Source organism: Neodiprion lecontei, chromosome 3, assembly GCF_021901455.1.
Source record: "Neodiprion lecontei isolate iyNeoLeco1 chromosome 3, iyNeoLeco1.1, whole genome shotgun sequence".
NCBI classification, from domain to species: Eukaryota; Metazoa; Arthropoda; class Insecta; order Hymenoptera; family Diprionidae; genus Neodiprion; species Neodiprion lecontei.
In genome coordinates this window covers 28,895,971-29,184,328 of record NC_060262.1, presented here as the reverse complement: position 1 = coordinate 29,184,328, position 288,358 = coordinate 28,895,971, and the positions used below count along the sequence as shown (strand labels likewise).

Below are 288,358 nucleotides of genomic sequence, written 5' to 3'. Positions count from 1 at the left end.
CCACGGAGACCTGCTCCACCGCACTTACGTATATGAAAGGTGCTTGACGAGTACAGTCCCTCGAGACTTCAGCTCTACCGTGTTGATTAATTCCTCCAAAAAATTCCCCCGACTGAAAATACACGCATCCCCTGAATGTGACTCCGAGTTACGACCGTCGGCGGATTAGAATAAAAACCATGATCGTACAGCTGCACACATCAGTGCAATAATGGGGTTACATTGGTTTCGAAGGTAAAAAAAGCATATTTTCTATAATTTTTTAAAAATATAATTGAAAAATTAGTTTATTGAAACTATTAAGCATGTAAAGGAACAACATTTGAACAATGTTTTGTAAAATTTTCATTTAAAAATGTTGAAATTCGGCCGTTGAGACCTGGTTTTTGGAGACCCCTTGAAAAAAGTATCCTTGCGGCGGCCACGATAATTCGTGATAGCTTCATCCGAAATCAAAATACCAGATATTTTCTGTTAGTAAGTGAGTAAAAAGTACGATTTTGGGTGAAATGTACACCATGTTTTGCCTTGTAAAATGAGTTGTGATCGAAGAAGAAAAAATTCTTCGTTCATTCACTAGTCGATCCTATCTATAAAAAAATTGCAATTTTCGATAATATCGGTGCTTTAGTTTTCGAGAAATCGTGGCCACTGACTAAAAAAATATAGTTTTGAGGAAAGAACGATGTATCTGCAAGCAACGCTTCCAGTAAAGCCCAATGAGAGGAATTTCCAAAGGCTCCCTTTCCTAGACTTTTACTCCAATTGACTTGAAACTTTGGGAAAGTATTATTGATATGTTGTACATTTAATGAAAAAAAAAATTTAAAATTGAATTTCTCGAATTTTTGCTACCCATGTAACCCCAATTTTAATCGAGCATAAATCACGACTGCAGCTGAACACGGTCTACATGAAAGTTGGATTAATTGTCCATATAATCCGATTGGGGGGTGAAAAAAATTCGTCCAGATACTCGTGCGACCCTATTCGATGCCAAATGTATAGCATGAAAAGCTCGAAAAGGTTTTCGACCTGGTCTTGGAATTCGTTAAAGTCACCCCCACTCGAGAACTCGTAATTAAACCTGTGACTATACAATCTCATCGTTCGGTTCCTCACAGTATTGTCCACGAATTGTTCAATCGAGCCCCCACAATTCCACCGTGAAATAATCCGCGAAGAATATGCACCAGGCTTTGGTTTGACGGGCTGAACTTTGAAACTTTAAGACAATCTCGTGTTACGGAATGGTAACCGTACCTCGATCAAACGGTTATTTCACCTTTGGAGGTGAGCATCGGAGTATTCATAGCTGGCTGGCAATGTGATATCGCTTTCTGTGTGGCAAAGATGGGAACCAGACAAGCGTCTGATGCGACATCTTGTCGCAGCGCCGACGTTAAACCACTTCGGTCTAAATGGCCCGTAGGGCATTTGCTGCCGGTTGAAAACGATTCATTGCATTTACTTTGCCCAGCGTCACGGACCATTTGGTACGAAGATTTAACGCCAGGTTAGTAACGCGGCCTCGGAAGGAATTTCATGCGCCAGCACCACCGAACACCTTTGAAATCTAGTTGCAAGATCGTCGGGAACGTTCAGTCGATATGGCTTCGAAAACTGGCCCAGAGTTGACTGCGGATTCGTTAATTAATGAACAAACAGATGGCAATATCATGAGTTAAGACCTTCAACACGGGTATGAAATTCTGAGACAAGAAAACCGTCCTTTCGTTATACCTTTGGCCGGTTGAATCCTTTGTAAAATCTTACCATTCTTGTCCTCGGTCCACGCTACAAACAGAGGTAATACGGAAACCCTGTTAAACATTTATATGACTCACTAGAATTTCTTTGGTCCGCCTGTACAACCAGCGTAGTGCGTTGAAATATGGTTTCAAAAAAGGACCTCGTTGAATTTTTTAACTACAGACACGTTGATTTTTGTAACGATATTTTTTAACGCCGGTGATTTACGAACGGGAATGTATAAACTGAAAGCGCGATACATTCCAGCTTGAAATTAACTTTGCGACTACCAATACCAGAAGTCGAATATATTATGTTTGTAATTCGAAATATCCGAGTCACTTTGCAAGCTCGCTTTTATAAGGTCAGATTTTAATTCTGACGTCTGCACGATGTTCATATAACCTCCGGCCGTAAGGCGAAACGATTCTACGCTGAGTGCCGAGGATAAATTCCTTTCTGCCTTCACGTTTTCAGATGTAACTGTAAGTGAGCAGCGCGCCAACAGGCAAACGTATGTATATGAATATGAGTTGGTTGAAAACGCGACTCCTCCAGGATGATAAACATCCGGTCTAAATTTTGCTTTATTAATTATTCCTACGTCGTATCTCGGGTTTTTATTTTTCACCGCAAGCGCGTGAGCAGTTTTCACAATAACCTCCATGTCCGAAGTTTCGAATCTTGCCGAATGATGTTTACATTTTTAAAAGGAACGAAAATTAGTACGCCGTGAAAAATTTGAGCTCGTCATAAATTTATTGCGATAAACAGGGTTCGGAAAGTGGATACGACGAAGAAGACGGAGAGCAGCAGAGAGGACGGGGGAAAAAAATTAGCGATTTACTCGGAAAAATAACCTCATTACTCGGAAATTAATAATCGATATTCCGAAGGCACGAAATTTTTCCATCTCCTTCGTCGAAAGGGTCATTTATTTTTCATAGCTACCCGTATAACATCCGCACGGTATTCGGCGATAACCTTCCGAAGTATGACGCATACAAAACGATCCCGGCAACAACGAAAGCGTGCCTGATTCAAACATCGCATACCTACTCCGTTATGCAATTTGAAATGGAATTTGAAAAAACTGAAGAAAAAAAAACAACAAAATCTTCTCTCTTGGGAGTAACGCGACAAATATCAAATCGATACATTGCCCAGAGTTGCGCGCGCAACCAATAGTCATTCCCCCACTACACTTAGCTTATCGGTAAACAGTAAAATGTTACGTGACCGCTGAAAATTATTTGCATTTGAAAATCTCAGTCAAGTGATACTCATCGTAACGATTAATTTTGCGAGATTGTTTAACAAAGCGATACCAACGAGACGTATTTTCACATCACACAACACCGCGGCGCAAACCGCGCGCGAAAATTCGCGAAATCTAGAGCGTGGAATTGAATTCGATGTAATCGATAGTCTGAGTCAAATCGCGAGTTCATAACTCTGTTAGAGAACTTAATTACGCTCTTATTACCGGTTCGCCGTGTTAAATTTACAATTCGACAGAGTGGGTATAAAAGCTTCGCCATGCGATAGACGTTGTGTTTTGAACTTTCATTCGTCCGATTATCAAAAGATAGAAAAAAATAAATAAAAATCAAAGAGAACGAGAGTAGAATTAAAAATTTTGAAACACAATCGTCGAAATTATATCTACAACCCCGAATGAATATGTCGAACGGATTCCGTGGGCACAAAAATCATCGGAACGGCCAGCAATTTGATCCCTCAATTTTGCCGGAGATCACCGGACTTGTTTAACTACAACAAATTGAAAATCGATGCTTCATTCTGATACCAACGCTCAGATCTCGTACAGATTTTCCGTCACGCGTATGCGGGATTTGGCTTGTGCTTGTGTGTATTTAGCTGGATGAAGTGGATTATTTTACACGTGCGTACCTCGATACGCGCATGAACGTAATGCACACGTAATTTGTAGATATATTTGCGTACTAAATGCAGAAAAAGTGATGTACGCTTACGTGCATAACTCTTCGTACCGTTGGGACTTAATTTGTTGCATATGCAACATTAGTTTCGAAGAAGCAACGAGGCGCTAAAAGTCACTGCGCTCTGCACGGTGAAAACAAGGGAGTATAATCAAGGGATTTCGAGCTGTCCCGCTATTCCGGTTTCATGCCCAAGCGAAGCGACGGTATAATGCCGTTGAAAAGTCTCCGGTCTGTTCACTTTAGGGTAAAGGGACACTGGGACGGACCACCCCTTAGATCTGCTTTCGAATCCCGGCACGACGACGCTCTAGCCTAAGGTCCAGATTAGGACAGCCGATACGGAACGATAATTCCGGCTGAAATTGGCGGAACTCTGCGCAGAATGTGGCGATAAATACGAAACAAAGCGAAAAAAAAAGATAAACCAATAAAAACAGAAAGAAACGGAAAAACGAAAGGGAAACCGAGGAGAACAAAAGACGAGTGCTTTCACCAAAATTACACCAAAATCACATACAACACAAATAATTATTTATAACTCATGCTAGCCGACATTGACAGATACTTTCAATTGGCGAAATCTCTAATTCTTCCGTCTCTGAATCGCAGAATCTGCTAATTCACAAGAAATTAAACTTTCATTTCTGCATTACTGTTTATTTTCTGATAAAAACCCAACCGTTGACAAACGAAAACAAGCAACGTACGGTACAGCTTGATTTCCATTCAATTATCGTCAATCACTCACGATTAAACAGGCTAATCGAATCGAAGTGAATCTTTATTTTACTTATTTATCAAAGTGAACTCGTACGGATCACAAAATTTCGTTATTAGTATACCGGTGCACGAGTTGATTCTTTTTCAACACAAAGGCAAATATTGACCACTCTTGATACAGCGGAGGACGTGTTCTGAAAAATATTCATCAATTTTAATTGAGTGAACGTTTTTTGTGACCGCCACCCGTCATCATATTGAAATCGAATGAATGTTTTCAAGCACCAGAAAGCAATGAAATCAATGTTATTTTACCACGTGAGCAAATATTTACGAGTTTTTCAACGCTCCATGCGGTCAGGCGAATTAAATGGCGGAACGGACAACGTCGTGCAAACGAATTCGAGACAGCGAATGGATAGATGTCGCATCAGAGGGGGTTCCCCGTTTTCCGGTCGCGGCTCGGTTCGTTCAAGGGGGACAATTAATTTCACCTAATTATAGAGCCTAGCTTCGCATTGCGAGATGTGTAGGTTATATAACGGCACAGTGCCGGGCATGCCTACGTACGGGGTGGAAAATAAAGAGGGAGGAGAGCAACCGATGCGAGGCTGAGACTGAAGGGAAGGACCCGGTCAAAAAGCGTTGCTGAGCCCGCTGAGAGGAGGACGCGATGCAATTAACCGTCGGGACACTACGCACACTAAGCGCAGTTAAGCTGTTTGGAAAAGTAAGGGTTGTCAGGGGCTGCGCAGGGAAATTCCGCCATCTAATCTGGGCATGAAATTCCGTACACCACTGGAGCCAAGGGAGAGTGCGGAAAATTCGTGGCGAACGGCGAGGTAACCGGAAGAAGTCCCGAACCCTCGAGGGTCTGATACGTCGATACTGGACTCGGTTCTTCAGTTTTCTGTGGTCGATTTCCATTTTTTTTATCTCTGTCTTCCGAGCCCCTCGACCAGTTCGCGCTGACGTCGATCTACTCGCGTTAGCCGGTGATGGTTATGGCGGATAGCCACGCCATTATTTGATCTTCTCTGCCGAATATGACAGTACGAATAACAGCGTGACGGAAAATTGTTCCAAGCCAATATATAAATATACCGTTTCGGTGTGAGAGATATCAAAAATAAAAAAAAAATTTTAAATTTCATCTTTATCCTCCGCGTTTCCCGCCAAGCATTGATTCACGTGACCCGGGAAAATGTGACAGTTTGGAATATGCGTACGCTGGAATAAATTACTGCGTTGACGCTGACGGTGGTCAGCCTGGAACATATCGAACGGTGCGGGGCTTATGAAGGGACCCAGCCTACCGATTATGCGTATAGATTACGACTCCGAATCTGCGAGGTAATTTTGACGAACGACACGAGGAGAGATTTTCACGGAACAAATATCATCGTTTCCGGGGATAAAATTATGCCCTGCAGGGTGGAATATTAAAAGTGTTTTTGCGCTTCTGAATACACGGCTTTTCCTGTTGTTTGTGGATTGTGAAAACAAAAATTTGAAATTGTTATTTCTTCATCGCTCCGGGTGTACAATTGATGTATGGATAGAGTACGAGTTTCGCTCAGAAACGTATTAGCTAAGAGCGTTATGAATAATTTTTTGTTATCCCTTTAATTACGTTTCAAGTGGGCTGTTTTGTGTACACCCTCTACTCGTCGTCGAGTCTGAAGAGGAGAGAGGAGACGCTCAGCGTAAATACAATCTCCAGATAATGCAAGGCAATTATACATGGTCGCACAATGAGCATCCCTATCTCGCGGGTCCTCCTTGCCCCTTACCTCAGGAAACTCACACCACCGCCTGGTAATTTATTTAACTTAACTGGAGTTATTTCGCAAAGTCTTCTAATAAATAAAAAGACTAACAGTGAAATGAAACAGCGAATCGAGTTAAGCGTTCAAGATAAATTAGATGGTATTTTATATTATACATTCGCCAAAGGACGTATAAATTTTATACAAAACTCAATGTATATATACACACACATACGAGTAAATATACACGTGTGCTACAATCGAATTTATTTCAGTTGCACGCACATTCGCGTGATCTAATCTCGTAACTGAAAAAACATTAACGGACGTGAAAACTTTCGCGAATGCTTCGAGTACCTACGGTTTCTAATCTTTTAACGCTACGATATTCCTTGGAACTGAATTTTGGTGATATTTTTTAGCATCATGCGCGTTCGTCAAATTGACATTAATTTTTGACCGAAATACAGTTCCTGTACAACTATTACATGTGTCATATCTACATCTCGACGTTATGTTACTTGTACCAGGAACCAACTTTTTTTCCCACCTGTCGAATATAGGAGAGTGGTTGATATTATGGAATAGGCATTGAAGATTTCAGGAGAGAATATATACGGCAGTGCTGTTTGTATAATTGACAAAGCAAGTATAACAACGAGGTAACAGGGCCTTCAATATCATTCCCGCAAATCAATCAGATTGGCGTGACATTAAGGTGCAGTACTCGATCGAAAAAAATTGTTTGGAACGATTTTACCCGCGCGTTGTAATTTCTCGGCTCATGAAAATCGCTTCATTCATCTCAAATTTTTTTGTTCTTTCACAATTGTAGTATCAAGGATTTCTTGAACAGGTTCACCCTCTCCGAATAAGCTGAGATGATGGAGAGGCTGAAAAGAAAAATTCCTTAATGCATTTTCTGTGTCAGTTCAAGTCAAAACTCGTTGCGTCGTAGTCGAAGAAGCTCCAACAGCTTTTTTGCATAAAAATGGCATTATGCAATTTTTCAAGAGTCTCGCAATTTCCAAACAGACTTACGCAACTTACCGTCACTTTTAAAATGACATTATCACAGGTACGGCAGATTTCAATTTAGATTCGACCTAACTTAAAAAAGAATCCCGCGGTAAACATTGTCGAGTAATCGATTATTTAACGTTGGCCAATTGTTTGAACTTTGATTGTTTGGCGTGAACATTGAGAAATCTTGCGGTGTGACAAGATTGGAGTATAGGTGTAATGATCTTCGAAGCGGACTAAATTACACGATCCAAGCCGGTACTTCGCCGAGCCTAAAACTTCTCAAGAGGAGGGACCAATTGGGGTTTAATTAATTTTCCCAAATGTCCGGGCACGTATGTGCGGTATAGAGGCATAGGTATACCTAAGATACGTAAAATACGTATAGCTGTTCGCTATTACCATCAGAAAGGCGGATGGGTGGGTAGGGTGCAATGGTAGGTAGAAACAAGGGGCCGTAGGTTGAGAAAATCACCTCGGAAAATATCGCGTCGCGCCAGGGAGCCCGAAAACACGAAGGAAAAACTCTAGACGACTGCTTATTCACATTTAGCCGAGCCAGTTCATTTACCGGGTGACGGGGCAGAACGAAGGAATCTCCCCTCGCCCCTCACGCGGCCAACGTATACGGTTTCCGGCGGCTCGCGAGGACGTCGGAAACACTAGTGAAGTTGGCCTCGAGGTCCTTTCCCGGGCACTAAATCGCAGCCGACTGTAGGAGAACGAGAGAAAGAGAGAGAGAGAGAGAGAGTTGGGGATCCCTCGACGTCACCGCGTAGAAACGCTACGCGGACCCCAATCGACGCTCGCAAGGAAGAGCGCCGCGACGCCTGGATCCACAGCCCGAGTGGCTTCCCGGCGTCCCGGCATCCCGCGAAATCCCTCCCCGCCCTCCCTCCACCCCTATAGACGCACACACACGCTGACTGGTTAAATTTATTCCCTGGACCATTTTGCCCACTCGGAATGGTCGCGAAAGGAATCAAAGATCGTTTCGCGTACGTTAGACGCGATATAAAACTACGGTATCCAGCTTCGGCGCGGTTTTCGAAAGGCGTTCCATTTTATCCCATCGTGCGTTACGAATTACGATGGATAATTCGATGGGTTCGAAAGATGGCGCGATGTGAGGACAGAGGTCTTCGAGGTTGTACCTGCGATGCGAGCACAAAGCAATTCCCTGTCACGCTCTTGTATGTTCCGGCATGGGGTTGCATCAGTCAGCAGGTTGGCTATATATGTACGTGACCAAAGAGAAAGACGAGATCCTCCCGCGTCCCTCGAATTCGTAGAGAAAAGTTATTACTTATTTGCTTTGGCTCTTCTCGAGCATTTGGATTCGGGCCACGCCCGATGAAAGAATAAAGCTGTTCACTTTTGATACCTACACGAAATCCATTGTGGAGGTGAACGAGCTATTGACAAAATGAATGATGGTTATACGGGGCTAACATATCCCGCCGTTCCCTCACCCCTCTCAGCACTCATAAATCGTCTTTTATACAACGCACCGTTTCTACTATATACTACAGAGAGCGGTATATCCTTTTTCGCAGTATTCCCAAAAGGGACGCGTCGAGCTATGCATAACGGGGAAAAAGTATTCTCATCTTTGCAATCAGCATTCTACGTCCAAGGAAGAAACATGAATCGACGAATTACTTCTCGCGCATGGTTGTAGATCAAGCCGTGCAGTCTTTGCCTCGAGCATTGAACAACCTATATACATATACTGTACATACATAATACATATACTTATATTGAAAACGGTTTCGACGTAAAACGTTTCGGGAAGAATAATATGTACCCACTTCCGGAAAAATACGTGCATATAATATATGTAGGTATATCATCGCGTGTTACATATGAGTTTATTCATGGTTTTCCGATTTAATATACCTTGTATGTTTCGCGTGAATTGCAGAGATGAGCTCAAAACCTAATGACGGTTATATAGTGTTTGTAGGATATTTGAATTTCTAATAAACTAAGAATATTGATTATTCTCTGTTGTCTGATTCTGGTTCGTAAGGAGAACATAGTTTCAAACGTGATTATCTTATTATGATACAGACCAATGGAATTTCATGCCGCTGGAGCTTAACCATCTAATCTGAGATTAATCAACGTGGTACGTGTTGCGCTATATATTCTAATTAACATACCTAATTCTGACAAATCGACCACCGTGTTATATTACTACAGGCAAAGTTTTCAAACCTTATCATTTCTAATTATACTATTTTTACTTCACACTTTTTCGCTCAATGATGAAAATGGTAGAAAAGTTATGTGATAAATGAATCTAGTCTTTGAGTTCTGACATTGATTGTTACATCATATTCGTTTCGGAAGAAGAAAGAAGATGCAAGAGTGAATAGAACCTTTGCTACTGCATAAAGAACGTGAAAAAAGTTCATCGCAGTAGATATATTAAATGCGCGAAGAACGCGTCTGCTACTTCTCTATCAAATACAAAAAAATCGCTTATCCGTGTCCCTTCTTACCGAGTCATATTAGGTCGTTGAAATAAAGTGGTCCATTTTGCCGAAGTCTTTCCTATAATACGTACCGCCAATGGTAAGCGCTTAAGCTAGACGTAGGGTATAATACGGGACTTGTTAAGGCATCCGAATATGCCCGCAGCGATAGGCGGGCAGGCCGAAGATACACAACGGGATCGCAGTGTGTGTAGGGTAAAATGCGTCGCGTAGATCAAAAGCGCGATGGCGTTATAATAGTCGAGTGGCATTATCAGCTGAGTCGCGTTTAGGGAGCCTTTGGCACCCGGGTAGGTACTTTCGTAGGTGGGTTCGTCGACCGTGGTTTGCGGGTCTTAAAATGGGTCCGGGTATCGGGAACCGGGAACCGGCAACCGGGAATCCCGCCGTTTGTAGTTTGCGGTACCGCCACCCGCCCTGTGACTTGTCGTAATTGACTACTTCGCCCTCCAGCAGAGCGCGGTTTCGTCGTTCCATCAGGTTCGAAAATTTCATTATAAATTCAATGCGTGCTGGTGCGGGAAAAGTGATGAACACGCGTCTTCCTCGCCCACCGCGAACAACTGCCCCGGGAGTTGTTCGAATGAAAAATCTAAACTGGGAACCGCAGGCAATTCGTTGTCGGTACGCCTGGGCGAATAGACGCCGAGTGGGAACCTACGTACATGCAGGTATACCTACACCTACAACTGCGTCTCGATACCGGCATGCAGGCTGTAGGCGCACCACCTTGTGTGTGATTCGAGCTAAAGTTTCGTCATAAAGCGTCGGGCGAAGCTTCGCCAAACAAGTGCATTAAACCGGGTTTGCGCATACCTGCACACGACGTCCTCTTCGCCTCCCCGAGAAACGACCTACGTCATATCGACGTCCCTGCACTCTTGGCGCTCTTGGTCCTTTTTGCATGGAAAAAGACGAGCTTTCGCGTGTGAAATACAAGCGTCGGTTCGGTAAAACCGTACCTGTGCCATCCCATTTACCATATTGTCCTGCGGGACGACGACGGCCCGAGTGAAATACAGATCAGAAGCACAATGGGGCGCGAAGATGTTTACGCCAGCGTCTCGACGACCAACTCGCGGTATACCGACGTCGAGCGTCGTGACGCTCGTCCCTCGGGCGTGGATCATGATTCGGTCATACTGGATCCAGCACCTTTCATCCGAGATCAGATTCTGGCTTAACCGGCGGCAGAAAGGAGGAGCAGCTTTTCGCCCGCTAGGTGCGCGGAATTATCACCTCGTATATCCGACGATTGTCCTGCGACTACCTTTCCGCCGTGAGAGAATTGTTCGCACTTCAAAGCCGGAACCACTTGAAAAGATCACCTCATCGCCATTCCGTTTCGTATCAAGATCAGGGCGTCCCGGGCTTTGATCAGCTGCTGGAATGAATTAACGAAGTGAGCCGCACTCCGAAGGAAGCAAAACTCGTTTTCGAAGACTGCGATTGGTCGTTGAAATTATTGGCGTAGTTCGATTTATGCTCAACGCTTACTCGGTACAAAGTAAAATTCACTTTCCTGCAAAGTGGTGAGTAGAAACGAAATATCTACCCTGGTATGTATTGCGTATTATACGTTCCCACCCACTATGATCAAACGGCAAATTCGAACTCGATCGCAAAGTTTTTCGCTGACTGGACTAAACTTGCTGTATCCTCAACTGCGAATATCATTAAATGCAGTTCTTCTGAAGCTCGTATAGAAAGTTTCGGACAAAGTTGTTCGAGATCTGCTCTCTTGCAGCCGTTATAACGCGATGCGCCAAGTTGTTCACGATCTCAGTGTGTTCCACAATATTCACGATGATAAAACTTGACCAAAGTGTGATTCCGTCCAGTGAGATTCGAGGTGAATAAAAGTGTGATACGGAGGTGAATGGAGCGAGGAATTACTGTTCTTGAACCGCGGCATTGTCATCAGTCCTTCACAGACTAGACGAATAATCGCGTCTAGGCTCATCAGGGATAAACCAATTAGGATAAATCTTTTAGTATTCACGCCGCTTTTCATTACGCAAGAGAGACGTGATGAATGTCTTTAAATTCTCTGGCGTACGAACAAAAAAGGATTTCTTGAAAATGTCGTTGAGATGAGGAATTCAAGCGTGTTGTAAAGGGAGAGAAACATACCCTCCACTTACGTGAATTTGGCTGAAACAAAAATAATCCGGTTCTTTATATACAAAACGGATAAGTCGTTGTTGTGAATGGATGCAAAGAGAGAGAGAGAGAGAGAGAGAGAGTGAGAGAGGGAGGGAGGAAGGAGGAGGAAGGACGAGAGATGGACGAGTGGAAGAAAAATAATAAAAGTACGAGAAAGAACAATGGGTTCCTGCAGAATAAATGTCGTTTACTCCAGAGCCATCCTTGGAAATAGAAAAGTAGACAGCTGGGAACAATGGGGAATCTTTTTCGAAAGTCGTTAGTCAGAAATGCCCGGGACTTGTGCAGAGTGGACTTTAAGGTTACTCTTCGAGCGTTTTATGTACACCAGTTGAGTCGGGTGTGAGGAGTTTGCAGACAAGCAGGCAGTTGGCTCGAATAAATACAAATTCCTTCGAAAGTCGATGGATCAACTACCTCCGCCATCGGTTCGATATTTACTCCAGCCCTGGGGGAAGTGCGAAGTGCTGTTTGTTTCCTATTTCTGGAATAGCACGCTTCTGGCCCGGTTGCGACCCCCCGGCAGCGCTTCGCGCGCCGGTGGCTCAACTTTGTTAACACGATTGTACGCGACACCTCCAATAGTCTATTACTTTCCGAACGACGTGGTCTCGGAACTTTGGAGAGATATTTTTGTTGCGGAAAATTTACCAAGACATACCTATCCATCCGAGACTTCGCGCCACGTGAAAGGCAACGTGTGCCTCGCGCTGAATCCAACTCTGCTGCCATATCCAATAATTCAATTCCGAACTTATAGCTCAACATTTTCCCCTGATTTTTCAGCCGCCTAATTCGATCCAAATGCCGGCGATGAAGAGACTCCGAGCGTGAATTCGCACTTCCCTTTTAAAGTCAGTTATACGTGGCCACAGCCATCCGTTGTTAACCGGGAATGCGAAACGCTGTTGCCATTACGTCCGCAATATATCCGCCTACTTCGTTACGGGAAAAACGGATCCGCCCCGCCTTACATCCGCATGACATAGAAATAAAAAATACTCCCTTCCACCGACAGACCTATAGTACAAACCTCCCCCGGGGGGTGGAGAAAATATGCAATGGAAGATTAAGAATGCGAAAAATCCAGCGTCGAGTTTCCGAGTGAATAGATGCTCGTCGAATTGATTTATAACCCTCCTCCGTGCATCTGGAATTTATTTTCAAACCGGTTACCTCTCTACTCGCGCCTTGTCTCCGTACTCATCTTTCAAAAGTATGAAAGAATATTGAAGCCAAATATCCATAGCTGCATGGGAATATCCAAAGGTGGCCCAAAGACAAACGAGTTTAACTGGGAAGGTACGAAACGAAAATGGCGACGAAATAAAAGCCAAAGACGCATTCAACCGCTGCGATCCAAGCGCAACGAGAACTCGGGCAATTTATCGTTTATCGGTGGCGAGCATACAACATACCCCATAACGTCAACCACCCGCTGATGCTGTTTGCACATACATTTAGGTATACCGACATGGCAGCCGGCGCATCCAGGCGTGCCTCCTTTTGCCCCGTCTCTCCGGCATCTCGTGAACCGGAACCCACAACGGATTTCCACCGCCCACCAAGGGCAAACCTGCACTGTCCAGACTCCAGAGTCCTGCAAAGGACTCTCTCCTCTCTAGCGACGCTTGCCCCGTCGTCCCATTCGACCCGCAGAGCCATTGACGATGCACGGTGAATTATTATAGCCACTCGCCTAACTCGAGTCACGAACCAGAATGTGGTAATTAATACGTGACTCTGATTTATCGTGAGAAGGGTACCCCATTCGGGCTCTTACGTACCTTATTAATCAAGGCACCGCCGAGTCGATGCCTGATATTTTACGGATGTCGGTGAGATCGCGGAACTGCCGTGTCGACCTTCCACTGCGGAAAGATGACGCGACTGGCTATTCGGTATAGAAATCACAAATTTCGCGATTGATTGGCAATTCGCGCGTATCCGGCACAAGGCTTTTGGTTGAGAATGATATTGTCCCCTTTCTCGGAAGCTCCCATACCCCGAGGGTGCCGGCTCTCGGAGCGACCCTTGGACACGTAATATTTTCCCTCTATTTTTCTTCTCCTTACAGCTTTGATCGTGAGGCTGCTTCGTTCTTCAAATCGAATGCGAAACGAGTAATGGCCTGTGCTGTGAAATTTGACTACCTGCAGCAGATATTCCGATACACGTCTGGCGAATGTATGTACTTACGTACGTACGTCGAAGTTGTATCTAAATGAAACGTTTTCTGCGCGTATAATCCCGACGTGCCTCTCGAGTTCGAATAGTCAGACATTGCGTACCCACAGGGAATTATTAACGAAGCGGTTATCTCGCCGCGGCACATGTGGAGCTACCTGCTCCGGCGGAAAGCGTGTAAGCATCAAAGGCTGAATAAACCTTGCACACCTGAGATGTCAGCCTCGGGACACGGAGGTTGGATTTTGGATCGTCGTGTTCCGCTATGATCATGGCGAGGCTGTTATAACGCTGGATTTTGAAATGAATACACCTTCGGGGATGTGAGAAGCCGCACGGAAATCCTAGTTACGCTGGAATTATCATTCATATTTTAGCCTACCACGTATGCTCGCATCTAGTCTCGAAATATACGTTCAACTTCTCAACGCTTGACAATTGCGCTCGATTTTTCGTTGCGCGCTGCCGGATCGCATGCGGAGGCTAAAATACAATGAGCGTAAAAGACGCACGAATTGCAACTGAGGAGAAGGTCAAAGAATATGATGGTAGCACCGCGGAGCTAGGTTACCTACACTTCTCTAGCTCTCTTCCGAATCTAATATCGCAGGTTTACGGTCGCGTTTCAGAACGCCAGGCTCCTTGCCTTTTTGCACGATTTCCCGTTTCCAGGGTCGTACACCACTCTGAAAGAGGATCATTCAATCAGCGGAAAAAGGGACCGGCTCCCGTCACGTAAGAAAAGGATTATTTTTTTCTTCTCAATACGGCTGTCTGCTTCTCTTCTCATAGGTAATGCCGTTGTGATTCTACATGACAAAGTTATAGGCACGTGTGTCGTACGCCTGTAATAGGTGGGTGGATCAGCGCGTAAATAGGATCTGTTGCATATTTGAAATTTCATAACTTGAAGAATTTCTACAATAAGGATGGTATCGGACCACCGTATTACAGATTCTGTTGAAACTTCCAGGGGGTGTTTCTTTGGCCCAAAGTATGAAGTACAAAGCTTCTGACGTGTAGTTCCATTGGTCAAATATTTTTCGCTCGCAACATACCAAGTTGGCGAAAATTTGCAGTTTATACTTTACTATGGTTCCGAAATAATAATACACCTGTTTACACTTCAATAAATGAGAATCTGTCACTGAAACTTCAAAAGGACAATCATAATTAATATAGTAGGAAAAATATACTACAGGCTTGGTTTATTAGGGAATTTTACTCACTAAACTGCTAATATGAAAAAAACTGCCAAGATGGCGGCAGAGTAAAGTCACGTTTTATTGCCGTGTGATAAATCCGTAGCTTGTGTAATTATTAGTGCGTCCACTAGCGTAAAATTGATTTCCAAGTGTGCGTTTAATCCTTGTTATCATTCTGTAATATAAACATACACCTGGAACATTACATAACGAATTAATTTTATATTAAAAGTAGTACCACTACTGTGATACATCGTGTAGTGCCTTGTGCCGATACCGTTGCCTTGAGATAAATTCGTGTCTTGTGTAACTATTAATGTGTCCACTAGCTTAAATTCGATCTCTAAGTGTGAAATTAAACCCATTTATCAATCTGAAATATAAACATACATCTGGATCATTGCGTAACTAATTAATTCTCCATAATTGTAACTCAATAAGTCAATACTAATAATTATAATATCTCTACTGTGATACGTTATTATAGTGCCTGATGCTGACACCTGTGGTCTACTTGTAGGTAACAGCAAAACATCGTACATCTTGTTATTGACTGGCTTTTTTTACAAACATCGAACATATCTCGTATGTGCGGTGGCTGCTCTAGCAACATTTTCACTGACTGTGTTGATTGTCCTAAGTGTCATGCTACATATCACCCCAGTTGTGCGAAAGCAACCAGTGTTTTAACAAATGGTGGATTTCAAAGATGCTGCGGCGCAAAGAAAACGTTTTCATAAGAAGATCTACGTACACTTATCAGAGAGGAAAACACGAAATTGCAGGCAGACATCGCAGCTGCGTTAGATAAAGTACAAGGGAGTGTAGATTCTCTGCGTGAGTCTGTAGATGGTAGATTTAAGAAAATAGAAGAAGAGAATTAGAATCTTACTAACAAAGTTGAATCGCTAGAAGGCAAAGTTAAAACAAACACAGACAACATCAGTACTATTGAAGCATTTCCGCCAGGCAATGAGGAATCTGTCTTGGCAGAAGTTGAAGAAAGATTCTCCAGGCGTAACCATGTGATATTATACAATGTTCCTGAATCATCCGATGCTGAGTTAGAAGCCCGAACTAACCGAGATTCGGATTTCACCACTAGACTCTGCACTGCGCTTAACGTTGATTCATCCGTATATTCTCAATCTCGTCTCGGTAAATATTCTCCAGCGCTTCAAAAACCGAGACCTCTGAAAATCACATTTGTTAACAATCGTTCCTCTGATACAATAATACTGAACTCCATAAAATAAAAGAAAGCCAACCAGCTCCCTCCGGATCTGAACTTGAACAACATGGTAATAGCGAAAGATCGGACTCAAATGCAGCAGGCTCAACACAAGGCCACTCGCGACGAACTTCAACGGCGTGTAGCGGAAGGGGAGACCAATCTTCGTCTGGTGACTCGGAATGGCAGAATGACAATCATGAATAAACAATCACATCTACAGTATCGAGCAGAGAACACTTTACATAAATATAAAATAAAATAATATAATCAATTCCAAGCGGAGTGAAGAACGGCTCGTAGATGAAACTACACGTCAGAAGCTTCATATTTTGAAGCAAAGACACACCCCTACAAGTTTCAGCAGAACCCGTAATCCGGAGGTCTGATGCTCTCCTCGTAAGAGTCAACTTGGGGCCACATTTTGTGGAAATTCTTGAGGCTATTCTTCAACTTGTCGCGAACTTTGTTTTTGACGCGTAGTAGGAAAAAAATGAACGAAGTTGCCAATATCCTTGTCTGGGTGCTTGAATGCGAGGTCACAAAAATCGATAAGTATTGATATTTTCACGTGAATGATTTTCATACTTGCTAATGAACGAAGAAAACTTTTCATTCGATCGCAAGGAAACTTCACTCTCAAGTCCAATCCAGCATCAAGCTTTCGGAACCTGTATTGAAGATATTAATTCATATTTACCACTTTACGGATAAAGAATCATTCATCTTGGCATAAAACAGCAGACAATGACTGCGTAAAATGCAGAGAGCCACGTGCGAAGTAATCTCGTAAAAGTTCCAATGATTCGCAATTGTGAAATCTGGACACCGATCGAAGTTTTCGTTGTGAGGAAGAATATCGCCTTGATTTCCTTATACGCTAGTTTCGGTGCTTCAAAGGAAGTAATGGCACCTCGAGGTGGCGATGGTAGCGAATATCTGAATATTTCATGAAGCCAGTTTACAAACTCTCAGTTTGGTACAAGTTTCATCCGAAGATTTTCTTCCGCACCACTTGTATATTAGCACATTGTACGTACGTAACGTACACGTACGTGCATCACGCGCAAGCCTGCATACCCTGCAAATATTCAGCTCGCAGCATGGTTTTACTTAGTGCAAAAATAAACTTCGCTATACCGTAGACAGAAACTGATATTACTCGTTTTTCTGTGAGTGGTAGTTCGATATAGGCGAATAAAACGTACGTGAACTCGATAAATTTAGTCAAACTCTGCTCTCAAATGTGACTTGGAAATTTTTTCTCCCCCTATGCCGATCATGTACAGTTGGCACTAGCTAAAATTGAACTAGCAAACCGTATGTTGTGCGAATGCGCCAAGCTACGCGGTTAAACTTGAGTTCATTTTTGTTTGCTTTCACCACATTCTGCGCTCGGGCTGAAAAAGTAAATTGCGGTTTAAATTGAATGGCCCACCTCGGGGCTTAACAGCTTAATCTCCTATTCAAAGAAAATACCTACCGTTACAATATGCTGAAAGTTACGGAAAACAATGGTTTTTTTTTTTGTTTTTTTGTTTTTTTTTTTGTATAAATTACGTACAACGTAGCAGAGATTTTTATAACGGTTTCTCAGCTCCCGCTGCAATGGTGTAATCGAGCCAAATGAAAGACAAGCAATCAAATTTCTACAGTGTAACATATATCAATAAGGAAATTCGGAGGGTTGAATCAAGAATACTGGCTGTAACATCATTCTCATTAAAAACAGAGGCTCTCCTTTTACTCTCGAAGAGTCGGCTCGACGGTGTTACTTGAGTGAAAAGGTGGTTTCAGAAGCGAGGATCGTAGCTAAACTTTCCTGAAATAACATAAATGATGTAGTATGATGTGCCATATCATAGTCGCTGATGTGAAATAATTTAGAAATGAAAATGACGTAAGCTTACAACTCGAGTATTCTATTGAACTTTCGGACAGACGTAACTCTAATATTTTTCCCAAACATCCCCGAACAGTGGAGCGCATCGCGCAAAGCGATGTACAAAACTCTATACCCGTACCAACGCCGGGAGAAAATATATTGCCTATTCATTGAAAAGCTTTCGCCAGCTAGAAAAGCGTTGGATATATCAGAGTAGAAATGTTTTGCTATTTATTCTACTTAAAATGCCCGCAGTAAAGTATCCTCTTTGACATAATACCGCAGTATATGGAATGCGCCCCCCTCCCCCGCCCCTTGCAGTGTTTCACGATTACCCTTCCTGTACTTACACGTTATACGTACCGCGCGTAAAATATTTCCAAATACCACGCTAGAAGTGATAGCGAAGTAACCACGACGCCGCTAATATATTTACATAATTTTGTTGGGAACAAGTTACAATATTGGCTACGTGAAATTCGGAATCCACGTTATTTAAAATATGTGTCTGTCTCTGCGGTATCGGTGAAATTGTTGCTTATTTCTCAAACTAAATGCGCTTTGCGTCTGATTCTTTGTTGTTCCTGCTAACTTTATTACGGCTAATTTAACCAAACGATACGGCCGCTAGAAAATGGGGAAAGTCCGAGGATAATCAGGTTATTATGACAGTTATTATAGCGTGCGTGAAATTCGCGATGCATTCTTTCGATTCTCGGATGCTGCAGGCTCATTGTGAGATGTGTATTTTATTCAATTTGGTTGAGTAAGCGATGCGAAAAACATTACCTGAACTATTCACACAACATTAAATATGGCGCAGTTAAATTATTCAGCTCAAGCATGTGACCCGTTTGATATATTTGATTTGGATACACAAAGTGTAGATTAAAACCACCTTCCAAACCGATCGAGTTGTGCACCTTGATTATGTAAATACAATTACCAAGTTTATAAATTAATTACGAATAGCGTCACTCTTTCCCTTCGACGTTACGAACATGTTACAAGCAGCGTGCAGCTTCGGGACACACATAGAGGATACGCACGGGGCAGGATGAGAAGTCGGAGGCCAGTTTCATCGCGATCGAAACTCGGATCTGTACAAGTTTCAGCTATCGCGTACTAGTTGAATTACGAACAATAAGGGCCGCTCGCGACGGATATAAGTATTCCGAGTTAATTAATATCGTCAATGGATTTCTTATTCTACTTTATCGTAGTCGGCGAGTATTGGCGAATGAAATTCATCTTTCTCCAGAGTTTCAAGGCATTCCCCCGAGTCACGGATTAAGCTAGATTGGTTATTATCGTGGATCGGCGTACTTCCGGCGATATACTTTACGCGACATCGTAAAAAGACCGGGGCAAAATCGCAGCGTCGACAACTCAAAGTTATACGATTCCATACCTATACATCTAGGTATGAAAGATATACCTGTAGATACAGATACCCGCCCACTCGCAATGCGTACTCCGATCCATTTCTTTCTACGTGCACGTCGCCCTCGCTGAAAACCGTCCGTGATTTATACACGCGCAATGTCGCTGATGCTCAATAGAAAGCAAAGAAAGTTTCCCGGGTTTGTACACCTACACCCAGGTACGTTTACGCGTATGTATGTATGGCGGGCTGGAAGTCTTGACTGGCTGGCTGGCTGGCTGGCTGGCTTGCCGCAGCGGTGGTCGGATCCTTCGCAATGACGTAAGTTTCAACCATTTTCGGAGAAACGTAACGTCAAGACAAAGCCGGTAACAGTGACAAAGCGCGTTGTACGAGTACTTGGATAGTAGGTACCTCCTAAATGTACAGGTACACGCACCCACACGCGCAGACAAACGGATGCATGTGTGTACGGTTATACGGCAGCGAAGACAATCCAGTTTCCTGAGGAACAATATGGGTCACGTCTCCTCGCTATCTCTTTAGCTCTCCGCTCTCCCTGCACTCCCGCCTCTCTAATATGCGTTCCTTTTCAAAACACGCGGAGAACTTGCAGAGGACGTGACGAATAAGTGAAAAAAGAAGAGGGCGCAGAGGATGGGTACGAGGGACAAAAGGTGATAAAATTTAATCATACGAGTTATTCATGAAATTCAAACCGTACTCCTTTACACATACTCTACACACACACACACACACACACATATGTATATATTTATATAGAGCGCGTTCAACTTCCCCGCGCGAGGATCTCCATCGTCATCGCGGCGAGTACAGAATCCGCAATCTTATCCGATACTGATCTCTGCTGTAGCTGCAGCTTCTGTTTCGAGGCATATTATTCACCTTTCTTTACTGCTTCCTTTTCGGAGGAGTTTTCGTTCAGCATGAATTGCGGACGAAGCATGTTTCTTCCTGGAGGAACAATACCGTCGCCGGAACTAGCCGATGGATATATATCGGCGGTGCGGCGCGAATACCACCGAGTGTGCCTTATGGCGCGATCCTAGTTCGCCAAAATCCGGTGCCACGGATTGTCAATATCGCACCACTGCAGAAGTCGTTTACGCCGTTTTTGGCCCCTGGCTAATTCAAGTCCCTCTCGTTCTTGCCGCTCAATTACCAATCACTAATTACACAACGGCTCAGACGATGTAGAACGGCTTTTTGCCCAACTACTCGCGCTCGTTCCCGTTCCGCAAGGATATATCTACGGAAAATCGTCACGTTTGTTTTCTACCCGCGGCAAAACCGCGGCGCTCTAGGTGAAAAACGAAACAAAAAATCCAGGCAAATACTAATCACGAAACAATTCGATACGGAGGAACCCACTGCGATATACTCAGTGCCGTGTAACGTTACTCTGAAATTGCCCAAGTTTTGTTCGCGCGAGGAAACTCCCGCGGGTGCAAAGAGAGAGAGAGGGAGAGAGAGAGAGAGGCAAACAGCAAAGTGTGTAACAACTTTGTCAGTGAAATTTGACCCATGGTAACACACGATTTCCCGCTCGGCCAACATACATGCATACCTACATATGTACACTGTTTGCAGTGTTTGAAATCGCAACTAGTTTCGACGCGGCGAGAAAGGCTGCTGCTGGTTATTGCCAGATGCTTTCATAGAGGGGCGTTGAAAAAGTTTCGAGTATCTATACGTCATCGCTGTAGCAGTTTCGTCCGGTACTTATGCGGTGAAAAACACACGGCGTTGCTTACCAAAGGCCACTCAACACTTTCAAAGTCGATACATGCAGTTCCATTCCGAGGATTGAATATTGGCTGAACATTTTTACGTCGAGATAACCGTACTACAGGATCGAAAAGAGGTGTAACTCTGCTGTTTTATGAAGCGTATTGCATGCGCGCTTCGCCGTCTCGGATCGAATCGAGTCAAGTTTCACCATTATTCGTCCTCGATGGTGGTACGACTCGAATTATTTTTCTCAGCGGTATGATATAATCAGTTTTCAGTAAGTCTGTACCGTCAGGTACTCGAATGTCCGTCGATTTCTAAACGACTCTGAAAATTGTTTCAAAATCAATCAGCTTTACGAAAACGTAGACAACTTAGAGAGCCGCGCGCCCTCCGTTCCATCAGCTCAATTCGAAGATCGCCAAACTGGATGAGATGAAAAGCAATTCAAGTTGAAACGTACGGATGAACCTATGTACGTGTAGAGATATTTTTATAGACTAGATTTCATATCGAGCTTTCTCGAACATAGATATAATACACACGTAAGGGACCCAGAGCTGTGAGAGAGTTGAAATTCTCACGAGCCGATCTCTCATTTCTCTTGATTAATGAATCTGGGGATATTTGTGCGGGCAATAAGTTTCGCCGAGCTGGTTTTCTCTCGCTCTTCAGCTTCGTCCAGACGAAATCGACGTTGACAGACGCTCGGCGTCTGCGTAGGTACCTCCACCCATTGATACGGTAAATATGTACATACATGCACATACCGAAATCTCTTGGGTACTACGAGACGACTGCAGAGCTCAACCCGAGTGAAATCGGGTTGTCGAGGAGCGACGGAGAGCGCCGAATTGTTTTCTTACTTCGACGGTTTGATCCAAACGCGAGTAACCCTCCTCGGTGACCTGAAATTTGCGAATTTTACCCCTCGCGTAGGTAATCGGTGTGGCAGTTTGCTCGAGCACGCGTACCGAACCTCTACTCGGCAAACCGATGAATCTGTCAGTACGGAGGTGGAGTACATCGATACAGGCGCGTGGAGCCGTGATTAAAGTCTGAGCAAGCCCCGGATTTCTCTTCCGAAGAAGCATTGTGCCCCCGTGCCGCCCTCGGATAAACGCGGGGAATCGATTACCCGCCCCCGACGAACCCCCTCGTCTCCCCTTGGCGAAAATTAACAGGTACAGAGATTACGGTACACGGTTATGGCGGGAGAATTTCCACGTTCTCTCGATATTTTTTTTGTTTCGATTTTTTTATTTTCAACTTTTTTTACTCCTTCTACATTCCCTTTTTTCTCTACCCCGTGGTTTTGTTCCCAAGCTTGCTGAGCGAGGGTGTGCCAACCAACCAGGCAAGCAGCCCGTGAACGCAATCACCGCTCGCGGTGGACTGGGATCCGATCCTGCGGATCAAGGCGGAGGAAGTCGAGATACGTATTTTTTTAGAAGACGAATTTATCTTCGGTATTATAAACGAGTACAATTCTCGAGTGGCTGCTGCGAGAATTTGAAAGGAAAGTTTATTGACTAATTACCCAATTACGCGAATACCCGGCTTGGCTCTGATTCGTTTATTCTTGGGACTGCTGCTGCTGCTGCTGCTGCCGCCGCCGCCGCCGCCGCCCCTCTTAAGAACACTTCGCGTTGTATCGTCCCCCGCATACCGAACAAACCGACCCTCTGCAGGTGTACCAAACACTTGCACCCCGCGTCACGCCCTTGGGTATACCCAACACCTTCTCCAATTTACCGTGACTTTCACTCACGAATACTACACGCAGACGCACCTTGTCGCGGTTGAGAATTAACCAAAACCGTGTTTATTCCCCCTCTCGATTCTTTCTCCGTTCATTGAGAATGTAAAGGGGTCATGCCGTGTTTCTTGAAAATATCGTAATGTAGGATTTTTGCAGCAGAACTAATGGAGGATTGAAAAGGTTGAAAGCACTTGTATGAAATGTGCATTTTTCGCATAATCAACGCGTGCATGGTTCAAAATTCCTAATAATTTTGCTAAAAATTCCACATTATCTGCTGGAAAATCCACAATATTTCGGTGCAAGCTCGAGTTCGTATGCAGTTGTGGTGTGAAGTTTTCATTAGCTGTATAGTTTAATGATGTAAATTTTACTCGCTGGAAGCAAAATTCGTATAAACTTTTCCACCTCAATATAAAATTTGCTACACGAATAAGCATATGTGTCCTTAATACCGAACTTAAACTAATAACTTCTTTGAAGATATGTTTCAGAAAGAAAGAAAAATACGTTTTTGCAACACCTGCATGGAAAGTCCATTTTTATGCACCATTCACAAGCACCGAAAGTAGTCTTTTATACACATGTGCGGGAAAAACTTTCGCGCATTGCCGGCGGTATAAGATAAACCTTCGCACATTGCTAGCGGTGTGCGAAAAAGACGGTCGCGCTTTTATCCACAGTTGCGAATTTCGCAAACAGCTGCACTAGCGCCACCGATGAAATAGTTTGTCACTCTTTGTAAATGGTGCATAAAAATGGACTTTCCATTACAGGTGTAGCAAAAAATAGAGTTCGATACACGTGCGATAGTTGGCAATGCCTATCTCGCGTGAATGCGCCACACTCGCCCTTCAACTCGTCTCCGGGCTCGTGCTGCGCCTTCACGCTTGTGCGGGCATTGCCACCTTCGCGCACTAGTATCGAAAAACACTATTAAATTTTAACGAAGTGAGTCAGGCCTTTGCGATTTTGGTGATCTGTAGGGAAAAACAGGATGCGGGCATTTAAACGAGAGCCTTTACTTTCTACGGGAAGTTTCGATCTCAGACACGAATGTTTACCTATTTGCGCGCGGTTTGATTATTTCATGTTTATCCTCGAGCGGTGAACAGCAATATTTCAAGAGAAATGTTTGTCCGAGTCGTTATCGGACATGTTTAAAAAAACGTAGTTATTACGGACAATTTATTCGCCCGACGATTGACGAGTTGCAAAAAAAAGAATGATATCTTTTCATCCGAAACACCCGGATGTATACTCCTATAAACGTATGGGAATACAGAGCATGCGTGTGAAAGGGAGGCACATATAGACGTATACATGCCAGGTCGCCGCCAGTAATTTCCTTTTCCCCTAAAGAGCTATAGCGCCGCGGCCGGAACGGGACGCCTATGGGCATGACGTTTTTATGCGCCGGCCTCTTTACTGTTATGCCAGGAAACATGAAAATTGTTGGGAGGCAACTGCCTGGAGGAAAATTTTACGCGGTAGCTCCTTAATAAGATACCGAAGAGTCCCATATCGTTGGCTGAAACAAAAATCAGGAGTCTTGAGGAGGATCGGGGGTTGCGGTGTGTTTAGGACGGTATAGCCACCCCGGGACGTGGGAAAGAAAACACTCGAGCGGTAAGGATGAGCCGTGCGGAACGGGGCGGAAAAAGAGAAATAAGCCAAGAGGAGAAGCCGGCGGAGGGTGGGCTCTGATTTTCCAAGGCGTTCCGACTAATTATTGATGGAATGCCATCGCCCATCGAAGCCGGGCCGGTGCGGCTGCTGTTTTCGCATTTTTCCGATAATGCCCTGACCCGATTGACGAACCCGTCGCGTCGTGCCGAGGGTTCCTCGGTTTTTGAATTATCAGCCTCCTAGAGCAGATCCTGGCATCCGAAGAGGTTCGGTAATTCTCGTTCTCACCACCGTTAAATCTCTCGAGCCGATATTCCACCTGCGGTGTCCGAAATACTTACCCTGTATAGATATGCTCGAGGATTGAGTTATTCGCAGACCGTTCTCGCTCCTCAGTCGCTTTATGGCGCAACTTTTGCTACCCTCCGATATTCAACCTATAGTCAATTTTTTTTTCACCCACATTTCGATTCCAACTTCGATACGCACTCCGCCCGACTCCCGGTACCCATACAACGGAACTTTGCTAATCCACAACCGGACCAAAAATCGCTAGGTAAACGACACTGACAAGTCCGATGGGTACTTTTCACTCCTCGAACTCCGTTGCTGTGCATTTAGATAGCTGGTTGATGGAAAAAAAGGAATTATCTTGCGAAAAAGGGTGCTTTTCAATTTCGCTGTATGTCCGTCCCACTTCACGGGTCAGATCGGTTACCTACTCCATTTATCCACTAATGCCGAACCAACGTTCAAGTCAGAGGTGAAATTATTATAGGAAATTAGTCATCCGGGGATGATGATGATGATGATGATGATATGCTGAGTAACGCGACCACTACGACGAACACCGTTCCCTGTTACCTATAGATGCCGCGTTACCACCCCTGCTTCAACAGGCCAATAAATCGCAACCCCGAATGTGTTGTCATGGATCATCTTATAAGCCGTACGTTACAATTTATGCCCATCAGATGCTCGGAGCATACACCATACGCGTATATTACACGTACACTCTTCCCCGTTACCTATCCGCTGGGCTTGCGTTAACCCCGAACTCCGCAATACTTTCCTCCTTGCTCAACACACAAACTTATTTATAATATCCGCATTCCACATGTCTCCCGGGCGTAGGTGCGTGTATATATCCACGTGTCTCGCCTCCTTTAAGCTCCGACAAATCAGAAGCTGAGCGTTCATTTCCCAGCTGCATTCGTTCCGGCGATATTAACGACAAACAGACCTTCTTGTGTTCCTTCAGTATGAGTCACTTACAATTAGTAATTGTGGTTCGAAGTGACGTTCATGTAACCTTTATTCTCTGAGAGACTCTGCAGTATGCGTATAGGACTAATGGAAAGAATCAGTGGTGTGTGTGCATGTGATGAGGACCTTCTTATACTCTTTGCTACAGAATTCGTAGCCCATCATTGCCGCCATTTTAACAAATGCGGATGAAATCTCGAGGGAAGACGTTATTAATGTCGAAAAGTATTTCAAAACACTTGACACAATTCAGATGAAGTTTTAGAGCGTTTTTTTTTTTCAACGATGCGAAACCTTTCGAGATTTCTTAAAACGATCAAACTCGTACGATTATTATATTTAAAAATTTTAACATACGGGATATGAGTGTAACGCCGTTGCGATAACTGATTGCTGATTCGAGCACGACCGTTTCAGTCATTGGAGTAGATTTTTCCGACAGCGTATAGAGCAGTGCAGAGAGCCAATGCCATTGATATGATCTGGCTGACCCGCATCAGTTCGTGAAGCACATAATCTCTTGGCTGGATTAAAATGGGATCTATAGAGCACGATGTAGGTGCATCTGGCTTTCGGGTGCTTTAACCGTTTAATTTGTCAGCAGCACGAAATGCTCTTTGCGCCAAAGTTTGACATGGTTTATTGCACAAATTACGACTGTTCTCATGCCGTTCGAGATAGCCGGAAAGAAGCTGCATGGCGTTGTTACGCAATTTCAGAGATAAAACCGGCTAACAAAACGGAGAAAAGTTTAAAGGAAAATTTCTCATGCCCTTGTGGTAAATCACACTTATTATCGTAGTATCGGTATCAAAGTCGTGTACACTTATACATTGGATTGTATCAAACAAATCGACTATGGTTTTCAAAATTCAAGTCGAAAATATTCTTCCAAATGACGGAAAAATAGTGCTGTCAAAGTTTCAGCTGTTAATATTAATACATAAAGGTGTATGCTCGCGATTTTATATTTCCCATTTAAGGGAGGTAAAGCGTAAACGGTCTACAATTATACGTCTTTTTACAGAGAAAATGAAAACACCTAGAGTAATTCGAGTTTGAAGCCTTCATTATTTATAGTTTCAAGAACATTTAGAACATTTAGAACATTTAAAATGGCGCATATAACGTACGACCACGTTTTTAAGCCGGTGGCGTAGATTCCTCGGTCAATTTTTATCCGATCGACTTCAGATTTTCAAAAGGTTTTTAAGGACCTTAAATAACTTTTGCAAGAGAACATTTATCATTAAATGATAAGAGACTTTTTGTCTAGAGCGTTCAATTCCCTACAAAGATACGTTCTGGTCTTATCGGTACACTAATGCGTTGAGGAGTTATAAAATTACAAAGTTTGAAAAAACAAATTTCTCATGTTATTTAAATCCGGAGTCGAAATTTAGAACCTACCTATTTTGGTCTTCAAAAAGTACTGCAATAGCGTCTGGATTGGTGGTTATGGTATATTATTCTATTTACTCGGAATAATCAGATGCGATAATGGACCAAGGTTGCGAAAATATAATAATTCAAATAGTAATGCATTATCTATTACAAAAATAATAAATAATACCCCAAACGTAAAATTCTTAATCACCCAAAAATTAAATAACCCAATAATTGTCAGAGTATGAAAAGTGAATTTAAATTACATCAATTATAATATTATTACCAAAGTAATGAGTATTCTTTTCATTGAATTTTTGAAGGTATTGTTCGTAATATTCAATGACTGAAATTGTACAATCTATGGTACAGGACCTGTAGAAGCCTTATGGATGTAGAGAGGTTTCAAAGATGTCCTACTTTGAACCTAAACGTGGAAGAAACGGATATATCGGCCACGTTTGGGTCTCGAATAGGTTCTCTTTTCAATACAAAGTTATTCCTTCTCAGGTCCTACCAAACGTTGGACTTTCATGTGTACACGAGGGTCTAAATTTCGACTCGAGATGGAAAATAGAAAATTGCAGTCATGCATCTTTAAATATCATACATCATACATAGTATTAAAGTTCGAAACCAAAGTTTGAATGTTCGGATGTTCAGAAAGTGCCATCACCCAAAATTTTTTTTCTCTTTACATCATCGATTTATAGGAATCGTCGACGACGAAAATTCCTCAGTCTGGAAACTACCGCGCAGTAGAGCGGACGGATGAGAATCGCGCTCCGCAGATTTCGAGTACCTGGTTTTCCACCTCCGGGTCCGCTTCCTAGTGCAACTGGAGTTCCAGGACAAGCGCTCCGTGGTTCCTGCGCTCCAGGTCCGCTACCTGGTGAAACTCGACTTCCAGGACAAGCGCTTCGTGGTTTCTGCGGAGCAGGTACGCTACCTGGTGAGACTCGACTTCCAGGACAAGCGCTCCGTGGTTCCTGCGCTCCAGGTACGTTATCTGGTGAAACTTAACTTCCAGAACAAGCGGTCCGTGGTTCCTGTACTCCAGGTCCGCTACCTGGTGAAACTCGACTTCCAGGACAAGCGCTTCGTGGTTTCTGCGGAGCAGGTACGCTACCTGGTGAGACTCGACTTCCAGGACAAGCGCTTCGTGGTTTCTGCGGAGCAGGTACGCTACCTGGTGAGACTCGACTTCCAGGACAAGCGCTCCGTGGTTCCTGCACTCCAGGTCCGCTACCTGGTGAAACTCGACTTTTAGGACAAGCGCTCCGTGGTTTCTGCGGAGCAGGTACGCTACCTGGTGAGACTCGACTTCCAGGACAAGCGCTTCGTGGTTTCTGCGGAGCAGGTACGCTACCTGGTGAGACTCGACTTCTAGGCCAAGCGCTCCGTGGTTCCTGCACTCCAGGTCCGCTACCTGGTGAAACTCGACTTCCAGGACAAGCGCTTCGTGGTTTCAGCGGAGCAGGTACGCTACCTGGTGAGACTCGACTTCCAGGACAAGCGCTCCGTGGTTCCTGCACTCCAGGTCCGCTACCTGGTGAAACTCGACTTTTAGGACAAGCGCTCCGTGGTTTCTGCGGAGCAGGTACGCTACCTGGTGAGACTCGACTTCCAGGACAAGCGCTTCGTGGTTTCTGCGGAGCAGGTACGCTACCTGGTGAGACTCGACTTCCAGGACAAGCGCTCCGTGGTTCCTGCACTCCAGGTCCGCTACCTGGTGAAACTCGACTTTTAGGACAAGCGCTCCGTGGTTTCTGCGGAGCAGGTACGCTACCTGGTGAGACTCGACTTCCAGGACAAGCGCTTCGTGGTTTCTGCGGAGCAGGTACGCTACCTGGTGAGACTCGACTTCTAGGACAAGCGCTCCGTGGTTCCTGCACTCCAGGTCCGCTACCTGGTGAAACTCGACTTCCAGGACAAGCGCTCCGTGGTTCCTGCACTCCAGGTCCGCTACCTGGTGAAACTCGACTTTTAGGACAAGCGCTCCGTGGTTTCTGCGGAGCAGGTACGCTACCTGGTGAGACTCGACTTCCAAAACAAGCGCTCCATAGTTCTGGCTGTCCAGGTCCTTGATCTGGTGACTTTCGATCTTCCGGACTAATGTTCAAGTGTCAGTACTATCAAACCAATATGCACGCTTCGGATGACAGTTTGAATCGGAAAAAAAACCAAACGACCAGGATCAACAAATTGCAATTGGTGAGTGGCTGGCATACTATACATAGGAATACATGACAATAACGTTGTTCAATTAGAGCTAAAATTGCTGGGCGTAGTGTTTCGAATCTGTCAGCACTTAGCTGATGGTTCTGTGGTATTTTTTGACGAAATTTATTGTCATAGAATCACTATACGTTATACTTACATGCATGTGTCAACGTGATTTGTTGCATTGTATAAAAAAAATCTTACGGGCAGATTCAATTTGCGTTACATGCACAAAGACAGTGTTTATTCTGTATACTGTGAAGCAAATACCAGAATTTTTTGGGGAGTCATCGTGCCCCAGTCTCCCGTACAACTATGTCATCTGGTGAAACACTGACAACGAGTAAGCGATTGCACGAGCACAAAAACCAGTTACACTAGGCATCCGACTCCGAGCGAGCTTTAGCGAGCAAGTGTTTTAAAACTAGTTAATATTAAAAGCTGAAACTTGGAGAGCATCTTTTTTTCGTCATTTGGAACAATATTTTCGACTTGAATTTAAAAAAAAAAAAACACTCGATATATTTGTTACAGTCTGATATACATATAATTATAATTACCGGATGTATACAACGTGATACTGCAATTTAGGTGCCTATATTTACGAACGGGAATATAAAACCAATCCTTATATTCTTGTAACTGTAAATCGAACCGGCTATTATGTTCAAGTATGGAAATTTTCATTGAAAAAATCCAGATTCATATACCCTCGACAGCATTTCCAGTTCCAAGCGAGGATAAAAGCCGCACAATTGATACGTCGCGCGTCGGAGGGAGAGAAACGTAATCAATTTTTCCATTTCACGGTTGGTTTTAATAACACGCGGAAGGATCGAACAAATATTTTGATCTCTTATTTTATGAAAAGCGATGAAATTTCAACCATACCAACGGTTATTGACAAGCGCGATTTCGTCACGAGTCCAATTAGTCTCGAAAACATAAACGATTTCGTCAATTATCGAATGATTCACGTTGAAAGCACGTGATATCTTCCCCAAGTGAGCCACACGTTGTGCACGATTTGTTACCAGTCATTGGGCTAGGCATCCCGCACCTTCGACTGAGTTGAAACTTAAATTTGACAAAGGAGGCGTCACGAGGCTGACCGTTAGATTGATTTTCGGCAGTATATTGTGTCTCTCAGGCAAGCTTACTTTACCTGCCACTGAGTTGGATGGGTTTTACCCTCTCCTCGTCTCCAGCCGCAAACCCCACCTTGTATTTTGACATCAATCAACTTTCCGCGTCAAAGTCTGAGTCTATCACTCTTCGACGACGGTATGTGCGTCTATGTGCGTAATACCGTGTTTGGTTCCTTTGTACCTTGCAGAGATCCGCTTACCCGTTATAATAATTTCGACCGCAATCTCGATTGGACTACCGAGCTTATCAAAGCCGAGATCTATTTAGAAAAATACTATCGGAGAACGGTTAATTCTCGTCCCGCTATTACCTCCAAAAACTATCGCGGCAAAGAGAAACTGGAAACGGTGGCTCGAATTCAAACATCCATAAATACATGCATACCGTATCCAAGCATGGTAGGGGTAAACATACAATGCGCGCACATCCGAATCGGCCGAGAGTAACGCGTCGCTGGGAGGTGATTGCACCTTGAAAGCTCTCCCGATGTACAAACTGATTCGGACGTTCGTTATAGGTCTTCGCCCCGTCTCTCTTTTGTCCTCTTACTCCACCGTTCCCCTCTGTCTTCAAACAACCAATTAACACCGATCGATCGCTATGCTATAGCCCTGCCCGTTCTTGTCATAAAACAAACGACAGAGAGAGAGAGAGAGAGAGAGAGAGAGAAAGGTAAAGAGAAAGAGAGAAGGTGTTGGAAAAAATATATGTACGTCGCAGCAATTAGCCCAATATCCGAGAAACTTCGGACCATTTGTCTTTTCAACTTTCAGACCCGTTGAAAATTTCGTTTTTCACGATCTTCACTCGCCGCGTTTCCCGTCGTTTATGAATTAATGAGACTTGTATCGATCGTTTAACAATCTCGCTGCGATTTTTTCCGTTTCGAGAAATGAAAAGAAAAAAAAGGTTTCGCGAAGTGAGGATTATGCGACGATATCGTCATAAAACCTGATCACGTGGTCAAGATAACGCCGATAGCGGACGTGTCGTGCGAATTTCATCGTCGTTTTATGCCGCGAATACAAATGACAACGTGTGTTTATTCTTTTTTCAGCCCCTCCCCCCCCCCCCCCCCCCCTATCCATTGCGACCGTGAAATAACAGCTTGTGCAACCCCCGCATGGATTCATTGTAATTTACAAAAGGCAATACTCGTTTTAGCTACAACGGTATAAAAATACGATAATTTTAAAACAATCTCTTGTAGATAGGTGTATGAAGATCGAGTAATCTCCGATTTGGAATGTTGGGCATTACACCGTTTTACGTCGATGAGTTGTAAATGCGAGTACCGAGTGACGTTAGGGAAAGTTTAATCTCTTTCGGCACCCGCTCGTCAAAGTTATTACGTCACATACAACACGGAAGGTTGTACCCTCTTTATGTCTGTCCTTTATCAATTTCCCACGCACAAAGTAGCTCGTTTCTCCGGGGGATACGCACGCTTCGAACACCAACGTACGCCGGCTTTCGAGAGCAGGGTTCTATTTGCACCGAAGCGTTACCAAAGGCCGATGTACCAAAGCTGCCAGTTAGCCCCAGTCAGCAGGTTCTATTTGGCGCCTTCGACTCCGAGAGTTCAGACGGGTCTGCAGGGTGAGTCCGTTATATCCGTGGCACGAATTCACGCGGATGACTTGTGTTTTGTGCCTGGCAACGGGAGAGCTCTCTCAGTTTGCACAAAGTCTGACGAATGACAAATTCAAATGCTTACCTAGGCGCTGTAACGTGGGGAATTAATATCATCTTCCACTATACCGGAAACATTCAGCCCGACGGGGCTCACCGCGTCACTTGTTATGTACACACCGCCTAGTTGTGTGCTCAGACGAACCTAGGGTCTATCTAGGAACGCATCTATATGTGTGTGTCTCATTGTCGGCGCAGGATAAATACGTTCGCCGGTGTGTAATCTGAACGGAAAATGGAATGCACCGCGTCCCGCGGGTAAGGTTTCTTGCCTGATTATTTATAGAGCATATGGTTCTTATTCCTTTCTTTACGTTTAAACGTTAAGTTGAATCTTGGCACGAAAGTAGTTCGCGATTCACTCGCGATGCCAATACCGTGGCTCGACAATAGAACACACCGACACACGGCAATTCTACTTCGCGCAAAGCTTGCTAGAGTGTAAAAATCATACAAAGTTTCGTTGCAGAAACTTGAAACTCGGGCAGTTTCGAAAAATTTCGAAAGAACACCAATTCTCCGTGCTCGATCTTGCATCGCGGATACAAGAACACCCCCGCTTTTTCTTTCAATACGAGCTACACGTTACTTTCCAAATTCTTTTAGTTGCAGCGGGAACGAGATTCGTCGAGTAACTTCAGCGGCGCACTTCAGTCGAGAATAATCACCCCTATATAACTTGTACTTCCGTGCTGTTGCGAATCAAGCGATAAAACGAGCGTTTTGTACCTCTATTATTTATACCTTCGCACAGAAATGTACACACGTGCTGAGGAATTTACGAGAACGTTGTAGATCAGCGGCACCCCGTAATTAAAACGGCTTCTGAAAGTTTGCAGAAGCCATCGCGTTTGTTTGTGTTTTCCATTGAAATGAAGCGCATGCGATAATTTTATCTTTCGCAATTTCCAGCCGTAATGCACTTATAGGCGTGCACGCACATATTCTAGCCCTCGACTATAGAGCTGGGAAGAATAGTGATTGAGGGAACTCGCAAATCCCAAAAACCATGCAGTAAACTAGACACTGGTGTCAATAATACTTGGGCGGCTGTAAAACGGGTCGTGAATATGCAGTAAACCTTTCTCTATTAAGTTTACAACCCCGATGATAATAGCAGCGGTGGGTATTAGATTACAGTTTTAACATGCGATAATGTAATTGTTGACCGCGCAACCAACCTCAATGGTAATGCCCACATAAACCTGAATGCTACCACTACGGACGTATCAACGTTGACACAGTTGCAGATTTTGTCCTGAAATTTGTTATCTACCATTCGAACCTAATGACGATCATCTACACCGATTGTCCGTGTAGTTAACGGAAATTGTGTCGGACGGAATACATCTGCGACTTTCGTGACTCCGAGTGTAACTTTTGCCAGCGTTTTTTTTTTCCGGAAATATCAACATTTTGCACGGTGAAGTTTGCATTGTAATCGTACCGCGACACCGAGCTGAACGGCTTCGTCCTGTACAATATTCAGCAATCAAAGTTCGAAGCGAAAAAAATTTACTTGACATTGCGAATTTCAAAAGATTGGATACACTCACAGAAGGATAAAATCGTAACATAACATGCTGTAATTTTGCGAGCCTGAATAGCACGTCGGGTAACCGGTGGCTCGTGAAAGTGATCGTACGGTCCAAAATGTAATTGCAGGCCTGTCAACGACAGCGTTGTTAATTTGACGACGGCGGTTCAATTCGTTGGACAAATATTTTACAGGTAATTCTCGTCGTTATTTTAGCCGTAATTTACGGTTAACCTATGCTGTATTCATCCAGGGTGATTCATCGGACGCAGGATACGGAGGTCTACCTTTGAGCCTGACGATAGAAATATGGATGGGGCAGACACACGGAGTGTGAACGCAGTCTTAAACGGACATTTGCTAACGACAATCGTTGAATTTATCACGTATATGTGCCGGAAAAAGATGGAATTAATTAGGATAGGATATCTGCTCAGTGAATTCCTGCTGGCAACGGTCCAGTAAACAAGTAGGTATTGATTCAGATGGTAGGCAAGTTGGGCGGAGGGGATGCGAGGAGGGCTTGCTCGCATTAACTGGCTGTCCCACGTATTTATCCGCAAATTTATATACCTTTGTGCATGTGAGCTGCGCCCCGTTTCGTCCGTTTCGATTCGTCGAACATGCTGTTGAACAAAAGTTTTACAAGTTGAATATGCGAAACACGTGTAGACGTCAATCGTTCGGATTACGTAAATCGTGCAGAAATTTAACCAAGAATCAAAGGGTTTTACACAAATTTGGCGACGGGGTAAAATTTGCTGTTATTTCGCCGATCGTCAGCGGATCGTTGCCGTTTCGACGTTTTCATTCGATTAATTATACATTCGTCAGCGCCGCGTTAAACCTACCCTACGTGCAGAGATACACACCGGGATATAATTTTCCCGGATTATCCCCGGGGACTTGCGACCTTACGACGCGACTCATCCGCACGTATCCCCAACGAAACGGTCACCGGTACCAGCCACTTCTTCTACTAATCGTCCCGAATTTTCACCCTTTTTACGATCCCATACATCTTTTAATGGGGGCTACTTCGTTCGCTCGTTCACTCGCTCGTACGCTCGCCCATTCGCTCGATGGCGATGCTGAGTGATATATTTGAATAGAGGGGCAGGCAGTGCGTATACACGTCCATACGTAGATATGCACGTACGCACGTCCAGCCCGTGCCGTATACGTAGAACACGGACGATTTGTATTGGTTTTGGTTTAGCAATGGCGCTTCCCATTTGAATGCCATACGTAATCCAACGACCTGGCGGTAAAACTGTATTTTTTTTCCCTCCTATCTCCAAGTATACGTACTTTCACACCTACGCGTACGGTATACGTTATACCCGTTATACCCGTAATACACCTGCTCTACCGGCGCTAAATCTACATGTGCGGGTGTATATAAGCAGAACCGGGGGGTTGACTGCGCCGTCAATCTCCATTTTATATGTATGATGTGTGCGAGAGCATGAAAAACATGACAGGAGGCATGTTTTTCGCGGGGAGAAACTTGTCCAGTAATTTTTCCGAGCCGCCCGCTCGGCGTGGTTTTTTTCTTTTCCATCTAAAAGAGCGTATCCGTGCACGTATACCTACGTAATGCAGCGTGCACATATTGGACGCGTGCACACAAACCGTCTTATAGCATTATTTCCCGCACTAAGAGTATATGTTTTTCGAAATACTTCTTCCTTTTAGCAAGTTGGACTCTGCCCAAAGTTTGCCTTCAGCTAGCCTAACTTCCGTCTTGACGAGATGAATGAGCAGCTCGCGTCCCTTGCTTCCTTACACCCGTGTGCTTTTTCCCTAAGCTAGTCCGAAGTTACTTATATAAGTTATGTTTTCGAGTGAACTTCGCTGGCACTGCGGAATTTCTAAACTTTGATATTCAATAACTCTGGTTCCTCATTTTTCAACCTTTTATAGAAAATCTTCTATCTTTCTTCCTCCCGCGGCTCTTTCTCCGATTTCTTCTCCACACTTTTATACACAACTCCAACGCTTCTACCTTCTCCTTCGCTCTCCGAGGCCTCCAGGGTTCGCCTCTCCTCTCTCTCTCTCTCTCTCTCTCTCTCTCTCTCTCTCTCTCTCTCTCTCTCTCTCTCACTCTCTCTCTCTCTCTCTCTCTCCCTCTGGTGATCCATAGGTGACCGTCCTCGAGTCGGTGGTGGTCGATGTCCTCGGCTCCGGGCACCTGGAGGGGTGAGGTTCGTGACGAACGTCGTAGCAGCGACGTCGCCGACGACGAAAGAGATTAAATTTGTCAAAGAGAAATTTCATCCGAACGCTTTTCATGCGGTTACCCGGAATCACAATACTTCGTCAAGGAGTCGCGACTGCGCGTAGGCATAATGGAATCGCAATCAATGTGCAATCAAATGGAATCAACATAAGGGGGACAACCAATGAAGGGGGATGAAAAGGGGTAGGGGGGAGGGGAGGAGGTGATGAATTTACCGCCGAATACTTCCGTCGACCCCACCATCGACACTTTTAGCCCTCCTCTCTATCTTCCCCGAAGAGAAAAGCGGGAAAATTTAACCTCACCTGTGTATCTTATTTATGTACATATTTACCCTGACGTATGTACCATTTACACGCTGGAACGACTGCCTAGCTTGCGTGTAATGCACAGTAAACACTATACATATACACGTAGCGTTATCCAAAAAATTATAGTCCGGTACAAATTCGGTGTATTATATATGTATAACGCATGTATGAAGGTGTGACGGTTGCACGGTTGGACCGTTTCAACAAATTTCAAAGGGTGAAACTGCCCCCATCGCGACGGCGTATGAATATTTATATCTTAATAACTACGCCAGTTACGAAAAGCAAAATTTGAAGGAAATAAAAAATATCACTGATTTTAACCTCAATAACCGGTGGTGGTGAAACTTCTGTGAAATTTCGCGAACTGGAACTTCCAACTATAATTATAGGTATATTGGTGAAATTCGATTCGTTGTTTGTAGTAAATTGTCAATTGGCGACAAAAATGAATCGGTAGGTCAGACCTATGAATTACTCGTATATTATATGTATATTAGGAAGTTATAGAAAAAAAATTTTTTTGATTTTCCACAGTGACACCCTTTAAAAAGTTGGTTTAGATGAAAAGAAAGATTCTATCAAAAGATGAGCGTTCTACGTTACGTGGAAGATCGTGCTCAGTTGATTATTCATTTTTTTATATTTTTTCTGAATTCATCAGGTATCGTGAAACATTATTTTTTATTGCTTACATAACATCAATTTAGAATACAAAGAAGATCCACACTTGTAATATTAAATCTTCAGTTAATGTTTGAGAAATCTATCATGACGGTCTTTTCATTATTCATTCAACCTCGTAAAATAGTTATAATTTAAGATGAACTTTTAATTTAGAAGAATAAGATTCTCGGATGATATGTTGCTGTGTTATGAATCGTGATGTTCGGCTTGAATACAAGTATCAGGAAAGAAATAATAATTGAAGTGCTACAACGCGTTTATTCACTGATTCAAAAATATGTGAAAAAAGGGAAAAATCGAACGAGCGCGATCTTCCACATAACGTAGAACGCTCATCTTTTGACAGAATCTTTCTTTTGACCAAACATTTTAGAAAGAGCCACAGTGAAAAATCGCTAATTATTTTTTCACGAAACACCCTAATGTATTATATATGATGCAGACACAAGCTAACGCCATTTACAGGTAAGCGAAGCAAACTAATTCCACGCAATATTCCATAAAGACAATATTTTAGGTTAAAGCTTACACAGCTGTGGAAGAGAAAAGATACTCGAATTGTCTATTTGCTCCGGGCTTCTCGAAGTCTTAAGCAGTTCGATCGGTACTTCAATATTACTTTTTAGTTTTTTTTGTTTTCTCATTCCATTCCCTTCTATCACTCCCAGCTGCTCTTTTGTGCCCGCATTACGTTAATTCGGCTCGATCGCGCAATATAATTACCACGAGTGAATGACAAGAGTGAAGGTGAACATAGATTGCGGGGTATATTTCATACGCCTGAAAAGATTTCCGGCAACGTTAATGCATCGATGAGTATCTGCGACATATCGCCGGGTCTTCGATACGGTTGCTCGTATTTCACAGTAAATTTATAGTGCACCGCAAATATCAGCGTTCTATTTCAAATGGTTGGCCAACGCTTCAGCCACCCCCGCCTGCAGACTCGGCGTTCCGTCTCTTTGAACAACCTTCCTCGCGCAGCTTCCGTATATCTGTATCTGTAAATCGAGTGCTCAATAACTACGCTCTGCGCTTAGCTAAGTCAATCGCTCGTCAGCCTCGTTGCGCATATAATCCACATCCTGCGGGAGGAGCAGTTGTCTCATTCTAGGATCGTAGACGATGAATCAAGGGTGTCGACGGGCAGACGAACGCGTTCCGACTACCGATACAACGACATTGAACTTGCGGATTATCTCGGAATCCCCTGCGGATGACTGATATCTGGTGCCGGATTTCTAATCAAGGGATAAACCCTGAAACGGCGAACCAGTAATCGACAAGTTTTCCTGCCGACATTTTTAGCGCTACGGATAAACTTGACGACGCACGGCCCTTTGCCCCCCGGGGACGAGTGACCGAGCGGTTTCACCCAAGACCTTTATCCCCGAGGTGTGCGGATCGAGCGAAGGTTCTAACGAGTAAACGAATCGAAGATCGCCCGATTCGCGACAATAAAACCACACTCGCCCTTACAAGCACGTCCTTTGTTCTCCGCTGTGCTCCCGAGCTCTATAAAGCACCATAAATTATATTCCAACCGATCAAGGGTCGCGGCAAGAGAGCTCAAAGCTGCGAGCCGGTCAGAAAATGTCTGAAGTTTGATTTAATTTTTTGTCGTCTAAGCGAAGTTTCGTGTCGCCCCGCGATCCTTCGGCTACAGAGCTCAACAACGGGAAGGGGGTGCGAACCAGGCGTCGAGGGACGGGACGGGGAAAAAGGGGGGTGAAGGAACGGGCGGAGGAACGGGACTGGGGGAGAGATCGTTTCGGAAGAAACTGCGCAGGAGAGGAAACTCTGATGTTGCCGGATGATTCCGAGGGCGAGAGACTCGAACTCCAGGTGGCCGGATAAGCGCGAGGAAGTGGCATATGATCCGAGGCACGCGTGAATCCACTTTTTCGACTTTCGGAGCCCGATCGCAGACGAGAAATCGTGCAGCCTTCTTATAGCTACTCATATTATCACCCTCTGTGGATTCAACGCGGGAGTAACTGATGCGTGCTGTGGATATTGGGTCGATGAGAAATTTCTTTCTTTCTTTTTCCCCTCCCTACCGGATAATGAGCCCATACCCTTGCCGTCGTCTTTGTCATCTCCGAGGGTACCTTTGAATCTAAAATTTTTAAAGAATGCTCGCTGACCCGTTTCCGTGCAGTATCGCATTTCGAACCGCTGTATTATGACAGCTCACGCTCTCCTGGCGGACGCCCGTCTTCTTCGTCGAAACGTGGTCAGCATTTTCTTATTGAATCTGTAAGGTATTATCATCCCCCTTTCCCTGGTACACAATATTTCCTCGTAACTCCGACGAAAAATAAAGAAACCACAGCCTGTATAACATGTCTTGCATCCCAGACAAGAATGGCCGCCCCGCTTTAAGCTCGCTAATTGTATTAGCTGATCTTTTACTGCGACAATGCACCCTGAGTACCTACGCTGAAAAGAATGTGCCATCGGGATTTTTCATTTTTTCTGTAGAAACGCGCTTCCGCGCTTCGCTCTTGAATTTTTCAATTCCATTCATATCACCAGGCGCGCAGCAACTTAAGCCCCTGTGCCACCTCGAGAAATAGTCACTTTAATTATGGGTATGGGTATGGAAATTTCGGACCCGCATTCGACTGTGGTACAGTTTGTTGTTAATCAGACGGTGGCTTATTCGCTCAACGCATTAACGTCACCGCGAACCGAGGTGTGCAGTGCTAGAAGTGAAATGTGATAAGGGATTTAGAATGTACGTGTCGGTGGATTGGAGGAAACGGAAAATCGATCGGCTTTCCGGATTTGCAGCGACGTCGTTCTGTGCAACTTGATGTCCTTTCTGGTTTCCAGGCGGCCTCTTTGCGTTCATCTCATATTCCGCATCAGGCTGTTGATTGCAAGGATACACGATTCAGAACCTCACGGTGAGAATCGGGACGAATGTATAAAAATTCAAGCTTTCGATAGAAATTGATTTGTCAAATGCAGACAACCACAGCTTAAAACAAAGATCAAAGCTAGTGGACGACAGCTGTGAGAAAGCCGTTGTAAAGAACGCGAATGATCTGCTCTAATCCTCGTCTCGGCGAATCATCCAATTTCAGTCTGACGGTGCTAGTTCCGGTTGATCGAGGGTGTCGGTAAGTGAAATATATCGAGACGGCTGAGAAAGGTTGGTAAGGAAGTGCCGGGGGCTACGAGAGAATATCGGTTAGTAACGAAAGCTCGGACAGATTGACAGAGACTACGACCACCGCGTCAGAAATGACGGGCCGTCGGCAGTTCCGCACCTTTTTCTCAACGACGCCCGGATCCCGCCCATCCACTGAACGAAATTACCACGTGTCCCCAACAGGGATGCCGGAGGATGCCCCAGTAGTCCGGAGACCCGGGTGAAATTCACTGTCACCGAATTGGGCCGTTTTGTAACGCCGTAGTTTATTTACCTCATCCTCGGCGATGCCTCTCCTTCTTTCTCTCCCTCGCCCTCGCCCTTCGGCCCGCTCTCTTAAACCTTCTTCGACCCCGCCGCCGCGGTACTCGACACCCTTACAGATCAAGCATGGCAACTGGTAACTAACCACGACTGCGCCCTGCGCGACCCCTCGACTTCGACGTCGCGTACTTGACTCGAACTCTGATGCTGTTACCTCGCCGCCTTCGTCCTCGTCCTCCTCCTTCTAGTCCTGAGCGTCGTTGATCTCGCAACAGCTATAGATCTCCATTGAAGATGGTTTCGGAAGCCTTGACTTCACCCACGGTATTTCTCTGCGGAGGTGTACGCGTCTGGCCTGTATCCGCGGTATATAAGACTCGGAAGGCGTAATCACACCGCGAGATGTATACAGGTAGGTATATACATAGAAACAGCTGATATGTAAAAGCTCGCACAAGGTGGATCGATCGTTCCGGAACTCCGGCGCTGAACGGAGAGCCCCCCCCCCCCCATTAATTGGACGCGGTGGTAGCGTTTCTCGATTCCCTCTTTGGGGGCGGCCTGACGATTTGCTGGGCTGGCTTGCGGGTCGTAGACCATCCGCAGCTAGACGGCGGCGAGGAGATAAGCCGGAAACAACCAGCGCGGGAGCGGGCGTAAACATGTTTAAGAAAGTTATGGGGCCAGCCCTACAGGGTGTAGCCCCGTAGCCGGGAAGGCAGGAGTTTAGAATCGAAGCGGAATTTCGGTGCGAAAACGAGAGCATCCGGTTAGCCGGAGGCTCGCACCCTCGGGAATTCTTCGCGCTTCCTGTTTCGACGCCACCTCCGGCACTGCAGCCGGCAGAAAAAGAGTGGAGCCTCCGGTCTTCCGTCGGAATCTATCCTGACGTCGAACTAAACGCCCGCGAAGCTGCTGTGTCAACGAATCGAGGAAACGATCGACGCGAAGGGCGCCGCGTCGCCTCGATTCTTACGCCCCCGCGACTTTTCTACTACCCGCGAAACCTTTAAATGGTTGCAAAGGCACTCGAACGTGAATCCCGACGTCTTTTACCGTGCGGATATATGTGTATGTACGTACGTACGTATCTACGTAGGTACGTGTACTATGTACGATATATGCCTTTATACCTACCAATACGATGCAGAAGTGCGCAATCACCACTCGTCCGTACATATCTACCAATCGATATGCACGATGCTCCGGGATCCGTGAGCGCTCTAGCCGCGATTCACTCTGATCGCGATTCAAGAGCCAGACCAAGCTGTCTTCTCTACCATCATTTTATTTCATTTCTTTACTCCTATTTTTCCCGTTCGATGAAATCTCCCGGAGCTCGTCGGTCTATCGCGATATTCTAGCTTCCTTGTCTTGCTGTATAACGGCCCAGCAATTTGCTAATTAATTCGAGCAGGACCGCCGATCCGAATTGTACGGCCCCTCTTTACTTTTTCTCTTGAATTCTTATTGCAGTACTTCTTTTATCTTTCACTGCTGGAAATTTTTGGCCACTTTGAGAGCCGTCTTACAGGTAATAAGGATCGCACGTGTAAGCCGGGTACCTTCCTAAACTGACCTGATAATTCGCATAACGGTAATGCCTGCTTGTAATCTGCTTTAAGCTCGCAAGCTCGAAGTCTTCCTTGCTCCGGGTGAACAGGAAAATCCTCAAGGCTCGCGGGATATTTATTTATTTATTTTTCTTTCGTTCTTTCTTCTCTTTTATTCGCAATTTTTCTTTTTCCTATTCTTTCCACTTATTTTTTTTCCCCCCCTCATATCGACAAGGGATATATTTCAGGTGAAATAGAGGTGAAAGAGCTCGCGCAATTTGAAAGCAATCTTTTTTTTCAGTTTAAAACGGCCCTCGCGAGTACAAGGCAACAAGGCTTTGATATATGAAACCCAAAATTCACCAACGGTTCTCACTGGGAGCGGGTGGATTTATTTTGTACATTCATTAGTTCCTCCTGATAGATTGTTCACCTCTTTTCACGTCCCGTCTCTTTTCGCTCCTTCCCTGGATCTTTTTTCGAGGACTGACATCGCTATTTATCGGTTCGTCACACAGCTGAGTTGAACGGAATAACAGACAAACGGCTTGCTGGAAAAACACAACGGACGATGAAGAGTATGACAGAAAGAATTTTCTCGTCAATAGACTTCTCGAACCATGAGGGAGCTTCGCTCGAGTCTTTGACGGGTGTAACCCATAACTTCAGACTAGCCTGTGTCGGCGAATCTGTTGGTTCTTCGTGGGAGAGCTGATTAAAGAAGATGCGAACTAAGCGATGTGTACGGAACAACGGAAGAAAATCGCGTTCATTGTTTCCTCTGCTTCCGCGTCTGATGTCCTTGCAATTATTACATTCAACTTGCACCTTTGGAACGTTTAGCCTGCCCAAGCGTTCGCACCGTTACCCAGCTAATAGCTTCCAACGGGAAAAGTTTGGCCTTCGATTCTCCCAATGAAATAATTTCTCGTATCACCGGGCAATTTCACCCTTGAAAAGTTATTCTGTCGCACCCCGCGAACTCCGATAGAACTAATTCTATATATGCGCTCGTGAATTTTAACACAGGCGAATTGATTTCTAACGGGATCTTAATGCATGCTTGCACCTGCATGCGAATTTCGTGCAATGTTGAACTGATAATTTGTGTAAATGTTGGAGCGCAACTTCAGTTCTAGCCGGGTACGTACTTGTATATTGCACGATACTCGTTATCCTGAAGTGTTATCCGGTACGCGCAGCACTCTGAAGTTATCTTCGAGACGCAGTGACTAATTCACTGATAACGGCACCTACACATATATATCGTTGAAAAGTTTTCCTACGATTCTTGCTCAACGGTAATCGCGAGCGGTGGAAAATTTCGCGTCGAGAGGTTATTCTGTAGATTGCTAAATTCTGCTGTGGGTCGCAACAAAACCTGCGCGATAAATCATATTTTATATTTTAAAAACACACGAGTTGATTCCTTTGTTTTTCACCCTTCTGTTTTTTTTTTCTCGTTTTCACACGGAACAGTGGCTTCGTAGAATACCGAGTTCTGCGAGTCAGACTCTCGTATGAGAGACTTGGTGAAAAATTCAGTCTCACATTTACATTTGCATTTTTTTCAGTAAAAGTTAAATTATTTCAATTATGATGGAATTTATTTATTATAGCTGGTTCAATTCGCATTCAAATGGTTTTGAATAAAATTTTTGCTACTTTTGTGTTGACGAAATTCTGTTACGGCATTTATTGCAGTGAAACGGTGGTAAAACAATTGCAACATGCAAAACGTGTATTTAAGAGTGAATTTTAATTTATTCAGCATCATACAAAACACGAATCCGAGAAAACAGGGTGCTTGAACAATTTAGTAAAGCTGAATAATCCATCAAATTTACTGCAGAGCAGTGCGAGCTTAATTCAGAATGTATTCAATTAATAATTTGCAGATATTGCAAACTTTACAACTCCAAATGTAGATCATCGCTACGAATTTTTAAACTATTGAACGCGAAGCTGGTGAAATAGTTCTAAAATTCCTTAATAATCATGTTGGAAACCTAACTATTTACGGAATGCGAATTCAGCAGCATGGTAAGAGAAGTACTAATAAATAGAGAAATAGTTAGAATATCGGTATGATTTTTAGCAAGAAACAAGTCGTACCAATGCTGAAAGGTAAAATATGCGGAGCAGCAGAGGATTAAGGGGTTATAAGATCGCCGGAGTCTCTTGTCGTAAATTATAACAAAGTCACGTTTCGTAGAAACGAAACGGTCGTCATGCACCCTATCCTCGCGTAACGAGTAGCTATACGCAGCCCAATTAATTCAGCTTTCGGACTTGGCAAATTGTACGCGACTTAAGGTTTTGTTGTCCCGTTGCACTGAAACCATTGAAAGCCCCCGGAAATTGGCGTAGTTGGTTATACTTACCTACGTTTCGAGTCAGGTGTCGTCCCCTCGTACCGGCCGGCGTATATGTAACGCATACGTGTATTATATACGTATACATAGGGATATACCTACCTACTCGCGCAACGCCCATATTGCGGAAATCTCATATAAGAAATTCCTCCGCAATGCAGCTTATACTTGTATACCTGCACGGCAAAATTTACGAATCCAGCAGCTCTGCATTATTGTCACGCGTGAGTTTTTTTTTTTTTCCATCTTCCTTTTCTCCTCTCGTTCGATATTTATTCCGTTGCCTGGAACAAGAAAAATATCCGGTAATTTTACCAAAGCATAACTTTCACACTATCGTTACGAACGTGTTACGAACTAATCCCGGACAATTTCAAAGACAAGTTTTTTATTTTCAAATTTCTTTAAAATTGGTACAAGATTCGTCGAGAAATATTTAACTCACTCCGTTAATTCCCATCGCCATCCGCCTCCAACTTAATTAAACGACTTTCTGTTTTGCTACAGTATTCATGTTTTAGAATCGTAATTAATGTGAAGGACATTTCAAAGAAGTTTTCGAAGCTTGATCTTTCAACTTTATTACCGGTACGTCGGTATACCGTCAGCACAAATCGAGAGTATTGGGTAAAGCTCGGAACTGACGATTTCAAATCTACAAGAAGAACGAAGAAAATTATGTGAACAATAATCGAATCGTTCAGATAAGTCGGAGCCCCGGCAATCAGGAAGTACTTTCTAAATGCATTTCACGATTTTGCCACAGCGCTCAAACGAGTTTCACATAAACAGTATAAAAAATTTACAGCGAAACGATGCTGCTTATGATTGTGAAAAGATCGGCAAATTCCGTTGGCCGTGTTCGGTTGTATATCTTTCAATAAACTTTTCGCCCAAGCGTCGAGCTTTAAATTTAAAAGCCAGGATCAGCACGGATCCGCGTGACCCTGTGCCTTAATCGAAGCTAAGTTTTGCCGAGAGGCTGTAAAGGAGAAGTAAACGAGCTCCTCGCCGCATATCAATGCGGGAGAATATGGTTCGTCAACCCTGTCCCGCAGGCAAGGGAGTCCAGAAGGCTAATTACCCGCACGACCTAAAATAATTTCGTTAAGTTGTCCGAGGGGAGCGGGAAAGCGACGCGACGTGAAATTAAGATGAAAATTGAGAACCGCTGTTAGAACCCGGCATGGCGTGGCATGGCGTGGCAAGTTTTGACTCGAAGCCACTCTAAGGTATAGGAATCATCGGGCAGTTGGCACTTACAATTAGTAACTCGGCGGTTACGACCCGGCCATCGGAACTTAACCCGCCTCACTCGACGCAGTACATTTGGCAGGTGGGTAAACTACCCCTCAAGGGAGTCCAAGACTGGCAATGAACCGGGCGCGCTGCATGCCCGTGCGAATGGAAATCACTATCGAGCAGAGCCCTGGGAAGAGCCGAGTAGTTGACCGTTCGCCTTGGCAGATGACCGAGGGGCGTTTGGCGGTGGAGGGGGAGGGGGAGGGGGAGGGACGAAATTCTGGAAGTGGATTCGGACTATCTTTGACCTCTCGTGGTCGCGGAAGGAGTCAAAGGGCGCACGAGACCTCCGATTAGTGTAGCCAAATGTGATTAGGTTGTAATTTGCGGACACGTGTCGAACTACTCTATTAGTAATGAGGGTTCGGACCGTTTCGGGCAGGTCCAGCGGATGTCGGCTTAGCACCGGCATCAACTACCGCCGCCGAAGGCGGTTTGACGCCGTGGCTGGGATATCCGGAATTCGAGTCGAAGCTCCGTCTACCCGCCTCACCCATAAATTGAAAAGATTCCGTTCAACGTTCGTTCCTGTTGACTCTCACCGACTTATCCCTCTGCAGGGGCAACCAGGTATTGGAATCCGCGTCATCTCCGAGCGATCTCCGCCCTCGCGATCGACCCTAGCTCACTTTTTTTTTCATCCCCGTATCACGACGCCTCCCAGCCTCGAACCCTTCGTCCCCCGTTAGGACGTTAGGACAGGTGTTCGACTGATGTACGTGTGGGTTTATCTGGATGTGTCGAACCGGCCTGCTTCCTCCTCCTTTCACTCCGTCTAAGCGCCTGCGTCACTTGTACGGGGTGACGTCGCGTTGAGGTAGGTTGTCAGAAATAATCAAGAACCGTTCGCCCTGATAGAAGTCACCCGAAAGATTTGCCGTAACGATTCACTCTTCCCAGCGGACCTGCACGCTCGTTTACCACCGTCCACCGACAACGAGGGTTCCCATCACCCATCCTCGAATACAGGCTCGCACACATCCAACGAAATGGTAATGATGACTCCACCGTAATGACGCGAAGATCTCCTCTGATATCACCGCGAAAGCTCTTCCCTATGGAAATAACCCTCTCAGCATCATATGACGAGGGTAACAAAATTCGAACAGATATTTAGAGGTATTTAGGGGAATCCTTAAGCTCGTTTCGAGTTAAGTGTGGACGTTGGCGTCGGCTCGTGCTTATCACGTTCCGATATTCCCGATTGTTATCGGAAAAAAGTGACGGAACAGCTCGCGAGGAGTGGATATCTGCAACCGAATTCGGTACAACACTGGCATTCCGCGACCGCGTATTGTATAATGTGAATCCGAAACGGTTCGTGTTCCAAATCATTTCCACCCACTCTGGCATTCCTGAATATCTCATACAACATCGCTTAAAACGATCCAGATGTTCTTTGAAACCGGGTGTCAGCTCCTCTTCATTGTCAGACGAAAAAGCCGCGGCCAGTTGAAGTTGAAATTATCGCTCCAATGCACGCGAGACAGTCTTATACATTATACATATACGATACGCAGTTGCCCCCGAGGTTATTGTCGACGTGGCGGGGTGGGTTCGAGAGGACTTGTCGAATATTAAAGGAAGAAATTACCGTGGCGGTGAGTCGGGAGACAGAGACTGTTATTTATTCCTCGGAGGTCCTCGAGGTCCTTGAGGTCATCCAACTCGTCGAAATCCTCGGGCAGTCGCCTCCGACACAGAGCTTACACGACCCCCGAGACTCCCCGGTAGCGCCCGGAAAAGGACTCAACCCCGGCCGACAAACACCCACGATTTTAAACACCGCACGAACATCTGTCCTCGTGTCGAGTAGGACTCGGCTGACAAACACAAGCCTTTTTTCACGCTACGTCTTTGTCGTGCCTTTCATCTTGCCGCGTTTCTTCCGAGCGAAAGCACCCTTCCCGTTCACAATCAGCCGGACCGCGGAATGGACGGTCTGAGAGTGCAAGCTCGAGTCGTAAGTCGGGAGTCGTCGAAGCGGCAACTCGCTGCAGCGCCCGGGAGTCGTTTATGGAAAAGGGTATCGAGCCGGGATCGGAGAGGCGAAAGGTAAAGGCACGAACGGGCTCCGCCGTTATAATGCTCGATAAACTGATTCTCCGAGTCGAAAAGTCTGAAAGTCTATTAGCTCGAATCGGATCGTATTAAAACAGCTTTTGGCTCAACCGACTTAAGCTTCGCTGGAACTCGCCGTGCCAAGTAACTTATTTCGTACGGTTCAACGAGTATACGGAACTGATCCTTTTTCCCGCCATGCCACCCCCTCAAATCCTGCTGGACGGAAATGACGCGTGTTCGTAAAACCACCGCTATATGAGACGTAACTGCTGCGAGAATTCTTTAAGAAAATTTTTCTTTACTCTTCTTATTTTCAGAGCTTCGCGGGGTTATTGCATTCGTGACTGCATGTACACTCTCCGCACGTGTGTATTTCTACGTCGCGGAGATTTCTTTTCAACAAAAGTGCACCACTGCTGCTGCTGTTACCGCTACAACAATGGCGACAAAACCAAGCTGGAAGAAATATTCCGCAAATATTTCAAATGACAATTTTCGCGTTTTTAATTACTATTCCACTTTGACGGACTTAGCGATCGATCAGGTTTTTTGTCGAACAGAATTTGCGAAACGTGTCTTCCACGCTCCGTCTAGAATTTTTGGCTCATTTTTTTGTTCAATATTCCAATTACGGATAGTACACGCCTCGGCTTTTATCCTCGACACATGTTTTCATCCACGAAGTAATTTCTACGGTTACGTGTACACGTTAATGGGTTTTACTTGATTTATCTTGTTTATTTTTCCCTGTTACGCCTGATTGAATAATCCAGTCAAGGAAGCTAATGCTATGCATTCATCTCTTCCTTTTAGGTTCTTTCGAATAACACTGGCACTCCGGAGAGTTGAATACCACGAGATAAGTGCAATTACACTTAATAATGCCGAGCTTTTCCCGTGCAATCCTACAACGGGTGAATAAATTCTGTGAAAATTGTATTTATGCTCGTTACCTTGAATGTATACATATATGCACAGGTTTTTTCTCACTCACTTCTCTCTCCCCGCTCTTTCCATCCCTCGCTTTCCCGCCGCGCTCGTAACGTTTCATTATCAACGAACTTCCTATATTTGCACCCTTACTTAAACCTCCACCCGACGATACAACTTTTACGTTATCATCCACTACCTGAATTAAACCTTATTTTTCACTTTACGTTGTGATTATTATAACTCATGTTCCGGGCTGGTTACTCACGTTTTCCATTTCTCCATAAAATTTCGATCGTAACTCATGTCAGAATAATATTTTCTCTTTTATCCAGTGGTTCAAATATTTCTATAACTCACTTGGCGAAGGACCTTGTGAAACTGAGCAAATATTCATACACAAGCATCAAATTGGTATTTCCTTTCTCGCTATAACCGTTCATGAAAGGCGCGCTATCGAATTCAGCTGAAATAACTAAACACTTTCGAAAGTATGAAAAAATACGGTGACACCTCAGTCGAGTAAAACCATCTGTTACAATTTAATAAATATTCAATCCACCTGGAAATGCATTAGTCTGAAACGATTTTTTTTTTTTTTTTTAAATTTTTTTCCAACATTCACACCAATTAGTTTCTCCAACAGCGTACAACGAACGTATCCCGCGCTTCAATCAGCAGTAGCCAATGAATTATCAATGCCCGACGATAAGGGGTGAAATCAAAACCGTGAACAGAGCCGTGCCTAGCCCCGTAGGAAAAATAATTGTACAAACGTGGTTAGGGTGTAATCGTAAGAAAATCAGTGGTCTTCGCCTGCAATGTAATCAGCCTAATTCAACTTTAATTAATGTAATGCACGTGTTAAATTAGTGGACGCCGTTAGCAGGTAACCGAGTAAGTAATAGTAAGTAAGTAAGTGCACGTGCAGTCACGCAACACGACACATGTCCGTCAGTTTGTCCGATAGGACGCGTTGCGTCGCGTGACACCGTCGCTTTCGGAACGTCTGTCTGAAAAGATATATACACCTACATACCAATGTATCCGCAATTACGCGTATACACGTAGGTACGTACGTATACGTGTACTTGGAAGAGACAGTCGCCGCCACGCCGTCCGCCTTCGGACAGCAGGTATACGTAGAAGCCCCGCTTTGCATGGTTGCGATAAGCTTTTTACCCATTAGGGTGATTAAATACGGCATGAAATTAGTATACAAGTTTATTCCCGTTTCTTTTTTTTCCCCTATTGCTCTCCCTTTTTATCTCTTTAATTTTCATTTTACAACGCAACGGTAACCTGCAGCTACGAGTTTCGCTCCTCTGCGTTATAATGTTTCCGCAGTTTTTAAATGAAAAAGTTTATTTTCATTTTCGCTTCATGAACGATGGACCGGATCGCGATGGTCGGATAATGAAGTCCTGAGAATGTTTCGTTGAACGCATTGAATTTGATTAATTGGCCCGTTAAAGCCGATGTGTTAGTGATGTGGTATCAGCGGCGGGTGCAAGAGCAATATCAGAGTAACGTCTCGTTTGATACAATATCCAGAGCTCGACGAGTAAAACAACATTCATCACCTCAAGCAACGCCGTATGCGAAATACCTGATCGATATCATCCCTCGTTTTATATTATCGTACCTACCCACAGAAAGCTTGGAACGGTCTTAAATGTATCAAAAACCGCACCTCGTTTCCTGGGAATCGCTGTCGTTGCGAATAAACGGATTCGTTGTTTTATATTTATTTTTCTATCGCGTTCCCTCATCCGTCATCGAAAATATAACACTTTGTTGGAATTGGAATTATGGTTCTACAATTTACGCCTAAAGAGTGTATACGTTTTCCGATGTTTGTGTGCGACACGTGTAATGAAAAGAAGTAAAAAGGTGTCTTCGCATGTTGTGTGAGATATTGAGCAAGCAGATATGGGGAAAATTTGAGGTTCTGAAAATCCTGAAACTAATGATTCGTGTCTTTCAATTTTTATGTACTGGTTGAATCAAGCGCTGAAAAGATAGCGGTGTTTTTGAGGGCAAAAGTCTGTAGGTACGTGGGATTCAAGACGCGCTTCGATCTTTTATGCATGACGTGCCGTGCTGTAGCGAATTCTCAGGAGTAGAGATAAAAAGAACATATATATGCTGTTGTTGTTTTTTTTTTCGTACTTTTCTTTGCTCCTTCCTTTTTCTACAGTCTTGGACTGCCGACGACTATTTGACCAAGAGAAATTGGTTACCCTTTGATATCCCCTGTCTCGGGTTAGTCTGTTTTCCTTCTTATTTCACCTTAGAATTGATATTCTCATGTCACACATAAGTCGGGATGCGCAGGTTAGACTGTACGGCACACCGTGAATTTCAAACTCAATCACCGTTCGTACGGTGCTTTTGAAATTCATTGTCGGAATTTTACATGTGTACCTTTCGATCGATAAGTACGAGTGAAAAAAAATCTTTACCGGCGTGTATGTACAAAAAGACGTTGAGTGCATCGGCAAATGAATGCCGAAAGTATACCCTTGTAACTATCAACAACCGATCTGAATATTGGAGAGGGAGCGTCGTCGTAACGAAATTGAACTTTTCAGCTTGTCTTGGTATTGAGAATCGAACTGTCAATAGGTGATCACGCGAAGAAGGAGTAACCTTTTTTTTTCGTAGAGAGCCAAAATTGATATTTATCCCGGAAGATATCCCTTCGGTTACGAGGATACGAATTCGGGGGGTACGACGCACGCGTATATACAGGTATCTTTTCCTTTCGGTGTTCGCGGTTTGTTAGAACGACGTAACAAATAAGGTAATCTTCCACACATATAGTTGGGTTGTTGAAGCCGGATGCCGCTCTGACTCTAAAACAGCGTCGGGACCACCGAGTGCGATTCGGTGGGCGAAAAAGAAGGACGAAAAAAGGTCGGAGGCTCGGGGCGAAGGTGGAACCAAGGGATGGGGCCGAGGGCCGAGGGCCGAGTGAAGGCTCACGCATGCAGGAGAGAGAGCCCGCCGGCACTACGTGGCTTGAAAGCTTGGAAAGCTCGGGAAAGCTCTAGCCCTATATTCTCTATATTCTAGATTTCTTCATTACGAGATCATGTAAGGGATGTCGTGAGGGCTTTGAGAATTTCCAGTTCTCGTTATTCATGGAATAACCTCGGTGCCGAATCGGACCGAGTCATGTGACCAAACTGCTAACCGTTTAACCGACCCTGCAGCTCTGCAATCGTTAATTCGGAATACCACAAACACTGGCCAGGCTCCGAAATTGGCTTCCGGCATGAATCGTGAATTATTTCCACGATCTGGTCAATTCACCTCGGCACCTTTTACCAAACACCGAATTTTTCCCTATACAATTATATCGACTAGAAGTTATCCGCTTCAGGCATTGCGTGCTGCGCGAACTTTGGAATCTGAATTCTGAAGCTTGGGACTTACGTCGGAGTTGAATTTGTGATTAAACTATTTTTGTCATCGTTGCGTTCGGCGATAACTTTGCTCCGATCATCTACAAGTATAGTGAACGATCGTGCAGCCGAAATAAAATCCCAGCCTTGTCAATGGCCGCCATTGTTGACTCTAGAAATACTTTAAAGCGTTTGCTCAATAACTTTTGGCAAATTTTGAGATTATACAACTTTCATCGGAGTATCGGGCTAGTCAGATCTTTGTGTAAATTTATTAATTCTCAACATTCAACAATTCCGTTGAATACTGACTACGTTGTAAGTATCAATGATGTATTCGAACACCAATAAATACAACACGATCACTCTGTCATTTGAGAAAAATGCAATAAGACACGGTTCTTCAACGCTCCTGAATATGCAATCCGTTCGGACGGTATTAGAATATTTTTGTATATATTTACGGAAGCGATATCGGAAAATGGTATCTGAATATAGATATTGGCCCTTCATATTTCGCGGATGTTATTGGCCTCCTCTACAGATTCTGCGGTGTCGAAACATCGTCTGCTCGCCGATTGTCAGAGAGCGGAATTCTAATATCGAAATGACGAAACTTTCGTTAAACAAGAATATATCTGTTTTGACGTCTATTTAACGCAACAATGAGGCCCCGAGGCTGAATTTACACCCTCCGGTGCGCCGCAGGGCGTCTCGACTCTTTCCAACCCCGATGATCTGACCTGACTGAAAATCAGACGATCAAAAGCTCGACGTAACTACCTGGAACTGAAAGCGTTTCTTTCGATACGTACCTTCCGCCCGATTTAACCCTATTATTACTCCTTCACGACTTGTTGCATTCAATTTACGACACTGCAAACAGACTCTGCCGAAGGTAGAGAAAGAGCCCCGCGACGATCACCGAGGAATCGCGTCGTTGATCAAATACTCGAGAACTCCACACGGTCTTGTTTATTCAGAATATTATTCCAAGTATCCACACTTTGATGCTGTACCTATAGAACGAGGCTTCGTCGCGGAAAACTTTTCAAGAAAATAGGGGCGAGACATCATTTTAAGGGTGGATAACGCGTGGCTCACGCAACTGTGAGGTTTGACAAAAATGATGAGTCTGCTACGGTGATTAGTAAGGTCTTTGTGCGGCCGAAGATTACAGCGGAACGCCTTGTACGCACCCCGCACGGTGGAGATTTCATCTTCCCGCCGTATCAGGTGTAGTCCTCAAAATCTCGAACAATGCTTCGAAATTTAAAATACGCGCTGGAAATTTATCACCGCGATGCTCGGCAGAAGACGTAAGCATAATAATCGTGGATGTACAAATCGCTCAGGTCGTGAAAACTGCGATTCGAGCAAAACCGAAAGTGAGCGCTCTCACTCTTGAACTGGGAAATAATGAACGTTAATAAGAAAGTTATCGACAGATATTATTCTTAAATATCAGTTAGGAAAGAGTTGTGGAATTGTTTTTTTCTCTTTCACATATATTTCGGTCGCTCGGGAAAGCCCAATTTGATGATTTATTTTCTTTCTTCGATTAAAAGACCATAAAGTTGACGACAATTATAATAGGCAGGTTGAAATTGGCATTATGTGACACAAATCGCGCTGGAGCACATCTATATTTTATATGAAAAAAATGAACGGTGAAATTCAATTACATGTAGCTTTTTAAACTATTATTTGCACTGGAAATAATACGACCCAATTATTTAAAACCACTTCACTTTACGGACATATGATGTGAAAATGGTAAAAGTTTTCTTTTTCATCAAACTCTACCATTGTGTATACAGCTCTGTTGAATTTCTGGCAAATATTATACAGGACTTGAAACAATTGATAAACAGCGAGTAAAGTCAAATTAATTGTTACACAACTGTACAACGAATTCAAAGATAAATGGGAATAACATTTTTAAGAAGTAGCTGAAAACCGAGCGGTTACACGAAGCTGAGCGGCCATTCAGCCATGCGTCTGGTGACACATTAACCGGAAAAGCTCCCCTCGGCGAAGCAGTTGTGCGAGAATTTCCCACGTCGAGCCGGGTGAACCGGTCCAACACCCCGCGTGGCCAGGTGTCAGGGTTCAACCCGTCAAGGGAGCGGGGGTGGTACGGACAAATAAAATACCCTAAATATTTAGCGAACAAACAAATCTACCCGGGGCAGCGACATTGTCCCCGCAGGACACGGTTCGAGCCATTGGTTCGCTACATCGCCTTTACGCGGTGCGCCGTTGCGTAATAGAATCGCATTTTCGAGATACAAAAAAGGAAAAAAAGAAGAATAAAAAAAAACAACACAACAACAATAACGAAAAAAGGGAAAACATAAAATTCAACCATACCAGCAGTAGAATTATTGCTCGAGGCCTGGACTTTTCGTTAAAGCTTAAACCGAGTGGGAGAAGCAGCGAGAACGAATTGGTTTCGGCTGGGTAAAGGGTGTGGCTCTGGAGGGCACGAGGCCGGTACCCTCCTCATCCCTCTCCTCTTTCCCTGGGTTATTAGCGACGCGAAATAATTATTTTGGCGCCCCACGTCCCGACGGAATCGACGGATTCTTTCTTATCGTCGCCCGAACGAAAATCAGCGTGATTCCCTGCTCTTGCGTCTCTCAAGACTCGGCTTGTACGCTCGCTGGTGAAACAGCTCGGCGAAACAATGAAGAAAAGAAATTATTTGAACCGTGAATTCGGGGCTTACATATATACCCACTTCATATTTCACTACCGGCGAGCCGGCATCGCCTCTCCCTTATTCCTGGATTTAGTGTAAACGTGACAGCTGCATTTATCGTTTTATTTCACACAACGTCTAAAGTCGATATATTTTACACTCTTCTTTAGGCGTGCACGCCTCAGTCGGCGTAGCGCCGTTTCTTGCATACCCATGCGGAGGAGGATACTTTCAAACTGCACGTTTGTACCCACCCTATGTGTGTATTTTCGCAGGCTCATATTTTTTCGACCATGTACAACCACTCCGCGTGGATATACATATAATACAGTCAGCATGGCTGGCACGTTTATCGCCGCATTGGCGCCATGCACGTGACAATGCGATACGTTACGCGTGTCGATGAACGCGTCGGATAATGATTACAAAAAATTTTCAATTGTTCTTTGAAGAAATTCAACGTCAAAGGAAAATTTTAATAAACCCGGGTCTCGCTCAGCGGCGAGACGTCCTTTCAATTTTATTATACCTATAATATACCTTATTTTATACGGATATACATGTGTATGTATGTATATAACCAACATCCGTTTCTTCTCGTTATTGGAATTGCTCTTGAAAGATACTCGCTCGCCGGATAATTTAATCTCTGAGTTCCTTCTCGATGCGATACATTACTTACAGACGTATGCGTGATAATTCATGTGCCATTTTCACGTTGTTTATTAACTTTCGTTGTTATTGAATACCCGGCTGAGGTACGCTTCGCTGGCTTATCAATTCATCCCTCAAACCATGACGTGCCCACGGATCCGTACTTCTGGTCACCGTCGACTGCCCGCAATCTGTTTCAGACCAAAAATATATAATCCTAATCGGTAAAAAATTGCCGTACAAAGTTGACGTTGGGTCGAGGGTCGCGTGGCTGGTAAACTTCGCGCAGAACTTCACCGTCCGCGAAGTCTTGGAGAAAAACTGAAATTAAGTCCGAACGCTTACTTGGATAAATTTACCCAAGTGACGCGATCGCATATACATATTAGATAAAACTGCAGAACGGTTTTACTCAGCGTGATTGACGCCCGTGAGATATGAATATAATCTTAGCAAAACGACAGGCGAATAACTCGCGATTCTGGCTCTAGGTAGCGTACAGCTTGCGTTGAAAAATATTCTACTCCCAGCGGGATTGCATACCGAGTCAATTTTCCAGGCATCCGCGACCAACCTTCAATCACAATTACATCTCCCTCTGCAGCGTGTCTGGGATAAGAGTTTTCACTCTAAAATATAATGTCAATACCGAATGTGTCCGCTGATAATATCTCGTGAAAGAATAAATCATATTGTTGCCAGGCATCAACATTTCGTATTCGCAATCAACAGCCGAGCTTTTGACAGCCCGAATCCAAATAATCGCGCTGGATATATAATTGGCGTATTATATACAAGCGGCGAATGAAAGTTTTGTAAACGTTCGTATTACCTCGGTTAAATTTGTGCGATAATCTGTATTACTGAGTTTCCAACCGACGATAGTTGTCGATCACACTGCATATTGTTCCTAGGAATATACGAGTATAATTAGTTTACTGGAGAATCATATATCATGATATACCTGAAGCCGAGATGAGTATTATAATCAAATATATCAAAGAATTCAAATGTATTCCAATAAATTCGCGAATGAAATGGGAAACGTAAAAACATTCCAGCTTTTTGAGAAAAAATATGTCTGTAATAAGCTTAAAGTTGTACTTCATAGTTTTTTGACAGAAACGTCGATTCTGTTTATCTATTTGTTAAAAAAAAAACTTATTAGATTAGAATACGTAGCTTTTCAAACCTTCGCAAGATATATTAAAGTATGGATGAAGAATGAACTAAATATTTAGAGATGCAGCTCCTGTTTCGTGCTGTCAACGATACCTGTTATTTTCCTGTCAAGAATCTTGAGTAACTCGAATAAATTATTGCTTTTTCGATGACCGTAAGATGATGACAAATCTAGTAACGTATACAATGATAAGTTAACCTCCGGTTTGAGAATGGTGACGTGGCGACTTCGGCTTCGAGTGGAATCACCAGAGTAAGTGCCGTTCGTTATTTAAACTTCCGAACTTGGTGCGACAATATTTATGGTGACTTGTCAGCAACGGTGTAATTGGCTTGATGTGAAGCATAAAAATTAGCGAAAACGCGGACTTTGGTGTGTTTGAAAAACCTGCAGGGCGAATGACAACATATACCCTTTGAAAAATTCTAATCCAGGTTAAAACACTCCGTTTCTTTTTTGAAGCTGTAATCTTCTAATTACAGTGAGATTTTTCACGTTCCCTGCAGGAGCTAAAGTGCGAAGATGTGAATTTTTAATTGACGTACGCTACACACGCCGTGCCAAACCTACTCGTGGACGCATGTTATGCATTAGGTAAGTGTAATTGCGACGCTGCCCGACAAACGAAACCGTTAATTGCTCGACACTATACGTTATACGTGTATCGTACAACTCCCGTTAAATTACTCGTAATTTAATGACCTATCTGTTAATCAGCTTTTCAAAGTGCACAAGTTTTCAATATTATCGGATAAAAACTCCAGTAACTGCAAGGCTTGCAAAGATTCTGTACAAGATTTCTATTATATATATATATATATATATATACTCGTATATATACCTGTGTGTATATAATACAATATAATATAAAACTGGAGGAGTAGCTACTGCGCACTTGAAATTCGTCAAATCTTCACAATCTCTCCTTGTTTTAACGGGTTTGAAAGACGTGCAGGTACGATATTGTCAGGAGATTTCACCGCACCGCATAGTTCTGATGGTGGTAACGGGAAGAAAACTTGGTGCAACTTCCACATAGTTTGCCCATAGATCAGGTAGTCTAACAACCTGACCTATGACTCCTGGAATGAAACTGGATCGCACCTAATTTATCCAAAGGTTACGGAATTTTCTACGTGGGTACATCACTTCGTGGCGCGGGCTATGAAATATTTTCGGAGAAGCGAATGAAGAATACTCCTCTCCTAGACGAGGCCGGGGTGCAGTATTCCTTGAAACAACGCAGCGAACCAACAGCACTGCGAAAGCTGAATAGCAGCCGAAAATTTTTTGGCCTCGGGAAAGCTATCCTCCAAGTCTTGATAGAGTTGGTTGATGGAAAACTATAGTAATTTAGTCTCCGTTGGGCGGCTCTTGTCTTCGGGTCGTTATATTAAGCTGCGGCAGTCGTGATTGGCTGTTTGGGAGAATTTACTCCAAAAATATTGAAAAATATAAGGGTTCCGGATCTCTGCTATTCGGGAAGTCGACGTAATTGTAAATCAGTCTGAATTCTGACCATCCGGAATTCCCAACCGCGCCCATGTATGATCAGAACGGAAAAGCTGTTCATCCGTCCCCGTCGAAATCACATGCGGTGATACACAAGGTGCGGATTCCGTTAAACATTTTTCAACCGAAATCACGGTAGGCACACTCCCCAGCACCCCTTGAAGAAATATGACAGTCGAGCCAGACTTTCGGGCGTGCGGATAAAACGCCATTTTCCCCCTGTATACGGTACACCTGCAGCTATCACTCGTGACCTGCGAGAAAGTGTACATATTTATCTTTCCCCCATACCATCCAATCTCTCTCTTGCCCTCGTATCATTTCCCTTTTGGAAACCCACTCCTCCCTGCCAACTCTGCGCGCCCCGTGTATCTGTACTCGGCACAGCTCGAATCCTGCAACTTTCTCGTCGCTGTGATCGAGACTCGTTTTCCTCAACGATGAAGTACTAATGAATACCATGCGATTAAACCCAACACCGAGTATCACATTGAAGCTTACTTCATTTCCAAGCATTGATCATTGGACGGTCACTGGAGCTCTTCGTGCGTATCGTCGTTTCTTTCCATTGTACTGTAATAAAAGTATATTCGTTTATTTTCCCGGTGAAAGAGGTGAACACAACTTGCCCCAAAGCAGTACCGGTACTTGGAAAGCAGAAGTATGAAGGATATCTGAGTTGTCAGTTTATACCGGAGAAGAGTTTTACCACGACAAAGGCGCACTGAGCAATTAGACATTGACAGAATCAGGATAATCAACCCCAATCAAGGGCGCAGATTCATCTTGAAAAGGGGAACTTTGAAAAGACCGCGGTGTGCCTGAAGAGAGTTTATTTTATTTTATTTCGCGTTTTCTTTTTTGTGTTTTATTCATTTTTTCTTCTTTGTTTGATAACGCTACATTATTGCAGTAATTTATAAACCCTTTGAAGTATATCCAGTTATAAAAGTCAGAATCTGTAGAACGGTGCCTCTCGCACTTCATCACAGTTACCCTCGAAAATCGTAACACAGAGTTATTCACTAACCACAGAATTCGAAACCAATCGAATGATACATATTAGGGTGGCCTTAAAAAAATAATTTTTTTTCCGTAGATCAAAAACGTTGGTTTGTTTGCTAAAACAAATTTTCGTGAAAGGAGAGCCCCGTAGTTCAATCTTAAAGGGTCGCTCACGCGACTTTTGTACTCGGTTTCTTATTAACACGTGAAAAATCAAAGGGGCAACAACGGAAGAAAAAAAATTCCGGATCAGTGAGCAAAGTGACCGCATTGAGGGGTATGACCTACCTATGAATCGGTAAGTTTTGAATGTTTCTTTCTGCACCTATATTTCGCTGAAGCCGACCAATCGAGAGAGTGCAAATGGCACGATCAAAAAAGGTCAAGATTTTTGGAATGAAGCAAATATTCCCATCCATCCGACAAGATGTTCGATTGTAACACTCAAACACGTTCACCAAAATATTTACAACAAAAAAGAAAACAAATGCACTGTGCGCTTATTTAGTAATAGGGTGAAGTTTCCCCTGTCGCTTCCACCCTGACGTTTCACGTACAAGATTCGCGTGCGTGACCTTTTAAAATTGAAGTACAGGGTTCTCCTTTCACGGGAATTTGTTTTAGAACACAAATCAACTTTTTCGATCCACGCGTGTCGAAAAACCAAAAACAAATATTTTCTGGGACCGCCCTAATACACATACTCCTATAAATTTTTTTTTTTTTTTTCATATTGAATTAGCAGCGGAGAATTCAAATTCTTGGAATACTGCAGTATTAATTTGGCGTGAAATTAACTCATCACTGGCACAGATTTATCGCACAAAATTGGTACGATGATATAAACGAACTTCGCGCCTAAAGATGAACGCTTTTACTTCAGCTTCAACTGATCGTGAGATCTTTCACAGGTCGAGTCTTTCATCGGGTTATACATACTTCAAAAGCCCATTGCGTTTCCAAAAAATATCTCTGAGACAGACCGGTCCTTTAAAAGTTTCCTCTTTCGAGAGAAATGTGCATGAGCGCTTCAAACCTATTAGGACTCTCAGATAATACTGGAACTTTGAAGATGGAGTCGAAAATGGCGAAGGGAAAGCACGGGAGTTAGGAACGTTGATCAACAGCGCAAGTACATAAATAAATGAAAATTTGCTTGGTAATAGCAATATATTTCAGTGTAACAGGTCACAAAGTGAATCAATAACCCGCAAATATTTGTAGAAGGTAATATTTCGAACGAAAATCATATCGCGTTTGATCAATACCAGATCAAATAATTTTCACATAACGAAAAATAACTCACGAACGTCGGTAAAACTTGTGTGACTTCGTGGAAAATTTTTCATCCCAGTTCACACAATGAGAGAAAATACGACGGGTATCTGACTATTCATATACAGTAGGAATTTCAACCATAAAAATATTTCATTTGACTATTCTGCTGTATATAAGTTGATTAGACCGTTTTGCAGTCGATTCAACTATTTTCTGTTGGGGATCATGTGTGTTTTGCATGTGAACGCGCGTTGTTGCTAATGACATAGCTGATGCAACGAAGTTACGCTGTTTTCGCAAAACCTGACTCAAGTTTCCAGATTGAAAAAAAGTCATTTTGAATAAACGTTTCTCTCAATGAATGCGATCGACGTTGCGCTGGTTTAAAACATGTCAGGTATTCCATGATTGAAAACGTGTAGTGTTGCATGGAACTTGTTACTGGTTACACGCTGAATTCCGGTATTTAGACCAATCGACTCTAGTTCACGCACAAGTGTTATCTAGATATTCGACGGTACGGACCGGACCGGTACATCGGAGCTCACGTGAATCCTTACGAGAGAATTTCCAACTGTCCGTATCTGTTTTCAAGCCACGATTAATCACTTCCTAGTAGTAGCTCACTCCAGTCGCTGTATCGATTCCGATAAAACGCTGACTGCTGCTGCAAGGCCGCGACGCCGGCCGGATTGGCGCGTCGACGTCTAATTGGACCTTTGAAGAAGTTCAAAGAGAGCGAACCCTCGGCAGGGTGGAGTTGGAGATGATTATGGACGGTAGAAATGACTTTTACAAAGTTAAAGAATATCACATTCAAAGTCTAAGGTCGGCAAGGCTCATCCTCTTCTCGCGTACAGAAGCTGCGGCTTGTATAATATGTTCCGGCAACGGAATAAAGCACGTGGCAAAGGATCGACGCACGAAGGGCATATTTGCGCGCATCAACTTCGATACCGTCATCGACGAGCCGTCGCAGTTCGCGCCCTTCGTCCTCGTCGGGTTCAACGTACGGTCCGCAGCTCCGTCAGCCCGTAACTGGCTCTCCTCGTTTCATCGGAATTTATTCCCGCTAAGCTTTGAACCTCGTGCCTAGATACAGCCGGGATGGGTAGCGAATTCAATGCAGTCTGCCGCGGCATTCCGACGACATGTCATTTGTCCAAACTGCTACAGCGCAGCCGATGGGATACTCCCGATACGTGGGCAGCATGTAATACCCTCGCAGCCGTATACGGCAGGGTGGCTGGCTGAGCACACAAGCAGAGGGGCCGGCGAGGCGAAATCCGGGACCACGTATCCTCCCTCGCTGCACCTGTATCGGTGTACCTGCGGATACGATATACGCTGGGGAAGAGAACCGATAAAGAGGGAACTGAATATCATGGCACATGATTTGCATCCTCCTACCGGCTATCGAGCCTCGAGGTAACGGCGGACGCTTTGATACGTAACGGAAATCCCCAGGTTATTTCATCCGACGGTGGGGAAATGACTATCCTCGTAACGTGTACCCGATGTCCTTTTAACTGGCTGCCAACCGTTAACTCGGCCTCTGGTGATATACTTCTCAGGCTCACTGAAATCCGCAATTACTGCATTAACGCTGCACGCGGTTACACGGTTTGACGGATGCCCAGAGATAGTGAAAATTCCACGCCTAAGGCGATCCTTACAGGTATAAGCACGCCGGAAATCCGACGAGTGATCGATCGGTACACTTGTATTATACGTACTCTTATCGCTGTGATGGGTGAAAATTTTCTCACCCTCGTCTGGTACTGATCGAAGGAAAATACGGCCATCCTGACGAATAGCAACCTGCACGCGATACTTTTTTTTTTTGTAATAAATTTCGAGAAAGATGTTTATCGTTTGGTTAAACGGGAGAATTCGGACTGCAGTGCGAGTGAATTTGAACAGTATTACTTCGAGTGCTTTTCCCGATAGGCTTTAGGTGGTCATTAAAACCGTTAAATAACCTGGTTTCTCCGGTAATGAATATCGGGAATTTATCGCTCACCCATGCATTACAGGGTCCGAAATGCTTTAATGGCTCATAGCCAATTTCTCCGATACACGAGTGCAGCGGAACCATTGAATCCGTCTCACGGAGTTGGAAGAAGCCGTGTAATTGGCTTTTGTGAATAATTACAGAGTTCGATTTGAAAGAACAAAGGTGATCGGATCTATCGCGATGGAAGTGCCGGGTACTCTAATTGTTTGAATTTTATTAATCACTTCAATGCGTCAACTATGTTCGTAATACAGGGTATTTTAAATTTTGAACATTTCTGGACGCGAACCCATGATTTGAAGCGACCGTGAGTCGTAACTGTGAAAGGTGCTCCAGCTGTATGAATTTTATTAATCACCGCACTGCGTGAAACGTGATCGTGATGTACTGCACGTTAAAATTGGAGAGGGTCTGTACTTGAACCGATGATTGGAAGCCGCCACCGTGGGGCTGTAACTGTATCGTGTCTCATCACGCTTTGAAATGATCTTATTTACAGACGTTAATTCCGTGATTACACAGAGGAGAATGTAAACGATGAAAGAGGCGAGTGAAGTAGGTAGGTATAAGAATCTAGTGGAAAATTACAATTTGGAATATTCCTTTCTGAACGCTCGATCAAGTTTGATTGTTTAATTGGTAGGGGCGGAATTGGGTCTTCGCTTCACTGTTACAGGCTCGAGTAATTTCGGATGTTTGCCATTTATTTCGGGCTTTAGGTATTTACCCCGAAGTTCAGGGTAGATATCTACCTTACGCCAGAGGAATTGAATGCCCAAGTATTTTCGAGGGCCCTCGTCCAACCGCCGACCGAGCACCGGCCTAAAGTGACGCTGACCCGAGATATTACCACGTCACGAACGACGCGGACTACGCGGAATCAAGCGCCCCCGACAAATCAGAAAACGGACGGATCGCTAAGCGTTCCGTGATTGATCCCGAACTGATCGCGCCTATTATTGACACGGCCAATCGTCGGCGGGATTTCCTTCGGCGACAAACTGCCTTCGATCGTCCGTACGCGCGAATTGATTCGTACGTCGACGGGCGTCTCTAACCGAAGCCCCCCTGGCGAGCGATAATTTCTTTCCTCCCCCCTGTCAAGCTCTCGAGCGTCGCGACGCCGGAGCTTCGCGCGAGCCGTTTGTTACGTTAGACGAAGCGATTTGTTGCTTCCGACGCTCGGTTGCGGCGTCTCAGTCGGTCGTGGCATTGCTACCCCTTTCGCAACCCCTATTCTCATTCCACCGTCTTCGTTTTGATAACGCCATGTCGCGAACTCGACGTCGAGTGCGTTCTCTCGGCGTCCCGACGCCTGGTACATAGAGCTACCGAGAAATCCCCATCTCGGCCTCCGTTCTGTGTACACATGTACGTAAATACACGAGGGGTAGGGTTAGGGGGTGCAGAGATATACAGTTGACACCCAAGTCGGCGGCCGTAAACGCAAACACCAGGTTGCTCGTCTTGCACGCACACGGGGGTCTTCGGCGTTTGCGAGAGGGTGGGTGCAGGGAGCGCGACTTGAGACTCCGAATGAAAACGAGTGATTCACAGCCTCTTTGTCCTCTCCGTGTTTCCAACTCGGTCGCAATGGCTTCCGTCAGTTACCCGCGACATTCCGCGGCGTCTCGTCCCGTAAGACCTGGATGGAAAGCAGCGGAACGTCACTGACTATATAAACGTCTCCGTCCCTCTCTCTCTCTATCTCTCCGTTTACCCCTTTTCACCCCGCGCGTTATACCCCGACTGGATCCGCACCTTGTACCCTTCCTACGCGACCTACGACTACCTGCACGGCTGCCTGCGCGAGGGTCTCTCGTGGGAAATCCTCTAAACCTATAAACCAGTTGCGTATACTAATCCTGATTCAATCACACGCGTTACATGGATCGATGTCAAACGATTGCTGCAGGGGTTGAAAGGCCGGCGTTACACACACTCCCTTGACTCCCGAACAACCGTTGTATGTATCCTCCGATGTACGGTGTGAAATTGAATTGATTCTTTTTCAAGCGGGATTGAATAATTCGTTAACTAACGATTTAAAGTTCGGTAACTCGTTTAAACGAATTTCCCTCGCTGCCGTATATTCCAATTCCGTCTCCCGTAGTCTCGCCGCTGCTGCGGAGGGGAAGAAACCGGGGCCCCTCGCAAATCTTGTAATTTTCGCTACGGGTATAAGCAAATTGTATATTCAACCACGGCGGTATAGTTCAACAGTCGACTCTTTGGATGCGAGTTCCTTAAACACACCACGCAACCTTTCACCAGGCAAACAATTGTTCCCGGGATCTTTTAACGGCTGTAAGTCGAGCCCAAAGTGGCTTGAGGTTTCTCAAAAGAAGAAGAAATATCACAAAAAGTGAAGGGATATACCGCGGCCATTTGAATGTATGGGGGTCCCTGTTACTGTGCTAATAAGGGTCGTCAAGAAACATTTTCCACCGGAGTTTTGCTTAATGCTAATTAGTTCCGGGCTCAAAGTTAATTTCTCTTGCTCTTGCCTATGTACACATACACAATCTACATGCATACACACACACCTACATAAGTATATATATATATATATATATATATATAACTTTTCTCACAGAACTCAAACAAACATCAAGGCCAGCGTCAGCGTCACCGATATTCTCTTGGAATCGTTAGTATATTTCACCGGTACTTTCTAAGACCAGACAAACTTTTGCAAGCTCAAGTTATTCATCGATATATCGCAGGAATGTACATACGATACAGAGTGCCTGCCTCCTCGTGTCATTGAATCCAGATGTAATAATCAACGACGCTCCGACTCGCCTTATAAAAAACTGAACTCCACGTGGAAATTGAACCGGGCTCCGTATATTTTGCGTGCGCGGCTTTTCTGTAACATGCGATCAATTATTGTGTGTTCAATTTTTTTTTATCACCTTCAGATACGATCATTCGTGCTTTTACCTCTATTTTCATCAGAGAACTTGCTGTGTGGCAATCTGATTATAAATATATTTGCTTTTTTATCAAATACGGCGGGCTAGCTCCAACGTTACAGCTATACTACCGATCCATTGTGCATTTTTAGGCACGAACGCACAGAGGATTGCTTTCGTGTGTTATACGTTACATAGTTGCCTACATGTCTGGCTATCCAATCCGACCACCGCGAAAAACATTCGATCGAAACAAATTGTCTTTTTCAACTTTAGACAAAGCGTGCTCTGTCACTCGTACGTAACAATCCTTCTCAGAATTCTCAGACATCTCTACAGACACGAGTTATCGCCATTTGTTTCCCCAATTCAGCGCAAATAAGTTAACTACGGATTCGGATGAAAAGTTATGATGAAAAATTATGCATCTGGAAAATAAGTGACGTGCAAAATTGCCAACTTCCGACATATTTTTGGTTTCAAAATATACCGAGCACCTGCAGATTCCGCCTTATCGATGGCTGTTATGATTATATGTATATGGGTAAATTACCTTTGCTCGATTTTACCGAAACAGATATTCTCAGTTCTTTCGACGTATATTATGTATTCAAAATTAAATACCGTGGCTGTTTGAATTTGTTCAGTGGAAAAACAGTTTAGTGAAATAGTTCATAAAATTTTGATCATGGTATGACTTTCTACATTGGGTAAAACCAAAGCTTGGGATTTTTAATGATCGCAGAACGTAAAGGTCGTAAAATTTCCGAGCTTATGAAAGCTGTTAATCACCGGCCTATTTAGACCCAAACAATTTCGTCGCGGTGCCCCTAAACCTCTCTTCGTCCCTGTTTCTACCCCTGGGCCTCGGCCATTTGAGCACTAGCTTACCCGTGTACAGCACAGCACAGCACCGAGTGCCCCACACCCTCGGAGCGCACACCCCTTGACGCCAATAGTATATAGTTAAAGTTATAGTAATTTCACGGTAAGCCGGAACGAGTTGGAGTGATACTGGTATTTTAAACTTCGACGCAGTTATATAGTTTAACTGGCCCAGGAAACTTATTCCGCGAAGTTAACTGCATGTAACTACGTGATGCTCATGAACGTGCATAGTGAGAATACCTATTCGACACGTGATAGCATGATTGTCGAATGACGAGGGCGGTAAAACTTCGGCATTGAGGTATTCACATTCGGAGGACTTTGGATTTCTACGATTTTATACTTGAGCGAAACGTGCAATTACGAAACTTGGGACGTATGTTAATCACAGATCCGTTATAGTCACGCCGCCAAAGTTACGGGGTTGCGTACGTACAGGAATTATCCTATTACAGATGAGTTGTTAATCCTGCTATAATGTAAGTTTTCGAATTAGTTGAACTTATGCATGTAATAATTGTATCATCGGATCTCATTCTTGTAATAGCAAAGATGACGAAGACAACAATATCATTCTTGACTTCGCTGAGCCGTGAATACTACACCTATAATCCATCGAGCGAAAATTAAAAATCTGTGCTCGCGTAGCTGAAAAATGGTCTCGAAAGACGATAATGCGAATAACGATACGTTGTATCTTGAACTCACAAACTACCCCTACAAGTGACGCGTTGAGAATCTTTTATCCCAAGAGAAACGCGGTGAGCAGTTATTAAAATAAGCACCTATTTATAAACGTGTATCAGCGTAACTGAATCATTAGTGGTGAAAACTGGAATTGAGGATTTTTGAAGTACTAGAAATTCGTTGTTTCATTCGTCGCAGCGATTTAAAACCATTTGGCATGAGCCTACCGTTTGCAACGACACATTCCTTTTTTCATATTCATTTCCGATTAAGCAATTTGATCACATTAAACCGATGATCTTTTTAGTCACGATAATTGAAAAATCGTGTTGCAATCCTTACCAAAGATTCCACCACGCAGATTGGATTTCGCAATTGCAATAGAATGTTGCGTATTGTGGTACTGACTTTTTTTTGTGAAATGGACAAGCATATTTTTGTTCAGTGAGTAGAATAATTTGAGCAATTTTTCTGGTAGCGTCTGATAGAGAATTTTGACTGTGCTGTTTATTAACCTCAAAATTTACTCATGGTAATACAATTTCCGTTGTTAAAGCTAAACATCTTTCTGAGCGTATGCAGCTTGGATGTGATATGAAAATGTTTTATGTATGGGATGTTGAAAGGATTTTCTACTACTTTTGAGCTTTGGGAATTTGGAAATCGCATAAACGAACAGTAAATTGGCTTGAAAAAAATATTCGTTATTTACACGGTTATGGGAATCTTATAAAATAATGATGAGCATAGGTATGAATTCAAAACGGGATTTTCAAATACTGAAATATATTTCACCGTGCAAAAGCCCTTCACTTTTATTACTTTGCAGGTTGCAGAGTTGGTTTCCCTTCTAAACGCGAGGCATTTTCGAACCTCGAAGCATATAAAAAAGCCGTACGTTACTTTACGACCTCCGCGAGTAATATCGTCGAAGTGTATACTAATAATTCTAGCAACTGAATTCCCGTGGAAAAACAAACAAGAATTAGCGCTACGGAAAAGTGAAAGGTGTGCTGAAATCGAAATGCACAAACACACGTATATTCCGTCTGTAAATTTACAATGAAAAAGTTTATCCGCGAAACAGTCCATCGATCGGTAAACAGTTCAATTTGTCATAAAAAGAAGTTAATCGACCTTTTTCTGAACGTGCCGAGGATGCAGCTGGAATGCAGATCAGGGGAGTCTATGCGCGAAACGGGAACCGCAAATGATGTTGACTTTGGGTGAAATCCGCGGTCGAGAGAGGACGCAGCGGGAAACCCGCGTAAAACCGTTAAAGTGGCAAAAAACATTGGAAATAATTAGCCCCGGGGAAAAACTCTGAGAAGCCGGATGGCCGGGCGACGTCATCGGTACGTCGTTACCGCGAGGGTATCTACCTGCCTGCCGAGTTTATCTTCTTCGAGAATTAGCCGGTGTGCAACGCTGCCGGGTTTGGCTATTTTGCACCCACTTTGAACCAACGACATGGACATGTAATACGACACCGTCCTCTACACGATGCATGCGGAGGTGATGACTCCACGGGGAATTGCATCGAGGCACGAGGACGCGACGCGACACGACACGTTATGGTACGGTATGGTATACCCCATACCTCGTACCTCGTACCAATATATATATATATATATATAAATATTTCGTTCGTATGGCCCGCAGAAGTCGTTGTCCAGTGGCGGCTAACTTTTGATATTCGACCATGCAGTCCGAAACTGCTAAGGCGAGGTCGGCCGCGCGTTGAGCCCAAGTTTCAAATGACATTCTCCTAAACCCTGTTTACGTTATATTATGCTGTTAGCCTTGAGCCCCGTTGCGGGGGTGATTTGTTTACCGGTGAAATTTGAACAGGTTGGGGCGTCTAAACTGCGCGCCGCGTAATTCTCTGTGAGATTTCCTCTCCGTTTTCTTACATTTTTTCCTGTTTTTTTCCCTTTCCGGCTATTTGTCAATTGTTCTTTTTTCGACTAGTTCACCCTTACCTTTCTCTCACTCTCGCCCTCTCTCTCTCTCTCTCTCTCTTCGTACGGAAAAATGTTTTCAGGATTTTTCATTTAACCTGGAATCTCAGGAATCTACTCCGCTCCTTGAAACACGGTATACGTACTTTATTTCAGCCGACGGCGAACGATGCGAGTCAAGAAGTCCTCCGGTGACTTTTCCGTACCCACCAACTAACTTCGGAAACGGGAGTCTCTGAGCAAACGGACATAATGCTTCTCATAAAGCTTTCGAAAAAATGCCGACGATTCTTTTTCCATTACGCCTCGATAAATCGCTTCCTCCAATATATATCCGCAACCCTCACACTTTCGAGAACTGCCTCCCCTTATCCCCGGGCATTAATTTCACTGCTACCCGTACTCGGTCCAATTCCTGCACGTACCAAACGTAAGCAGCGTAACGAGGAACACGAGTTTCGCGTAGAAAACTCTCCTCGCGAAACTACATTGCTCTCTACTTCTCGGGTGATCATCCCAAGGACAGGAGACTTGACGGAAGCTTTTCCACACCTCGCCGGACGAAGATAACTCCTGACCAGGGCTCTTCTTGTTCCCGATGTCACCGTACCTACCCGTATGATCCCGTCTCGCTGAGAGACAAAGCGTTGAGAGAGTGTTGGGCACCGAAATCCCGACGGATCACCGCATCAGTTTCGCGAACGCGAGACCAGATCGCCCGCGTAATTTGTCGCCGGGTCAATACGCACCCAACCATCAACCCTGCTCCTCTTCCCTTTGTCTATTTCATTTTTCACTTTTACCCTCTTGACCAAACGTTTTTCACCGACTATTTTATCTAACGTTTCGCGATGTATTCGATTTACCGCACGGTGAACCTGACTTGGACATATATAGGTCTGTATATGTACGGTGTATAATATATTTAAAGGCGAGTATCGAGTAGCGACGCTAAATCAATTTCCAAATTTTTCTCACGCCACAGACACTGTCAGCGAATCTTTTCTTTTTTCGTTTTATCTCACCTTTCTACCATTTTTGACAAACGACCCTATTCGCTGCATCGACGTTTCTGATATATAATATTGTATATATCTGTCTGGAAAATCAAAACTTCTTCCATGACATTCGTCAGAACTATTTTATTACACGATACAGCTGCGTTGACATTTCTTATCAAATCGTACCACACGGTCGGGGCGTCACCCGTTGTCGCGTGATATCATGACGTTGAGAGATATCTTTGCCGACTTTCGAAATGTTGCAAAAAAGAAAGAAAAAAACAAGCATAAACATTTGTAATCGTAGTACGTCAATCACCGCGACATAATTTTGCCTCGTCTTGGATCAGAGTCGTAGATGTTTTTCTCCTAGTTGGCGAAAAGTAGTCGTCGTCAAACGGATGGCGGGGGACAGTCGAATCCAACCTCATTAAGAGCGGGTGATGCTGGGCGATATTATAGCGAGCATGACTGATGATACCAGATATTAGTTTGTATGATGAATAGTCTCGTTCGTCTGCACCAATCATTCCTATGATTGTCGGTAGAAGGTTTCCGAGCACTTTTACCTCACGCAATTTTCAATCAGAATATCATTCATTTCGCAAAACGGTGTAACAACTTAAACGGGAAAGTAGTGCCATGATTTTTCTTTCATTAGCTATCATTGTGCCGGTAATAACAATGATGCACCCTTTTTAACGAAGTTCAACTCTGTATGACACGAGGGCTGTACTCCTCCTAACTTTCAACCGTTGTACAATGCATGGTGGAAGTTTTACGTCCCTCTTTCGCAACCGTTAAGCCATGTTGTTGAAACGTTTCAGTAAAATCAGGAGCTGAGATGCTTGCCGCGGGGGGGGCAAGTTAACTTAATGTTCTTGTTGCGTAAGGATACAGACCTTCGCGTGTATTGTCGGCAACGCACCAAAATCCGGACGCAATGAATCCAAAATTCAAAGGAACGTTAATAAAATACCGCTCAAGCAGGGAACTTCGAGTTTTCAGATGGATACAAAACAATTTTGTGAGAGAAATGCGAGTCTAGAAGGTACGTCGATCGGGTATTCAGCCCCGGGATAATTATATACAGCGAAAAAATTCTTCCGAGTAATATTTTTTTTCGCATATATTTTTGCCAGAGCAAGTTTAACAAGCACTACAAAGAGCGTCGATATACAGGGTCTGTACGAAGTTGTATCGAGCTGGGTTTCTCATGAAGCAAACACAGGAACGTCAAAGAATTTGATAGAAAACGCAAGAGAAGTTAACCTACATCGATACAAGAGCAAAGAGAATTTGAAGAGTGATTCTATTCCGTGTTCGCCGGGATTGAAAACGATATACTTACAAAGAGAGTCCCCGTCACTCAATAACGTTATTCGTCGTGACATCGGGTCTAAGGGTGCGAGGGTGGGGGGAACGCGAAGGTACGGTAGTTGCAAAAGGAACGAAACGTGTGGAAGTCTGAGATCATAGAGAGCGAGAGTGAAAGATCGGCGTATCGGTAAAGGTTCCATAAAGTATTGCGCCCGCGATCGAGGCGGGGGTGGGTGGATTAGGTGGATACAGGGTATAAGATATCAGTCGGGCAATTTATCGAAAGGAATATGGAACAGGGAACTGTTTCCAGTATTCTAGGCATTAAGCCCTACGAACGAGACCAACAATGGGCCTAATGCGGATGAATGATGATACGTAACAAACCTTATTCAACAAAAAGTTTTGGTAGTAAATTGAATCCAGTGCTCTAGCCTCTCGGTCCTCGGAGTAGGTGGGCAGACAGGGTGGAGGTTGAGGTTGAGGCAGCCGAGGCAGAGAACGGAGTGTGTGGTAGTAGGTGGTAGTGGGTGGTGGTAGGTGTAGAATAAGATCATGGGCCTGGCCGTTGTTGCGTGCGCGCGGGGCGAAGGCCATAAGCGCATGCGCGCGATCCAAAGAGGCTAGCAGCCACCGCGCGGCGACGCTCAGTCTCGCCTGTCGCAATCCGGTGCAGATATACGTGCAATTACCCTGTCAACGGTACTTAAAATCTCCGGCTCTCCGTCGCGGCGACCTTTCGCCAGACGAGTCGGATCGGAAACGGGAGTTTGTCCAGTGATCGAAGGAGTTTCGGAATTTTTTTTTTACTTTTTCACAAGGTGTATTTGAAACGGTGCGGTTTTCGCGGGCTAAGAAAAAAATTAACGCGTTGTTACAACCCCCCGAACGAGGGTGACGACTTTGTTTTTACTCGGAGGGTTTTTAAAAATCGACGGGAACGGGCCAACCTGGCGAAGCAACGAGGAAAAGGGGAAAAATCGAAGGGGTGAATCCGCTATTGAGAGGAAAGACACTTGACGTCCGGTGGTGCGAAACGCGCGCGATTAGAACGCCTCGTAACGCTGCCTCTTTGCAGCGCACCTTGTAAGCGGCAAGTGTGGTGAAATCGCCGTCACGATGCTCTGACATTAGCGCCAAAACACTGTAGTGAATCCTGGCTAAATTCGAGGGGATATATAGTTCGCCTAGTTAATCCCCTGCACTCGCGAGGAAAAGAAGGCGGGGGGATTTATTGCCCGCAGTTTCCCGTGACGAACCGTCATTAGCCGCCTCTGAAATCTCGCCAATTTCTTTCGAGACCATGGATCGCCACCTGTGGCTAGGCGTTACTCTGCTTTTTGCTATTTCGCAAGGTAAGTTTATCACCACGCTCATTCGAATCTCGGGACGACGACAATAATCTCAAAGCGCGACCGCAAACATTAGGGAACAACATCATCAATCCCCGAGATCCGAGTCTGACTCCCGATGAGCGTAGAAGCGAATTAGCGTGGGGCGAGGTGACTTAAGATTCGTTCAATTTCTGCACATGTAAAGTTAAACAGCTTACGGTTGTATCAAAAATTGCTATTCGGTTGTTAAAATGGTAGAAAAAAAAGGCTGCAACGGCGAGAGAAAGCTCTCGTCGTCTCTCGCCGTCGGGAACGAAGCAACCTGCAGCTTCCGTGTAAAGACATGTGTGCAGACTCTGTCAGAGGGCCGTTGACAAGATAGGGTCGAAAATTTCTTTCACGCCGATCGCTGTACCGTGTTTGAAAAATTGCGACACATTTTTTGCTCGCTTTTCTTCATACCGCCGCGGCGCCGCCACGTTGGGTATCTTTGAGCGTGACGCACGGCGCAAATAAATCTCACTGACCTTTGACAGATCAGATGTACGTACACGCATATTGATAAATAGGTCAGCGATAATTTATATTGACATAGATATGCATGTTCATCTCACTTGCGCAATAGCATCCGTAACTTTGTACTGCGATTTTACGTAACTGCGGCTCATAATTAATCGGCACGAAGTTCTATGTATAACGGTGCTGATGAAAATGCGTCTATCATATCCGTAGGTATAAAGTAGCCCCTGCAGGGTGGTAATTTTTATTCTCTCATCACGAAACTCGCTAACGAAGCATTTATTATCTTAATTATTTTTAATCAACCGAAAACCAGATGTAGGCATATATATATATATATATTGTACAGCCATACAGGTATATGAATTTATGTAACAGACAGATTTACTGGAAGTTTTATCTTCTCTCGAGATATAAGGTTTGTATATATGTGCGTGTATATACTTTAGAACTGCAGGGCTGGGGGCAGGGGCGTGAAGGGGGGGGGGGGGGGGGGGGGGGGAGGGAACTGGATCCGAAGATTAATCGAAAGGCATCAAGTCAAATGCTTTCGAGGCAAACGTAACCTAACGCACCTCACAAACTCAGAAGCCACCCTATAATTTGGCAAAGCCCACAATAAAGTAGGCTTGAACGCTTAGCTTAAACATTTTTCTACACTCCTGCGGGTAATTGATTTCTCTTCCCCCGTCTCTCTTAGCACGCGATTTCAATGAAGTTTGGTATCGACCCGATGTGCCCCATGTGCTTTGATATTTTTACTTTAAGTGGTTCCAATTCATTCAGCGAGAATATAAAGAGAGAGAGAGAGAGAGAGGGAGAGAGGGTGAAATAGAGTCAGAAAAAAGTAAGGATCAAATAAGAAGGAAATGAAACAGTAAAAACAGGTAGTTTAAATGGCGGGACGATTCGAGTGTATAAATTCACTCGGACGAAAAAGCGTTGGCAAATGCAATTTTCACCGTCTCCATTCCCGTAACTTGAAGTGAAAATGAATTCAACCCTGTATGCACTCTGCGCTGAGGCGAAACCGATGCTATTTCATTCCAAAATATATGCGCACACGTGCCGTGCGGATTGCAGAGAGAATACGCAGCGCATATCGCGTGCAATGCATCGTCGAACAGCGGATGCTTGCACCTACGTGTGTGCAACGACAATATTGCAAGGACGTTGACGCGGTGATTCATGCAATGACCGTACGCAAAGCTAGTCCGTTTGTCGCGGTCCAATCGAAACCCCGTTCCGATCATTATTATTCTTTGTCAGGTTCAAGTCGCATCAATAATACCTACCCCCCTCGTTCGGTGATATATCGCGTTTGGAGAGGGTTTTCATTCACGCGTCCGTCAAGCGCTGACAGTTTGAAAAAACAAAAGCAGATAAACAAAATTGAAAGAAAGAAAAAAGCAATCGAATCGAGAGATCAATTGAGTATTAAAAAAAGGGGCGAGAGGGAGCGAGGGATTGTTACGGTCAGAAAATCTGGTCAACTAATTATTCGCTGGTGAATTTCGGGCGGCGCGGCGCGATCGTTTCGCAGCCAAGTCGCGTTTGGCCAATTTAAACGAGATCACTTTTTGTCAAGGCTTAACAGGTTTCTAATTATTTGGCACGTCGAGCGATACTCGGTCGCCCGACAAGCGCAATAATTATCGCCTTTTCCCCCTTGGTGGAGAAGGCCGAGATGGTGGAGAGCGTTCTAAGATCGATCACTGAAAATGCACCACAGAATGAGTATTTGATTAGTGTCGGGGCTGCCTGCACCTTCGTTAAAATTAATTACACGACGATCAGGGCGCCAGGATGGATAGCCGAGGTTCATTCTCACCCACGTACCGCGAGGCGATCATACGTACATATATATATATACCTTATACGTATACCTACGGCAGATATAAACGTACGAAGCGAAGCTGTAGCGAAACAAAGAGTTTCGGAGGGATCGCCGGCGATTCGGATAAAAAGTTCTTATTTTTCTTTCGTCTCCCTTTGTTTTTACTTTTTCTCTCTTCTTTCTCTCTTTTTACAACCCATGATACGGCCCCATGGCGCGAGGGCAAGATTCACCCACATAAATACACGGTACCGAGACTCTTGTTTAAATCCAGGGGCGTGATGATGGGGCTGGTTTTCCGTGTAGGTTTCAACCTGGTTGGGCAATATTTCATTGTTTTATTATTAGGGCGGGCTGCGGGGGTTCGGCGTGGGGCAGGGCAGGAAATTCTGGAGGAAGCGGGAAAGGGCGCGGGGCAAATGACGACAAACACCGCCTACGTACGCATGTATGTATGTAATTACGTATGTACGTACGCATGTTACAAGTAGCTGAGAATACATATTTTTTCTTCCCGCGCGAATATTCTTTCCTCGTCTACGCGTTCAGCTCGGGACCCCTCGAGCACGTGTCTGACGTTTGTTACGCCGAAAAGGCTAAAGACACCCCAGGGGCGAAGACTCCGAGCCGGTTGCATAACGCGCGTGCATGCCTGACTTATTCGCAACTCCCCAGCTGCTTATCTAAGCCATGCATGTTGCATGGAGCGTGCAGCTCTGCCAGCGCTCGCAAGCTCGTCGAAAATCGGTTCTCTCGGCAATGCGACTCGTAGGTATCCTCGTATTGCCCTCGAGATAATCGCAGATCTGATCCGTTGACTTGGCTGCGAAACAAAACTGACTCGGGAGAGACTTAACGGGATGACATTATCAGCGGCGTCACTTTTAGGGGTGGCTCCGAGATGAGCCGGGAGTGGCGAACGGCCCGTAGCCGAGAAGTCGGGGTGCGGGAGGCCAACACCGTGAATACGAGAGTACCCTATAAATAATTTCATGTCCTTCACATGCAAGTTTGAAACCCCAGATCCACGCCGGCTCCTTCATGATCCTTCGGTTTTCCGAGAAAGTTATTTACCCTGAATTCCTAGGCCGTATTCCATCGACTACCCGGAGTGGACGATATTTGATTTTCGAAGGACACGAGAAGGCGTCGATTGTTGAAACGAAAAATTACCCGCTGCCGTCAACGTCTTTTTCAACATCTAGCCTTGGAACGTAATCCGCATGCGCTTCTTCCGCAACAATATGTACATACTTGGTTTCGCAAGCCCCGCGGGAAAATTTACCGCATCAGCTTCTGCGATCATTTCTCTGTATCCTCGTGTCGTTAATTAAACTGTGTCACTGTGGCAGCGAGTTAATAGTTTCCACGCTTGTATGCCTACGGCTCCAGCCGGTTTATTACAGGAATTAAATTCTCCGCACCGAAAGCGTTTCGTTGCCTGTACGTATAACGAACAAGTGGAGAGTTTGGTAGCCGTTCAAAAGAGGATTAACAAATTGGTGACGCAGAGGCATGTTTAGTCAGGATTTATCTGGGCAAAAAGTAACGGCCCTCTAGCGATGCTTGGAACGGTTACGGAAAAGGATGGGACCATTCAGGAAATTGTTGGAATCCATTAAGCACTATACCGAACTCAAGAACTGTTATGACCATATTTAGATATACGTTATACTGTGTTCGTAGCTACGATTTACTCGGAGTTATGACCAAACGTGATGTCGCTCTTTAAAAATCTTATTAGTATAATGGAACTAAAATTTTTTACCTGCGCCACTCGTGTTATACTTGGTAATTCACACATTTTTACTTGGAAAATATTTTCGTTGGGGATGGTTGAACATGTACGAGCAATCGTGTAACTTTAAAATTCATGCTGAGTTAAAAAACAAAATGAGACAATTCTTCAAAAAGCTAGAAGACACGTTCGATCGTCGTACTTGCGATCTTTCAAATATCTCGATCATCGTGAAATTCTTGGCAACTCCTTGTCCGTGTGTCAGAAATAGATAATGAAAGAGAATGACGGGAAGTGGGTGCGATAGTTTACATCTGAGGGAGAGCTGAGTATCAGTTAATCGGTTATTCGGGCGCAGCTTACGGGCTGGTAAACATGGGGGAATAAAAAGAAGAGAAGCGTTCCGGAGCTTAACACCTACACTTATAACGGGAAGTTCTGGGTAGGACGGTAAAAGTCACGTACACTCTACCCCGTCATCTGTTAACAGTGATAAGTCCGGCTGTTAGTCGGAGATCAATGGTCAAATCGACTGGTTCGCCGCTCGGCACTCCGTGGCGCGTAGCAATTTGTCCTCGCGACTCGAGGATATAAAAAGAGCTTCCGAATTCCGGGGCCGGATTTTAGCACGAAAGAGCAGACGCAGGATGCCAGAGACATTCGTTCTGCCCGTTCCCATTCCGGGTAGACAGATGCGTTGAAAAAGTGTATCTATTAATTCAAAGCTACTGTCTGCCGCGAAAAATCGAGGCTTGAAACTCTGTTCGAAGGTATGTACATATATGTACTATACATACATGAACGCTTATACGAAAAGGTACATACGTATAAACGCAAGGGTACACTCGGAGCCAAAAACCATAAGCCAGCCTGAATTACCATAACTTTATACAGGGCGATAGGAAGAGCCGAAGAAAAACAAAAAACGAGAAATACAGTTCGATGGCAAAAATACGGACGGAGTCTGATTTATTTGGAAAATTTGCAGAAATTGATGTTATGTATTCAAAATACGTAGGTACTTTCAACACGCTCACCTTGCCGTACATACGTCGTGCTTGAATATTCGATTTATTTATTCTGTATCTCCGTATTCTATGCGAAAGAGAGAGAGAGAATATAAAGTGCAGCGAGTTTCGTGGTCTTCGAGATCATTGGATTTATTCAAACGGCAGAGCTAGTACGGGTATCTGCGAAGTTCTTTATTCACAGTTGCACGAAACTCGTAGTGTAGGTATACTATGTGACATAATCGGATATCGAACCGGGATTCGTTTCTCTGTTAAACTTTGTGTACCCACAGCTGAAAGAGCCTTATACATTGACGGAAAAGCGTTTGCGAAACTTGACACTCTCGGAAGTTTTAACGTCTTAATAACGTCGAATGAAAACGCGTACGCGATTCACATGTTCAGGTTTCTCCCTCTGCGATCTAAATTCATAACGAACGAATTGTATTTCCAAGAGGAATGGAAAACGACGAGTTTTTAGTATTCCTGAATAGTAATACAGCTCTTCTTTCTTCTTCATCTTCAGCGATGTAGCTCGAATTATACGTAAATCGTAACTGATGTAATCCCAACCCAACCTAACCCGTCACGGATAAAAAGCATCAAGGATAAAAAAAATTTAACGGAAAACCTTTTAACGTGTACGCATTGTAAAAAGTATATTCAGAATATCATTTCGCATTTTGTATTTAAATGTACATCTTGCAAAGTGAGGAAAAATATCTCTAATAATTTGCTACGCGTTACGAAAGCTTTCTCATATTCGAATGCATTTGAAACTCCAACGACGAAATTATTCGTACTATATTCGCACTACATTCGTATTGGTAATGAGTCTATGAAAAGAGAAAAAGTTGCAAAATACCTGGATGTAACATTTGATGACAATTTAAATCAAGAGGTTCACGTACAAAATACGTTCAACGAAGTTACATGTCTGGTGTATGTCTTTGCTAGGCTGAAGAATATCGTAGATTACTCTAGATTAATCGCTGCGTATTATGCGCTCTTTCGTGGTATTTCCACCTATGGTATAATTGCGTAGTGGGAAGTGGAGTATGGAAACGTAATGAATTTGATTCACTGGAGCCACTACAAAGTCGTGAATATCATAAACGATAATTTAATCGATAAAGTCAAAAAGAAAATAATCAGTTACCTGAATGCAATTTAGAAATCGGTAGGAAAAGCTGTAATTTTGTAGCGATCACGTGTTTTACCAAGCTACCCAACGAACTCAAAATAATAGACGTGTATAAGATAACATCTAACAGATGATAGTAAAAAAATGGATGGTCGAAAATATAACGCTAAAATCATATGAAGTATTAGTATTATTGTTATTGAATCTGTTTTTTTTTTTATTTATAGAATCAACCAAATGTATGTGTCCAGTGTTTCAGCATTGCTTGATAATAGTGGAGAAAACCAAAGAATAATCGTACATCATACATCATATCATACATCATATCATACATCATACATAGTATTAAAGTTCGAAACCAAAGTTTGGATGTTCGGATGTTTAGAAAGTGACGTCACCCAACCTTTTTTTTTTCTCTTGACGTCATCGATCTATAGTAACCGTCACGACCAAAATCAGCTAGCCGAATTCCTCAGTCTGGAAACAATCGCGCGGTTGGGCGGACGGATGAGAATTGCGCGCCGCGAATTTCGAGTACCGGGTACTCTACCTCCTGGATCTTGCGCTTCGGGTACGCTTCCTGATGCAACTCGACTTCAGGAACAAGCACTCCGTAATTCCTGCGCTCAAGGTCCACTACCTGCAGGAACTCGACTTCCAGAACAAGCGCTCCGTAGTTCTGGCTGTCCAAGTCCTTGACCTGGTGACTTTTGACATTCGGGACTAATTTTCCGTAGTTCTGGCTGTCCAGGTTCTTGACCTGGTGACTTTTAACCAAGCGCTGCGTAGTTTCTGCGCTCCAGGTCTACTTCCTGGTGAAACTCGACGTCCAGGACAAGCGCTCCGTAGTTCCGGCTGTCCAGGTCCTTGACCTGATAACTTTTGACGTTCCGGCCTAATTTTCAAGTTTACAAGTTTGATTATTAAAAACGTAATTTTTTGTACTATCAAACCAATGTGCATGCTTCAGATAACATTTTGAATCCGAAAAGAAAACCGACCGACCAGGAGTCAACAAATTGCAATTGGTGAGTGGCTGGCATACTATACATAGGAATACATGACAATAACGTCGTTCAATTAGAGCTAAAATTGCTGGGCGTAGTGTTTCGAATCTGTCAGCACTTAGCTGATGGTTCTGTGGTATTTTTTGACGAAATTTATTGTCATAAAATCACAATCCGTTATACTTACATGCATGTGTAAACGTGATTTGTAACATTATATAGAAAAAAAATCTTACGGGCAGATTCGGTTTGCGTCACTTGCACGAAGACAGTGTTCATTTTGTATACTATGAAGCAAATACCAGAATTTTTTGGGGAGTCATCGTGCCCCAGTCTCCCGTACAACTATGTCATCTGGTGAAACACTGACAACGAGTAAGCGATTGCACGAGCACAAAAACCAGTTGCACTAGGCATCCGACCCCGTGCGAGCTTTAGCGAGCGAGTGTTTTAAAACTAGTAACTATTAAGACGAAATGTAAATGGACTGGTATCTTTTTACATCCTTTTACATCTTTTATACACGAGTCTTATTTTAACATAGACGATCTACCGGTGGTTTGTCGTTTGGTGAATCAATTGCGAAGAGTAGTGTTGAGTTCACAATTAGGCAAAGTGGTTCAATCCTGTAAATATATCAGTGGCACATAACGATTGCCGAGTAAGAGGGAACGCCGTGAGCAGTCGAAGTTTTTGCGCTCACGGGTTCGTACAATTTTGTAACGACGTAACGTTGTCCAATTTGTGAAAAGCAGGTGCCGCTCCGAGTGAATTTGCTCTCGAAGAACGTTGGGAATTCCTCTCCTGAAACAGTCGACGCGATGCCGTCGTCGAATTATTTCCGCCAATATGGTCGTTAATTATCGGACCTGTGACGCCGTATCTCGTCCTTCAAAGAAACGTTGAGATATCGCGGTAATTAGGCGTTGTTTCAAAATTGAAGCTCCTCCGATTACAACTATGCAGACTCCTCCGATCGTAAGAAATCGATGATAGTGTTTGTCTGGTATAGCTACAGAAAAAACTGTTCCAAGAACCGACGCAAGCACATCGTGTTACCCTCAGGATTGTAACCGGGACGCGTTTCGCTGTATAAACTTTACCCACCTTAATCGTATTTCACGAAGTATCCGCCGCCTGGACGGTTATACTAGGTGCATGGTCCAACACCATAGAGGAGATAATTAGTCAATTACTAATAGTTTGGGTCCCGGGCTACGCAGGTATATAATAGGCACATACTCGGTGCACATGCCCATAATCCTTTACGTATGTATGTACGTACGTAGTTGGAAACTATAAGGCACCCACTGGTGCTGCTAATAGTTTACATGTTCAGCATCAATATTCGCCCACCAACTCAAACTCCCACGTAAGTTCCTGTTTACATTCGGAGACCAAAGTTCGACGTCGCTTCGGTGTCGCTCGCTACTGACGAAAATTCAATCTGGCTGGGTGATGCGATTGAAAGGATATACCTTCGCTGCAGGATGTGATTACCCGACAACGGATGACACCGTGCATGCTCGAGTCCTTTCTCACCACTCGACCTTCGACTTCGCCGTTCGTGGGATGAAAATTCCACGCGTAAAACTATCGCCGGTGTACCCGCGGATATTGAATAAGGCTCCGACTATAATTTCGTATCAAGGATAAAAGCGATCGCTTTCACAGACTTCGGCTGCAGGATCCGAGCGGATCGTTCGATTGATGCGATTAGTACTTGTCCGGGTTATAATATCAAAAGTAACCGACTTACGCGACGGGCAGGTACAATAATTTTTTTATTCTTCACCTTTCTCTCGCTCCCTCTCGCTCCCTCTTTCCTTTTCTCCCCGTCCCAGCCCGATCCTTACACTCTTTTCGTTACTCCCTTTTTCTCGTTTCCCCCTTTACGACTACCACGAGGTCGCGGCCACTCCGGGTCCCATATTACGTACAACGAAAACCTAATTTCTGAACTGTAAATAGGTATACTAACCGAGACCGAGGTTGAAGGAATCCGTAAAAACAAGAGCGGGTATAGAGAGTCGCTCACGAGGAGGTTGTCGGTTATTCTTGCCCTTTCGACCCGCGGCAGCCAGAATACCCGCCGCTTATTCTCTCGCTTCCTGTTAATTTTGCCGCCACCTTGCGCTCCAGCCTTATAATGCAGTAATTAAAATGAAAGAAATATTAACCGGTCTCTGCCCACCTAATGGTGATCAAGAAGCGCCGAAAGATGCCCGAAATAAAGCGCAACAATATCAGCCTTAATTTTGAGGGATGACGGTATGTAATAGAGAGAGGAGAGAAAACGTCTTAATTTAATGAAAATTCCAGGCTTGCAGGGCTTTGCCTAAATGACAATATTGAGAACAGGATTATTCCTGTACGTGCGGGTAAAAAGCGTTCACACGCTACGCGGATATGTAATGCATATAGAGTGAACGCGGTTTACAGTTAGTTATATCTCCAGCTGGGCTGCAGGGTGAAAATTGAATGAAAAATTTTTCCAACGCTTTGAACAGGGCACTTTACACCTGATCTACGATCATTTTTCAATAGCTGCTCCGAACGATATGCAGATTTTAAAAGGATATCGGAAGGACTAAGGGATTACTTCATCGCTCATTCATACCTCGCAGTATATACCTTCGTGAGTATGCAGCTTGCGTGTGTATATATATATATATATATATATCTGTATGTATCTATGTATGTAAATATGTGTATATATATATATCATATATCATATATATATAATACATCTAGCCAGCGCTGTGCTCAACTTGGGGATTTCGCGCGCTGACACCTCGCTACCTCGCGCACACGTAGACTCACTTATCATCGTACATACAATTATCCCCATTTATCTCCTCGACACAAGTGCCACTGCCACGTACTTAGTCTTTCTACTCTGTTAAGAAACCTTACACCGTTCTCATCAGTGTAATGTAGGATTTACGTGAAGACGCAACTCCGCGAAAGTTCGTTTCTTGTCCTAATTGTAATACGAAAAGGAATTCTTGTATCAAATTACGACTATTTCAGCTGTTACATCATGCACATTGCGAATGTGCATTTTATACATCACTGAGACACTCGAATGCTGCCGGAAAAGATAATTTGCGTAAGTGCTCTCGCCTGAGTTCAAGACGATCGGGAAATAGGTATGTGTACTCTGTGAAACGGCGAAACACGACTAGCCTTTGTTTGCTATGAAATGAACGAGATTCGGAACATTAATTTACGATCAACTTGGCGGCTGTGAGTAGATAAACAAGCTGACCGCTCCATGCAGACACGAGGAGAGATGAAGAAGTTGAGAAAGAAGATGCGCCGTCGCCTCGGGATCGAGAAGATTCATTGGAAAAGTAGCGAAAAGACACGGGGAAACAAGCACTTCCGTACCGCGATGTTTCAGTGAATAAATAATAGAAATATACTCCGCTCCTTTGTATCTTAATTACAACGTTATTGTCATCGTAACACTTATACGCGCAGACTTTTTTCGAGACGCTCGTCTGGGTATCGCGGCCGTTTCCCCTCCATTCGAATTCACATGTCCGTGCTTCGCTTTATCCTCACAGGTAGATACCCACTTCCTATACACGGATACATCCCCCGGGTTCGCGATAAATTTGAAATCATATCCGGCGAAGGGTGGATGTGTCTTCACGCTCAACTCTCAGCCGAAGCACTTAAAATTCCACTCAACCGAGGTGTGCAAATTTCGAGGAATGCTCTCTCGGAGTGTGTCTCTCACGCGGCGGTTTAAGAAAGTAGAAAATACGGACAGAGAGCAGGAGGAGGTGGAGGATCGCGAAGTGAAAAAGTACAGGAAAATGACGACTGCTTTCAGGGTTGCTCCAAAGTCTGAATATAATTACTCAACGTTCGTGTACACGCATATCCGTATATTTCGAAGCGAGGGCAAAACAGAAGAAAAAGAAGATGAAAGAAAGAAACCTCCTGAAAAGTCGACAACTGATCGTGAAACTATTACCGCGCTACATGCAGCCGAGTTAATTGGACTATAAATTGGTAAAGTCTGCTCGGTACGTCGGAAGAAATTTCCTCCCGCTCATCCTGTTCGCAAAAGCGGGCGATCCCGAGTTTTACTGCCCCCTCATATCGTTGCTTCCGACATCCCTCGGGCGACCACACTTCGTCCGGAGTTGAGGGAACGCGGGGGAGGGTTTTTATTGTAGATTTTCGCAAATATTAATTTGGGTGAAAGATAAGGTTAATTCGAGGGCTGAGCAATTACTTTCCCAGTAGAAGCCCGTTGAGGTTAGCTTAGTTAGGCCCGGGTTCAGCCGTTCGAGCAAACCTGCGGGCGGACGCGCGTCACGAACCACTCTCATCCTTCCTTCCTCCCTACCAACCGTACGAACTCTTCGTAGGTAAACCCTCACCGCCTCCTTTTCTGCTCCGCAGACTGCGACCCTGGGACAAAACGCTGCGCACACCCCGCGAACCTACACGACAGGCTAAGAAGGAGCTAAAGTGTTTGTTTGACAAGTCTGAGGTTTGTATCTTCAAAGGGTCAAACATAGGCTCCGTATGCAAGCATATGGTGCCGGGTTATAAATAGCCTGGGGTGGCCTATTGTGGGATATGTAAACTTCGGCATATAGTAGGTATACAGTGATAATGCCGGGCTCTGCAGTGCAAGGAACTTTTGGGAACCGTCTGCCCAAGGGTCGGTCGCAGTTCCGGAAACGCCTCTGGTGACGCGATGACGTACGGCTGTTTGCATTGAGAAGATTACGTTAATATAATAACGGGCGAATCACTGCGCGCGAGATCTACCGACTAGCGACTGTCGAAAGTCGGATTGCAACCTTCGAGGAATCTCGCCGAGATGATCGTCTCTCGTTGTCTCGGGGCCTCGCATTCCCTTCTTCTTAATTTAAATTGTTGTCGTTCCGCCGGACCGAAATACCCTCGACTCGCACCTTAAATAGGCACCTACCCCTCTAACGTGCCGGGATTTATGACTCGCCGCGCCTCTCGTGCATGCTTTCATCCTTTATGTACAACGGTATTAACTCATTTCGTTCCAAACATTTGCTTGGATAGATATGTTCAACGCGCCAGCTAACTTCGTCTCTCGCTTCGGTCGCAGTTCGTTAATCGCCTTTTCATTGTCAAACTGCACTTCGGACCCTCAATGAAACCCCTTTATGGGAATAACTGAGTGGTCTCAAAGCGCCACTCGATCAGATCAATGCAGCAGCGCTCAAAGCTCGGGCATCATAATTGCGGAAACAAAAGGCTTGTGTACGTACACGTTTTTCTCTTCGCGGCAACGAGATACCTGCGGATGCGCGGTGTTTCTCTGAGATGAAACGAAAAGATGCAAAAAAACAAAAAAAAAAAAAAAAAAAACGAGCTGTATTCGGAAACGGATCGATCGAATCCATAAACCAGTTGGCAAATTGTCTCTGAGAAACTGCTTTCCCCGCGAGACGATGGAAATTTCTTCTTGAACAACGTCCAACTTCCGAAGGCGGATGATATACGATCGGAATTAACGATAACAATAACGAGTAATTCGCGGGGGATTGTTCATCCGAGTATTCTGCAGCCTATTACATTAATCGCCTTACGGTCTCGTTGCTTCGGACCAGACACATAAATCCGCATCCACCAAAGATACGTGCAGACCAACACCGGCCGGTGCGGCGTTATTCTATATCGCGAGGGGCAAAACCGGGTTACCGCACTTAGGTGTTAGGTTTTATTAGATCCCTCGCTAATTACTCCCCGGTGAATATCGCCGGCAAACTTCCGACCGTCCCAACTCGGGGCAAAAAATGTTGAAATCATTGTTTCGCTTCGGAGAAAGTTGAAACTGCACACCCTAGGCTCTCTGCCTATGATCCCCGTGTGCACCGGGGGGCAGGTGCAGAATTTTGAGTGGGGATTCAATGCGAGTTCAGCGCACGTAGCCGGCGTACGTACGCCTAGAGAACCACCGGGTTCAACATGCTTGAAACCTCCCCCCCCTTCCTAATTAATGGACCACGCTAATAAAAAAAACAAGTCACGTATCTATAGGCGCGTACCTTTGCGTTTAATGGCCGCACGCATGTGTTCGCTGACCGGTAAAAAGCCTCAACGGCCCTGTTTGTAATTCCCAAATCATTAATCGGGGGTCGTAGGTCATCGCTTCGCAAAGTTTTGCGCATGTTTTCGCTGGTGAACGGTATTTAAACGCTCCAGCCGCGTACACAACGAAATATAATAATTTATCGATACTTTTTCCCCGGTACGTTTTTCCTACGTACGTAAATTTTTTTTATCCCGACGCATGTGTCCGTGGCCCAATTTTTGTTTCACCGTGTAACGTACGTACGGGGGGAAAACGGCGATGAGGTTGAGATTCTCCGTGCTTTTTTTCCACGCGCAAAAGGGTAGATAACATTAGCCACGCAACCTCGCGTTGTTCTTCTTCGGCGTAGCACCAAACCTCGGAAAATCACAAACTGTGGACTGTCACGATCAACGAGATCCGGAGTATCTGCGGTATCCTGCAGGATCTATCTCCGAGAGAAACTTACAGATTCGCAGAGGTATTCAAAGGCGTTTCACGTCTCTGCGCCGCCGAATTTGATCCAATTGGCTTTCCGGTTCCGCGGTCCATACGGGTTACTTCGAAACCAGTTTCCGAGGCTCCCATCCCCAGCAGCGCTTGTTAATTATACGCGAGAAATTGTATGCAGAAATCCATTATTACGCTGTGATTGTCAAATGCAGCTTGACTCCGCCGCTGCGCTCTTGCCTCAATCCCCCCGAATTCTAATGAACGAACCGCGTACCTATACGTATATTGTATATACGTCAGGAACGCGTGTACATACTTCATTTACTACCGAGTCTCCGGCTTTCCTTTGCACCGCAGACGCATTACCATGTTCCGGTTGTACCGCTTTCGTGATATGAAATCATGGAATCCAGAGAGATGTCGCCGGGGGTCGACTGGCTATTTCTTCTCCGTTGACGTTACAAATATTACCCCTCTACGATTGATGGTAAAGCAAGATAGTGGTATGGAGTTACTAATAAACTCTTGCGTTCCCGTACCCGCAACGTACATTTTACCTTTGCCTTTGAACCGCATTCGTTCTTTTTATTTTTTCTGCAGTGTAAAAAAAGACGATACAGAACCGTGAAACGTACATTCCTCGTAATTAAATTTGTCTCTGGTATAAAAACGAAATGATTATACCTAGCATATAACAACCTTGCAGCAGAAAAATAATTGCAACAAATTTTCCAAGTGGATAAATATCAACAAAATATAGAAATTTCTGCAGCTATATTTACGCGTTCAATTCTCTCTCTCTCTCTATCTCTCGCCGTGGAAGCAAACCCTTTTGCCTATCCAACAGATAAATTCAAATACGCTAAACCGAAGTGAATTTCTACATCGGATGTGTCTGTGTGGTGTGGGCGTGTGTGCTCGTACAGCAGAGTTTGAACAAAAGGCGGATACTTGCCGAATTGGATTGACATTTTTCAATAATTCGGTCATATGCACCATATTTTTCACCTCGCGTTATATGCACGTATGTCAATATCGCGTGACTATTTTAACACGCCTATTGTACGGTATGTAATACATAGGCATGGCGTGCGGATCATCCAACTTTAGTTTACGTTCATTGAAACGAAAGGAATAGACGAGCAAAAACTGGGCACTGATATAATTACTCCGAAATTATCAAGCAGTCATGTTTTGCCCACTCAAAGGATAAGTTAGGAATAATTTAGGAGTCAAGTAATTGTACCGTAAATTCGGTTGATAAAAGCGGGAAAGTCTGGATGCCTTTCAAAAGCGAGAGCTTAGACGAATTTTGATGGCCGCGTCTCATGCTTGAAGAATCGTACAACGGAAATTCTGAGATGCGCTCCATTCTTATACTTAGGTACTTTACCTTCGAGTTTGATTTTTTGTTTCCAACATTTTTTCTTCATCTCTTTCTCCTCTGCTTCCATGTTCGTCGTTTTATTCGATTCTTTTTCAGGAACGTTTTCTTCGTCCTCGCATATAAACGAGAGGACGGAAAATAGTAAAGGACGCTTTTCGAATACCGTATACAAAAGTACGTAGTTGTATTTCTTTTTTCACCTTCGATGACATGCGCGCATCTCTCGTGATCCAAGTATTATACATATTACGCTCATATATTGTTATTCATTTCTCGATCGTACGATTTCACTGTTTTTCGCAACTGTGTACGCCTAGCTGGATTACAGCTATATTACACCTACAACGTACGACTCGCGGAGGTGTGTTGCACGCCTAAGTTCTACGTGTAGAGGCATTATAAGCCGCACAGTCTGACGGGGCGGGCAGACATGCGTCAAACAAAGGGGACATATTGCATCTGCCGAATTGCTGTCGCTTGCGTAGGACCACTAATCCGGCTGTAAAACATAGCAATTTCAGTTACTCGTTTTATCTCCGCACGAAACGCATTATTTACGCGACCCACCATTACAATTACGCGCTGTTGTTGAAACCGTACTTATGCCGAGTCCCGCTGACCAGCCGCGGCTCTCGAATCCTCCCATGCGGACCAAATTCAACGCCGTCGTTTTACTCCAGGTATATATACGTATACAATATACATACATACATATACATATATATATTATATATATATATATATATTGAGTTTTGACCGAGAGAAAAAAATTTCCCGACTATTATCGTATGTATGGGTATTCGCGCGTCCTCGTACCGACAAAATGAAATCTGCTTGCCAGATGATGCAGCGTCCAAATCTAACTTCGACCCAAACCCTGTTCATTTGTCTCGCGTTCAAGAATAACCGGGAAACTTGTCAGGCGTTGGTGTGTACATGCTGTTTTATACCTACAAAACGTCTATGTGCTAAGGGATATTGCACTCGTATGTGCCCGCCAAGCGAATTTATTACCGTACGTCTTTCCGCAAATACACAACCACGGTTCGTTGTTTCTCTTATCATTATTGTTATTCTAAAGATGTTAGCTCGATTGGGAACTTTGCGGAATTTTCATCCCAGTGAACTGCAGCTTTTCAAACGTGCACAAGCTTTTTAATATATTCACGTAAAATTTTTGTGCTATGAACTCAAGTTGAAGATAAATTAAATCATTATAGTGTCGAAATATGATTTTAGTTGATTGTGGCTTAAGGCGGGGCTAAAAAAGATTCAAATATAGAAAAGTTACAATATCCAATTTTCAAAGATGAAAAAATGTCTGTTACAGAATCGCTAAAATGTCGAAATCTAAAGTGTAGAAAACCAGAATACTGAATTGTCAGAATTGTACTATTTTCGTATTCTTATGGCTTTCCATGTACCACGATCTTTGTTCACGATGACTTTTCTGTATTTTGAACTCAAATTTTGAATGTTCCAACTTCTATTCCTGATCGTTCTACATTTTTCCCACCACCCCAGTCCACCCGTGGAGTTTTGTATGCAGGATGATTCTTAGAATAAAGAAGATTGTTTGTTTTTGTTTTTCACTTATAAATTTATGCAAACGTAACGGGCCAAGGGTTCGTTTCATTTAACGATATTTCTTTTGAACTTGTTTGTCAGGAATATATACATCATATCGCAGAGTATCGATTTCTTGGGTTTAATTCAGGGATTAGTGGATCCCCGGTTGGTTTCGGGGCCTACGAGGTACTTGCCGGTTAATGTCTTAGAAAAATGAAGAGGTCCCCCGGGAAAAGTTTTAATTTTACCCGCAACCGCGACCCGGGTGTTCCCGGTCCCCTCATAGTTATAGTAGTTAGCGAAATCTCGGGGAAAAGCTCTTTTACGACGGTCGGGGTAAAAGGCACAACAACAAGACGTCGCCCGACTCCCCGAAGAAATGCTTAACCACCCAGCAAGGGGGGGAAATAATCTACGCCTCGGGTTTTCCAGGGTCTATCTGTATACATATCAATAAAAATGGCGACATTGTGAACGTGATATCCCGGGACGCGATCGGAATATCGATTTGTTATTTGGCATTCGACTCAGGTGACTCGAATGGTCAGAGCCTCTCGCGTTCAAGCGAGCGAACGAACCGAGGAAAAGAACGAGAAGGGTTGGAGTAGAGAATTCCTTCTGGTATTTCAGGGAAAGATAACGCAGCCGGGGTGAAAGTGCCTGAAATATATCGCCGATCAGAGCGCGGGAGATAACTGAGCGGGAAATTGCGATACAAATTTGGCCCAGCTTCTCGCGCTGAGGATGAAAATTTTTCCTTCGACCCTTCGGTGACGACAAATTCCGGGAATTTTTTTCAAAATGAATCGAATCATATTTTGCAGTTGAACAAAACGATCGGTTCGTGTCCTGAGTCGAGTGCATTCTTCCAAGTACTTGTAATGTTTCTATAAATTACTGAAACGAAATTGTGTATTCCTCGTCATTTATCGATTTCAATTTTACGCGTTGAGTTTAATTTTGATTGATAGATTCGAAATGCTGCGATGAAAAAAGAAAGAAAAAAAAATGACGAGGAATGAAACGTGAAGGTAAATTTTTGAAATTGTGTTCTTTTTTCTAAGGTTGTTGGGTGTATGGAAAATTGCCATGCTTGAGTTGGAACGGTCTTGAAAAAATGGAAAATTTTTACAGTCCAAGACGCGTATCATCCCTGCGCAAGCAAAGGGGTGGAGAAATGTGAAGGGAGGGCATAAAAATACGACCGCGTTACATGCCGCGTATACGCCGATCTCGAATTGAATTGCCAGAGTATAAAAAATAGCATAACCGATTTTCACATGCCGTGCAATTCTCGTTTGCATCGCAGATTTTCACAATCACGCATAGAAAAAGAAGTTCTCGCGAGATAAGCTCGATCGCGCCGACTACGATATAACTTGGAGAAAGTCTAAATTGCTTTACTGTTGGCGCTCGGCGGGATTCAAAGTATCCAACCGAGCGTAGCGCACCCGGTCTAATTTCTAGTTCAGACTTAAGTTATTACTTTCTTACTTGAATACCCGGCGAAATTATCGATCCTCTCGGCGATTGGCCCGCCTTGGAAGACATTGCCTTGGCACGAATTGGCTCATAGATTCGCCCAACGTATATCTATGTGGGTATATGTGCGATATCTGCGGCGTGAGACGCGTCTGAGGGAAATCCGACGTGAGAACAAGATCCGCGTCGGTGTTTTCAAATGACCCGTCGTAAAAACTTGTGTGTATAATGTGGATATCATATCCGAAAAAATGATCACAGTAACGTCCAATTATAGTAGGAGACTCCGTGAACATTCTACGAGAATAGCAAATCCTATTTTCCTGCAGCTCGAGCGTCTTCGAATAAACGAAAATTGTCCAATTAGGTTTTATTTCTAGTCCGCAGTAAAGCTTTATATAACTGGATTAACGAGGACTCATTTTTATCGCGGAGAAGGGGCTTCGCGTCAAGAACCACTCAATGAGACACAGGTTTATCCTAAATTAAGCCCTATCAAGAAGGAACAAAATGAACGAGGATAGTCACAGCGAGAAACGCCGGTATAGATTACTCGGAGGGGGCTGATAATAAGATAATTCCCTGTCGAGATCCTTTTATCGTATTATAATCCTAGGTATAGCTTATTGTCAAGATAACGTGAACGCATCTTGTATCCCAAAGTACGCTCAACCGCGCAGCTTTTCATAGGTATATCTATAAGGTATTTGGAAGGCGCCGCCAAGTTGATACCCATGGCACTGCAGCAACGGTACCACCATGATAAGTAATAAGCGAGTAATTCGACGCTCGAAAAAAAAGGAAAAAACAAGTTTTCACCGTTATTAAGTACCCGGGCTGAGTTCGCAGCTGAGCAACAGGGAAGATTAGCTGGAACTTTTGAAGCGCAGGGCGAGGAAACATGGCGCGGTCGGCCGGCTTATTGGTTATGGTTTATTATGGGAGACCGCACGGCTTTGTCGCAGCGTTATATTGCCAGCATATACTTACTTACCCGCGATGTAAACTGATTTAGGGGAAGATAATTATTTTATTTTATTTTTCCCGTCGGCGAAGAGGCGGATGGCGGAGGCGGGGAGAAAATTTAACTTCCCTCGAGCACGGCAAACTTAACGTAATAAAGCCAGAAATTCTTTTGTATGAGTTCATGACGGGAATAAAAATATCGGGCAAAGTAACCATCCGAAAGAGCTTTTTCCCATTCATATCATAGCGGCGCGGCGAGGCTGTGAAGCGAAATGCGAATGCAAATTCATTTGTTCTAAGCTCACCCCTCGCCTTCACGCGGATGCGTTCCATATATGGGTAATGGGGTATATGCGGTATGTATTACTTTAGAAATCAAATTTTATCCAATGCTAGCCGGCTGGCGTTTCGAACGCGTTATAACCTATCTTGAGACCGGAAAGCCGCCGTTGCAGAATTATCGATGCGACCGGCTCGAGCATCGATTTCCCCGATAATCTTTCCGGGAATTACGATTCCCTGATATTGCTGTTTACCCGCTGACGATGCCGCGGCTCTCGTATGCTAAATAAAACTAGACTAATGACCGGATCATCGTCTCTAATCGCGGAGGCGGCAGCTGCGGCAACCCTCTCTGATCCTTTCTACCCTTTTATTTTCCAAGGTGTGAGATGCCTGCGGGACGTCAGTCTGGAAGTTCTGCCCGAGGTTGTTCAAAGAGGTCAGGAAGCGATTTTACGATGCCGCTACGACCTGCAGGACAGACCGCTGTACTCGGTCAAGTGGTACCGGGGTAACCACGAGTTTTACCGATTTGCACCGAAGGACTCACCCGCGACAAAGACCTTCCCCATCGCCGGCATTAACGTTGACGTAAGTATTACTCTCTTCGACGTAACTGACATGGGAACGAAATGTGGTTATACAAAGTGAAATTTTAACAATATGTACTAGGATTTTATCGAGAATAATCCGCGAAATTATTATTGTATACTAAATTCTTACCCTTAATTCGTATAACGTGCGTGTAGCATAACCATTTCAAAACGGTTGCCAATTCGTGTGGACATACATTTCGAAAATCCACAACAAATGTTTCACTCGTCAGACTTTTTTTTAAGAAATGGGTCTTGTCATCGATTGGGATACCTATCTGATAAAAAATATGTCGAAGACTGTCCCTTCGTTTAAGTATGTTTTCTAGTTAAAAATCTGCAGTTAGTACGGTTGGAAAAAGAATCCTGTAATTCTAATTCTCATTTCTAGTTTTATATGATTTTCAAAATTCATCTGTTCAATAAGGAAAAAATATTTATGTTTATAGAATAGTCCTAAATATCACGAAAAAAATGTACAAGCTCGTTAATTCTGAGCACATAACTATTCCAATCTGTACATACACGAATCCAATCAAATGACGAGTACTGCAGGTGGATTATCGATGCTTCAATCGCATCTTTGAAATCCGTCAATTAATTGAATCTATAGACAGGTGTTACAAAAAATTATACGCATCAGATAGCCAAATGTTAATGTCAGACGTGTAGGAATTCATGTCTAAGATGATTAAGAATATTTTGCGCAAAAAAAAAAATAGTAATAATAATGATTATTCGCCGTAGTAGCGGTGAGCAAATTTTTAAAGCACATTCTTCGTATCAGTAAATACGATGATTTGATCCAAATTTAGTTCATATCGCGACCAGCAATGAAATACCGCATTCTCAGCCGACGATGCAGAATCGTAAACCACGTTGATTCCCACACGAACGATGAAGTCGGCTTTGATTTTCATCACGTGCACTCATCGAACGGCGTGAAAATTCGACAGTCGGAGTTACAAGGCTCGTAATCATGGACCATTCGATAAAAGGTTCTATTAGCGTCGGTCACACCTTCCCCACTCTCTCACGCACCTTTAAGGTTCACCGCCGATTGCGGGGGACCACTGTATGTGGGCGTGTGACATACGGAAGGGTTATATTTGCCAGGTCGCGTCTCACCTCAACTGCAAACACCCGCCATAACCAAATACCTGTTTACACGAAGGTGGCGTGAATGTTGAAAGGGTGGGGCGAACATGCCTGGCGCAAACACTCTGTTGGTTCATTGAGTTTTCTTGGCGCCGAAACACCGGCCAGACTGCAACTTTGTAGGATACTTACCGCAGTCCGCAGACAGCGATTCGTGAAGTCTGTTTGAGTCGCGACTGGATTGGATTAACGCGACTGGAATTATCAGAGAACCTTATTCACATCGTGCGGAAGGGTCGAACTACGTCTTCGGCGTGTAAACGCGATTGTGCTTCAGGTTGCGGACGCATGTGTTGCTGTGTGTGTATGTAAGTATATGCGCGATGGGATTGAAGAGTGAAAGATTAACGTTGTCTCAATAAAAATTCAAATTATACAAAGGTATCTGCTTAGCTAGAGGAATTCCGTTCCGAGCAAGTTGAAAGTACGCGAAGGAAGGATATGTGGACCAAGTTTACCTCTGCTCTTTGTGCCTTTTACGTTGTGTAACTCACGTTGCACACAGCTGCACTCATCGTGCGGGGGGGGGGATGAAGACTAAATACCAAGATAGAAACATAAACTTTTGCGGAACGCTTGTTTTCCATACCAATTTAATCATGGATATAACCTGCGGCCTGACTACAGTTTAAATATACATGATACGCCGAGGGAAAAAGTTATCGTGATCCTGATTCGTGACACCCTGTGCCAACGCGCTTAATGCTGGTCTCGTGAAGTGACGCGGTATGCGGCTTGAAGTCGTATCTATACCGATTTCGAGAGGCGTGAAAAGAAAACGAAAACGAAAACGAAAAAAGAATCGACGAGGAAAATAAATAGATGAACGAATAAATCAATAAGGAGAATGCAATAGGAAGAATTCTTTGACTTCAAAGAATGCCAACATTACTCACCAATGGGCAATCACCAACCCAATCACACGCGGACTTATTACCAGTGATAAAAGTCGGTGTCGGGAAAAAAAATGGGAAAATTTCACATCGCGTGTGAATTGAAGTTTTAAATATAACAACCGTAATTCTCTCGTTCTTCTCTGAAGCGGTGTGAAGCATTATTCTCCATTACGTATAGACACAGCTGTATCGAATTGACCAGCCGTAACATATTTTGCTCACTCAGCTTGACGCTTTGGCCATAAAAGATGCACACGCTTCGTTTATGGAACAAGATTTCCTCTGCCGGTCGGTATAAAGGAGTCCGATGATATATCTGTGATAAATTATTGCCATTTCCTTCAAATCGCCTCGCTTGCCCGCAACGTTCTTACGACAACGTTCAAGAATGGGCTTTGAGTACAGAAAGCTCCAAGAAATTGATCGTTGACGAATGCTGAAGCCAAGAAGTCGATCGAGGCTTATCCCATTACGAACAATAAGTGCGTGTAAACTACATCCTACTGTAATATATGACACGTAATATTGCCAAAGTGACGCAGATGTATCGAAAGACTTGAAGATATACCAAAATTTGTTTGATTTTATAAATGAATGAAGTAAACAGATGATCGAGTCGTCTTGTAATCATTTTTTACAAAAGATGTAAAAAAAAAAAAAAATCAAAGCGTTAGAGAAATCTGTAACTCGAGTTAGATAACAATTGTAAAACATACGTGTTTCAACGAGTCGAAAAGTTGGTCTGATTCCAACGAACCTGAAAAAAGGCATAGAGAGCGATAGATATCTGCTGATTGTACTTCCACCTTATGGTACGAAATTGTGATGTATGAGGCGGCTCGCAAAGTCTGATTGAAAAACGAGCTGGAATGGTTACGAAGCACGCGGTGGGTAAAAAGCCGTAATAAGACAATATCGTTCCTATTTCGCGTGCGTATCATAAACACGTATCGCGTAAAATGCATGACGCGTAGCGAGGCTCATACAGACGTGAACAAGAGGAACGGAAGACGAGGAAAGCAAAGTGGGGGACAGAAAGAAAGAGGAAGACGCAAAGAGTGGTGAAAAAAAGAAGAAAAATAAAAAAAAAAAAACAAGGGAAGAAAGGAAGGAAATCAAGTAAAGAAAAACGGAATCGGATTAACAACGCGAGTGGACCGGAATCTCCAGCGGGACGGAATTTCATTGGAGTCAAAACACTTGACCCGAGCATTTCCCTTGTTTGCAAAGCCGCGGCCTGCGCACATGCCTGTCGTTCTTTGCGTACCAACATACGGATCTTCCATTCCTCTCGTTATTACCGCCATATTCCCCAGGGTATCGTCTCGTCCTCCGCTGCTCTACATCCTCCCGTACTGTAGACTCGTTGCAACGGTGCAACCTCGGAAAAGCTCTGTCAAATAACCGTCGCAATTGTCTTCTGGTGAGAGATTTTTTCCACTCTTTAAGTATCTTTCGCGACGCGAGATTGAAGGCGGACGTCCAATTCATTGAACGCGGAGAAAAATCTCATTTGTTAAAGTAGCTGGAAAGTTTTCGTAAAATTAATGTCGTTACAATAACGGTTCCAGTATTATTGTAATTGCAGGTGAATATGGTACGATAATTAATTGTTTACTTTAATTATACCTGGTAATGCTAAATTATAAATCTGTTTAATCGGTCTGATACACTTCAACAGGTGAATAAGATCTGAGCATCAATTTATTCTTGCATCGGCAATAAATTATCGCAATAGTTGTAAAACAGATATAGTACGAGTGACCACAAAGAAAAAATAACTTTACAAGATTTTCTCTTTATAGTTACAAAACTTGTTGTCGTCTTTCACCCAGAACTGTAATGTCTTGCGGTTAAGGTAAGAAATTAACACTATACTAGAAAATTCTCTCCGTGCCGCAACACAATCAATATTCATTTTTCACCGTACACAAGGATAAAAAATTTTCATATAGGGACTATCAGCGGCCATCGTGAACATTTGCGAGTAGAACTTGTCTGGCTCCTGACGATATTGTACGTAGATACAAGAACGACGGTTCTAAAAACCGATGTTCACACCCTGAAAATTTTATTTTTTTTGCCTACCCAAGTTCTACAAATCTCATTTAGCCGTAAAAGCTGGAATTTTGGATAACCCGCAGATATCAAATGACGTTGACAGTCTGAAAATGTTGGGAATTTTGTTTTTTTTTTTCAAATGCACAAAAAAAAGGTCTGTTGATTCACGTCACGCATATATACATAGTCAATTGTATAATTAACGCGAGGTTTGTTCTTAATTTAAACGTCAACCGTTCTTGCGCTATTGCGAATCGAAAGTCCCTATCCTCGATGCGCGTTGCGATCGTCGTACGGCAGGAAAATCCGCGTTTAACCCGAGTAAAAACAGTCGTTCGAAAAGTAAAGCGCAAAGATTGAGTCGTGGCGAAATTTGTCAAGACAACCTGTGGAACGAGAATGGAAAAGAAAAGGAAGGCGCAAACAGAGAGAAGGACTCTGAGAGTATTTCACGCCCCGGTATCCAGAGCCGGTATTTTTAAAGGACCTTGCCAAATTGTGTTTACCCAAGAGCCGTCGGAGCTACGGGTGCAGAACCGTCGGCGGGCGTCCCATCCTTTATTCAAATGTGGCGAACAGAGTTATTCCTATCAATGGCAGTCCTCGGCCACCAAAGCGGTGTCCGTTCGACACCCCGGAGCCGGGAAACCCGGTGTCCCGTATCCTCGTTACCCTCGACAATCGCGGGTTGAGGGTAATTAATGTAACCGCGACATGACGCCGAGCGAGACAAGCGAGCCGGACCCCCGTGATAAATACAAAGTGAACATCTCGCCGGTGAATGGGATTCATCATCTGTATACCCTCTCTGTGCTTGATTTCGAAGCATCAAGATTGCATTACACTGCCGGCATTGTCCAACGCTCGTTTTCGCCTGCCGGCTGCGCCGCATTTCTCTTCGACGAATGCCTTTGCTGCACCGGCATTTGTGTCTGTACTCGATGCACTTGGGCCCAGGGTGGCGCAAGCGTGTGTGGGAGTACCGGTCGGTTGAATAAACTTACGTTCACCGCACCCTCGCCGCCTCGCGGTCGAGCTATTCGAATTATTTTCCAACGAGCATGAGCTAGGCAACGAAATGGCAATAAACCGCGCTCACCACCTCGTTCGAATAGGGTCCGAATTGCAGGAAATCAAGCCGATATCACTTCCTCGAAACACGCGACCATACCTGTTTACGAGTATACCTATGTACGTATACGCGCCTCGTACCAAATAATTAATAAGCACGTTTATTCGGGCATATACGTTCCAAACTCATCTAAACCTGCACGGGACCAGTGTCATTGCATTCATATAATACACATGTGTGTGTATGTATGTGTTATACATTAATATCCGAGGATTACATTATACCAGGGGGGACTTGGAAAATTCTCCTACCAATACTCTTTTCAATTATTCTCTCACGTGAAAGAGCAACCTCCTTCAGATATTGTGAGATTCGCATTTTCAGTGCCCGGATATCCCTTCATCAAAAATCCATCATCTCCGCGCGCACTTGACGTACACCATTTATGAGAAGCACCGAAGCTCTATAAAAATTAAAGCCAAAGGTCGTGAAGAAGAGGCGGACATAGCATCTCGCTCAACGCTTTCGTGGATGATTCTTTTTCTCCATTTCTTCTGTTTTTTATTTATTTTTTTTTTCTTCAAGTTACGGAGCACGATATACAAGCTTGTAATTTAAATTAAACAGTAACTGAATTTTGTATGGCATCATTGAATTGATTGATGATATTTCGTTGTGATTTGCTCATAGGTCTGTGTTTATTCGTAATGTTATATTATTTGAAAGAGAGAAACTAATTCAAAACCTTGACGGAAATCACGTATATATACTGTCTATATAATCTAGCCGCGTTGCATAAGTTACGTCGTTTCGTAAAATATGAATATAACGTATACAGAAGTTTTCGACGCTTTGTTTTGTTAAACAAACGACTCGGTGTAACAACATCATTATTATTACTTTTAATATTACTATTATTATTGAGACGCGGTGGTGAGTAATAAGATTGACGGTAAAAATGAATGTTGGATATTAATACGGTGACTTGGAAGTGACAATTCGCGTGTTCCTTCTCATTTGACGATCTTTTCAACGCTGCAGATAAAAACTTCCGTCGCGGAGTAGTGATTAATTACGGAATGTTCTTATCGTGTTTTGAAAACTCGCGTTTCGGACATGCGGAGATTTATGTACATTCAATAGCTGCGAGTATTCGCGTGACAAGTGCGTCAAAACGATTAAATAGATTGAAGCTGGAGAGAGAGCGAGAGAGAAAGAGAGAGAGAGGGAGGGAGAGAGAGGAAGAGGAAGAAAAAAAAAATCTTTGACGAAGAATAATGATATTAATTCCGTCTGCAGCAGACTCGCGTTTCATCACCCGAACCCCGGGGTTTTGAATAATCTTAGGAATCCAAAATATCGCCGAAAGTGATCCAACATCGCGGTTGATCTGTGATTATGCAGAGGGGCTTGCTGAATCGGTCAGAGTACGTACTTTGGTCTTTGAGGCTTGGCTAATGGCATGTTAATGAAGATTTGCGCAACGTTTACTCACCCGATCATGTCCGTCGTGCTGGACGTCGATGTCTCATGGATGACGAATGACACGGATCCTGTACGCTTTAAACCGCAGCATAGTTTATCAGAGATCGTTGGGGTTCGAGCTGGGTGGTAAAGATTTACCCGATGCAAATTATAATCGTAAATAAGAATTGCACGAGCTCCCATTTGCGTTCAGATGGAAGACGATTCAGCTTTCAATAGCCAGATTTTACCGGATATAAAATTTCGGCTCAACTCCAGACGTTAGTGGTGGCAGCGGCAGAAGTAGTAGCAGCGTGATATAGCTCGACAGCACATGTGCGGATTTTCGCTGATTGCTCTCTACGGAAATAAAAGTTGTCGATGAAATTTATTCATATCTTGATAACCGAATGGACGCTCTCCATTCTCTCTGTGCGCGTCTGTGTGTCGCTGGTAGAGAAAGCTGACGCAGAATTGTAGGTGAAAAAGTTTGAACGTTTCAATACCCTCCTCCGCATTGAATGGCTCGCGGCGCGTTTAGGTACGTACCTAAAGCTCCTGATTAAAATATGTAAGAGAAGTATTAGTTTCGCGTCTCCTGCACTTGGCGTTATACCGCCTACCTCTCGTATATTTACCCCTCTTCACAATGAAGCTTTTAAGTTCCAACGAGTCGCAATAGTGCCGAGTGCATTGGATAGCAAGGGCCGGGTTTTGTTCTCCCCGGAATGAAAGACCGTCTATAAATCCAGAATCGAAGGCTCCGCCTCCGACCTATCCCCCTTTTGTCTTTCGAAATCATCGAGCAATATTGACCTCGTATAAAGTCTGGTGATAACCGGGCGACGCGACGCTTTCTATCGATTAATCTGTCGTTGACAGAGACTAGTTCTGCATCGGGGCCAGAGGGTTGGCATCGATTGAGCGTGTAACGGATTGATCGGGAGTGACCTTAAAAGGAGCCAGGATTGCATAAGAAAACTTTTCTATGCGAGGGAAAAAACGTCCTGGTTTCATTACTTGAATACCGACTATACTTTCCAACTCTTATAATTACAAGAAAACATTTTCTTTTTTTTCCGATTACACGCACTGCACTTCGGAAGTCACTTTTTCAACCCTCCCTGGAGTGTATCAAACGATGCTGTTCGCCTCAAACTTATCGCCTCTCTCTTTTTCAGGTCACGAACTCGAACGGCAGTCAAGTTATGCTGAGGAACGTGGATTTCAGACTGTCCGGGAACTTTAGCTGCGAGGTTACGGCCGATGCACCATCGTTCTCAACGGCCTTTGTGACGAAGAATTTGAACGTAGTATGTGAGTAGCCCAGTAAAAGTGATAAACTCTTTTCACTATTTTTACCCTCTTTGAGCACACACACTCAGTACACACACACCGGCAGCTCGCGAACTAGCGGAGAATATTGCAGCACCTGCTTTGCTGTAATTTTACAACGCTTGTAATATCGAAGCTTCCGTACTTTGTCCAGAACGGTTCTGCCCACTTTCCGTCATAAATTAACCGCGCTGAATATTCGCGGATTAGTTTTTACACAAGTTTGACTCAATCCCTAATCCGTGTTCTATAATACCGGAGGTAAATTCACGTATTAACGTACAAAATACGTTTGCGAACTTACATAAGCCTCAGTTGCAAGTTCTGACACACCGATATAACCGCCGTCTCTGGCGTATGAACAGTTTTTATTTAGTAAAGAGTTCACCCAAGATTAAACAAGTATCGCAAAATTTCAACACTCTCCTTCTCTCTCTCTCTCTCTCTCTCTCTCTCTCTCTCTCTCTCTCTCTCTCTCTCTCTCTCTCTCTCTCTCTCTCTCTTTCTTTCTCTTTTTCTCTCCTCTCTATTTTACGATTTATTCGAATGTAATCAGCTCGTATAGGGAAAATTTCCCCTCGCCTTTATATTATGTACTAAGGTAAAAATCATAATGTCGTGAAAGTATCGATCGAGCTATTAGAGCCGAGATTGTTTTATCGCTGAACGTGGAGCGCAAAATACTATCTCATCTCAAGGAGGAGCAAGAAGCACGTTTACGGTCCTCATTTCGCGACTGGATAGAGAAAAAGCTCTTCCTCCGAGCAAGTTCTATAGTGTCAACAGGGCTTTACCTGTCAGCGAAAAATAATAAAAATCTTGTTTACCTCTGTGAAAATTGTGTTTCAGCTTTACCCCAAGGAAGGCCCGCGATTGCAACCGGTAGAGACCGTTATGATCCTGGAGATACTCTCGAAGCAAATTGCACTTCACCGCCTTCAAAACCATCCACCCACCTTTCATTCACGCTCAACAACGTGCCGGTGAGTATTTAAAAAAATTTTTAATGGAGGCAACAATTATTCTCGCTTTGGGCTTTACATTAAGGTATGCCATAATTATGAGCTTTACACACTTAGGAAGAAAAAACTTTTATTAAAATCGAAATAAAATTTCGTGGTAAAACGAGCTGGACGCGTTTTGATCGTTATTGAAAAATTTTTCGGTGTGACGTTTGAATGGCACCACTTGTAGGTAGACGGATTTTTATTTTTTCCGATTAAAATCAGCCGAACCGTGCATCGACGCGAACTTGAAATGGGACGAAACCGTACGTAAAATACGTATCGGTTTTTTTTTTATGAAAAAGCGAATTTTTCGAGAGTACGCGACGCGAGCGATCCGCAGCGTATCTTCATCGTATCCTCGTGACTTTGTGTCAATATACTGTCACTTGTGAACCATTGGAATAACGAGAACCGTTCACTATTGAATATTGCTTGTTCAATGACGTAGTATAAAAGCTATTTAATCAGTTTAACGAGACCAGCCGCGTTCCGTTTACAACAATATGCATAGTTTATTGATCCAGTTGAAGTAAGTTAAAAAAATACGTATGAAATACAATACTCGAGTGGACAAAGAATTTTATAAAGCTGTATAAACATGGATTTCCAGGATTATTCGGTCGATTCAGCACAATCCCGGTTGGAATCAATCAGACTTTCGACCGAAACGGGTGTCAAAGGAGTCGTGGAAACATTTTCCCAAATGCTCCTTCGTTTTGTTTTCGTTCGCCGACATACCCTACTGGCTTACCATTTTCAAAGCTCTCTAGGAAACATCAAAAGCGCCACAGAGTTGTTTCGACCGAAAGGAAAGAATCCACGTGACCCTCACGAATTCGTTCGTTCGGTTCATCTCTTCTGTGTGTCTTTCAGCGGGTGTGGTACGGGGCTTTGAAATGAAACTCTGAACTTGTACTCCGTCGTTGTTTCACTCGGCCGTTTCACTCCGTTCTCGCGTTCACTTCCGCGGGATTCCCCTTATTTCAAACTGATTTCTACGGATTAAACTACAGGTACATAATTAAGATCTTATTCGAGCAACTCGTCTTGAGTACGACTTGAACACATACTCACCGGGAGTTTAGAAAATGGAATAAGTTTACTGGATTTCCCTCGGTCCGTTGGTTTGCTCAGAGCGAGTTTGATCGCTGTGCGACGTCGACCATTCAAGTATCCTTCACCGTGCGCCATGAGCCCCTCGCATATTCCACCTTTAGCAGATACGGAAATCTTGAAGCCCCCTCTCCTCCCAATATGCTTGACCAGTTCATTTGACCGTTCGAGCTTCATCAACGAGGCTGTCCACAGTTCGCTATAAATCAACTCATTAGCCATCTGATGTTATGAACCATATGTATATGGCTATGAATAGACAACCCTGTACGGCTTTGAAGCCAGCGGGTAAACGGCGTGATTCACATTCATTATTCCAGTGAAATTCTCGGTTTACCGCATGCGTACTGTTGCACACATTGATAACTAGGAATCAGCGTCGAAATTTGACGTACTTCTAGCAAAAATCTGATCGAAGAGAAAAGACACGTGAGATGACGTACGCTTTGGCAAGTGAATCAAACGTGCGTGAATATCGTGTTGAAGTAACTATGAAGAAGATGCGACTCTGCGCTTGTGTTTGTCACATCGTACGAAGGTATAAATTGCCTTCATTGAGAGATCAAAAACAAAATTCGACAATAAGAAAATCTCATCTTCAGAGACAACCTGCAGTTCGATGATTGCTGCTCGGCATTACTTATTTGTTGCCAAAGATTATATCGCGGGGAAGAAGCCAGTAACGTAAGTGCCATGCCAGTGCAGCTTATAATCTCGACGATCGTAAATCTACTCGCTTCGCAAGTAGCGTCATCCGTTAGTTCGTCCGTCCGTGTCGCGCCAGTTTACAATTAATTATTGTTGAAAGTCTGAGTATTCCTATTGGTATGGTTGAAAAAGTATCGTCACAGAGTCGCTTCGTCTGTACATTATCGACAAAGCGACGCGTCGAAGCCGATAGTCAGATGCACAAAGCTTCGCAATTGTGGAACTGTTTTTTGCATAAATATTCATATCTCTCCTGGATCGTTTGATTGTTACGAACGAAACAATAGTGATCGAAATTCCTGAGAACGCGCGTGGCCAGGCTTTGTTTCAACATAACTTTTTACAGAACTTCACTACGGTCTGACAAGCTCCACTCATCCAGGATAGACTCCCCCTCGAAAACATCCCTTGTTTTCAAACATGAGAGCACGTCACGACGCGAGCTGAATATATTCCTCGATCCAAAAGGGGAACGGAGAGCAGATGACAATACACGGCATGTTATAGATGCGAGAGAGACAATATTTCTCTTTCATCCGTACGTTGCAGCGGTCATTGTTTCTCGCCGCAGCAACGTTACGCTTTACCTTGTATTAGACTTATAATTGTGCAAGGTGAATTTCTGATAAATTTTTCACCGAGCACTCGCATTTATGTGCAAATCCTTGCCGATTTCTTCGGCGGAGTTTTCCAAGTTTTTGCGGCGCTTGGGGTAATGGAGAAGCTAAGCGGGGTCGCTCGTGTTGAACGTAAATCCTTCTTGATCCCCTCGTTAATTTAATATTCCTTATGTCGCATGGCGAGTGTCGGGGCGAGCGATGCAGACTGGCAACATTTGTTTACACGTTAAGCCCGTCACCCGCAAACCGCCAAGAAACGGGGTGGTGATTTCTCTTTTATTCGCCGAGTGCCCGCGCGGAGTATCTAACCGAGAGAAGATGGTGTTGTTTGGCGGAAGGCAGAAAGTTGTCGGTCCTACAAGGTTAAATATTTCAGCCGCGTAGCCTCGGGGCCTTTGTGGACTGGCTCAGATGCGCACGTATATTCGATGTAAGGAAGTCGAGAATTTGTTCCCCGACGGCGTTTCGTGTATATACCGTCTGGTGAAACTGTCCTCGCGGAGGTCGGACGACGAGAATAAAAGGGACCTCGAGTTACGAACGAAATGGGGTTGCCACCAGCACCAATCTAATCCGAAGAAGTAAAGCAAAGAGAAACACCCAATAATTAAGGATTCTCCCAGCAGCACTATGAGTCCGCGATGTCTCCGAGGAGGAGCGGAAGGGACCGGAAGGAAGAGAGAGAGAGAGAGAGAAAGAGGAAGAAAGAGGAGGAAACTGAAATTTGACGTCTGGTGCTCGGTATATTTGTGTTAGGCTACGCGCCACTGGCATTCCAGTCTTTCGGGCTAACCACGTCGAGTCTACCCCTTCCGAATTATAAAGTCAGTCGATTATCATCCTCGCCTCCTCCACCTTCTCGCCTAGATGCTAATTTTATGCGTAAAGTAAATTTTACCGCGTACCAGATTTCCCCCGATTTCCGGTTCACCGCGAAAGTAATCCGAGCGCCCCTCGGCTAAGTCCCGCTTACGTCATTGTCACATGTAATTTCAAACTCGTTATAAGAACGAGTCTTACAACTTATAAGCTGTAAGCCATGGCTTTCGTAGATATTTCACTCGAGTTCCTCCGCTATCCTGCATTAGAAATATTATATAATACAGTCTATATAAGCTCCTACTTCTATACTATTTGTCTTTACAACTTTATACCTGAGCCACTTTAATAAGGAAGCCTCCCTCACTCCCTCCGGGATGGAGTCTCTTTACCCTCATAAATCGGTTTTGGTTCAAAATTTTTTTCTTCTCTCCGACATTTTCGGATCTCGGAGAAATCGAATCATTTCCTTTTGGCCGCTCTTGGACCTCGAGAAACTAAGTTTTCTCTGGTGGACCTTCTGTTTGGCGAAAGGTAGCCGGAAAATAGGTAGAAAAAAGCCCCGGCCTCCAACTTGCGCTTATAAACGTGAATATTGTATGTCGAAATTGAACCATCGGGAACACAAAAAAACATACTTTTTAAACGCTACCAAATCGGCTCATGGCAAATTTCATTCAAGCACAATTATTGTAGGAAGTTTGTCATCTCAAGGAGAGAACATGTCACCGTCAAACTCAATGGGATTTATCGGTATGTGGAAGTCATTTTTCTGTAATAACGTTGAAAAAAAAAAGAGTTTTGGGAAGTTCTAGTAGTTCTAGGGCATGAAAGTTGAATCAATTGCTTATGAAAAATCAGAGGTATCGTATCAGGACAATAGGACCCAATATCCGGAATCTTTTGTTGTATGCAATCAAAGTTATGTAACCAATATTGACCTAATTTTGAATAATTAAACATCGAAGTCCATTATACCGATGCGTTGACAGTCCTGTCAGAACTGGTAGCCAAGGCTGGGACGCTTCGTGGAAAGTTACGAGTTCGAAATCTATGTTTGTTCCTGGTGATGATATAAATTCACAGTTGTATTTCCTGCCAAGAGGTGAAGCGAAGAGGCGCCCAGAGCACTGGGAAAACAAACATTTCCGCCTGACAAGGGCTTCTTCTCCTTCTTCTTCTTCTTCTTCGTCTTCTTCTTCTCTTCTTCTTCCCCTGCTCCTTCTTCTTCTTCTTCATCGTTTCCTTTCACTTCTTGTTCTTGTCGTCATCGCGTCACGTCACCCACACATGAGGCCGCGGTGTAAAAGCGATACACACAAGGGCGTCGCGTCGCCCCCCTGCAGCAGTCAGTTTCACAATTCTCGGGGAGTCCTCGTCACTGCCAGTAACACTACCACGAGGCGTCAACATCTTTATTTCATTACAAGTGCGTACTCGCCCGGTCTCTCCCGCGGAGTATTCGTATTCTCGACTTGTAACGGTGGCGCGAGGCGTAACCTCCGCAACCCGGAGAACGGAAGGACCGTCGGAAAGGATGAAAGTGCCTGGAGGAGCGTCAGGAAGAGAAAAGGACAGCTCGAGGGGCGAGGGAAAGGGAGGAACGCGGCCCGTAGTATACCTACCTGACTCGAACACCCTCGTTTGTTTTTCGTGTTATACACATTTTCCTCCATTTGTACCTCTTCCTCCGCCTCTTCCTCCGCACGACATTTGCTCTCGCGGGAAGCCATAGCGTTTCTGCAAACCCGGGTTCCCAGCGTTATAGGCATGACGCCCGCCTGCAGCCCGCGGCACAAAGGATTCCCAAATTCGAATGAAATACATCAAGCCGCGGCTGGAAGGACGCTGGGCAAACAAGTGACGGCTGGTTCCGTTTAGATCCACCCTGCACCGGATGTACGCCTCGTTCCCCTTTGTCTGTGGCGGTCGCGGCTCGGCTTGACCCGTCTTCCGTATTCATGCCCCCGTTCGCAAATACCGACCAATAATCGAACGGGCTTCACAATCGTAACTTCACCGTTACCCATCGGTCACCATGTGCTCCGCAACTCGTATTGTGACAACCCGTTCGCCAAACCCCGAGTGTCCCCGTCGTCCACCGAATCATCCCTCGGAGGCTCCGAACCTCCCCGCAGTGGCGTAATCGCGGCTATACTCGGCTGGATGTTCACGGCTCTATGTGAGCTTCTGCTATTCAAACGGCATTTTGAAAGCCCTAAATATAACCTGTCGATTCCCGCCGATGCAGATGGCTTGATAACGGCATTTCACTCACATTTATTGCTTACTTTCGTGCTGCATACCCAACGTTAACTCACAAAGGAACCACGTCTTCTGGCGATACTGAGTACCCGACGATGCTGGCTTTATCTCCGGTTCAAAGAACGTTCGGGCTTGTTGACTTTCACCGTTTTATGTATCCCTTTTTCTTCCATTCACGATCTTACCGCACGCTCACGACTGTGAATTGGTTTTATGGTACCGCAATATTTGAGATTTTCAACCACGGTATTACCACGCTTTGATCAAGAGTGCGCAAAGCGCGAGCCGTGCAGAGTAAATTACAAGCGAGCACGTGTACTTGGGTGGGTGAGTACACATACATATTTCGCTACACTCGACGGTCAAGTACTGCAGCTGGGTGTGTAAATCGCGATATTTAAAATCACAGAGACGCGAAAAAATATACTCATATCTATTACACAATTCGGATGGAAATCCATTTCAGCACATAATTTATCGAAACCACGTCAAAGTGCGAAATTATAATTTACCTTTGTACACCCCCATATAATGTAGCGTGCGTATTTGCGACACCTCGCGATGAGAAATATGCAAACATATTCGCACCGAACAACAGATTTAACGCGCAAATTAACTCTCTCTCTCTGCCAGCTCTTGCGTTGTGTAGTTCAAATGCATATTATTATATTTTGTGAAATAACCGCTTTGCTCGTTCCTGATTATACACTCGGGAATTTTTATCGTTTACCCAACAAATTTCATGATGTTTACAGATTTTATTTCATCGCGCTCACCGTCCAATCGATTACAACATTCGTATCTATAACTACACTCATCGTGCGGTCGAGAGTATCGAGCAGAGGGGGATCAAAGGAAGCCTTCAAATCTTCAACGCTCTGTTGTAGATTCTTGCAGATAAACGTAAAACGTGGCTGAAGCCCCGCGGCGTTTCGACCTTTCGCCAAACAGCTCGTGACCAACGGAGAAAGATATATTCCAGGCCATCGCGATATTTTACGGTCATTTTACGGGTCGTTTTTGTTGCCTATTTTCACGTCGCTGAGGAATTTGTCGACTGGCGCGACATTTACGGCGATAATTATCCAGAGCAATTGAGAGAGAATCGCAAAGTTAAGGGGGGTGAATAATCAAAGCCGCAATTTCAACGAAAACTGAATAACTTTTCCAAGACGTTTCCGAGGATAATAATATATATTTCACCTCAATGAAAGTTCAGAGGTACGTATATCTAGGCTCTTAATCCAGATACTAGATTAACGGTACGTAAAGAACAGAAGTAAATTACTGTTTCAGTACCCATAAAAGCTTCATTTCTCCAGAGTGAATGAATTATATTATCTGATCTTGAAATCTCGGGCGCGATTATCGAGGTGCTTGAATAGCGAAGCGTATAGCTTGAGTAGACTTGGTCATGACGATTTCAAGAAGCGGCAGCTATCTATCGACTTTTGCATCTATGTGCGCGGACTGGAAGAATCGGCGAATAACACGTACAGCGAATGCTTGAATATAATTAATTCGGCAGGCCCGGACAAAGCTCCGTGAAGCGTTGTCTGAAATCAGGTGTATCCACTTCAATCTAGGACGACGAGAAGTTGCCAGTTCCCGGCGAAATTGCCACGTTACAAGTTGGCAATACTCTTGGTACCAATTATCCCGCCCCTCGACGGGAGAACTTGACTTTGTACGCGTCGTTGTTGGTAATAGAAGCGTGAATAGGAACAACTATTCCACCACAACATCGGACAACGTACGTACAAAGAATAAAGAACAGCTTTCCACCGCAGCTTAAGTACGGAACTTCTCGAGAAATTATCTACTTCCCTACCCTCTGAGCTGATCCGATAGTCTCTCTGCGCCTTGCTGCAGTCGGAAAACAACTTATTGTCAACGCGTCAGCGATTCTGAAACGTATACCTGTAATATCGCCCTTAAGAAGAAACTGATACGAATTCAAGGCACGAGTGGGAAATCCATGTATAGTTTGAATTGTTATTTTTAATGATGAATTGTACGATGGTAATAATTGATTCGTGAAATCGATCCTCGAATGAAATTACCGGAACTCGTAGGTACGTAGAGAGTTCGCCCCACATTGTTCAAATATCTAAAGGCAAAATAATGGCCCGCAGCAGATAATACGTGTACTGGAATAACTAAAAGAATGTAGAAAGAAGTGGAAATACGGGTAAATGGAGAATCGAGCGAAATCCACTTAAAAATCCGCCAAAATGATTGAATGCACTGTATAAACTGAACTGAAACTTCCGTGTTCGAAGGAAAATAGCGGTGACGTTTTTACTGTCGTGAAAACGTATCTAACAATAAGGGGGAAAGAAAAATTCATTAACACGCAGTTCAAAGCATGTAAAGTAATGTTGGATGAATCGTGTAATGATTACGGTCGTCTGTTTATAACGCGGGTCGATATGATATCCAAGGAGAAAAAAATTGACGAAAAGTCTTCGTCTCGCGCAAGTCCTGAACGCAAACGAAGCTAGATCGAATTCCGGGAGATCAAAGAGGTGTCTCGGAAGGGCTTGAAAAGCGCTGCCTAATTCTCAGATTCGATTAAACAAGCTTCCATATGTCATTAGCCGTACTGTTTCGGGGAAGCGTAACGGAAATCCCGTAGTTTGTTGGACTTACGGAGTACCTAGAATGATTTCAGTGCGTGCAAGTGCAGGAGAACCGGAATTTCATCCGAGCCGAGGTCTCGTTGTTTTAGGAAAATATACAAACTCTCGTCGTCCGTATCACGAATGCATCGCCGCTCGGATATAACCATTCGAAGTAGGTACCCAACCACCCACTCGCGCCCTGAATGCATTCGCTCGGTGCAGCGGCTGCACTCGGAGGTATTTAAAAACCACGAATACAAATTGATACTAAGCGTGGAAAGCGCCGCGGAGAACGAGAGCTTCCTAGCCGCATGTGTAAATATTAATAATGAATTAGCCGGTCGGTGTGTGCACAGATGAACCCGTAGGCACATCTCGTCGTCCCGGAGAGATTTATTCTCCTCTCAAACGGCGCGGAAAGGGTTGACTGAGCCTTTCACATGACGTAAATCGTGCGTGTATATGAGAGCTGAAATTTCGCAGGGCAACAAAAAACGCGGTGGGACGGTGGGTAAAATGACGTTGAAAAATACTCATACAAGCTTGATAACCGAAAAAAGCGAGATGGTCCCGGGTGCCGAGCGCGAGAGAGTGAATAGTTCGCCCTTCTTGCCGCCGCGTTCGAGGATTTTTCCACTTTGTAACGTTGATAGTCTTCGCGTGCCACTAACGACTCTGAAGATGATTAATCGCGCGGCCCGATTCAATTTCCCGCAATTCCGTTACACCGCCAACTCGAAACCACTTCATTCCCATTCCGACCGGGTACCGCGGAGGTGCCAATTTGTAATTTTTATACCGAATCACCGGAACGCCATATTTCAGGATAGATTCGGTGCATGTGGGAGCGCGCGTGTGTGCAGGCACCGCGTATTAATCTTCATTAGGCCCGCAACGCGTTACGCCGATCCATTTTACGACCCCCAAAGTGGCAAAACAATGCTTATTGATAGCCAACAGAGCGTGGAATTTATGAACACTGCCAAAACGATTACCTGCCTCTCTCCCGGACGACTTGACGCGAGATCGACGCAGAGGTTTTCGTATCGGCCGGGGATACGCATCCCTCGCCCTTTCCCTCCTTTTTATCCATCCAACACCCTCGACTCATCCGCCATATACCTAACGTATACCTTACACCTTCGCCCGCCGTAGCACCGAAACTTATCCACCGCCTGCTCCTCTTCCCTCGGCGAATAGGTGTTATACCTATCTACCTACCTACCGCCTTCGGAAATCACCGCGAGGAGAACCGCACGCTATCTCGATCGGAATAAATCCTCTGTAATTCAACCTTAACTGTAACTGATGCTCCTCCTTCGAGTGTACTCTGTTATAATCGAGAGCATATACCCGATTCGTCATTGTTATATTCAATATTGGCCTAATGCGTTTCCGTACTTATTAATTTACGAGATGAGCGTTGTGTATTTTTCGAGAACGCGATTCATTTCGCAGTTTCAACGAAACGTGTAATCTGAGGTAAAGGTTACGTTTCACAGGCTCCAATTTTTCCACGATTATCAAATTTTCGAGTACCGTTGTGATAACATCGATAATACAACTGTGCTCTTGAATCCAGTGAAATAAATCCCAAATAATTCATTGCTAATCACTGACGCATCCCGCGTGACTGCGTTCGAGACATAAAATTTCCTGAAAAATGACAGAATGGTTTCTTGCAACATTTCAGGTCCATAAATCGAGACCAATTTCTCGGGAAGAGGAAAACGTGAATACAGAAAGCAACGATATGAATGTACGTTCGGATTGCATTGATAAAATATCGAGACTTGTGTATCTCGGACGCATCTTCTTGCAAGTTTACGTTTTAAAGCAAAAAATGAATCCGATTATTATAATGCGACAAAATCTTGGCTGTAATATGTATGAATTCGCAGAAAGTGATGAATGATAAAATGAAACGGGGAAAAGAATCCGCAGAGGCAGAATAAAAAATAATTAAGAATTTCAGCGATAAAGAAGTGTGGAGAAAGATTTTTACATGTTGCAGCATGTGAATTGGATGGTGCGTCAAAGACGTCGTTGTATCCTCGTATCCTAATATGCAGACTCAAAGCAAATACGTGCGCGTTTCTTGTGAAAATAACAGCGTCGCTCCTCCCGGCGGTATATTTATTTCAAGTAGCACAAAAAAGAAAAGAGATGAAAAAAAAAACGAAAAACGTACCGACGACGTGAGGACAGACCGAAAGAAAAAATTGATAAACCAAAAAAAGAAACAATTTAGGAATAAAAATGATAAAAAAAAAGTTCATATTCGCACACGAGAGGCTCCGGAAAAGGCGTCAATTCTGCGACCCCAATTGAAATTCCAAGTCCATTACAGCGGGCGGCCCGTTTTCTCCGCCTTAACCTTATACCTTAATTCAAATGGTTATATATACGCATACGTACATGTATACGCGTATACCTGGCTCTCAATCCGTAACTGTGTTACTCTTTTTTTTTTTGTACTAATTTTCTTTCACGTTGCCTTATGAAAATATAGAGCTCCAGAATCCGCTCGAAGTAATGAGAAAGTATTCGCGCTGTAATGCCGGAGGGTTAAATTGTTCAACATTACAACTCGACGCGTCGTTCGATGCATACAAAGCTCTGGGGGGTAGAGGTAACTCTCGACGACGACGGTGTAAAAGCGGACGCGCGTTCTCTTTCCACAGGGAATAAATCACGCCCTCCTCCCCCGTGGTCCATAGACCTGCATCCGCGTAATGCTAGGTGTGCATCAGGCTAGCCACCCTCCACCCTCCGTCCACCCCCGAGGATGCTGCAGTACGGCACCCGCAAACAGCAAACTGGAGGACGCACGCAGGCAGCCGTATGTATGATAACGCGGGATATGCAGGATAACGCCGAGGTCTGTTATATTTTAGGATTTGTGCAATCCTGGATTCTCGGCGGAGAGGGGGGAGAAAATATAACCGCCGGACAGAGCTTGGCAAGTGCTATAATTTCAGTGTAAACTGCACGTTGGACCTCCAGGGCGGACGCGAGGCGAGGCTGCCGCAGCGCAAAGCGAAACGAAAGTTAAAATTTCATGGAATATATGATCGGATTGCCTATAAACTAAAGATACCGGCATTCGCGGCTGCGTGCGCGGTCCGACGTACGCGAACCACCTACTTTCCGGTGTGCACCTTCATATAAAACGCGGATGTCAATAACAGGAACGCGTCTCTCTACAACGCGCGATATTCCTGCGGCGTAAAATAAACCCGGCGATATTTATCCCGTCTCATCCCCTATAAAAAAGCGGTCCTGCCGCGGAGGCACGGGCTTTGTTTTACTTCCACCCGCTCTCCTCTCCTTCCCTGATAAATATTTCATTCGTATTATCGCACAGCCTTCTGCACGTTTCAGGTTAATGTTTCCAACGCGTTATACATACGTATATATGTATATAATGTATTATATACTCACGGTTTGATCAAACGCTCGAGCGCTTCGGGCGCGAGAAAGTTACTCTTCTGCATCGACCACGGTGAAATTTTACAACCGTTCGTGCAACCCTTTTACCGGCAATTCTAGCCAAAGCTAGGCTACTATATGTATATTTATACTGTATTATAGTTAATTCGAACGACGGGTATTCACGCAGCTTTGTAACCCTTGATAACAGTATCAGCATAGACATCCCAATAACGTAAAACGCCCTGCTTCCCCGTCGCTTCCCTGATTAATCATCTCTTTGAACGCAGCACCCGAGACACTCAATTAACGCTAATGCTAATCAACATTAAAGCATCGTTAGTTGATCACTGACTCGGAATGGAGTCAATTTAACACTTTGTCCGCGACTCTAGCTGGTACGTTTCGATTTCAATTTCAAAAAATTTTCACCCAGAGACCGGCGCCCAAACAGCGATCCCCTTTTCTCTTTATCTACACGCCCGCAGGAAAAAGTGATTTTGCGATAAAAATGAACTGAAACGAATGGCTATTCGTTCGACGGCGGGACGATGATGGGTTTTGCTTTGAACGAAACAAAATCGATCTTTGTACATAATCGTACCAATTTTTAATCACCCTTCTACGGTTTCGATTCGAATCACCGCTATCACACTCTCTACCGAAGTTCATACATTTTGTGTGGTATTTCTAATCTTTGTCATTAGTTCGTAATCGCTGCACAATGTATTTTCAATGCGGAAGGTGAAAGAAGGGCATGAAATTCAAGTTCCAGAATTATAAATTGCACAGCCAGAATCCCGATATTGGCACGAGAACATATCGGATCAGTATAGCAAAAATTATTCAAATTGTGACGCCATATGGCTTGACTGGTTCTCAAGGTGTTGAAGGGACGTTGAATTTCACCGCACCGATTCCCTCATATCGAACTCAAATATGGGTACATAGCACGCGCTACCGCCGATATTATTCCTCGCTTTTCTCATATTACTTTATTTGAATATCGCTCACGTGACTCTCGTTCTCGATACAATTGTCGGAAGAAACGTCGGGAAATTACATTACTTCACGTGTCATTTGATACGCAGGTATAAAAAACTCCGATACACCTTACGAACGTTTCCACAACTTTGGATTAATCCGTCTCGACGCTTGCGGAGGCTGAAGGAAATTCGGAGCCTCAACTCTGGTGCGAGAAACGAGATCAAGACCAGTTTGTAATTGTAAACCAGTCGGCATAGCAATGGGGAACACATCTTAGTCTTCTTATCAGAAATTACTTTCACCTTTCACCTCGCGAGATACATTACCATACCTTGCGGAATTATTTTATGGGGTGGCTTGTAAAACAGCTGTTACCCACCTCCGGTGCTCGCTCTCTGCTCCCGAGAACATTTGGTATTTATAGGATGTGAACCCATTCAAAATACGTTGAGCACTTCACGCACTCGTGATACACACACGCAGAGAGAGAGAGAGAGGGAGAGAGAGAGAGAGAAACGAGGTGGACCAGGGGAATTGTTAATGCCCCTGTTGTATGTTCACTTTTTAAACAATGAAAATAAGATTTGATCCCCGTGAAAATCCGACGATTTATATTCACCGCTGAAGTGTGAGTGTGTGGGTTGTTGTGTACGAAAAATTATGCATTCCAGAAAAGATTATTTAAATTCTAATTATTCGTCAAATTGGCGAATCAATTAAAACTTTTAATTATCCTTACGCGTTCGACGTATTAATCCGACGAGAGAAATTCAATAACAGAAAAAAAGCTTCTGCCTAAATCAGGCATACATAATTTTGGACACAATTAAAAAACACATCGTATCTTCCCGTCTCATTTTTCTCGGTATTAAAAATAATGAAGGATAGAGAGCGAGGGGTGGGGGGTGGGGGGGGGGGGGGGGGAGGACCGGTAGATATACATGTAAAAATAGAATAAGAAATGTAAAGTGTGCAATTTGGCGTAAAAGTTTGAGACCGCGCGGGAAAGTTGATTCGGTTTTAATAGAGCTTCACTTTTTTTTTTTTTTTTTTTTCTCCTCAGCAACGTGGCTTTATTCAAATTCGCGTACTTCATATAATTGTCCAGGGCTACTCGCGCATACCATCAGGTATAATGAAGTTTTCATAACAAGATTTGCATATCCTCTGCACCGCCCGCTAATCTCCACTTTATATTTACTTATCCGGCAGGTCGGTCAAGCCAACGTGAAGCAGCGCAAGTTCGACTCGAACTTCGATGGCCATCAGCATCTCGGCACGAGCCCCGGGCTTTTAGGGAGCGAGCTAAGCCTGGTCCTCAAACTGCTTCCGTCTCATTATGTCAACGGTCAATTGAACCTGCGATGCTTGGCTGAGATTCCGGCCGTATACACGTCGATGAGCGAAGTGCAGCTCGGCCCAGGACAGCGGGAGCCGATCCCCGAGAGAGGTAAACACACGATCCTTTATAATTAGCGCGTTACTCGCAACTCCGCGATTCTAACCCCCGTCTAATTATTATTTGCGTTTCTTTTTCACCCTCTATACTTTTTAACGCTGAAACGTCGCAACGACCGGCGTGTCACTGCAGCTATACTCGTTTCCAAAATGGCGGACCGTCCGGTGTGAAACATTGAACGGAACATGATATAATTATGACGACAGAATTTTTAATACGAGACTGGCATTTGTTCGTGTAATGTTTCTTGAGTATTTTTTTTTTTTATTGCTACAAGAGTCAACGTTCGTTGGCTCATCCGTGGATTCTGTTCACCACAAAATTACTTGCGGAATGAATATTCTTACAGTATTCCTTTCTAGCGAAAAATAATTGTATTGATCAATGATTATCGGGCGTTTGATCATTTTTGCCGTTCAAATTGTAGGCCTGATCTTATTTTTAATTGTTCTTGGCCCGAAACATCACGACGACTATGAAAACCTCTGTTTCGCGTGACTGGTGAAATTCAGTCATTTCGCAGACGGGCAGAAAGATAATTGAAGTAATTGGAGCATTTTATCCTCTGATGAACGCAACGTGAATAAACGGCTGAGGTACTAGTAGCGGGTATAAACTTCTCGAAAACGAGAAAATCCGAACAGAAGCTGAAAAGTCATCGAGGGGTGAACTGATACGCGAATAAGCTCTTCGGTTGAGCATAATGTGCGACGTGAATGCCATGCAGATGCAGCGGCAGATCATAGATTCGGGTAGAAAAGGAAGCTGTAGCGTCGAGAGGAGAGGGATGAATTAGAGATAAAGATAAACTCTCTCCGTGGCAAAGACAGGCTCTGGCGCTAATTAACATTCAGAGTTTTTTATACGCGCACCCACTCAATTCCTCGCCTCCATCTCGGCCTACTGGTTCGTTTATTAACCCGCAGCCTGCAGGCCGTTTGACGTGGTGGTAGGGCTCGGAAGTATGCATACATAGGTACCCATATAATTTCCACACACGGCACGGGCACGTCAGTGTTGCATATATTGCGCAGAACGTGCCTCTGTGCGTCGCGTAAAACTCTATGTACACGGTTATAACTCATCAAAGGAACCCTTACATTGCTGATTTATGCGACAAATTAAAGCGGCAAGTGCGATGACCCGTCCCTGTGAATACCATCCGCGTTATACAATATTATGCATATCGTATACGCGTATTGCCTTCTATGCCCGGCGAAATTTGCATTCTTTGTACGATTATGGAAGATGATATTGTGCGAGACAATTTATTCACATATGTTCACGCTGTGTCTGTGCTGTTCAATTTTAGGAATAGAACATGCAACGTACTAGTGCCAAATTAGTAATTTCTTTTTACTCTGTACCGTAAAACATGTGCTCGGTTACCATCAAAGTTTCTTCTTGTTTCAAGTGTGTTATAACAATAGAGTAGCATAATTAACAAACTGATGGAGAATACAGGAAACTTTTTTCAGTACTCTGAAGCTCATTTTTTTCTTTTTTTTTTAATAAAATTACCTGTCTTGCGAAATCAGGATTACAGTTAAAGAGCGTAATTAGATCTGCATGGTTCGTTTGACAAGTGACTTTGTCAACCGAAGTGAGCGAGTTGATATTTTCCCGAAGAAAACTGTTGTGCAATTTAAAGGAAGTTAAAATATTAGTTTAATATTTTATGAAATCGAATAGAATTCGATTTTACTCACGTGTTCTGTAAAAATAAGGAAAACATCCAGTTAAAGTTAAGATTTACGTTTTCATAACAGATGACATCTCGTTAATGATGCACGTGGTATTTCGAATACCACGATTGACAAAATATTTCTAACGACGCAAACTCGCGTGCGGTATTCCGATTTTTGACGTGATCGTATATATCTCTAAATATCGAAGTCCACGTATCTCAAACGCGAAAAAGGGCTCAACAGCCCCATTTTATACATAATTCTGAACAAAATCACTCCCAACACATTTTCATTCGACGCAGAATTAAAGAAATTGCACGAATTCTACGAATTTACTATTGCGGTTTCGTATAATTCGTGCCATTTCATTATTTCTGCGTCAAATGAAAATTCGTTGGAGTGTTTTTCTTCAGAATCGTGTATAGCACGGGGCCGTTGAGCCCTCTTTCGCGTTTGAGATACGTAGACGTGGATATTGGAAGATATATAGGTCAGTGTCGAAATCGACCAGGGTACCTCCTTAAGTTAGTCAAGATTGAAAATTCAAATATATTCGCTTTCAACTCACGAGACAACGTCTGCCGATGCGTCCCTATGTACATACATAGGCGTGTATGTCGAATCGGAAATCGCCATTATTTGAAGATCCTTCTACTTGTTGGATCACGCCGAGGCTTGTACCTACAAAGCGTGACACGATTTCCATCGAATTCCTTGCGGGATATGCGAATCATAAGCATGTGGCGCAAGCACAGACTCCAAGAGTCTGGACCGGTGAGTGTTTTGTTGACTGAGTGACGATGAGTTTTGAGGTAGTTCCTGCAGGCTGCAGCAGTCCTTGAACTACCCTTCCCTGCTGAGCTTCGGTGCAAAGTTCCCCCTACACACCGGGCGATAATCCAGGTTACTGGTTACCGAAGAGGGTGACGGTGAAAAGAGGTCGCTCCTTCCCATCAACAAAATCCTCGCCATCACGCACTCCAATTTAATTCGCTTTGCTCGCGGCGCAGCCATGCCGGTCCAGAAACCTTTTCAGCGTTTTCCGTGACCTTGCTGAAAAAGCCTGATCAGGGAAAAGCTCATTTCGCAATCCCCCCGTCGTCGTTACCTCGGCGTAATTCTTAATCTAGTTACGAGAGGGACAATTAGGATAATGCCCGCGACATGTTTCAAGTCGTTTCCACGCTCTCTCGAGGACTTGTTTCCGAGAACTCGAACTACTTGATGTGAGGATCGCAGGCTCAAGCCGCGCACGATTCACCAGCTCTATCGCCTCGATCGCGTCTCCGAAATTACTCAAAGTCAACCCAACGAAGCTTCACTTAACCCTTCTATCCCTTTGACAAAGTCATCAGGTCATGCTTCCTACCGATCGATCGTCTTAATTACTTAATGTCGTGCTTGTCCAGCGAGGTTCAGTCTCCCAACACTAAAATAGACCTGACCTCTCAAGTTGATCACTTCCTTCAGGACATTAAAATGATCTACACCGTTGCTTGGAAAAACTATTGAGGAGTGTCCTCGTTGTTATTTAATGTTACAGCTCTTTAATGATAATAGGACGCGACGATTTAACGATTAAGGGAAATCACGTTACGCGATAAATTATTCTATAAGGTATTACGTATGGTATACGATTTTTTACGAATGAAATTCATGCTCAGTATAACAGTCGTGCAGGTACGTTTAAGTTGTAAGATACATGTCATTACCTCAGTTTCAAATTATCGGAATTATATTTTAATCTAATTCCGCAAGTCTCTTTGACCCCAGAATGCAAAAATATCATTTCGTATTTCTGTACGGGGGGAGCAAGGCGCTTGTTATCGCCTTGTTGAAATTATTTCCGCGATTCTTTACTTCCCCAAAATTCCCATAATCCTGTACGTATAATGTACAATGTATAACCGTAACAAGTATCATCTTGTAATACTTGAATGTGTTTATTTATACGCGGAATCTCGTGAAGGGGACGCGTTGATTCCGATGAGTCATATTTACCTGGCCACCGTGGACCGTGTTTGAAGTACTATTTGATTATTTTCAGTACTAATCACATCGCTTGCCACAAGGATGGGAGCGAAGTTAGCCCCCGGCGGATGTTTAGCTCAGCCCAACTGCACCTTCGAAGTCTTATTCGAGGTCTTATTCATATTCAAACCAAGTTTACGTGATCTTTGAGTGAAATTGTGTCGCTCGGTGGGCGAGCAGGAAACGCGGGGGTCGCTGCAGCCACATACCATATAATCATTTGCATAGCAACTCTGGCGAAATTCCAATTTCCGGCAATTGCTGCAATTGCCGCGTACCTATAACGTGCTGCATAGACCGACGTATTATAAGTTTTACACGCATCGCACATTGTAGGCATACGGCGTGTGTGCAGTCCTAGGTGATTGTCTTATAAATTAACCGATCCTAACTCAAGTTTTACGAAATTCAATGACATCGAGACGCCGTCACGTCTCAACTTTGCGGGATTTCATCGTACCGCGAGCATTGCGTCTCAAAGAAGATGTCGACTGCGTGCTGCAGGATCCTCGAGATTCCCGCATACGAGTCAAAGTTGGAATGCCCTGCATCTGCGTCTTCATACGTTCCCCGCGTTCTCTACACTTTCGAAATGAGAGTGTTGCCGGGTTGAATTGAATCCCAGGTGAAACATGCTCCTCAAAGAAACGCCATCCGTGGTCCCCGTAGCGTGTCGCACGGTTTATACATATATTGTAGAAAGCTTTCGGAAGGACCTGAGCGCGGCTGCTTGTAAGGATCAATTTCGTTTCTTCCCTTTGAACTAATAAAGTAATTAGAACTTGCGCATTAACGCAAACGTACACCGCAAGCTCAGCCGCGTCTCTTCGGTTTGCCTGTAGTCCGGGTCGCGGACCCTGAAGCCGAGACGCCGCATCCTTCTCTCATTCTCTCTCCCTCTCACCCTCCCTCTTTCGCAAATTGAGCAGAGTAACCTGTCTGGCGAATCCCGGCTAATTGCGTCTTATTCAATAAACACGCGAGCCGGGCCGCGACCATTTAATTGGAAATTCGATTACACGTCAGAAAGTTTAAACAGTCCGTTGGTATCATGTCGTTGTGCGGTTTCTAAGTTGGCTCGTGTTATTCGCGGTTAGCAAGGCATTAACGCATTAATGCTTCTCGCGGCCGGCGCCAATTCCGTTTAGTGCAAGCCCTGCTATGCCGGCCGTGCCCTTTACCTACGGCCAGGCACGCCTATCGCTAAAGGTAATTTAACATGCATTAGCCAGCCTTCGGCAAGATTTTCGAGCGCATCGCCTATATCTATAGTCGAGGACCGTACGGAGAATATGGTTGCACTTATACGTTAACGCCTCGTTCCCGCAACCGCAACCTCTGTACCATCTAATCTGCATGTAAACCTATCCGATGTGCTTGCGGGGCTAAACTTTGATTATTGATCTGTTGCAGTTACTTCGGAAAATGGTTGTCCCGCCGTCGCGACGACGTCACTCACGGCACTCTGCCTCGGGCTCCTTCATCCGCTGCTGAGATAGTCGCTGTAGATTTATAATCGTCGCCTATGCCGCAGTCAGTGCGGCAATTGCCAACGCCGTTGCGTCGGTGAAGCGAAACCGCAGTAACTAGTCAGAGAGAGGGGCGGTTGGGGGGGATATATATTGTTGAACGATATAAATTTATGTGGTTTTTTATATTGGTTTATATATATTTAAAGGGTTAAGAGGATATGTGCGATTCGCGTATCAGAAATTTGAAATTTTTGTATGTTCCATTTGTTATTATTGTTAATATATGGCAGGTATTGAGTCTCGGTTATTGCGTGACGCGGCGCTACGTACAGCGTATTACGTGTTATGTTCGCGGCGTAACGCAGCGCACGCGGTACGGCGAGCCGGGTATTTCGAGCGTAAGGTTCAGGGAGGATCAGGTGATGAAGTCAAAGGGAATTCAGCCTCGAAGGATCGTGGTATAATCAGCGATTTCCATGGCAAGGAAATTTTACCGCCCAACAATTTCGCTCAAAGTACGAAAGGGTCTCCGGGGAAGACGATCACGCGAATTGCGACAAAGGTAAATCCGTCGGCAATTAGAATATCCCGCGAACATCGGTTTAATTTGAGAATCAAGTGAAATCGCCAAAAGAGGTTGCATGTTATTACACATGTATGGGTATAATAGGTATGTAGGAAGTTTTCTCGGTGCCAACGGTCAGAAAAAGTATTTCACGTTCTAATCGAATGATCCCTAAAGAACCAGACAAATAAATTTTTCTCTCTCAACAAACCTGACGACGACTCGTCGTTCACTTTGACTTTCTTTGCCTCCCGATGTGTTTTCCTAACTTTTGGCACTGGTGCCGGTTTCACGTAACTGAATTTTTGCGGAGAGCCCCTCCCATTAGGACCGAAACGGCAATTCATACGTTATTTCTTTTCATGACCGTTGATACCGAGAAAATTTCCTACATACATTTTACACCGTCGAGAAAAATCTCAATTTTCAACACCTAGAGTAGGAAAAAAATAAATAAAAAATTTCACCATCGTGCCAGACAGAGCTTGCTCGTCGAACCGACAGCATTAATATGGCCGCCGCGTTAAATCGGGACTTTTTATTCGCCACATCGGACACGTAAATCTGCAGGCGTGACAACGCGGCGCCGCGGAGGTAATAATGGTAATGAATATGGTAATGGTAGCCGAGGTTGAGGAAGATTGAGGCAACCGTCAAACGAGTTACCAAGGTATTATACGTATAAACCTACGCCGTGTATGAAACCGATACGGTACGAAACGTTACCTTCGAGCGGCAGGAAGTCTGCTCGTACGTACACCGGGATGTACGACTCGCGCTCAAGTTCGTGCTGCTGTTCTTGCAAGGAGTTACATGTAGACAACTATCGCGAAGAGTACCTAAAGCGCATCTGCACGTTACACCCACCCGCAAACTGGAAGCACCTGCACACCCGGAGCAGCAACAGAATGCACCGCGGTTGGAGTTGAGGGTAACTCGGGTTACCCCCGGTGTGCGTTGCGGTACCGCGGAAATCCGACGCCGCGGCATGATCCGCACAAGAAACTTGACGTCAGCCACGCAATTAGGCGACGACGCGGTGCACTTTGCGCCAGGGTGTCGAGTTATCTTCGCTGTATCGCGCGAGCTCTCTTCGTCGGCGCTGCACCGCTAAGGAAGGTAAAACGGAGTCGTTTTGTATGCGAATACCAGCCGAAGCTGATTTAGGAATACCCGATGGCAACTCCCTACCGGCATGTTTAAATCAAGTGGCGTACCGCGGTGTGCAACTACGCGGACTCGTGACTTCCGCTCGGAATTGCGCGTATCTACCTACCTGCAGGTATCCTCCGCGCTATCCACCTGCCTCCACTTCGCCTCGCGCTGGAACGGTCGAATCTATCGTCCCGGGGCAGAGGGGCGAGTGCTCCAACCCCCCGTTATAGATATACCTAACTAGCTGTTTACCGCGATACGATCGCGGTAAGTCTACTGTGAATTTGGCGATTGAACCTTGTGCTCGAAATACCTTATCGGTATGTAGGATTTAAAGGGTATATTATTGCTCGTAGTTAAGTAACGTATATTATACATACAGGGCATCGATATAAATATGTATACATATATAATCCGTGTATTATATACATATATAAATGCGGGACTTGTCGCGCCGTTGAATATATCTATATGATATACACACTTATTAACGAATTTTTATTAAAACACGAAACACAAAATCACTGTAATAAGGGTTAGTTTCATTCGTCACACGTCGATATAATATATTATACAATATATATATACATATGAACATGTATATTTAAATATGTAAGAGCGTATATGTATACCGATATCTGTATATTTATACGCTTAACCTGCTAAACGCATGTATTTGTATACATGCATGAAGGTATGCGTGCGTGTGTGTATATATATATATATATATATATATATATATATATATATATATATACATACATAGGTATACGTGTAGAGAGAGAAAAGTGTAAGGCCCTCTTGCTCACATGGTTAAAGCTAACACTACCACGATTGTCGTACGTAGTTTTTAGTAGCTGTAAGATATAGGTTATTACCGATACACGCATGCTTCCCTGTCAATATTATTAAACCTTAACCGGTAAGTTTAGTTAATCCCGTTAACGAATATATTATGTACATACGGTATACGGATTAATGTATAGAAGAACTAGATTGCTGTTAATGAACCACTGAAGAACGCAGAGTCCGAAGCGCTTCAATCTCTTCCGCTCTGCATTGATTGAATATTTTCTTAAGTCACAGATGTGATTTAACCCGTTGAGTATCAATCGGGAAAAATATCCGATTCTAATCGTTTTCGACGTTTAGTTCACCTTTTTTTATTTTCCTGCTTTTACCATTTCCGTTGATAAAACGATCCGTTCATCGAAACGGTTAGACACGAATAGATTATACTCGTATGCATAATACAAACGCAATTTTTGATGATGTCATATAAATGATATTTCAAATACGTTTACGCTCTAGTAACATTCAAACAATCAAAATTTTCAACAAATTAACATTTCGAAATGATATATTTATGTATAATAATTTACGACAAGTTGAAATCGGCTTACAAATTAGCTTACTTGATTATGCGAGGAAATATCAACAGTTTCGATGAGTTTCTGAAAATTGTGAAACTGATCGGTTGATCGGGCACGAATGGAGAATAAATAAATGACAAGAATGATATCGGAATAATATTTATTTTAAAAAAGTACGGTACAATATAATATAATATGTAAAGCACTTCAAAATATATGTTAAAAACGACGAAATATTCGGAAAAGTGTGATTTCTCTGCTGGAGAAAAAAACACGCACACGCATACGATTCCGTGGTCCATCCGTAAAGAGTTGAAAAATATCGATTAGGCGGTGTGTAACGAAAGCTGAAATACAGTAAATGACCGTTTGCATCCGGTCGAACGGCGACTCCATTGGGACGTGGGTGACAGCAGCTAACCGTGTGAAAAGCAAATTGACATCGCAAACGTACGCCTGTGTAATATGTAAATCGGCGGTGCATCAAATTGATTTCCAATTGAAACTGTCACTAAGGCGGAGCTCGAACGAGCCGTAATTTTTGACATTCGCGATCAGCGCGAGCCAGCCTGCCACAGGCAACGGATCCATCGATAACAACTGCAAACTGGCCCTATAACGAGGGTGCGGCTGCAATAATGGCTGCAGCAACGTGCAGCAGTATTTTCACCGCGAGAATGAAGAGCCACTTGAATCGCCGACGTCATCACGGTGGCCATATTTTTCGCTCAGTTCGAAGCTCGAGGAAAGGAAGTGGAAAGAGGTAACGCCGGCACGTGGCTCATGATTAACGATTGGAGAATACCGAACTGAAATGATTCGGTAGAATAATAAGTAAGGCGCCGAAGAAACTCGCGGCGAGAGGAGAAGCGAAAGAGAGTCGAGGTGGAGGAGGAGAGGGAAAGAATTTCATTGTATAACAATTGGGTCAACGATATACCATCGAGAGCATAATGGGACGCGATGAATGAACGGGTGTAGAGTTTTATTTTTCAACGTCATTCGTCATGGATAATACTCGTCGGATTCTGTTGCTCCTGGACAGGATTAAGTGCCGTATACCTCTTACTCTTTGCTTCTGCTGCTGCTGCTGATTCTCCTCCTCCGTATCCAGCTGCTGCAGGATCTCGGCTAATGGGTTAGATTATTCAGCAAATTTTCAGCCGCCGTCTGACCTATGATTCGAACTGACAGCTCGCGCGAAAAACGTGCGTCAATGTTCTTTACAATAACTTCATGTCGTACCGTAAGCTCCGCGACTCTTCGTCGACGTTGGCTAACAATAATCGGGCAGGCTCTAAATTCGGTCCATACAGGGTGGCTCAGCGAAGATCGAGCTCTCAGATGCGTCTCGCCTGATTTAATTCTCTCATGGTGACAAACTGCACCTGTATCGTATACGAGAAAGTTCCATTACTCGAGTGATGGGACGTGCGGGTGACATATTAGCAATTTTCTACAGTACTGCAGTAGACGTATATGTGTTTGCGTGCATGTGCCTGTGAAAGAGCCCACGCTCTAAGTATAATACACGTAATTATATAACTTGATTGATATCACGCTCTAGTTACAATGCCGCTGCTGCCGCTGTAGCGGTGCGGCGGTAAACTTGTTCAACGAATTTCACGCGCAAACAATTACGCACGGATTGACAAGCAAGAGGAGCAGAAACTTTCGGGGGTGGGGATTGATTCGAGCGACGGCGTTAGGTGCAATATAAAGTCCAGCCGAATCCACGATTTCAACAGTTTCGTGAGTACCTGACTGCAATGCCCGGATTCCGAGATTGAATCGGGACATGTCCGCGGTTTGAAGAAGCCGTTGGTCAGGAAACAATGCCGGTCACGCATACTCAACGGATCGCACGCGGCACGGGCACAGGTACATTACCCAGCTGCCACCCTTTCGCCACCGCGCGGTGACTGTAATGGGTCTGAAACAACATCACTTCGTATTAAGCACATCTCCAAACGGTTGGTGGGTGTATATAACGTACGTACACGTTGCACACACGCGCGCATACAGGTACGCACGAGCTGTATATGCGAGATAACTTTGTCCTCTCAACGGCAAAGTCTGTCAGCTGACGTTTCATTTTCATTCAACGTTATACCGCGTCCTGTATCGTTCATCACGTTCCGGTTGCTCAGCATCCGCGAATCCACGGAGTGATACATTATAATATAACTAATGGTACCGGGTCTAACGTAAGGTAGCTGTCGGATAACATCGAGAAGTTACTCTGACGACCGACTTTTACCCAGCTTCTGTGTAGGTGTACCAAGATCTCTCCGACTTCGGTTTCGGTACATGGTGTAGAGGTACCTTATACGTGATCGGCGGGTGTGCGGGGAAAAAACTTTGCACATCGAATGGTATTTACCTTTTTAATTCGGAGCATGGGATCTATAAGATTTACGTATACGACGAAAAAAGTACTCAGATTTTTAATCAGTAAACGCGACTGGAAATCGTATCCCAAAAAGTAATTTTCGTATAAATTCGACAAAGTTTTGTGTGCATTTTAGTCGAGCAAGTCAAAATACTTCTGTTATCTTAAGTTGTCCTATTGGATCCGCCGTTTTCTTATTTTTTTGTCTTCGGATTTCGTTTCTTCAAATTCACATTCAGGGAGCCTGAATACTACTATGAACAATTGAAATTCTCTGATATAATTGGAAAAGAACAAATAATAAGTTTTTTCACTGGAATACAAAAGTTATTAGATTTTAGAAACGGACTGCCGTTTATGCTTCAAAATATCAAATATCTAAAAATGGCTTCGTTTTATATTCGCTCTTACAGTTGATGTAAGTGAGAGTCTTGAGACTACTCCTCATAAATGTTCAACTTCAACGTTGTTACGTTCGGAGAATTCTGTTCTGTCTAACTTTGAAAACCTGCCCGCCATCTCGTGTTGATCAAACGTTGTAATAAAAATACAATTCACTTCTTTTACATAAAAGTACTGGATCCAAGAGGAAATGTAGAGGTTTGAGAAAACAATATGAAAGGGAAATAACGTTCGCGCTCACATGTCGCCAGTCACGCCTTCTGTTCCACCTTGCAGTCTGGCGTGCCTTTGTACGGGTGTTTGATGATGTTAGACCAACGTTATCGCAATACAATGCATGCTTCGCTTTTCGAACGATTCGTTACACTTCGTATTCTTCAACATCACAAATAAAGTACAAGTATGCAATTTAACGAATGATTTCACTACAGCACGATTTTTTAATCCGCCAACTTCAGCAAACGGTTGAAATCACATGGCACTCATCCAAGTATCGCTCTTTTGCCCGCTACTTCCGGTATCGGAAAAAAATAAATACACATATTTTTTTTACCATTGTAATCGACGGAAGGAAGGAAAGAAGGAAAAAAGGAGCGAGAATCACCGTGTGTAAAGTTTATTCTTTCGTCCCTCGAATTATTGCCCGTCAATTTTCTCGAATGTGCACCGATTCACCCGACTTTATTATAAACCCAAGTTGGCGAGAGGAGGGAGAGAAAGTATCGGGAGAAAAAACAAACGCTACATGGCTATTCGTAAAAATAATCCCGGTTCCTCTGCAGCGTTTGTATAGCTTACGTAGGAATGCGCGAGGGTATAAAACTTCCGGCGAAAGGTTTTGAGAAAATAAAACGTTTCACACCCCCGAAAAATATTCCGGGAAGGCGATCCGGAATCCGGGAAAAAAACGGAGGCCGAAAAACTATCGCTGCATTACATTGACCGTATTCGGAGAAAATCATGCCCGGTGGCTCAAATATGAATCAACGAAAGAGAAGAATGACGCCGAGACCTTCCGGATCCTCAGGAGCCTTCGAACCCATTGCTTCCGGGCTCGGGAGGGAGCGGTTGGACAATATTTTTCTATCGCCCTCCATCGATAAGTCTCAGTCTTCCACGAGAGCGCGACGCACCAGCGATTGGTGACACAAATGACCTAGAATCCAGGTTCAAGCCGCGCACTCGGGACGAACGGAAGAGGATGCCGTGGGTGTGGCAGGATGCGAGGAGAGGAAATGGGAAATGACGCGTGAGCTGGTAGAGGTCGTGTCTGAACTTTATTAAAAATGTTATCAAAATCGGCGCATTCCTAGGAATCCTTTGCCGAGAGTGAGTTATCTCCTCCGTATTTCAAATGCAGACATGACTTATCGTTAGGTACGTACCTTTTCGCTATTCCGCCTAGCTCCGTAACGCGTCCAACCCCTACTTGCTAATTGCCGTTTAATTTTCGTAATGAGTTTCGGGGGCTGTCGCGTGTCTTTTTGTTATCAAAATCTGGCAGCGATCATGTGCGAAGGTGTGTAATTTAATCACAGACATTGAGATCCCGCGAGTTTTCAGTGCCGTTGAAAATGTAACGATATCTTTGTTATTTAATGTTTCCAAAACTATGAATTCTGTGCTTAGCTCCGAAGATTCAATCGAACGCGTATATAAGTTATCCAACTACATGCAATTCATAAAAGTACAAATTATACGTTAGCGCTTCATGGTCCACCTTGTTCCGAACGTTACGACGTATGCTTTAATTCTTGTAGCGAGATATAATCAAATGCTGAATTTATACATTTAAAACTTACAGTTTCATGGATAACGATAAAAATGATATGACACCCGCGGCGTGTATGTATAAAAATGATCAATCTTCGATAATCAAAAATGTAATGAGGCATACATTAGGGTGTTTCGGTAAGTAATAATTTGCGATTTTCCACTGTGGCACCCGCCAAAAAGTTTGGTCTTGAGAAAGATTCTGTCAAAAGATGACCGTTCTACGTTATATATGTGGAAGATCGCGTGCATTTGGTCCTTCTCTTTTTCATATTGTTTTTAATTTCTAAAGAAACACGTTGTAGGACTTCAATTATTATTTCTTTCCTGACACTTATATTCGACCCAAAGATCGCGAGCCATAACACAGCAATATGTCATCCGGGTATCTTATTCTCCTAAATTAAAAGTTCATTTTTAATTATAACTATTATTATGAGATTGAATTAATGATGAATGATCGTCAATATACATTTCTCAAACATCAACTGGAAACTTAATACTACAAGTGTGCATCTTCTTTGTAACGTAAATTGATGTTATGATTGATGTAAGCAATAAAAAAAATGAAAATTTAAGAAAATGTATAAACCTGAAAAATGATCTGAGCGTGATGTCCCACATAACGTAGAATACGCATCGTTTGCCAGAACCTTTCTTTTGACCTAAGCAAACTTTAGGGGGTGCCACGGTGTAAAATCGCTAATTATTTTTTTCTGAAACACCGTAATATATACTACAGAATTGTTAAAGCGAGAGAGTGAATACAATTAACGCACGTACGAAGACCGGCAGTACTATAAATAAATAATATGAATGATGAAAAAGTAAGCTTGATATATCTGTGATGTACCATTGCAGGACATAATGCATTATTTATTCAATTCGATGTATATAATAATAAGTATTTCAATGTTGAGTATACCACATTATTGTTAAATTTAACAACGAACCCTACAGATAAGTGCAGATTTGACTTTGAGAAATTCCTACCCACAAGCATTAACTGCATTAAACATTTGCGTTGACAGTTATAGTGTCACATGATGCGAATCACCTTCACTTGCTGTGAAAAAAGTTGGTATGTAGGTATATTCAGATTAAATTTTAAGTCGCGAGTCCATTAATCTGCGGTTATTTACGGTTTACAAAAACAATTGTAAGTTTCTGCGCATTGTAGACGTAGGTATAAAGTTGGTGTTTTTCACGCGGTCGCAGAGAAACTTGCAGGTGCAATCTTCGGCGCCAGTGTTGAGTGAATTATGGTAATTGGATGTTTACTGTTTAAACAAAATATATAAATATTTCTACACCGCTGGCGGGTATAATTTGTCCAATTACTTTAAACTTCGTTTTCGAGAGCTTTGAAACTCCCAACGTTCAACGTCTTCTTTTACATAATTATGATTCAGAACGTCAACGGCGTGGGCTGGAATGCATGTTGAAGTTGATGTTAAAATATTTAATTATTAACACTCAATGGTATCCACCCTTCTGGCACAGTTCGAAGAATCCAACTTGCCTTTGTTTGATACAAATCAATGTGTCAAAGCTGGTAAAACCTTCGCCGGAACGCGAGCTTTCGGTCGTTCGTGGTTGAGCCGGAATCGACAAGGCTTTGATCTACGGTGAAACGAGACAAGCCAAAAAGTAGCAGTTCATAGATGTAAAGCCTGTTTCGAGAACACTACGTTTATTGGACAATATCACATTTAAAGACGCACGTATTATAAATTTCAACCAAACGTGTTGATCAACGGTCTGCGTATTAATACAAAAACAATAAAATTTTGGATCATTAAATTTTTTGCAATCGATGTTTTTCAGATGTGAATAATCTTTGCACCGTAATAGGGATCAAAATTCGATGTAATTATACGTACCGGTTCAGATATCGCACAAACCTAACTGCTAAAATTACGCAATGACAATTATTAAATTCAATAACTGGCTCACCCTGAAAAGCACACAGTTTGATATAATTTCCCACGCGGTTTTCCAGCAACTAATTCAACACGCCACCTGCTTCTCGGAGGACGTTCGTATTGAAACTTCACGCCTGCGGTGTTATTGTTGGGAAACGGATTCGTGTACCAACTTTTATTTTACTTTCTTTCTTTCTTTTCTCTCTCTCTCTCTCTCTCTCTCTCTCTCTCTCTCTCGCTCTCTTTCTTTCTTTTTTATCATTACTTTTCATTATTCTTTTTCGCTCCCCAGGCCATAAATTTTGCCGGAGTTTCGTCCGGTCTTAAGATATCAGCTTATTGTAACAATCCTCACTGGGTTTCCTATTATTATTTCACTTCTCTCTTTTTCAATGCCTGCAAGAAAGCCAAGGCATTGTACGCGGCTATACGTGTACTGCAGTTCAAGTATCAGAAGCTGGTCCGCCGGTACCGTTCATCGGACTTCGGAGGGGCGTAGCAGGGAGAGAGGGCTTTACTTTTTTCCCTCTCTCCTCTGGATGGAAATGCGGTGGGGAAATAAAAAGTAGCGAGCAAAAAGTCGAATGAAGTTCAATCCTCAGGCCGGAACAGTCGTTTGCAACATTTTCTTTCCTCCGTTCGAAGCCAAGACACACCCTCGGTGGGGGGCTAATAGTTTCGAGTTTGAAAAACAAAGAAACTCGCGGAGTGACTGTGATGGATGGAGCTGCCAATGCAAAAAGGTTGGATCGACGGAAACGGAGCCGGACCGAGTTTTGCATCTGTGCCTGGGTCCCGTACCCTCCCCTCCTTCCCAATCCCTCATCCCTTCCACGGAGTATTTATCTCCGTCAGCTATTAAGTGATCCGGCTGCTGTGACTCAAAGCCAACGAAGGAGGCTGCACGCTTTGAGGGAAGCGGAGCTTCAAGAGCTTGCAGAGTAGACCCGAGAGAGCTTGCGACCTCAAGCCTCGCCCCGTGACTCGTCGGTGTGCAACCTCGTCGCGAACAAAGGCCAACCAGGGCTTAACACCCGCTAGCGTAGGTAAGAAAAAAAGAAGTTTGGTCACTAAAAAGTTTGGTAATACAAAATCACTTTTGGAAAAACCTTTCATATGGAACCTCGGCCGTTTCGAGTTGGTCGCGGCTAGGTATAAGGTGGGTAGGTGGTGGGTAAATATTTACGTGCAGGTATACGTATACAGTTTGCGAAGGAAGGAACAGTCGGGGAAAGCTCTTTTTCTCCGTTCCCGAATGACCGATTTCTTTTCCCTTTCTTTACGACACTTGGCTGACGGTCGAGCAGCCGATCCTACCCACATTTTTACAATCCAGTTATGTTGATCGTACGCTTCGCAATATTCTGTCACTTGTTTCATACTTGGGTATAGGTATGTCATGTTCCGAGAGCTGAAATGCCTTGACGGGGTATCTTCACTAGCACCATGGATTCTACGTATAATATCGATTGCCGGCTTCAGTGTATAAGTTTCTCTTTCCCATTGTATTTGCTATTATTATATTACAGCTAGGAATTTTCTTTCGTACTCAAATTGCTACACGTTCGTCAAACTTTCATTTGTCCCGCTATATTTTCATATGCCAAGGACTCTGCGGGAAACGAAAATTATACACGTACTACTGTATATACTTTGAGAAAAATCGCGGCCAATGATTGACGTGTGGCTTTAATACCGCACACCGCATAAGCAGAAATTCCAAATAACACGTATTTTCAGCTGGGTGAATATGTGTCATATAATACGTTTTTCGTTGTAGACGTTGTATTTGTACGTTCGGTAATTTTACTGAAAATAATAATAATTCTAAGCAAACTACGTCAGTGCGGTACTCGTAAAACGTGTCTGTGTTCCCGACGTATCGTCATTTCTTTTCTCATCATCATTCATTTTATTTTGCATTCCAAAGCCGTCAAGGAACAGATCGTTGCAAATAACTGCTAGAGGTAATTCCCGTAGGTAGTGAAATTGCCAAAGACGACAATTTATGTGTTTTCGTCCACCCCTCGCTGTTTTATTGCTCGAGATAGAGTTTTGATTTCCATCTTACACATATATACCTTATACCCCAGTCTACGGGTTTGAGATCCGGGGAAAAGGCTTCGAAATTTCTATAATCTCTATAAAACACGTAAAATATTGGAAGCCATGATAGCGAATCGCGTGCGGGACAATGAAAGTCAATCTACTTCTCAGACTCGTGAATTGCAATATCGCTTTCCGCTCGACTGGGGTTAAATAAGAGAACTTGTTCGCAGTAGACTTGACGCTCACACTTTTAATCATCCTTGTTATTAAGATTATTATCATTATTTGAATTAAGATTACGTATATACGAACAATAATCTAATTTTCCGTGTAATTATATGTATACATACGCTTTACGATAACACCTGTGCGAATGAGTCAAGAGAGGCTTGTAGCGGTTAATTAAAACCTATCTGTGGTTAAAGTAGCATTTTAAAAATCGTTTATTCGAGTGTTCATCAGCTAAATATCTTGGACATACATACCTTTGAGAATGAAGCGGCGGAGAGCAAGTTTGGAAATGATACGAATACTCGTGCAGTAAATAGATGCATAAGGTATACATACAGAGACACCTTGTAACGTCGTAAGTACAAACATTAAGCCCTCACTATGCAAAATAATTAAGTGTTGTAACTATCTTGACTAATCATCGATTACAAGGTTTTCATTTTCTAGACATCGAATGTATGTACGTTCATTAGGGTGGTTAAAAAGAAGTTTTTTTTCACCCCTAATAATGTTCTGATGATGACAACTATGCTTTCTTATAGAGGTTTGGAAAATTTGAAGAATCAGCTTCAAGGATCTATGCATGAATTTGAAAATTGTTTCGTAGTTCACGAGTATTTTAACTTTCAATGAAAAGTGAAATTTTCAGATGCTAAATAAATGGAAAATAAAAATTGAAAGAGTGACTTGTTAGCTTGAGCTATAGAGCTCATCTTTGAGATGGATTTTTATTTTTATCAACATTCTAGGGGATAAAAAAGTGAAAAAAAGCCTTTTTGTGCCACCCTAATGTACATGTACATTTGTTACGGTTGAAACTTGCTCAATGTGAAGTTTATAAATTCTGCAATTATCGTACTTATATATCCAACCCACCTGTATGGAAAATTCTTCAGCCAATCTTGTTACGGGCATACCAGAGCCACTCTTATGCCAAAATAATCGCCGCACTTATACGGGAACCAGAAAGATATTTAGTGTGCACACTTATACAGGTAAATACATATATATATATATATATATATATATATATATATATATATATATATATATATATTATATAAACAACAATAAAGAAGTGAAAAGATATTGTAGTACTATCGAAAAAACAAAAATGCATTTGCAATATGAAATAAATAAATTGGAAATGAAAAAGAGCTGTACCATGTAACATATTTACCGATATCAATATCGTCAATACGTTTCATGGCACTTCACGAGAACTAACACTTTTACTCAAACACTGCAACGTATACGAAAAGCAAAACTTGGACGTCTTTTTGGCTTTTTCTGTATCTCTCTTTCCCTGAAAAAGTTGACGCATTTTGTTGGATGGGTATATGTAGATATCATCGTTGCTGTTTATATACGGAAAAGCGGTATCGTGTTCCGTTGCAGAATAAACGATCATATCCGACATCGGAAGCACGCGTGATTCATAAGGCTCTCTCGCTGCGCGAATAATTTATGTTCATTCCAAAACTCCAAACAAAATACAGCTAGATGCATGACATATATAATAATATATGTGTATGGCGCATTCCATGTCAAATCGTATTACAGACGTTCCTGAATTTTTCAACCTCATACAAAATTCATGCAGAAAAATAAAGGATCAACCATGAGTTACTTTAGATTTTTTGACTCGATTTGGAATCGTGATGTAGAGAATAAAAATAAATCGAAACCTGTGGTGAAAGAATCATTCTAAAATTAAGTTTGATTTTATTAAAATAAAATTTCAATGTGTTAAAAATACGATATGCATCGTGGAATCTGTTCTTACAAGGATAAATATTTTGTCGAAACAAATGAAAAGGAGATTAGGGAAAACATAGCATTTCCTCGTTCAAGTTGATATGGAATACTCCGTATACGGTATTCCGCCTTTAGTTTGTCGTAAAGGCTCCTAAACTTCAGTGTTATAAAATGCGGAGCTCACGGAATACATTTTACCAGAAACTCGGGACGATGCTAACCTCTCACTTGCATCCTGCATGGAAGCTGGGGTGCCGGGGTAGGTGGACCGTGGCAGTGAATAACATTCTTAGCTACAGCAATACTCGTATTTCGAGAAAAGAAATAATTCGCACTGGAGGTAGAGAAAAACTAAATAAATAAACAGCCCAAAAAGACCAAACAAGTTGTACGGTACGTAGGAAGAAACCACACCAGTTTTCGCTCCCGTATCTCTCTCTCTTTTTATCTCTCTCTCTTTCTCTCTCGACTCTCGCCCGGTATTTCGCTGCTTCGTCCCTCTTTCGCGTCTCGGTTTCGCAGCTCTTCTCTGAACCCAACTTTGCATCAAGCAAAGACCAAACTACGAGGAAAAGATTCTCTATGCAAACGGCTGAAGATAACCTGCACCCCGAGTCGTAGCATTAACGCCACAGGAAGGCATGGCTTTGAAAGATCGTCTTCTTTTTTTTTCCCCAATTTTTTGTCAACATTTTCACGCTTTTTCTTCTCTTTCGCCGGCAACGCATTTTCCTCCTTTTTCGAAGACCGTTGCCTTTTCCGGAGGTGAAATGGAATCAGCCGTGTACACAGAGGATGACTCTCTTCGCGGTGAATCCTCGCAAACAAGCATCGGCTTCACTTCCAAGTAGGTATTATACATGAGAGCTACCGGTGGAATCGGGCTGTTTGAGGATACCGGGGCGAAACGAACAAGGAACGTTCCCCGCCCAACCACGCGAATGTATTTCTTCTCTCGACTTGGGCAAGCCCAACTACACCGGCTCCGAATCATCCAAACAAAAGCTTATACTCAAGCCCGGCGAGGGGGGCGAAAGAACGAAGGCGGGCTGGTAGTAGTTACATAGAGCTTTGTTTCTCGCTCTCCAAGTACGAGAATTTTTGGCGCACCCCGGCCGACAAAGCGGGGCGAGAAAAGTTTTGGAAAAACTTTCGGACCTTGCCGTCTCCTTGTGTGCCCTGCATTCGTCCCCCGCCCCTCACCCCCGCCCCCACCGCCACCCCCATCTCCTTCCTTTTCTTCGGAGGAACAACAGCATTCGAAATCCGAATCCAGCCGAGCGTGCACTTTCAATTCTCTACTCGATAATCGATACAAGTGCTCTCTCTTCGGCGCAAAGGCGGCAAACGGGCAGGAAGTAGGGGCTGGGAGATGACGAAGGGCCGAAAGTGAGCAGCCGTGCACCCTATCAAGATTATACTTCGCATCGCGAACCCGCTTTTTAACAGCTCGGTGGCGAAATGAAACCTTCCTTCGATTCGGGGTCGCGAATGATTGTCGTATACCGTAGGCTGATTTTTTCATCGAGTTAAGAAATCTGTATTTACAACGCTGCTACCGTGACGACGAGTTTTGAAAAAATGTCTCTTTTCATTCCTCCGCGTCGCACGTGTTTCAGCTTTTCAGGAGTATAAAATCACTCCCTGCACCCATATATCTTCTCCCGTATCACTATATATATACGTAGTATATACGTGTAGATAACGATGGAATGAAAAAAGGACTCATGAATATTTATACGCAATAACAATGATCGTGCTTTTCTTGCAGCCTCTGGTGCTTACGGCACCGCATCCCCTTCTTATTAGGAGGGTGATGAATTATCAATCAAATGATCGAGTAGCCGCGGAGCTCCAACGTCGGCCAACAGGGCTCACGAATTCGGAAGATGGATATATTTGAAAATATCTGGAGGGTCGATCCGTCGAAACTATGTAGGTATCCTTGGATACCCAGCGTCGATCGTCGAGACATCAAAGCGTACACTCGGTCCCAATGGTTCCCCTTTATATCCCGGCGAGCCCGTATATCCCGGACACATACATACATATATATAACTCTATGTACATGTATACATACGTACGTACGTATGTATGGATCATGTACAAGGACATATGTATACGTGTGTATACATAGAGAAAGAGAAGTAAGTGAGGAAATGAGAGGTCCGAGGGGAGGAGAACGGGGAATATCTCGCTAGCCTCGAGCAGTTGGCCGTCCTTCCATTATATTGCTTCGGACCCCCGAACGGCGAATACGTAAATTTAAGGGAACCGCACGTGAGCAAGATCTAAAAGGGTCCAGCGCCGTTGATCCCTGACGTTTTAAAGGACCAAACTGAAATAAGACTGGTTCGCCGAGGGAGGAAAGGACCGCGTTAAAGAGCAGTTCGCAACGGCCGAGGGGAGAGATAAGCTCTTCCGCCAATCCAGCAACCTTTTCTCTTTATTTGGCTTTTTTATGAGGTGACGCTGACACGATAAATACTTAATGCCACGGTGTCGTTGGCAGGTGGGTAGGTAGGTACCTTTATGTGTATGTTAACTTGCCACCGCACGGAGCAGCGCGCTCTAGATCCGAGTGAAACGCGCCAGGCACTAACGACACTAACTCTATCGCTTTCCATCGATTAGAGCTGAGTACCCTCAACAAGAAAGTTGGCAGCAACACTCGAGCGACTGCTTTATACCTATGTATATAATACATAATGTGCATGCCTGTATATTTAGTGCAAAGTTGCTCTTCTTACTGCCGCAGCTGTATTAGATTACAAAACACACGAAACCCTGTTTCGGCCGAATGAAACCATCGCCGTTAACAAAAGGAAAACAACTCGTTTGCAGGCGTGTCTTCCAGCATGTACGTATAGCTGTGTCGAATCTCGGGGAAACCCTTCGGGCCGAAGGCCTTCGTTTCTCTACGAAGCCGAGAGACGAGAGACGATCCCATATTCGGAGTTTAATTACAGAAACAACCGCAGTTGGCAAATCGCTTTCTAGCCCGGTGAAAAAATAATTAACCAACAAGATACACTGGCACGCGTGACCAACGTTGGGCACATACCTTAATGTAGGCCCACCATCGTGTTTCTTGGGGTGCTTTGCCTCGCCTCGCACGCAGACACGTGCCGATTCGCTTGGATGGTCTGGATGTTGTACGAACTACGATTACGCGCCCTGAATTTTACATGACTGGAGGATACGTTGCTTGAACTGTAAATTCTATGTAAGGAACTCCGTGCGCAAACGAACTAGCTCGGTTAAAATTTGAAAAAAAAAAAAAAACTGCAAATTAGCGTCCGGAGGCGGTAGAGTTTCTTTACGCGTGACATGGTAATTTACGTTCGGGTCGACGGTTTATTCGATCAATTTGAAATTCCTTGTTCACGCGGAGAGAAGAAAATGAGCAGATTTTACTGAAAATTGCAGGAAAGGAGAGACGCATCAAGGTTTTGGGTAAGAAATACCCATGTCAACTATATTTTTTACGATAAATATAGCAGATCTTACTCTACCCAAATTCGTTTTCACTGTTTCTAGGGTAAATTATACATTTTACGAAGTATATTTCACCTAAGAACCTGACGTGTACCTCTTTGCCTGCAGTGTTGAGTAAAATCTGCTCTTTTATTCAGTGTGCGGAGAATGTATATTTGTCACGGATATTCAAGGCGAAGAATTAACAATGAATACGATGTGTTTTTATATCTTATAATTATGTAAAGTTCCTCAAAGTCACTCGCAACAAATACATTCGTACAACTGAAGCGTTTTGACGAAGCGGATGATAGTTTAAGGTTTGAATTTCATAGTTGGCGATTAAAGATTTTCAATATGCGCCACTACGTATTATTGCCTCATACGTGAGTTGGTATATAAACGCGTCTTCTGCGAGATCTTTATTTTTATTTTAGTAGCATGTATCTTTGATCGGCGCAAGTACGCTTGACTGGACCGGTATAGAAACTCAGTTGCCTATGACATTGATCATTGTGAGACATCGAATCGCGAGGAATAAGAGGTAAATACACGGTAAGCTTTGTTATATTCACTTTCTTGACGGTGAATTCTCGTCGGAAAGAAGGGAAATCGTATCGAACCGATAAAAGTCATTCGAAAATCCAGCCAGCAAAGCGTTTCGAGATAATAAAACGTCGAGCAGTTTACCTTCGGCATTGCAGTTTTCTTTTTACTTCGCGCTGGTTAAATCATTCCCGAGTACAATACATACACGTGTGCTGTTTACAATGTGAGATCGGATATTCAAAATTTTCTAAACGTCCGTTGGTTTACTGCATTTTTTCATTTTCACTCAATTACCGTAAAAGCTGAACATGGTAAGTACTGCAGTTCTACGGGAAGATCAGAGGTGAAATAATTAGATCCGGGGGTCTAACGACGTTAATAGCCTACAGCTCATAACTCCCGGGCGGATATATAATCGATACAAGAGTAAGCACTGCTAATGTCGCTATATCCGCTGGACCAGATACGAGGTTAAACCACCGACGAGTTGCCTCGGGCACCGCCCCTATCAATATACACGAACCGGCATGTCCGTCAGCATTGTAAAAGTTTAATTACCGGTATGACAACTGCTCCATTAAAATATCCAAACATATCGAGCACGTGAATATGCGATCTATCTCGGCATGTTGATAATATTGCATCATTTTCAATACTGGCGATTTCACAGTATTATACCTATAATTCATCACACAGTACCTTTTTCATCGCCGCAAATCGCTCTGCGATTATGCAATTTGTATGTATTCAAATGCTACGCTCCGCTTTGATTTAACGTTATCGGCTTGCATTTCGTAATATATCCCATTTGCAGACACGCGGTGTTGCTAAATTCATTGAAATAAAAACTCCCTTTGAGGAATAGTTTATACACATATACCATGTATAACTGTAATATACTTAAACTTGTGATGAAAAAATGAGTGCGATCGTGTTTTGTTGTGTATAAGATAAAATTCACGCCGATTATGGGGCAATCGGAATGTGTGCGCGATGCGTATTAGTCTACCGTATATTTCTTACCGCGCGGAGTTATGGGATTAATTTCACACGTGCAAGGGAGCTAACGAGCGCTCATGCTGCGGAAAACGGGTACTTGGCCGTAAAAAAGCTATTTGCAACACATAAAGTAAACCAAGTGATTCGCCATGCTCACCAGCTAGCCCGGCCACATACTGGACCGCCAAGATAAATAGCTCAAGCCCCGGCACTATACCCAGCTACGACACTTAAAAAGATGCCAGTAACGTTTTATCGAAGGAACTCGAAAGAAAATTACCACGCGCCCATGCCAGCGACACTAAGTTGTCACAGCGGCGATAACGTCAGAACCAATCGCTTGAGTACCTAACCCGCGTGCAATTGGTTGGCACAATAATTCATCACATTCGGCATTCGAACAATAACTCTTGATTTCGACAGTAATTCGATACTCGATGCGATGCAAACGTTTGTCAGGAATCAACAGAACCTCGCATATGCGCTTGCGATATTCATAAATTCATAATCGAAATGACGCCAACTTTATAGATACACTGAGAAATTATTACGTATAACCGGCTGAAATAAACGTTGGAAATTTTTCATTCTTAATCCAATTCACAGACAATGACCAATAGTGAATTGTTGAAATGTATCATTAATGGAACACGATACTGCGAACCGTTGACGGTAATTGAACGAAGAATCACGATCGAGATCTTGCCAAATTTTGTTACCGTGTTAAGAATAAACTCACGGGGTACGAATGGTCAGTTTCAGAAGTGGTTACTTCCTCATAGAAAGCTCACCTCGCGTAGTGTATACCTGTATAGTCCGTGTCTGGCGTAACGACCAGTTTTAAGTAACCATCAAGAATGTGTTCTAAGGAATAAAAAGCACGGCGTATACGGCTTGAAAGAGCGTAATTCAACCGAGAATAGGATTACAGTAAAAACCGGAGTCATCCTCGCAGCAGAGAAGAATAAACAGAAGGAAGAATAAGATCTGTGTAAAAGGAGGAGAAAATGTAGACCTTTAGTCTTATCTTCTATATAGTTTCCTACTACTTTATTTACTATTACTCCCATAATCTCGTCCTTATACTGCTCTGCCCAGTCGTATGTACTCGAGAAGCTATAAACTGTTACTCGTATAAACTTTTACTACCCCAAGACAATCCACATCGGCGCCCACTTCTTGGTTTCCACGTATTGCCATCTTCCTTGGTCATTGATTGCGGATTGATTCTGTCCGCATCGACTTATCCACGGATGACAGACAACTCGACGCAGCTCTGAATATCCGATATTGAAGAGTATAGTTTTGAAATACGTCAACGAGTAAGGTAAATACATCATCGAGACAATTCTTTAACCACTTTTAGATTCCGTCTATATGTAATACTTGGAATATAATATGATTCTTTTATTACTTGCGGACTTTTACAATCAATAATTTGCCTTGAGTATCAACTTTGGCCCTTGAGAGTTCACAGAAATTCGCTCTGTCTATGTTGTCGTAGAAACGTGTATTCGATAAGAAATATGGGAAATCTATGTTATATTTATGAACCGCCAACAATGATAGTATCCAATAATTAGGATATTGTAAACTGGCGATGAAAAAGTTTCCAAACTAGGTTACACGTAGAGAAGTCGTGACCGAAGAAAAGTATATCTTCAAACTCGTATATGTTTTCAAAACTTTGAAGCGGTGAAAATAACGGAAGGAAACATAAAAAGAGAGGAAGAGCAATATTGCCTCGCGGCTGGCGTTCGATGCCGAGTCTTGAAAGTACAAGGCCATACATTTATTGTACTTCACTGTCCCTCGACTAAATTCCTGCCCTTTGAGTGTTACGTTTTTATTCATGCAGAATATCGTGCCCCCTTCTCTCAACCGACACACCTACCCTACGTACGTACGTTCTACACATATCATATACGCCCAAACACGTGCAGCGTGAACGTACAATTTTACTGTAATCTCAAGGTACGCGCGTACAGCATAGATCTAAATTGTCACGAATGGATGTGCGCCTGTGTGTACCTACGGAGAAAAAGGTAAGCAAATAAATATCGCAATATGCACGTGGCTCACGTACCTCTATTTGCGGAATCCCTAGAGAAATTGAGAAGTAGCGGTGCAAGCTGCGGAACCTATCGCCTCAACCCCTGCGCTTCGCGTTCCGGTTGTGAAAACAAGATTCGTGTCACCGGTATCGTCGGGAACATCGTTCCGAAATCAAATTGTCGAATTCGCAAAGCTGGACGTCTATTTTCCAACGTACAAATGGGAACACGTTCAGTCGTCCTCCTCCATCTCGTCGACAAATTCAATTGCTTACGAATTTACATGATTGCGGGTCCGCACGCGTAAAACCAAATCACCAACGATGAATACCTGCTTATTACATGTAATAACGTTGATTCTAATGCACTTACGGGCACAGCTGACGGTCAACCTCCAGGGAGCTTAAATCTGCCAAATCGTCCTACGACTAGGTTGGATGGTCGGAGCTAACCTACGCTCGGTACACGGCTTGCCGAGAGAATTATAGTTTACCTTGAATTATTCTATAATCATTATTAATGGACCCATTCAAGAATGTGTACCTGTCCTAGGTATATGAGAATTGATGAGAGGGGAAAAGCTAATTGATTTTCTCCAAGTACCACCGTACAAGTCTCAATTACAAATCTACGCGTTTCTGTGACGATATCTGCAAATTACGTCGGTATAGTCAGTCTGCTTTTCAAGTTATAGAGTTGCTGGAAAAAGTTGGAGGATCATGTCCGTGTATACGCGTATGTAGAAGCGAGTTTTGGGTAGCTGTTCATGTGCCGTTATGACGATCCTGAATTCAACCTACGTACAGAGACGTACGGTCATGTTATTGAGTTCCAAAGTGCTATCGAGTGAATTCACGGCTTATATCGTTCATTAATGCCTGGCAACCAGGGCCAAGCGGTTTGTACATTCACTCCAGCACTTTGGATTCCAATAACTTACGGTTGGATCGGCATAATGATACATTATAGGGTTGGGAAACCAATGCACATTCAGCTTACCGATCCCCGTACGTAATGCAAGTTGAAACACGAATCTATTCGAGTTTCGAATATGTCGATAAGCGTTGTGACCACCCAGTGGAACATCATCAGCTGGTCGAGTCAGTACGTAACTTTAAGGTGGCACGAAATCATTGCACTAGCGAAGAACTAACTTCAAAGAAGTGAATGCGCCTTTGTCGTCTATGCGTTGACCAAAATCCAATTTTTACGAGCCTTTCGAGCTGCCTTACGACAGTGATTGTATAGGTACGCTGTCTTTTTGCCGTCTAGTCTATCCGATCTAAATTCTATTCGACATTTTAGAGGACATTCGCAGATATTATGGTGGACTCGACGACGACTTAAATATATCATCGAACATCTGACCTTTTTTCGCGAATTCCCGACAATTCTATCTCGAAATTTTTTCCGTCGACCATATGTCGCCGTCGAACAGTCAAATAATAGTTGACACCCTGACAGGTGAGCCACCTAGGAAATGATTTTGAACAGACGCTTTACATCGACTATACACTACATAACTCGATCATCTGCAGGAGGGTTAACACATCGGACTCGCCCCAAGTGTTGAGATAGTGACGAATACAGTATAAAGATTCGTATCGAGCCTGTCTCCGCGAATGCCGCATCATATGATCATATTACATTCCATACATATCATAAAACGTCTAACGAATTACATTCGTGGTCAAAAGAAACGATGGAACGGTTTATTATAGTTTTCAATACCGTATACTTATATTTATAATATATTTGAGGTGTGATCATACGTGATAATAAATACTCGATACTTGAAATGAATTAGTGATACAGGAATGTTGTGCGAGTTATCCAAATGCGGTGAAGTAGATTGATTCTACAAAAATATGCTCCGACCACGAGGACACGGAAAATCGTATAGTTATCAAGCGATTGTTCGAAAGAATTTCCGGAAATGGTCAGGCGGTTACCTGGAAAATCAAAGATTTGAAAACGAAAGGCGTTCCAAAGTGCAAGGTGAAGCAGTTTTCAAACTGCCTTCGTTACCGGAAAATTCTTGGTGTAGCATTTCGCCGAGTGATGTCGCTACTGCTTGCCGCGACAAGGTCGGTAAGGCTGGATATTTACGAGCGGGAAAATGCTCCGTGGTATTTTGCTGCAGGGTTCTTGACCAATAGGAATGCCAGTAAAGCCGGGTCAAGAACTGGGCAGCAAAGTACTACGGCAGCATTTTGCTGCCCGTGGAAATCCAGCTTAAGCAAAACCCGTTTAGCTGTGCCGTTTAGTGACCACGGCGGTAACGACCGAACGTGTTGCGGGATTAGGGTCGTTTGACAGTTGTGTTTACGAGTACAATAACCTCAACCACTATTGGCAAACAAGTGATTACAGCGGTGTTAAAGGTGCAAGCAAGATGCCGCAGTCCGATTAAGCCTTGTTATAACATTGAGAATAGCCATGTAGCATTATGAGATATAGGTTGTTCAGATATATCCGACTAATTTGTGAGGTAAAGAGAACCGAATCTTAACCTATAAAATAGCGAAAGAAATAAACAGTCAATGATAATGGTAAGCGAGATAATAGACGGATGATGAGTGAATCTGACGACACAGACGTCCTTCTGCTGATACCTCCGGATTTATTTCTGGTTCCATCGTCGGACTCCGAAGATTCAGAGTTCGGCAGACAACAGTTGGGTTACGGCCTCGGAGTGGGTGCCACCGGTGTGGTTACAGAGTTGTTCGAACAGGTTCAGTCTCTTGAAAATAGGATATCTCTGATTGAATCGAAGGACACGAGTTTGGATGCCTCGTTTTTAAATTGTTCTAGCGAAGCTCAATTCAAGGCTGGCAGCTACTCGTCGCCTTCTAAACAGAACAAGCTATCGCTCAGAAATAAGTCAGGTTCAGTAAGTCAGATTTCAAGCTTACAAAACACCCCAACTAAGCTCCGTCAAGTTTCTTCCGTTCCGACCACTCCCAGTAGCCATCATCATCATCTTCATCATCATTCGACAAATTATACTAATCATTTCTGCTGCGATATGACGTCTGTCCAGTTTGATGCTATGAATAGCAGCAACGCAACTAATGCTTTGGAGTCTCATAGTACTAACCTCATCCCTCGGAACAAACACAACAACTTAACATCGTTCTCCGAGCCATCCATCATTCAACACAGCTCCAGTTCTGATGTAAAAACCACTGGGATCCCGAATTCATTTGTCCCATCCCAACACAGGGAAACGCACACTACGACGAGTCCCAAATGTAACGAAGCCATCAACCAATGTAATCGCAACAGCAAATCTGTTGAACGCATTTCCTTTTCACTTCCTGTAGCTAACGCGAGTCTAAAACCGATTGGAAAACGGCTCCATCAACGATCTGTTAAAGAGATGGAACTTTCTGAAGTTGATGAGCTTCTCCATGAAATGGAAGCAACGGAAGCTGAACTTGCTAAACGGATTAGTAACAGAAGTTCGTATCAGCTTCGTCAGGGAGACGTGTGCCACCCGAATTCTATCAGCGAAAATGATGTTAGGTTTAAAGAAGTGAATTGGGACCAAGGATTCAATAGTGCATCCCCAGCTTGTCGCTTGGACTCTAACTCTCAATGTACTAAATTAAGTGATCCTCACCAAAATCTTCCAACAGCCGTGACAAACATCTGCATGGCTTTCGATGAGGATTCCCTACATTTCGATGCGACCGACAAGATGATAGCTGATTTCAAAACTTGGCGTTACAACTGTTGCCCAACAGTGCCACAAAAGGTTGAACAAGCTAATAATAATCATAAGGATAGTATGGCTATGTCCGAGGATTTGGAAAAACAAACTTATGCGCGGTCAAATTCTTTGTCAAATGCAAATATTGATGTAAATAAAAAAATCATTGGGTCAGATCAACCTACAATAGCCGTCAATAGTGACAATGCACATTTGCACGCATCAAATGATCGTACGAATTCAAATACTGCTGCTTCGAATTTGCATAGTGATACTTCGAAAGCTTACACGCCTGTACATTCCACACATGTAGAGTCTGGTCAAAGGCAGTTTGCACAATCTCATAGAAATTCTTATAGCACTGGTAATTTATTGAACTGCACGAATGAGGACATCCATGTTTTCCAAAATGTTGACGCAACGCACAAGATGGGTAATGATGCAGCTACAAATACAGAATTCTCAAGGTATTTCTTGTTCAGCAATACTTTGTTTATAACGATTGACTCCAATGTATATAGAATATCTATCAAGTTAGTACTTACTTGGCTCTCTTTCTTCAGAAAATCACACCGGCTGTTAACACTCTCTGACTTTTGGGAATCAGATCCAAGTAAATCTCAAGAGGATATGCTTCGGATCAAATTGGAAGAAGAAAAATTTAGAAGAGATGTATAATGCTTTTCAGTTATCAAATGGATAAGTTCAATCAAAACCAGTTCAATTTCATTAGAAGAACTAATGTAAATTTTTTTTATGTTTACAGCATTGCGAGCACTTGATTCAAGAACTTCAAAAAAGACTGCTTGAACAACAAGAAAAAGTAGCAGTAGCGGTGAGGGTAGATAATGAAAAAAACGTTGTTATAACAAGACTTCAAAATGCTTGGACCAAGTTGAAATTGAGGTGGCAAGTATTGGAAGCGGAATCAAGTGACTTACATTTAACCCTGAAAAACGTAAAAGATAAACATCGAACGGAATGTACTGAACTTCAATCCCAGATCAAACGGTACGAAGGGGAATTATCGAAAGCACTGGATCTAGCTGGTGGTTATAAAGAAAAAAGTGATACCTTGACTAAAGAAAAATTAGATTTATTAAAGAGTCATGCAGATGAGCTAGAAAATTATAAATCTTTGGTACAAGAAGTTGAGAATAGGTACAGTCAACTAAAAGATGAATACAACAAAGTACTAGATCACAACCAACAACTTGGAGTGGCACTGAAAAATACTCAGCAAGAAGTGAATAAAGAGAGACTTCGAGGCGGTGAAGTAAGAGAAGAAATGGGTGTAATTCATAAAGCTCTCGACGCCTGTGAAGCGGAGCTGATCGTTCTTCGGCAAGAAAAGGAAAATCTTCAGCTAAAATTGAAAGAAGAAACGAATAGAAATCATATTTTGGAACAAAATAAGTCTACCCTTCTTACAGCCATAGATGAAGCAAAAATGGCAGAGGTATTTATGCTGAAATTTATGATTTGGAATCCTTTGTCTTCATAAGTTTTTTTTTATATCTAGTTCATTCCATTTCAGCCAAATAATTGCCTTACATGACTTAATTAATGAACAATGATTTCATTACATTCCAGAAAGCAGCTAACGCGGAAGCAAAGTCTATAGCTGCTCAACAAGAAAGAATAAGAATAGAATTGCGAGAGGTTTACCAGAAACAAGTCGACGAAGTAGTGAAAGCTAAGCTCCAAGAATTTCAATCACAACTTGATGCAGCCGAATCTGCGTTTCACTCTGAGTTGGAAAGTAGGCAGCGTGCAATCGCTGAATGTGCAGCTAGGAAGATCAAAACTGTTCTTGATAAGTAGGTATATGTCTGGGCTACGTGAAGAATTCACAAACAAAATCGAATCTTGTATCAGTTGATAGAATTTAGAAGTAACACGAATTAAAAATTTTCAGACATCAGCTAGAGATAAATTTATTGGAGGAAAAGCATAAAGAAGAAAAACGGCTGTATGAAATTCAATTGGCCCAGGCTATGCAACAGGTTTCAATGCTGAATACTAAGTTGAATTCTCAACACGCCAACAAGACTCAACTTGCCGAGCAATTGCACTCAGTCATGCAAAGGCAATGGCAGCAAGCACTGCAAATTATATCAGGTATATTTTTAGCGTTCATACTCATTACATTGTGGAAAAATTGTACAGAACATTTTCAAATTCTTTTATTACCATAGCCACATTTGCATAGATTGAAATTGCTGCTTTAAAAAATGTTTCATTTATACTATAAGAGGGTACGAAACGGATCATTTTCAGGTGGTAATATGGATAATCTAACTCCCATACAACGTATTCATGCTGAAAAGTTTTTTGAAAATAAACATCCAATGAAGTCAGAATCCAGCCCGAATATCGGGAGCAGTATTATGGAGCCTATGCGACTGGAGTCACATTCCATGCCCGTGATTGATGGGCGGGGCTTCCTTTCTGCCCGTTTAACTGAAGAAAGAGATGGATACGCGAAATCAAACACTTTAACTGATAATACTCCATTAACAAGCCGCAGAGATCAGCCAAAAGATGATCTTCGTAGATATATCAAAATGGTATGCGGCAATTAATTTTAAAGCAATGGATCTTCGGATCTTATTCATACAAATGATCTTGCATGGTGCATAATTATGCCGTTGCAATATTTCCACAGATATTGGATATGCAACAGCCAAAGTCAAACTTTGTGCAAGCACCGTGTTCTGAGTCACGCCAAAGTCCAACTCCGATTTGCAGAGAAGTCCCTAGAAAGCATTACACGAAGAAAGAACAGAGTTTTCTCAGTGAAGATAGCAGTGTGGTTTGGCAACCAAGTTCCGAGGCAAGTTATTCGCGCCAATGAAAACATTCTGCGAATTTCACATTTGTTGTTAAAATAACGAATTTGCAAGATAATATTGCCAGGATATGCAATACGTGAGGAGCAATTCCGAATCCATGATCTATACGTGAAAAACAATGCGAAGATGCGAAAAGCAAATATTTTTCCAGTAACGTGCGCGGCCAACTAAAACAACATTGTGTCAAAGTAGTTTTCTACCTAGCCACAAGCCCAATCAGGCATCATTACGGGTTGCATCCTGTACATTGAACCATTTAATTGATATCTTGCGAACGGAATGAAAATTACTTTCTACGCAATACTTGGACCGGAGCTACTATTCAAGATGACATTTCAAATCACTTGAATTCCATGATTCAACCATGAAAAGCTGAAAGTATAGCATTTTAAAATCTGGTTTACTTTTAGGTCTTTACTCAAGAAGAAAGTGAATATGTTTCTGTTCCTGAAAAACCGGCGGCAAAGGGGGATCAGCAGAAAAATAAGCCTCCGTGGAAATGAATTCTTCAATTCAATTTTGTTGAACCACATTAATAATGTCAAATTTTGACAGTCAACTAGATATACGCATTTGTGAAATATGTAAGCATAAACGTATGCAGTACATTCTCTCATCTATGAACGAATTTTGTATCACAACGCAGCTCGCTAAAAATACGAACTTTTTAAGTAAACTGTATTTTACACTTCAATGACCAACAGATACTATATGTTCTGTAATACAACTTTGATTTTTCAGTGCGTCCGAAAGTTGGTGGTCTGCTGACCAGCTGGATAAGTTTTGATATCAATATTCTATAATTACGGACGTCAGCGACCTTCGAAAATGTAAATTGTGATTATTCATCTGAAACACATAGTAGACCAGGTATACGAGTCTCTGAATCATTTATCTCGTTCCATGGTACGCAACATGGACACAAATCCTGAGCTCGGAAACTTCGCGTCGAAGACAACCGCCGACCGTCACGTCATACAATAATGCATACCTTTCAATCTCCTTCCTGGACTTGATTCGCATCGTAATATGTCGAATTCAAAAATACGCAAAATCGGATTGGATTTTTACAGAATTGTGCGACAAGTTCTAGATATTTAAGGTTTTTTCAGTCCCAGCTTTAGCTAACTTACACGCGTGCTTGGCACACGTAAGCATAAGAGCACTTGGAGGGGCAACCATGTACAATATCTGAACATTTATACATGTTTATGGGTATGTAGAATATTCTACAAACGTTTGGACTATAATTTCGAACATCGAACAAAATTCTAAACCGTCAGAAACTTACTGTGAACACCGAGTCATTAGCCAACGTTGTCAAGCCTGGTTCCCGGCACTAATCAAACCAACGATCCGAATGTCCCACATTTTGCTACAGTTTACCAAAGCTAAGTACCAACGAACGTTTGCTTTCATTTTGCAATCTTTATTTGTCATGTGAAATTCGTATATAGCTCCACATTGTTTTTCGCAGACCTTTGCATTAAAGAATTATATTCATGTGATGTAATGAAGTCTTCGAGTGTAGAACCACTTTTTGAACTATAGCTCCGAGGGACTTACGTGAGATTCAGATGTAAAAGCACCAAATAAAATAAAAAGTAAAATACATTTTTATGTATGCTGTATGCGGATAAATTATTTTGAATTTCAACGCTAAATTGATACTCATTCGTGTTCACTCTAATAGTATTATCTACGATTTGTAAACATGATAATCTAATCTTCGACCGGGTTAAACAAATATTGCTTATACAACGTTGTAACTTCTCCGTTATGATAACATTAGTGCTATAATTGTGAATTATTATACGTTTTATCCAAGTTTCATTTTATATCGGCCTTTCCGTTCACTTGATCATTTCGTAAACCGCTTGAACCACATTTAACGAATCGTTTTTAAAATATGTCATAATTTCTTCCTATAAATTCATTCTCAATCATTCATTGTTAACGATCAACAATCCAGTCACTTCTGGATAAAATACTTCAATAGATCCATTTAAAATAAAAAATGGACAATACTTTCAAAAATATAATTTAAATGGGTAAATGTAAATGGTCACTTTGAGAACATTTAAAATGTCAAATGCAAAATGCCGTTTACATTTTAAATGACTATTTTAAATGAAACAATTTCGAATATGGCCCAACTGTGCCTATCCTTTATATTAGTTTCGCGTCAACTATTTAAACAACTCTTACAATTCCGTACAAAACTATAGCGACAAGATCCCATTTACCGGCTCACCGAAAGATAACTCTTTTACATAATTTTTATTCGTGGCTCTTGTGCGGAAGCATCCCTTATTCTCAATGAATTGCAATCACCACTCGGACACATACACCTCATGCTTCCACTTCCAGAGAAGTGCTTCTATTTACATGGGGCATTCTAGGTTAATTCGATTATGGTTTCACCCGCAACCTCTTTAATTTGCTCCGCGATTTTTTATATTGGTGTTCCAACTCTAAAAAACGTTCCACTTTCTTGAAAATTCTTCCTGCCCCCTGAGCACCGTAAATGATTATATTTTGATAGTGGTTGCGACATTTTTGAAAATAATGGATAAGATTACATAAATTCTATCGCTGTAACTTTGAATATCCCGACCAAAATTAAAGTGGTCAAGCAAGATGGTAATTTTTAATTAATTTTTGTTATGAGTAGATGGAATGGCAATTATACCGGTTGATATTGCGAATGATATAGCTCGTGTATTAGATCATGGCCAAGTAATTCGAGACTTAGCAGCCTTAAAAACGAGCAAGTTCACTGATTTCATAACTAGATCAGAATTATATAACCTATTTGATTTGATGTAATATGGTTTTCTTCTTGGCGATAATTTGTATTTGTAGTTGTGCTATAACGTGAAAGAATAAGTATGTAATTCGAATATTTGAATGATCTATGCGTGCACCCACACGGGAGCGACTTTTTTCGATTTTGCACGCATGCGAAATAGCCTTCAAGCCAGTGTAGGTCAGCTATCATATTTTTATGTTATCTCACATGTAAATCCAATCTCATCAAACTACTTAATGATGAAATTTGTTTATAAATATATCTGTGATTTCCGTGCACGTATTTTGAGAAGAGGTTCCTATCTAGGGCTGGGCTCTTTCCCGAGCATCACTTGGTGAAAAACAGTAACCATGGCTATACGTACGATTGGCTCGCGCTCGTGCTGTTATATAGCAGCCGCGTGTCTGCTGGTGGGTCTTTTGCTAATTGCTTTTCTGACAATATTTGGTGTTATTCCAATTAAAAATGGGGAGATTCCCGCTGGCGAGGATTGGATGCGTCCGGAAACGACGATACCTCAAGGAAGACTCAGAGGTATAAATATGGCCACACACCTTGGCAGAAGATTCCCTGCCTTCATTGGAGTTCCGTTTGCCGAGCCACCGATTGGAGATCTCAGGTTTGTAGGAGTAATTCAGAGTTACAAGTCACTTATCGCTGCATAGGCGGTGCAGAAAACGTTGCCCGGACACCCGGACGGAGATAAAATCTCAACTCGCCGATTCGGAGCCTGAACGACGTTACCTGCGTTACAATTTCTGCGAACTATCGCTCAGGACTTCACCGCCAAGCTAGGAGTTTGAACTCAAGTCCTCCCCTTCCGAAGTCTGGCACGTTAGGAACTACGCTGTTACTTACAGTAGTAATATACGGTATCCGTAGTAAACTGATACCGGTACTTATGATGATGATGTAATTGATTGGGCAAACTTTGGTTTATATCATCCAAAGATACAAGTAGTTAATATACATCAACACGAGTTGATAATGCAGTGAGGACTTCTCACCCTCCCGAGCTCATACCGTGCATTTTTTTCTTGTTCAAAATGCATGGTATGAGCTCGGGAGAGTGAAGAGACCTCACTTTATTGATAAGATTTTTTACTCTTAGTAAGAAGATGTTGTCTAACCAAATAAACAATCAAGGAGGCGTGTATATGTACTGAAATCACATTGTTTCGCCCACATTTACGTACTTTGCTTTTACACATCTCGATTGCTTTGAGAGTCCGCTAAACCATCGGTAATATCAGCTCTCGACGGATTTTCTTTGGGTTGATTTGCATTGACCACAACTCGTGGCACTAAAATACATAATTGAATGTACTCCAGAGAATAACATGTTCTAAATCTACGACGAAGAATTGGCGGAATCGTCTAGCCTCATGCTGGCCGAAAAATCACCTGTCATTGGGAGTTTAATCGTCACATAAATACGGAAACATTAATTTCTCCAATTATTCCAATCCAGGTTTAAACAAGCCGTACCGGCGGGTCCTTGGAATGGGACTCTAGATGCCAGCCGCATGCCTAACGCATGTATTCAGAACGAGGAAAAGCTCATAGGGGATGAGGACTGCCTCTATCTCAATGTCTATACGCCGCAGGTATATCGCAATCGTGTTGACTATATTTTAATACCTGGAAGAAGTTATAGTTTTACCATCAGCGTTTCAAATTTTTTATCTTGAAAAATGTACTAGCCGTACCAAGAGATTCAAGGATTTTCAATTGAAAGTACAGACATTTTGAAATTCACTTGATTTCAGTACCGAAACATCAGTTTAGGCTATCGTCTGATTCAACAGCGAACAAGTTTAGCTCTATTCATTTTACATAGGATTCGAGTACTGCCAAATATATTGAGGCAATGTAGAATTGATTTTATTGTTCAGGCTTTGTTTTGGTTCGTGCACCACCCTTTTGTTGGTAGACTTGTTTTATTTCAGTGGCACCTTCATTGCTTCAGAAATCAAACTTTCGCTCACAGATGTTTGAATATTATGGCGTGTGTCGGACGTGCGGATGGGCGATATCATACACATCAGTGGTGATATCTGATTCGTGTGATTACAGCGCACGCTTATTCATTAGAAATCGCCCACTTTCCGCACTAGTAACGCAATATACTAATTGTCACACAGCTGGGTATAATATACAGCATATTTTTAGTTCTTTAGATTGGATAAGAAATCTCTGTGATTACATCGTGAAGGTTGATTACGAGAAATAAACAGATCCTTAATCATTTGAATTTGTGCAACCATACCTACAGTTCTTTATCGTACTCAAAATATTTTGGTTCGGACAACGCTAGAGAAACTGACAATTTAAAATCTCATTGGAAAATTTTCTACGGAGTTCAAACCTCTTATATCATCTTCTTTTTTGCACACAATGAATCGAACTGTTGTGCAAGATTACCCCCCAAAATCGGAGTCATGAAGTTTTCGTCCATCGATCTTGGTTTCTCCTCGCTGTTCCTAGCTCCTTAGGCTGCGTACAGACTAGAGCATTTTTGCGCGCAATATACTCAAGTTTGGACGTGGGTTCAGAAATGCATGTTCATGCTGTCAGCCTGCAACATTGCGATATACGTATAGAAGAAATCAGTGAATGAAGTGCAAAAAACAAGTCTCATCTCTTTATGATACATAGTTTATAGTTTATTGTTGGTGCATCTATTTGGTTTGCTATCACTTCTCAATTTATCACATGAAGAATTGAATAAGATGGGTGCACGGTGATTATTCAGAATCACGATCTACGGTCGGCTCACATTAATGGATTCTGAAATGAAAAAGCAAATAATTAATTTTTTACCAATCTACCGCATAGGTTCCTAGTAGCCAAAACGCTACGTTACTGCCAGTGATGGTGTACATCTATGGTGGACAATTCAGGTTTGGAACGAGTACTCCTGACCGATGGAGTCCAGAATTTCTTCTTAATAAGGACGTGGTTCTCGTAGTTCCGAACTATCGTTTCGGAATACTCGGATTTTTGAGTACCGGCGACGAAGTGTCGCCGGGAAATAATTCACTAAAAGATATAGTTGAAGCTTTGAGATGGATTCAACGAAACATCAAGTATTTCGGTGGTGATCCAAATAAAGTAACGCTCTTCGGTGGAAGTTCAGGCGCCGCCTGCGTTGGCCTTTTAACCTTATCTCCTTTAACAAAAGGTGAGCAGAGTTGCTTAGTTGAATTGAAATACACCTATAGTATTTAGTGATCATCTTTCGGTGGTAAATGTACCCAACTTAATAAGCGAAGCTAATGCTTTTAATTGTACGAGAGACCAATAATGGCATTGAATTAGTTTTCACTAAATAGATATTAAATACTTGGCATTTCAACTTGACGAATAACCGCACACTGTTTTCAGGACTCTTTCACCAATTCATGACACACAGTACACCGCTACTCTATCCTCCTGTTCCTGAACCGTATACGGTGGCCGCCACGCGAGCCACGAAGTTGGGCGAATATCTTGGTTGTCCAACCAACACGTCAACCACCCTTGTTAACTGTCTGAGGACTTTCAATGGGTCATACTTATACGAAACAGACGTGCTGTTAAAGGATGAAAGGACGAGCAGGTTTATTGTTTGGTATCCTGTAGTCGAACCTGACGTAGAAGGTGCACTTTTTACGGATACTCCAGGGAATATCATTGCCAATGGAAAACAGCACGATTTGCCGTGGGTGGCCCTTGTAGCTAAAGAAGAAGGAATTGTTGTAACTGCAGGCAAGTATGGGTGGATCGACGTGAAGTAACGAATATTCTTATAGGTGTCTATATCGCACACAGATGTCAGGTAACATACCAGACTCTGCATATTTCAAGAAACTTCATCGGTAGTTATTTTTTCTCGGTGAATGATTTTTTCTAAAACTTGCACTTGTTCTTTATTTCAGTGTACTATAATAGGCCAGACTTGTTTCAGCAATTTTTAGACAACGTTGACTCTCACCTAATCAGCTTCTTGAGACACGACGTTTGGTCAGCCGATGTCGATGCCCAAACTGCCGCTCTTAAGTCTCGTTACTTGAACGATCTAACTGCAGACAGAAAATTGGTGAGAACTGGAACAACTGACGACAGAAGTTCAAGTTCCATCAATTATGGCATGTTTGATGTTGCTTTCAGCTACTACACAATTTGACTGACATCATAACCGATTACATGTTTACCTACTTCAATTACATCGAGGTCAGACAACGTGCAAACAACCCTGCTTACAAGAGTCCCGTATACTTTTGCACTTTTGACTACCGAGGCACTTTCAGCTATAGCTATAAGTTTAGTGGTGGTAACACGGAGAATTGGGGCGCGGCGCACGGAGACGAGCTGATTTACCTCCTTCCTGGACCAAAGGAAATGTTTGCGCCACCAGGCTCTGAATTTACTGAGACTGATGTGAAAGTGGCCGACGCTATGGTGGAGCTATGGACATCGTTTGCTACAAATGGGTGAGTATCAGGCTATGAATAGATAAAAGACATCACGTCACAACCGCTTGTGTATCGACTATATTTGACGATGCAACTCATTTTCAGGTTGCCGACTACTGCAGCTCTCAATGACAACGCGATTTGGGAACCATTCTCATCAGACGAAAAATATCTTCAGATCGGTAATGACAGCGATCCTGGAATTCAGGTTAAAAGTGGTTTTCACGAAGAGCGAATGCAGTTTTGGGAAAATTTCTTTGCTGCTAAAAAGTAGATTTAGTTTGAACTGCGGTTCCCAATCAGAATTCGTATTCTCTGTTTTAAAATAGTCTTTTGTGACTTGCCCGTCAGGGAAAGTGAAAGAGATGTAGGAATAAATATTTGATGCCTATCTTTGAACGCAATGTACAGAATTTAGTTTCAATACCTGGTAATGATAATATTATCACATAATCCATATTCGCACTTGATTTTTCATTGATCCATCACCCACATGTCGTACATATAACGTTCGGTATCATTGTCAGTGTTCCATCGAGTAATATCAACCTGTGCACTGGGATGTCTATTTGTGGCATTGAAAGTATGGCTCGATCGTTTTCAATGATAGTGAGCATCGATTTTATTCAAGGTTTTTGAATTCGGGTCTGAAAAAAGGATTACCATATCAGTAATACATGTTTGTTAAATTTTTGAATTTGATCTGAAATAAGCTTAAACGTATTTAGAATATTAAAATAATGAAACGATTAGTCAAACTTACAGCGCGCTCTCTGTCGCAAATCTGCAAGACTGATGCCCAGCGGTTTCCGTCAGTTACTGCCAGCAGTGCACAGCGAGTTAGTCGGAAAATTTTACGTATAATACTCGATGCTGTTCTCTTACGCGGATGGCGTGAGTACTGTTAGCATTGCATGATAAAATTAATACCATAGTCAATTACTATGTGCAGGCATAAGGAGAATGGGTGCAATATTAAGGGGAGCTAACCCGCCTCAAATCAGCTCTGTGAAATAACGATGTGAAAAGGTTACTGATTTTTTTAACAATACTAAGTATTTCGAAGATCAACTTCGCGAAAGCTCAATATGTTTTGAACATCTCTTCATTGTTTTCACAATTGCGACTTTTTTCAAATAAATAAGGTACCAAGAAATCTAGGCGAGAGATTGTTGGAAATAGTCTCCAAAATACGTGATAATATCAGTAACCCGTAGTATCGAAAATTATATGAGTTGAAGGGTTTTTGGCAAACAAGAAGAACACTCGAAAAACAGTGTTTGTGGCATAATTCAACGGTGCAAACTATTGTTTGTACGTTTTTATTGAAAAAAAATAATTCAAAATCTTAATATTAGGACGTGAGCGTGATCACATTTTAGAAGTCGCTCGACTGAGTGTCGGCTGAACTAGCTGGTAATTGTTTTTATTAGTTTTAGTGCCAATGTCATGTACTGAATTCTTCGCCCCGCAGATAGAAGTGCAGAACATGACGACCTTGCAGGGAAATGTTAATTTATGTAGTTTGCGTATCACCAAGCGTTATACTGTAATCTATGTAGTACGTAAATCTGTTTTCTCACATTTTCGATCTATGAGAAGAAATACTAAGTATCAATTTGTCATCGGCCGTGTTGGTATAACGTAAAAAAAAAGGGTGTGAGTCCAATAGGTGAATTAATTGCCATGTGTATCCAATTTTACGAAAATATCCCAAATTCCAGTAAATCGAAGTTCTTTAGAAGTCACGCCCAGCCGTTCCAATATTAATATTTTGGATAATTTTGTGGTAAAAGCATACAAACAATAGTTCATATTTGTTACGGGCAAAACCAGCTCGAGGACGAATTTAGTCGTCGTTTACGTCCATATGGAGACGCCTTCTTTGATTATCACTTACTGGTCAGAAAACTAGTTTTGTTTATACAAAGGTCCCTTGAGGGGAGCGTCAACCGCGGAGAGTGGTGGCAAGCAACTGGCCTGTCACATTGGGTGACTTAAGGCTCGTACGCCACGTAAGCAGACGAGGAAGATAACGGGCTGTTGCAGAGGCATTGGCATAGCCCCATGGCATGAGGTGGATTGTAAAGGTGGGCTCGCTTGGGAAACATCGGATAGTAGCGGGAACAGACAACTAAGCGCATGCGCCGAGGACAGCAGAGCGCATGCGCCGACAATGGGCGAGCATCCGGGGGAAAGAAGAGGGGTAAGAAGCCTGAGACCAACAGCGGCAGCGGCAATTTCAGTCTCAGTTTTGGTTCACACTTTGTACTACGCACAAGGGAACCCTCCCCAAATAAAGAGAATACACTGCCAACCTAACATTTTCGTCTCGCTGACTCGCTCTTCCTCCACCCATGTACTCCGTCTTACTCGTGGGCAGGTCGTGCGAATAACAATATTGTTAAATCATGTCAAAACACCGTTCTTCGAATTTTTCTGTTTGCCAAAATCCCATCAACTCGTACAATTTTCAATACTCTGGTTAACGATTTTTTTGCGTTTTCCGGAGAATATTTCGAACAACCTCTCGTTCGGATTTCTAGGTACCTCCTTCATTTCAAAAATAGCAATGCTTAGAAGAATAATGAAATATTCGAAAAATGTTAAGATCTAGCCATGCAAGTGATCGTTCCAAGTGGCCTGGATACTGTGTTTAATAGAAGACTTAATCGTCAGACACTGAACCCGTCGCATGGGACAGCCGTGCAACATATTTTCGTTGTTTAAATTCAGTCAAACACAACCCCGTTAGGTGAATTAGCAGTACTATGCAATCCGATGTTTACATGATCCTGAAATTGATCGAAGTCACTCGAACGGCTTTGATCCACCAATCGCGATGACTCTGTTGTGTCGGAGCATAAAGCTATCGTTTCTAGTACGTTTACTTCATCAGCCGACTATTTTGTTCATCAGTATAAAGTAATCAAGAAATACTCCTGCTCATACACTATTAATCGTTCTAATGAATTATCTGTGTCTAATCAAAACTTACAGCGCAAACAAGACTACATAATAAGATGTTCAAACTGCATAATCATTTCTATAAAAGAAACAATGTAAGAAGAAATCCAATTAAGAGTAATATTTATTACGCAGAACACCACTGTGTGCATAAAGGGATAAAGCACAATTTAACTATGTAATTTTGATAGTAGCAGCTTTAATGATAATTGGAAACGCTGAATAGAGAGTTCCCGTCCTTTTTTGTACTGGGTGTTTTAAATTTTTACGTCTAATCAAACAGTATTTGCCGCCAATGAGTCAGGGACGATTAGACGGTCTGTACAGTATATCGATTGATTACGATGTTGCTAGTGAACCAGATCTTGACAGAGTAATTCAGGATGTCACAGTTTTGAAAGCGGGAAGGTTCACATGATTACGACTACGCCATAATTACATAATCTGTTCGTGTTAATGTGAAATCCTCTTATTTTTAGCAATCATTTGTACCTTTGATTATCATATAACTTGAGTGAATAATAACGGGAATTAAATATTTGATTGTTCTATGTGTGCACTTATATGGGCGCGGCTTTGTATGACTTGACACGCATGAAAAATGGCCTTCGAACCGGCGCTGCTCGGCTTTATTATTCTGTTATCTCACATGTAAATCCAATGTCATCAAACTACTTAATAACAAAACATACATTATAAAATTTGTATATACACTTGATTTTATTGGACCACTTGACAAGGTGGATTTAATTCCTGTCCGCATTATATGTTGAGATTAGGTTGCGAATTAAATTCAAGGCGTTGCTACCAAACTACATTGTCTCTAATTATGACAGGACATCTTTTCTTCTCGCAAGATAAAATGACTCAGACTGGTCTCTTTGGCGAGCATCACTTAGTGACAGACAGTAATCATGTTTGTATGTAAAATTGGCTCGCGCTCGTGCTGTTATATAGCAGCCGCGTGTCTGCTGGTGGCTCTTTTGCTAATCGCTTTCCTGACAATCTTTGGTGTTATTCCAATTAAAAATGGGGACATTCCCGCTGGCGAGGATTGGATGCGTCCGGAAACGACGATACCGCAAGGTAGACTCAGAGGTATAAATATGGCCACACACCTTGGCAGAAGATTCGCTGCCTTCATTGGAGTTCCGTTTGCCGAGCCACCGATTGGAGATCTCAGGTTTGTAGGAGTAATTCAGAGTTACAAGTTATTTATCGCTGCATAGGCGGTGCAGAAAACGTTGCCCGGACACCCGGACGGAGATAAAACCTCAACTCGCCGATTCGGAGCCTGAACGACGTCACCTGCATTACAATTTCTGCGAGCTATCGCTCAGGACCTCACCGACAAGCTGGGAATTTGAACTCAAGTCCTCCCCTTCCGAAGTCTCGCGCGTTACGAACTACGCTACTACTTACAGTAGTAATATACGGTATCCAGTAGACTGTTTCAAAATAAATCGATAACTTTTTTTTTTGCTTTACACAATCTTCAACTATACTTGAACATCAAAAAATAATGCTCGTGAAAGGAGAGGCCTGTCCTTCAAAATTTAGAGATGTCTCATCGGACTTTTGTCTTTTTTTACTTCGTTAATACGTAAATAATTGATTTGCATTGATGGAACAAACGTTTTTCTTGTCTTAAAATGATGAATATATGGCAAACTTATGTAGAAATACTGAATATACTAGAAAAAACATTTACAACAACAACAGAATACATTCATTGATACGCTGTGACAATAATCATTTTCGGCTACAAAAAACTTGACTTATTGCAATTGGGGTATTTTTTTTCTATGGTCTTGAAATATTTAGATAAAAAAGACAAAAGTCCGATAAGATACCTCTAAATCTTGAAGGACTGGCCCCTCCTTTCGCGAGGATTATTTCTTGATGACCAAGTATAATTTAAGATTGCGTAAAGCAAAAAAAAAAAAAATTATCGATTTATTTTGATACAGTCTAGTATGCATAGTAAACTGATACCGGTACTTATGATGATAATGTAATTGATTGGGCAAATTTTGGTTCATATCATCCAAAGATACAAGCGGTTAATATTCATCAACACGAGTTGATAATGCAGTGAGGACTTCTCACCATCCCGAGCTCATACCGTGCATTTTTTTCCTGTTCCAAATGCATGGTATGAGCTCGGGAGGGTGAAGAGACCTCACTTCATTGATAAGATTTTTTTCTCTTAGTAAGAAGATGTTGTCTGACCAAATAAAAAATTAAGGATCCGTGTATATGTACTGAAATCACATTGTTTCGCCCACATTTACGTACTTTGCTTTTACACATCTCGATTGCTTTGAGAGTCCGCTTAACCATCGGTAATATCAGCTCTCGACGGATTTTCTTCGGGTTGATTTGCATTGATCACAACTCGTGGCACTAAAATACATAATTGAATGTACTCCAGAGAATAACATGTTCTAAATCTACGACGAAGAATTGGCGGAATCGTCTAGCCTCATGCTGGCCGAAAAATCACCTGTCATTGGGAGTTTAATCGTCACATAAATACGGAAACATTAATTTCTCCAATTATTCCAATCCAGGTTTAAACAAGCCGTACCGGCGGGTCCTTGGAACGGGACTCTAGATACCGACCGCATGCCTAACGCATGCATTCAGGGAATGAACGAGCTTCAGATGGAGACAAAGCTCATGGGGGATGAGGACTGCCTCTATCTCAATGTCTATACGCCGCGGGTATATCGCAATCGTATTGAATATATTTTGATAGCTGGAGGAAGTTATAGTTTAACCATCATCTCTTCAAATTTTTTATCTCGCGAAATGTACTAGTCATACCAAGAGATTTAACGATTTTCAATTCAAAGTACAGACATTTTGAAATTCATTTGATTTCAGTACCGAAACACCAGTTAACGTCTGATTCAACAGCAAACAAGTTTAACTCTGTTCATTTTACATACGATTCGAGTACTGCCACATCTATTCAGGCAATGTGGAATTGATTTCACTGTTCAGCTTTGTTTTGATTCGTACACCAGCCTTTTGTTGGTAGATTTTTTTTATGTCAGTGGCACCTTCATTGCTTCACAAATAAAACTTTCGCTCACAGATCTTTTAAGATTATAGCGTGTGTCGGACGCGCGGATGGGCGATTTCATGTACATCAGTGGCGTTATCTGATCCGTGTGATTACAGCGCACGCTTATTCATTAGAAATCGCCCACTTTCCGCACTAGCAACGCCATATACTAATTGTCACACAGCTGGGTACAAAATACAGAATATTTTTAGTGCTTTAGATTGGATGAATCTCTGCGATTACATCGTGAAGGTTGATTTCGAGAAATAAACAGATCCTTAATCATTTGAATTTGTTCAACCATACCTACAGTTTTTTATCGTACTCGAAATATTTTGGTTCGGACAACGCTAGAGAAACTGAAAGTTTAGATCTCATTGGAAAATTTGCGCGCAATACACTCAAGTTTGGAAGTGGGTTCAGAAATGCACGTTCATGCTGTCAGCCTGCAGCATTGCGATATACGTACGAGTATAAAAGAAATCCGTAAATGAAGTGCAAAAAACAAGTGTTTTCTCTTTATGATACATAGTTTATAGTTTATTGTTGGTGCATCTATTTGGTTTGCTATCACTTCTCAATTTATCACATGAAGAATTGAATAAGACGGGTTCACGGAGATTATTCAGAATCACGGTCTACGGTCGGCTTAGATTAATGAATTCTCAAATGAAAAAGCAAATAATTACTTTTTTACCATTTCTACCGCACAGCTTCCTAGTAGCCAGAATGCTACGTTACTGCCAGTAATGGTCTTCATCTATGGTGGACGATTCACGTATGGAATGAGCACTCCTGATCAACACAGTCCAGAATTTCTTCTTAATAAGGACGTGGTTCTCGTAGTTCCGAACTATCGTTTGGGAATACTAGGATTTTTGAGTACCGGCGACGAAGTATCGCCGGGAAATAATTTACTTAAAGATATAGCTGAAGCTTTGAGATGGATTCAACGAAACATCAAGTATTTCGGTGGTGATCCAAATAAAGTAACTCTCTTCGGTGGAAGTTCAGGCGCCGCCTGCGTTCGCCTTTTAACCTTATCTCCTTTAACAAAAGGTAAGCAGAGTTGCTTAGTTGTATTTAAATATACCTCTGGTATTTAATGATTATCTTCCGGTGGTGAATGTGCCCGAGTTATTGTTACTACAGCGAAGCTGATACTTTCAATTGTAAGAGAGATCAATAATGGCATTGAATTAGTTTCCACTAAATAGATATTAAATACTTTGCATTTCAACTTGACGAATAACCGCACACTGTTTTCAGGACTCTTTCACCAATTCATGACACACAGTACACCGCTACTCTATCCTCCTGTTCCTGAACCGTATTCAGTGGCCGCCACGCGTGCCACGAAGTTGGGCGAATACCTTGGTTGTCCAACCAACACGTCAACCACCCTTGTTAACTGTCTGAGGACTTTCAATGGGTCATACTTGTACGATACAGACGTGCTGTTAAAGGATGAAAGAACGGCCAGGCCTACTGTTTGGTATCCTGTAGTCGAACCTGACGTAGAAGGTGCACTTTTTACGGATACTCCAGGGAATATCATTGCCAATGGAAAACAGCACGATTTGCCGTGGGTGGCCCTTGTAGCTAAGGAAGAAGGAATTGTTGTAACTGCAGGCAAGTATGGGTGGATCAACGTGAAGTAACGAATATTCTTATAGGTGTCTATATCGCACACAGATGTCAGGTAACATACCAGGCTCTGCATATTTCAAGAAACTTTATTGGTAGTCATTTTTTCTGAAACTTGTACTTGTTCTTCATTTCAGTGTACTATAATGAGCCAGACTTGTTCCAGCAATTTTTAGACAACGTTGACTCTCACCTAATCAGCTTGTTGAGACACGACGTTTGGTCAGCCGATGTCGATGCCCAAACTGCCGCTCTAAAGTCTCGTTACTTGAACGATCTAAGTGCAGACAGAAAATTGGTGAGAACTGGAACAACTGACGACAGAAGTTCAAGTTCCATCAATTATGGCATGTTTGATGTTGCTTTCAGCTACTACACAATTTGACTGACATCATAACCGATTACGAGTTTACCTACTTCAATTACAACGAGGTCAGACAACGTGCAAACAACCCTGCTTACAAGAGTCCCGTATACTTTTGCACTTTTGACTACCGAGACAGTTTCAGCTATACCTATAAGTTTACTGGTAGTAACCCGGAGAATTTGGGCCCGACGCACGGAGATGAGTTTATTTACCTCCTTCCTGGACCACGGGAAATGTTTGGGCCACCAGGCTCTGAATATAGTGAGACCGATTTGAAAATGCTCGACGCTATGGTGGAGCTATGGACATCGTTTGCTACCAATGGGTGAGTATCAGGCTATGAATAGATAAAAGACATCACGTCACAACCGCTTGTGTATCGACTATATTTGACGATGCAACACATTTTCAGGTTGCCGACTACTGCAGCTCTCAATGACAACGCGATTTGGGAACCATTTTCATCAGACGAAAAATATCTTCAGATCGGTAATGGCAGCGATCCTGGAATTCAGCTTAAAAGTGGTTTTCACGAAGAGCGAATGCAGTTTTGGGAAAATTTCTTTGCTGCTAAAAAGTAGATTTAGTTTGAACTGCGGTTCCCAATCAGAATTCGTATTCTCTGTTTTAAAATAGTCTTTTGTGACTTGCCCGTCAGGGAAAGTGAAAGAGATGTAGGAATAAATATTTGATGCCTATCTTTGAACGCAATGTACAGAATTTAGTTTGAATACCTGATAATGATAATATTATCACATAATCCATATTCGCACTTGATTTTTCATTGATCCATCACCCACATGTCGTACATATAATGTTCGTTACATCGTTATGTTTATAAGTGATTCATCGAAATATAATCCTGTGGCCTCTAATACCTATTTGTGGTATTGAAAATCTGCCTTGATCGATTTCAGGCATTCAGTTTACAATTTACAGTGAGCAACGTTCTCCTAAAAAATGTAATTCTCGAGTGAGCAAAAGTATTACTACGTCAGTAATAACTGTATATTGGAATTTAGAACTTGATCTCAAATGGACTTGAACGTACTCAAAATATCAGTTACGATAGTGCAACACGCTTGCACAAACTTTTTATTGCACGTATTTTGTATAATCAGCTAAACGGTCGGTACGGAAAGATGACAACAGCTAATGTTACCGTCACGTGTACCCAGACGCATAATGCAGAGTCGAATATTATTATGACTATGAAACATAGACGTACACGATTGACTGTTAGAAACCAGTTCGTAATATAAATAATAGGATAAGATAAAAATGGCCGCAGGAGTTATTTGAGTGGTACTTGTAGATACGTAACTTGTGTACGTACAAATCTAAGATACATCACTGATATTTTCATCGCAGGCAAAAAGAGCACATTTTGCAACAACGGAACAAAGCCGACGTTCATTCCTGTGTTACATAATATAGGACTCTAATAGGGTCTAGCGCACGGTCTTATAGACAGGTCTGGGCACTCCGGCTGTAAAACCTTGCTCGAAAATGAAGCCGTGGTCTAACGGAAGCACTGTCTGCATCGAAGAGCCGTTTCTTCGCCGCTAGAGGATGCTAGTTTCGGGTCCTCCCGGGTCTAACGCGCCGGAGCGCAAAGTGAGTTTGAGCTCTGTCTGTAGGCCAGCAGCGAGTAGGAGCGGATGATTTCGCTGCTCAACTTTCTCGTTATAAATTTATTAGGCTTATAGAGGATCTATATCTAACTTAGTTTGTCCAATTGTCGAATAAAGAGTTTCTAGCTTCCGTTTCAATACGTGATATTCATTTCGTCCACGACCTTATCTTTCTCTGACCCGGCATTTCCAAGCTTGCACACATTTTAAAAACAAATTTTTTAATGCATTGGCATTTCCGTCAATCATTACTTTTAATTTTATAATGGGAAGAATTTCCATTAACCATTGATATTAGTTTTTTAGCGGAAAGAGTACCATTAACCAGAAAAAATTTTCGTTAACCATTAAACTTAGTTCTTCCATAGGAGAAATTTGCATTTGACCATTGAATTAATTATTTTATTTAAACAACTTTTCATTCAAAAATTCAATTCAATGGTTAATGTATTATTTTTTCATGAAGAATTTTCCAACCCTGCTCAAACCCGCCCAGACCCACCTAACTTTCACGGAAAGTAACCCAAGGCTGTGAGTCTGTATATATCTTGAGTCAACGGTCACTGTGCTGATCGTAACTTTTTCTGTTTCAGCTGATCAACTTCTTTGCATTTTTTAGCTAATCAAACCTTTTATTTGCTCGCCTATAAAATAAAACAATCATCCTCTTTATCCACATTTAAAACAATTATGTTCCATTCATTAATGAAACATCCTTCACCCGTAATTAAAAATAATGAAAAATTGCAAACAAACCGGGTAATATACACAAGAAGAAAATTAATTGGGAAAATTCATCGATCAGAGACGATAACCATCAATCTGGGTGTTTTGCTTCGACTTCTACAGAGCGGTAATTCCATGGTGAGTATGCTCTATTATTATAAACTGCTTACGTGACGGTAATACAGTGAAGTACCAGTCAGTAACCAATGCACGCTTACCGCCAAGTTATGTCGATAGTTAGTTTCAACGTTGACTGAAGAATATACAAACGGATACCCCTGGGTAAATATTTGTGACCAGTTTGCGGTGGGCAATTGGGCCCGGGTGGGCGTGGGAGCGTAGTAGGGTTCTGCTCTGTCGATTCTACCTAACGGGCTCGCTCCGACATTCGTAGCAGCCAAAGTAGTGTCAGAATGGAAGCTTCAGATTGAGTCGGTACAAAGTGAGTACGTAAGACTACTGATCGACTGCGACTTAGAAATGTCGATGAGCTCGATCATGCCCGTGAGAAGAAGCGTAACCGCGTCCACTGCCAACCACCCCAACTAACTCCGAGCACCTCTAACCACCGGCAACCACCGTCTCCCACCACCGACCACCTTCATCCTCGACCACCTCGTCGCCGTCCTCCTCCTCATCACACCACAGCTTCGACCACGTCGTCATCGCCCTCCTCGACCACCGCCGATCACCTTCAACCACCACCAAACACTTCCTACCCCTTCCAGCCACCGCCAAACACCTCCTGCCACCTTCTGCCACCTTCAAATACCTCCTACCATCTCCTACCACCTCCTTCCACCTCCTACCAGTTCCGAACACCTCCGACCACCCCCTCACACCTCCGGCTACCTCCTACCACCTCGAACTTTCTCCGACAACCTTCTAGCATCCCCGACCACCTCTTACCGGCGCCCGCCACCTTCAACCATTTCCGAAAACCTCGTACCACCTCCGACCACCTTTGTCATCGTCGACCACCTCGACCCCCTCCTCATCCTTCGCCACGCCTCGCGACCGCCTCGTCGTCCTCGACTTCCTCGACCTCCACCGTTCACCTCCAACCGCTGTCAAACACGTCCTACGTTGACTGAAGAATATGATGACAGTTGCCCTAATGGGTTTTAGTGCAACAGCGAAAAATCGTCGTGCGTTTGCGCTCTCTGAGATGTTCCAACGGTAGAGTTCAGAACTTGTTGCAGAACATCAGGGAGTTACCAATTTCGACATAATACTAGCTGCATTCATCTTTATAGAAAAAATTCGGAGTGACTGTAATTCATCACGGTTGCGCTGATTTTGATCGAGATGAAATGGATGCTCCGTATGTGAGACAGTATTTAACGCAGTGTCCTGATTTGAAGACCTAAAAAGTTGATAGAGAATGAACGAAGCTGCTTAAAACTTCAAGTGTATTTTAACACACATTTGAAAGGTGTAAGGTTTGTCGGACGTAATTTTGCGAGAAGATTCGATTAGGCGCAGTCCCAATACGCTGAGATCGACGCATCAAAAGTTACAGCCAAGAAACGAGAACCCGAGTTTTGGACATTTTTCAGCAAGTGCTTTTTTGCTCGCCATTTCTCTCCTCTTGGTCCCACGCTCTTTTTGCTGCGTTTTCTGAGTTCCTGAGGGTCCAATTAGTCAGGTAAAGGTCATTCACATCGAATCTGAGACCAAAAATTTTCGGCTCGAAAAATAAAGAAAAAGTAAGGCTAACCCCTTTGCATTTTTGGCGAAAATTTTCGCGATTCTGAAAAGTGCTGGAATAAATTCTTTCATGCACTATTCCGAAGTAATTTTGCGGGAAAAATCGATTGGGCGCAGTTCCAATACGCTGCGATCAACGCATCGAAAGTTACAGCCAAAAAACAAAACCTGTGATTATATGAATCCTTACGTAATGTTTTTGATGTGTTCTTATACTGAAAATATTTATTGCTATTCCAGGTACAACCCGAGGTGGTTATCGGTGGTTGTTCGAGGTGGTTGGCGATTGTTGGAGGTGGTCGGAGGTGGACGAGGAGGAGGACGAACTGAACTGAGTCTCAAAGCCCTGTTGACATAAAAGCAGCTATTCGATAGAAATTATAGTTTATAGTTTACACAGCCCATTGCATGATATTTCATTATAAATACATATGTTTCAATGTATTCAGAAATAATTTATCAAATATATAGAGGTCATGTGCAAATAATAAATGAATTGATTCGACCGCAGTTTGATGTATTCATTAGAGCTTTAACAATAAATTTAAGCTTTGTTACTTCTTTTATTTTATTATGGATAATCAAAAACATTTCCGACTATTCGTGCTGTGGAAGCATGGGGATTAAACCAAATGTAGCAAAAGATTAGAAACAGTGTATGTAGAGTACGAGTATTTTTCTAATAATGCAAATAGAATAGAATACCACGCCTTGCGAATTAGCTTTTCAGACAGAGATGAATGATGTATTTTAAGGACTGCATTATCGTTGTTGAATACTCTATGCCTCATGGGAAAAGAAAATCTGTAACGATAAAATTGATGCACCGGATCATCGTCGACTTTAACTTTTGAAATGTCCTACCATTTTCGAACAGCTCCTACCTCCCCCTGCCACCTCCGAACATCAATGGCCACTTTCGACCACCCCCTATCACCTTCTGCCAGCGCCGACCACCTCCTACCATTTCCGAACACCTCCAACCATCCTATTTACCTATATTACTAGATTAGCTATGATATGAAAAGAGAAGAATTATTCATTTCGAAATGGGATTCTATTCGACGCGCGCTCGATGTATCCCATAACACTAATATTCAAAATTATTCCAACAACTTTTCATTTGCTCTCTCGATCTTGAATTTTCATAGGCATAGAATCGAAACGCTGGTTTAGCTGGTCGCAAGTGAAGCATCTGCGTTAGGCGGAGGAGCGGAATTGTTTTTCGAAAAGTATTCGGATGGAAAAAAATTCAGAGTAACTGCAATACATAACGGATGCGCTAATTCTGAACGAGATGAAATGGATGCTTCGTATATGAGACAGTATTTAACGCTGCGTAGTGATTTAAAGACCTAGAAAGGTGATAGGGAGAGAAAAAACGAAGCTGTTTAAAACTTCGAGTGTATTTTAACACACATTTGAAAGATACGAGCGAAATCTTTCATCATCCAACTGTCGCAGAACGGCAGCGTTATTAGCCGACCCGTTCACTGAAGAATATATCTTCAGTCAACGGCTGACCATCGAAGGGCCTGGCCGCTTGAGTCTGAAATCGGCAGGAGAGATGAAGTGTGTATTTCTTGTATGAAACGTGAAAACTAAAAGCATTATACATCATATCTTATCATCATACATCGTACATCATACATCGTACATCATACATCGTACATCATACATCATCATACATAGTATTAGAGTTTAATACCAAAGTTTGGATGTCGGATGTTCAGAAAGTGACGTCACCAATTCAAAATCAGCTAGCCGAATTCCTCAGTCTGGAAACAACCGCGCAGTAGAGCGGACGGATGAGAGACGCGCTCCGCAAATTTCGAGTACCGGGTTCTCAACCTCCCGGATTCCGCGCTTCGGGTCCGCTACGTATTTCAGGTACCGGGTTCTCAACCTCCCGGATCCCGCGCTTCGGGTCCGCTACGCGGTGAAACTCGACTTCCAGGATAAGCGCTCCGTGGTTCCTCGTTCATGTTTACAATAAATTATTTCAATTCGTTTTTCGCGCAGTCCCAAATTCGGTAGCTGTCAGTCCGCTAATAAAATTTCTCGACTTCCAGGACAAGCGCTCCGTGGTTCCTCGTTCATGTTTACAATAAATTATTTCAATTCGTTTTTCGCGCAGTCCCAAATTCGGTAGCTGTCAGTCCGCTAATAAAATTTCTCGACTTCCAGGATAAGCGCTCCGTGGTTCCTCGTTCATGTTTACAATAAATTATTTCAATTCGTTTTTCGCGCAGTCCCAAATTCGGTAGCTGTCAGTCCGCTAATAAAATTTCTCGACTTCCAGGATAAGCGCTCCGTGGTTCCTCGTTCATGTTTACAATGAATTATTTCAATTCGTTTTTCGCGCAGTCCCAAATTCGGTAGCTGTCAGTCCGCTAATAAAATTTCTCGACTTCCAGGATAAGCGCTCCGTGGTTCCTCGTTCATGTTTACAATAAATTATTTCAATTCGTTTTTCGCGCAGTCCCAAATTCGGTAGCTGTCAGTCCGCTAATAAAATTTCTCGACTTCCAGGATAAGCGCTCCGTGGTTCCTCGTTCATGTTTACAATGAATTATTTCAATTCGTTTTTCGCGCAGTCCCAAATTCGGTAGCTGTCAGTCCGCTAATAAAATTTCTCGACTTCCAGGATAAGCGCTCCGTGGTTCCTCGTTCATGTTTACAATAAATTATTTCAATTCGTTTTTCGCGCAGTCCCAAATTCGGTAGCTGTCAGTCCGCTAATAAAATTTCTCGACTTCCAGGATAAGCGCTCCGTGGTTCCTCGTTCATGTTTACAATGAATTATTTCAATTCGTTTTTCGCGCAGTCCCAAATTCGGTAGCTGTCAGTCCGCTAATAAAATTTCTCGACTTCCAGGATAAGCGCTCCGTGGTTCCTCGTTCATGTTTACAATAAATTATTTCAATTCGTTTTTCGCGCAGTCCCGAATTCGGTAGCTGTCAGTCCGCTAATAAAATTTCTCGACTTCCATCAACCATTATCGATGGTTGTTCGAGGTGGTTGAAGGTGGTCGGAGGTGGACGAGGAGGAGGACGAGGAGGACGAGGATTTGTGCTGGGTGAGTAAAACACTTTTATAATATTTGACGGCAATTGTAATTATATTTCATCTGAAATATTACAAACTTGTCACGTTTACAATCAATTATTTCAATTCATTTCTCGTGCAAGCACATATTCAGTAGCTATGAATAATCTTATACAATTTATTATATTATTAATTAATCAAATAATATTCTTATAATATTTAATGGCAATTGTGATTATATTTCATCTGAAATATTACAAACTTGTCACGTTTACAATAAATTATTTCAATTCATTTTTCGTGCAAGCACATATACAGTAGCTATGAATAATCTTATACAATTTATTATATTAATAATTAATCAATTAATATTCTTATAATATTTAATGGCAATTGTAATTATATTTCATCTGAAATATTACAAACTTGTCACGTTTACAATAAATTATTTCAATTCATTTTTCGTGCAAGCACATATACAGTAGCTATGAATAATCTTATACAATTTATTATATTATTAATTAATCAATTAATATTCTTATAATATTTAATGGCAATTGTAATTATATTTCATCTGAAATATTACAAACTTGTCACGTTTACAATAAATTATTTCAATTCATTTTTCGTGCAAGCACATATTCAGTAGCTATGAATAATCTTATACAATTTATTCTATTATTAATTAATTGATTAATTATATTAATCCTTATACAATATTTATGATGTGTTCCTATACTAAAAATACTCATTACTATTCCAGGTATTACCCGAGGTGGTCGGAGGTGGACGAGGAGGAGGACGAGCTGGACGAGGAGGAGGACCAGGTGGACGAGGAGGAGGCGGGGTGGGTCGTGGGCGAGGAGAGGAGTGGAGAGGAGGGGCAGGGGCCGGGAAGGGGGCGAGGTGGGCGGGGAGGGGGAAGGGACGGGAAGGGAAGGGACGGGAAGGGAAGGGAAGGGGAGGGCCCGGGAAGGGGAGGGGGAGGGGGAGGGGGAAGGGGAGGGGGAAGGGGAGGGGGAGGGGAGGGGGAGGGGAGAAGGGGTGGGGGAGGGGGAGGGGCGGAGGAGGGGAGGGGAGGAGGAGGGGGAGGGGTGGGTGGGAGGGAGGGCGGGAGGGCGGGAGGGCGGGAGGGAGGGCGGGTTAACTCTAACGGGCTCGAATTAACATCCGTCCTCCACTCTCTCCCTCCCACCCTCCCTCCCTCCCTCCCGCCCTCCCGCCCACCCTCCCCTCCCCCTCCCCCTCTCCCTCCCCCTCCCCCCCCCCCCTCCCCTCCCCGCCCCTCCCCCTCCCCTTCCCCTCCCCCTCCCCTTCCCGTCCCTTCCCTTCCCGTCCCTTCCCTTCCCGTCCCTTCCCCCTCCCCGCCCACCTCGCCCCCTTCCCGGCCCCTGCCCCTCCTCTCCACTCCTCTCCTCGCCCACGACCCACCCCGCCTCCTCCTCGTCCACCTGGTCCTCCTCCTCGTCCAGCTCGTCCTCCTCCTCGTCCACCTCCGACCACCTCGGGTAATACCTGGAATAGTAATGAGTATTTTTAGTATAGGAACACATCATAAATATTGTATAAGGATTAATATAATTAATCAATTAATCAATAATAGAATAAATTGTATAAGATTATTCATAGCTACTGAATATGTGCTTGCACGAAAAATGAATTGAAATAATTTATTGTAAACGTGACAAGTTTGTAATATTTCAGATGAAATATAATTACAATTGCCGGTAAATATTATAAGAATATTAATTGATTAATTATTAATATAATAAATTGTATAAGATTATTCATAGCTACTGTATATGTGCTTGCACGAAAAATGAATTGAAATAATTTATTGTAAACGTGACAAGTTTGTAATATTTCAGATGAAATATAATTACAATTGCCATTAAATATTATAAGAATATTAATTGATTAATTATTAATATAATAAATTGTATAAGATTATTCATAGCTACTGTATATGTGCTTGCACGAAAAATGAATTGAAATAATTTATTGTAAACGTGACAAGTTTGTAATATTTCAGATGAAATATAATCACAATTGCCATTAAATATTATAAGAATATTATTTGATTAATTAATAATATAATAAATTGTATAAGATTATTCATAGCTACTGAATATGTGCTTGCACGAGAAATGAATTGAAATAATTGATTGTAAACGTGACAAGTTTGTAATATTTCAGATGAAATATAATTACAATTGCCGTCAAATATTATAAAAGTGTTTTACTCACCCAGCACAAATCCTCGTCCTCCTCGTCCTCCTCCTCGTCCACCTCCGACCACCTTCAACCACCTCGAACAACCATCGATAATGGTTGATGGAAGTCGAGAAATTTTATTAGCGGACTGACAGCTACCGAATTTGGGACTGCGCGAAAAACGAATTGAAATAATTTATTGTAAACATGAACGAGGAACCACGGAGCGCTTATCCTGGAAGTCGAGAAATTTTATCAGCGGACTGACAGCTACCGAATTTGGGATTGCGCGAAAAACGAATTGAAATAATTTATTGTAAACATGAACCGGGAACCACGGAGCGCTTATCCTGGAAGTCGAGAAATTTTATTAGCGGACTGACAGCTACCGAATTTGGGACTGCGCGAAAAACGAATTGAAATAATTTATTGTAAACATGAACGAGGAACCACGGAGCGCTTATCCTGGAAGTCGAGAAATTTTATCAGCGGACTGACAGCTACCGAATTTGGGATTGCGCGAAAAACGAATTGAAATAATTTATTGTAAACATGAACCGGGAACCACGGAGCGCTTATCCTGGAAGTCGAGAAATTTTATTAGCGGACTGACAGCTACCGAATTTGGGACTGCGCGAAAAACGAATTGAAATAATTTATTGTAAACATGAACGAGGAACCACGGAGCGCTTATCCTGGAAGTCGAGAAATTTTATCAGCGGACTGACAGCTACCGAATTTGGGATTGCGCGAAAAACGAATTGAAATAATTTATTGTAAACATGAACCGGGAACCACGGAGCGCTTATCCTGGAAGTCGAGAAATTTTATTAGCGGACTGACAGCTACCGAATTTGGGGTTGCGCGAAAAACGAATTGAAATAATTTATTGTAAACATGAACGAGGAACCACGGAGCGCTTATCCTGGAAGTCGAGAAATTTTATCAGCGGACTGACAGCTACCGAATTTGGGGTTGCGCGAAAAACGAATTGAAATAATTTATTGTAAACATGAACCAGGAACCACGGAGCGCTTATCCTGGAAGTCGAGAAATTTTATTAGCGGACTGACAGCTACCGAATTTGGGACTGCGCGAAAAACGAATTGAAATAATTTATTGTAAACATGAACGAGGAACCACGGAGCGCTTATCCTGGAAGTCGAGAAATTTTATTAGCGGACTGACAGCTACCGAATTCGGGACTGCGCGAAAAACGAATTGAAATAATTTATTGTAAACATGAACGAGGAACCACGGAGCGCTTATCCTGGAAGTCGAGAAATTTTATCAGCGGACTGACAGCTACCGAATTTGGGATTGCGCGAAAAACGAATTGAAATAATTTATTGTAAACATGAACCGGGAACCACGGAGCGCTTATCCTGGAAGTCGAGAAATTTTATCAGCGGACCGACAGCTACCGAATTTGGGGTTGCGCGAAAAACGAATTGAAATAATTTATTGTAAACATGAACGAGGAACCACGGAGCGCTTATCCTGGAAGTCGAGAAATTTTATCAGCGGACCGACAGCTACCGAATTTGGGGTTGCGCGAAAAACGAATTGAAATAATTTATTGTAAACATGAACCGGGAACCACGGAGCGCTTATCCTGGAAGTCGAGAAATTTTATTAGCGGACTGACAGCTACCGAATTTGGGGTTGCGCGAAAAACGAATTGAAATAATTTATTGTAAACATGAACCGGGAACCACGGAGCGCTTATACTGGAAGTCGAGAAATTTTATCAGCGGACTGACAGCTACCGAATTTGGGGTTGCGCGAAAAACGAATTGAAATAATTTATTGTAAACATGAACCGGGAACCACGGAGCGCTTATACTGGAAGTCGAGAAATTTTATCAGCGGACTGACAGCTACCGAATTTGGGATTGCGCGAAAAACGAATTGAAATAATTTATTGTAAACATGAACGAGGAACCACGGAGCGCTTATCCTGGAAGTCGAGAAATTTTATCAGCGGACCGACAGCTACCGAATTTGGGGTTGCGCGAAAAACGAATTGAAATAATTTATTGTAAACATGAACGAGGAACCACGGAGCGCTTATCCTGGAAGTCGAGTTTCACCGCGTAGCGGACCCGAAGCGCGGGATCAGGGAGGTTGAGAACCCGGTACTCGAAATACGTAGCGGACCCGAAGCGCGGGATCCGGGAGGTTGAGAACCCGGTACTCGAAATTTGCGGAGCGCGACTCTCATCCGTCCGCTCTACTGCGCGGTTCGTTCCAGACTGAGGAATTCGGCTAGCTGATTTTGAATTGGTGACGTCACTTTCTGAACATCCGACATCCAAACTTTGGTTTCGACCTATAATACTATGTATGATGATGTATGATGTACGATGTATGATGTATGATGTATGATGTATGATGTATGAGGTATGATGATATGATATGATGTATAATGATTTTAGCTTTCACATTTCATACAAGAAATACACACTTTATCTCTCCTGCCGATTCCAGACTCAAGCGGCCAGGCCCTTCAATGGTCAGCCGTTGACTGAAGATACGGGTCGGCTAATAACGCTGCCGTTCTGCGACAGTTGGATGATGATAAATTTCGCTCGTATCTTTCAAATGTGTGTTAAAATACACTCGAAGTGTTAAGAAGCGTCGTTTTTTCTCTCCCTATCACCTTTCTAGGTCTTTAAACCACTACGCAGCGTTAAATACCGTCTCATATACGAAGCATCCATTTCATCTCGTTCAAAATTAGCGCATCCGTGATGTATTACAGTTACTCTGAATTTTTTTCCATCCGAATACTTTTCGAAAAACAATTCTGCTTTCGATTCTATGCCTATGAAAATTCAAAATCGAGAGAGCAATGAAAAGTTGTTGGAACAATTATGAATACTAATGTTATGGAATACATCGAGCGTGCCTCGAATAGAATCCCATTTCGAAATGAATAATTCTTCTCTTTTCATGTCATAGCTAATCTAGGAATATAGGTAAATAGGATGGTTGGAGGTGTTCGGAAATGGTAGGACATTTCAAAAGTTAAAGTCGACGATCATCCGGTGCATCAATTTTATCGTTACAGATTTTATTTTCCCATGAGGCATAGAGTATTCAACAACGATAATGCAGTCCTTAAAATTCATCATTCATCTCTGTCTGGAAAGCTAATTCGCAAGGCGTGGTATTCTATTCTATTTGCATTATTAGAAAAATACTCGTACTCTACATACACTGTTTCTAATCTTTTGCTACATTTGGTTTAATCCCCATGCTTCCACAGCACGAATAGTCAGAAATGTTTTTGATTATCCATAATAAAATAAAAGAAGTAACAAAGCTTAAATTTATTGTTAAAGCTCTAATGAATACATCAAACTGCGGTCGAATCAATTCATTTATTATTTGCACATGACCTCTATATATTTGATAAATTATTTCTGAATACATTGAAACATATGTATTTATAATGAAATATCATGCAATGGGCTGTGTAAACTATAAACTATAATTTCTATCGAATAGCTGCTTTTATGTCAACAGGGCTTTGAGACTCAGTTCAGTTCGTCCTCCTCCTCGTCCACCTCCGACCACCTCCAACAATCGCCAACCACCTCGAACAACCACCGATAACCACCTCGGGTTGTACCTGGAATAGCAATAAATATTTTCAGTATAAGAACACATCAAAAACATTACGTAAGGATTCATATAATCACAGGTTTTGTTTTTTGGCTGTAACTTTCGATGCGTTGATCGCAGCGTATTGGAACTGCGCCCAATCGATTTTTCCCGCAAAATTACTTCGGAATAGTGCATGAAAGAATTTATTCCAGCACTTTTCAGAATCGCGAAAATTTTCGCCAAAAATGCAAAGGGGTTAGCCTTACTTTTTCTTTATTTTTCGAGCCGAAAATTTTTGGTCTCAGATTCGATGTGAATGACCTTTACCTGACTAATTGGACCCTCAGGAACTCAGAAAACGCAGCAAAAAGAGCGTGGGACCAAGAGGAGAGAAATGGCGAGCAAAAAAGCACCTGCTGAAAAATGTCGAAAACTCGGGTTCTCGTTTTCTGGCTGTAACTTTTGATGCGTTGATCGCAGCGTGTTAGTACTACGCCCAATCGAATTCTCTCGCAAAATTACGTCGGAATAGTGCAATAGTCCTCCCACTCCTCGTTTCCCACGATTACCCGCAACCACCCTCAAGCTCCACCGATCACCTCCAACCACCTCCAACCACCTTCAACGACCACCGCTGACCACCTCTGGTTATGTCTTGAATACAAATAAATATTTTTAATATTAGAACACATCAAAAATATTGCGTAAGGATTAATATAATTTTTTTGTCGACAGATTTCACCAAGAAGATTATGAGAAAATTGTAAAAAGTAATGGAACTTTTATTAGCGCGTTGAGAGCTACCGAATTTGGGCTTGCGCGAAAAAGTAAAGTGAAATAATGTATTGTAAACATGTCAGGTTTAAAAAATTTCAAATAAAACGTAATTTCAAACGCCATTCAATATTATAAAAGTGTTTTACTCACCGTGCAGAAATCCTCGTTCTCCTTGTCTTCCTCGTCTTTCTCCCCCTTGTCCTCCTCCTTGTCTACCTCGATCACCTCCAACCGCCGCCATCCGCCACCAACGACCACCCCTAACCATCTCCGACCACCTCTAACCACCGCCAACCACCTCGGGTCAAACCCCAAAGACTAATAAATATTTTCACCAATAGAACACATCAAAAATATTGTGTAAGGATTAATATAATTTTTTTATCGACATATTTCACTGAGAAGATTATGAGAAAATAATAAGAAATTATAGAAATTTCATTAGCGCATTGATAGCTCCTGAATTTGTGCTTACGCGAAAAATGAATTGAAATAATTCATTGTGGACATGACAAGTTTAACCAGAACTACGGAAAATTAGTCCGAAGGTCAAAAGTCACCAGGTCAAGGACCTGGACAGCCAGAACTACGGAGCGCTTGTCCTCGAAGTCGAGTTCCACCAGGTAGTGGACCTTAAGCGCAGAAACTACGGAGCACTTCTCCTGGAACTTGAGTTGCACCGGGAAGCGGACCCGTAGTGCAGGATCCAGGAAGTAGAAGAACCCGGTACTCGAAATCTGCGGAGCGCGATTCTCATCCGTCCGCTCTAGTGCGCGGTTGTTTCCAGACTGAGGAATTCGGCTAGCTGATTAGTATAGATCGAAGACGTCAAAAGAAAAAAAATTTTGGGTGACATCACTTTCTGAACATCCGAACTTTGGTTTCGAACTTCAATACTATGTATGATGTATGATGACATCATATGATGTATAATGATTTTAGTTTTCACATTTCAGACAAGAAGTACGCACTTTATCTTTCCTGCCGATTCCAGACTCGTGCGGCTAGGCCCTCCGATAGTCAGCCGTTGACTAAAGACATATTCCTCAGTTAACGGGTTAGCTAATAACGCTGCCATTCTGCGTCAGTTGAATGATATAAATATTTGATCGTACCTTTCGAATGTGTGTTAAAATACACTCGAAGTTTCAAGATGCTTCGCTCTATCTCACCCTATCAAAAAAAAAAAAAATCGCCGGCAATCACCTTATAGGTCTTCAAATCAGGACACTGCGTTAAATACTGTCTCATATACGGAGCATCCATTTCATCGCGATCGAAATTAGCGCATCCGAGATGCATTACAGTTACTCCGAATTTTTTTCCATACGAACACTTTTCGAAAAACAATTCAGCTTCTCTACCCAACGTAGATACTTCACTTGCGACTAGCTCAAACAGCGTTTCGATTCTATGCCGACGAAAATTCAAGATCGAGAGAGCAAATGAAAAGTTGTTGGAATAATTATGAATATTAATGTTATGGAATACATCGAGCGCGTGTCGAATAGAATCCCATTTCGAAATGAATAATTCTTCGATTTTCATATTATAGCCGATTATTGTGGATAATCTAGTTTATCTCCTGGAATATTATAAAATTTATAATATGCATCATGTATTAATCTTAAATCGATCATATATACTAATATCGTACATGGATTGCATATGCATTTATTCTTTTTGGTCGCTGCATCATTATTACATCTGATCTATTATTATTCATGATCTATGTATTGTAACGTTCTTTGACGTTACGGAAATAAATATGGATCCGCGAGTTTAATTATCAAGTCAAAATCAAGAACGTGAATAAAATGTTGTGAAAAAGTTTTAATTGCGTAATATGTGTTTCTCGTTTAAAGTCTGAAACAAGACTGTTTTTACAATAATGTTGGTTGACGCAGCAACCTTATTCTTTTGAAAGACATAAGAGGTTTATAAACGTCTTTTATTTATGATGACTACTAGATCATTAAAGAGGGGGCAAAACGGGTGATTTCACCCTTTGTAACAGTATATATTCTTCTCTCATGTACCTAAACTTCAATTAAATCACTGTTTTGCTACGAATTTTGGAAGAAATTTATCCTCATTATTAATTTCTTGTATCGCCGACAAGTCGGTAAGTACACACAGGCCAAGTACTAGCTTGGACTTACCATTGCGAAGACTGTGGTACTGGGAAGGTGAATGCAGCCAGCATTGTGTCGAAATCGGCAACTCTCTGATGTTCTGCGATAAGTTCTCAACTCTATTGTTGGAACATCTCAGGGAGCGCAAGCGCACGACGATTTTCGGTTGTCACACCAAAGCCTATTAGGGCAACTGGGAAATCTGCCGGGGGCGTGGCTTCTCCTTGCGGCAGAAGCAGTAACTATTCTAAAACGCATTTTTAAATCAGCTTTCGTGTTCTTATGTGAAAGCGTGTATTTATTTACAGTTATTAAACTCGAATTTTCAAAAAAAATTCAATAAAATATGAAAATTTCAATACAAGAAATTTGTGAGTTTGCAAATACTCAGCCTAGTCATAAAAATTTTATTGGTGGTAAAGATATACTTGATGCGGGACATCTAATGAAATGTGGCCTACAGCAATCAGATACTAGTTGTGATAATGAGTATAAAATAATTGCATTCTGTCTCCAAACTTCTCGTTTAAAAGATCCACCGCATGAAGTTGTGGGTGCAATATCGCAACATTGGCTGCAATGAAAAATAAAATTTAATGTTTATTGTTTTTTATTTTTTCTGACAAATATTACACTACAAAAAATATCATTTCATATTGATGATAAACAAGTAATTATGAAATGAAATTCTATAGGTAATTACTTACATGTTGGTATGAAGTCATTTTTGGTGAAATGTAATGAAAACACTTTTTTTGACTGCGTAACCTCATTCCCAATTTTCAATGCTTTTATCCAAGCTAATCGACGATCAATTACTTCATCTTCACCAAATTTATTTTTGATTACTACAAAACTAGAATTTGCCGAAGGAAAAGTGTAAAATCGAACTGTATTGTTCTTACTAGACTTGCTATTACACCCATACACGCAGCAGAAAATTTTATTTTTATTTTCTCGTGGTGGAAACTCCATGATTAAATTTTTTGATCAAATATTGAAATTTAAGAAGTTTTTAAGTAATAACTAAGCTTATAGATAATAATTGATTACTTAATATTTAAAAAAAAGTTTAACACTTTTAAACTACATTTCTCACATATTATATTTGATATCAGCAGTTTAAGCTTGACCTGCATAGAGTAGTTTATATTTGATCCGTCAGGTAGCGTATCTGAGTGGATGATTTCCCAATTCTTTAGTCAACGGTTTGAAAGAACCACTTCGAGTCAGATATCGCGTGTGAGTCGGCTCTCTCAGATGTTTCTGTGGTCACGGCACTGGGTATGCTATGATATATCAGTGGAGTATCAGAGTATCAGTGAAACCGGAGTCTGCGGTGTGCTGTCCAATCGAGCAATACGCCTGACACCTGTTTAACACTTGATGGCAGGATTGTGTACTTACTCGTAGAGTAGAAAATTCGTTTCAAGGAGACTCTGATTTTACGATACAGTAAAAACCTGATCACCAGTAACCGCGTTTCGTGACTCGTTAGCGCGAACACGGTTCGAACGTTTTTTGAGTGTGTGAAAAAGCCTTCGAAGAATAGAACCAGACGAAGAGAATTAAAGATATAAGATACGTAATATCGCGAAGGAATATTCCGTTTAATTTGGCTAATTAATACGTGCGTCAATCATGCTGTCGCACAATATACTCATCAACACAGGCAACATTCTATCCCTGAACGAAGTGAAGAAAAAGGCAGGGCAGAATCCTAGTGACGAGGTTTGACATACGAAAGAAATAATCAAATTTCATACATTATTCTGTAGCTACTAGCAATTAACATTGTCATTTCAGTGTATCATTTTTCTCATCACTTCACATTGCGATGCCTTGACATACAGGTTATGTCTAACTGATTGCATTCTGTCATTTGCTTCCAGTATTCAGGAAATCTACATCGACACTTACCTTACGTCATCAAATAATGATATAACTATGCCTTAAATGCGTTAAGCCACTATCAGAACTCCTCGAATTATCAATGCTGATGTATTACAACTTTGAATGTTGCAGCTTATCGAAACGCTGAAAATTACCCTGGCGGATTTCGAGATTCCGGATGACGCTTCTACCAAGGCAAGCATATTCACAACCTTTACGCGTGTGTTTGTCAAAACCTCCAGCTACAGTTCTGCTATTGATTTTTCTAGAAACCTGAACAGGAAATTCAAGTGGACTGTTTGAATTATATTTTCATTGTATTTTTATTTGTTTCAGATAATCGGACGCGATGATGCCAGTGTAAAAGACCTAGACAGAAAAGAATTAAAGATCACTGTTAAAGTTTTCATTTCATCCCCAAAAAGCGAGTCCTTGAAAGAGGCACTCGATCAAGGTTTGAAGTCAAAATTTATCAACTTTGCAATTGATCGTATATCTCTGATCTTACAAGTCTCCTTTTTCTCAGTGCTCAACATTCTACAAACTGATTCGATTGAGGCGCTGGTTATAGCATATAGCAAGCCCGAAAGTACAGACGATATACTTACTTCGCTTCAATCCCTTTGGATTGTGATTGAGGAATACATCAAGCTTGGCAAATTATCTTCTGTTGGAGTCAGTGACGTTGATACCGACGTCTTTGTACAACTTTTCCAATGGGCAAATGTACAGTACAGTATAACTTTGTGCAAGAAATGGCGACTGATGATACCATTGGCAGTCTGTAGGCTGAAAATCAAAATTTATGGACTTTTGAACAGAGTTGAAAATTTTTTCTCACCTGTCAGACTGTACAGTTATGCCATGGCATGAACTGTGTTAAAACTACAGACAACTCGTATCATCGGTTCTCACTTTAAGCCTAATCACTGCAGGAAATGGATGGAATACCTAAATCAAAAATCATCTCCCGTGAGCTGTGAAAATTCATCTTGCTTTTTATGCCTAGTAATACGCATAAAAACGTATTATGATAAATTTATCCCGTGACAGTGAAGTGAGTTTCTACAAAATCCTGACTGATATAGCCATTTTTCGACATGTTATTATGTCTGCATTAATCTGCCCCACCATTATCCATTATCCTCTTGGTACTTGAGAATAACTTCTTGGATATGTTCGAATTTTTCACTTAAATATACTTTAGTAACTTGACAAATATTTTAGGTAAATGTATGTTTTATAAATGACTACAGTGCCCTGGTACTTGTGAACTATATTTCATTTTTGAGCTTTTTTAGCTATATGACCACAGTGAATATTCTTTGTTTTTTTATTACAACTACACAGAATGTTACTTGAGAAGTACTGATAAAACTTTAAACTCTGTGTATTGCATCAAATTGCGATCCAGAATAACCCAGATAGGCATGTGCTGCAAAATCATTTTAATGCGAACTGCAAACTTGTATTTAAAAAATTTAGATACCGACTTAGTATTTTGGTTTTTCCTATTTTTCAATGCAATTGGATGAAACAGAACAACCTTGACTCATTGTTAGCTTACGAGCCCTTATTACTAAAACTTTTCACCCGAGTCAGACTTTCATTGCTTTCATGTTCTGAATTATATCTTTTAAAATTAACCGTGATCTGTTGACAAGTTTGATGTTTCTTTCAGACAAAGCCTAATATCGTTCAAATAAACCTGGCTACATGTTGCGTCGTACCCCCAGCTCTACAAGTTTTCACCAAAGAGAATGATGTTCAGTTACTGACTCACAGTGATCCACATCGTAAGTAATGTCGTACGTTTATTCACGAGAAAAACACATAACTACGTAATATAGTCTACTGAATTTGATTGAATCAGATTTCCTTGTCTGTTATCATTACAGACTACCGATACGCTTGCTTGTCGTTTCTCTGATTCGCTAATACAAGCTGATTTGGTTTTAGAAATCTTGCCCAAAGCTGCCTTGAATGACGTGTTTGGGAAAAATGTGAATTTACATTGGGTAACGCGGTATCAAGTTCACGTGAAATGCCGAGGCGTTCTTTCGACGAAAGGATATCTCGTCTACATCAATAAGCCCGGCACCCAAACGAAACGATAGATTCAACATTTTATTGTTTAACATTTATTTGTATAAATATATTCGATCAAACACTTTCCTTAAAACCTGTTCGTTTTTTAACTTGATACTTGTACTACGCGAAGGTCATGACTCGCTTATCAATTTCGCAAATCCACATGACTCGCCCATTTGATGAACTCGGTAAAATCCAAATTTTAATATCCTGAGCTATTTATATCGCCCGATCGCAGATCAATTGACAACTAGAAATGTAACTCACCCGGGAAAGCGCTAACTTGATAAACCTGCAGTCGCCGGTTCAAGTTTCGTCATCCGCAACTTTTTTCAGTGTTTTAAACGGCTTCGACATGACTCTCACGCAAAATTTGTCAAGTCGATACTAATTCAGTAATGTTACATCGTTTTCGATGAAAAAAATACCAGTTCGGAAAAACGAAAAAGTTCTCGCGGCGAGATTCGAACCTTCACGTAGTGTTGATATTTCGAAAAATGAACAGGTCGTAAGATCCTGGTGTAACTTATGGGAGGCTATGTACAATAAATATTAATTACGAAAATAAACTGTATCTACTTAAGAACGAATCTCATGTTTCAGTGCTTTGTCGTTCATCCGTCGATATCCCATTTTATAAACCTGTACTCAAATGAGGACTGGAGAACAGAAGTGAATAAACGATTTTACGCAACAATTATCGCGATCTTTTCCTAGAACACACGAAACTGAGAAGTCAAATTGTCATATTTCGTGACACGCCAAATATCGTGAACGTAGTTACAACCAGAATCATTCAATCATCCGAAGTAGATTTTTCCTAACTGCATATTTGGCTTTAAAATCTTTGGCGTTTGTCAGCCTAGTAGGTACTATCTGTCTAGAACAATCGATTGCAATACGCTAGTAAAATTACGGAAAATATTAAAAATATATGAGCAATGGCCAAAGCCTCAATTTAGCGCTCTCAAAACCATATATTTGCGTCTACTTCCGGCACTTATAACCTGTTTTCCGCTCGTTATGCTCGGCGATTTTGAAATGTTCATAAATTCGGAAAGGAGTTCGCGTCGCTGTATCGAGTCAAAGATTAAAAATCCTCTGTAGATATAACAGCATCAGTATGCAATAAGATCGTTCATACGCATAAATCTTCGATGGCAGCTAGCGAGCGCAAAAGTAAACGCGAACCTGCAAATGCGGCGAGGTCCTATACAGTATTTAGTGGTGGCTACGAGCAAGCGGGTTTACAGAAATTGAGAATCCAATAAGTGCATGTGTAATTGTTGGAAAGAGTACGTATAGCTGTAAGTTTCTCTTCTGCGATTTTTAAACTATCGCACATCTCTCGGGCACAGATATAAACTCCCCGCTTCTGACAAGCGTAACACCGGATTCTACCTATTAAAATCATTCTGCATATCCGCCATTTCGAAATCCAGAAGATCAACGAATGTGTTTCGCGAAGAAGAGGATATAAAGTTTGCCGCTCGACTACGTTACTGTCTGCGAATTTACAGGCACAAGGCAAGAAGATGCGGTATAGAAATTTACTGCTGATTTTTAACAATTAAAACCAGGGTTGCTACAAATTTTTGCGAAAAAATTTCCGGACATTTTCCCAATTCTGGTAAGTTACTGAAACCTAAATCATTCAGCTTATTAACTCAATATTCGGTTCAAATTCAATTCGAATTCAAGAAAAATGTGTATAAAAAAAAATAAAAAAAAATAGAAAGTCAGGTTAAGCAAATTTGCTGTCTCGACGAAAAACTGTAAGTTGTTACTTCAAAAAATGATTTCTAATTCCCATGATAAAAACTGCTTTTCACAGTTTTTTCCATGACCAGATTAAAAATCCCCTGAAAATTCCAGGTTTTCCACTACCGCTTTTAAATACCCTGACATTTCCAGGTTTTTGGCCGTCGTGTAATACGCTCAGACAAAACGACGGCTGTTATTCGGCGCCAAAATCAGAGCACGAAAAACAAACTGAGGGATGTTCGGAGCCATCGCTGGGCGCAGTAGCCGATAGGCAGTTTGCAAGGCAGCAGGAGGAGCAGGAGCAACAGCAGCAGCAGCAGGGACACTAGAGACACTGGGTATCCTTCGTTTTGCGTGTGTGACCGTCGTCGCGGCCCGCCTCGATATAAACTCGAATTTTTCTTTTTCTTTCGCCATGCTTCTGCCTTTAGATCTCCCTTTTGCGTTCAGCCGCCCCTCGTGGCGCAGGATAGCGTAAACGTTGGTATATATGCAGGCGGGCGACGGTCGCTGGAAGGCAGGGTATGCGAAAGCCGCGGATACTACGTTATACCTTGGTCCGCGGGTCTGACATACTTTGTATGTAAATGCCACATAATGTCGGTTTCCTTCTTCTTTTTCAACATTTATTTGTTCGGTCCGCTTTGCGCGAGCACGCGCACGCCTAACTTTGCCTCATTCCGTTCGATTATAATTCGACGATTCTAGGATCAGAGCAAAATTCCAAACCTCTGATCATTGGTGGAAATATTTATCGGAAAATTTGATAACGGAAGTTTCACCGTTTTGGGTATCAGAATTGGCATGCTTTCGAAGATTTTCACGGAAAGGGGTGGAAAAATAACACTCTGAAATTTCTGACCGAAATTCTCTGCACAATTAACAGAGGTTTTCACGTGGTGATAGAATTATGTGACAATGTTTTGTTCAAACTGTTCTAAGACCACACTTTCAAGATTCTTCGAGGACCTTCCAACGTGGTGCAATTTTTTCTCTGAAAGTGATTTTTTTATTTGTTCTATAGCTGAAATTTTCAACCAGTAGATAATTACGTCACCTGCAGGCCTTACCAAAATCCTTGAATGAAATTACATCATTTCACCAGCAAATCATCTAAATCACATTTGAAATTCGTCGCAAGCAAATTATCGTTGATGTTTGCAAAGTAATGATCTCGGCATTAAATTTTCGTATTTGGGTGAGACGAGAAAACGCATCACTCAAATTGTTATAACGATTTAATACTGCATTCGTCGATAATGCGTAAATTCTTAAGACTGCAGGAACGTTGAAACGCAACTAGACTCACAATCAGCGCCCTTGTACGCTTGTATATTTCGTATTCAAATATGTGCTTGCAAGCTAGCAAGGCTCGGACAGACACGATTATACCGCGACGATTACTTCGGCAATAGACTTATCGCAGGTATTTCAGCGAATTCCATGAAATGCGTAAGTTTTTACGAAATGTGTAAAATGACCGCAGCTCAGAATTTATACGACGTGTACTACCAGAGTCCAGTCATCCATCGAGGCGACTCCGAGTAAACCGCGCAAAAACTCAACGTCAAGTGTAAACGATTACTTCGAGGGACGTCGCGCGTCGCATCGGCTCAAAAGCTCCCGGCGAATGCACTGATGGAATTTTGAATTCCTTTCGTCTTATGAGCATAAGGGGTACAGTTCAACGCGAAACTCATTCCTGTCATGAACCTCATTTAATATACTAAATTACAATAATTTAGGTTGTCATACAAAGTTCAAGGTTTACGACAATTTTTTCTGCAGAATGTCGTTCTTTTTTCAGTGAGATGTCAAATCGATTGTCAATTTCTACGTTGAGATCTGAGACCTTTTGAAAAATAAACTTTGATCCAACGTGCTTGGCATAAAGTTGCTAGCCAATAAAAATATATGCATAATCAAATTGCGTGTCTACTAGGGAAGAGAAAAAAGGGATCCTTTTTTTTTATAATTATAGATAGTTGACATTCGTTTTCAATTACAGAAAATGGATTTATCGTCGTGTCGAATCACGGACCCAAACCGAGTTCGAAAGATGATTGTATTAGAAAATTGACTAACTTTCGGAACACCCCTTGTAATTGTAAAGCGTGGTTCGCTCGGTGCGAACCGCACTACCGCACCTACGTACACTTAGGTTTCGCTCACACCGAAGTCAACATGCGCGGATTACACTTGGGCTTGGGGGAGCGAGCGAAGGCAGATAACGCGGGTAACAATCGCCTCACAATCGGATTTCAGATGAGATCGGCGTTTACCGCAGGTGGAGACGTAGAAATTGAATGGAATTGTTGAGACAGCCGTACCTGTGTATGCATACGTTTACCAACCGTCTCCCAGTCTGACGATCAAAGTGATTGGTAAGGAATTACCTGCGGACAGGACAGATTCATTGTCCATACCCGTGGCACATAGACAAGTTGCAAATTGCACTCGATCAGCAGGTGCATCAAATATCGGGTTCAAAACAGTTTTACGGTTGCCGCGAATTTTTTTTTTGAAACTATTTCTAAGGCAAGGAAGAACGTTTCTGTGCGATTAAAATTAATTTTCATATCTGGTTCGATCGATAGCCACTGAACGTGAATATTATATGAGAAACTCAATCTGCCCTTAGGTAAGGGTTTTCACCAGTTTTCTAACGCAATTCGATATCTCGCGACGCGCGTAGGGACAATATTTCGTTTTTGAATTTCAACCGCATTTATAAATATACCAAGTAGCGAAAAAATCGGGCTGAGTCAGGATCGCCAGAGTCGGCGATACTCCGAGAACCGCGTAAAAAGTGTTTCCGTGTGAGAGAGCCCTTAGAGAGCGGCTGTCCCTCGGTCTCAGTTTCTCTCTGTATAGGCGAGCAAGTCAACGCAAAAGCGCTCCCGTGCGATGCAAAGACTGGTATAAATAAGCGGCTGTCGTTTGCGGAAGCAGAAAACGGACAAAAGGACAGAAATAAAGAAAGAAGAGGCAGCAGAAGAAAAAGCACAAGAAGAGGACGAACAGGAGAACGAAGAAGAGCCAGACGAAGAAGAAACAAGAAGAAAGAGAAGGAGGAGGAGGAGGAGGAGGAGAAAGGAAGGCAGCGACAGAGAGAGAGGAATAAATAAGGCGAAGAGAGACTCCGCGGACGGGGTGGAGAATGGCGGAGGACGGCACCCCGTTCCTCGACGCTCATCGTTTGCCGTTTGCCGCCGGCGGCGGGCGTCGCGACGCCCGAGAGAGTCCCTCGGCTGCCCCCCGATTTAGTAATTTTCGCCGCGAGGGTGTCCGGCCCCGCTGGACCCCCGCGTCAGCTCTTAATTGCCAAACGTCAACGCTGGTTTCTATTGTGCGGTCACCGCGCGCCCCTGCACCCGAAATATCGACGAAGTCTCGCATAGTTAAGTACCTATACCTATAAGCCGATGGTACGAGGCTCCCCTGCCTCCGAGGGAGGGGGCAGCGAACAGAAGCGAAGGAGGCAGGAGCAAACACTGACTGGACCAGGCAATGTTTATAGGCCCATCTCCGAGTCTTAAATCTTAACGTTGTCTCCCCGGCGGAGGCTGCCAGCCTGCCTGCTTGCTTTCCTGCCTGCCTGCCTGCCTGCCTGCCTGCCTGCCTGCCTGCCTTCCCGCTTGCTGTCCCGCACGGGGGCGAGGAAGACGGGAATACGGACCCCCGGGGGGAGGAGGGGTGAGGTTGTCCCCTGTGTTGTGGCGGCGAAATCGAGTCGACCGCCTCGGCTGACCGCCAACAACCGCCAGGCACCGACGACGCATCCCGTGCGTGGCGTTACGCACACAGAAGCCGTGACTTTACTTTACCCGCCTGCGAGGGAATTGCGCGACTCAAAACCATCTACGAGAACTGCCGAGAGATACGGGGTGTCCGCTAAGTACTGTCGCTCCTGTCGTACTCCACGTTTTCTATCGCTGACGGGTTCAATAATTTTCATACGGCTCGTGTATGCTGAAGAAGGGTTGTTCACTTATGGATATTCTTTCATTCCGAAAGTTGGGCTTGAAATTGGCCGATTTTAGGTTCAATGGAAGCGAAGAAATTTCGCATAATTGATGTTGCTTGAGAGATTGCGGGAAATATTTTAAATCGCACCTCGAGTTACCAAAAAAATGTTTCAAATCAATTAAATTCTACGTCTAAAGACCGAGACGAGTTAATCATCTCAAGTGGGGAACCCAAAGATTCGCCAACTTTGTAAGGATTTAATTGTAAGAAAATTTCAAGTTATTTGACCAATGCAGTAAATCATTACCATGTGGGATAAAGGTTCAGGCTTACGGACAATCATTCTAGTTCATTGATCATCAGCAATTGATGATGAGCGGAAAAATAAAATAACCTTCAGAAAGCAATTAAGTTTCCCGGAAAATGAGTAGAACGTGACTGGATCAGGATCCCCCCTTGTCCAGATCATTTCGCACTCTTATCCGCTTAGCTAATCATGATACTATGGAGAGTTGAAGTACAGTCTGTAATTCCAACGTGAATTACGGCACAGACAAGTTCCTTAAAATAACACCAGAAGAGATTGATGAAGTCTTTATATTCAACCAACCTTGTTTTAGATCGTTCTGTGAAAGAATTTATCCAAATAACTATTACTGATCAAGAGCAGGAGTTGAAAAGGTGAAATTTCCACTATAGATCAATCGAGTTGCATGCGGTTTTAAATGGAATCGATGGAATTTATTCTACAATATTCAATTATTCACCGAACATAATCATCGTCTTCGCCATGTGCAGCAATCAAGAGATTTTACCGAGTTGGAGAAGGTTTTTTCACATTCAATAAATGATTTATTTGCCAATGGCTAAATTCTAAAGACGTGTACGGTAAATATTTGGAATCGATTCATTGAAACTCTTGACGCATTCCAAAGATCGTAAATTTCTTGGATTTGTCCGAAATGAATTTAAAGACATTCTAGAATCTGTAAACCTAGGAGTGTGAGAAATCTTGCGAAGATCTTCTGTGTGATACAGATCTCGATTTTTTCAGAAACTTCTTATAACGATACATCGAAAATATCGGGTAAAATATCGATTAAAAAACCGCGGAGACAAGGTAAATATTTTTAATCTTAATAAACAAGCAGATGAAGCTGGTTACGCGCGTATCGCGTAGCGCGACGCCGGTTGCCTCTGTAGAAGCTTTTAAGTCGCGGGGGCAACCGTGGTGCGGTAGCAACGTTGAACGCGTGTAACGCGAGCATGTGACTGTCGGGGAGCAGGTATAACAGGGCGTATAAGAAACGCAGCGAACGATAGAGAGAGTGTTATCAGCAATGTTGGAGGCGGCGGAAAGTTTATAGCCGATACGTGCCGTTTATCGGACGCTATTCTGCATTTGGTTAATTAAACAGCGCGCTCAATCGCTCCCTGTAGTAGGTACCTACGTATAACGCACGCAGTGTTAGCCTCCGGGGGAACCAGCTCAGCTGAAGGAAGGCGGTCGAATAATTCCCGTCGAAAATACGCCATTCTTTTCTCAACGAACGTTATACGTGGAGAGAACGAAAGAGCAGATTGTATTCAAAATTGCAGGAAATGAGGAACACTTCGGGTTTTTTGATAAAATATTTTTCGTGAAATGCAGAATTCACTCTAGAAACGGTGAAAATTACTGTATACAAAAAATATAGTTGGCATGGGTATTTTTTACCATGTTGTTTTCCTGCAGTTTTGAGTAACATCTGCTATTTTTCTTCGCTCCATGTATCTTTTATCTTGTTTCATAGGTTGCCAATATCTCGTGGCAAGATGAGTTCAATTGGAGCACGACCGCAAATATACCTCGTGACGTGACCTCTCGTGACGTTAGTTATCAACGAGTTTCAAGGGTCAGTAAACACGGATCGTGTATAAAGAAGCCAATAAATGAATACACGAATGAGAGTACGCCATCTGATCTGCTTTACAAACTAATCGAATTAAAATCTTCAGTTTTATACTATGAACAACTGCGTCGAAGACGGAACCATCTTTCAACTTCTGTCTCATTGGGCAGCACTGAAAACAATTTGAAATCAAGCGTCATAAACCATGCAACGCAGCAGCATGGTCCAAATTGTTGAATCAGCAAGTGAACGTGCAAATTGGTAAATGTTAAAACATTGAGAGCAGTGAACAATAAAGACGAGGTTGAAGACAAGTCGAAAGCTGAATCGCACGGCATTGGTAATCACGAAGGAAAAAAGTAACGGAGTTGTATGGTATGATCGAACAGTATGGCGTCTGATTGTGAGTTGCAGTAGCACAAACTGCAAAGTATGCATCAAGTGCACAGAGGCTGTGGAAGCAGCGGGGCAATTAACGCCTTTATGAGTCATTCGTGCCACCACGTAACACGAAAAAACAAAACAGGCAAACACCGTATTATACGTGCCTTACACTGTGTGCATGAATGAAAATGACGACGATGTTTCAATCGTAGTATAAATATTTTGTTCTCATGGTATTTGGAGTCCAATAATTCGATCCTGCTAACGATCCGTCTCGAATATTTTTCTCTTATTCCATACCTGATCTCTTTTTACTTTTATTGCGTAGAATTTTTATTTGGCGTTCCCACACTTGCAGGTGGGCAGAAGATATCACGAGGGATTGCGCGCTGTAATTACTCAATTAGTAAATTTCACGGAATAATATATGCACGGTGATGGAGGATAGTTGAGTAACTGTATAGTCGAGTCTCGGAGGTGACTTTTAATTCCTTGGTTAATTAACGATAGGTATACACGCGGAATATTCTCCGTCTCCTCATTACCAACTATGAATCAGAAATGAACCGGGTACACAGGAATTACAAGCCTCCGTCACTGGCTTACTACAATAACGGTAATCCTTCGTCAATTCGCAAGCGCATGGCCTTTCCACAGCGACTTTATCAAATCTTCCTGTTCCTATTTCCATTGAACAAAAAAAGATTCAAAAAACAAAAAAAAAAAAATAGAATGGACGTGAGTTGAATACTGCAGTAAATAGTAAATAGAAAAAAAATATATATAATATTATCAGTGATCAGTGATGGAAACTTATAAAAAAGGAAGCAAAGTTAATGGCGGAACACCGTCCCCTACATGCTCTGCAAACTGGCGTAGATTCTCTCCAAGATAAATAAAAATAGAAAGAAGAAGAAAAAAAAAAAAAACAGAAGTTTGAAATCACTGTGTGGAACGGCAAATCTCGTCGGCGATACTTCGCGAGAGGTGAGGGGAGGGAGGGAGGAAAGAGAGAGAGAAAGAAAGCAAAAAAAAAATGAATAGAAAAAACTCAAGCGTAGCACCTCTTGCTCTGGTTGATAGCACACACTTAACGGTAGCGCGGCGTTTCTTGGGGAGAAGCAATCCTACTTGGCCCTGGAACGGTGTGTGTGTGTGTGTGTGTGTGTGTGTACGTACGGCGGTGAGGTATCCTTATTAAATCGCGTGTGTTTGTCATTCTATCTGCCGTCTCATTACGAAGAAAGTTTGAGTTTACCCGGCGTTGCGAACCTAGATGGCCTTATTTCTTATATTTCACAGTGAATCACAACGCAACGTAACGTACGACGCTGCCAGGGCTGAAACAAGCCGCTCCGCGAGCTCCGCGAGCTCCTCGCTTCCTTCGGATCACCGCTCTAGATCCCGCGATAAGAGTCAACACCATTTTAGCGGTTCCTTACACACCAGACATCTGCGCGTTTCCCCCGTAGGTAGGCAAGGTACGTACGTCGTACCTATCCTCGAAATGAGAACAACCCACGAGGATTTTCTCCGCAGGTGAATAAAGCATGTCTGCCGCGTAGTACAATAAACCACCTCCGCTGCAGCCACCCGCCGAGCAATGACTTAACTAGATTCTCCGAGCGTATACTCGCAGCGATATCACGAGTCGAGACCTCGCTATACCGGGTAGCATGAATCGGTCCTCCGAATACTTTTCGGAGAATTATCTTACCTCGCGATTCAAGCCGCGACCGCGTGTCACGTTCGTGTTTACCTCAGTCGCTAGGTACGCATCGAGATCGCAGTCAAGAGTCCGAAACGCGGTTGACGAGCAGCCGAAACTAACTCGAGGGTCAAGGGTCGACGGCGGATTGAAATTGGAAGAACTCACCGATCGAGGTTCGGATGGCGATGGTATTTTTTGTCGTCCCGCTCGTCGCATTCTTGTCGTCAGTCTCTCCTAGCTGAAGGTAGTAGTAGGTACACGGCATCAGGTATCGACGGACGGAACCGAGTCGTCCAACGTTTCTGATAAACGGGCCGATCGCTTTTCCGTTTGTTTCTATTTTACTTGTTGCACCTACGTGCCCATCTTCTGCCGCGGTGTGTATAAAATACGGAAATACGACTGGGTACCCAACTCGACTCGACTCGACTCTACTCGACTCGCCTTTCATTCGAGAGGGAAGTACGACTCGCGTGATTTAAGAAGAACGGGACCATTTCGCCCCCTTGCTAGCCCTCGCCGCTCCAGGAGTCTCCGAGAGGTAGGTAGGTAGGTATAAGGTAAAAGGTATAAGGTACGAGGTAGGAGAGCTACGACGATCCGGCCTACGCCGCGCGGTGACTTGTGGAAATTTTTATCCATCCATAAGAGTACTGCATCCAAGCGTAAGGCTCCGATTCCCTCTTTAACCTTCTTCGAATAAACACAGAATTTTAACCCGATTCTACGCGAGCCTTCCTCGCCGTCTGTAATTAAAATGAAGCCTCAACCGAGACGACTGGCAAAACGATCCTGCAACGATGCCGGTTACGCAATGCCGCCGTGAAGCGGTCATGTTTTTTTTTTTTTTCTTTTTTATGACTTGAAATTAACATCGCAAAATATAGCCTCCGACATCGTGCTGGTGAGTCGCTTCGTCTTTCTGAAATCTGCGCAATTGCACTCTTACAACCGATAGATCATTGACGTGTATACCGAGAATCCGCACACTTTCAACTCTCGATCGAACATGAAATCTAACCTCGGGTAGCTGATAAGCAGCCTCTTTTACGTGTAAACGGGTGCAGATATATCGCGTATACTTGCACTATGCATCGTGCCTGTGCATATCTGTTATATACCGCATACACACACGCGCAAGGTGTTCCGGAACGATGTGTTGTTCATAGGCGATATCGTCATGTCGATCTGAAGTCGTAAAAGTTGTACATAGGTAGGTAGGTATATGAATATGACTCCGGAAACGCTTTCTTGCAGGGATCCACCGACAAGCTGTAACATGTTTCTTAACTCTTTGATTAATTGTCTCCGCGGATCTTCGAGTTTTCGACGAAAAAGAATCCGCCGAGTGTAAAGTAAGGAAAATGACGGACTTGAGACTAGAACTTTTTAAATCCCTCCCGGCAGCATTTTCTTGCAGAACATGCTACATGAAGCGAAATTAAAATAGATAGATACCTCGAAAGTGAAAATAACGACAAATTGCGATACTGCACACAATTGCAAAAATATTCTAAAGATCAAATTGAGTTAGGTGTATTTTGAATATTTTTGTTACGTGAAATATTTGTCTAATTTATACACCATTGGAGCCAAAATTAACGAATCAGAATTGAATGCGACAAAAACTAAAAAAAGTTCAGGCTCTTGAGGAAAAATGATATTAGTTTGATGAATTATATAATATTAAATTATTGAAATACGTTGTCTGTTCACCGAAAGAATGTTCCCAATTATTTTTTTTTCCTTGGCTCACGAAACTAATATGTGATTTTATAACCTCTCGTCGCCACGATTTTGCACCGTGAAGTTTACTACGGTATCGTGACTCAGGTTTCGAACACTAAACGCAACAACCCCGCTATCACCGGACAATATTTTTCACAACATACGTATTTCCGGTATAACATGGTACTCTGAACCTTCGCTTACATCATGACCTATATCCGACCTAGATTAACTAGCATCGAGAACCTCGGCATCGTGCGGATGGAATTTAAAAACACCCTGTGGTTTAACACGGTATATAATTGCAAAGGTGCAGATCGAGGGGGGAGAGGAAGTGCCGTGATGGGATATTTGTACGTGTTGGAGTCGCGTTTGCGTGCCTGCAATGCCGACTGCGACTCCCCGGGTCTCGCGGGTTCAACAAAGTGTTAGTCAAGAGCCGTACCGGCGAACGTAGGGGGACAGCGTCGGTGTCGTTGGTGGGTGTTGCTCGGCGTGGGTGTGTGGGTAGGGTTATTAGCCCAGAAAGCAAGGCCCCCACTTCCGGTGCAGGCACTTCAGTTCGAGAGTTTCTTAACCCTTCCCTCCGTGGCGGTCTGGCCTCTCGGTCACACATTGTGCTCGGGTCACAGGTGAGAGATTTAAGAGTCGCCTAGTCGTAGCGAGGCGCGTCGCTTCACTCGTGAAGGGAAGTAACTCGTGGGGAAATAAAATTCAGCTTATACGTGCCGACGTGCAGCCTTTCTATACACGCGCTACTAGGTATATACGCCCACAACGCGTCCGTGTCACTGTAACGTCATCTTTCCACCCTGAGACCAGCGGTTAATCTATGCCTGCAGGCGATCGCATCTTTCACCTCGTTCCAATTTTCTTCTCTCCCAACCACCATTCGATCAGCTCTCATCCCTCTTCGCGGGGAATAAGGGATCGTGATTCCTCCGATTTCTTGTTTCATTTCGACTATTTTTAATACTTCAACTTTTTTATACACGCGGTTCGCGTTAACCATGCTTGCACGATTGGAAAGTCTCCTCGCGTAATTTGGAGTCTGGAAAGTATATCGTACGTCTGTATGCTCGTGGAGGTGAGACGCAGTTGAGGGTTAACTCGCAGGGTAATGCTTCAGGAAATTAACAAGCGTTAAATATTGTTGTTCGCGTTCTTGTAACTGCGCTCACTGTCACGTTGTGCTTGCGACTGTGAAACGGTGCGGCGGCGGTGGCTTCCGAAGCCACTTTTGAGGAGCCAACGTGACGACGGACAATGCCTATACGTATAACCGCGACAACGGCAAACCAACGACCTTTGAGGTAGCGTGTAATCAGCCACGATTGAGTCAAAGATAACAGCCACCGATAGGACGTCTGTCGCGGTAACGATTCCGTGACTCTTCGGCTATCCGAGTCTTTATACGTTCGTCTTTTGAACCCCGGATGGGGGTGAGCAAATGAAACAAATGCAACAAACGTGTGACAAAGAATTAACCTGATCGTTGATCATTGGGTATAAATTAATTTATGTCGCAGTGACAAATTCTGACAAAACTAAAGATGATGGCGGAAAGTAAGTTGAAAGAGATCTATCGCAGAATTTATATCGTGTGATAGAGTTTATATATGAGGACGATCTCGCCAAACCGATTAGCATTTTCTACCTCAGGGACTGGCACGCTTTTGTTTTAGAGGTTACTACAATTTTTGTAACTTCCAATCTTCTCCGTGGTAAATTGACGGTGTTATAATTGCAGTAATTTTTACAGAGAAGTGTAATAATAACTTTGACAGAAAATAGTGCCAGTTCCTCAGTTTGTCAGAGTTGCAATATATATATATCAGATAAGAAGAAATTTCCGTGTAACCCTTAACGAATTATTGACATTTTTCGTCACCAATTTCTGGAATCGATTGTAAAATTGTAAGTATTAAGGGAAAATTCGATACTCTCTCGCGATATCCTCTCGAAGATGATACGCGGCTGATCAACTAATTAATAAAATAGTTCACAGCCTGTCCCAGCGATGTTTCTCCTTTCGAAATTCAAATTACCTGCACGCAATTAGCACCGCGTTCTCAACCCTTACGATTAGCTGCAGCAAAACGAGCCGTGCCGCTTGCGTTTCGCTGGCGTCGCGTTGAAATCACTGCGGCACCATCTTGCACCGTAGTTATATCTCCGCTCTAAGCTAATCCACATCCGTTCTCAGGAGTTTAACGTTAACGTTTTCCGGTTGTAACTTCGGAGGCTGGCAAGGCCTAAGAGAAAGCCTCCGCTCTGCCCGAATTCAATCGGCAAACACGCAGCAACAACAACACGCGGTGAGATTCGCAAGGATCGGCATGTTCAAAGACGCGCTTCTGGGTAATTTTCATACGACTAAACGCGGTTTTCCACCACGACGTAAGAGGGTCACAGCTCCGGGTGGCGATGGTCCCTCGTGAATCCGAAGGCCTTCCTTCATCGCGTGTTCGCCGTTGAGGTCGCAAAGAAGGCATCAGCCGGCAACCAGGAGGCAGGCTCTCTACCCGGGCTCCGTTGTAGAGTCGTCGGTGTAAGTCAGCGCTCAGGATATTTCGTCATTTCCTGTTTCTCACGCGATACAATCTAAATTAGCAACGTTCGCTCGGATAGGCCTCCTCTCCTCCTTCGTGCTCGCATCTAAGAAAATTTCTTTTCCTATCCCGTGCGGATATACTACGAGTAGGTATAATAGCGGTGCACCTCCGACTCCCGGGCTTACACTCCCGATTTCTGCAGAAGTCGGATGCCACCACGGGTCGCATGTCGGAAATTTGTCACTCGAATGCTTTCCGCGGCTTGGACACGCTTCCGTGACATCCCCGATTGATTTTTCTCTCGATCTGTGCGTTAATGACGGTGGCGTGACGTGGTTTCCGGTAACGTCTCACGACGAGTTGAAAAATTTCATTCTCAATGTGTGGTTGTACATTATGTACGATAGCGGGCGGGGAAATAGCGGGAGTTGTGAGAACGGTACTTGACTCGAACTTAACCGGATATACCGTGATTTTTATTTTTATTTTATTTTCAAATAAGCGTTTCAACACGACACCCGCGTGTATGTACGGCATAACGAAACATGGCCGATATTTATACCCGCGCGTCGGGGGATTGCCGAGCGAATCGTTTCGTTCGCTTTTGGCTTAACTCGAGTCGCGGCGTTGTCGCGTGAAAATAAAAACGAAAACTGAGCTCGACATTAATTAACCGAATTCTCGTTCTCTGCTGCGGTTGGAACACTCGAAACTCACCAGTCATGCCGGGTTCCTTCAGCGCGAGTGTAGCTTTTTTATTTGTCCTACGTCATTAGCTGCCTGAAATATCGCTCGAGTGAGCGAACTTGATTAAAACAAATGTACTCTGTTTCATACCGATTACGTACTCTTCGCTTCATCCGCTCAAGTAAGCCGCGAAAGAACCGACGGTTTCTCCGTTTTCAAACTGTAATCCTTACCCCGTAGAGGAGGAAGTAATCAAGAAAGATCAGACAGCAGGATGAATAATTCCCGAAATTCTCCGAGCTAGTCAAGGTTTATTTGCTCGGATTACTTAGCGCAATAGATGAAGTTACAAACTGAGAAAACGCGACGACGGAACGCTGCAATATTACTTCAATTTCCCAACGCAAGCTTGTCTTCATCAAACACCGGTAGATACGAAATGATAATTACAACAAACGAGTTGAATTAATTATCATACTATTTGTTCCGGTACAGAAGTAGAAGCAACAAAAAAAAAAAGATCCAACAGAGCGATTGTGCCCCTCGTTTAATTTAGGGTATATAAAACGAGGCAACAGTACTGGAGAAATAACATTTTATGTACACTCGAAATGCCTGTCCTGAATTTTATCGTTAGATATTATTATACTGATACAGCTGCGTAACGAGCTGTAAAGAGTTGAAGCAAAGTTGTCGATCTCTGATTGCCAAAATAAATGGATCGCACGAATCGTTATGAATTTAAGCCTTAACTAGAATTTCAATCTCGTCTTGGTGACGTGATTTCGAAAACCGAAAGTTTTCGGTGCAGCCCATTCGTTTGCTCGAATCACAATCTACTCTTCGGTAGGAGGACGGAAAGATATGTGAGCTGCATAGTAATCAATCGGATGTATCACGTTCTATTCTCGTTCAGAATACAGCTGCGGTACTCTACGTTAAATTTATTGGTTCGGGGTACCTGCCATGTGTACATGAGGTAAAATTTCGAAGTATTTTTTATTCCGAAGATACGCATCACGCGCCCTGCGCACGTGGGTTAAAATTGAATGAATTAACCGGCGAGTATTTGGAAGCAATATATAATGCAGCTGTGATTGTAGTCACAGTACTGAGATTAACTGCGTACATTTTATCGAAATCCAAATCGCGAGATCAATGAACATCTGTGCTCGTGTAAATGCCAGAGAATCTTACAGCAGGCAGGAAGAATCCTCTTGGAGAAAAAATGAAAATTATGAATCTCTAACGGGAGAGTTAAAATGCTGATGAGTTGGGAAAGGTAACGAGTCGTATAATCAGAGATTAACGAATAAAAGTCAGCAAGAACTACACGCAGCGGATGAATCGTTATCATAAAACTCCATTCCGCAAGCCTTCTTTCGAGATTCATTGCAGGAGTGAAATCAGTCTTCTGGAACCACACGACTGCTGTATACATGCGAAAATCAACGCTGGTTAACTTCGTGAATAATTTAACCCACCCTCGAGTCCGTAGACGCCGATTTCACGTCACAGGTCATTGACAATTACATATCTACGAGTATGTTTATTTTTTTCCTCAAAGTTTTATTATTTTCCTGAATTTCACCCATCAAACGGTGAAACGAGTGGACGGGGAAAGATTATCGTACTTCGATCATTTTCACCACGTCATAGCGTTGATGAGATTGCACACGCTAGTCGTTTCGAGTCAAAGAAACTAATTGTAAGTGTTTGTAAATGTACGTCTAGAATAGAAAATAAAGTTTATTTCTGGTGTTGGGATGACAACGATTGAGACTGCAGGTACACTGTATTGAAGGGTGAATCTAATACTTATTATGATAATAGCAAGATAAGCTTTAGTGTAAGTAATAACACGCATCAAGAGCACTGGTCGTCTCTTGACACTCACAGAGAGCACAGATCTCTCAATGAAAGCACTGGGCTCTCAACTACCACATAGCAAACTGGTCTCTAAAACAAAGCACTGGGCGCTCAACTACCAAAGAGAGAACTGGTCTCTAAAAGAAAGCACTGGACTCTCAATGAGAGCACTGGGCTCTCAAACTAAATAAAAATGGACAGAAATAAAAGTAACTAAATGAAAATAACATAAATTATCTGGGTTGAACTCACGGTTGAAGTGGAACGAAAGCCTCGTAATTGAAAAAAAAGGCTAACCAAAAAAAGATAGCCGGGATTGAATATAATGGTAAACGCCGATAGCAAATCGCGTGTAGCTCCAGATCGTACAACCGCACTCGCCGACCACCGAATACAGAATGATATCTGAGCTGTATTTCGTCGTTCAAAAGCCGGATTATCGATTGTTGTCATGCGATCGATGTTGGTGATCGTTAGGGCGTTGTTATGGTCGGGCGGTCAACTGGTCTCTAATACATGGATTTAGAAACAAAACCTTGACGTGGACTGAGTTTACTTCCAAATCCAAACAGTAAACATACTAGGAAATACAGATTTACCAAGTTGAGGATTGTTTCAATTTTTCATTGGGTGATTGTGCTTGATTGGGTAAAATTAATCGATAATCTCACAATCGAACACAATAGTATCACAGAGAAAAAGAATCGGTTAAATCTGCTAAGTTAAAAACGTAAAGATTCAGTTCTCACGGCAAGTGAACATTAGTTGACGTGATTGAAAATTTGTCGGCTTAAATACGTTAATGATTGAATCAACTAGTGTTAGTTGCATCGATCAAATTTCGATTTCACCATTCACGATCGCTGATTTAGTTGATTGGACTGTTTCTTTTTTTTTCTGCGTATAAATTTGACGTAAGAATTACGTATAGAGAAAATCAGTACGAATTCCGAAAATGAACGTGTACAGGATTTCGTATATCATCATCAATGCAGAGATACTAATTTTAAAATACTACGATTTCATGTGAAAGGTAGACAGCGAACCAAAGAAGCTGAAGCTAGAGCCAGAATTGTCAGCCAAACGTTCCAATGTTCAAATTCAAATAAGGTAGTGAATACCGAAAACCAAATTTTGTGAAATACCTCGGATCCCCAATACTTTTATAGAATTATGAGTATAAAACTAAACTGCATTTTTCTATTTCAAATAACGATTCAACCCGTTTGGCTGCTAGCTTCAGCTCCGTAGCGACTCATACAACAGAGATGTAAAGAAAGCATCCCCCGTGACCTTTTTGTCCCTTCTCTCCGAAATCGCAGCACCGTAATCAATGTTACGAATCATTCTGCTCCATCCAACATTTCTCCCATCATGCATCTCTGATTCGACAAGTGTCAGAGGGGTATAGGTATCGCAGATCTAGGCAGTGGTCGGGTGTTCCCGGCAGCGATTCCAACAAATTAGCACCGAGCGTTTTTCTTCCCGCGCTCCGCTGCGCTCGGTTCTCCGCTTCTCTGGTCGCACCGCGCGGTGAAAACGCGGCGTTCGCCGCTCCCCGACCTCTGTCCGTACAATCGGCGATCGGCAATCGGCGGTCGAGCGCATAGCTCCACCTCTCTGGTCCGCGGTACAGGGGGTCTCTCACTCTATCTATTTCTCTCTCTCTGTCTCTCTCTCTATCTCTGTCTCTCTCTTTATTTCTCTCGCTCATTCCGTTCCTCAGCTTATCTTTTTATCTCCCTCTTTCTCTCTCTCTCTCTCTCTCTCCCTCTTACTATCTCTCCGAGAAGATAATTTTTGCCACGTATTTGCAAACTGAATAATAAATACGGGCATACGAGGGCTGTACAGTTCCGCCTTCACGCAGCGCGGATTGGTCCCTAACCGAGGCGAGGGGACGGCGTCCCCCGGAGTCCGCGTTCACGGTTCTCTCGAAGCGTTCGCCGCACAGGTGAGGAGGCCTCAGCCGAGGATAGGCACGCGGGTACCGGTCCTCAGCTCGCCAACGGACCCGGGGCCTCATCTCATCTCGCTTCTACCCGCGAAGCACCGCTCGGCCGAACGCAAAGCGTCGCTGGACGATGCGGGATCCCTTATTTTCCTACCCTGCATCCCGTGAAGCCGATGCTCTAGCGGCCAAAGTCAGCAGCCAAATGCAATAAGCTTGTTGTAAATAGGATAATTCGGCAAGGCTTGACGGCTGAGATTCTCTCAGAGTTTCAACTGACTGCTTTATTTTAACGGGAACAGATAGTTTCGATGCTAAGTCTGGCTACTAGCTTCAGCTTCATCTGCATCCCCCTGCAGCCCAAGTACCCAGGCACCTGCCCACGAATCGAGGTATTGAGACGAGAAAATGAATCATCGATAGCGATTATGCACCGATTGTGAGAAACATTCCGTTTATTATATTTTATGTTAATTTGTATATTGTAAACTTTAGTACAATTGGTACAGTAACGATTCAAGTATTGTTGGAATTACAAGAAAATCCGGTACAAGCGTAGCTGTTCAGTTTAATTATAGTTGTCAATATATGTACTACATTTTCTCGTTATTGCAATATTAAATCTATTTGTTTAGTTTGTTACATTTTTTCGGTTCAATAACGCCTCAACATCAATTTATTCTTGCACCAACATCAAGTCATCGCAATAGTTACGAGGAAACAAATTACGAGTGACCATAACCTTCAAAAATAGTAACGCATACTAATTTTTTAACTGCACCTACAAAATTTACTTTTATTCTTTACGTACAACTTAATTTTTCATTCGTGGTGAAAATGAAATTGTTTACGGACTGTGTAGATACCACAATTAGAAATTCTTCTCGGTGAATTTACTCCATGGAACGATTACGTTGGACTCGATTCAGCTGCACCTGTTGTTGTTAGAATTATTGTAGAAAACATGCTAACGAGGATTTTTCAGAGAAAAAACATTCCTCTCCGATACGAAAACAACTATGTAACAATATTGTTTATAAAATTCTTTTTGCTCGTCTTCTGCGTCAATAATTTCTGAAAATCAAGTGTTCGATATTCAGCTTTTATTCTCGAGCCTATGCTACAGACATTCAAATTGACGATCTTCACTCGCAACTGGACGTTGATCAATTATAAGATTCGGTCTTCTCCGTGACCCGAACTGCGAAAATAAGTGTTTGTACGATTCGAACACAATTGCAGCCTCCAAAGAAAACGAATTTTACAGGTGAGACGTAGGGTATAAGATATACCATTTTTGGCCACATTAGCACTAGATGTGGCCATCGGTAATTCATTTTTGGCCATATCCATTTTCATGAATTCAAACAATTGAGTGGTCAAAAGTTTCACTCATATTTACTGTAGACGATGTTTTTGTGCTAAAATCAATATTTCAATAGAATTTTAGTGTCAAAAACAATTGGGACGGCTTACACGGTTGGCTGAAAATGATGCCCTGGCCGGGAACGGCGCATCCCTTACAAGATTAAGTCGGACCTTCGTTAAATACAGCAACCTGTATTTTGCAATTCTCACTTTTATTGAGTAATGAAATCTCTTAGTACTTTGAGAAATGATAGAGCTTATGATTGTGGTTGTGAGTTGACTAAGAAATGTTTGTTAAATTAACGAAGGCACGGCACCATTTGTAGATATTTTTCACTTGATTTGAATTTATCGTACGTTACTGCAACTGAATCAAATATTTTTTGCATATTGTCATAAATTATGCAAAGTTTCTTTAGTCGACCCACAAGCACAATCTTAAGCCGTATCATTTCCGAAAGTATGCAGAGATTCATTATTCAAAAAAAATAATAATTTTAAAACAGGATCTACCGTATTTGACGTAAGTCCGACATCCCCTTAAACTTTGTGCTCTAACAGCGACATTCGCGCCGAAAAATAAGAGCTGATGTGATAACTATTTGACGACGTGGTACGAGCCAAGCGTGAAAAAAAAAATTACCAACATTTGGATTTTCAAGCAATTTTTCAATATTCTGATGTTGATTTGAAATTGGTTACGATACTTTTGAAAAGTTAGTATGGATTCACCATAAAAGTAATTCGGAGAGCGTAAGATCTTGTTCCGTTATTAGAATAGTGTTTAAATCTCGAAAATGTCGGGCTGATATTGAGGGAACTTGTTCGAAGTGATCAGGAAAATAAAAATAAAAATAATGTAATGACTTATCGACACCAGAGGCGCAGTTTCTACCAAAGTTGGCTTTTGAATAAACCTGAGCATTTCTGTTTACTAATGATGCATGTAATACGCGAAGTAAATAGTATACCTACACTAGCATACAGTCTAGAAATATTTCAATAACCTGCATCACCATTTAGATAAAAAAACATTGATCTTTGGTTCCATGGAAATTCGGAAAATATGACGCCATTGTTGAACTTATTTCTATTTTTGCGATTCCACGCACTCAACTTCTTTGATTATTTCATTGCAGCTACATGCCGGCGTACTTATAATCCGTTTACAGATGCGGAGGTAGCCGTTGTGTACGGAGTATATCACGTTAATGACTGGCAAGTTAACCTTACGTGCTTGTAACGTGACGACTAGCGTTATCAGAATACCTAGCGATACCTCGAGGTCGCTTCGTTTTCCACGTTTGCCGCCGATGCAAATCGTTGTGCGAAGGCACGTTCAAGTTTATCCGGCAGCGAGGAATTAATTAATTAATTATTTGAAAACAAATCAACATTTCGATGGTTAAATTTGCATGTAGTTCATTTGAAACCGAAGGTATTGTTTTGCGTGTTCGAATATAATTCCTGATAATTTGTAATAATTGAATTGCTGTTTTGGATATGGCTGTAATTTTAAACTATTCGATTATGGAGAAAGACCTGTGTGAACGTCGGAGAATTACTTTTGAAACTACACAACTTGGGCTGTGGGCTATTGGTAAAATGAACTTTTGCACTATGACCAATTAACTTATGCATATAATGTATAATTGCAACTTTACTGCGTTTTTTTTCTGTTTTAGTGTTCCGTACCTAAAAAGGAAAAAACGGAACCCTAATGAACTCGTTTGTTGTCCGTTTGTCAAGCCCCTTTTCTCAGGAACGGGCAAAGGTATCAAGTTGAAATTAATATCAAGTACTGAGGTCTACGGTCCCTTCGAGGTGTGAAAACTTCAAGCTTCTAAGTCAACGCAATCAAAAGATACGGTTATTTATGTCACATATTTTGATACTCGCAAACTCACTCGTCAAAACCTATAGGGGAATTCCCGTTGACTTAGAATCACAAAATTTGGAGAGAAGTCATGTCTCATAGCAAAAAGTAAAGCAAAAAGTCCGAAAATAGTTAATTTGTAGTTGTATCACATAGAAAAAAAATAATAAAATTCGTACGGAACCCTCAGGCCGCGAGTCCCACTCGCACTTTTCCGGCCTTTTTTTGGATGGAAAAAAAGGACTTTAATTTTATTCATATTCGAAAATTGAATTATGGTGTGGTGATGGGATTTCGCGAATGAATATTATAATCTACATCCGAATGTGAGTACAAGATTTATTTCTTTTGCAGTTTTTGTTTAACTTGAAAATCTGAGTACCACGTTCGTTGATCCTCGTTGAAGGATATAGCCTCTGATAATATGTGATGGTGCTCAGCCACTTTATCGAATGTATCTCGATTGAAATAATCATTGTTATTTCTAAAAAGAAGCAGTGAAATATCTCGAAAGAATGACAAAAAAAAACAGCAAAAACTTTGTGTGCTTCTCGGATGTCTATTCTGAAAATACGAGTAACTGTTTCATTGAAAAATAATTCGCATCCTACCACAGAAAAAATGTAATACGAAATTCTTTCTACATGGTGTAAATTAGAATTTAAAAAATAGTAATTTATATGTTGCGCGTATTCGAGTGTATTACTACTTTAAACACCCGACTAATATAATTGATTTGATAGCAAAAATATACGTTATATCGTTATCGCTAATAAAATAATTACGGCTCTTCAAAATGAATGCAAATAAACGTTGATGAGCAAATGATGAAAACAAGGCCAAGGTAAAACTACGAATTTAACGCGCGAAACTCGTTACGCTAATTGTAAGAGTGTGGAAATTCGTGACAGCTCATGAAGCAAGAACCATAACCTCCGATTTTCACACCTGGATCCGTATCACGATAAATACCAGAAGACTTCAACATTCGGTGCGAAAAAGGTTGAAACTAATAAAAGCCAGTAGTTCAAGAGTTGAAAAATTTTCTCCTGCACCGATCGCTGATCACTCGGTTGTCCAATGTGTAACTATTACACGAATGGAACAGGCGTTCGGTCGAGTCTCGTCAAACCTGAGGTCGTAGATGGAGGAAGGGAGGGAGAGAGACAAATCCGCGAAGGGCTGACCCATCGTGCCAAGGCGATATTGCGAGGACAAGGGTCAGAGGTGAGGCTTCCCCTAGGCGGAATGGCCAGGTGCGTTCTCCTTGTGCGCGGACTGTGGCTGCGCGGCGCGGCGCGGCGCGACGCGGCGAGACGGGGCCCAAGGGCCCCGGGGTCCCGCCCGCACAGCAGTGCAGTCGACGGTTTGCCGATCCCGAGACACGAGTCATCGACGCTCATGCCTCCCGCTCACCTGGGAGTCGACGGTCCTCGCTCAGCGTTCAGTCGGTTCAAGTCGTGCACCACGAAGCACAGAGCCAGCCGGACAGCAGCGCACGTTATCGGTCGCAAACCGATGACAGCAGTATATTTCCGTCCGTAAAACCGCGAAGAAGAAGAATATAATCGGCGAACATATCCGGTCGCCGGTCGGCCGATCGTTTGTGGGGAGCGGAGTGTCGGTTGGTGTTCAATTTTACGTAAATACATATACGAGTAGTCACGTAACTGTACATATATAAGTATACATTGCAGCAGTGTGGTGCCGATTCGCCGATCGCCGATCGCCGATCGATCTATTGTTATGTCATACTCCCACGCGCCACGTACCTTGTGCTGCTGACGGGCGTTGCACAAGGGACCGACATTTCCGCAAAAGTTTAAACAATTTAAAACCGCGCGCTTCGAGAAATCGGTACGGTATATTTTATATTATTCTGCAATCGGTCGTCTGCTGGGATATCGCAAGCCGGAATTCGAGCCACGGTTTTTTGGTTCGACAGCTCGCGCTAAAACTCAAGGCGAATTTATGTACCGAGGTGTGTGACGTTTTTGAAAGGTGCGCAACCGGGACTGAGATATATAGCGTTGACTTGTCAAGGTAGAACAGCGGATCTCTTGGTACATACATATATTAAACTGTTGTACGCCGCACGGCGCGCCGTATTACGTATACGTACCTGTAATTCGACTACGAATTATAAATCGTTTGTTAAAAATATCATTGAATTAAACATAACTGCCTAAATCGTGCCTTCGGTATAAACCTAAATATCCGTACAATATACGAGTGCAATGTAACTGATTGTTGTATACAGAATGATAGTGTGACGCTTATTTCGTATTTCAAACGAGTACGTAATATAAACAGATCTCGGCCTCTTGATGGCCCGTTAATTTTGTATAATACTTATACGTGGTGATAAAGTAAAATATTGATCAAGACGCAGAGCGAGACTTTGGAATCTTTTTAAAAATTAAAGTGATATCAAGCAATATTCTTTCAGAGACAAATATCTCAAGTAAGTTTTAACCATTCGCCAGAGATGTGCATAACTATAACTGTGTCCGATTGAATAAAATCGGTGCCCCTGACCGGGCTGTGGTTCCAATTATTAGATATATCCTTTGCCCTCGATCGATTTCGATCGCTGGCGACGGCGATAAGGCCCGCGATCGAACCAGCGGGGAAAAAAGGATAATAAAAAAAGAAACAGATCTTGAAAAGAAAAACAAAGCAAAAAGAAAACCGCACGAAATCGGTAATGCGACCCAGTTTAAGGGAACCCAGCGTCACCACAGAGCGTCTACAGTACACGGACAGAGTATAGCAATCCGTGACTCATTTAGAAGAGTCGAAACAATGGCGATCTCTGTACGAGAAATCGAAAATCTAGTACAGATCGAGTAACTCGGGGACTCCGAAGGCCTTGTTCTTTCGATGGAGCCAAATCTGCCAAGTCCTTTGTCGGTTACACTTTCCAATAAATTCAGCCCCGACGATTGATTTCTAAACTAATAATTACCCGTACTTCAAGCCTTCGTCACTGTTATCCGGGCGATAATTAATAATCGAGACACTAAACGCCGCTCGCGGTAGTTCAGGGTATGTGGCGAAATCGATTTGCAAAATTTCGCCATACTTACCGTTGCAGCCGTTGTAAATCTCTTCGAGATAACATCCACTTTATCATACCGAGTCACACTCGCTGCAGAAATCGGCTGCAGGCGTAGTTCTTCTCGCCTTATTTCTTCCATTTTTATTTTTTCATCACATGGCTGTTGAAGGAAATCAATCGTTTTATTTTCAAAACTAAATGAATGGTTAAACGCTCGATTAACGTCACATGCAAAACTTGTGAGCCTGTTTTGGTCAAGTTAAAAAGAAAAGCTGCGACGGCCGTGAGGAAAACATCTCGTTTTAATCATTCTTTCTGCAGACAAGCATGGTACATAATATGTGCTACGCGGTTACCGGTTAAAAAGTTGATCGGTAAATCGATCCACGATTTACATACGACGACACATCATTTTTCTTTCGAAGGAGCAGTCGTTTCGTTGAAAAAAAAAAAAAAAGATGAAGCAGCCGAAATTGAATGGCTGCACCGCGAATGGAAATTGTTCGTCTAACTAAAGTTCGAATCCGCAAAGGTGTAGAATAGTTGCTCGAAACAGACGAGACGGAGCTCGTGTGAGTTTACAACGGTCGCGTACCGATTTATATTATTGTTGAGGTAAAAAAAAACAGCCGTCCACCTTTAACCGTGGCAGTGCCAAGCTTGAAGCAGCCTGAACGCGGCAATGCGATACGATACTCCTGCCGAGATACACCTACACCTCCATTACGTAATACGGTATTCGCAAGAATAACGTATTTACGCGTGATGCAGATTCATCTGCGGTACAGAAGCGACGCGCAAAAGTGTCCAACTTGCCGCATCGCGAGCGGCGATGTAAAAATACGTGGTTAGAAGCACGATTGTACACGTAAAGTTCACACCAGTCTGAATTATACTGATTCGTAAAACGCAACACGTAACATATAGTATAAACGAATGATATAACGATAATATCAGATCGATACGTGATAGCCGACATCGTTATCGAGCCACCTTCGTGGATGACGCGACGAGAAAGGATGCGCTTAAAGCACGTCGTGAGGAATGCTTGGGTGTCGCGTAACTTTGACCAGTGACAAAATAAATTAAGAGTTGAAAAAAGAAAACGCCAAACAATATTTCGCGAAACGTTCGCTCATATTTTCGATTGATTATGTTGTACCCTCTGTATCAGCGGAGCTATTATCGTAACTTCGGTATGGTATCGTCGAATTCTCGCAAATTTACTTGAGAATGCACGTAATAAGTTCACATACCCACCTATAACCGCTTCGCGACATTCAAATTCAAATGTACATCGCAATTTTTCGACCATCATACGGAGTAGGTAACGCAACGATTGTAGCTTCTAGTCTGGGTGGACAAGTTTTCTTCTTCTTATTTTCTTCCTTTGCGTTTGCAAGCTTTCTATTTGTGATATAACGATTGATCAATATTTTACGGCAGCTGCTCGTGTATCTACGCGTTGTATAGATTTGATCGCCGATTTGTGTTCGGCTGTTATACGTGCGCTTAATTGGCTTCTGCGTACGGGATAGTGATTATTATTCCAAGGCGCCAACAACAAATGTTTACTATTGAATCTAGGCAAGAAAACGACGCTACTAGTCCAATGACTTCGTCACTTTTGACAACGAATTAAAAACCATCGAACGTTTATCAGTGAATATCAGTACAACACGTGTTGTTATAATACGGTGAAAGGTTCGATTTTAAACCTAAACTGACGATAAATTTAAAGGTATATTAATTATTTCACAGGTAAAGAAAATTGATCACCGTTAAAGAAATACCAAAACGTATCATCGTTTCAAGTGCAGATACTCAAATCAAAAGAAGAAATTTGAAAGAGTGACATGTGTGTTATATTCGGGACGATGTCGCGAAGGTAGAGGTGAAGTTTCAGTGAACAAAGATCACGACTCGATGTTGTAAACTGTTCCCCAGTGATATTTTTTCACCCAATATTAATCGCTTGTGCAGCGATTTAAATACGCGGTCCGTAATCACCGGCTATAATAACCAAAGAGCGAATCCGGTGGCGCGGCTACGATTCGCACCGTGAAATGACACGGTTTATATGTAATAATAAGTGCAGCAGCGATGAGGACAAAAACGATATTGTAATAAAAAAGTGTATAAACTTGTGAAATGGATGGTACGTCACGGAAAAGCGAAGCAGTCTTAATATATGGATGCCCATGGGTGGAATTTGGCCGAAATGTGCCAGCGCTACCATCAAGCTGTCCCCGCCGTCCAAAATTCTTCGACAGCTAGAGACGCCGCGGCCGCCATTGTGGGCGCACCCGTCTCGACGCACCTCGAACAGGCCAGCCCTTCTTACACGCACTACACGTAAGAGATATTTAATTGCCTCAATAATGCGCATCGGATAAACGGCTAACAATTATTCCAACAGTAAACTGCCCCGAAAATTTTCAGACTAAAGTTACAAGTACGGGTGTTGAATTTTTCAGACTCCCTCTGTACGCGCGAGATTATTCTCACCGGGATCGATTGAATTGAAAAACCGATTCCTGGCACGTAATTTTATATAGCGAATTGGAATTACCGCAAGCCTCCAATTTTCATGGGTATAGAAACAGTTCTATACAGCGTATATTAAGTTGCGTTGTAGACGAAATACCATAATTAAAAATCAGATCACGGTCACCGTTAAACTGCCCATCGTAATTTATTACAGATGATCCAAAAGCTCGGACGACTCTCGTCTGATTCTTGCTTGTATACATCTTAATCTGCAAAAACAGAATTGAGTTATCGTTGAATAATGGTAACTCGAAAGATCCATGAGCGATACTCTCTCTTTCTCTCTCTCTCTCTTCTGTCCATGTCTGCCTGTGCAATTGCAGAATTTCATTACACCGTCGGGCCGGTCAGCGGACGACAATTATCGCGAGTGACCTTAAATTTTTACCGAAGAAGGATTTCGATGTCAAGAGAAATCGAACTTGATTACCAAATTATAATGTCATTGTGCTTTCGTCCCATTTGTACGTTGCCACGTGCATATATATACATATATATATATATATATATATATATATGCATATAACGTTGTTGCTGCTGATGATGCAGGAGCGTTGAATCAATCAGTAATGTACCTCTCGATTAAATTATCACTTTCTAATTTCAATCGAATCCTTATACGAGATGATTCAAGGAATTTTCAACGCCGTATCCAGGGACGAAACGCACCGCCATTTTGGAGAACGGTCTCGGCGACCGAGAGCCAGACGCTGACTCGAAATATATTTCCATACGCACTCGAGCCGCGCGTCACGTTTTTGTTATGAATATCAATTATGAGAATAATTATCGCTGCCTCGATAAATGCCCGCGCGAACAGGCTTCTACGGACGGTCGATCGATGACGCTGTTTCACAATTAGACTGAAAAATTTCCGTAAACGATACAATATCAGTATTTCACTTGAAAAAGTTTTTTTTATCATCAGAAATTGTAATCAGTATTAAAGCCTACGAAGGGACGTTGAGAAATCGCGTATCAAGTTGGGGGGATGAATTTCGAAAATCTGGTGCCGTTTCACTTTCGTGACTTTGATTGATTAATCTTCGTGTCTGCGAGGGTACTTGATAAATAATTACCCAAAGGTTTCCTCACTTCATCATTTATAACGTGAAAACCACACTTTCTCCCCGCAACATATCAATCAGGGTGTAAAATTTGCATTCAACATTCAGCGAAGTAGGCAGGGCTAAGATTTTCCAGCTCGAAATTTAAACAAACAACGGACAAGGAATCGCCCATTTTTCATCGAGGAAAGTAAAGATTAGGTCAAACAAGGTTAACGTGGTTCGAGAAGTTATCACGGCTAGAGTTGTGTGGCTTTAGGTATCAGTAGGTACATATTAATAACAACACAGCGAATTAGGGATAAGTATACACGATACGGAGGGTAAGCTATAATCCTGTTATTAGTTCACCGATTAACGGAGATGATCTCAAGGCAAATTGGAGGGGCGGGTCTAGGATACCGGCGTCGAGCTTTCGACTTCGGTTAAAGCGTAATCGGCAATCGCGGGGCTCTGCATGGGCGTTGTTTGTGCGGGGGTTGAAGTTTTCTTCGCGTTACGTAGCCTCTCGCTATCTCGATCCCTGCTGCTCCTCGCGAGGCTTTCATTTCTCAATAATACCTGCTCGTTGTATAATAAAATTGTCAATTCAACAAGTTGAAAATAGCGGACTACACGGAGAAGTTTTTTTCCGGTTGAAATGTTTTACGCCAACTCGCAGCAGCTAAGCTCTGGCATAGGATTGATTGTTTTTAACTATATTCATTTTTCTTATGTGCAAGTATTTTCAACATGCAGAGCGTCATATAAGCCATGGAGAACAATTTGTAGCAGCCATTGCTGTACGTTTTGAAACCATAGCGACACGTAATGATCTTCAAAATTATTAATAATTCATATTGTGAAAAAGTTTCTTTTGTTTCGCAAACTCGTTTGAGAGTGGAGATAATCGCAATCTGTTATATCACGTAAGTTCGGATCGTTTGTAAGTATAACACCTATTAATTGCTGCGGGCAAAGTTGTACACAATACGTATGGCAAAACTTCTAGATCGAGAAAGAAATGAAGATTTTTTTCTACAACAAGTTATTGCCAATTTCACAAGAACAGCTGTCAATTACCTTTGCTGACTGGATCACAGACTTTTGATACGATGCAAATGCGTAATTTCAAATTCACCTATGAACATATTCAATGCTGTAAACACGATACAAACTTACGTAAACAGATAGACAGACAAGCAATATCGTGAAGGAATTATCTCAAAGACAATTTAACCGTCGTGTGTCTGGGCAATAGGAAAATTTTTGTTATACTATACGAATGTCAGTTTTGAAGAACTTCCAGAGGTGTCTGCTTAGGCATTATGACCAAGCTCAACTTGACCTGTAGAATCCTGCCAGAAACCCCGCGGTATTGTTTAAAAAGCGATTTCGTCTCCGTGCACGTCGCGCACACATCCGACGAAAATTGTCTTCATTAGAAATGTTCCGGTCTGTTCCATCCGGTGACCACGGCCGTCGCACGGAACACGAACAGTTCGCATACACAGACCGGTAATTCCATACCGCACCTTCGTAACCTAAATTCATATTCGAAATTGCATTCTGCAATTTCGTTTCACGGCTACGCGAATTTTTGACTGATATAATCAGTCCACGTTCTTTTCTCCGGTCTGAGAGGACTCGAGGAATTCTTTATGCAGAAATTATATCGCGAGCTCTGATTCGGAAAAAATACGTGAAGGCATCGAAACGAAACAACGACGTGGGGTGAGATGATTGGGGGATTTGAACAATTGACGCGGATTGTCGGCTCGCCTACTTCGCGAGCTAATGAATGCGATCCTAGGCTCGTTAAGGGATAATCGAAGAGAAGAATTGAGCGATTAAAAAAAAAAAGAGAGAAAAAAAATGGCACTTACAGCCTTTTCAAATTATCCTCTTCAACTGCAGGAACTCCCTGGTCGAGTCTGCAGCTGAAAGAACGAACCGTTTGCTCCCTCTCCGGGTAAAAGCGTCTCCTTAAGTGCGACTCGAACTTGGCAAAGGATGATCGAATTGCTATGGAGTGCCGCTTGATATTAGCGTGAAAATTAGCATTTGCTGCGGGTGATGAATTTTGAACGAGCTTCGCGGCTTGCGCCTCTAGTCGCGAGAAACGTTGCCGGCTCAATTTCAAAACATCGATTATATTATCCGCAAGGAATCAATAATTCCTCGAACCACACGCTGTGTACCTCGGCTGAGTTTCCGACAAGCTGATTCTCGGTATCTCCTACTCAAACCGGGAATAAAAGACGAGCTGCTGCTTATTGACAATATTGCCGCTTGAAATTCTTCGGAAAATCATTCGACACCGCGTCAAACTCAATTTCCAGAGAAGTGTTATTCCGACTCAAATTGTGTTCGAAGTAACGTCCTGAACTTACGTCGCCTCCTGTATCCCTGACGCTAATTACGCTTCAAATTCCAATGCTCTCCTCATCGATAAATTCGTACGCTACAGTTGAAAACCTAAGCTGTTTACTCGTGGTGGAATTGCTCACGCGTTAGTTCTTTCCTCGTCAAAAAGACTGACGGAGAAGGATATTAATCACTGTTAAAAAGGGTTAGAGGCGTGGAGTGGAAATAATTTCTTTGCGAACAGACCGCGTATAAGAAGTGCGGATACGTGATAGGTCTATAATTCAATCACCGAGGTGGTCTGCAGTCCGTTCCCGCAATAAGTGAAAGATTCCGTACGGTAGAAGGTTGAATATTAAAATTCCAAAGGCGAAACCAGACGACATTTCGCCGTCGGATTTTAACAGTTGGAATTCGAGGCTCCGTCTATATTATACCGAGAAAAAAACCTCATCGCGACGACGCCGTAGCGATGCAGCTCTTTAATTCGGTGACTGGCCAAACCGCGATTGTGAATCACAATATAATAGCTAGAAAATCCTCCTGTTTAACGATCCGCGTGTTTGAACGCAATGTCAATACGAATACCGCAGAAGGAAGCGTCTGAAAATTTGCATGACATACACTGGTTTGCTTCGCGGAATACTTACAGCCGCGTTTCAGTCTAACCAACCATTGTCGGTTCAGCGTTGCACTTTGAACGAGAACCGACGCATCGCGAGGCGCCCTCTGGTGGCAAAAAATATACCAACTTTACCAAGGGAGTCATATTTAATTATGAAAGTCTTCTTTTATCATGCTTTTCACTGCTTCTCGCCTCAAGGTAACAAAATAGAAACCTAGCAGCTTGCACGAAGTTTTCGGCGCTCTGAAGTTCGCGTAATTTGCTCCGAATGATCAGCTGATCCTCCTGTTTTCAACGCCATGTTGATAAGCCACGCCCCATACGTGGGTTCCGAAAGTTTTTACCTTTTTACCCGCACCCGAATATTTTCGTTCAATGAAACTCCGGAAGCCTTTGTTTCGACCGTTGTTCAATCGTAAAGCTAATGCGGTATTCGTTAACGACTTTTCGCTCGGTGCAATGGTGGAGCTTTATTTACAGTGAAAATATTCAAAACCGCACGCTTCTTAACAGCAGCGATATCGATTCAAACCAACGGCTTTCCATTCCTGATTCTGAAATCCTCCAGCACCGCAGTCGCCATATTGCGGTTGCTGCTTGCTGTCGATGCGTTTTCTTCTTCTTATATTTTGTCTCCAACACCGAATTGACATCGCTTACCAAACAAAAACTATCTAAAACATTACCGTGATGCAAATTTCAGCTTCTTTAATCTTCGCGACACTGCTCGGCTTTTCTTCGGATATACTGACAGACTTCAAATCTGTGAAATTACACGGTTATTATACATCGAAATTAGGTTCGAAGTACTTACGAGTATTGTTGGTTCGTTAACCCGAAAATTGCACGTCATGTCTTAGCGGAATTTCGATCGTGTCTATATTTGCAGCGTTCGTCGACCGATGCAAATGGTCATTCTAAATAATCGAAGACTGGAAAATCATACGATTGACCCTGTCTTTGCATTCCAGTAGAAAATTAAATTTATTTCTGAAACGTATGTCATGAATAAAGCTGCTGCCGATTAGCGTCAAGCCGCAATCGCGGTAGGAAAGTGATAATAATAGTAGTTATAAAATATTTTGTCAAATTGTCAGATTTACATTTTCTGTTACTGAACTCAAAACAAAGTTTTCTTATCATTCACTTTCATATAAGCACCAAAGCAGAGAACAGCCGCAAGTAACGTTAAACAATAACCTAGCCTACGCTGGAGAAGCTTATGCCTAAGAGCATAGACATATATATCGCTCAATTAAGATATAAATTAAATCCGAAAATCTATAAACGGTACGAGGATGCGCCTTTTAATCTGAAATCTCAAACGGCAAAGCATTAATAGTGCAGAGGTGAATCGTTGAGGTCGGAGCTTCCGCTTACTAACCAAACCATTGCGCGGGTTTCAATTTAAAAGTTTAATCAGGCTTTATAAAATGACAGTTCATGCAGCTGTACACACGCACATATAAATGCACGATTACACATACGTGTATACATATGTACTTTTATTTATTTTTTTAATAACGAGTTTCTAGAGAGCATGAAGCAAATACCGCAGATTGAAAAATTGATTCGGAGATAATCTCGCGATATTTTTATTCACGCGGGTATCCTTTGTATGTATATTTATGACGATCTGTCAATACGCGTACAGTTAATCTTCCGGTAATCCTGCAGCAGTAGGCACGGATTTCGATTGATTGAAAATTCATTTTTGGCTTGCTGAGAGGCAGCCTCGCGCGCATACCAGCAAATTGCGAAAGGTCGCGTATCTGTGTGTGTGTTTGTTATATATATATATGTATATACGTATATAAATGTTACAAGTCGCGGCTGAGTTTTGCCACCTTGTAAATCAGCCTCTCAAACGGTGTCGCAAAGGTATTACGCGCCATATGTATGTACCTTGTACATGATGGCGGCGAGGCGAAAATTCGAGCCTCCAACACACGCTCACAATAGACACTACGGACCGTCGTATATCCGTTGGATTTTAATCACAGCGGAAGAGCCGATCTCCCGTTAGCCGAGGGTGTAAAGAAAAATATGGCGACGGTGAACAGAACCGTGGCACCACGAGCACCTACGCGAATGTACTTACACGGATGCTTAAGAAACACGTCATCAAATCCTCAAGGATGACAAACACTATTTTATTACAACACCAGCAGACGCGTACAGCCCTCTCTCTACCTCCGTCTCCCTTCACATGCATCGGTCTGCCGACTTTCTTTGAATAAAATTCTCCCCCCCCCCCCCCCCCCTTGTCCTGTGTCTTTTCTTTGTTTGTTTGTTTTTTTTTTTTAATTTTCATCTTATCGCATACAAATCATCGTCATAGACACGGTGTTTCGTGAGTGAGTCGACGAAGCGGTCAATCCACACTCGGGTATTCACTTTTCATTCAGTACTGCACCGTTCAGGCCACTTGAATTATAGTGGGTATTACACCATTGAGGTTTCACTGTACGGCAGCAGCTTACCACCCGAACAGTATGCACATAATACTGCAGTATACTGCACGTGCGATATATTAGAATTGCACATGAATCTGGACTTGTGTAGAGCGTGCAAAATGAAGGAGCCAGGTGATGGTCACACGTGGCGAACAACGCGCCGGGTCTTGATGCGATTGTAAAAAATCAATTTTATTGTCTGTAAACGTCGTACCATCGATAAACCAAGCCAAAGAATTCACTTTCAACTTGCTCACCCTGAAGGTCCAATTTATTGCTGGGTGGATTTCGAATTATATTTGCATGTAACAACATGTAACAAGAAAATATGAGAAGTGATTGATGATATTATCGAACTGTCGTAGCGTTTTATTATTCCCGGTAATTATGGATCGAGTTTTATTCTTCGATGATTCCCTGGCAGCAGAACTGTAATAAAAGTCGTGTTATCAGTGGCAATTCGAGTCTTAAAAGTGATTGAACTTTTGATTAACCCTACAGATTTGTGAATTAGTATCGCACTGTTGTGTGATTTTAGTGAAAAGACTCTGAACGCAGTGGATTCAAACTCACAGATATAACGAACAAGGATAATCGGCCGATGAATACTGCGAAAGAAATTAATACCGTAAGTTTTCCGCGACAAAACAATGGCTCGTGAAAATGCACGGTGCATTAGAAAAAATTGAGTGGATCGAGGATAGCGAGCATCATTACCAACACAATTTTTGACGGAATAATATTTGATCAAAGTAGAAAGTGGCACTGTGTTCGCTGGGCAAAAGTTCCACACGAACCCTGTACAACACGGCTCGCTTCAAAGTTGGTTCGAGCGAAGACTAATTAATCACTTAATACACCGCGCGTAGCTTCCAGATCCAGAGAAATGCCAACGAAGGGCCGTGCAACGTATAGTCGAGATACACGCACGATTATGACCGCGCTAGATTAGATTACAATCTAGTAGCGCCCCAGTTCCGACTTCCGCCCTGAGATTTCACACCGATTTTCTCGGTCCTTTCACAATACCAGCGTCGAGGCGCACTCGTCTCCTGAAATCTAGATCGCCCTCCTCGATTCATATACACCGCGGATTTATTTCCCCTTGCGTAAAGTATACCGCAAACGATTACGTCCGGAGGTTTCCGGGACGCCAGAAAACCCTTATAGACGGCCGACCCTCGGGGCGATGATCGGGTCGGTCATCAGCCGATAACCGATCCGATTGAGAAACCCAACCCGTAACCGATCAGTCGCCCGATCGCGTTCTCACGTACTGGCCGAGAGGCCCAGGCCAGCCCAAAGGATCGGACCGAAGTAGATCGAGAAGGGAGTCCGTCTACGTTCAGCTGATAGCGTATAGTAAAGCGTGCAGTCACTGAACTCCTTACTGAATGAAAATGCCACGAGTTTTTTACCCCCTGGATCAGCATCTCGCTACGGAGAGCGAAACAATAGCCATTATATGAGGTTACAGAGTGTGGGCCCGCAGACGTGCATGCGACTTGGCCGTTTCAACGCACACTCCAAACGCCGAATGATGCGGGTGCGACTTCTCGAGCTGTACTGCATTTGTACTCGAACCGGCGTATTACGCGGTAGGTAAGGACAATCGTGGGAATGCCATGCGATGGCCTTCGACGGTTCATTCATGTCGATCAACTGTTTTGCCCAAGGTGATTGACGGACTCGTATTTACTTGCGAATGCCGTACCTACGTTCCGCTCGGTATAACCCAATGGTACAAGAAAAATGGTAAGGAGCGGCGGAAACTGCGGCCGCATCCGATATTCCTCCCCCAGTATTTTCAGTGCATCTCGATGTGGCGAACGATCCGGTTAATGAACATTTGTATTATACACTTGCGGTATCGAGTCGTCATGTTCAGTCACTCGAGTCGTTGTTACGTCTATATCAGCTGATCAGAGTCCTCGCAATTCGCTGGGGCCCTTGCTCCATTTTATACACCGCTCGCAAATCATCGATGTTATACACTCAGACGTTTCTCTTCTCTTTCCCGTTTCAGTATGCTGGACAACTACGACAGGAGCGAATTGACCCCTCCGCCTGTAACCAGCTACGGAGGATCTCCGGGTCTCCTGGCTCTTCATTCTTCTCTCTACGCCACCCCGACGTCCAGGGCCTACGATATCGACGCCGGAATCGACGCCAGCGAGAGTCCGATGCCAGTTGACGCCCAGATAATACCAGTACGGTATTATTGTATTTTTTTTGTTGTTGTTTATTTTTTTGTTTTGCGTAGCCGTTCGAGCGAGTACATTCGTGATTTGGATATCGGTTTCTCTTGTTAGAATAGTACCTGATATGAAAGAATTCCGAGTTTCGTGTAAGAATAGAGACTCCGTGTCGGCTTTGAAGCGGTTATTCGAGCCACGGTTGGTGGCCGAGCTGGTGAAAAGTCTCTTGTTCGGCTAGTTTATAACCTTGGATTGTATAATACGATGAATTATCGTAGACCTTAGACGGACGCCGAAAGCGTTATGGGTTTGTGGTTGGACACTCGAGCTATTTTAGACACCAGAGTCTGGACTCCTGGGCTAGTGGTGGACGGTCTCATTGGTGGGGCAATAAAGCGGACAGACATTGACATGCTATACCTGTGACAAATTGATGGTTGTGAAAAAAGAAATGACATCGGTGCTGCGTAACCGTAGGTATACGTAGGTATGGGTATACGTCGTGGTCCGAGGCGTGCAATAAAATTGACAAAGGACGATTTAGTTCCGTCGTCGTATCTCGCTCGGACAAATTGGTTATTAAGTCAAGGGGAAAAAAGAATTTCGTAACAACCGTTCAATTTTACACGGGATTCAGTTGAGCCTATGTTCGTCGAATGTCGAACGTCTTGCTTCTTTGTGAATTGCAAAAGAGCGATGATACCACTTGCCCAATGGGTCACCTCCCGGAAATTTCGTGAGATCTCAAAAGATTTCACCGACCAGTGAACACCAAATTTTAAATATGATCAGCTAACCTTTGAAAAAAAAACAAACAAACAAACAAAGAAAAAAAGTCAAAACGATGATGAATCGCGCGCAGATTCCGAGCATGCTGAGCGGCCAGGCCCAGCAGCGCTTGGAGGATATGTCCTGGCTGGCATCAGGACCACCACTCGACTATCAGCAGGGTATTCCCTCGATGCAGTCCGGGGTGAAAATGTGCCATCCGGGAAGTTCCGCCCAACGGAGCCTGAAGGAGCAGCGCATACGGAGGCCCATGAACGCTTTCATGGTGTGGGCGAAGGTTGAGCGAAAGAAATTGGCCGACGAAAATCCTGACCTCCATAACGCCGACCTCAGCAAGATGCTCGGTGAGTAAGACCTCCGCATATATACTTGTATACATATTATATATTATGTATGTACATGTAAGTAATTCGATACGGTCGAGGCGGCGTGCAGCCACGTCTTTTACATGTATGCGTCTACCGCGAGAAAATCTGATTGCGGCCTGCCGCTCTGACCTCGTTGTTCCGTAACCCTTTAACTGTACGCGTATACGCCACAATGGCTGATATACCCACCGCCTTCTCGAGCCGATGATCAACTTCGCGAACAGAGCTTCGCGCTAGAGAAAACTGTTACTTCCGGCCTCGAATCGACCCGGAGGTTACTGTGGCGTCACGGAGACTCGGCAAGTCTCACCTTTCGGTTTAGGACTGAATAAGAACTCTGCTGAAATGGTTGATTTTTTTAAAACGAATTACGGTTCAAGGTTTTACCTAAAGTTCTGTGTTAATGTTTCACTGTACGAAATTCGGCCACGAGGGTTATCTAAAAAAAGTCTCTGGTGATGGGAATAGAGGGATTCAACCCAAAAAAAAAAAAATTCAATCAAGTCATTTTAGTCGTAATTATTTTGATTGATAATTGAACTATAAACATCCGAGTCAATCAGATTTACATTTTGATTTACGATGCAATATCTCAAAAATGTTTTCAAATTGAATGCAACTCCAAAGCGTACGGCAGCTTTCCTGCTCTAACCAGCGTACCAAGATCGTCAAATTTTGACAACTATGTGCTTTTTTTGCCCTCTGAAGTTCTAGACATTCATAAATAAACGCTGCGTAAAGGTTCAGCCCGTTCACAGTGGGGATTCCGGATTAAGTTTTATTCTTCTCTTTCGCTTCTTTTTCCATCTTGTCTTTTCTTTCGCGCCAATAAATATGAGTCGGTTATAATTTTGACGTAAGTATAGTAAGCGGAGTATCGACACCTACACTTGTTTCTCTGACAGCCACAAGTCTCCGGCGAGTCTTGGCCGAGCCTTTGATGTGTCTATAATGTTCCACGCGAAATAACATGTCCCGTAATGTCTTGATGTACGAGCTGGATCCTTCGCCGTTGCAGGTCGTGAAACTAAACTACTTAATGCAAGCGGTTGGAAATCGCCTTATCGTGACGGGAGCGACGCTGATTTTACAAATTCGAAATTATTCAAGGAGGTATACCTATTCCTCTTCAAAATCGACATCGCATCGTATACTTCATCTGAATTCAACAAGATTTCGATTTCTCACAATTAATTACTCTCGGAAGATCAAAGATTTTTTGCTTTTGCTAAATCGTATGATTACGAACGTTCTAATCTTTGCTTACGAAACCGGCTGCAGCTCGTCGTGCGATAAAAACTTGTGCTCGTAACTCCGTTTTTCGATACTTCTCTCGAGGCTATTCGCTTAAGAACCGCTTGGGTGAGTAGTCGGTGATTTTCAAGCGATTCGCAAACGTTTGGAGTTCTTCTACTTCACTTCTCAGCGATTTCTAACGTTAAAAAGTACCTCGAATTCGAATGATTTTCTTTTGATTCCTAAACGTTCGAAGTTCTTCTACGTGTAACGAATTTCCAAGTGACTTCCGAAGGGTACGGGTTCAACGCTCGACTTCCAGTCATTTCGAATTGACTCCGTGAGTGAATATTACAGGCCTGAATATTTCCTCGTCAGTCAGGACGGTTCTGGGTCCCTTGCCACCCAGGCGGCATTATAAGTTTATCAGATGAAAATCGGTGTATTAGGCGATTTGGTTAATGTTATTGGCATGACGCGTCGGCGATTGCTATGCGCGTCGGGTGTCGCCTCCTGCACCCGCGGAGGGCCCCCCATCGGAACGAGGCTTTTCTTTTTTCCAGACATCCTACATATTCATGCGCGTGCTGTACGTCTGATGTCCATTCCCCGTCCATCCGTCCGCCAGCCTTTCGTCCGTCCGTCCGTCCGTCCGTATTGCGGAGCTGCACACAGGCGCACGCGTTTTAACAGCGACGTATGTAAAAGTTCGTCGCCGTCGTCGCCGTCGACGTCGTCAGGGCGAAGGTGTGCGTGCGTGCAACTTTGGAACCAAATTCACAGCCGTGGTTGAACCTCGTGGAACGAGCTGGTTGGCAAGCTGCGCAAGTGCTGCACTCCGGCCGAGCACATCGGGTGTATAAAACGCTGGATGGCGCTTTGGTGTACTGTGTGGGCCTTATATCCGGCGACACGCGTGCCTGCGCATCTTTATTAATCATTGCCAACCGTTAGCCGGTCTTTCTTTCGGGGCGTATGTCAACATTAGAAATTATCCTATGGTTCTTAGAACGAGTCAGTCAGACTTTGTGGCACACGCTCGTTTTGCCCTGCAGGTCGAGGACTTCACCGTTATGCGATTAAAAACTATACGCCTGATTTTTCAATTCTGCAGTTCGAATCAGATTTTCAGGTTCACCTTTTGACACTTTTTGGGACTGTAAGTGTAAGCGAATTCTGGTAATGTTTTTCAAATCGTGCGACATTGTGAATTCAGTCAACACTTTTAGTTAGTCAAATCGTAATTGTTACTATTTCATTTGAGCTGTGATATACCTACTCGTGCGACTATTGCACGGCATCAATTCGAAACAAATCAATGGACTCGACGGTGTGAAAGAAAAGTTATGGACAGAGCAAAAAGTTTTTTAAAAAACTCCAGTAATGTTATTTGCACCAATGATAGTGAACACGAACAATTCAAAGTCCGCACTACGTAACGGATATGAATATACCCTAATCCGAATATAATACAAGCTAATAATACGATATCGACAATTGGAGAAAAGGTTTTATAATTTAACCGTTCAAAATGAAGAAACTCTGGTGCTTTCGTCCGATTCGAGTGATTTTGGGCTTATTTTGTTTACCACAGAGATCTCCAGATATTGTTTGAGAAAAATTTTGCATATAGTGTCTCTAGCATGGACAAAAACAGATATTTTTATGATTACGATATAACAACGATTAAAATCAACGATAAAAATCATGTGTTATAACTATTCTGTGATATGAGATTTCTCAACGTCGAAATCGGATTAAAAATAATCATTTTAAATATTTTAATTATGAAACGTTTTCTAAAATTCTTAATATCTTAGCTAGTGTTATCAGAATTTGGACAGATTCATTTGTACTACATATAGTAAGTATGTCGTTTCATTCGTCTTCGCTTATAACATTGGCCCTGACAATATTACTGCAGATTGTTTAAAAGATTCTTGTTTTCTATCTAACTTTTGATTAAGAAGGTGCAGGAGTACATTCATCCACTTGAGATTAGACATTGGTGCGTTTACGTAACATGATTTCATGCGAATTAAAAAAATTTCGTACCAATTAAAGCATGGTGAGAAATTTCGAGTAGCCGCTGATGAGGGATGTGAAATTTTGCAAATCAGAAAAAACTTGCCCACGCGCCTCGCCTCTAAAGTCACCGTATATTACATACCCAATGGTCACTGCAGAATTCATAACTTACTATATATTATTCTAATTACAAGCGCCTACTGTCGACGCGGCGGTTAATTAACGGCCCCGGCTTTACGAAGCAGGCGCTGAGTTATAAGAACGAAAAGAGAGAAAAAAATTTAATTTGACATGAGTAACGACCCCTGCTGCACGAAGCACGCGCGCCAAGGGACATGGATCTCAGCTCTGCCGTGCAGGCGTCTTGTTATACTTTCGGGCGTTGAAGATGATATCGGTTTTTGTTTGAATCCTAAAATTTTCAGTACGTGTAACGAACGAATTACGTCGGCTGTCATTTTCATGGAAATAATTGTCCATGAAAGAAACGCGCCTCTGCATTATACTTTGTTATATTTGATCAGTTGTACTTCACACCCAAAAGTTGCTAGGGTCTATAATGAAGCATAAAGAAGGATCAGACGGCCTGAACTTCTTCATTTCAAACGGTTTTTCTGAAATTTCCCTTGAGGACATCTTCAGAGTAACTAAGAAAAAAACGCATCATGGACAAAAAATCGAAAACAGCATGTCCAAATCGACGGAAACAAATATCGCTGGGAAAAAACTTGAGCCTGGTGGTATTGACGATGTTTTTTATTTGAATATCAGGCTCCAAAAGCGGAGATCTAGGGATTCGTAGGACTGAAAAACGGTCACCTTGCCGGTGATCCGTTAATGCAGGAAACTCCGGGCGACCTGGAGGTTTTGGAAATTGTTTTTCTGTCTAGCGGGCCCGATGATCGGGCGGCGACAAGATCGGGCGAGTCGGGACGCGGGCGGACGGCGAAGAGGACCCAATAATTGCGCATACATATAAAATGAAGAGACAGAGATGATCGGATGGGGCAGACGCGGCGGCCGAGGGACGAAGCTTCGCTCCTCTCTGCAGGCTAAGCTAAGCAATAATAAGCCATAAGCGCAGACCTCTGCATAGAATGCCAGGTAATGAGGCGGAGTGCGCCCGAGCCGCACCCTTCCTTACTAACACACCGCGGACTGCAGACAGCCTCCACCTCCACCTCCACCTCGACCTCCTCCTCCTCCTCCTTCGCCATCGTCGCAGCCCTGAGGTTACGACACACGCCGACTATTTACCTCAGCCCGAGAGGTAAGATTCTTCTGTATATTCCGTGAAAATGCGATGATAATTCAATCTCTCCGGTATAGCCGTGCTCCTCGAGTCCTCCGATGTTTCTACCTTGGAACACGCATACATGTGCGGCCTCCCGCGCATCCCGCAGCAGCCGCGTTTCACCCCGCGGGCCGAGAGTCGGTGCCGCGGGATTTGAATGTCAGAAAAAATGAATGGGGAGATAAATCGCGGGGGATTTACGAGCGGGCGATCTCTCCTCTCCTCTCCTCCTGCGGGAGGCTGCAGCCTGCCCGACTGCTTGACTACCTTCAGCCGTCTCTCCGCCTAGGATCACGGACGTCGGCAGGAGTCCTCCGTGCGAATCGACTGGTCGCCGGTTCTCTTCGCCGCGAACAAGCCGCTTATGCCTCCGGAGAATCGCGCGGTGACACGTGTGTGCGTATAGATGCATTCGGCCGATTCCTCACCCGGACGGTGCGAGTGACTCTTTGTTGTCTGACTACTGGAAGCAGCCAGCCAGCGGCCAGCAGCCAGGAGCCAGAAGCCAGGCTACGCTGACCTACTTAATATCCGCTAAAATATTTTATTCTTAGCTAACCGGATCGCGATTCACACCAGCCACCTATTGTCTATGCACGACGTATATCTACCGTGTAACTAATACGTCGAGGACACGACGGGCTCAATGATTGTGAACTAACGCAGTAGGCATGCGATCTTCAAGAACATCCAGACCGATTCCCACTACGGAACTCGAATTACGCGCTCTCGACGTGAAAAGCTGATCTTAACGTCGTACTTCTGCCGCTGTTCAAAGTCAAGCTTGTGATAAAACCGCGCTGTGATTTTGTAGCAAAGAAGTTTGCGTGATATTTTACCGTTTACAGTTTTTCGTGTTTACATTTTTTTGGGAATAAATCGCACAGTCTTTGGCGAGCTTACACGCCAAACTGATAACAAACTTTGGTGTAAGGTGTGAGTATGTTGTCCAAGAAAAATTAATTTTTCAAAACTGTATCGTTTATAAATTTTGCAAATGAATTCTATATTTACGCTATGAAAATCCACTACCGATTCGATCATAACTGTTCGCGATGATTGAAATCTTACCAAGCGGAGTAAAGAAATTTACTCGATTTCGGACAAAGCACAGCTTCTACAGGCGTGAAAGGCTGACGATGAGATAAAACTCGCGAATCCGAGAAGGGCTTGTTTGACAATACCGGGGCCAAAGTTAACGTAAGCGCAATAAGCTGGAGGTCGAGATCGTTGCCGAAGAGCGAAGAGCGAAGAGACCCGCTAAGGCTCGGCGAGGCCCACATCGGCGGCCCAAGCACCCCGCCCAACCTGGGTCGCCCACTGTCACCATTAATAATACGTCTCCCGTCCCGTGATGTATCTTTGTTGTGTTGCCCCGTGTCGGTGTTTAGCGTTCACGAAGCCTCAGCAGGGACTGTTGGCCTGCTCTCAGACTTGGGAGGAGTCGCGCATAACGCGAGCCCGACTCGCGGTCCACGTGTAAGGCATATCCTCCGCCACTCGGACGCATACCTGCCCCGTGTACGACAGGGTGAAGCCGGTAGGTGGGTATATGGGGAAAAACCGCCTGCGGTATAGAGACGACGACGCCTGACGCTACGACACTCGCATCAAGTTTGACAGTTACTTTCCCGCCGGACAAAGACGTCACGGCCGGGCCCCGGGAGGCGACTTTGTCGCATTTCGCATCAGCGGGGGGGTCCGTAACTTTTCTTCGTCGATTCTCCGTCGAATTAATTTCTCGAACGTCGCGCCGTCGGTGTGAATCGGATATTGACGGAGAGGAAAGAGAGCCGTGCTGCCCCGACTGTCGGATGTGTCTACCTATCCTTACCATTATGTCGCACACACTTACAGCCGCGTGTAATCATAATTAGATCTGGAGCAATCTCTCGATCGGTTTGTCAGTCTGTCGAACCGGCCCGCTCCGAAATTGTCGCCGGGCATTATCGGAGCGGAATTTGATGCGTCTTCGATCGAGGCTCGCATGATCGTCGGAGGAATACTAAATTTCTAATTGGTATTATTAAATTAGCTTATGCACAGAGATTGTCCGATATGTAAACGGGGCGCACGTAAGGCTTTGCCATGCGCTACGTAATATCCCTGATCTCGTGGAACTGTCGTGGGTGGGAACCTTAATTATTCTCGAGATTCCGATAAGCCGATTGTAGAAGAAAAAGGAACACGTTTCTGTATCCTCGAGCATCCAATCTCTACGACAATTCGTTCGACCTACCCGACGATCTATCGGACCCAAAATATATCTCGAAAGAGGAAGAAAAAGAAAGAGACCAAGAAATTATAAGCCGGATGGACGGACAGGATTCACTTTTTCAAAATGCGTAAAGGTGTCACGGTTATCAAGCCACGCATGAAAAATCTTTTTTACCAATTGACGAATCTATAATTCGTCAAGAACATAAGTTCTAATTACTACACACTCGTAAAAATCCTCGTGAAATTTCGGAAGCTTCTTACCAAATCTGTACGAAGATTCGCTGAAAAATCACAAAAATTATTTGGTCAAATTTTTACTAAAACTCGGGCTGAATAAATCGACTCGCTATTTCGGAATTCACGTAAGAATGTAATATCATGTGCACACAGGTACGTACTAAAAATGGTTCGAAAAAGAAAATACCCGATTCGTGAACTATATTTTGTCGGCCCACCGGTTCAATCAATCAATTTCTTTCCGTCGCCATGTGATATTCGCGATTTAATTACAACCCAAGAAGACACTCTGTTTTATAAAATAATACCAACGAAATCAAATTTTCATTTCTGCTCTACGTTCTTTCCTCCATTTCCCGTAAGCATCTGCGTATCTGTATACCCACATTATACTTACAATGAGGGAAAATTTATCGTACAAGTTACAAAAAGACGTCTAGATATAGCTACGTATATAACTCGCAAGTTCCGTTCCTCGAGGCGAGGGAAACGGAAGATGTAAAAAATGGTTAGAAAAAGGAGTAAAAGAAAAGATCGAGGATGGGGGGAGGGGGGCAGAGGGAAGAAGGGGGCGAAGAAACTAGTAGCCATTACAATACTTAACGAGAACGGAGAACGGAGAACGTTATACGGCGTCGTCTCCGATGTTGTGCGCGGGTGGGATGAATCACGCAGCGAGGGTGACGGTGACGGTGACGCTCCTCGGAGAGCGCGCCCAGGAATATTAAATCTACCGGAGCTTAGAGAGGAGCTAGCACTGCGCCTCGATAAACGAGCAAAAAGGAAGCGAGATGACAGAAATGGTTGTAGGAGGGAAAAAGTTCTTCGTCTCCTCATCATCATTATTATTGCTGTTGTTGCTGTTGTTGTTATTATAATCGTTACTATCATTATTATTGAAAACTACAGCTACAACCACAACCGGTCCACTGTCGTTATTATCGTTGTCGTTATCGGTACTATCCTGTAGTTACTTCGATTTTTATTTCTCCCTCTCTCTCTCTGAGAAGAGAGCTGGAACCTGCACACGCACGGGGTTGCAGGAGGGTCCCTCGAGAAATGAAATACAAAAGGAAGGACATGAAATAATGGTTCGTGCCCATGATGCAGGAGGCCCGGCGCACCCATATCTACGCCCCCGTGGGCCTGTGTGCTCTCCACCTTGTGCATGTGCGCTGCAACCTCCGTACGCCGGCAAGCTCGTGTATGTAACCTACGTTCGTGAGCTATGGGCACATCCGCCTTCGTTAGTCTCTGGACCTCGCGAGGATGCCTCGCCGATCCAACTTCGTGTTTCCTGGCTTGCACCTCCTCGCCTCGCTCCTGATGGTTCCCCCTGCCCTTGCCATCCTCCCGATAACTCCGGGGAAACGCCGTTTATACGTATTTAATGATAATTATGCGCGTGCCCTCGAGAAGCGAGCAATTAGCGTCGGGCGCGTGCCGGTGCGTCGATTCCCTTCGGGAATTCTAAACGTACCACGGGATACGCGAGGGTCTAATGATGGCGCCTATCTCGTATCGTGATCAGCTTGAAAAGAATCATCCCCCGGTGAAGGATACGTTGAGAATGTCTGTATTTTTTAGGCACGATCGGAGCGGGAGATCTCACGCAAAGACGATTAAAATTACTCATCTTACGGTTTGATTTTAAGGAAAGAAATGGCGGGGCCTTACGCCGCAGGACAGGCGGCCTTACGTCGAGGAAGCGGAGAGGTTGAGGGTGATACACATGCAGGAACATCCCAACTACAAGTACAGACCACGTCGCAGAAAACACGCGAAGCGAGCCCCGGGGGCCCCGGCCTCACCACCTACCGCAACAAACGCCCCTGGTTCCAGACCCAACCCCGCTGGGCCCACGATTCATCATTCCATGTGAGTATATATAAAAATGAATTTCCTCTCGTCGGCCGAGCGACAGATCTGGCGTAACAAAAAATGGAGAGACTGATTGATGGAGTGAGTATAAATCTCAGGTGTACATGTCGAACCGGTGTGTGTGCGTGCGTGTTTTGTTTCAACTTCTTCGACGACCGATGTCACCTTTCGATACCTCGTATAAATTCGTTATCTGCGGGGTGTTTTGGGTTTTTGAGCGCATGCTTCGTCAGGCTCGGAATGCAGACGCGACTAACGCACCGTGAATTTTGCCATTTGTAATGCATGCAGAGCACTCGAGCAATCCTTTTGGAAGGAACTTCCTCCTCGCGGTGGTTTCTTACACTCTTACGTACGTTCCATTCCTCGACCAACGACGTGGGAAACGATTGTGAAACGAAAGATTGCGAATTGCCTCATGATTCCCCAACTGCGGCGAGCCTCACCCGCGCAACCCTGCATCCGCCCATTCGTCAAGACGTTGCAGTGTAATACTACGCGTATGAGAAAGGATGTGTGAAAATATTGCACTTTGCGAATTTACGGTCTCGCGTAAGGTTGAACAACTCTTCTTTGCAGGGTACAAATCTTTCCGTGCATACACTTCATTCATTCCGTCATGGTGCACTTTGCGCCATGAATTCTTCAGTTCGAATCGGGTCATATGCATGTGAATTTTCATCACTGCAAACGTTTCACCGCAATCGCTACTAAGAAATGCACTAGTTCTTTGTCTCTATCCATTAGGCCAAGAATATTTTGAGTTCCGTTGAAAATTCAAAATTGCTTAATTATTTGACGGATTAATTGGTCCATGAAGGGGTTTGCTTCTTGTTCAAACTGTTCTGAAATCCTGTGTAGTTCATTTAAAACATAGTAAGAACACGCCGTAAGAAATAGCGATCTATGCGGAAAATACCAGCTAGCGATTGCGTTAAGTGCAATTCAGACATTTTATGTGCTTGCCTCGATGATTCGAGAAATTTGTGAACTTGCACCCATCGCTCCAAATCGCAATGATTATGGTAATTGCATGGATAAAAAACCGGCCACAACTATAGCAAACTCTGACCGCGCAACCATAACGTCTCCGAAAGTGATCCTAGGATAAGCAGTATTGAGTTGCAATGGTTGTTTAGCGAAGAGCCGCACGACCTCCGTCGAAATATAAGCATTATAGCCAATTCAGACAAGCGAGGTGTCCCTTGATGGTCGATACCGCGATAACCGGGGTCCCAGTAAGTGGGTAACTTACACGCCAGCTGGTCGAGGTGAGCATAGTGCCCGCCTCACACTTCTGCAAAGTCCTACGAGAGGACGATGCACGTGCATGTACCTGTTCCTCCAGAGATTGGGTAGCACTGGTGTTGAACGTGCGTGTTGTTACATCTATGCACTGCACTTTCACGCCGTAAACGCGTTATCGCCGATGGAACGAACTCCGGCTGGTGAGAAGGTGTAGTCGTACGAGAAAAACTAACGATCAAGGATAGTCTTTGACCACGTAGACTTCGCTTGACGCTATTTTCCTCGAGATAACCAAGCCGCTTACGCTGCGCTAGCTGCTTGTGACTGCCGATAACGAACCGCGATATCTGCTCGCAATCGGTCGATAAATAATTTGTGATAACGCCATTTCGCAGCTCCATATGCACTGCAGAATCGCACAAGCCGCGTAAGAAGGCGCGATGATTTATTCGCGACAACGGTTGACCCTTGAAACGAAATGATCTGTGTTTCAGGACTAAAATGGATAACTATCAAAGCATGCCGCAAATGTCCTGGGGAGGGCACTCGCCTATCGCGTCTCTCTATCATCAGCAACAACAACAACAGCAACAGCAACAGCAACAACAACAACAACAGCAGCAACAGCAACAGCAACAACAGCAACAACAGACAATGCAAGAGTACAAGTCAGAAAATAACTCAATCTATGGAAGTCCTTATACACCGATCATCCACTCGCCAGATATTTCACCCGTCGCCAGTCCTGAACCAGATGGTAACAATGACAAGTTTCATTTACGGTAGTCGCGTCACTGATCTCTAATTTTAAGATCGTCGATATGATATATCGATTCGGATAGGATATTTATACTTGATGAATTTTGCCGATTTTTTTATACACTAAACTCACAAAGTATGTTTATGAATTGGAGGGTGGACACGGTAGTTGTGTTCAAAAGAAACTACCTACGACTTAGCATGTGAACGGTTATATATGGTAATTAATGGTGGCATAAATATTCATACAGCCAATTGAATATAAATTGCAATATATAATGGTGACTTTCAAATGGAACGAGCCGGTTGCTCCGTTTACAGTTTTTGCCAACACTGATTAACCTGCGGGCTCATTCGTAAAACACGGACGCGCACCAAGACGGCGGTGTGCAAACGTATTTTAAAAGTGACAACTCTTTTCCGAGTATATCGTGCATTTCTGTTTCAGGATTTTCATTGAAGATCCAGTTGCGCCATTCTCAGCGACTGTTGTTATAATTATACGTGTACACGCGTTTCCATAGCTAATTTTTACTTGTAACATGACGAAAGCAGTCGGTGAAGTGTATTTTGCTCGTAGGCGATGGGACACACCTTTCTTCGACACAAAATCCAGACCCAGAGAGAGACTTAATGGAGGGCACATCCAAGCAGCACAACGATCATGAACAGGCAAAGCAGCGATATGCTTTCATGAGTGGGGACAGTCAATTACATCCCGCTCACAGCGTTGCCAACATATCGTCCTGCCAGAACACCGGCATCTACACGGATACTCTGACATACAAGAAATCCGTACGTATCACATCCTTACGTTAACATACAGATAATCATACGTTCGTAACTGTCAATTCCAAAGCGTAAAGTCTGGTTCGTTCATACTGGTATATTATCATAAGGAGCATAGTTTTCGGATGAACAAAGAGTCGATTTTTATATTTAGGTCTGACTTAGCTGCACTCTTTGCACTACTGCGGTCAAGTATTGACATGTTAAAGCTAGTTTCGATTCAACTCTGCATCCAGATCGTTACAATGATCGGTCGAAGCGCGGTTTTAAGTAGCCGGGATCCAGTTGATGCTGAAGTTACTTGGAAAATAGTTCATCCAGTAGGCAACACTGTGCGCACTGATTAGTCAGCCACAACCGTTCCGTGAATGCTCAATGATCCGTAAATGAGTCTAGCATTCAAATGACTATGCATCGCATATTTAACTATTTGCATTTCCGACGCAGTTTGACCTGCTGAAGGCGCACCCAGGTTGATTAGTGAAAAATGAGCTATTCCCGAACAAACCGAAAACTGACATACGCTGTATTATTTTATTCATTTAATTTTTTTTGTTTTTAATCTACCACCATGGCACACAAGTCACAGTAAAAATCATGGAAACACTGTGCCGGTTTATAATATGTTACCCAGAATGTGAATATGGAACTTTTTTCAAGCAGGTGAGCTACCTGAACTTCGAAAGGCAAACTTCGAGTATAGCAGCGATTGGAATAGCCAACGGAATGATGGTATCATGTAACAAACTGCGATCAGGTTTTGAGAATGTCGGATCTGTTACGGGAACATTTTACCCACCAGTCGCTTCACCGCATGACCAATCAATGCACTACAGTAATAACCAGTCAACAAAATCGAATAATTATCCGATGCAACCTAACGTTGAAAATAATTACAACCCATGCAACAATAGGCAACAATCGATTGGAATACGCGGATCTTCAGATATTTGCTCAAGTAAGAAATCACATCACGTTGTTAGTCGTGAAATTTCGCTGTTCCCTGTCAATGCGGTAACTCTAACTCTCTTTGAAATCTGCAGACGTCTCCCACAGATACTCTCAAATGTCTCATCATCAAGATTACTCGTCGGAAGGCGGTTCTGGTCAGCAGCCAGTGATCATGGGGCACTTGGATCCGGGCATGGGGGAGGATGAAGAAGACCAAGCCCTGCAACTTGAAAAATATTTCAAGTATCCGCACCCGACGTCAGTAGCTCATTCCAGTTTATCTTCCCAAAATCTTATGGACAATAATCACAATTATGCTAGCGACTTGCGATACTATGCACCCCAGCAAAGCCAACTAGATCTCTCGAATGCCCAATGCGTTGTTGACGATCCAAATAAGGATAATCAATGCTCTAGCGTCAGTATCGGACATTCAATGGAGCAGTACCACCAGAGCATGGAAGCTGCTAAATACAACGAACAACAACACCAACACCATCAGCACCAGCAACAACAGCAGCAGCAGCAGCAACAGCAACAACAACAACAACAACAACAACAACAGCAGCAACAACAACAGCAACAACAGCAAATTTCTCAACAAAATCAAAGTGTCGAGCATGTGTCAAAGTCAGATGATGATTTTAGCGTTATTCTGGCTGACGTTCGCAAAACATGCTACAGTAGTTAGGTTCTATAAATTTTCTTCGTCTGGTCACGGATTCAAAACGAACTTGATGCATTGTGTGAAATAGATCATGCTTGGTATATTTTATAACATACTTGTCATCAAAGCTTACGCTGACCTCAGACTTCCGAAGACACGTGGATTGGTCTGATCACGAAAGAAAAAAATCGAATGGATATAGAATTCAAAAAAGCACCGGGTGATAAGAAATGGAAAGAGTACAGGTATAATTCTGAAAAGTAAAATGACTGAGTTTTTGAATTCTTCTTCATCTTCTTCCCCTGATTCAGCTTCGTCGAAAATTGGATATGACCATGTTTTTACTCTGTCGGCATAGCAGGTTTGTCATTGTTGTAATTTTACTGAATTTTCCATCAAGTTTGTGCTCCAATCACTGGTTTATCTTATTCACGAAATTCGTGCAATAGATACCCTGACAATTTTCTCTTCACGTTTGTTAGATCGAGCATGTAACATGGCGCCACGATTGGTGGAAAGTACGTATAACCCATTTACAGATTAGAAACGACAGCGTGACCTCAACCTCGAAGCGAGAGTTCTCGAGGATACTGCAATGAGTCGAGGGCGATCCTTGAGCCACAAAACTTGGTAGAAAATTGTACAAAAGTTGAAAGGTTATTGGAGAGTGAAGCCACGGCAACGGCCCTGATTTATATTCATCTATATATCGATTGTTTCATTCTGGTAAGTAGTATTAGCACTGATTAGACGAAGTTATGATCAAATCATTAGCTTGAATTATTCTTATAAAATAAAACACCTATACATATATCCCTCGTAATATTATTATTATTAATATTATTATTATTACTATTATTATTGTTATTAGTGTGAAATTAAAATGCAAAGTGAAGATAATTAGATAGACTGTAAGCAATGATCGGGAAAGTCAAACTCTTAGAAAAAAAACGAATGGATGAAAAATTGAATTAAATCTTTCATATACATAATTGTGATACAGGTAGACATTTTTTCCGCTAAGACTGTCTCTCGCGCACTGTTTTTCGCTCGATGAAATTCGGTAAATGACGGTGAAAAATTGGTATAACTTATTATATTATATAATAGACTGATATATTCGAGACGACGAATCAGTACAGCGAATCAAGTGTAAGCTTGCCAGACTTTGAAGGACGGAAAATAGTGCTAGGAAACATTCTTAGGAATGAATCAAAAATTTATTCGTAAAATATTATATTTTCTAAACTGGCCAAACTGTGGCTTGCCACGGATTCAGTGTCTCATGCGGAGAAGGTTCACGCTACTTCTTAAAATTCGGTATAATTTGATTCTCTGTTGTTCGTATAATTTATTGTTGGGTTTTTCTTATTACCGAACGCGAAAGTAAGCTTCCGAGTACTCATTTGCAATATCACTCCACAATTCGGCCATGTTGGTTCACTTCCATTTACGCATTCATGAACGGCGAACGTGACTAACTGTAAGTTTTGAGAATTATTTGTCAGCCGTCAGTATCATGAGTTGCCTGGTTTGAACTGTGGTTTCGCTAAAATCTTATTTTCATTATAAGTAAAGTAAAAAATATACCTAGATATACATATAGAGAAAAGATTGTTAGACAAAAATTAGACGCTGTACTAGATTGATAATTATGTACGAAAACGAGGCATGCGTAGATTTTACAATATATACTGTATTTTTAAAAAAATAAACAATATTTTCACCGAGCATATACGCGCGTGTAAAATTTTTCTTTCTCCGATGGATTAAATGAGACATGTTGAGCTCGGAACAAGTAAAACTAAGAAAAAAAAAAGAAGGTTTTATTTGAACGCAGTGAAACGCAACGTGCAATCAAAATAAAAATACCAAGACATATTTTATTTTGAAACGAATTGTCAACAGAAATAGTATATACCTAATTCAATTTCGCGAGTAAACTGAAATAAGTCACTGAAATTTCGAATAATTTACAATTGCATTGAAAAATTTTTGCGTTTCCGTAATTGTATCAATCAAGTTTTTCGATGTTTCTATATCATTACGACGCATATACGGGAGGAATCTAGTTCAGGCAGTTCACAAGGCTGCAGAGAAAGAATCTGGTTTTTCTTTTTATTAAATATAATATAATATATGTATATAAAAATATGTATATAATTACAACATTATATGCAAAGCATAAAACATGGTGATGTGATGTTATACAATAAATATAACTTTTCGTAACTTGACTTTGTATACCGATAAATTTTACTTTGCAGTGATGAAAAGAAGGAAAATATTAAAAATTAACAATGTGTTCATACACCTATATTGAAGTACGGCATATAGTATATTATACATATACCTACATAAATATTAATTTTTCCAGTGAATATCTTCTCCGTATCGCACATATATACACAGAACTATGATTTATCACCGAAAGTTCCAATTGTATACTTATAGTTTACACTTAGTAGAATTACTGTAGTTATACCGTTACAGCGTTGTGTAAAATTTAGCTCAGCATTACGTAATACTACTATTTCTATTATTATTTTTATGATTATTTTTCTTCATTATCCATTATAGTCCCTATCTGCGTTACTCTATTGGTTTTTATATACATACAATAATAATGTCACCATTTTTCTCTCACGTTTTTTCAAGTTTAACACTGCCGAGACGTGTTCATCGGTGAACAAAGTGACAGCCGGCGTTATACCGACCCTTTCGTTTAATATTCTTAAAATTAACTTCTCTATTGACTGTGACTATTCATGATACTCAAATCGCAATTCGTGAACCACGATTTATGTGTATAGAAGTAGTTTCTTCGTACGGATTTACGAATCGCAACCACATCTCTATCACAAAAGAGAACATTTCATCGATTTCAACCAAGGCATTGTAATTTCTTCACAATACGCGTGAACGAAAAGTCGGAGAGGATTTAGAGAACGATACATTTGTAGTGCGTAAAAACGGTGTCGCGATAAAAAGATATTCAATAAGCACTACAAGCGAAGAAAAACGACTTGTATAGTCTAAAGCATCAATAATTTTAATTGCACCTATTGCCTTATTCAATCCTAGTGAGCTGTGCTACACTTGGCAAAAACACGTGAAGTTAATGTAGTTAGATTGCTAGAATAGCTACCTCGCCCACTGTCTCAATTCAAGGCTTCATTAAAATTAATTATTATAATATACAGTATCGATTATTTCAATTGCAGTATACAATCATAAATATCTATGGCAGTTTTTTGGTGTATAAAGTGATTTTAAGTATAGATGTCATTTAAATGGATTGATAGCTCTCCCACTGCGAATTAAATAACAAGTATGATTATTAAATATCGTTAAAAGTACGATTACGTGTATAGATATGGATGAATGAAAATTGGAATGGCATGAATAATGCAGCGAGGAATACTATTATTGTGATCATTAATATTTAATTAATAATTCGGAATGTCAATTAGAGGGTATAAAAAACATTTCAATGCAAGCTAAGAGTATTTCTATCGAATTTTAAGTAAATCAACATTCTCAGAGAGCAATCACTTAAATCAAGTGTTCAAATCGAAGGCGAGTATTTTGACTCTTGGACAATGGTTATTTCGTGATGAATATGAAAATAATCAAATTGTGGAAGGTATAATTATTTTCAATGAAAAAATAAAGCTAGAGGGTGCACCGAATGTTGTAAATCTACTTGCAAGTTCTATCTATCCTGCATTCTCACCACATTCAAAACAAAAAAGTATGGATGCTGTTAAACAGCAAAAAAAATAATATTTACGTGAAATGCTGCATTGAGATGATGTAAATTTCACCCCAAGTCTGACCAAGATAATAAAATCCGTGAAACTGCTTTTTAGCACAAAGCATACAGCAATTTTAATATATATTTGGAATGTGTTTGTGAAAAGTCACATTGGTCCTTTCTGTGTATGCTTATTGTGTCAATCCAATAACTTACAAATGTCAAAATACGTTAAGTGGGTTACCAATCAATCCATTCAATGAAACTAAACGAAAAAAATCGTTGCAATAAATTATCAAACTTGATTTTCAATCACATACTCAACATTTTATGCGAGCTAACAATTTAATTAGTTGATTTATGTACAATTTTAGGTCTAACCTCGAGCAAGAGTCTAACAGCACCCAGCAAAATATTGCCATAGACCACTTTTTAAATAGTTAACAGAGAGATGAAGCATCCTTATTGCAAAATACTTAGATCTCGACCAAAACATTTGACATCGATCGTAGCTTCGAACCCTGGTACAACGTTAGGCAATGGATACTGAACCAAACCAGTAACTGAAGCATTACCGAACGCCATTCAAGATTCTCAATAGAACAGAGAGAGCACCATTTATAAGACGGCACGAATCAGTTGATGTACTAAAATCACGTGACACGATGTCCTCAATGTATCCTTGGGAGCGAAAGATTCATCGTTGGATTATTTTTTAATACACAACAAATGGCCGCGTGCAAACGTCAGAATAGTACTAATCTTTGACGAATATTCAGCACACTTCTTTGGATCTTCTTACGCTGAATTCACACCAAAATATTTAGAAAGAATTTCAAATGGCAAGAATAATTACCGCCCAATTATACTAAAGGCCTCTCCCTCAACTGAAATAAATGCTTTCAACAAAACAACCTGACCGAATGAACAGAAATGAAAACTTTTTCCAAGTGGATACAAAACGTCGGATGAATTTCGATGTTACTGTTGTATTTAGTTATTATTTTTCGCGTTGAAGATAAGAGGCCTACCTATCCCTACAAAGGCAGTTTTCATCAGACTTTATTTGGTGTGAATGTCGCCTCAAGTGTTACGACCTAAATAGGTGTGTAGAAATTAAAGCTATTACGTTCGCAGATGTCATTCGTCCCACAAACAATTCTGCTTCAATTGTGAGTAGTATGAAAATATAAAACACTTCTTGCATGTTTTAATTCCGCAGCGGTAAGAGCTCGCTGGTTTTTTACCGTCACCTTTACCCTTGCAGAATTTTAGTCCGCACGGATACCAGCCTATACACAGTTCTAACGAACAAGTACAGGGTGCCCATAAATTTGACGTATCTGCACATTTGGGCAATGACACAGGTTTCGACTCATTCCCCGCCTGTTGTGTGACTGGGGTAGTCGTGAAGTTACGCGCTGTTGCCATAAGGGCTGCTTCCGAAGAACCTGACAATTGATCAAAATTACTGTAAGTCTTTTTCTCAGAATGATCAGAGGAAATGGATCGGGGATATTACTTGGGAATCTAATAACGCGGCATATTTCAATAGCATTGCATACTTCGCGCACTAATCCAGGTATTGTTCGAAATTTATGAAAATGCAGTTTAACATATTTGATCATGTCTAAGAGAAGAGTTAAACTTTTCCATGTTTCAGATTCATCGCAATGACGATTAAGAGGACGGATGATCTAACAACATCAGACAAAATATAGTGTCTATCGAATTGCAAGTAACCAGATGTAGAAGAACATTTCAATTGCGATCGAAAGAATTTTTAACAATTTCTTCAACCTTTCTGCCTTCTAGGAAGTAAAGTTCATGCCACACTCTGAAGGATGTGCGAATATCCGTGTATTTTCCTCAACTTTCAGAAATGATTTAACTCGGAAATTTCATGACATTCTAGGTTCAAAATGCCATTCAGAAAAACTTGTTGATTCATCGAAGATGATGACGTTTTCAAAGCATGTACTGAAACGATTACTCACCAGGTCTTTGCACCCATTGTTTCAGATCATCGTTTCTCGTGTAGGTCGTGTCAGCAGCTTCTCCACATAAGGTAGCAACATGCTTAGAGATGACGCCAGATTTGGATACGTCGAGAAACAAATCCATAGTATAGTTACTATGACCCCTATCCTCTTCGGCGATACGAATTGTGCCAGGATTTTTTTGCCTCAGCTTAGACATTGCGTCGGATGATATAAAATCCATTTTGTAGAAGTGATTGACAAAACACATCACTTGATACTGATTTTGCCCGCGCTCCTCCTCCCCTAGTACCAAAGCTTTTATCACCTGCACCTCCTGCAATTCAAAATCAAACACTCATTTCAGATGAAAATAAGTGCAATAATGATATCAATTGTGTGAATCGGACAAGACCGATCTGTCGTAAGATTCTGAACCTAATTAAGTTGACCTTGGCTAATTTCTTCTGATACAACATTATCTCTAATTTCTCTTATCTAGTAATCAATTGCGCCAGTTTTAATCGAAATCTTACATCGTTAGGGATCAGCTGAAATAGAGATGTTTCCCTGTGAAAGTTGACTCAGATATGGAGGAACAATTTCAAGAATAGATTCTATAATTGTACAATTTATCGATAATATTCTTCTTCAACAATTTCTAAGTGACAATAGGTTTTGAATGACAACTGACTTGAATCAACCAATCAATGAATTACAACGTGGATAAAAGAATTCACTTCATTTCATAATTTTTGATTCGTCATTTTCATTCTGAAGTTCATGAGTCGTAATCAATTTCTATATACATTCAATTCTAGTTATAGAAGAATAACTTTATTCGTCAAATTCAACAGGAACTGTTCTGCCCTTGAAAACTATTATCGATTACATAGAACTGCAGGAAGCCAAAAACAATCCGAGAACATCTATACTCACATTTCTGAAATCTACGAGCTGTGTGACCAGCGTGCCATCGGATCGCTGGAACTCAAGGCTTATAGTATCGTCAGTAACGTTGGAGGAGATCGTCTCTAGAAGGATATCTCCACCCTGTAAAATCACATTTTAGGTTAGCCCTTCGGGGTCGAAGAAAATAACAAGTCAATATCTGGTTTGCGATAAATGAAATGCGTGCAATTACCTGGTTCCTCACGTTTATCAATAAATGGGGCATGCAAACGCCGCAGAGGCATTGCAGCACCGAAATATACACCAGTGCTATTTCACCAAACGTCTTCATTTTGTCGAGTAATTCGAGTTCGAAATGAATACGAGGAGCGCCGCATCCCAAGGGACGCGGTGATATTTTCGTAACGATTGTTGCATCGGCCGGGAACTCGTTAATAACGTGAGATGATGCTAGACAATTGACGAATCTCTGTCTTCAACATTTCATGCACTCTACCTTTTGTTTTTTGGTTTCTTTTTTTACTTAGACGCCAAACTCCAAGACCTCACTAGCACGGGCAACCCACCCATTCTCGTAGAATCACAATCATCACAATCACGAGCAGTGATACCAGCCAGAAGCAGCTCGAACTTTGAACTTCGTACTTCGAACTTCAAAATCCCCAAATCCCCGCAACGATTGTACCGACCGTTACGCTATCTGAACGGAGATGGGAAACACTAGATTTAGCGCGCAGATTCAAAACTGTTTCTCTGCTCATGATGAACTGTTCGGACTGTACTTGTAAAATAGAAGGTAAAAAATTTTCTTAGACAGTCTTTCGATTTGTGAAAGATACAATCACAGTCTAAGGTATTCAGTTTTCACACATATTTCGATGTACTTGTATATTTTTTATTTAAAAACCGCTGATTCAAATTAATTTTTAATCGCAAACGTTCCCCTCGAAATACTCGTATTCATCTTTTGACGAATCAGCCTACCAGAATAGACGATTAATCGTATTTCAAACTTACCCTAATACAAAAAACGAAATTCCCTCAAACGTGTCGGTTAATTTATTGCTTATGAAAAACGACCAAAGTCATGTGTTTCTGTAATTCCAAGTTCAACATGAAATAGACTTCATAAATCAAAGTACTAGTGACAAAACATTGCCCAATATTGTAGTAAACAACTATTTACAACTTAAAGTCTTTCGTGTTAACAAATCTATAAGCAACTTTCTTATTGCTGGTGGCTGAAACGGTATAAATTTTAAAAAATATGCTTATAAACATAATTTGTTATTTTCACCTCACGTTTACAGGGTCTGTTACATGTAAATTACGAATACACCTCTAGGTGAAATAATTGATGGTTCTGGTTCCGATCGTTGAGATATTTACGTTTTGCCTACGGGGCATCTCGTTTCGAAGCTGGCATGCAGACGACTATTTTCACCGCAAGCGATAACAGCAAATAACGTTTATCATGGAAAGGATCGCGCATTATCGATGTAAATACTGACAAAGGAAGCAAACTCGGCGGCGTTACGTTGCGCAAAATCTTCATGGTGTAAATGTAACATCAATCCATTACATTACATATGTGCAGGTTTCGCTACCAATATTCAGTACAACGATTATATGCGACAATTGCAATGAATATACTTCACAATGACATTCATCTCATCGGCAATATCGAATATACCCAAGGGCGGTTTCACCGAAGCGATTGAGGTGTCAATGTCATTCGACATCATTTTGTAATCTCCGAAATCACACTGAAATCACTAATATTAAAATAAAATTCTGCTTTAATAATCATCGAGGTAATCGTTGGTAGTCATGAGAAATTATTTAGGCTTGCAGGAATCTTTTTGTAATCCGAAAAAATCATTTGAAATTTTATAAATCGTGAGGAAATCATACGAGATCTTAAAAATCATGAGAAATCCCGTAATCAAAGTATAATTTATTTGTCAGGTAATCTCTCGTAATAAATCTGTAAAATGTAAGTAATCACGAAATACGTGATCATGCTACCAATTTTTTCTTCGGTGAAAGACCCCTTGTATATACATACCATTTAGAAAGGAACATCGATACATTTATAAAGCCTCTACGTATGTTCTCGTTCCTCCTCGTCCCTCTCGAATCCGATAAACTTTTCCGAGCATTCACGCTACGGGTCAATAATTGTTTGCATGGACAATAATTGCCCGAGTTATTCAACGAAGATACATTGTACGTCTATGCATAATATAAGCAACGAAAGGGTTCGCCTGATTATTGTTTCATCGAAATATAACTGCCAGTTTCACGCTGTAACTCCTACTTGTGAGTGGCGTGGTACCCATTGTACAAATTTGAAAACAGCGAAGGTTTCAGTACGATTAACGTCACGTACGCGTTTCGATCGGAGGGACGATATAGAATGAGCGCCTGAACTTTACAACAGAATCTATCGCGATAAGGTGTACATACCCAACTCTCATAACAAAGTCATGCCGTAAACGACTAAGCCCTAACTTGTCCGATGCAAATGAAAATGCAAATTGTATCACAGCGTTGGACCGCGGTACTTAATACGAGTTGAACTAGACAAAAGTTTCGTCGTTGCATTCTCGCATGTATTTTGTCAGCTGAGAGATTCCAATTTCATCTCTACCTCCGCCAATTCACGAGCATTATAATAAATTGTCGCATGACTCTGAAACCCGATAGTCAAGACATCCTGAACCCAATTCACCTCCCACACGCTGGTAAAGGTGAAATATTTTTCAACCCCTGAGCCTGATACAAATAGAATTATCGATGTAAAGCCGGCTGACTTTGACGTAACGCGCACACGGAAAAAAAAATATTGTAGATTTTACATCTCCTGTGGTCAATATGTGAACAGCACTTCTTTGGAGTTAAATCTACAGCAATTGTGGCAAGATTCACAAATCCGATAGTGAGAGTTCAACATGCTTAGGTAGGACTCCAAAAAAGTGCTGCCCTAATGTTCGCCACCGACAGATGTAAAATCTACGTTACATTTTTTTCCGCGCACTCAGACTTCATATCTGAGTGTGCTGGACCCAGCGCGAAAATGTCGGGATTACATTATCCATAATGAATGCGAGCTGGATAGAGAGAGCGCACGAATGATCGTTTTCTCCGGGAAAAGAACCGCCCTTTGTGCCGTTGGCGCATCCAATTGCCAATTACTCCTAATTACATTATCGCGAATGTCAGAGTGAACAATATTGTATACAAATGTGGGGAAAATGGAACAATGTCGCCATTGTATCCTTACATGGAATTTTGTGCTAGTTCTCGTCTCCTCCTTAAGGGACGGCACGCAACATCCTTGAGCAAATTACCTCAAGCGTTTCGTTGACGAATAAGCTAAGCAAGAACGGACGAAGCATCCCACGCTCAACGCAATCGTAAGTCCTTCAAAACCAGATCCGCTACCTAGAGATTCAGTATTATCTAATAATAATCTGGATTGAGCCACGTATTTGTTGCAAGACAACTGCTCGGGATATTGTTTCTTGTGTTCAAATTACATTCGGTAAACGGAAAATGCAGTGTACAAACGGCGCAGACATAGCCTGAATTTTGAAGGGCAATAAAAAGTTGTTGCAACATTTTGCTGCCGAGTTGTTGACCAATAGGAATGCCAATAAAGCAGGGAAGCGCTACCTAGAGTCCCTACAGAACGAGTTTAACGCTACCTGGTGCGCGCTGAATGCGAATTGCCGCTATTTTCTTGGCATTCCAATCGGCCAAAAACTGCCCGTGAAAATCCAGACATAAGACAGAGTTATAAATCTTACTCACAAAATTCAAAGTAGAATTTTTTTATTCAACAAAATATATTGTATACCCCAAAGAAAGTATGAAGTATCAGCATGGATTATAGTGAAACCGTATCTTCACAGCCAGCAGTTGCTTTAGAGAAACAACTGCGAAAGTTGGCAACAAATTGGGAGTGAAAAATTGAACCACATAGTTGGAAAAAAGAAGGTCGAATGTCTCTTGGACGCAGTGCACAATTTTTCGCTGCTTAGAGCGTCATGTCTAACAATGAGACCAGCAAAGGGATCTGCAGGTACTTCAAGGGGACGTGCGTGCCACTTTACGTCGAGTTGGTGCACTCGCAAGTAAAGCTACCCTAGTGTGACTCAGCGATTTCCTTCAAACTTGACACCCTCATAAAGCAGCAAGAAATATTCATCAAGCTTTTTTTTCGCATACCGTCAATGGTTCACTTTCAAGGGTAAAAACCAGCCCTTGCGTTCGACACATCTTACCGATCGGATAATTGCCTCATAATTCGAAAGTGAGCAAAAATTCCAATTCCAAACTTGCAGGGCCGATAAAAAATCCGTTAATTCCTGGTACTCAATTGACCCGCAGATTGACGGTGTCAAGGTCAACTTGGAATGGTTTTTACCCTTAAAACTGGATCGTTTCTGACACGACTGAAATAGGAGTTGAATGCCGAATGTCGACTGCTCTGCAAGCATCTTAAATTTCATCGAAATCTGGGGTTATTGCATAACAACTTGTCGGTGCGATTATCACCGCGGATAGTTTCGCAGATTCCGAGCTTAAGGGTCAATCTGGACGACGACAACGACGAAGACGTGGTGCGGGAGAAGTGCGGGTCACGGGGTTCGTAGGTGGTTTTGTAGGGCTGTAGGGGCGGTTCGTCGACGGCGGAGAGCGGAGCGCGTATTTATCGATTTCCGACGCAAGCCACGGCCATGTTGGTTCCCTCGGTCAGGCGCAGTGGAGTCCCTCCCCAAGAGAGTATCACGCATAGATTTTCCGACATCTACACCGTCGTGTTTCGCAGGGTGTAACAATGTACTTATAAAACGAATTATTTTCGGTGAAAATTCAACCGCAATTGTGATCGGACACATCGCCAAGAGGTAGCTAACGCATCACCGAGATACCGGTGAGTAGCTACGTTGTTGTAATTTTCACAGAGCGGACCGTCACACCGAAATACAAAAAACTCTCCGCGATTCCTTCCTCCAAACTGAGGGCTGCTAACCGTTGAATATCTCCGCGATTTTATTCAGTCCTTAACGCCTTTCATGCCAGCTTTGCTAGAGTTACTGCACTTCTCCGAAGAAAAAGAAACCTTTATTTATACCCGACCATCGTTGATTTTCGATATTTATTAGATATTTCCATCACTGCTCCGTGTCACACGTATTGCGATCTTCGGAATTAGTAAAATTTTCTTAGCAGTTAAAGAACCTTTGAAAGAATTCAAAAATCAATTCTTACTTTTCAACATGTTTTATTAGACTTGCGGAATGGAATGTAGAAATTAGAAGCGGTACGGATATAACACCGGAAATTTTCTTCCTTCCGGGCAAAAATCACGTTTATATAACCGGGAATCGTCTCGTGTGTCATTTTTAATGTAGAAAAATAATCTGAGCTTGAATGTTGTGAAACAAATTAATTCCATAAATTACGTCAACTGATTAATAGTCCCAACGCACGTAGGGTGCCGTGCGTTATACATATGAAGAAATTCACATCCTCGTCATATTCGAAGAACCGTTCTACGAACAGCCGTTTCGGCAGTATCCTTTATTTGCCAATTGAATTTTTCCAACACCGCAGAAGCATTGCCGCGAACAAATATACGGGTGGAAGGTAAGAATTGCACGCGATCAGCCGCCTCGAGTTTGATAGTCTATCCTATAGTCGAACTGGCGACCGCCATTTTAACCTGAATTTCGTCGTAACCGAATCTACGGGATTAAATTTCGCAACGGAACGCTGCACTACCTCACTAATCCGAATATGAGGGTATTACCGCTGGTGTAAGAAGACCTCTGGATATCAGCGGAAACGCGTGTCTTTTGACTTCTGCACGCCTTAGGTCAAGCGTTGCGTACGTAGCAGGTATTCGCACGTGAAATTCCCTCTCAGATGTTGAGCCAAAACCGTGATATTCGTCATTTTGACCCATTTTCGAGACTTTCCAACAGTCGGTGCTCATCCCGAGCATCCCTATCTGGACATCATCCGGATCCCAAAACTAAATCGTCGAGACTCTCTGCAGACGTTGCTAATTCCCGTGGCTTCGTTAGCGTGGATTACTTATCGGTATATTAATTGCCGTTAACTCCGGTAACTCAATCCGACGATACGACCTTCCGGGTGTAGCTAGTGAAAATCAGTTTATTTACGAAGAGCGATATCCAAACACAGAGGTACTGCACCGACATCGTCTAACGCCTATTGATTTCGGACGCCCCACATTGACGTATATTCGTAATATTTTCAATATCGATTATCGACCCCATTCATGAGCACGTAATTCGTTGCTATTTTTTACGTCTCGTGTTTACACACCTGTGCGTGATATCCCTTGCTTCGAAATCTCAGTACGCTTCCACGCGTTCTACATATTACGTGCTTTGATATTCACCCCAATTTTTGACCTGTGCCATTAGCGTTTGCAAGCTTGCGGTCCTCGAACGAGGATAAGGGACCTAGTTGAATACGTACACGAGCCCTGAATTAGGTGGCGAAAACTTGGTTGGAAACTTGTCGAATGTAACGTTGTTACGATCCACACTTTTAATCGGTGTGAATCTTGTTAATGCATTGCTTGAGAATTCGACTAATCTATTCATCTGTTTAAACGTACGAGAACAAGCTCAAAAGGAATACAGGGCCTGATTTCCGGGGCTGCCAAAATTTTTTAATAACTATTATCGTAGACGCAGTCATCCGTCTTGTACTGCTAAAATTATGACTAGGAACGTGAACGAAGCAATTTCTATATTGTATAATTGTTCTCCAATTTTCACAAATATCTGTGCGATTCGAGATATTTTTTCCAGTGGTCTTCTTCGGCACAATCGACCAATGTCGGAGCAGCGCACGAATTCTTTCAACTCATTCCGTGCGTGGCGAAAAGCGTTCCTCGATGAAAAATATGTCGTTTCAATATCGATTTATAACGAAAGCTGTTATTAATCGGTGACCTGATATAACGAGGTGATAGATAACCTGGTAAAAGTCAATCGACGGGCTTACCTTATCTGATTGGCAATAAAAATTTGATTCCACGAAGCTCAGAGTATAACGAACATGACTCGACAAATGTTCAGTTCTGTGGCATTTCGAAGCTTAAGCAATTCAATCCAGTGTCGCCCGTCTGCCTTTTTCAATTTGAAACGCTTCACCCACGTTGAACTGAATTGGGTTCAGGGATTAGCATATGATTAGTTGTCGGTTGACCGACGTTGATTTCAATTATGAATTTCGACGGGTCGGTGAGTAGAGCATAATTCGCCTCGTCTCCTTAATCCGCGTGCTAATTCCATGATTGGGCGAATTGTATCGCGAGAGAAGTTTGTCAAGATTTAATACCGTAAGCCAATCGCGAGACGTCGCGTTGCGAGGAAATTGAATTTTTTTAAACAACAGAAACTTTCAAATCAATCTTGCGTTTGAACTACAGTCTCAAACACGAAAGGTCTTCGGATCCTGTGGGATCAATACGGATCAACCGAGATGCTAATAAAATGGAGAGGAAAAACGTTAGGGTGGTAAAAAGTTCGCTGAAAAATAATTTGAAAATAATGAAACGTCAAGATTCATTGGAGTATACGAAAAGACTTAATACACAAGTCATTACTTTTTCAGCACGAGGCTTGGTGAGATCTTGTATAGACGCCGGGATTTGAATCGCTAAAAAATTCTACACGTTTTTCGCACGTTTATTAACTAACCGCCGAATGACACGCCCACAGTCGCTAACAACTAGCCGGCTCAACGTAATACTTGCCGAATCGTTTGCCGAAAATAAATTTGCTCCTAGTCTTTCAATGTCACCTTCAACGTGTATCACGTAGGTATGCATATTGAAAGCATGCATAAATACCTTTTACAGTACAAGTATAATTATTTAACGTGAAACTGGTGCGCATACGCCGATCAGGATCAAAGAGATGATATTGCCTTGGAATATCCTACCTCACATGACTTATGAGTAAGAAGCAAAATCCGTGCTACCATTTTTTCGGAATGGTAACGAAGATCACGTCAGAATCTAATTGCTTTCTTTGAAGATCGTAGTATTTTCGAAACTTGCAATATCTTGTACGGGTTATAAGTAGAATCAGCCACAGTGGTCCGAATAATCGACGAGGCACTCACGGGCCTGAATACAACTTTCAGATTATCTACCTGTTCCAGTTGTCGCGTCGCTATCTTAACAAATTTCTTTGTTGAAATAGATCTTTCTGTTATCCGGAAGCCTGACTTACCCATATACAGTATCAAAAAGTTTACCCGATTCAAATAACAATTCTAGTTCTGAACCGGAGTGTAAATGAAAGAGGCTTATGTGAACAAAGCCCGGCAGATTGATATTGGTATGCAAATATATACGTTATCCTAACGTACATAGATATATATCACATATGTATACATATGACCGGGAGAAACTTGCACAAGTTTAATCAGTGCAGATTCCAGTATGCGAGTGGTTTGATGTTTTGCATGTTAATTGGCAATTCTAACGGATTTCAAAAGACGTCCTTAACCATCGAGTAGGCATAAATCTCCATCTTACCGGTGGGATTAACTGCAGGCTCCATAACCCACCATCGACCGAATCCTGCCGAGGATATACTTAGGGCAGTTCGTTGAAGATTCAGAGCCCTTTCCGAGCCCTTCACGGTGTCATAAACGCGAGCCAAACTTGGATCTTCTGTGAAACTGTAGCAGACAGGCAACCAAGTCTACGCTTTAAATACGTAGCAATAGAAGACTTAGCTTCGGTCGTCTACCAACTGGCGTTGAGCGAAGAGTTTCACAGAAGACTTTGGGTATGGGCGTGCAGAAATCGCGATGTATTGAACGGCACGAACGTCATCCGTAGCGCTATTTCGCACACATATAACGCACCTCGTGCATGGCAGGCGAAGAAGTTATATGAGCCAGGGTGATCAATTATCAAAAGATAAGAGCACTGTTGTGATAGTCGTCGAGTTTCCATGGTCAATTTCCATTTATGTCCGTACCGTGCACACGATCTTGAAGCAAACTTGTAATTGCCAGTCATAAATGACTCGCGTGACGCACATGCGAGTTTATGAGATGCCCACACCTCCGGCCGCCGAAGTGTAATATCAATGTCACGTCTAGGGGTCGAATTTCGAAATTGGCAAATTGAAGGGTAAAATTAGGATTCAAATTTCTTCGTTAAACCGAGAATATTTTCTCACGACCAGCGAAATCTGATCTGTAGAAAATTTCCGTACTGCGTGAATGCAGGGAAAAAGACGGAATTGGACAGATGGAAAGCATTGGAATAAGTGCTCGGAGGTTGGGGCTGGAATGTCGCCACTTACCGTGAGCTTACTATACGTATTACTCCCGGCGTTTCAGCTACCTCCAATTCCATTTAGTCGTCGAATTTTCCACCCGCACAAGTCTGGGGTTCCGCTTTCGGCCGGTCCAAGTGGTTCTCTCCAGCATCTCCAGCTTTCAGTTGTAAAACTGAAAAGATAATCCGCTAGGCTTTTGAGACGTGTCTATTCTCCCACCGATTCAACCCTTAAAGTCGGAGAAGAATTTGCGGGGAGGGTTGCGAGTTGGGAATTTAAAAATGAAGCTTCACCCGCGCGATATACTTAAGCAATGGAAGTGTCGAAGCGGGTGATAAAATCTTTGTGTACTTTCTGCCAAGTTAAACGAGGGTCTCCGCTGAGAATCGCCTCGTTTACGCTATAAACTGCTCTATATACTCTTACGCCGCTATTACCGAGCCACCCTGAAAACCTACAAGACACGAACAGACGAGCTAATAGTGCGCTCCGTTCTTCGCTAGAATACGTTTAGTTCATAGCCCAATCCAGTGTTGAATAAAAACTATTTACATATTCAAGCTGTAGTTATGTACACCGTTTTGCAGCGACGATCGGAACAGAAAAGCCGTACTTTTTCATCCCCCTCGCCCGATAAAACAATCATTCATCACATTCTGCGACATCTTACCCACAAACATCGGAGGTATATTTATGTTTCAGTTTTCGAATGACTCGCGATAGGGAGTCAAGATGGGAACCAGCAAAGTAATTCAGCTGCTTAATCATACATTTGCCTCGTTTTGTTTTTAAATTCTGTTCGTGATATTTAATCAATCTGCTTCGTTATACGATCTCTACTGCTACCTACAGGTTGAACGATATTTTCCGTCATCGTCAAAAATCATAAAATCAACTCCGTTCCGGTTCATTCCTGATGACACGTTATCGAATTTCAGCTTCGTAGAACTTCGCTTGGTAAATTCCATCGAAATACGTCTCCGTCGGGTGAAAGCTGATGGACAATAACGGTTGATGGAAAAAATGTTCCGAGGGGAGTAGAGGCTATGGCTTTAAAGGAATCGAGGTCTGAGATAAAAGCTTTCGGAACACAGCCGTGCGGCCCTTCCCGAGTTTATAGATACGGTAAAACCATCTTCATTACAACAAGCCCCCAATTCCAAGGTTATCGCCATCTCTACGCCCCTCGAAAGCTCCGATCTGTTCGGCCGTGCTATTCGCCTATATTGGTTTTGGCAATCGTCCCTTGACCGAGCTGGCAAAGGAAAGAATGTCCGTCGTGACGTAACGTACGTCTTGCGTGGACCCGAAAAGAGGAGATGCTATGAAGGGGGAGAGAGAGAGAAAGAGAGAGAGAGGAAGAGGAAGAGGAAGAGGAAGAGGAGGAAGGGAAAGAAGAGGAAGAGGGAGAGATTTGGCAGGGAGTGGGAGGCTGAGGGTGAAAGGCGGGTCGAGACGAGGACGGAGTCAGAAGAGTTATCGCAACCCCCAGGAGAACTGTCGAGCGGCGCCTGCCGCGTTCCTCCCCATCCGTATCTTTCTCTCCTCCGCTGTAACGTCTCTCTCCCTCTCCCTCTGACCTTGGCGTTTGCTCCATTTAGTTGTTTCCCTTGCTAGCATTGCGCGCACGCCCGCCCACGCACCATTCAATATCGCACTGGCAAACCCACCGTCCGTCCATCGGTTTTGTAATTGCACGGTAACCCGGCGGGCAAGCTTATCGATACATAATATATCTAATACCCAATATACCTATGTTAAAGGATATTGCCGATCATGGAGCGAATCTGACGGGGGTTCGTTGGTTCGTTGGTTGTCGGTGTTAATTAATTAATTAACGAGATATCTATAAGACAAAGATATTCCCATTGTCTGATCGTACCTCTCCAGCGCTCTCTGAAAGGAATAGTTTTTCAAGTTGTGCAACGAATCGGATCAAGCTGGTATTCTTCAAACCTGGTGTTCCTCGTCGAACAATCGCAATACGAACCCGAGCGCCGATCGTCATGCATATATGTATGTCCTACTGTTTACAAATCGTGGGAAAATCATTAAAGAAGTCTGCGTCGGTAGCTTAATCCGAGTACAGTACGAAGCAATGAACCATTTGCGCGTGTGTTATAATCGTATTTAGACACATCGACGGTGAGGCGGTGAGGTGAGGTGAGGTTCGTTCAGCGTACCACGACGAAGGCAAATCGAAGTCAGCATTGTTTCGGCACTCTGGATAAATAACCGATCGTTTTTAACGTGATTTGCAGAAGATGCCGGCGATAAAGAGGGAAGTCGTTGATGCAGAGAACGTCGAGCCGAAGGTCGAACCGAATTTGACAACGCTTACCTCCTTCGTTAGCTCGACGACCTCGACGATCAGATCGTCAACGACTGCTGCGGAAGAGGTTAAAGTCGGTGAGTATAATTATTCGGCTCGATTAATCTCCTGTGGCTACATTACACGCGGTATTCCAATCCCAAGGGCGGATGAATTATTCTTCGTTACGTACCTTTGAGGGGAAAAAGTTTGACTGTGTATCGTTGGCATGCGGGTCGTTTGAAACCGGGTTATCTTTCGCGACGTCACGCAGAAACAATGCGAGAGAGCCGTGTGCTCATTGTCCTGGAATTAATTTTCTATGCGCTCAAAGGGCTCGGCGAAAACGTGTTAATCTCGCTCGGTGGTCAAATTTTCAGAAACGAAAAATGACGTCACCACGCAGGCCACCAACAAGGTCCTCATGGAGCTCAAGGATTTGGGCAAGGAAATGTCGGAGGAAACCGGCGTGCCGGAATGGGGATTGGCTGCCATTTTTATAGGTGACTTGTGCCGTTTTCGAACACTCGACCCTGCGTCGATTGTAATAACAAATTATTTGTCACGACGATATACTCATTGTACCTCTCGTTTCTCACTCCGCAGCCATCGGAGTCGTGATCTTAGGAATTTGCTTCTGCTGCATAAGAAGATGCTGTCGCAAACGGCGTTCAAAGGACGGAAAGAAGGGCTTGAAGGGGGCGGTGGACCTCAAGTCCGTTCAGCTTCTCGGCAGCACGTATAAAGACAAGGTACTTATCCGTTTTCTATGTCAAGTGTAGAGCTTAGGCATTTTTTTTATACCCCTTGGATCCACTTAACCTTGTCCAGGTTCAGCCCGACATGGAAGAGCTCACGGATAATGCCGAGGAACCTGACGAAGCCGAGAGTAAACATAGCGAGGTCAAGCTTGGGAAGCTCCAGTACAAGGTGAGTTACCTCGGACGGATACACGTATCAAAGTCTTGAAAGTATTCCAAAAGTGTGCCGAAAGATTATATTACGATCACTAGATTATACGTAGATTGCTAAGTAGTGTGGTACCAGATATCTTGACAGTAGAATTGTCAAAAAAATTGCAACGAAACATCGCAAACACTATAATAGGGCACGATTTATGGAAATGAAATTTCACTGAAAAGTTAGATTTCGAACTCTAGTTGTCACAGCTGTCTCTGAAATAGTCTTAAAAGCGGCCGTCTAACCCTGGGACATCGTGTTACTTTAATTTTCAGCTGGAGTACGACTTTAACTCGAACAGCTTGGCAGTGACGGTTATCCAAGCCGAAGAGTTGCCAGCGTTAGACATGGGCGGGACGTCGGATCCTTACGTGAAAGTTTACCTCTTACCGGATAAGAAGAAGAAATTCGAGACTAAAGTGCACAGAAAAACGCTCAATCCCGTGTTCAACGAAACCTTCACGTTCAAGGTGAGGATAAATTTTATCGCTAATCGCGATTGTAGAGTTTCAGGACATGTGCGAAATTCATTCGTGTAAGTTCGACGTTTGATAGTAAATAGAAATGGGTTAGTGTGATGATTACGTGACAAAGTAGCCAACGAGAGTAATCGGTGCGTAGTAGACGCGAGAAATTCCCTTACCCGCATTTGCGAAAGCGGCACAAGGTCGAATGTCTGCCTTGAACCAGTTCGCGTAGTGAATTTGGATGACGAATATTCTTTTTTCAGAGTGTTCCTTACGCCGACGCGATGAACAAGACCCTCGTGTTCGCAATCTTCGACTTCGACAGGTTTTCGAAACACGATCAGATCGGCGAAGTCAAAGTTCCACTGTGCCAGGTAGACTTGGCTCAGACTATCGAGGAATGGCGCGAACTTCAGAGCGTCGAGGGTGAAGGTGGCCAGGTTGGTTCAAAAAGTCTACACGATCTATTTTAGAGACTAAGAAATCACCGCGAGTTTCGCTGAAAGCCTAATTGCATGCAAGCTAAACTCACTGATCGTTATTATTACCGCGAATAGTTTCACTCTCCGGTAGGTGTAATTAATCAGCACCATAAATAACGCCTGGATATAGAACGACCGGACGAAACTTTGCCGTCGGTACAAATAAAAATATAAAAGCTAACCGACCGCAAGCTCCCTCTAACGAGTTCTCTCTTTATCCATCGTCATGATTACCTCAGATTACACTTTTTTTCTTCTTCCTGTAAATAAATTAACTTTTCTCCTAGCAAATGATGACCCTCGGCCTACCAACGGCGTCAATTGTCGAACACTTAACTTGAACGAAAATTTTCTGTCCCCGAAAAGGGGAAGTCCATGCAAAGAACTTGATGAGAAAAGAAGCGAAGGAGGATATTCTGTAGATGATAATTATACTTGACCACTTTGTCTGATCAGGACAACAAGCTGGGTGACATCTGCTTCTCTCTCCGATACGTCCCAACGGCCGGTAAACTAACTGTTGTTATACTCGAGGCGAAGAATCTGAAGAAGATGGACGTCGGCGGGCTTTCCGATCCCTACGTGAAAATCGCTCTGATGCAGAACGGCAAGAGGTTGAAGAAGAAGAAGACGTCGATCAAGAAATGTACTCTGAATCCTTACTACAACGAGTCCTTCACGTTTGAGGTGCCCTTCGAGCAGATTCAGGTAAACCGTCTTAATCGTTAAGTAAATAAATTAGTTGAGACGCGGCAATGGTGGTCTTCGATCATTTCGAATTTCTATACTTTGACGTTGCAGAAAGTGCAGCTGGTTGTGACGGTAGTGGACTACGATCGCATCGGTACTTCGGAACCAATTGGCAAAGTTGTTCTTGGATACAACGCGAGCGGAACCGAACTTAGACATTGGTCAGACATGTTGGCATCGCCCAGGCGTCCGATAGCGCAGTGGCACACATTGAAAGACCCGGAAGATGGCGATAAGAAGGACTAAAACTTTGACGAATCCTGAACGAGGTGAGAACTATCCAGATACCTGTACAGATAAACTATATTATTATTACCGTGTATCATACCGCGTTTGGATTATAAAGTTTGAAGATAACAAGGGCCTCTTGTCTTTATGTTGTCGCAGGAGAAATTGAAGAGAAAGAAAAAAAGAAAGAGAGAGTGGGGGGGGGGGGAGAAAGAGATAAAGAGAAAGAGAAATAGAGAGAGATAGAGAGAGAGAGAGAGAGAGAAAGCAGAGAAAACAATCGAAATATGTAAGGGGATGGCTAATCCGTTGGTATAAATAACAAAACAAATACTTATAGTAGATATTAATAATATATAATAATTAACTAAACAAATAACAATAAATAACAAAGAGCAGATAAAAGATAGAATTGAAAATGATATGTTCTCATGGAGTGTAGTGTCTTGTATATATATATATCTGCTATACTTCTCTCTGTAGTTTTATCATTGGATGATTTCAAGCATTACATTACATTATACATTATATGAGGTGTCCTTTACAAAGATATATATATATAATATAAACATACCTATAACAGATAAATAATAAATAAAGGCATTGACCTTTAGGTCTTCGTCTGCATAAACAACTATTATGCGCGTAATAGTGATATCGACAATATCGAAGCAATGTAGATTGTAATGATCAATTTATTGCGAACGTAATTACTGGTTCACGGGGGTGAATTTCGCATTACTCGGGGGACGCAGTTGCCTGGTAATTAATCAATCGTTAAAGCTTGTCCGAATTTCTCAATATCTTTGTCTAAAAAATCCTGTCGTAACACACAACCTGTGTAATCAACGATCGATACTCCACTGAGACCAACGAATAATTTTATCATCATAACAAATCGTGTCATAGCGTGTGTGTGCATCTTAAACTTTATCAAATATCGGTATATAAGTGTGCGAATACAATAAAAAAACATATAAATTTATATATATATATATACGTATGAATACGCTTTGCTTGTTCAAATTCCACCTCTAAGCATGTTCAGTCCAATGTCGGACAGCTGATTGTGAGCAAATTGACGAACGGTATTAAATGTGTTTCTACGTAAAGATTTACGAACTCACGAACGGATTGAATTTTATTTTACATCGTATCCACCGGGAATTCATGGTGCTCTCAATTCGCCAGAATCAACATAAATTTCATGGTATATGCAGATCTGGTCAATGCCTTTATTCGATATGTATCTAAACTCTACGATGATGATGGTGAGTGTAGATTATGCAATGTGCAACCTATATGTATATCGGGGATTTTGAATCGAAGTAGAACGAAGTTTGAACGAAGAATATACCACTCATATTACCATACGTAGATTGAAAGATAGGGGAGGGAGGAAGAAAAAATTAATCATTAATATACCTGTTATTATCTATCAGTGGCAAAAATATAGATACATAATGCAGTTACAATAAAGAATAATTGATTATTCGTTGGGACGTTATTCTACTTTTATACAAAAACACTTGCTCTGTACATGAATTATTATCATTACTGTATCATTACGATGTATTTACTTATTTCGATGGTTGTTGTTATTATTACTACTACTACTATTATTATTATTATTATTATTATTATTATTATTATTATTGTTGTTGTTGTTGTTGTTTTATAACGAGAATTATCATGTATCGTAGATGAATTTTCAATGTTACATATTCGCGGTAAAAGAACGTTCCGCTATCCTTCTTCTAACACGTGGTAGGCCTATATCGTATTCCATCGTCATTTTCCTCATCGGTTACGGCGTTCGGAGACGGGGAAAAATTCTCATATCACAAGTTGGAAGGAGAGATAAAGTAAAGTTGGTGACCAATGGACTGCCATCAGATGTTAATTCGATAAACGATTTATTTTAACTGTTTTAAAAAAGTAAAGTAAAAGAGTGAAACAGCAACGGATACGGCAACAATTAAGCGATTCAATTGCCAACGACGAAGCGTAAATCGGAAACTTCACAATCCCAACATCTGTCAAAATACGAAAAGGAAATTCATCAGCCATTTTTCGGTTCACTGCACCTGCATAGCGCTTACGGCTGCAGCTACTCAGGGAAAATTTGTTAAAGAGACGTCAATATAAGAATTATACTCCTTCGGTCGTTTAAATGTTAGAATCACTCGGATTCATGCGATCAGAGGGGCGTTGCAAATTTTTGTAAAATAACTGAAATCTTTCAAATTTCTACATTCACGTTGAATCGCAGTGGTAATTGGATACGCGTGGGCGCCGAAAGTAACGCGTGTAAAACCATAATAATACTGCAAGCATTTTACGGTAGAATGTTGAGGATAGGACCGCGGAGCGAAGGATATTCTGTAATAAAAATTCTTCCATTGTAGCGGGTGAGAATTAAGGCTTTCATTCGCTAACTGATTTTATTAGTTTTTAAGCATATTTAACACGAGAATTTCCGCATCGACTTCATGCTGTATAAATAGACCAAATAGGCACAGGAAATTCTCACACAATTAACTTCGACTGGCTTTTACGAAGCCCTTATCAATTTCATCGTCTTTTACACCGCATTGCGATGAAATTAAAGTTAGCGAATTATCATTTTTTTTTTTGCGACCAACGGGAGATGTTCAAATATAAGTAGACGTTCGTTACGGCGTGCAGCAGAGAAAATAACGAATCACTGAATTTTCATTACGTGTAGAAAACTGTTAGAAAAAAATGCACACTTTAATTATATAAATATGAATGTATATTGGAAACACCAAGATTTTCAGTGGAAATCTAGACGGGCGTTAAAGAAAAATATTATACCATTGGTAACTGTATAAGCTCTACATGACGAAAGGAACGAAATATACGTAAAACGAAATTGCGATCATTTCTTTGTCGTATAAAATCATTGAAAACACATATATACATGTGTATTACGCATTTTATAGAAGCGTGCAATCTAGTCGATAAATAATATAAATATGCGAACGCAATATCGCCGTAGATTAAATAATTAATATGAGAGTGTTAATTAGCCATTGCTGATTTAGATTTTGGTTTTGCTGAACCCTGACGGAACGGTGGGATTTTTTGCGGGGCGCATTTTTATGGTTTTTAATACCGACATTTTCTTCTGATAAGTGATTTGAGTACACATTGAGCTTTTCCCTATTAGATTTCGTAAGTGGCCAGTAAAATATGTATCCTAATGAAAAACGGAAAAGCTCCAGATATTTGAAAAATTGAACATCAATCGATAGACACATAACGACGTAATTTGGATTTTTTTATCCGTGCAATCAATGCCAGAGCAGCTAACATGGTTATATAATTGAATAATTTTTTTTGATTCTATAGTTTCAGCAGGACCAATCATTGCAAACGATCATCACAGTATAAGTATTACGTTGAACTGACGATGCGTGTACATGCAAAAAGAAAAAAATTCAGCGTCAAACACAACTGAAAGCAGACGAAATTAACTATTATTATTATTATTATTGTTATTATTATTATTATTATTATTATCTAGAACGAACAAATATGAGAGAGTGACATTGGTCGAGAAAATTCACGAGCAAGTTATTTCGTTGATCGATGATGTATATCGTTTTCAATTTTCAGTTAGTATCTTATGAATAATTCCGGCATGAATTCATCGCAACTACTACTCTCTAAATTTGAATCAGGGCGATTCACTTCAATTATGAGTATACCATTATAAAAAAACCAGTAAATATACACTGACGATTCAGTGACCTTTCACTGATATTTCACTGATTTTCAGTGTATACGAGGTAGTCCAAATGAACGTGAACAAGGTTGGACCCCAACCTCCACCCAATTTGTCACCGATTTATTTCATACTTCTACTCCACCGTATGTACATTTACCAATTTTTTCAGATTTTTTTCATCTGCCGTTTAGGAGAATATTATAGGTATCTTAGATCTCATCTTCCATAACTTGCAAAATGTGCATTTGGTAAAAAGTTGTAGAGGGGAAAAAATTGTGTTCTTTTCTGAATTAGTCGAAAATGATTTTTTCCGAATTTTCTGGAAATCGTAAGTCATCTTTCTCAACAAAAAAGCGCACAAAAAGCGATATTTCTCGAAAACTGCGTTCTCGAAAAACTTGATACTTGGAGAAAATCTATTTTTGTGCGATCTTTGTTGAATACGATGACTCGCGATTTCGAGAAAATTCAAAAAAAAAAAAACGCGATATTGTCTGGCCTACAACGTTTTTCCCAGATGCACAATTTTCGACTCATGGAAGATTAAATCTAAAATATCTACTCCTAAACGGCAAGTGGGAAAAATCTGTAAAAATGAGATAATGTATATTTGGTAGAGTCGATGTAGGAAATGAATCGGCGACCAATTCAGTGGGGGTCGAGGTCCAACCTTGTTCACGTTCATTTGGACTACCCCATGTACATTAATTTTTTCCAGTGGTATATTTATAAATGGTTCAAATCTAGGGAGTAGATACATCATCTCCGATCGTACCATTTAACGCATATAGCGAGAATTAGTGTCATTGGCTAATGTATCGATATGCCTGCAATGTGTGTAATATCATATTCAATTAAATCTCCGATATTCGCATACTTTCTCTAATAAATATTCGAAATCCAATGTTTACATGAGAAAGTATTTAGTGCCTTTTATTACTTTACTTTTCCCCAAAATACTTAAACGTCTCCGCATATTATACTTGACGAACGTCGATCCGTGTCACTGCTTCCTTATGCGAATGAATTTGTTGTCAGAGAGAGCGTGCATAATACTGTCACGTATACTAAACCATACGATACATCATCTTACGAAAGAATAATAACGTCATTATCATTATCACTAATAGCAGCACGATGATAGTTTTAGCAACTCATTACTAACGTTATTATTACTTTTATTTATTATTAGTACAACATTATTATACGTAGTTATAATTGTATCGACTAGAAGGGATATGAAAAACGTAATAAAAAGAAGAAATATCGTTAGAGTGTAAAACTAGGTGTGTAATTGAAAATGAAATTCTGCGAGGGAAATAATATCACGAGAAACGTTAGCAGTTAGACTCAGAGTAAAATATATAATACAATAATTTTAGTTTGTAAAAACGTTTTTAGTCCACCGGTGCGTACGGAAGACGCGAGTGCTGATTAAAGGAAAAAAGAAAACGGTCCAACCCTTCAATTCTTTATTGACAAGAAACGTACGGAATTAAAATCCTGTACTGCAATAATAAGTGTTTGGAGAATGGACCAGTCATATTTCAATCTCCAAATTAGAAACAGTTCTAGGATAAATTTTCAAAGTATACCTGCAGCCCTGTTCTTAGAAAATGAAGCTTGAAAATCGTCATTCATTAGGAATCAGTGCTACTTTAAAAGTCCAGGGGATTACCTTTCAGGCTTAAACAAGAAATTGATGAAAAAGAAGAATAATAAGGTTGCAAGTCGGGGTTGATTACGGTGAAGGTGGAAATGACAGCAACTAGGGTATACAGAAATGGCAAAAATATCGATCGCCCAAGTTTGCCATTGTCGTCAATCAAATTGCCAGTTTTGTGCTCATGATTACTATTAAGAGAACTGGAATAAATAAAATGTCTAGCATTCTGAGAGCCAAACCAAGCTGGAACGCGTGTATCAAAAATGACTCGTTTCAAAAAGACGTTGGTCAGATCTTATTGTTAGTGAAAATTTCAGTAATTGAGACAACAGGTAAACCTGCGACTTGTTCACAGCGAGAATTAAAGTTGAAAATTCGTCGGATGAAATTCGGCATCATTCCCCACCTCATAATGATTTGGCCAACTTTTACTTCGTCCGGAATGCTGCAGTATACGACAGACGACGACTCATCGATCACCATTTACCCAGTTTATAGCTAGTTGTTATATTAATGTTACTATATCTATACCTAGATATCGATTCGTTGATCAGTCAAGAAGAAAAAAGAGGCACACATAGCACACCAAGAATCATGTAAATAAAAGTGTTTATAAGGCTAATTATATTGAGTTGATCGGAAATTGTCCTTATCATTATACTATATTATATCGTGTATCATTAGTGCAGCTTGCAAGAAAAATGTCCCATGTGTCATGTGCAAAAACAATCCCTACAACGCAGATCTTTCAGGGTGAAATTTTAACTGATTTATGACTCGCATGAATGATCGCGAGAATGAAAAAAGTACAGCCTTGCGAATCAAAAAAAAAAACAAAAAACCTGGATCGGCTAAAAAGGCAAATGTAACGCGAAATGTGTTCAGCATGCGTAAGATTTGAACGTGAGACTTCAAGTTTGAACCATAAAATAATCTAAATGCTTTAGCGCGCGTTCCGACGTTTTTCGTCATTCAGTCTCGGATTTCGCGACTTGAATATTCGCTCTGCAGCGATTGTGATTAAAAATATAATCATCATCCATTTATTGTGACTTTATAAATCAGTATCAGAGTATAAATAGCGTTGAATATCCAGTAGTACCTACCTATTATATACCTAACTTTGTCCTTTATTGTAAAATATAAAAATTGCTCGTTCCTAGCTATGCATAATTTCAAAGTGAAGAACCGAAAGAATACGAAAAATTATTTATTATTAAATAAGAAAAAAGAAAATATAAACAATTCCCCACTGCGACGATATTTTCGAATGCCTGGAACAATTCTTGAAACGTAGTTTCATCGCGGAGTACCTATATGTATATGTATAGTGGGCACTAATTGTGGATTCTGGGCACTGTGCGAGTTAAACAGACTCATAATAAGATAAACAAAAACAAGAACAAGCAAAGAGAAAAAAAAAAAAAAACCAAGAATAACCTAAATCGAGTAATTTATCTTAAATCATACACTGAAAATTTCCAGCTTGCGAAGACGAGGATGTACCAACATGTAATCACTCCATTATACTTATTGTATGTGTATATATACATATATATGTATGTGTATATAGATGAAAGCACGTATACATATACATATGTACTATAGTGCGTATATCAACGATTATTGCGATAATGTATTGTAAATCCATAGAAGTTATTATTATATCGTAATTATTATGTAATAAATATTGTTGTTAACATAAACAATTAAGATTTGAATTGCCGAGACCAACGTAGCTGATGATAAAAATCCATATTAATATATTATCGTACCGTGTGATACGACTAGCCCCGAAATGCAATAGGTAAGCGCAAATAGTTATTATTCTTTCTTTCATTCCAATTGTTTTTTTTTTTTTTTTTTTTTTTTTGTGGCTCAATTCTTTGATAAAACTAATTGTACAGCATGTACAATTACAGGGACGTCAAAAAACGGGATCGAAATCTACAGACTGCAGTGATAAGGTAAGCGAAAAAATATGTAGGTACAATGGGTGTACAATCTATAAATATTATCGTTAACAACAACCGTTTACACGCAACGATTGAAAAAAAAAACGACAGTAAGTCAACATGTAACAAAATATTTATTAAATAATGAATAAGTATTTGAACACATTACAGCGTATCATTGTAATAATAATAATAATGATAATAATAAAGATATTTATCGGTGAAGCTACTTATGTAAAAAAAAAAAAAAAAAAAACGTTACGTTTACAGTCTAATCTGTATTATAGAAACAAATAACACATTTGCAACGTCTTATGTATAACCTATTCTAAAAGTATGTCTATCAACTGTTTCAACAGACTTAATACTGGCGGTAAAATGATCGCTTCCGACTTTTTGTTGCTCGAATTTTTTCCGGAAGTCCTCGGGCGTAAGGTTTTTTGCCGTTTGTTGACAGATAGTAGATGCCTCGTGCGCTGTAACGCGGGGTAAAAATTTTCAAAATGCCACGAGACGAATTTCCATTTTTTAATCGATACTCACGTGGACGGCGTGTCTTCGCCCATCAAGACGTACTCGTTCTCTGCTGGGTTGCACCACCCGATCAAGTAAGATAACAAATTCGCACAGGGTGCCGCCCAGAAGCCAACTTCCGTTGTAATTGACTCGATGTAGTACGGTGTTACCTTTGTATGGTCGCAGGACAAGGTTTCTAAAATTGCAACGAAATAAAAAAAAAAGTGCCGAGCTGTAAGTACGCGTCGGTTGGACTGTGATACGAGAAGTGAGCAGGTAATTGTTGTAAATTTATCAATTTTTTTTCACATGCAGAATAAACGTTTTCTAACATCATAAACCGCACGTAGCCAGGCAATTATTCAACGCCCCTCACCAAAAGAATATGACGTCGACAGTCGTAAGAAATTGGTGGAAATATGTGGTTCGAATTTCGTGAACGAAACGTTTTTCTAAATTCATTTGTGAGGTGGCCAGTGTTCCACTGCAAGATGACGAGTATATCATTAACCGAATGAAAATAAGATTATTCATGCAGAAATTCATCTGGACAGGATGAAATATAGTTTCTCATGCAATTATCGTTATAAAAATACAAGATTGTACTAATTTTCATCCCGCTAGTCAAAATAAATAAATAAATACTGATAAAAGCGGGAAAGTCTTTGTAATGCATAACGAATAAATATGTTTATTTGGCTGAAAAAATCCTGTTTTCTCAGTCAAGTACAACATTGTGACGTTTTTATTGAATTACTTATATTCGCAAAATTACATCAGAGTCTTGATTCCGAATGGCGTCGCCTCTGTTTCAGTGTAAGCCGTTTATCGTATCTCTATACCGTGAAGAAAGATGAAGATGAAAGATGAACTCAACTCACATAATCTCTGGAATAACGATAAGTTGAAAAATGAGGTGAATTTACGCAAGACGATTATCTTACAATAGATAAACGTGCCTAGATAACGTGCACTACCGGAGATGGAAGTTGAGTAATTCGGCGCTGCCGGAGAGCGTAGGAAAAAAAAATAATGTAAAATATCTGCTTGCATAACGTTGCAAAATTAAATGTCTTACGGAGTATGGATGTGCCGAGGCATCCGGGTTGACTCGATCCTCCGTTTACGTAAAAGTCGGCGTGGCCAGTCGGGCCCCACTGACCAAGTATACCAGCCCCGGTGTGGATCACGTCCACAAAATGAGCGTCAGTGTCGTCCAAGTCCAACGATCTGTTACCTCCACCCATGTAGAATAGTATCGTCGGATCCAGTCCTGAGGAATCGAGATGTGTCAACGTGTGTGCGCAAAAAAAAAAAGAAAAAAAGTGCGTCATCGCTGTTTAAAATAACGTACGGATAGTATTTCAACTTTCGAATTGACAATGAGATGAACAAATTTACAGTCGACGAAAGTCGTCCTTGAATTTCAATTAAATTTCTCACACTTCGTTGTACGAGCGGTTGGATTTTTTATTTTAATTTTTTGTTCCGGTGATGGGTTTTATTCGAGCCTGAAGTGCATAATGCTATTATAGCAATCGAATTGCGACAGCTGCGTGACTTGAGTGAGTTATGTCGTAACTATAAATTTCCATCTCAGCTAATCAACGACGTGTGAATAATGAAATTCATCTGTACAAGTCACGATCTTGTAAAGCCAGGTTCGCGTGTAATTGTACTTCTACCTTAGCCCAGAGGTGATCGATAGTGTTTCAACTCTAGGTATTCCGAGATTGTAATTGAAAAAACGTATAACCATTAGAGAAATGTTATTAATGTGACTAATTTTCCAGAATATTCCTTCCGCGTAGGATACAAATTAACTTTTCTTCTTCGCGAATGAAAAACTTTTAACGCGGTTGAAGAAGATTCATTCTCACAAGTTAACACGAATTATATTGACTCCAGTTTTGACGGACAATAAAACATATTTTATACTTACGACGAATAAAAACGTAGTACAGTTATCACTGATGGAGTAGTTTCGTTTTGCTAGTCTTTATTATTTTTTTTTAATTACTTTCTTTTTTTTTGTGCCGCAGTGCAAAGTTGCAGCGGGGTAAAAATTTCCCCGGTCACGCTGCGCTTGAAAAAATCAGAGTGAGAGAGGCTCTTTTATGTCGGCTAAGAACCCCGATTAACGTGAGAAAGAATCTCGTGAACGGCACTGTAGCGCACAATAAACAGAGAGTTTAACGAACAACCGAGGTCGATTTCGAAAGGGGCAAAGTCGCGGCTTGTAATAGAAGGTAATTGCACCACGGAGCGCGGCAATCGCGTTATTTTCCTCATGCAGTGAAATTGACGAGTACCTGTTATCCGGCCGAGCTTATCGCCGGGCAGGTGATTCGCCATCAGTCCAGCGATGTGGGCACCGACGCTGTATCCCAATACGTGAACAGACTCGACGGGGATTCCTCGGGGATGATTTTTCAGGTACCGGACGAGCTGGGCGATGCATTGCGAGCAGAAATTCGGCCCCCATCGAACCTGGGAGAGACACGGCTCGCGAACAAGGGAGCCATAATCAACGATTATCACGTTGTAGTTCCCCCTTGTGAAATATGCTGCAAAACACATGACAGTATCATCGGTTTTCAGGATATCCTCTCGTCGGAAACGTCACAAGATACAATTAGACGCAAGAAAAAAGTTCGAAGGTGTGATTTAAGCTGACGAAGGTACGTTTTAATCGTTTAATTTAATCATCGATACACATATCCCTCAACTACGAAAATATTTCGTGCAATATCAAAGTTCGACTAATAGTTCCTGATAGTGCTGGACGACTTGGCCAGCTTAGCCGGCCAAGACTGTAAAATTGAAAGTTAGCTGCATGGCTAAAGTGATTGGCCGGCCAAAATAGCCAATCAGCTTATTTGAACCAAACTTAAAAATGCAGAAAACCAACAAGCAAATTAAGTTTTCACCTTTTTGATTCGAACTTTTAATCAAAATACCACATAAATAGACGTTTATCACTAACGGATGGAGAAGTTTTTGAGCGAATCCAATTTTAATATTACCGAATGATATTCCAACAATGAGTGCAGTTGGGAAATAATGCGTATTAAATTATTCGAAAATATGCGAAGCTCGGTAAGTTACTTTGAAAAGTTGATCGGAACAAGTATCACATTTGACAGACGTTAATTTTTATTCTTAGGTGAGATGATTATTATTGATTGATCAGCCTTTTAGGTACTTTTGAAAATTGGATGACAATAATTCTGTAAAGTCAGTATAATAAAACTCATTCCAGTTGCAAGTTCGAATGCAAAAGGTGAAAAATTCATTCTTTTGTTGATTTTGTACATTTTTAAGTTTAGCCGGTTAACGGGCTAACTTTTTTGGCCGGCTAATTGTAAGCCGGCTAAATCGTACAGCACTAGGTCCTGATTATATTGTAAATTTCACAGAGATCGCTGTATTTACGATACGATAATGAAAAATAAACAATTTAGTCACTTTTCATTAAATGCAGCTCATTTTGTTCGCAACATCAATTTTTTCTTCAGCGACTCATTGTCAGTTAATAAGAAATTATATTCTAAGCGATAAAGTTCAGTTGTACTTTTTAATGCCTTTCTTGGTAGTTCTTTTTTCACAATTGTTCTTGAAGAAACGATTAATAGAAGCAATATATTCTTATAATAGCACGCTTACATGATCACGGTGAATAATTTAGTTTAAACGTTATTTGCGAATTCCTCCGTTACTTTTCTTCTCGTCTTCTTTACCAGGGTGACGCATTGACAACCAATATACGATTTTAGAGCGGACGATTTAGCCGCGAATTGAATTAATCGTCATCCTTTCACTATCTTTAAAATACGAATTTAAAGAGCTCCAGCCACGTTATGCAATTCTCCTTTCGCCCGAAACATTGAACTTTCAAGTTTCTGACGTGGCCGACATTTGTAATACAAACGTATATAATTGTTAAAAATTGAAACTCTTTAGAAAATCCGAAATTCACTACGCCCACGAGCTATATTACGTCCAGTCACCTTCTCAAGTGCAAGGAGAAATCACATCATCCGTATGAATAATTACGTACACTTCGCTGAATTCGAAATATAGATTGCGAAAATATAAACAATGGTCAAGAATCTTTAGCAAAACTTTCTTCTCTGTGTACACTGCGGAGGTAATGTCAAACAAGAATGTCAATCGAACTTGATAATTACATAATCTCGCTATTGGGATAGTCGAAATTTTCCAGCTCAGAGGTCTTTCTGCACGCAATGAAAGCTGCGACTTATTCGGCAAAAACTGCAGTGGGTTCGATACAAGGCATCTTGAGCAGCGCTCACTCTAATACTTGAAAAATTAAAGAAATACTCTTCAAATCCTAACAAAGTAGAAAGTGTTTAATTCTACGGAATTGAAATTTAGGGGTTGCGATATTTGAACGAAATTAATAAAAGTCCAACTATTCGTTGTAAGATAATATTTAATTTACCCAATTACGCAACCAGACACGAACTAAAGAAAATTATACTTATGTTATATTCTCACCAAAAACCTTCGTTTTTTAGTTTTTGTCACGCCTACTCAAAAGAAAAGTGCAATTGATCATGCCGAAATCTCGAATGTATTCATTTGCACAGGTCCATATCGCTTATGCAGATTACTGAAATATGCACCCAAAAAAATACTTCAATCACGGCAGCAAAATTGTTATCCGGTCGTCGTAACGAAATATATTGTCAGCACGACTCTTCATTTTGTTGACACAACGAAATGACACAGATTTGTTTCGTTGACCATACTAAATCATTTTTTTATTTATAATATATTGATTTTTTTTTCAAAAAAATGGCGATGTCTTGAAGTGCGAATCGAATTATTGTTGTACGGTTAGCTAAATGTTTTAATGTTTGAGTACTATAACCTGCGCGCGAACAACGCGCACTCGTGAAAATTCAAATTCAACGTCCGCGTCAAATCTTATGTGTACCGGCGACCAAATGCTCTGCTTGCCGGTACCGGAATCTGCGCGTGAACGTTGCGCAGTAATGCGAGTTCTCAAATCATTGCTGAGCACGCCGCATACCGAGTTTAGTCGTCGCGTGCAGCGGGTCCAATTTCAAAAGTTCTCAAACGCGTAGAACAAGAACCACAAGTCGAAAAATACTGCATATAACTTTAATCGAAGGAAATACAAACGGACGATGAAACTAGTCTGATTTTACGAGAGTGGAGTGGAGATTTTACGCGTGTCAATTCGTCGCAATTACAATGGAATTCACACACAGATCTTTTTACTTCTATCTAATTCATCTTAATTCCGTTTTCTCATACTCAATTCATTTTCGTTCACTGGGAACGATTCTTTTTATTGGTTTAAAAAGTTTAATCGGAGCTGGCAACAATTCATTTTGTTGGTTCGATAAAATATTTGTTGATATTTTGGTTTGTTGTCTCGACCAGATTATTTTACCGTATATCGATTTTGTAACAACTACTTGATTTTTATGTTGTCCATACAAAACAAACGGTCTGTTGTTACGAAACAATGCAGCAAAATTTTTTCGAATACTTGACAATTCTTTTGTCGTGATAGCGAAACTTTTTTCTGGTTGTAGAATTATCTCGGTATTTCCTTGGGATCAAAGGAGACTGTTATTGGTCGCTAATTACCCTTTCGAAGGTCGGTACTAGGCGCCAGATTTCTCCCACCTCCAAATCCGTGGATGATAACTTTTGTTGGATGCAGATTGTTGAATTTCGATCTGTCCAATGAATGAGGATCCAAAACGTCGATGAGGAATGGATTCTTTTGCGTTTCCCTGGTTACAGAAATAATCCCAAGTTAATAAACATATTATACGAATGAGAAGTAGCCCAAACCTTCATGCAGTATATCCGAAGTTCAACTTGCGAAACAGCGTAATGAGCACGAAAAATCACCGAACACCGCATTGCTCAATTCCTAAGGTTTCATATTTTGAAACCACTCAAATTTCCAAACGTAATTGAACCAATTACTTATTCGCAGTGTCCCAGTTTTCTGATTCAACTTACGGCGCCTTCAGGCAGACCTCAGAGTCAGAGAAGTAACTATATAATATTGACAGTTTTACTGGAGACAGACTGTGTATACAGCGTCTCGTATATTTAAAAGCAAAATGAGCAGATATTTGACGGTTAAAAACGAAACTCAACACGTGCGCGACTCCCAGTACCCAAGCGAAAGCGAGACACAACACGGAACAGCGAAGAGCTTGTGAAACCGAAACGGCACTTCGTATTTTACCATTTAGCATTTCGGCGGCGGAGAAAAACATTCTAAACGATCCGCTTATACAGCGTTATAAACGCTTTGCGCAACTTCGAGATGCGTACGATACGTGCTATTTGTAATTTGTTCTATGCCTCGCAGTTATTTTTCTCCTCTGTTCTTTATCGTTGAGAGCAAAGGCGCATAAAAGTGGCGCGCAAATCTTTACCCACTAAATGGCGTAATGCAACTCCCAAGAGAAAGGCGGCTCTGCTGTGTTTATTGAGGTCACTTTCAGCTGAAGGTGAAATGATCGTGATCTTGAAATGCTCGAACAGCCTCAAGCGTGCATTACACTTCTCAGAGCTGCAAAACGCGCCCAATTTGCAACAGGATTTTGGTCGTTCGAATAAAATATGAATTACGTGACAATTCGACTTCATAAAAGTCGAATTTCCAAATGTGAATAACCACGTGCGTTACGTATATTCATCGTCACGTGTAGTCGTCGTGTGTACATCCATAAAGATGTAAGAATAATACATTATTCATTACTGGATGATCTAGGCTTATGAAATCATGAATGAAAAAATCATTCACCAGGTACGTTGGGAATCGATTTACCTATGTAGTAATATGATTTTAGTTTACCTTGTGTACAGATAAAACTCAATCCGTGGGTTTGGACACACGATTGGCCCCTTGAGGCACGAAGTGTTATTGAAGAGATCCTCCAATGCTTTCGACTGCCCCCTTACACCACCTAGTTAAATGATAAAGATACTGTTACAGATTCAAAGTCTAATGCGATTATAGCCTGGGGCGAACGATTTACTTGAACGCGAGCCGAATGATTTTTTGGAAGTCGTTAATGCACGCGCGATTATTATCTGTTTTGCAAGAATTACAAGCCAAAGCTTTCGAGCACGCAATCCATCCATCAGTAAGAAATCCATAACGTGATACTCTTACCTCCGGTTATGACATATTTGATATTCACTTTCCTCGAACGAAAACTGTTAAACGGTTCAGTGATCTGTGTCTTTCAGGAAGTCCGGCAAGTTGCCTGAGTACAGTACTCACTGCCTACCTAGGCAGCGCGCCTTGTGATCCAGTTTACATATCGTTACGTACCAACCTACGGATATCGGTACCGAACACTCACTTTTATCAAGCTGAACGATCATCGGTAAATCAAAAAGCAAGAGGTCACTTTGAAAACATGTCAATTAACGCGTTTGAAAAACAAAAAATTGTGTGATTTGTCATCGAACCACCGCATTAGTGCCACTGCGGTATTTTCCAGAAAAAATATTCACAACAGTGTCGCTCAAAAACATATACCAATATTACTAATGAACATGCAAGACACCCCGGAAAAACACCGTTTTATGTCATTCGATCCATTGAACGGTCGTTTAATAGATCCTGGAACAAGCCGTGTTATGTAAGATTGTTCACTGTTTTTTGTGATAGATCCGGTTCCATGAAATTAATATGGAATACTTTGGTCGGCTGATTTTCAGATTGACGAGTACGCGTGTTAAAACTTCAACGAATGCCCTCCTGGATGAAATGGACGATTACACTTGATTTGAGAGACTTTAACAATAAGACAGAATTACTGTACACCCAATCATTAAAGACGCTGTAAAAAGTGAAACTAAGGCTAGCGGCCAGAATTAGCAGCGGATTCGTCTCAAAAAAAGGTATCGAGGTCCTCGCACTTTTCATCCGAATATACATAAATGGCTGTATAACATTACGGGTATACAAGTGAACTAGATTATCCTATTTGAAAAAGTTTGAGCCCATTGAGCTGCGGGTTTAGTTTCAGCTCGACTCAGAAGAGGTGTCAAAGAAACGGCGGTGTCGTAAAAATAACCCGCGGCTTTGAAATAAATTGAATTGGCGAAAAAGCTTACCGACAAACAGAACCGCAGAGACGAGGGCAGCGGTAATAAACACTCTCACGACACTGATCGCCATCTCCGGCTACGCGGACGTCCGTAATTTAACATCTAACAGGAGATGAAAAATCAGCAAAAGTGAATCGACGAGCGTCCGGGCACGAAATGTAAACTCATCGGAATCCGAGAGAATTTAGAAAGTAAACGTACCTCCACACCAGGCCTACGTCAACGTATCGCGAGTGCGTGGCGGGTGCGCGTGCATCACGCACGCAACTCGCGTACTCACACACGTAGGTATCTTGGCGTTACGACGCGTGCACCGAGGCTTCACGCCCCGGAGACACGCGGGGATGATCCTGGCGAACCTCCCTTTTGAAAACCGGTCTGCCCGGCTTTCAGTAACCGCCCACGATATCTACCAACGATCATAGGAAGTCATCTATTAGTCCTGACCAACGCAACGTAACGTTACGCGCGTTACGATTCGCGTTACGCGTTACCCCTGCTCCTCTATCGCCTAGCCTAACTCGATTCTAGCTTGCCATCAAGGCCGTTCCGTCAATCAAACCACAGCCTTCCAACTTCTTGTGCCTGCACCTTGCCGTCGAGGCGTTCCAATTTTTTTTTTTTTTTTTTTCTCATCTTATTCTTGGCTATTGAGCACCGTTAGTGATGAAAGTGAAGGATCAAAAAGGAACCCAGCTTTTTACCTACCAATTGTAACATTCGGGCAATACACCGATACAGCAATGTCACTTCGATACTGCTGGTTGACGATGAGAAGATCGTCTTATTTCACTTTACTCGAACGAAATCCTTACTCGTGTCTGATTAAGTAACCGTACCGATGTAACAGCAATTGGATTACAAGTGGACAGGACAAAACCAAGACTAGTCTACAGTGAAATCCTTGACCCACTTGGTGGAACTTACTATTAGACGTTAATTATGCGCTTATCAACTCACGCAACGCAACGATCGAATAGCGTTCGGCTGATCATTCATTTAAATCATGCGATCTGTTTCGCCTGTTTTCTCCGATCTTATCCACGCGCGATTTCAGCATGATGTACAATGAAATATTATCTCCGGTCGGTGATTTGCCAATTTTTCGTTTCAATTTATCCTGATCAGAGGAGATCGATCCCCGCTAATTGTAAGTACTCCAACTAATACAAAATAAAGAGAAAACATAAGCTGTCGATTTTACTGTGTCAGACAAGGTGATCTGTACGTGTTAATTTTTTTTTCTCATTTTTTTTTTCACCCACATTTGCGATGTCCTCTAGTAAATACACGGCATTCCTCTGTCTCGTCCCTGTGCCAGATCGGAGTAATAATTGCATAGAACTTGCATCGTCGATTTGCGTTATATGAGCAGGTAATTCAAACTGGACGTTGCGTATGAAAGCGTCCGTGTTATTAGTTCATCGTCTGTCTCTGTCGAAGTGATCGACGCGCATCTCCTGAAATCTCCTCACAATCGAGAGGACCTATTAAATACTGCATGGGGATGAACACGATGTCTGAATAAACGCCGAAAAAACGTTTACATCGTGCGTTTTGTTTAAAATTCGGTATTAAGTTCCCGAAAGTGATGTTGATTTGAATGTGTTGAAAACTTGTTTCTCTCAATGTTTCTCGATTGCTGAATTCTGGTCGGAAATGAATACGGATAATTTAACGACGGTGATACTCAGCTTTCACGCATAAATCGATCTGTACTCCGAACGGAGAGAAATTGTCCGCGGATGATAACGAGTCAAAATTGAGGTGTTTTTTAAAAGATTGGCTTACACTTTATTGTCAATAGTCGTCAGTAATTTTGTATTATTACAATACATCCAAGTTATATAATATACATACATATTTTACATAATAATAATAGATAATAAATATTAACAAACCAGGTAACATCGCTATAAGACAACATTGACACTAAACTGCCAGATATTATGTCTAATTTGATCATCCCTATGATATTATTTGGGCGTATATTGTATTTCAAGTCTGGTTTTACCAGGCCACGATGAATTCAAACGACAAGTTTCAAGTCTTTGAGGGGACGCTGCAGGCAGTTCTTACCGACTGCGTTAAATGTCTTCTATTTTCACTATTGTCAGAGACTATGCATCGTAATGCAAAAAAGGGCATATCACTTTCTATTCCACATCCGATTTTGAGTAAAAAACACACCGACACATTTTGGTTTTAAGCAAAAATAAGGAAACGACATGAAAAAATAAATTGCAAAACTGCGCAAAATTAAAATGTATTCGTATGTTTTTGTTCGGAACTACATGCAGAATTCGATTCTTATGTTCTGTTTCCATTGCGATGCATAGTCTCTGATATAAGACAAAATTGAATACGTTAAGAACCGACAACAGGATCCTCTTAACGTAATAATTTCAATTCGAAAATTGTCGTCGAATTCAGCAAAACTACACATGATATATTGCGAGGTCCCTTTGGGACTATTAATTTCCGATGCTACCTGGAAATATATTGTCAGCTGGGCGCCTGGCACCTCAATCAATGCTTTCCATGTATTAGCATTTCGTTATACATATTACTGGTAAAACTTTCTTCACTACAGCGTGAAATCTCTTTCAGCAAAAACATTTATATTAATAAACTTATTGCGTCACGGGTGATGTGGGCCTATTAAACATTGTACAAACACTCTTTTCATACCCAGCATTAAATATCGAAGTCCGTATTATCTTTCACTTCCGGTTCTCCGGTACTACAGAATGAAAGGAATAACTCGTTACTGGGAGAGCAAATCAGGGCAAAATATCTTTATGTTATACTCCCATTGAGTATACGTGCGTCAATTATCCAATTTTAATGCTGCGATTGAAAAGCGGTGCTAGGTAACTAAACCCTTCATGAAAACGTAAGGTTCGATCAACCTAGTTCAGTCACCGATAATATACATTAATTTTCATAACCCTTTTACCTAGTGAGAAGCTAATAAAAGCTTTTTATAATGTGTGTTTATATGTATAGATATACATAACATTGATACATGTACAAGCTCAGTTTTCAAAGAATCGACTAGCATTGTAGTTTTCATTTATTAATTGCTGATTCATAACATACAAGTTGTAGTTTAAAACGTCTGAGTATTCCTTATCGAAAAATCGAAGTACTTTAATATTGAACCGCCGTCAGATGAGTTGTCAATCATTTTTACTAAAAATTGATGAATTTACTTTTTGAAAGCTGCTTTACTGTATTAAAAATATCGCGTGAATCAGCTCCTTTAACAAGGATCCTTTTTCTGTATTTTATTTCTCAAGTATACTGATCCAGACACCGTAATCTACTAATTAAAAACTGAGCCCGAACAAGAATTTGTAGTAATTTCCAACGTCTGCTATTTTTATTGTCTTCGTAACATATTACTTTCAATTGTTTGTTACAATTCGTTATTGTCGATATAGTAATTGATACATTTTCGTAAATATACAATAATAATTATTATATATATATATATATATATATATATATATAATTATTATTATTATATTGTATAATGCATTTGCTTGAATTCAAATGTATAATACATTCGTCATTATTAATACATTCAAAAATATTATACAAATAACCACATCTACATATATGTATATAATTCAATAATATCATAGAATAATATATTATCATACGTGAAACTGATCGTAGAATACATACCATATTTATTTATATATATATATAGCAATATTCTTTTACTTTCAATGTTTATAGTCATTATTATTTCTCATTCTGGAAGAGATAATTTTGTTCGTACAAATGGTGGACGCTTTAATATTCCTTTTGCAAAGGTTTGGAGAAAATAAAAAATCACAAATTAAGTATAGAAATATTTCAGCTCCAATATCAATGCTCCAAGCCATCAGATAAATAGAAAATTTATCAGTTGGATCGCAAATGCAATCCGTTTCTTTGGACAACATTAATTAGAAAATCCCAAAAAGATGCCAACGTTCATATCCGCGATGCAAATGACCAATTTAAATTATTAACCGATAGCTGGCTACTAACGAACAGTTTCTACTTATACGCTTTCACCTCTATATCAAAAATCGATATTGTAACTCAGAAATAACCATTTATCAAGGGTATAACAATTAGCCATTGGAGAACGGAAAATACTCCTAAATCTAAATATACCAACGAATATTAAAATAACGAAGAATATCCAATACCATGTAGGTACAATAACACTTGATTCTAGAATCAGTCTCAAGTTCTAAATTTTATGCCAGTTAGTAAAGAGTAGAGTGTCAGTGCAGGTTTTATTAGAATTTCTATATCTCAGCGAGACTGTCGTGTATTACTGTTCGAGTGAATGCTTGAGATTTCGTAAATGGTATATAAATATTTGTAACAACGACTTTTATAATTTTAACACTATTTACTATTTTTGAACGACTCAAAACAGGACTAACACTTCCACTATTTATATCAATTACGAGGAAACGATAGCGCGTGATTTTTTTCTTTTCCTTTTTTTTTTTTGGTTCAAGTATATAACATCAATACTCAATTAAATTTAAAGTTTAACGCTTATAGAAGATATCGTTTATCGCTAAATAGAATTATTCCGTTCAATTTATCTGTCTGTATAGTATAATATACTTTCATTTACATATATATTTTTAATCATTCACAACGGCTGCATAAACCCTTAGATTTGTAGAAAAAATATCGCTTGAGGAGACATCTACCTCAAATTTGTGCCGACACCATTAATCTCTTTCCGCAGACGGAGTACAATCAACGCATGCCAAAGACAAATTTCAGCTGACATGAGAAAAAATGTAAACTTCATTACGCACGAACTTGAAAATTCTCAATAATTCAAGTAACACCATAAATTTCTCCCTAATTATTGATCGATTGATGAAAAAAAAAAGATCTGACTAATGCGTGGGCAGTTGAAAAATTTCGCGTTGAAAATGCTGCGTCGGCAAGGAAAATATATCGGCACAAAGCATATACGTATCAAAAATTCAACGTTCTAATTATTCCTTATCAGTTGAAAAATTCGTCCGTAGACTGTCTACTTTACTCTCTATTGTCTTCATTCTGAGCTCACAATCAGAATACGTGCGTTTCGTTGCGTTTCACTGTTCCAGCGTATTGTTCAGGGAAATGTTTCACAGTTCTTTCAGTTTTTCTTATCGTATTGAATTGTGTGTACATATATACCTAATACTTATGAAATAGACCGACCGCCTTCAAATGGTATTGCTTCCCAGCGCCGAAGGGTTTATCAATAATTGTACACAGACATACAAGACAAGTGATATAACTCTTAGGGTTTCTTTTCGGGTTTCATTTTGAAATGTAAAGTTTCAATTGCGTCTCGAGTTGAGTGAGTAACTAATTAATTAATTAGTTAATTAATTAATCAATTACTAATATTCTTTCTTGATATATAATAAGTAATTCAAACACAGCAGACTCTCACGAAAAACTTATACTACAAAGCTAATAATAATTGAACACTACAAGATGTACTAAAAGAGTCGGCACTTCGATTTTACACTTACACTACATACTTCCTTAAATTCACTGAATGCGTGGTCTCAAGGTTTATAACATTCCCTCTCCGCCTTAGTACATCTTGCATTATTTATTGTCGTAAATTATTATTCAAGTTATACAAGTACACGAATATTATTGTTCGAACAGCATCAATAACTTATCTTATATAATATCTATATTATATATATAATGTATAAGTAAGATATATAATAATTAATCTTTGGATTCACCAAGCCAGGAATTATCTTAGGCCAGTCACTACTTTCTGTGTGTATGCGTATCAATTAATCATTACAGTATAGTATTGTCAATTCCACAACAATATATAACAAAATTAAATAACAAAATCTAATAAACTACATCTCACGTTATACGTATTATTGTCAGCTATATAACTGCAGGTAAACTATAATAATGTCATATTACAATATTATTCTTTGTACAAATTAATTGATTATAAATATAATTATGTCACAATAATACTTTCATTTTCACGTCTGATTTTATGCACACATATATATCTTTGCTTGTATATGCGCGTCGAAATTCAATTCAGAAGTTAATTCATACATACCTACTTTGATCAATATTTACTAAAATATTGCAATTGCCAAATATATCTTCACGTTACATTTATTGTCGTGATTATTTCAATCAATCTTATTTATTTTGCCTTTACTTATTATCTCGCATATCTCCCGAGTTGAATGCAATAAGACATTCAGATATTGTCCGTTTTAATCTTAAGGGGATTGTACAGTGTCGTGTGCTGAAACTTATCTCGAACCTTATTGCAATGATATTTCGATGCACGATAATCCAATCGAAATTCGTTCAAACTTCTAGTTGGCTCGATGCCTGTGTAAAAAAAGAGCATGATCTTTCAAAAATTTCAACGACCGAGGGTGAAAATGTTTTTTCAAAGTAGTGTCGGATTTCGCAACTTATTGTTGTTTCCGAAGTTGCACGCATCTTTGAATTATACTTTCTCCGAATGCGTCTTCGAACACAGTTTCAAAATCTCTCAAACTTGTATAATCCCCATAAATTGTTAAGCAAAAATTAAATTGCTATATGATATTACTAAATCGTATTTAATACTGCTTATATAAGACGAGCGATTGGCGAATATATTTATAATATTGTTTAATTACTTAAAAATGGCTCGCATAAATTGACTATAGACTTTCGTTCGTGTCGAGCAGCGAGACGTAATACATATATTTTTAAATTTCATCGACCGCTCGAGACCTCTTTTGCGTAGTTTATGTATCATTACGTATTGCGATTGGTTTGCCAAAGTTTGCAATCACATCCTATTATAAGTACGCATTACACTGGAATCAATATTATACTTGATTTACAGTTTATGATATTTTCAATCACTTTCAAACAATTTGTATCTTAAAATCTAATACTTTCAAGATGTTTCACTTTCTTTCTTATACTTTCATGTAATTTGTATATCTTATTTCGTCACATTTCATACCTACAGCATATCTACGTTTCATTTTGTAACCTTATCTTATTTATTCTAAAGATTCATTTTTATCTTATATGTCATGTCTATACTTCCGGTCTTATAAACTTACATTTTTCCCAAATACTTTAGCTAGCTTCATCGGGATACTCTCAATTGTTTGTAAACTTGTTTTTTTTTCCTTGTCTTTTACTTTGTTCCATTTATCCATTGAGGTATTTAAATTCTTTACGCATAATATTATTTATATTATTTTATTCATCTTCTTTTTTTCTGTTTCGTTTTGTCCTCAGCTTGATTTGTACTTTTCTTCTACGAATGGCCGTGGCGGTGCTTTTCTCTGAACCATAACTTGTGTCCTTCGAAGTTCTTTTATTGCTATGTTTCTAAATATTGTGCTAATCTTTATATTCGGTGTTTCGTGTTTGATCATATGCGATGCGACGCTCATCCTAAATACCATTCTTACCAATGAGCACGGAGAACAGAGTACTAATCATTTGTCGGGGCTAAATATGGATACGAATACGGTCATATTTTTCAAATTATTAATCATCAATTCGCCGTTCTTATCTTATTTTAGAGAAAAAAAAATTGCGTGGAAGAAAAGACAATGTGCTTATTGATCGCGACTAAGAAGAAGAATCTTCCTCGCTACAAGTAAAACGTAAGTGGCTCCGACTGTGATCAACACTCTGACTCCTCCCATTGGATTATATTCTTCTCCGCTCTCACAACCTACGTTTCAGTTACTCACCCAATCCGGCGTAAATCTGACCTGCTGTACATTAATTCCACTGTTGTCCGCCCATCACATCATGCGTGTGATCATCCACTGCAGGCGGCTGAACCAGAGACGCGCTGACGTCACTGGCGAACGGATTCGACGAGTGAAACGGGTTGTTTACGTTCGTTACCGTTGACCCATAACTCGCGACCGCGTTGCCGTTCTGATTTCGCTTATCGAGCTGCGGGTAAAGGTGATTTTCTGCCGGTTGATCGTAATTGTTCCAGTCTCCACCGTTGAGCGAAGGTTGCTTCTGACAAACGCACGGAAAAGAAATTGCGAATCAGTTTCGATTGGAATGATCGAAACCATCCGATAACTAACGACGACTGATTTGTGGTTAGTGCTCTAGGCAAGACTTACAACGAACTCCGGTTGCGGTGGCTTCGGCGGTGGAGGCAATGGCGGTTTGCCCTTGCTCAAATCGTCCAGGGGATTCCAGCTGTTCTGTTCCTCGATGGTAGGATCTGCCCACGGCTGAAGTTCGCCGGAACAAAATATCGCGTAGAAAGTAACGCCGACGAAGTGAACGCAGGCGGCGATTATGAAGACGTTTCTCCAGCTCTCGCGATCCTGAGTAAGAGCGTAAATGACTTGACATTAATCATACCCGTGACGTCAAATAATGGAAGGAAAGGAGTCTCAGGACACTGGCGGATTCGTTATCACCTTATTTTTCGTGATGTTCTCGACGAAGAAGGGAACCAGAAGACCAGCGATTGTGCCGATGCCATTTGACATTCCCATCAAGATACTGGCGTACCGGGGCGCGATGTCCAGGTGGTTCACGTTGAAACCGGATATGGCGAATCCGCTGCAAGCCACGCCGATGGTGAGAGCAACCGTGGCCGCGGTACCGTTCCCGGAAATCGTAGCCTTGGCCACGACCAAGAAGAAGACAGCCTCCATTCCGAAACCACCGCAGTTGAACACCTTTCGCACATTTGTCGTCGAGAGAATTCCACGTTTTCGCAAATGATCGGCCAGCAGACCACCGCAAGGGACGATCGTCGTCATAAGCAGGTGAGGAAGAGCTCCGATCAGTCCGGTCTGAGGGTTGGAAACATCGTTCGTCGAATGTGCAAATATTTTTAATTGAACGCAGGTGAGTGCTCCTGCGGTGTGAATCTTACCTCCACGAGGGGCATATTGAAGGCCTCGTGCATGAATCGAGCCTGGAACAAGACCAGCAGATAGAAGTTCCATGATCTGCAGAAATTTGCCACAATAATTGCGTAGACTGGCATCGAGGTGAAGAATTTTCGCCAGGGTGTCGTGGCGAACGTGGGCATCGCGATTTGAACTTGACCTTGCCCCAGGGAGTCCTCGATGTAACGCAATTCTCGAGCTGAGATGCAGGGGTGCTTAGCGGGTTTCTCAAAACTGAGCCAGAGCCAGAAACAGTACCAAATCAGCCCGAAGACACCTGCGATAAATTGCGAAACATCCGTCAACTCATTCTACGCTCGATGGTCGACCGAATCAAGGCTTGGATTGTAAAATTGTTTCGCCCGTCTTACCGTAGAAATAAAAGGAGGCCGTCCAGCCGAACCATTGCGTCAAATATCCGGACAAAGGCATTCCGATTACCACAGCTGCGTAGGATCCGCAGAAGGCCAGAGTGGCCAGCCGCGATCTTTCGAGAGGTGGAGCCCAGTATTTCCATATACCGTGACAAGCTGGGTACGTAACACCCTGTGAAAAAAAAAATCAGAAATCAATAACGCTGAGGGGTAACACCGAGTCAACTTGTAAGGCTGAAAATCGTTCAGCCCAGTTTCTAACCTCGACCAAGCCCTTGCAAATCTGGACTATCATGTCCACGACAGGGTGGACCGTCAGAGCCCCGGGTACGAGCAAATTGAGGAACGATGAAGTCGCAATTGCCATTCCGAATATTCTGTTGGCGGGGTAAAGAGAGGCCAGGAAACCTCCTGGCACCTGAGTCACAAGGTAGCCCCAGAAAAAAGAAGAGTCTAGTGCACTCTCCGTTGCGATCGTCCAGTTGAATTTCACGCTCCCGGACTCGGTCGCATTCTTCATTGTCAGTTTGGCCATACCCATGTTACATCTCATGCCGAATGAGATTATGAAACCTGAAAGGAGCCGCGATCAATTTCGAGATTCAACGGGAACTGCAGATTTACCCGACGAAATCCGTTCGCCGAAAAATATTATACGACTAATGGTTCGACAAGATTTGACAACCACCAGAATTTCATCGGTATGATGGTTCACCTAGGGCGGGCAATTGATTTTTGTCCGCGATCGGTAGAATACATGAGATAATAATAATTCTAACACTTCGCATTGGAATGAAGGTATAAAAATTGTGTACTATATAGGGAAAAATACGTACAAAAGCCCGACGGATGTCCCCCAAGGGTTTTGGAGAGGAGGGAAAAACGGAGGCTTAAAAGATTACTAAAACGCTAACGTTTGCTCTCCATTGACGAATTTCAGAGTTGCCGGGTAGGGTGTCGGAATTACGACTTGTTAAACATTGTCTGGCAGAGACTTTGGCTCTCGTTCTTAGCTCCTCATTACGCGCATCAGCTAAGCGGATTTCACTTCGATAAAAATCAAACCACCCTTATTTTCCACTTGTAATAATTACCCATGCAGGCCAACACTGCTATGGTGTACCTCTTCGAGAGGCAGGGACACTCCGGCATACAATAAGTGTCGATATGACGGAGAGGCGGTCGTTCCGGTTCCGGCAATGAATCGAACGACGCGTTCAGGTTGTAGCCACGTTCGTCCTCGAACCCCAGATTATCTTTGCTCTCTCTGTTTGGGGGCATTTCGAATTCTTCGTAACCAGTATTGCTCCGCCTTAGTCTGAAAATATTGCGTAACAACTGGTCAGAATTGAATTTTCGAGTCCACCTTATTCATTGTCAAGAGTATCACTGTACACGGTGGAATTTGTCGCATTTGGGATTAATCACGATCTTTTTTATCAATTCCTAGCAGCTTTTGGTTGCATGCGTAAAAACGAGAATCAACTTACCCAGAAAATTTCTGTGAGGCTTTCGACTTCATTGAATCGAAGGCCTCAAAACCCACAGACGCGAATCTGGACATTTTGCAATTATTGGGGTTGCCTTATTGCCGTGATGATTGTGTTATTACCTTGCAGCCCCTGAAATTCACAGTAACGAGAAAACATGTAATCACAAAATTGATTCTCCAAATAAAGAATCTCGGTGACATCATTTTTTAACTATTTTTAGAAGCAGTTGTTCGAAAATAGTCGAACTATTGTTGGGGATGGAAAAATGTAAACTTTCGATAATTATTATTGCAAGTCCGTTTTCCAACACTTCGGTTCTGCTTCGATCACAATGTTTTATTTATTTTTAACTTCGCACCATCATTACCGAAAATATTATACAACAAGGCCGATCATAAATGGTCGCATTTTTCTCCGACGCAATAACGTCAGAGCTGTCAAATCCTCCGGTAATAACAGAGGAAATGGAGTGATATAAGCAGCAACGCGTGTCTCAAAGACGGGCAAAAGCGCTATTCCTGCATTTTCCAATATCTCCGGCCTGCGCGAGATTGAGAATGCTCACACACGGGGTGGCGGAAGAAAAACGTGCATCTGTGTGCATCACGTGTATGTGAAACTGGTGTTACTCCATGTAAAGCTAATTACTCCATGTGAAGATAATTCAGCCGTCGACACCGTGACAATCGACACTACAAATTCAAAATAATTTCTACACTTCGGAGTGATAGTACCACAAGCTTTCAACGCGATGAAAGCGCGCTCCTACATCATTTATCTATTCATCTACTCTCGACATTGCGATTCACATTCGACCCCAGAGAATAGAAAAAGTGAGTTACTGATTTTCATCGGATTTATTGAGCTTAGGCAAAATTTCGTAGGACTACCTTCGGGTGTTTGTGCCTAAAACTATGCGGGGGTGGTAATATAACTATTTGTCATCGTTCCAGTTATGAGTTACATCCATTGGATCCAAGACCAGGAACAGCTACTAGCTTAAAGTAAACTGTGTGAACCACCGTGTAGATAGACTATCGCTGCGAGAAAGACGGCACGAGGCCGAGGGTGAGGACTAGGACGAGAACGAGGGGGTTTAAGGGTGTTTATTTGGAGTGGCAGCCTCTCCATCCTTAATCCGCGAACTCTCTAGGGAAGATCTTCGGAGGGTAGAAAACTACGTGAAGACAACGGAGAGCTTCGGGGGAGGCTAAAAGCTCCGCTAGACCACCTTGGTCGTTCAATTGCCTGACCAAAATGAAAAAATGATATTCGTGCACTGAATTCAATCGATTATCTTCTCACCGTTTTCACATATTTATTCATTCTTGCTTTGTCGCGCAGTTAAATCTCACGTAACCACGCTAACTTTTGCGAAAATTTTATACGAAATGATTTTCGACGCCTTGCTTCAAGCCGACGTTAACCTGAATCAGTTTTGCTTCTCCCTTTTTCGTTCTTTTCTCTGCTGAGCCTCTTTTTTGGAAAAGAAATGATTCATGTCGCTGAACAATGCTTGCCATGATGTTAGCTGTGCTATTATCGCAGGGACACACGTGTCAGCGAAATGGCACAAAATGCTTGGCACGTGCGTCGAGTCGGCGTAGGGGACGGCGATTTTAACCGATCTGATGGCACCGAGGGTGAACCGAGCTAATGGACTCCGAACAATGCCCAACCGGAAGTCCCGTGCATTAAGAGATTAGATCGTCCGTTGCCACTGCCATTCCGTATCCGTTCTTATCCTCGTTTCTTAAGTCGATAATTGGAATATTAGGTGTCCGGTGTGATGTTTTTTAATCGAACTCCTAATTAAACTTCTATTATAGCGTGTGTAATTTCTCTGTTTTTTTTTTTTAAAAAAACAAAAACGTTGAGAAAGCCGCTATGGAAGCTAAGATAAAAATTCGATCGCGGAGTTACATCGGAAATCTTGAACCTTCGACGTGCTTTGCCTCTTTACCAGCCACTTATTCCTTCCCGTGCAAAATGGCGGAGCGTTTTACTTCGCAGAACGGTATGAAAACGAAGTTTGACATGACCTATCATTACAGTAGACATGAATCCTGTCAGTAAATGCGAAGAATTCGAAACATTATATATTCTAATCTTAACAAATACCCAGAACTAGTTCACACGCGTTTTACTTTCCTACTTTCAACAAAATCCTGAACCTTGCATTCCGCGTCTCCCAGAGTTCAATTGAGGAAATTAGCTAGAAAATGCACACTTCTATGATTCGAGGCGAACTTCTTGTGTAAACGAAGGTGAGAAAATAAGAGTTATAGCCCAGGTGCTTATGCACAGGAACTTTGCACACGAGTTAGTATCTAATGAAAAATTCTTTACTCACGACCATAATTCTTCAGACAAAAGAAAAATGCGTGTAACGCAACGATGTAACATTTGACCGATTGTCGTTCCATTCTTATCACTAAAATTCAGTCACATACCTGAGGATAACACCAATTTACAAACTAAATTTATATCGATTCAACGAAGCAAGAGCGTTTTCATAGGAGTCACTTTTTTCTGGGAAAGGATGCAAATTGGAAAATATATTAAAAGATCGGGGTAAACTTTAACCATAAAAACTGATCGACAAAGAGAATTGAAAAAAATTTCACCACTATTTTAAATTAAGTAAATGGAGACCACCTTATATCAAAGGGGTATTTTAGCTCGGTACCACCCACAATAAGAAAATTAAACAAAAGTAAAAAAAAAAACAAATCACAAAAACATTATTCGACACGCACTGGTGACATGTGAGTGAACTATCTCAACAAAAAGACAAAAAAAAAACAACAGAACTCACCAATAATTATGTCCAGATATCGTAACGGGCGGTAGTGGGTTCGAAACCGCGGGGCACGCGACGAAGAACCGTCGTCGACGGGTCGTGGGCGTCGGGACGGCGAGCGCCGTCGGGCACGAAGCGCCCGCGCATCCCTTGTACGCGTATTCGCCCGGAGCCGCGACGCATCGATATAGCCGGCCAATCGGCGGGTGGAAGGCGGGGCACTGATTTTATTCCGAATAATAACAATGGTAATGATAAAGTAATAATCAAACGGAGTTATCGCATCAAAGTGCGTTACGCTTGATGCGGCCGCACTGTTTGCAGGGAAAACATAACCGATTTCCGATCAATTTCCAACCGCTTGCTGCGGGCCGTTTTAACGAACTTTGAAATCTGCCGGATATCTTAACGGTTTTCATGATCCGCTGAATAAGAATACCTCGGTGAACTTGGTAATCACTTCCCTCGATCCGGCATCGAGAGGGGTATGAAAAGGTTTCGACCTCGTTCACGCGCAGTTCGGTTGCAGACGGTTGGCCGCCTTTTGCAGCGGTTTTGATTCCGGCATCGATTCAAACTGACCTCTTCAGCGGGCGAACCATCAAATGCAGTCTTTATCGTCAAGCACTGACTTTTCCCCTAACATTAAGGGAGCATTCGAGTACGGTGTCAGCGAAATGGGAAGGCGAAGGATCCTGGCATAATTTAACGTTTGCTGACGCGGTAAACGTGTGACAGTTTTGCTGTGATTTCTAAAAATATAATTTCGTTTATTTCTGTGCCATTCATGCATGACGATATGCAGTTTAAGATTCTTTGTGTATTTTGCACTTGGTACTTGCGATATTTCAAAAATACTTCTTTTCCAATTCGTTAAAATAAAGCGAACCTACAATTCCAAACCTTACTCTATGTATAAGCTGAGAAAATAACAAAATTTTTTACCCTTATCAATTACGATTTTTGCGATAAAGGTTAATCTGATCCTGCATCTAAGGTATCGCGGCACGCTTGTGCTCTACACTTGTATTATCCTGATGACGTTCGCATTTGTCACGTACAGCGAGTTCGCCGTGCATTGTTCCGTAAGGTAACGAGTAACCTGATCATCGACATTGGCCACTAGAAATAGCTACTGAGAACAACTCACGACATCGTGCGGTATTACTGGTGCATGTAAGGCAGAAAGAAAATTTTATCCAAATTTTTTTCACTATCCGCCGAGGGGGATTGCCTGTTCATCGACAAGGGTGAAACTGTGAGACTGACTTAGTCGATTCACCCGAGTTACGGGACAAAGATCAAACGATGTTTGTTCCCACATCGTATGGTAACAGTGATTAACAGTTCTTTACCGTGCAAACAAAGGATGGAACAGGTGAAATTATCCAAGTTCACAGGGTCTTACTAATGAGCAGCGAAAAAGAAACGCTGGAAGTGGCATTTTGCGAACACAGATGCGACACAAAGAGTGAGATACCTTTTATTTACTGCGCGTTTTTGGGAACCTACTTAGATACTAATTTTAGAATAAGGTCAGACCAAAGCTCGTTAAAACGAAGATTATTTGTGCAAAAAAGGAGAATTCCGTAAGTCTCATTGAGAAGATTCTAAGATTTGTGAGCTCGAAGGAGTGAAAAAAGTGCTTCCGGGAAATGAACTGAACCAAAGGAATGAAAACTCTGATACGTCAACGGTATCGCCGCGCACGAGATACAAACAGAACGGTTACTATTGGTGCGTAAAATTACAAATTTCCGAGCTTTGATTTGCCGAATATTACGGACCTTTGAGCTTCGCATTAACCGTAGGAACAAGGAAATTTGAGGTTCATTTTCCACTCTGGACTAGAGACCGTAATAGATGTAAAGCTGATCGATTACAAACCACACTCTTTAAATCTTAAAGAGACCTTTCTCCTCTCATGGAAACGATCCCCTTGACATTAGGAACATCCGGAGTGATGGTTAGAAGCAAACAATCGTATTCTTTCATCGGCCTGCGTTCGAAGTCACGCCTCCGAAAATACAATGCGTGTAAGACACGGTCCATACTTCTGCGCCAGAAGTACTCCAACTTGTGACCGAGTGGTGTTCAACGCTAAAAGCAAGTGTCGATACTTTTTCAATTCCTTATTGCCAAGTGAACCATACAAACAGAGTGACAACGCTTCACAGAGTAGCATAACTTTTTTTACTGTATTTCTTTAATCAAAAACCGCGTTATCGATAGCATCGGTTGTGCAGCGGGTGCGAAAAGGATTTTTCTCATCATCCAAGGCTGACCAATCGTGACGTGGTTCGCTTATCTCTCGGTGAAATCAAATCAAGAAACCTGCAAACGCCTTTCCGCCACAGCCAGTTTTCCGGTGTCTGAACGTCCGACCACCAAATGCGTTACTACTTAAAACTGCTTGGTAGGAGGATTCAGACTTCGCTGTTTTCTGTGAAATTATTACGGTACTTGCAACCTTTTTTCTTGTCAGAATGAGGCTTATTTTGTATATTTAGTGTCTCTATTGGAGACATTCGTCATATGGAATTGATCGCCGATGCGGACGCGACGAAAGTGTAACTCGACCACCCCAATACAGGAATAGAATTTTTGAACCGTTGGGTTCGCCGCGGGTTCATGCCCATCGCTACACGTTAGGAGCTAAGTCCATTGTTACAAACACAGTCAGAGCGGGTAGAGAGGCGCCCTCCGCGGTTGCTGGGAAACATCGATCTGCCTCGAGGGATGCTGGATGCTGGATGCTGCCGGTGCCGCTATTGCTGCTACCGCTGTAGCTTGTGTGCCTTACTTCCACCCTGCTTTGCCCTCAATATCTCATATTTCATCGCCGCGAAGCTTTCATTATTGCTATGCGCGAAACGTTGGGAGATGAAACGTGCGCTAGTTTTTATCGCTCACAATCAGTGACGTCTGGTTAATGTAATTGACGATAGGATTTCTACTTCTATCTTCTGTTATTCACACGCTTCTTGCAATACTGATCTCGTTTAACGACGCTCGAAAGGCTGCGGTCAAGATACAAGTCCATTTAACGAAGTACCACATGAATTTAAGTCGAGTAAATTTCACAAACTACAATATATGCCAAATCCGAAGAATTCTGGCACTATCGAGTTAGCTTCTATTTTAAACCAATTGATCAATTGTCAAGAATATTCATTTGAACTGAAAGTAAATACTCCAGGTATTCAGTAGATAATCGTCAGTGTTTCTTACCCAATTAGTAATGGTCACGTTTACCAAGATTAATCAGGCATTAATTCATTTAGACAAGCTGCCTT

General features: G+C 42.2%; 9 protein-coding genes and 2 long non-coding RNA genes across 22 annotated transcripts; 6 read left to right on the top strand and 5 right to left on the bottom strand.

Moving 5' to 3' along the window:
- Nucleotides 1–72,254: 72,254 nt before the first annotated feature.
- On the top strand, nt 72,255–150,078 carry LOC107217778 (cytadherence high molecular weight protein 2). Of its 3 annotated transcripts, XR_006903564.1 has the most exons (14): nt 72,255–72,970; nt 92,808–93,016; nt 100,851–100,986; nt 101,854–101,987; nt 115,792–116,029; nt 145,258–146,113; nt 146,210–146,318; nt 146,413–147,105; nt 147,240–147,466; nt 147,565–147,767; nt 147,927–148,216; nt 148,315–148,482; nt 148,912–149,085; nt 149,243–150,078. XR_006903564.1 is itself a non-coding variant. In XM_046735646.1 (13 exons), exons 1-13 carry the CDS (start codon nt 72,919–72,921, stop codon nt 149,002–149,004), a joined length of 3,408 nt encoding a protein of 1,135 aa, XP_046591602.1. In that variant the 5' UTR covers nt 72,255–72,918; the 3' UTR covers nt 149,005–149,177. The 3 variants fall into 3 exon arrangements, 2 of the variants coding, with proteins under 2 accessions (XP_046591602.1, XP_046591603.1); XM_046735646.1 differs by lacking the exon at nt 149,243–150,078 and having other exon boundaries at nt 148,912–149,177; XM_046735647.1 differs by lacking the exons at nt 72,255–72,970; nt 92,808–93,016; nt 100,851–100,986; ... (1 more) ...; nt 115,792–116,029; nt 149,243–150,078 and adding an exon at nt 142,969–145,185 and having other exon boundaries at nt 148,912–149,177.
- Nucleotides 150,079–151,527: 1,449 nt separating this feature from the next.
- LOC107217777 (esterase E4-like) lies at nt 151,528–156,169 on the top strand. Its single transcript, XM_046735649.1, has 7 exons — nt 151,528–151,932; nt 152,785–152,920; nt 154,152–154,497; nt 154,701–155,063; nt 155,234–155,394; nt 155,466–155,788; nt 155,876–156,169. The coding sequence occupies exons 1-7, from the start codon at nt 151,664–151,666 to the stop codon at nt 156,042–156,044; spliced, it is 1,767 nt and encodes a 588-aa protein (XP_046591605.1). The 5' UTR covers nt 151,528–151,663; the 3' UTR covers nt 156,045–156,169.
- Nucleotides 153,919–157,764, bottom strand: LOC124293689. Its single transcript, XR_006903565.1, has 3 exons — nt 156,534–157,764; nt 156,198–156,417; nt 153,919–154,103 (listed from the first exon to the last, which is right to left on the bottom strand). It is a non-coding gene; the product is annotated as an uncharacterized LOC124293689 (long non-coding RNA).
- A 1,809-nt stretch (nt 157,765–159,573) lies between these two features.
- Nucleotides 159,574–164,530, top strand: LOC107218024 (esterase E4-like). Its single transcript, XM_046735648.1, has 7 exons — nt 159,574–159,920; nt 161,311–161,464; nt 162,524–162,869; nt 163,080–163,442; nt 163,595–163,755; nt 163,827–164,149; nt 164,237–164,530. Exons 1-7 carry the CDS (start codon nt 159,652–159,654, stop codon nt 164,403–164,405), a joined length of 1,785 nt encoding a protein of 594 aa, XP_046591604.1. The 5' UTR covers nt 159,574–159,651; the 3' UTR covers nt 164,406–164,530.
- Nucleotides 164,531–177,150: 12,620 nt separating this feature from the next.
- Nucleotides 177,151–179,764, bottom strand: LOC124293302. 3 transcript variants are annotated; one of them, XR_006903223.1, is made up of 3 exons: nt 177,696–177,881; nt 177,291–177,422; nt 177,151–177,181 (listed from the first exon to the last, which is right to left on the bottom strand). It is a non-coding gene; the product is annotated as an uncharacterized LOC124293302 (long non-coding RNA). The 3 variants fall into 3 exon arrangements; XR_006903221.1 differs by having other exon boundaries at nt 177,158–177,184; XR_006903222.1 differs by lacking the exon at nt 177,151–177,181 and adding an exon at nt 179,708–179,764 and having other exon boundaries at nt 177,202–177,422; nt 177,696–177,843.
- A 1,167-nt stretch (nt 179,765–180,931) lies between these two features.
- Nucleotides 180,932–184,254, top strand: LOC107220709 (glutamate--cysteine ligase regulatory subunit). The gene is made up of 6 exons (XM_015659400.2): nt 180,932–181,411; nt 181,706–181,768; nt 181,910–182,027; nt 182,100–182,299; nt 183,255–183,369; nt 183,533–184,254. Exons 1-6 carry the CDS (start codon nt 181,322–181,324, stop codon nt 183,688–183,690), a joined length of 744 nt encoding a protein of 247 aa, XP_015514886.1. The 5' UTR covers nt 180,932–181,321; the 3' UTR covers nt 183,691–184,254.
- Nucleotides 184,255–206,839: 22,585 nt separating this feature from the next.
- On the top strand, nt 206,840–237,165 carry LOC107220696 (putative transcription factor SOX-15). The gene is made up of 9 exons (XM_046733518.1): nt 206,840–207,042; nt 210,241–210,834; nt 219,550–219,733; nt 220,584–220,854; nt 229,549–229,771; nt 231,517–231,779; nt 232,362–232,576; nt 233,234–233,528; nt 233,614–237,165. The coding sequence occupies exons 2-9, from the start codon at nt 210,671–210,673 to the stop codon at nt 234,210–234,212; spliced, it is 2,214 nt and encodes a 737-aa protein (XP_046589474.1). The 5' UTR covers nt 206,840–207,042; nt 210,241–210,670; the 3' UTR covers nt 234,213–237,165.
- On the bottom strand, nt 236,293–241,498 carry LOC107220710 (out at first protein). Its single transcript, XM_015659401.2, has 4 exons — nt 241,069–241,498; nt 240,864–240,977; nt 239,943–240,261; nt 236,293–239,396 (listed from the first exon to the last, which is right to left on the bottom strand). Exons 1-4 carry the CDS (start codon nt 241,165–241,167, stop codon nt 239,086–239,088), a joined length of 843 nt encoding a protein of 280 aa, XP_015514887.1. The 5' UTR covers nt 241,168–241,498; the 3' UTR covers nt 236,293–239,085.
- A 4,105-nt stretch (nt 241,499–245,603) lies between these two features.
- LOC107220706 (synaptotagmin 1) lies at nt 245,604–261,698 on the top strand. Of its 8 annotated transcripts, none has more exons than XM_046733598.1 (10): nt 245,604–245,778; nt 252,451–252,598; nt 252,881–253,003; nt 253,107–253,252; nt 253,338–253,430; nt 253,736–253,930; nt 254,191–254,367; nt 254,866–255,117; nt 255,211–255,428; nt 258,763–261,698. In XM_046733598.1, exons 2-9 carry the CDS (start codon nt 252,454–252,456, stop codon nt 255,403–255,405), a joined length of 1,326 nt encoding a protein of 441 aa, XP_046589554.1. In that variant the 5' UTR covers nt 245,604–245,778; nt 252,451–252,453; the 3' UTR covers nt 255,406–255,428; nt 258,763–261,698. The 8 variants fall into 8 exon arrangements, with proteins under 8 accessions (XP_046589554.1, XP_046589553.1, XP_046589551.1 ...); XM_046733597.1 differs by having other exon boundaries at nt 245,605–245,778; nt 253,332–253,430; nt 261,259–261,698; XM_046733595.1 differs by having other exon boundaries at nt 245,605–245,778; nt 253,332–253,430; nt 261,163–261,698.
- A 1,197-nt stretch (nt 261,699–262,895) lies between these two features.
- Nucleotides 262,896–271,597, bottom strand: LOC107220700 (inactive pancreatic lipase-related protein 1). Its single transcript, XM_015659383.2, has 7 exons — nt 271,430–271,597; nt 270,156–270,267; nt 268,925–269,073; nt 265,591–265,845; nt 264,357–264,551; nt 263,306–263,474; nt 262,896–263,238 (listed from the first exon to the last, which is right to left on the bottom strand). The coding sequence occupies exons 1-7, from the start codon at nt 271,491–271,493 to the stop codon at nt 263,124–263,126; spliced, it is 1,059 nt and encodes a 352-aa protein (XP_015514869.1). The 5' UTR covers nt 271,494–271,597; the 3' UTR covers nt 262,896–263,123.
- Nucleotides 271,598–274,497: 2,900 nt separating this feature from the next.
- LOC107220712 (vesicular glutamate transporter 1) lies at nt 274,498–285,151 on the bottom strand. The gene is made up of 9 exons (XM_015659403.2): nt 285,078–285,151; nt 282,257–282,388; nt 281,861–282,084; nt 281,029–281,339; nt 280,764–280,938; nt 280,377–280,669; nt 279,913–280,293; nt 279,607–279,816; nt 274,498–279,496 (listed from the first exon to the last, which is right to left on the bottom strand). Exons 2-9 carry the CDS (start codon nt 282,328–282,330, stop codon nt 279,245–279,247), a joined length of 1,920 nt encoding a protein of 639 aa, XP_015514889.1. The 5' UTR covers nt 282,331–282,388; nt 285,078–285,151; the 3' UTR covers nt 274,498–279,244.
- Nucleotides 285,152–288,358: the final 3,207 nt, after the last annotated feature.

What these genes read in the sequence shown, in the direction of transcription:
- LOC107217778 (XM_046735646.1), top strand. Translation starts at nt 72,919, where the DNA reads ATGGATCGCCACCTGTGGCTAGGCGTTACTCTGCTTTTTGCTATTTCG. An exon ending in GGAGCCGATCCCCGAGAGAG is followed by an intron (nt 116,030 to 145,257) that starts GTAAACACACGA and finishes CACTTCCTGTAG; the next exon opens with CTAACGCGAGTCTAAAACCG. An exon ending in TTCGTAGATATATCAAAATG is followed by an intron (nt 148,217 to 148,314) that starts GTATGCGGCAAT and finishes ATATTTCCACAG; the next exon opens with ATATTGGATATGCAACAGCC.
- LOC107217777 (XM_046735649.1), top strand. Translation starts at nt 151,664, where the DNA reads ATGGCTATACGTACGATTGGCTCGCGCTCGTGCTGTTATATAGCAGCC. An exon ending in AGGAATTGTTGTAACTGCAG is followed by an intron (nt 155,064 to 155,233) that starts GCAAGTATGGGT and finishes TCTTTATTTCAG; the next exon opens with TGTACTATAATAGGCCAGAC. An exon ending in TAACTGCAGACAGAAAATTG is followed by an intron (nt 155,395 to 155,465) that starts GTGAGAACTGGA and finishes TGTTGCTTTCAG; the next exon opens with CTACTACACAATTTGACTGA.
- LOC107218024 (XM_046735648.1), top strand. Translation starts at nt 159,652, where the DNA reads ATGTTTGTATGTAAAATTGGCTCGCGCTCGTGCTGTTATATAGCAGCC. An exon ending in TCAATGTCTATACGCCGCGG is followed by an intron (nt 161,465 to 162,523) that starts GTATATCGCAAT and finishes TCTACCGCACAG; the next exon opens with CTTCCTAGTAGCCAGAATGC. An exon ending in AGGAATTGTTGTAACTGCAG is followed by an intron (nt 163,443 to 163,594) that starts GCAAGTATGGGT and finishes TCTTCATTTCAG; the next exon opens with TGTACTATAATGAGCCAGAC.
- LOC107220709 (XM_015659400.2), top strand. Translation starts at nt 181,322, where the DNA reads ATGCTGTCGCACAATATACTCATCAACACAGGCAACATTCTATCCCTG. An exon ending in GAAAGAGGCACTCGATCAAG is followed by an intron (nt 182,028 to 182,099) that starts GTTTGAAGTCAA and finishes CCTTTTTCTCAG; the next exon opens with TGCTCAACATTCTACAAACT. An exon ending in GACTCACAGTGATCCACATC is followed by an intron (nt 183,370 to 183,532) that starts GTAAGTAATGTC and finishes ATTTGGTTTTAG; the next exon opens with AAATCTTGCCCAAAGCTGCC.
- LOC107220696 (XM_046733518.1), top strand. Translation starts at nt 210,671, where the DNA reads ATGGATGCCCATGGGTGGAATTTGGCCGAAATGTGCCAGCGCTACCAT. An exon ending in CCTTCTTACACGCACTACAC is followed by an intron (nt 210,835 to 219,549) that starts GTAAGAGATATT and finishes TTCCCGTTTCAG; the next exon opens with TATGCTGGACAACTACGACA. An exon ending in CTCTGACATACAAGAAATCC is followed by an intron (nt 232,577 to 233,233) that starts GTACGTATCACA and finishes TTTTTCAAGCAG; the next exon opens with GTGAGCTACCTGAACTTCGA.
- LOC107220710 (XM_015659401.2), bottom strand. Translation starts at nt 241,167, where the DNA reads ATGAAGACGTTTGGTGAAATAGCACTGGTGTATATTTCGGTGCTGCAA. An exon ending in AGCTCGTAGATTTCAGAAAT is followed by an intron (nt 240,262 to 240,863) that starts GTGAGTATAGAT and finishes TTTGAATTGCAG; the next exon opens with GAGGTGCAGGTGATAAAAGC. An exon ending in ACAATGGGTGCAAAGACCTG is followed by an intron (nt 239,397 to 239,942) that starts GTGAGTAATCGT and finishes ATCAATTGTCAG; the next exon opens with GTTCTTCGGAAGCAGCCCTT.
- LOC107220706 (XM_046733597.1), top strand. Translation starts at nt 252,454, where the DNA reads ATGCCGGCGATAAAGAGGGAAGTCGTTGATGCAGAGAACGTCGAGCCG. An exon ending in ACGAAACCTTCACGTTCAAG is followed by an intron (nt 253,931 to 254,190) that starts GTGAGGATAAAT and finishes TTCTTTTTTCAG; the next exon opens with AGTGTTCCTTACGCCGACGC. An exon ending in TGCCCTTCGAGCAGATTCAG is followed by an intron (nt 255,118 to 255,210) that starts GTAAACCGTCTT and finishes TTGACGTTGCAG; the next exon opens with AAAGTGCAGCTGGTTGTGAC.
- LOC107220700 (XM_015659383.2), bottom strand. Translation starts at nt 271,493, where the DNA reads ATGGCGATCAGTGTCGTGAGAGTGTTTATTACCGCTGCCCTCGTCTCT. An exon ending in GAGTTTTATCTGTACACAAG is followed by an intron (nt 269,074 to 270,155) that starts GTAAACTAAAAT and finishes TTCTGTAACCAG; the next exon opens with GGAAACGCAAAAGAATCCAT. An exon ending in CCTCGGCACATCCATACTCC is followed by an intron (nt 263,475 to 264,356) that starts GTAAGACATTTA and finishes TTGCAATTTTAG; the next exon opens with AAACCTTGTCCTGCGACCAT.
- LOC107220712 (XM_015659403.2), bottom strand. Translation starts at nt 282,330, where the DNA reads ATGTCCAGATTCGCGTCTGTGGGTTTTGAGGCCTTCGATTCAATGAAG. An exon ending in GCCTCACAGAAATTTTCTGG is followed by an intron (nt 282,085 to 282,256) that starts GTAAGTTGATTC and finishes CAATATTTTCAG; the next exon opens with ACTAAGGCGGAGCAATACTG. An exon ending in CACCGCAACCGGAGTTCGTT is followed by an intron (nt 279,497 to 279,606) that starts GTAAGTCTTGCC and finishes TGCGTTTGTCAG; the next exon opens with AAGCAACCTTCGCTCAACGG.